Below are 250,261 nucleotides of genomic sequence, written 5' to 3' on the forward strand. Positions count from 1 at the left end.
TGGTAAACACTGAACTGGAGCTTCCTGACTTTAATAGGGTGAACATGGCATTCAAGCTCGGAGATTAGGGAGCTAATGTTTTCCCTGCAACTGACTGGGATAAGTCAACATTCTTACCCAGATCTGTCATCTGGAGATAGGAATAGACCTGGACATTTCTCTCCAGGTGGCCAGCCTCACTGATAATAAGAGACATGCAAAGTAAAACTACCACAAGATACCATATTTAGCCTATCAGATTGACAAAAATTAAAAAGTTTGGTCATACTTTGTAGCCAGCAATAGAGAGGAATAGGCAATTTTACTGACTGAAGAGGAAGTTGGTACATCACTCTCTAGAGGTCCATTAAGCCATATCTAACCATTACAAATGCATAGGCCTTTTGATCCAGCAATTCCATTGCCAGGAGTCTATTGTATGGAAGCGCAGGTGGGAACAATGGTTATTTATTGCAGCATTGTTTGTAGAGTCATTGTTTGGAAACAACCCAAAGTGTTCATGACTAGAAGACTGGTAAAATAAATTACAACACATAGGATGTGCTGCAGTTAAAACAAATGAGTGAACAATGTCTTTTAATAATGACATGGAATAATCTCTAAGTATATCATAATGGGCAAAACAAGACAGAGAACAGCATGTAATAAATGCTACCATTTGTGTGGGGAAAAAGAAAGGAAAAGTCAGTAGATTCATGTTTGCTTTAATATGCAATTAAGTGAAATTTCTTCCATCTGAAAAAGTCCTATTAAATCTGAATTATGGGAGCCTATAATGGATATCCATATCTCCAGCATTTCCCTGCTTCCAGACACTATTTACTAAATAGTAAAGTTCCCAATTAATTTTCTGGAAACACTGCTTTTCTCATGTCCTATGTCCTTTATTTGCTTTCCAAAGTTTTTTTTTTTTTTTTTTTTTTTTTTTGAGACAGAGTCTCACTCTGTCGCCCAGGCTGGAGTGCAGTGGCATGATCTCTACTCAACCTCCGCCTCCCAGGTTCAAGCGATTTTTCTGCCTCAGCCTTTCAAGTAGCTGGGATTACAGGCACCCACCACCATGCCTGGCTAATTTTTGTATTTTTAGTAGAGATGGGGTTTCACCATGTTGGCCAGGCTAGTCTTGAACTCCTGACCTCAAGTGACCTGTCTGCCTCAGCCTTCCAAAGTGCTGGTATTACAGATGTGAGCCACTGCACCTGGTCTGCCTTTCAAAGATTTCTAATTGCCTCAAACATATACCGTAAAACTCATAACCCAACATTCGGGACTTACTATTGGGAAGACACAATTTATCCTTCCCACATTATATTCTATTATTGAAATACAGAAACTCTCCATCCAACCAAAATCATGTGCTCACTGACCCCAGACACAGTAAACACTTTTATTTTATTGAGGAGCCTTGACAAGAGTGAGTGTAAAATATTATCAAATGGCTTTTCTACATCTATCAAAAGGACGATGTATTAGTGTCCTAGGGGTGATATGACAAAGTACCACAAACTGGTAGCTTAAAACAATAGAAATTTATTGTTTCACAGTTTTGGAGACCAGACATCAAGGGCCATGCTCTCTCTGAAACCTGTAAGGAAATCTTTCCTAGCCTCTTCTGGCTTCCGGTGATTTGCTGGCAATCCCTGACATCCCTTGGTTTACAGCTGTAAAACTCCAGTCTCCGCCTTCATCATCACATGGTGGTCTCCCTCTGTGTCTCTGTCCTCACATGGTCATCTAAGTGAGTAAGCATCTGAGTCATAATGGATCAGGGGTCCACCCCGTTACAAGTTGAGTAGGCCTTATCCAAAATGTTTGTGGCCACAAATGTTTCAGTCTTCATATTTTTTCAGATTTTGGAATATTTGCATTTCATTGACCAGTTCAGCCTCCCTAATCTGAAAATCCAAAATCTGAAATGCTCCAATGAGTATTTCCTTTGAGTGTCATGTCAGTGCTCAAACAGTGTTAATTTTGGACCATTTTTGAATTTTGGATTTTCAGATTTAGGATACTCAACCTGTAACAGTATGCCCTCTTCTTGACTAATTATATTTGTGGAGACCCTCTCTCAAAATAAGATGACATCCTGAAATATTAGGAATTAGGATTTCAACATATCTTTTTTAGGGTAGGGAACACAACTCAGTCCATAAGAGATCATATGACTTTTCTCTTTAGTTCTATGAATATGATAGATAATATCAATGGATTTCTAATACTTAACTTATTTGCATTACTATAATGAATCTCACTTTTTAAATTAAAAAGTATTTTTTTAATGAGCTGCTGAAGTCTGACTCCTGATATTTTAAGATTTTTGAATGATTTTCACAAGTGATAGTATTCTGTCATTTTCTTTTGGTACTATTTCAGGTTTCAAGATTAATATATTGCTTCATAAAAGAAAATTTGAAAAATGTCTTCATCTATGATCTGGAATATGTTAATTAGCATTGTGATTACCCATTTTTTAAATGATGGATAGAATGTTTTTGTGAAGCCAGCTAGGCCTGGTGCTTTCCATAGAGGAGTATTTTAACCCCCTTTCTCTAGCTGTTTAATGATAATTAGTCTGGTTAGACTTTCTTTTCTGGGATCAATTTTAGTAAGTTGTGTTTTCCTTAAATAATATCTATTTCATCTATTTTTAAAACTTATTTTCATAGAGGTGTACAAAGTAGCCTCTAAGGCTTTTAAAATTTTTCCTCTGCTTTTAATGATTATTTTTCCTTCAGTATTTAAAATTTTGTGCTTCGTTTTTCCTCTTGTTCTTTCTTTATTAGATTAGCTAATGGTTTGTCTATTTTGTTGCATTTTTCCCAATAACTCTATTTTGCATTTGTTAGTTTCATTGTTTTTCTCTTTTGTATTTTAAAAATTTATACTTTCTTTGAAGAGGTCCGTAATTTTGGCAGATTTTTGAGATAATTCTGATTCCAGATTTGAGAATTACAGCTGTGATACGTGTAGTTTTTAATAGAAATTGTCATCTGGTGCTCCATTTTTTTCCCTTTAGTATTGTTTTTATATTATTGCACGCGTTTTTCTCTGTGTATGCATCTTATATGTGTGCAGCAGATGGAAGCTCCTTGAGGCCAAGACTATGCATTGTATTTCTTAGGGACAATAAATATTGATATTGTGGCTATGAAATTAGAGAATTAATGTAAACATGAAGAACTTGTAGTATGCAGCTTCTGAAAAGGCTCCCAAGAATCCCTACCACTTACTACTCATATTCTTGTCTCACTCCCTCTGTCCTTCAGTGTGGGCTAGATCTAGGGACTTGCTTCTGTGAAGTAGAATAGGATAAAACTATTGGAATGTTACCTCCAAGATTGGGCTATAAAATACTTCTATTTTGTCCTGTTCAGACACTCTGTATGTCTTGATTTCCTCATTTGCTTGTTTTGGTGAAGTAAAGGGCTGTATAATGAGCTATTCTATGAAGAGGCTGTATAATGAGCTATTCTATGAAATGGCCCATGTGTTGAAAAAGAGGGAATGGCCTGTGGCCAACAGTCTGCAGCTAATTGAATCTACCAACCATCATCTGAGTGATCTTGGAAGCAAATCCACCTCCAGTTGAGCCTTGAGATGATGTAGCCTCAACCAGCACCTTGACTGTGACCCTGTGAGAAACCAGAGCCAGGGGACCCAGCTAAAACCACTTGGATTCCTGCTCTGCAAAAACTTTGAGATGATAAACGTTGTTGTTTTAAACTACTATTTTTATGTGACAATTTGTTATGCAGCAATAGATAATCAATACAGAACCCAAATTCTGTATACTTGTCTTGATCCAGGAAGCATTGCCCAATTGAAAACTGAACAGTCTAGTTGTAATTTGGAAGTAACGTGCTCTGCAGAGAAATAACTCTAAATCAGAAGTTAAAATGCAATAATGTAATTAATACCAAAATTTTTCATTTAAAATGAAGGTATTTTGACAACACTTAAAAAATTACTTTAACTTATTAAAGGTTACCAGTTGTCCCTGCCCCCATTTTTTTTTTTTTTTTTTTTGAGATAAGATCTCACTCTGTTATCCAGGCTGGAGTTGTGGTCATGGCTCACTGCAGCCTCAACCTCCTGGCCTCAAGCAATCCTTCTGCCTCAGCCTTCTGAGTAGCTAGGGCTACAAGTTCATGCTACCATGCCTGACTAACTTTTAAAATTTTTTTGTAGCAATGGAGTCTCCCTGTGTTGCCCAGGCTGGTCTTGAACTCCTGGCCTCAAGCAATCCTCTGCCTCAGCCTCCCAACGTGCTGGGATTACAGGCATGTGCTACCATGCCTGGCCAACTGTCTTTTGGAATAACTTATTTTTAGTGTGGCTTCTTTTAAAAAATTGTATCTGCACGAGTATTTATAACATGCCAAGTGAATGACAAGCTGCCTAGATAAAATGTGTATATTATGGCTGAATTATAACATGGATTTTTACTGTACAACATTTTAACCAACATTAGTTTCCTAATACTGGTGGAGACTGCTGGTTGCCCACAGAAAAATTCTGTCCTCCACTTCTTCCACAGGAATATAGCTTAAGCTTGACATAAGGTTGCCCTGCTAGAGATAACATTTCCAATTGTTTCTCACTGATGGAGTGTCAGTGAAAGTGATATGTGAACTTCTGCCTCACTTGCTTAATAAGACATTGCTGCTCAGAACACTCTCTCTCTTCACCCTTTCAGGAGCTGAACTTCAGATGTTCAGCCCTAACCCAGATTCAACCATGCAAAAGAGGACGATGACCTAAGGCTCAGTTTCAGGGCACGGTGGAGCAATAAGATGAAAAGAACCAGAGTCATGGAGTAGGGCCATGGAGCAGAGCTTCCTACTAACCTCAACTGCTTGCCTTAGAACCATTCTATGAAAGAGAAATACATGTCTGTGTTCCTTAAGCCACTCTATTTTGGGGTCTCTTTGTTACAGTAGCTTAACCTTTATCCGAACTAATATTAATATATCCATCATTGATTCCTTTTAAATATGTCATTTTGTAATTGTTACATATATACAAGTGAGCAAAGCAGAAATAACTGGATTTCTGCCCTGGCAAAAAAAAAAAAAAAAAAAAAGGTAGTGGGGCGGGATGTGAAATGTATTTCCCACAGGTATGACTAGTGTTCAGTGATCAAAGAACTACAGGGTATTTCTCTGGTATCAAGAAAAAAAATTTTTGCATGACTGCAAGCTACTATTTAATATCTCTGCACCATTACAGCAGTCTTTCAGTCCTACCACTTCTCAAAGATGTTGATTTTTGTTAGGTTGGTTGGGAAATTCATGTTCAGAATAATCAGACTGGGCCTTAGAAAAAAAGGGTTCTGGGGAAATGTACTTTACCACTGCCCAGGAGGCTCAAGATGTCCTACTCAAGATGTTCAGAGCCAAATTCTCTTGAGGATTCCTTCCCAAATTGAATGACTCCAGCACAATACACCTTCTTATCATGATCTCACTAGGCCTTATAGAGCTTGTCTCAAGGTTATTTTTACAAGAGCCTTATAAGAAAGACAAGAAGTTGGGATTATCATTTCATTACAGGGATAAACTGAGACATACGGTGACTTACATCAGGTGACTTGGTGAGCCACTAGAAGCTGGAATCAGTAACTGATCCTCCATGGAGATAAAATGCTCTGCCTACAAATACAATTCTTTGGCAATTAACTTAATGCTGCGTGTGCCATGTTTTGCTTTGCCTATTTTTCCTAACTGGTAGAAAGAAAAATCGAAGCACTAAAATTCGGGAGACACATGATGCAAGTGCCTTCACAGGAAAACATATTTCTTTAACACATAAGCAGAACAGGTCCCCAACGATCACAGCTCCAGCTTCTAAAACCAAACCACAGGGTTTTGCCTCACACCTGTAAATGACAGCCAGCAGCATTGTGGAGAGATGCTTCCACCTCCTGGGCCGGACATTTCTGTGTGTGATCCCGCCAGACATGACAATAACTCTGCGTGTCTTCTGTAAGAGGAAAATGGTTTCCCTTAAGAGCTTCAGCATTCTCTCAGTCCCCTTGACTTTGTTCTCCAGACAGGACTGAGAAGCAAGAAAAGTAGAAGCTAGGGCATGAAGGGGACTACATCATCCTGGAAAGTCACATCCCAAAGACATTCAGGCCTAAAAGGACAACTGAATAAATAAGGCATTGACAGGTGTTCATTAATCATTTGTGCAACCAAATTCTTAGTAGGCTTTGCATGGACAATCAGGAAACATGCAGGTTTCTGCTGCAAACGAAAGACGGGATTGAATTGCACTTTTGTTGCAGACCGATCACCTGGGCCTAATTTGATTGTTGCCTCCCAAGGGATCTCTGAGCCCAGGAGGGAAATGTAGGAGGGAGGAGGGAAAACCAAGGCCGGCCTGCAGGATGTTTCCTTTGCTGTCTTCTGCTGAGCGCTCTAAAGCAGGTGCAGGTGCAATGAGATACCTAATCCTGTCCCCAGTCCTCCAGCACTTTGTTCTGTTCTCGTTTAAACTCCCTAAATGGTCTGGTGCGGTCTTCCCAGTGTCATTGCTTAAAGAGAGGCAGAGCGGAAAGAAAGAAGTAGGAGAGAGCGGTAAGCATCTTTGTTCTCAATGCGGAAAACCCAGAAGGGAGTTTCCTCCCCACCCACCTGAAAGTGTTCCCCAGTTGCCAAATCAGAAGGGCAGGGGCAGCGACGCGGAAGATGACTCAGGGCCCACTTTGAACCTCCTGGGTACTTGAGCAAGCTCAAGGGTGTTCGGACCTCTAGGGAGACGTTGCATCACGCAGTTTGGAAAGAACTTGGGAATTCTCCCTGGGGGGCTCGCTGTATTTACTGGGAACTAGTCTTGCAGGAAGGTGGGAGTACGTGGCTGGCTGTGGGGAGCTGGCGTGCGAGGAAATCCGACTTCACCTTGGGCTCAGAGTTGCAAGGAAGGTCACTGTGGGATCAGCCTGAGCCCAAAAGGATGGGCTAATGGGAGCGGCCGCAGGTGCACGCGCGCTCGGCCGCTCCCATTAGTGTCACGTCTGCCGGGGGGAGAAGGTGGGGTGGGGGGTTGGGGGCGCCGGGAGAAGAGAGGCGCAGTTCGGACATCGGCACTCCTCCGTCCAGTTACAGGCGGTCCTGCCCGCGTGGCCGCCCGGGGCCGCCCAAGCCCTCCGGGACGGAGAGAAAGGGGAACGCGTTGCGCAAGGTGGAGGCAGACACCTGGGCGGGCGCTAGGACCCGGGCGGCGCACCTGTTGGCTGGGCCCGGGGCCCCGCCCGCCCGGCCTCCGCCCCGAGTGCGGGACCGGCGGGGGCGAGGCGGGAGTGGCGGTGCCAGCGGAGGGCACCGGCCCGGCGTGGCAGCGGCGGCGGAGCGCGGCCCCGGGCACACCATGGCCGAGCTGCTGCGGAGCCTGCAGGATTCCCAGCTCGTCGCCCGCTTCCAGCGCCGCTGCGGGCTCTTCCCCGCTCCGGATGAAGGCCCCCGGGAGAACGGCGCGGACCCCACGGAGCGCGCGGCGCGGGTCCCCGGGGTGGAGCATCTCCCCGCAGCCAACGGCAAGGGCGGGCTGCGCAGAGCCGCGGCGCCGGAGGTAACCATGGGCAGGTGTTCGCCGGGGACGGGGAGGGGGCGGCTGCGGACGTGCGGGTCCCGGCGACTCCGCCACGCAGGGCCGGCCGGGCCGAGAGGGCGCCGTCCCCGGCAGTGACCCGGCTCCCGCCGCTGAGAGCGGACGGGGAGGCCTGGCCTTCCAGTAACCAGGATGCCACCCTCCAACGCTGCCAGGGGCAACCGGGTCTATTGAGATATCCCCAGACGCTTTCAATGCAGTCCATTTAGAGACTTCCCACTTTCAAAAGTAGTTAAATTCACGTAGATGCCAGCAAATATGTAAGAGTTACGTAATGGAACGGAGGAGCGGGGATGTCCTTGGCACTTCCCCGGGGAGACGTTCTTAGACTCCCCGCCAACCCCGGTATTCTTGCATTTCCGCCCATCCCCCTTCCCTGATCCGGACAAATGCGGGTGCAGCCGGGCTCAGCGCGCTCCTCACCGCGCTGCACCGCCAGCTCTGGGCACAGAACTTGGGGCTTACACAGCTTCTAGAGAGATTTACAACCTCCCTGCACTACCCCCGGCGATGATGCCTTAACAGCAACTCCCGCTTGCCCTCCCCCAGAGTCTGGGGGTCCCTCCTGCCTGGTGGGTCTTTTATGGACCGACACCAGTGACTTCTAAGAGATGCTTCTGGGAGGGAAGCTCGCTACGCTCCCGCTAGGTGTTCAAAGCGTGGTTATACAACCCACTGCGGCTTGGGAACCAGCGTGCGTCGTCGTCGCAGTGCACAGGGACTTTAGGCAGGAGGGACCAGACGGGCTGCACTTGGCTTCTGGGGACGCATGTCTACCGGGAGCACTGGCAGCACCTGCCTTTTCCCTCGGCAAAGTCAAAAGTGTGGCGCAGGAGAACAGAAGTAAACGTATTAATAATTTGAATTCCTTGTACACAGCCACATTTTGTTCTTCCTAGAAGGTTTTGGTGAAAGAAAGGTGGCCTTTATTTACGTGTAAATTTCTAGATGTAGTAACTGAGGAATTACGAAGAACCTGGCTTCTGTGTGGAATGGAATATTATAGGCATTGGATTACAGAATTTGTTTGGGAGGGTGAGGGTGGTTGTGTGTTCCACTCCAGAGAAATCCCCCTCTGTATTTTTTCCTCTTTATTGTTCCTTCTTTATCCCATGTGACATTCTGGTAACCTATAGATGAGTATGAGAACCCCTCTTTTTTCTCTTGGCTTGTCTTAAAAACGGGGCAGAGTAGGGGGGATAAGAAATCAGCTGGGCGTGGTGGTGCGGCCTGTAGTTCCAGCTACTCCGGAGGCTAAGGCAGGAGAATAGCTCGAGGCGGAGGTTGCAGTGAGCCAAGATCACGCCACTGCACTCCAGCCAGGGCGGCAGAGTGAGACTCCGTCTCAAAAAAAAAAAAAAAAAAAGACCAAAACAAATAAACAAACAAAAAACAGTCCCATGGCTGAAACGTGCCGTGATATATTCGGTGCACACACTGTTTACACCCACAGGTAGACACGTGAGTTGCTTTCTGTTGCTCTCTTCACAAGCTTCTACCCTGTTTCTCTAATTCAGGAAGCTGAAAAAGAGTGAATTGTTCCACCAGTACTTCTCAAACTGTTTTAAACATCACCCCTGGTAACTTAACTTTAAATTCCACAGTTGGATCCTCTTGACCTTTAAAAACAAGATAAGCAGATTTCTTACACAGTTTTATCTTCTTACTGCTTGACAATCCTGGGTCTTCAGTGAGTGAAATTGTGGCGGTTTCCCCACACCCACCCAGCCAACACAGGACTTCTGCTTACAGATCATGTAAAAGCAAGAAAGCTGAACGCCCAAGATAAGAAATCATTGTGTCGGTATATAATGGGGGAAATCATAAACTTGAGAGTGCTTGATAAATGAAAGGTTAATTAATGTTTTTACAGGTGGGTTGGTTTCAAATGACTTGGGAAGATTAATCCTTTACATACACACATTGAGTCCCCCCCTCAAAAATTATCTCTTATCTGCACTCAGGCAATTTACAGGACTTTAAGGGGGCAGTTGTGAAAAGTGTGCTGCCCTCTCTGCAGGCCTTTGTACAGGCCTTGGCCTGCCTGAGCTGCCTGTCTTTTCTCTAAATATCCTCCCCACTCATCCTTCTATTTCCAAAGGTCAGTTCCTCCGTGGGTGACTTCTCTGACCTTCCAGCCTAGCTCCCCCTGCTATAGTTTTTCTTTGCTTTTTGCGTTTCTTCATTACAGCATTTATCACATTGTTTAAATGTGCCTTTATGTGGATATCTGATTATTCCCCGCCCCTCCAGAGGATGATAAACTCTAAGAATGCAGGCAACTTGTCTGTTATGGTCCTTATTTTTTTCTCATAGCCTGGCACATAGGAGGGGCTAGTGACTTTTGTGAATACATGCGTGTAGATTGCAATATAAAATTATAGTTTTAAACTTTTTTTTTTAAGAGACAGGGTCTTGCTGTGTCACCCAGGGTGGAGCAGAGTGGCACAATCATAAGTCACTGCATCTTCCACATCCTGGACTCCTGCAGTTCTCCTGCCTCAGCCTCCTGTGTAGCTAAGACTACGGATGCATGCCATCATCTGGTTTGTTGTTGTTGTTGTTTTTTGTAGAGACAGGGTCTCACTATGTTGCCAAGACTGGTCTTAAACTCTTGGCCTCAAGTGATCCTTCTGCCTCAGCCTTGCAGAGTGCTGAAATTATAGATGTCAGTCACTGTGACTGGCGATGTTTCGTTTTTCTTTAAAAAAAAAATGAGTGAATGTTGAAAATCAAGTGATTTTTCCGCATAGCCTAGAAGGTAGCACCAGGACATTGATTTAGGACCCTTCAAACAATAGAGAAGTTTTCTTCTTCATTTGAGTGACTTTAGATCTTAATGAATCTAATTTACCTTCTCACCTTTCACATTGTCTATATTTGTTTTAATTTTGAAACAGGACAAGTGTTTCCTGTTTTCAAGTGACTAAAAGTTTCCTGTACAAGTTCTCATTACACCACACGCTGCTAGCTTAAAGATTAACTGCATCTTTTACAAACCAGGAGTGGGCTTGGCTTGTACAAGCCTGTCATTGAATAAATTGGACTGGGCCTTAGAAATTGCCCAGTAGTCATGAATTTCACAGAAAGTCTGAGTCCTGAAGGGTTAAGAGATTTATTGAGGACTTCCAGGATATCCACACAGTCAGGGGAAGTCAGATCTTTTGACTCCCAAGTCTAAACTTCTTTCCTCTGTGCAGATTCCAGGGAAAATTCCAGGGCCTCAGTGTATCTGATTCACTGAGGTGTGTCCTGTTGGTACCGGCTGGGACAGGGTGGAGATTGTGTGAAAAGAGGTGGTATTGCTTTCAGTTTGTAAGGGTATCTGACTTGCAAGAGTAACTGTAGGAAGCCATTTTTGGTTATTGCTTTGGGAGGCACTACCCTGAGCAAAAGGCAGGATCCTAGGACTGGGCCAGGAAGGTAAAGGTGTGATGAGAATTTCATTTATTTGTCCTGGGGTAAAGCCAGCTTCGTATATAATGGTATTTTGATTTCTAATGTTTTTGCTTACTCAATACAGTTGTATTTAGTTAGACTCTGCAGTGCCTTCCTCAGCATTACGTTAGACTAAGGATCATCTTTTCTAATATCCCTGTGTCCAGTACTTTTTGATAACTGCTCAGACATAGTTCTCACATTGACTTGGGGAGAGGTTCAAAGATAAGTTGTTTCTAGAAATCTTAGACTCCTAGTTTCCCTCTTGAAACATTTGAGGCTCTAAATCTGTTAATCTACGAAACCTTGATTTCATTGGTGTGCTAAAGTACAAATACTACATCCTGGAAACCAGGAGACCAGGATCTAGTTTTACCTTCATGTCATTTTGGACTTCTCTGAACCTCGGTTGTCCCATCTGCAGAATGAGCAGAGTGGGGGAAAAAGAAAACATGGTTTTCTTTTTTTTTTTTTTTTTTTTTTTTTTTTTTTTGAGACAGAGTCTCACCCTGTCACCCAGGCTGGAGTACAGTGGCTCCGTCTCAGCTCACTGCAACCTCTGCCTCCTGGATTCAAACGATTCTCCTGCCTCAGCCTCCCAAGTAGCTGGGATTACAGGCATGCACCACCATGTCCAGCTAATTTTTGTAGTTTTAGTAGAGATCGGGTTTTGCCATGTTGGCCAGGCTTGTCATGAACTCCTGACCTTAGGTGATGTGCCTGCCTCAGCCTCCCAAAGTGCTGGGATTACAGGCCACCTCCCAAAGTGCTGGGATTACAGGCTGGGATTACCGCACCTGGCCAAGAACCATGGTTTTCTAACCATGGCTGTACAGTATAGTCACTTAGAGAAGGTTTCAAAACAAAACAAACATAAACCAATGTCCAAGATCCAGGTTAGAAGAGGGGTCCAGAGAAGCTGACCAACAAAGTTGGGAAGCTCTGAGTTCTCTTCTCCTGGGACCCACCACCCTTAGTATATTCAGTAGGAGGGTGGTGATGGCTGCAGGCAGTGGTCATGGCAGCCGTGACATTTTGGCTTCACCATAACTAAACTGGCCAACAGATCAGACTGCAAGTTTTTATTATCCTTCATTGGATGCTTACATCTGAAATGACAAAATGAGATAGTTCGAAAGAATACATTTGATCTTTTTTTCTAGTTACAGATATCATCATTGTTCACAGGAGAAAACTTGGAAACACAGGAAGAGAAAGTTAAATTCATGCCCATTATATCACCGCCCATTGCTAATCCCTTAGTAAATGTTCAGCCCAATTTTTAATGGCCGCATGTTCCTCCACAGGATGGATATACTGTAATTTAGTCAGCTAGGTGCTGTGCCTTTGGTTTGTTTCCAGTTTTTGCACTAAAAATGATAACATCTTTGTACAAGTATCTCTCCACCTGTCTTTGATTATCTTCTAAATAAAATGTCCAGACTTGAAATTGTTGAGTGAAAAAAAGGCATATATTATTGCTCTTAATAGCTACTACCGAATTGCCCCGCAGGAAGGGTCTACTAGGGCAAACCACTACAAGGGCAGGTTTTCTCACACATTCACCAATGTTAGGTATTAATACTCTCTTTAATCTTTGGAGAAAATAAACCACTTTGGCTTCTATCTCACCTTTGCTTTCTTCATTTCCAATCAGCATCCATTGATCACTACCATGTTTCTGGGACAGTCCTCAGACTTAGAGACATAAAGATCAATACAATTTAGTTTCTTCTGTGTGAAAGCCCAAATAAAAGGGTGCAGTGCAAAAAATAAAAAAATACTAGAATAGAACGATGAATACAAGGACAGGGAGACAATAGCAGGAGTAACTCACCTTCCCAGGGGAGCCCATGAAGTCTTGAGTTGGGGCTTAAAGAGTGGGTAGGAATCAAACAGGCAAAAATGGGAGAAGCTCTTTCTTTACCTGGATTCTCATGTGCTAGAACATAAAGACATGTCATTTTTGGTGAATGATGACAAGTTCAGCTTGGATATCATCAGAGTGTCAGCAGGAGATAGTTGGTCTACTTAAAAAGGGTGATTGAAACCTTAAAAATAGTTAAAATGGTACATGTTTTGTATATTTTACCTTAATTTTCTTAAAGAACATAGGCTCTATTCCACCTTTAGGGAAGGAAGCATAGCTCTCTATTTCTTTTCTTTTCTTCTTTTTTGAAAAAAATAGAGACAGGGTCTCACTATGTTGTCCAGGCTAGTCTCGAACTCCTGGGCTCAAGCAATCCTCCTGCCTTGGCCTCCCAAAGTGCTGGGATTGCAGGCATCAGCCTCCCTATTTCTTAACATTCTCCCTATTTCTTAAACATGGGCTGCACATAGTGACTTCCTTCCAAAAAGTGCGATATGGAAAGAGAAGGGGGAAAAAAGTAATTTTACAGTGTAGAAACTTGACAGACACTCCCTTGGCCAGATGATCAAGGTCAACGTCACCAGTGGTAAGTCATGTTGCCATCATGTTCTCTTGATGCATATTAAAATTATGTATTCTTGTTACATGTTGAGGGGCATTCTGCAAAATATCTGACCAGTACTCTTCAAAACTGTCAAGGTCATCAGAAACAAGGAAATTCTGAGAAGCTGTCACAACTCAAGAGGAGTCTAAGGAGGCATGACTAAATGTTATGTAGTATCCTGGATGAGGTCATGGAACAGAAAAAAAAAATTAGGTAAAAAATAAGGAAGCCTGTGTAAAGTATGGACTTCAGTTAATAATAATGTATCAATATTGTAACAGATGTATCATACCAACATAAGATGTTAATCATAGGGGTACCTGCCTACAGAGTATAAGGAAGGCTGGGAGTATATGGAAATTGTGTGTTATCTTTTCAATCTTTTTATAAATTTAAAACTTTTCTTTAAAAAAAAAAAAGTCTATTTAGGCCAGGCATGGTGGCTCTCTTGAGGTCAGGAGTTGTAATCGCAGCATTTCGGGAGGCCAAGGAAGTCGGATCACTTGAGGTCAGGAGTTCAAGACCAGCCTAGTCAACATGGTGAAACCCTGTCTCTACCCAAAAATGTGAAAATTAGCCAGGTGTGGTGGCACACGTCTGATGTACCAGCTACTTGGGAAGCTGAGGCATGAGAATTGCTTGAACCCGGGAGTTAGAGGTTGCAGTGAGCCAAGATCATGCCACTGCACTCCATTCTAGGTGACAGAGGAGACCTTGCCCCGCCCTCCGGCTCAAAGTCTAAAAATTTTACAAGGTGGGGGTAATTGAAGGACTATTTACAAAGATGTGGGCAGGGTTGGAAGAAAACCAACATGGGAGGATGAAGCATCTTGGAGCAAGCAACTTCAGCCTAAAAAAGCAAGAACAGGGAATAGGGTTCGGGTAACCCCAGACCCACTGAGAGCTTAGATGGCAGAGGGAATCCCCTGACCAGAGCCGAGGCCCTTAGCAAAGAAAGGCAGCCACAGCCAGGCAGGAAGAGGTTGAGGGGTGGGGATCAGATCTCAAGCTCATTCTCCATATGCCTTCTTTCTCATATCCTACCAGTGCCCCCCCTTTAACCAAATTTAGCCCATAGTCAGGGAGCTTGGGAGCTGGCTGAAGCAGTCCGTCAAGGTCAGCCTCCCTGGAGAAAGGCAGAGAGTGGACCAGAGAGGAGAAATGGAACCCACCCAGCGCAGGTTGCATGAAGAAATTGGTGTGATAATACAGCTGCAGTTTTGGGCTGCAGCCAGAGTTTTAGGCTGAAGCCTTAATGTGGCTTACTGCAGAATTTGGACTTTATCCTATAGACAAGAAGATAGCAGTCAATTTCATCCCGTGTGCCAAATCGGAATTGGCAACTGAGAGCACTGTGTTAAGAAGGGATCTCAGGGTGTCTCTGTGCAGGATTGATGGAGGTGCCTGTGTGAGTATGGAGGGAGCCCAGTGGTGAAGCCTTTTAAGAAACAGTGATGTTAGATTCAAGCAGCAACAAATGTAGGACTCACATGAAATCAAACCTTAATGTCTGTTTTGGGTTCTTCGTGATACTTCTATTGTCACTCTCACCCACAGATGCTTTACGAGGAAAAAGCACAAATGGTTTCTTAAGACAGAGGTTGCCATGTTTTGAATCATAGGATCCCATCATTATGACTACAAGCTGATTGAGCCAGGGCTCAGCCCTGGAGTGAAAGGCAGCCTTCTATAGGCTGGTCAGCATTTTATGACATGGCTTGGCATGGGGACGTCATCCAATTAAGATCATGCATATTGTGTAGTGACTAACAGACTCAATCGAATTGCTCCCTCAGCAAGTCTGAATGCAAGACCCAGACATAAATGTCAGAGTTCTAACAAACCTCAGAGAAAAGAGGGAGGTTGTAAAGAAACAGAAGCCTCAAGACACAGGAAACAATAGGAACTCAGAAGCCAGAGGTGGAGGGGGGAATGAAAAGTCTGTAGAAAAGATAGGCCAGATACGGTGGCTCAAGCCTGTAATCCCAGCACTTTGGGAAGCCAAGGCGGGTGGATCACCTGAGGTCAGGAGTTCGAGGCCAGACTGACCAACATGGAGAAACCCTGTCTCTACTAAAAATACAAAATTAGCCGAGCATGGTGGCACATGCCTGTAATCCCAGCTACTCGGGAGGCTGAGGCAGGAGAATCGCTTGAACCCAGGAAGCAGAGGTTGCGGTAAGCCAAAATCATGCCTTTGCACTCCAGCCTGGGCAACAAGAGCGAAACTCTGAAAAAGAAAGAAAGAGAGAAAGAAAGAGAGAGAGAGAAAGAGAGAAGGAGAGAGGGAGGGGAGACGAGAGGAGGGAAGGGGAGGGGAAGGGAGGGGACAGGCAAAGCCAAACAAAGCAGAAAAAAAATTTCTGAATGGAAAAAGAAGCTAAGACTTGAGTATGGCAGATTCCACTGAGCATGAGAAGCTAGAAGAACTGTTGTGTTTCAGGATAGAATGGCTCAGAGAGGACCTTAGGAAAGAAGCTGGCTGTGTGGCTGCTGCAGTTTTCTTAGTTCTTGAGGAATTATATTATAAACCCCTCTCAGTGGAGGGAGCCTGTGGGGATCTCGCAGTGCAACCAGAATGTGCTGATCCCTACTACTTTGAAGGATTTCCACATAATTGCAAGTAGGTCATTATTTCTCACACTGTAGTTGCGAATGGTGGCTGGTGAGGAAGAACAATGGGGAGAGGAAGTTAGATCCCTCTGCTCACCTGTGTACCCTCAGGGCCTGACATGCCTGGAGCAACCAGGTACTTAATCCTACCTGGTGAATGGAAGCTTGAAGGGTGTTCTAAACTCGCCTTTGTCTGACTTGGCAGAAATTTGATCACCTGCCCTTTCCTGTCACAACAGAGGTAACTTATCCCTGGACACTTGGCCTGGCTGTGTCTTCTTGTAGCTTGATTTTTTTCCCGCCATGTTGGCCCCTTCCTTTTTATCCAGGAAACTGATAGAGGGTTTTGATTAATGAATAACTTTTTAATTGCTTTGCTTTCTTCTGATGGATGCCATGAAGGGAGGTATTGCTAAAAAGTTAGTTGATGGTGAAACATCTGACAAGTTTAAAAATGTATTTCAATTACTATGTTTTAGGAAGGCTGTGGACAGCGGGCCTGGTGTGATTTTAACTTTTTTGACTTCTAATTAAGATGTCAAGACGTTTGCATTTTTCAAAAAGCACTTTCACTTCCTCTTGTTACAGTTTTCGTTAATGATTAAGTCCTCTGTGGTCCGGATAAGAATTCTATCCTGAACTAAGGCATTCTTGCATTTTATCTAGCAGGAGATTTTCTTGTGAGAAAACACTGTCACGGTTTCCAGGCAACGCATCAAGAGTGTTCCTGTCTATATTAGGAATCTATGAAAATACCAAAATTTGGGGCATCTGCAGGTCTTTATTCTTCTTCTTGCCTGGTGAGATACATTCCATATACTGAGAAAGTGAAACATTGAAAAATCAAGGCGAGACTGTGACTTGTATTTTTTGATTAATTAATTTTATAATTGACACATAATAATCGTATATGTTTATGGGGCACAGCGCAATATCTCAGCACGTAGGTGTGTGACTCATGTTTTTTGTCCCCTCGATCTTGCTTCAAGCACAACAAAAAGTCCCTGAGGCTTGGGCCAGAGCGGATGAAAAGGGAAGGCACCAACCACCTGAGATCTTGAAGGCAAGGCTTGGGAGTCTTGGGAAAGGGGGCAGTGGTTTCCCTCAACCATTTTAAATACTATTCTCTCCTCCCCCAAATGCTCATTGGCAGTGCTATACCTCTATTGTTTAATGAAAAAACAAAATACCTGGTTCATTGTTACTTTGTTTATTTGGTAAATGCCTTCATAAGAAATGCCCTTTCTGTCATCTCAGGGTATGTTTTGATTTGTCCAAATGGCAAAAATTTTGTTTCCATAAAATTTTATGAAAAACTGCCCATCAAAGCAAAGATTCCTGTAGGTAGGAGAAAGAGGTGTGGTGGTGAATGCACAGGCTGCTGGGGTAATGTGTCGGCAGCTAAAAAAGACCAGGCCTTAATTGGTAGAGAAAGGGCTTAGGTGAAAGATAATTAAAGGGTGGCTGTGAAATAGAACATCAAGTATTTTGTTTAAAGCTTGACAAATGGAAGGAGCCTCTGTTAGAAGTTGGTTTGTATATTAGGGTTCTCTAGAGGGACAGACCTAACAGAATGGAGATATATAGGTAGATAGATAGATAGATAGATAGATAGATAGATAGATAGATAGAGATATATATAGATATAGATATAGATATATACACACACATGTGTATATATGTGTATATATATACGTATATGTGTATATATATATATATATATGGAGTTTATTTAGTATTAACTCACACAATCACGAGGTCCTACAATAGGCCTTCTGCAGGCTGAGGAACAAGGAGAGCCAGTCTGAGTTCCAAAACTGAAGAACTTGGAGTCTAATGTTTGAAAGCAGGAAGCATCTGGCATGGGAGAAGACGTAGGCTGGGAGGTTAGGCCAGTCTCTCTTTTTACATTTTTCTGCCTGCGTATATTCTAGCTGAGGTGGCAGCTGATTAGATTGTGCCCACTCAGATTAAGAGTGAATCTGCCTTTCCCAGCCCACTGACTCAAATGTTAATCTCCTTTGGCAACACCCTCTCAGACACACCCAGGATCAATACTTTGTATCCTTCAATCCAATCAAGTTGACACTCAGTATTAACCATCACAAGTCCACCTTTTGTCAACTTGAACCCATGTACGTCTCCTGAGATCATATGTAATCTTCATATACAGACAACAATAAGGTTATAATTATGTCTAACATAATACAACTATCCTTCATACAACAGGAAACTCACCATGCCCCAACACAAGTACTATTACATAAAGTTAACAATACTTAAATGCTGATATGAAGTCAATAAATCTTATGTCACATGATAAAGGAGAAAGGAAATAAAATGAAGGTATTTTCTTAGTACCAGTGTATACGTGCACAAACATGTTTTAACAAAAGAATAAGGAAATACTCATGACAATTACAGTCCTGGTTTCTGTAGCTGGTCACGTGGTCGTGGCTGGTATTGATGACTACCTTCTACTACCCATTCCCTTTGCCTTCAGCAAGCACTTCAGCAGGTCGTGGTTTTTTCCCTCGTAGAGTGATCCAAACCTTCATTCCTGAAGGGTCTGGGTCATTTGTAGTCTTGCCTGGATTGGGCTGTTGTACTTTCCCATTGACCTTAATCACAGGGAATGGTAATACTAAGAGATGCCCTAATGGATCTTCTGTATTCCATGCATCCTCTTCCTTAACTCTGTTGTGAAGTATCATCTTGATAGTCTGGGTCAGTCACCCTAGGCAACACTGTAACTCCTTTCTTAGCCTGTTGACTTCAAGGTAGGAGGAGCCCAAAGTGTCCAGATGGCAATCTTAACTTCCAGTTTAATGGAATCGTCGTTGTGCCTCCTAGTGGCAGTGTTCCCCACTCTGGAACTAAGACCTCTAGGCCAGCAGAACATAATGTCACAGGAACAGGAAGCAAAAATTTTGCTAGTGAATCCCTAGGGGTGATGGTGAGTTGTGCTACTTCTACTTCCACCCCTTGATTCCTGGAAACATGAATTTTGACTATGACAGAAATAGTACCATATATTGGACACTGATTCAGAGCATACAAGGCCTTCTGGAGAACTTTGCCCCAGCCCTGTAAACTATTGTCACCTAGTTGGCATTGTAATTGTGACTTCAAAAGGCCATACCAGCATTCTATCAATCCAGGTGCTTCAGGATGATGGGGAACATGGTACGACCAATGAATTCCATGAGCATGAGCCCACTGCCATACTTCTTTAGCCATAAAGTGAATGCATTGGTCAGAGGCAATGCTGTGTGGGATGCTATGATGGTAGATAAGGCATTCCATGAGTCCACAGATGATAGTCTTGGCAGAACATTGCGTGCAGGATAGGCAAACTGATATCCAGAGTAAGTGTCTATTCCAGTGAGGACAAACCTCTGCCCTTTCCATGATAGAAGAGATCCAATATAATCAACCTGCCACCAGGTAGCTGGCTGATCACCCCACGGAATTGTGCCATATCGAGGGCTCAGTGTTGGTCTCTGCTGCTGGCAAATTGGGCACTCAGCAGTGGCCATAGACCGGTCAGCCTTGGTGAGTGGAAGTCCATGTTCCTGGGCCCATGCGTAACCTCCATCACTGCCTCCATGGCCACTTTGTTCGTGGGCCCATTGGGTGAAGACAGGGGTGGCTGGGGAAAGAGGCTGAGTGGTGTCCACAAAATGGTTTATCCTAGCCACTTGATTAATAAAATCCTCCTCTGCTGAGGCCACCCATTGGTGAGCACTCACATGGGTTACAAATGTCTTCACAATTTTTGGCCACTCAGAGAGTTCCATCCACATACCTTTTCCCCAAATGTCTTTGTCACCAGTTTTCCAATCCTGCTTCTTCCAAGTCCGTGACCATCCAGCCAAACCGTTGGCTACAGCCCATGAGTCAGTATATAATTGCACATCTGGCCACTTCTTCCATGCAAAGTGCACAACTGGTGCACTTCTTGAAGTTCTCCCCGCTGGGAAGATTTCCCTTCACCGCTGTCCTTCAGGGATGTCCTAGAAAGGGGCTGTAGTGCTGAAGCTGTCCACTTTCGGGCGGTGCCTGCCTATCATGCAGAACCATCTGTGAACCAGGCCCTAGTCTTCTCTTCCTCTGTCAGCTGATCATGGGGAACTCCCCATGAGGCCATCGGTGCAGGCTGGGGGAGAGAAGGCAAGGTGGCAGGAGTGGAGACCATGGGCATTTGAGCCATTTCCTCATGTAACTTACTTGTGCCTTCAGGACCTGCTCTAGCCCAATCACATATATACCACTTCCATTTGATGATTGAATGCTGCTGTGCACGACCCACTTTATGGCTAGATGGGTCAGAAAGCACCCAGTTCATGACAGGCAGTTCAGGTCTCATGGTGACTTGATAACCCATAGTCAAATCTTCAGTTTCCACCAAAGCCTAGTAACAGGCCAAGAGCTGTCTCTCAAAAGGAGAGTAGTTATCTGCAGAAAATGGTAGGGCCTTGCTCCAAAATCCTGGAGACTCCCACTGTGAGTCACCTATGGGGTCCTACCAAAGGCTCCAAATAGCATCCCTATCTGCCACTGACACCTCAAGCACCATTGGATCTGCTGGGTCATATGGCCCAAGTGGCAGAGAAGCTTGCACAGCAGCCTTGACCTGTTGCAGAGCCTTCTTCTATTCTGGACCCCACTCAAAACTGGCAGCTTTTTAGGTCACTCGATAAATGGGCTGGAGTAACACACCCCAATGAGGGATATGTTGCCTCCAAAATCCAAATAGGCACATTAGGCATTGTGCCTCTTTCTTGGTTGTAGGAGGGGCCAAATGCAGCAACTTATTCTTCACTTTAGAAGGAACATCTTGACAGGCCCCACACCACTGGACCCCTAGATATTTTACTGAGGTAGAAGCTCCCTGAGTTTTAGTCGGGCTTATTTCCCATCCTCTGGCATGCAAATGTCTCACCAATAAGTCCAGTGTGTTTGCTAGTTCTTGCTCACTCGATCCAATCAGCATAATGTCATCCATGTAATGGACCAGTGTGATATCTTGTGAAAGTGAAAAGCGATCAAGGTCTCTCCAAATAAGATTATGACACAAAGCCAGAGAGTTGATATACCCCTGAGGTAGGACAGTAAAGGTATATTGCTGGCCTTGCCAGCTGAAGGCAAGTTGCTTCTGGTGGGCCTTATGGACAGGAATGGAGAAAAAGGCAGTTGCCAAGTCAGTGGTTGCATACCAGGTACCAGGAGATGTGTTAATTTGCTCAAGCAATGAAACCATGTCTGGTACAGCAACTGCAATTGCAGTCACCACTTGATTAATCTTACGATAACCCACTGTCATTCTCCAAGATCCATCTGTCTTCTGCACAGGCCAAATGGGAAAGTTGAATGGGAATGTGGTGGGAATCTCCAACCCGGTGTCTTTCAAGTCCATGATGGTGGCACTAATCTCCGCAGTTCCTCCAGGGATGCGATATTGGTTTTGATTTACTATTTTTCTAAGTAGATGCAGCTCTAATGGCTTCCATTTGGCCTTTCCCATCATAATAGCCCTCACCCTACCAGTCAGGGAGCCAATGGGGGGGTTCTGCCAGCTGCTAAGTATGTCTGTGCCAATTATGCATTCTGGCACTGGGGAAATAAACACAGGATGAGTACCCACAGTAAGTTGGACCTGAGCTAAAACTCTATTAATTACCTGACCTCCATAAGCCCCTACTTTAACTGGAGGACCACAATGACGTTTTGGGTCCTCTGGAATCAACGTCAGCTCAGAGCCAGTGTCCAGTAGTCCCTGAAATGTCTGATCATTTCCCTTTCCCCAGTGCACAGTTACCCTGGTGAGAGGCCAGAGGTCTCCTTGGGGAAGGATGGGGGAAAGATTCACTGCATAAATTGTCAGTAATGTAATGGGGTCCTTCCTCAAGGGGACCTGGCCTCCCCTTCATTCAAGGGGTTCTGGGTCTGTAAACTGGCTCAAGTCTGGAAATTGATTAAAAGGCCGTGATTTTCTACTAAAAATACAAAAATTAGACAAGTGTGGCGGCATGCACCTGTAACCCCAGCTACTTGGGAGGCTGAGGCACGAGAATCACTTGAACCTGGGAGGCAGAGGTTGCAGTGAGCTGAGATCACACCATTGCACTCCAGCCTGTGCAACAGAGCAAAACTCCACCTCCAAAAAAAAAAAAAAAAGGAAACAACCAAAACGTTCCTCAGGAGATAAATTGTTAAATCAACTGCAATACATCATGTCATAGAATACTGCTTAGCAGTGAAAAGGAATGAACAATTGATACACATGATAACTTGGATGTATCTCACGGGCAATAACAAGCCAATTTCAAAAGATCAAGTTCTGTAGAATTCCATGTATATAATGTTCTTGAAATGGCAAAATTATAAAGGTGATAAACAAATTAGTAGTTGCTAAGGGTAAGAAAGGAAGGATTGCTATAAAGGGGTAGTCTGAGGGAGATCTTTGTGGTGATGGAATGTTCTGTCTTGATTGCACAAGTCTGCACTTGTGATAAAATGAGTCTACACATGTGCCAAGGTCATATTCCTGGTCTTGCTGTTGGGTATAATTATGTAAGAAGGAAGCATTGGAAGGAAATGGTGAAGGGTATATGGGACAACTCTCTACTACCTTTGCAACTGTCTGTGAATCTATAATTATTTCAAAATAAAGTTAAAAAATCAATACTGCCTTATAAAAACTGGTTCTGCCATTTTTCTCACAACTTTTACTACAGGCATTATTTGTACTTTCTGCACAAGGAAATGTAGAATAGCATTTGGGAGAAGGTGGCTTCTGAGCCTGCTGTGCTGCTGTTTCCAGAGCTTCAGGGCTTGGCTGTCAACCTTCTGCTCACTGACTGCTGCTATGTGCCAAGGAGAGCACAGAGAAGTGTTTGAGTGTCAGAAAAGCACATTTGTCCTTAATTTTATTTTGACAGACTTGTTTTATAGCCTCATGTTTTGTGTGTTTTTGTTTTTGTTTTTTTTTGAGACGGAATCTCATTCTGTCGCCCAGGCTGGAGTGCAGGGTGCAACCTCAGCTCACTACAACCTCTGCCTCCGGGGTTCAAGAGATTCTCCTGCCTTAGCCTCCCGAGTAGCTGGGACTCCAGGTGCCCACCACCATGCCCGGCTAATTTTTGTATTTTTAGTAGAGATAGGGTTTCACCATATTGGTGAGGCTGGTCTCAAACTCCTGACCTTGTGATCTGCCCACCTCAGCCTCCCAAAGTGCTGGGTTTACAGGCATGAGCCACCGCGCCCGGCTGTTTTTTGTGTTTTAAAATACTGTTTTTTTTAACATTTTGTTAAGCTACTTTAAACTGGTGTTGCAAGTAGATCAAATTTGCACATTAGGACAACTTCAGTCTCTCTTCCAGTTGTCTTTTTTTCCTCCTCAGTCTACAAACATACTTCAAGTCATTAATCCCCTTCTTCACCCACCGCAGAACATCAGCTTTCAGCCTAGCAGCGCTGGAATCTGACACTCTCTGCTTCCTTTAACCATGGAACATCTTAAAAGAGCCATCTGAGATCTACACTCCCTTCTACTTTTTCACACATTTCATGCCTGCTGCGTGACTCTAGCTGGTATAGTGTAAACTAAAAGAAAATAAAGCCAGGAAAGTGTATTCAGCATAAGAGATCATTTTTGAGGGTTACTTTGTCCATGTGTAATTTCATTGAGAGTAGCTGTCTAATTTTAAATGAAAAGTTTAAAATAGTTAATTCTCTTCTGATGTACATAAAAAGTAGATTCCTCTGTATTTAAACTGTATTCTCAATGGTGAGGCCCAGGGCTTTGGCAGGGAGGCTGACTCATGGTTCAGTGGCTTCTTTCCCTGGCCTCAAGGTCAACAATAGCCATTCCTCACGTGGTAGAACCATTACATTTGTTTAATAGATTTATGTTCTTCTCCCACAAGTAGTTTTCATCATCAGAAAGTATTTGTCAAATATCCAATTGTAAAAGGTTTGTTCAACTGTGTTCTACAAAGGGAAAAATTTAATCACAATATCCAAAGGATATTATAAAAGTAATTAAAATTCCATATACTTCTAGACATGGAAACACATTCATGATCTATTGTTCAACCAGAAAAAGCAGATGAAAAAGTAGAGTTTATAATATGAAGTTTAAATGTACACATTTTAAAACTGTAAAGTATATATTTGAATATATTCTTTCAAAAGGATCTGGAGTGATGAACCAAATGTTTCCAGGGATTTTTCTTGGGCACAGAGGGTTTAAATGTCATTTTTATTTTCTTACTTGTAATTTTCTGTATACTCTGCATTGTTTACAATACGAAGGTAGGAATTTTATGTTTAGAAAAAATTAAATTATTTTAATTTTATAAAAAGATTCTAAGGACATTTTATACTTTTGAGGAATATTAGTTACTAAGATTATTACCATTGATCTACATTAGAACCTTAAATAAATTATCATTGACATCTTTTTTAATAAAGTGCCAAATATCAACTGTATTGATTATGAACCTTACCTTGAAGAAATATTTATTAAACTATGTGAAGTACTCCAGTAGCTTTCTTAAACAAAACAAAATGGTACCCCCATGTCTCTACGTGAAGACGCCACATGGAATTACAGTATATCTTCTCCTGTTCTGTCCAAGCAACCACATGAAATGCTAAGAACTTAAAATACATAATGTTCTTTTGCACTAATGGGAATTTCTTAATGCACTGAAAGATTTCAGCCTTAAAACTATCTTTCCTTGGGCAAGAATATATTCTTAAAGAACTCAGGAACATCTTAAGAGATGCAGATGTTGAATGTTGTATCTCCTCTTCCCTCTGGTATATTTTTGGCATGTATCTTCTGTTGTTTCTTTAAAAGTTGCTTTTGAATATCTCTTTTAATTGTTGTACGTCATTGTTTTAGCTATTTACTCACTTGCAGGCAACGTCTTGGGCATGCTTTTTGTTGGATCTTGGTTTCTCTTTATCTGGTGACAGTGGTTGAAGTAAAGGAATTTTTAAAGTAAGATTAAATAACAATACTTAGTACTTATAGCAGACATAAAATATTATCTGACAGACTTTTTATACTGGTGTATTTTAAAAGTATCTTTTTATCTTCTCCCTTTTTTGATTTTGTTGGGTGATGTTTTTCATAAGTACAGAAAAACATTGAACAATTTAATTGTGTAATTCATCTTCATGTCTGTGAATATTAGATACCAGTATCATAAAATTTGATTAATTATGCAAATATCCTTATAAAATACCTAGTCCCCTAGGTGATTACTAAATGAGTTTCTTTTGGCTAAGAATCTAAAATGCTTTTTAAGAAACCAAAATGTAGTTTCTTTTTGCAATGTGTTTCTGTACTAGTATTTGAACTCTGAAGTATCTAATGGTTTTTGAATCCACTCTAATATAATGGTGTAACATTGGAAAGATCTGTCTCAGGGGACCCTTAAATTTACCCTTCCTCAGAGCAGACAGTTTTATAGCCCTCAGTATTAAGATTCAGACCGCAAGCTCAGCAGGAGTCAATAGATCAGTCAGAGTGGAGCCTCGCTGAACAAACCTGAAATCAGAATGATCAAACATTGAATCATGACTTTATAGTAAGGAATGCCTCCGAAGTAATTGTCACATTTGCTTGTAGTAACCTTTATAAAATACCCATGCTTGAAAATGACATTTTTAATGCTTCCTCCTCTAAAACACTGTCACAATCTTAAAATTGGAAACATTACCAGAATGGCCATTGTCTGGTGAAGTAGAAGTGCTGCATCATGGATTGAAACCATTCTCGGCTTTGCCCTATGAATCGTATTTTTTTTTTAATTTCAGCTTTATTTTACTAATTTTTTTAAATTTAATTTAGATTCATTGAGTACATATTCAGATTTGTTACATGGGTGTATTGCGTGATGCTGAGGTCTGGGTGTCTAACGATCCCATCGCCCAAGGTAGTGACCATAGTACCTGGTGAGTCATTTTTCAACCCTTGTCCCTCTCCTTCCCTCCCCGCTTTTGAAATCCCCAGTGTCTATCGTTCCCATCCTTGGGTCTGTGTGTACCAAATGTTTAGCTCCCACATATAAGTGAGAACAAGCAGTATCTGGGTTTCTTTAGCTTATTTTACTTCCGAAGAAAAGGATTTATGAGGGGCTACCATAGAGAAAAGGAATAATGACAATTTTCTTTCCTGTTGCTCTTCCCTCTGCCATTTCTTCTCTCTGGTATTTTCTTTGCAGGTCTGTGTTGTGCCAAGAGTAGATATTGTTTGTTTTCCACTTTTTTTTTTTTTTTTTAACCATTGGTTTTGGTGCTGTTGACTTAGGTTGTGTCCTACAGGGATCTTGGCTATAGTGAGCCTTTCAGGGCCTCACATGGCCCCTCACAGAGGTCTGTGTGTTCCATGTCTGTGCTGTATTTTGCAGGGGAGGCAGTGTAATAGGCTAAGATGGTGCTTGGCTTCTTACACATATAAAACATGTCATGTAACCTCTACTGTAACCTCTACCACCTTGGTTTCCTTATCTGTGAAATGGGGAGAAATAATCACATATACCTCCTAGAGTTCTGAGATGTAAATAAGATCATCTGTGGAAGTGCTGAACACATGGTATTTGGTGTCAAGTCAGCTTTCAAAGGTTATTTTTACTATTGTCTTTACCATCCCACCATCACCAACACTGCTGTTGCTGCTACTACTACTAATGGCACTTCTATTATTTTAATGCAACAAGGTCTTTTCCAAGAAGAAATTCCTCTCTTGTTGTAGAGCATGGGTGATGGGAGACAGGGGACCTTGGGACCATACAGATGGTGCAGATCTACTTTCTTATGCCACTTCATAAGGGTAGACTCTAGTTTGAGCTAATCATGTGCTTTAAATTGCTGCATTGCGGCATAGGGAAGCATTCAGCCATATTTGTTTTCCAGGATTTGCATGGTAGGAGTTTGGCAGTCCTTCTTTCTGGTGGTCTGTGGCACCCAATCATTTGCCATAAAAATGCTTTTCCAGGTTCTGCCTCTTTTCATCTACACTTACTGAGTTGTGGAAATTTTTAGAGAGTTTCTTATTCTGAAATAACACTATTAATATTCAGCCAGTGTATCAAGTGGATACAATGTGCCAGACTGTGAACCCTCTGGGGTGGATAAGCCTGCTGGTCCCTGGTCTTGAAGAGCTCTCAGTGCATTGGTGGAGACAGGTAAACAGGTGAGCAGGACATATGCGGGAAAAGGACAAATTCTTTTTCAAAGTTCATCTGAACGAGATCTCTTTTTCTCAGAGTCCTTGATTCCCCATAAGAAAACACCAAACCAACAATTTTGAGTGCTGTTGCCTCCAAGACTCCTGATAGAAATGTTAAGAGGATTTGAAACTTATCAAGGATAGAACTAGGTGTAGCAGAAGGTCTCAGGCTTTAGAAAACAATGCATTGCAGCTTTGGGGAAAAAGTCCTTGGAGTTTTTTTTATTAGAGTATATGAAGTATGGATTCATGCATAAGACTAAAATATTATGTTAAGAGAATTTTAAGATAGGAAAATAAATTGTGAGCATGGGTAATAAGATAAAGCTTTGAGCATGCAAGCATCCAGACTCCAATTAGTCCCTGACCAGCCCCCGACCCAGGAGACAGTTAACTGTCCAGGGACCAGGAAGAGAGGATCCTTTAGAGGTCCTTGACTCTGAGCAAAGTTATGAGAATAAGGCCACTTCTGTGGAGCCCCCGTGGGTAACGATCATCCTGTGTAAGTTGAAGATAGTAACTAATTGCTGCTGCTGCTGGAACCTGGCCTTGCTGAACTTGATGGACCTCCTTGAACCTCAGAGCAGGGGGTCACAAACCAGGACTTGTTGGACCAAACATTGACCACTGACATGCTTTGTTCACACACAGCTTTACTAGTGGAGCCTGTCTAAACTTTCTGCCCTCTGTTCTTTGAGACAATGGAAGCTGTAGCAACACTGGCTTGCATTCCTGCATAACCATAAGAGGTTGCTTTCCAGTTCCAGTTGCTTCCTTGCACCATAGCAACTCCCTCAGTCCCCAGGGCTCCCTCTTGTCCCACACCTGCAGTTGCTTTGCTGACTCACACCAGTTGCTTGACCCACATAGGCATTTCAATTCACTACTCCTGGCCTAGAAAATTCCAGAGAGAAGGAGAATAGCCGTGGTTCCTGAGGGAGAAGGACTGTGCTACCCTTGGGACTAGGATGCCTCTGTCTAATGCTCCCTGATGTAGTGGGCAGTCCCCAGAGGAGAGGCTGAGAATCACTTTGGAACGATTAGACCATACAGAGCTGCGGCTCTCGATGGGAGGATGTGTGGAAAAGGCTGATGACCAGCAATTAGGTGTGAAGTCTTTTTATTCTGTGCCTGCTCTGTAGACCCCGAAGCCTTAGATGTCCTCTCCTCTGAATCCTCCCAGTGCCAGGCTTAGATGGATCTACTACCTGCCTCATCATCTGGGTACCATCCCAGGAGCTTCCTGCTTGGCCTAGGCTGATGAGAAAGGCTACAGTGGGCTTTGCAGAATGTAAAGGGTTCAGATTGTCAGAAGAGTTGGAGAGAACATTCCAGAAGGGCGGAACTACAGAGCAAACAACCAGAAGTGGGATTAAATGTGCCATGTGGAAGGAACATTTGGGGACTGACAAGAGCAGAGGAACGAGTGGAAATAAAGTCACGGGTCTACTCAATCTGCCCTTGAATGCTAGGTGAACACTCTGGGGGCTTATACCTAGAGAAACCAGTCATTGTTAATTTTAAATCGAGGGGTAGCCTGAAGAGTGTTGATGATGAGGGAGCTGAGTATGGTATAGGTTGAAATAGTGAGAGATAAGAGGTGGAGGAGCCATTGGAAGGTGGTGACTTCAGTCACCTTGGATTTCTTAGATGCTGGTAATGGCAGGAGAGTGGAGAGACAGGGATGAGTCAGAGACACCAAACACAAAACAAACAAACAACCCAAGAAAACCTTTTTTCTTATTGCACAAGCAGTATGTTTTTAATGTAGGAACTATAAATAGTCAAAAGTTTTAAATGAAACAGTCAATCCGAGTACCCAGAACCCTGAGGGTTACTTGTTGTTGCTATCCGGGGGAATAGCTTTCTAGATAATTTTTTCTATGCATGGGTTATATCCATCTTTAATAAAAGTATGGTTGTCCAGCTTAATTTTCTAATGTATAAGTCCATCTTTAGCTTTGTTCCACATCAATAAACATTCATGTACAAAACTTTAATCACTATTTCATTGGCTGTTCATTATTCATCATGATTTATCTCTGCCAGCCAATTAAGATCCTTTCCATTTTTGGCTAAACAGTGGAATAAATATTTAATGTGGATATCCTTATTGATTTGATTGAGCCATTTTGAACAGATTGACAGGAATCAAAGATGGATGCCTTCTTTGTCCTTCGTATCCAGTGATAACTCAACATTTGGAGCCTGAAGGATTTGGGGCATGATGGTAATGTTACTGAAATAAATTAGAAAATATGGAAAAAAGAAGGATTGAGTTGTAAAGGAAGTCCGTAAACTCAGTAGTAAAGAAATTTTTGCTGCTATAGGTGACAGTAATCCCTGTTAATAGTTGCTTGAAATTTTTATTTTTTTCTCATAGAGCAAGAGGTTAGAGGCTGGTGAATGCTGACATTTGTTCAGCTGCTCCACAATATCATCAGACTCAAGCTGCCTCTTTCTTTATGCTCCTCCATGTTTTGCCTGTTGGCTTGTTGCCTCATATGCTAAGATAGCTGCTGTTGCTTCTGACATCAGAACCATGTTCCAGCTAGGAACAAGGTGGAGTAGTGATGGCTGCTTGTATCCTTTTTATAAAGAAAACAAAAGCATATCCAGAAGATCTTGCCTCTGACCCACCCACCTCCCTACTTCTCACTGACAGGACTGAGTGTCATGGCCACCCCTAATTGCAAAGGAGGTTGGGAAAGAAGGAAGTTGAATTGCCAGACTGACTTGCACTATTGCCTGAGGTTTGGCCTGAGTTTGAGTTCTGCTAACAAGCCACAAGAAAGTGGGTAGTGTCCGGTAAGCAATTAACAGTGTCTGTGTGTTATGCTTTGAGAAATTGAGTTCCTGGGCATTCATGAGGTTTTGTTGGGGCAGTAAAGAACCCCTGATATCTGGGCCGAGGATCCATAATAAAAGAGAAAATTAGAGTGATTGTTGCAGAACCATAGAGGGAACAGAGGTTGCCTAATCAGACACATAAAAGTTAAATAACAGATTGTTCCATTTGAAGGAGAAAACCCTATGAGAAGTGAGAAGAACTATGCTTTACTACATTTTACATAGATGGTTTCATTTAATTCATGTAATTTTCCTACTGAGAACCTAGTCATTCTACAAATATTTATTGAATGTTTACTATATGCCAGCCACTGAGCTAGGCACTGGGAATACAGTGGTGAGTAAAACAGGCAAAGCCTCTTCAATGCTGAGCTCACAGGTTAGTGAAGGAGGTAAAAAAAAAATAACCAGAGGGGCACGTAACAAATAATGTCAGGTAGAAATAAGCACAGCAAGAAAACTTATAGCTAAACAAGGGGATAGAGAGAGCAAGAGAGGTGTATCTCCAACACCACGAAGCAATTTCTCTTGTCACCATTTTATTGCCAAGGATGCTGAGGCAGGCCAGCTAGAATCCCAAGTGACCAGGTGGTATTCGGCAGAACCTTGCTTATGATCTAGGTTGGACTCCGAAGCACGTGCTTGGGAATATGTCATGCAGCTGGGAATTGGGGAAACATTTAGTGTCTGCATCTAAGTGGAGAGCTGGAGTCTCTCATGGGACTCGGTGAGAAGAATTTTTCAGCTCTGTACCATAAAGCTCTTTGGAGTTTTATCTTTGCTCTACATCAGGAACAGTCAATGCGTGATTTTTACCATGACTTCTTGGTCTCTGCTGGCCAAGTGTGGTTGTTCAAACAAAAGGACTGTACCCCACCATGCCATGAGCCATGTGGGACATACCGGCACCTGCTTTGTGTGCAAGCTGGAGGGATGATTGAAAAGAGCACAGGCTCTGGAGTCCAACTGATTGGGTTTGCACACTTACTCTCCCACTTGTTGGTGCATAAACATGGGCAAGTTAGCCTCTATGGGACTGAGTTTACCCACCTGCAGAGTTTCTACTGTGTTGTAGTGGAGAGCATGTGAGATAAGGCAGATAATGCGAGCACAGGAAATGCTTAAAAAATGCTGTGTTGTTTTTGTTGGTAGCATTTAGAAACTCTGCATTATTTTTTGTTATGCTCACATTGCAGAGCTAGCCTCAGAAAGACATGCTTTTCCATGCAGAAGTCTCAAATTCACAGGTTTATAAATTGTGAACAGCCTGGTGACATGATAAGGCACTGTGTTCCCCTGATGGCATATTTCTGAAGCACAGCATGCTCAAAATTTTATCTTCCCGTGTTACATGCTTTTGCAGACAGCACAATATGGAACCAGTCAGGCTCCTAATTATGACAGCAGTCCAGAGCCAGAATCCAGTCATCCAGTTGACAAAGGACTTGGTACAGAGAACAGTGACCAGCTGTTCCCCATCTCCAGTGAGCAGCGAGTAAGAGGAAATGGGTTTAAGCTGCATGAAGGATTTGGGTTATTTATGGCAGAATTTCCTGACCGTGAAGGTTGCTCAACATTAGGACTGGATTACAGAGAGAGGGTGTAGAATTCCCGCCTGTGGAGATTCCGAAAACATGTTCTTGTTTGCAAGATGACTACAGATGCTGCCTTCCCACTGTGCGTTCTGTCTTGTCTCTCTCCCTTTCTACCCATCTGGTCCTTGAAACCAAATGAACCTTCTCCAAGACATTGAGGGTGGGGCTGCTATGTGGAGAAGGGAAAAGGGCTCACAGTTAACTGGTCAGAACATCATCCACTTTTTGACATTTTGATTGCAGGCTTTGGCATTTTGGGTGAGGACACACAAACACAAATTCATTTAGTTAACCTAGGACTGAAAAGCCCACCTGGGCCAGGTAAAAAACAAAAATGGTCAGGTTTACAACTTTGATGAACTTGGAGAACACGTGCCCCATCCTAAGGACGCAGCCTTTACTCAGGTCAGCCAATTTTTTTTTTTTTTTTTTTTTGAGACGGAGTCTCACTCTGTCACCCAGGCTGGAGTGCAGTGGTGCGATCTCAACTCACTGCAACCTCTGCCTCCCAAGTTCAAGTGATTCTCCTGCCTCAGCCTCCCAAGTAGCTGGGACTATAGGCACCTGCCACCACACCCGGCTAATTTTTTGTATTTCTAGTAGAGATGGGGTTTCACCATGTTAGCTGATTCTTATCACAAGGAATGTGGGAATGCACACTGCTGCCAAGCTGATTTTCAAGAGCAGTATGAAATCTGGGGAATTTTAAAATTCTGGCAACTAATTTTCTAAAAGCCAGTTATGTGTGTACCAAGGGGAATGTAGATCTGTGGGTCATAATTCCATGTGCAGGGTGCTTGTTTGTGACTTCTGATCTGTGAGGTCACCTTGGTCCATTGGCCCTGCTAGCAATTATGGGAATGAGCATCTCTCCAAGTTCAGACATGGGTTTGAGGTGGCAGAATTTGTCTTTTAAAATGGAAAACCTCTATATTTATATTTATGAGCTGAACCATAAGAAATTGACATTTTTGTGTATCAACAATAATCAAATATTGTCAATTTCATGTGCTTCAATCTAAAAGGAATCATCCACTTAAGAGAAACTAGAATATGAAATATGGACTGTGTTCTGTCCTGCAGCATCAAACATTTCTGCCTCCTCTGAGACGAAGAAAGCACTCACTCACTGTTCCAGCACTCCACGTTATTTACTAGCAGACCATGCCTGGCAGATGGAGGTGACATCAGCTATTGCCTGAGTAACATCCATCTTCTCATTTGCACCAAGCAGCTTAAAGAGTCTGCCCTTCCTGGGACTAATGGCTTTAACATTGTTGAAGCTCCTTTTAGCAGCAGCATAGCCATTTGTGGAAATTTTCCAAATAATCATCTTTCTCTTCTTTTATCTTTCCTTCCATCAATTAGTTATAGGCTATCATTTTCTACAGATATTGTTAGTTTCTATAGATATCATTGCAGAAATCAACTGGACATAGCTGAGGATGAAACAGTTGTTACCCTCAGGTAGGTGGACAGACTCTACCTCCAAAAGCAGTAAGATGGGTTTCATCCAGGATCTGCAACTTCAGTGATTCAGGTGTGAATCGAATTGCTTACTGATGGTGCATTCTCTTAAACAAAAAGGTGCATTGAGAGACACAGCTGGCAGATGACCTAATGGGAACCTGGAGGGGAGGTTCTACCTCGGATGCCACATCTTCCCTGCCACTCCCAGACCAAATCCTGGGGTTTGAAAAGGGGGTTGGTACCAAACCTTTGCCATGTTTGAGAGAAAGACAGGAAGACAGCCTCACTTTTCTCACTGGCTTTCCCATGCATCCTAGAACTCAAATTCTGATGAAAGCATTTCTTTAGTTCCAAGAGCTCTCCGGATGAATAGGGTAATGGGTTTCTTTTTATTTTCTGCATCTTTTTTTTAACTATTTAATGTTTACTTCATATTGATTTATAAACAACAACCTCTTTGTGAATTTCCTTCATAATATAGAAAATGTATTTTGACCAAATGTATAATGCATTTTTGTTGTCTTAATTAACTGGAATTCCAACATTCCCTTCCCCCATTTCTTTGCTTTTAATGAAAAGTAGCAAATGAATAAAAACCATACAAAAAGAAAAAAAAAAAACTGCAATCAGAGACTTAACCAAAGAAAACTCCCCACTAAAACCAAACTTCCCAGAAACAATTTTCAAAGTTCCTATGAAATCAATCATCTGGAGGGATATTTTAAAGGGAAAAAAGTGCTCTGTAAAATGATTAGCTTAGTTTCTTCATGCGACCTAAAAAAGGGCAGGTGGATGTAATCAACTTCTCACCCCATTGATGGCGAATACTTTGAAAGTCATATTAATCATTTAGAAAGTATGTGACCACACATGAGACACTCCAGCTGCCTCTTTGTCTGGTCTCATAAGTGTGTACAGAATTATTTTGATGTGCCCAAGGCACCTAAACCATACACGCTCTGTGTGGCTGACTGAGAAACTGCAGAGCAGATGTCTGAAGGGCTGATGTGCTGAGCCCTGGGCTGTGTCGTGAGGCACAGCCATCTCCAGCTAGCCTTGCTTTTATCCGCCACTTGCTAGACTTTCCCACTGACCACAGGCTCCCCGCAGCTTTGTGCCTCGGTTTATAGATTGATGGCAATGCGAGGGGACTGAAAGTAAAGGAAGATAAGTATCAAACTCTTAATCAAAGGAAGGAAGAGAAGGGAAAAGATCTATAAATTCAAAAATATTTTTTCATGTTTGCTGAGCATGGTAGCAGAGATACATGGAAACTCATGGCCTAGCAGTTGTTTAATGCTGATGGGTGGAGTAATCATCATTATTATTATCAACAAGAACTTTTATTTACTCAGCACTTTCTGTATGTCAGGCACTGTCTAAATGCTTCTCATGCATCGATGCATTTAATGTTCACAGCTCTGTAAAGTAAGTACAGTTGACTCTTGAGCAACATGGATTTGAACTGTTTGGGATCACTAATAATAGATTTTCTTTTTTTTTCACATCAATTTGTACTTTTATTTCTTATTCTTGAGGTTAGATTCTAAACCCTAAAGATATCCAAACTGTATTAGATCTACTTATCTATAGCCAGAGACAGCTTCTATCATGTTGTCCTTAGCAGCCAAGGTTATTAAAATGTCTTTTCTCCAGGAAGATCCAATAGGAAAAAAGAAAGAAACCTCTCTGATTAGGCTTCAACCATACCCCACCCTCCATCAAATTGACTGGATAGGCATAATGGAAACCAGAACATGTGGTTTCCAAAAAAGAAAAATCCTATGAGGGAGGGGAGAGGAAGGATTCAGCCAGTGCCCAGAGTCAAATTGAGTAATATCAATTTCACTCTCCTTCACAGATCTTCAAGTTGTATGTTCGTGGAGTAGTTTAGGAATAAATCCATGGTTTGTGGAGTACTAAAATACCTAGTTGTCTGCTTTATTACGTTATGGCTTTCCCCAGCAGTTTCCAAGGCAAACTGGCAGGAGAATTTGGCTGGAACTACATGCAAGACTGTAGAGATTCCTCTCCACAGTTACAGAAGGGACTGTTCCAGGCCTGATTGTTCCAGAACTGGGTGCACCAGGTCTGAGTGTTCCAGGAGTAGTTGCTCCAGGACTGGATGTTCAGGCCGTGGTTGCTCCAGCTTGAATTGCTCCAGGTCTGGTTGCTCCACATTGGAAGGTTTCCAGTCGTGTTCACCAGGCATTCCTGGTGGTAAGAAGAGTAGAGGCTGGGGTAGGTAGGTGCTGAGGCCTGAGTCACACCATTGCTATTCTGTGGCCAGTTGTTTTTCTGCCACCTCTTAGATTTCATTCTCTGGTTCTGGAACCAGGTCTTCACCTGTTTGTAGCTAAGGTTCAGGATATTGGAAAGTTCTTGCATCTGTTGAAGGCTGAGGTATTTCTGTCTCTGAAATCTATCATTGAGTACACACAGCTGGGTGGAAGAGAACACAGTTCTGGTCTTCTGTTTCTTGACCGGGACCTTGTCTTCCTTCTTTCGTGGCGCTATTCTCTGCAGCAGTGGGCTGTTTGCCTTTGGGACGGGTAGGAGAATCAGGACTATCCTGAATATGCAGATCCATGGAGGAAGGAAGAGGAGAGACAGTCTCAGTGTGAGGCATCTCAGCAGGAGACATTTGCAAGGATGGATAGTTTTCTTCAGGCCCACAAATGACAGGCATAGGTGAAGATTCTTTACAATCAGATGCTTTGAAGCCAGGCAGGTTTGGGGACAAGCTGGATTCACACTCATGTTATTACTGGGGAAGAGAAGTAAAAAATGTAAGAGCCGGACTGGAAAAAAGGCTAAGGCAGCATTAAGACTTTTCTGGAAGATCTTAGAGAAATATGACCTCCAGAAGTAAAAGTATCAAGAAGTTGGGATGAAGTGAGTCACCTCCACAACAACAGGAGGCAACCAGCTCAGTCCAGCAAAATGTCAATGACAGATTTTCTTCCACCTCTGCCACCCCTAAAACAGCAAAACCAACCCCTCCTTTTCCTCCTCCTCAGCCTACTCAACATGAAGACAAGGAAAAAAAAAAATGTGATGATCTACTTTCACTTAATCAATATTAAATATGTTTTCCTTATGATTTACTTAATAACATTTTCTTTTCTCTAGATTACTTTATTGTAAGAATACAGTATATAATGCATAGAACATATAAAATATATGTTGATTGACTGTTTATGTTATAAGGAAGGCTTCCAGTTAACAGTAGCCTATTAGTAGTCAAGCTTTTAGGGAACCAAATGTTATATGCAGATTTTTGACTGCACAGGGGTCAGCACCCCTAACCCGTGCATTGTTCAAGGGTCAACTGTATTTTATGTTATATAGTTGAGGAAACTGAGGCACAGCGAGATTAACTCACTTGTCCAGGGCCGCACAGCTAGTGAATAGTAAAGCCAGGATTGAAACCCAAGTCTTTATCAATAGTACTGACCTGCCTCTTTTGATAAGTGTGCTAGAGAACATCTGGTTTATTTCCAAAAGTGTAGATGCATTTTGTAATCTTTTTCTTTTGTTAACAATTACCATTTAATTTTCCTCTCTAGCAAGGAGGTCCTTTAGAATCCTTCAAAAATTTAAGCATTTTTACTTCATGATTTTTTTTTGCCAATACCAATCAGAAAATTTTCTCTCTAACCTGCAAGCATCTGAAGGTAAAGAGAGGAGAACCCGCTGGTGTTTATCTTTCTCAAAAAGATAACGGAAAATATGACTCAGGTGGCTCTTGAGAGATGCTGTTCCCATTGCTGATGTTCAGTGTTTTATATCTGCTGTCTGGATTTGACTTTGGAGAAAAGCATGCAAGGTGAAATGTGCTTACAACTCTCTGCCAAGGTGAAAACCTCAATACTATAATAGGAGAGCTTGGATGAGGAAGGAGTGAGTTCAGAGATAAATAACTTGACTCTATCTTGTGATAAATTCTGAAGTGGTCTGTTATGAAAGTCCCTTTCAGACCTGTGGGTCAAAGTAGATTTTCTTTAATGTGAACCACAGTGATTTCACAGATACAGTGTAATGGAGGACCAGAAACACACATAGACTTGTTCCTGGATAGCTGAGCTTCTTAGACTTGACAAGCAGGCTTCTGCTTGATTAGCTGAAAACTCAGGCAAGTGTGAGCCTCATTCCCTTCTCTGAAAATGAGGCAATTGGACCAAACAGTGGAGCTGTTAGAAAAAAAAAAAAAAGAACAGGCCAATTTGAACCTCACTCCAGATCTAGTAAATCAGGCTCCTGGAGCAGAGTCCAGGTATGTGTATTTTTCAAAGCTCCTTGGGTGTCATTAAGAACCCATAGATGGCTACTTTCTAACCAGAATGTGTGCTAATGGCGTGCTCCACTTTTATTTCTCTGTCTCTTCAGACAACAAGCATTTGTTGAATACTTACTGCGTGGTGGGCAGAACAACAGCCATTGTGTTGATGCCAGGAATTCTGCAGGAACAAGGTGCTCAGGGTCCTTGCCTTCAAGGAGCTTGAAGTCTAGTTTAGATGAAAAAAACTAACAGGTACAAGAGTAAGAGAATTAGGCTGGGCATGGTGGCATACATCTGTAATCCCAGCTACTTGGGAGGCCGAGGCAGGAGGATTGCTTGACCCCAAGAGTTCAAAACCAGCCTGGACAACATAGTGAGACCCCCCCACCACTCCAATCTCTTTAAAAAAAAAAGTTTAAGAGAATTTCAGATGGGCTACAAGCTATGAAGAAGATAGAACAGGGTTATGATGTGGAGCCAGGGAGTTGAGGGCTAGAGAAGGCATCTCTGAACGGAGATGTATAGGGGAGATGGAATCTCAGAGATGCGAAGGAGCCAACCAGGAGGAGAGTGTGCTTAGGACAAAGCTCAGGAGGCTGGAATGTGCAAGACATGCTCGAGTAAGAGGCAGTAAGCAAAGGCCAGAGTGGCTGGAACATAAAAAAGGAGAGGCAGGGAGGTAGGAGAGAGGAGCAGAGGTCAGATCTCAGTCCTTGACCATGGCTGTGCATTGGGACTTTATTCTGAGTGTGATTGGGAGCCATTGGAGGATGGAGATTGTTTTCAGAAATGAATTGATTCTTGATTTTCATTTGAATAAGACCATTTGGGCTGCTCTGTACGATACCTGACAAGGTGGTTATAAAATTATTACTTGATATTTGACTAATTAGGCTTTATTTTCTTAACTTGGGATATAACTCACATACAATGAAGTTTACTCTTCTAAAATGTAAAACTCGGCTAGGTGCAGTGGTTCATGCCTGTAATCCCAATGCTTTGGGAGCCCAGGAGTTTGATGCTTCAGTGAGCTATGATTGAACCACTGTGCTCCAGCCTGGGCAACAGAGCGAGACCCTGTTTCTACAAAAGTTTTTAAAAATTAAAAAATATTCCCCGGGTGTGGTGACATGTGTCTATAGTCGCAGCAACTTGGGAGGCTAAGGTGAGAGGATCGCTTGAGCCCAGGAGTTTGAGGCTATGGTGAGCTATGACTGTGCCACTACACTCCAGTCTAGGCAATAGAGCAAGACCCTGTCTCTAAAATAAATAAATAAATGTACAACTCAGAGGTTTTTAGTATATTCACAAAGCTGTGCAACCATCACTGTTATCTGCTTTTAGAATTTAAGAATAAATTGCTTTAATTTGCAAAAAATGTGATGGTATAGGAAATCATAGTACTGATCCTGGAGTAAATAAAAGAAAGCTTGGCTGGGATGATGGAGAAAACACTCAGACTCTCCCATTCCACACATCTAATGGAAATTTTGTGTGATGATGGACATGTTCTGTATTGCACCGTCCATATTGGGAGCCACCAGCCTCACATGGCTGTTGAGCACTTGAAATGCAACTGGTACTATTGAGGAACTGGATCTTTTATTTTGTTAAATTTAAATAGCCACATACGGATACCATATTGAACAGCACAGCTCTATGGCAGCTTACAAATTCATAGTCTTATCTGAGATCATTTTCCCCGTCTCTCCTACCTCCCCGGTGTCTAAAATGATTGAAATGTTGAAGCATATTTATTGTATTTATACCTAATCCTCAGTACAAAGAAAAAGCTGGAGAGTTCCCACAAGGAATCGAGATGACAAGAGGCATAAAGGATGGATGACAGATTCTAAGCATCTTCTGGGGTAGAATAGGATCTGAGTGGGAGTTAACCTGGTTGTCAACACATGGGTGACATCTGTATGCTCATGGAAGGCAAAGGCAAGTGATGACCTCAGCCCCAGCTTCACAACTCACAACGAATAAAAATAATTCCCAAAGCAGAATATTTTAAGAGGGCAATAAAGTAAGGTTATCTCTCCTGCTCCACTTGTGGGTTGCGTGTGACAATAGTAACAAAATCACCCTTTCTAGGATTATGTCCCTGAACTATTTAAGAAGCTTCAAAGCGCCATGAAAGACTCTAAACTCTCATGGTTAAACTCATTAAGCCCTACCCTCCCCAAGTTCCATTTAAGCTGTTTCTGTTATTTAAAAAGAAAAAAGAAAAAAAAAATCTTCAGAGCCTTGCATTTTTGTCTAGAGGATTTGCTTTTCCATCCTTCGTAAGTAGAAAAGTAGCCCAGGAGGAGCCTTAAGCTTTATTAATATTATAAAATATTCAGTGGTTTTTTTATTGTTCATTTCCCATTTTTTTTTTAACTACCATGTTTTGCAAATATGAGGCATACATGAAGGTAAACAAGTTTAAGATGTTTCTTGTCTTAAAACTTCCTGTATTATTTTGGAGCCAGAATAAATTCTTGGTATTTATTATGTACGATGTTATGAAAAGATGAGATGGCCTTTAATGTGTAAGGCCTATGCATTAATATTTGCCTATAAAATATGGCATGTTCCATAGAAGACCAGAAATACTCTCTTATTACCTGACAGATGTAGAAGGAAAAAAGCAATCAGGCGACCTCTAAAATTGCGAGCTTTTAAGGTAAACACAAATGTAGACTGAGATTCCATAGGTCAATATATTTAAACATTATTTGTTAAACTAAGAAACCATTAAATATAATGTTTTGGCCTCTTATCTTCACATCTGTGTCTTCATGTGACCTGGAAAGTTGGGTTCAAATTTAGAATTCTCGGCCTAGAGATTTACACTAAAAAGTAGCAAAGTAAGGGAGGCAGCCTGTCTACTGTCTAGGACTACAGAAGGGCTCTGTCTGGGTCTATGTTCCCGCATGAACAGCCATCCTCAACCAGGCCTCCAGTCTAGGGTAGTGCATGTCTGTGCTGTCCTCCACCCCAGGGAGGGTAGACCTGGGGCAGAGACCCGTGCAGGCCTGGGATGCAGGCTCAGGCATTTGGGTAGGAAATGCTGGGATTGCCAATGAATGATCTAGAGAATTGAGCATCTTCTCTCGCTTCATAGGGAAGGACATGGCTGGGGCAGGGTCAGAGCAGGGGGCCTAAATCAGAAAGTCCAGGATACGAACCCCAGTTACCTGGTTCTAGGAGCCAATGACCATTAAGTGTCTCTTTGTGTTTTTTGTTTTGTTTTTGTTTTTGTTTGTGATGGGGTCTTGCTGTGTGACTCAGCCCGGAGTGCAGTGGAGAGATCATGGCTCACTACGGCCTCAACCTCCCACTTAAGTGATCCTCCCACCTCAGCCTCCCAATTAGCTGGAACTACAGGCAAGTGCCACCATGCCTAGCTATTTTTTTTTTAATTTTTTGTAGAGATGGAGAGTCACTGCATTGGCCAGGCTGGCCTCAAACTTCTGGGTTCAAGTGATCCTCCTGCCACATCCTCCCAAAGTGTTGGGATTACAGGTGTGAGCCACCGTGCCTGGCCCAGTGCCTCTGTTGAAAGAAACTCTGCTCCTTAACATTCCCGTGATAACATTTCACCAAGCCAGGACAGCAGAGCAGTTACTTATTAGAGGGCTAAAATGTCCTATATTGTTTTAGAGCAAAAATAAGTTACTGATATTTATTATGTATGAAGTTATGAAAAGATGAGATGGCCTTTAATGCATCCTTAAGATCTGGCTCTACAGGTGGTCTCTTTTACAGTCAGAAGTTTTCAGTTTGCTATTTCCGAGGCTTCCGAGTGCTTTTAAATTTTTTCAAGCTTTATTGAAATACAGTTCACATGCCATGCAATTTACCTATGTTGTTCCTAGTATATTCTCAATTTAGTATATTGTGACCATCACCACAATCAATTTTAGAACATTTTCATCACCCCAAAAAGAAACCCATGCTCATTAGCAAGCATTCCCGTTTTCCTCACCTCACCCCCAGCCCAGCACAAGCACTAATTGACTTTGTCTCTCTAGTTTGCCTCTTCCTCACTGAGGGCTTTCGTACTTTTAAAGTGGTTTCCCTATACATGTGTACATATTAAGTAGGCCCAGATAGAATAGCAAAATCTCAATACATCCAGATATTTTGTTTTCTCAATAGATGTAGGTTAGTGCTTCTCAAACTTTAATGTGCAAGAGAATCACTCTAGAACCTGGTTAAAATTCCCACTGATTCTGCCAGTCTTGGGTAGGGCCTGAAATTCTGAATTTCTCTCAAGGAGTGCTGCTGCTTGTCTAAAAGACACACTTTTCTTTCTTTCTTTCTTTCTTTCTTTCTTTTTTTTTTTTTTTTTGAGACAGGGTCTCACTGTGACTCCTAGGCTGGAGTGCAGTGGCACAATCTTGGCTCACTGCAGCCTCCGCATCCCAGGCTCAAGTGATCCTCCCACCCCAACCTCCCAAGTAGCTAAGACTACAGGCACATGCCACCACACCTGGCTAATTTTTATATTTTTTGTAGGGACAACAGGGTTTTACCATTTTGGCCAGGCTGGTCTCAAACTCCTGAGCTCAAATGATCTGCCTGCCTCGGCCTCCCAAAGTGCTGAGATTATAGGCATGAGCCACCACATCTAGCATGGAAGCCACATTTTAAAGAACAAGGAAGGACACAGGATGCTGAAGTCATTATTTTAACCAAAGCAGCCTCCATTTCAGACAATGAACTGGTGTAGTATGGCAGAGTCCCATTATAGCATAGAAAGCATGAGGGGAGTGGTGTGTATGCATGCATGTGTGTGTGCGTGCATGGGCGTGTGTGTGTGTGTGTCTCAGAGAGATTGAGAGAGAGAGAGAGACAGAGATGGGCAGTGGGCAGAGGCTCCCGGAACATGAACCTCTATCTACCATTCTGAAATGAGGGCTGCGAGGACTTTGTACATTTCTTTTCTCCTTTCTGGCCTTCAACTCCATGCTCTTCCTGATTCACCATCCTCCTTGTAAAACAGAGATACTGCAGGTTGTTCAGCTTTGGTTCCCTTCTTTATCAAGACTGCAAAACTATGTTCCTCTGACCATCGCTGATGCACCAGGGTCATTGGTTCTGGTCACACAGCACTTTCTGGAAACTGCATTCTTGTGAAAAGAAATGAGAACCACATTTCCCACACTTTAATATTTTTGACAAGCTCTGTTTCCTTGGGCATAGGAACCACAGTCCCTGTTTTCAGAGCAGGAATCTGAAGCACGCGGCCCTCGGTGACGGGGCTCAGTCAAAACCCAGGGCCTCCGGGTTTGCTCGGGGTGGGCATTGCACAGCCTGTGGCATTCAGTTGCCATCCACAGAAGAAGGACTCACTTTCTCTGGGTTTTATCACGTTGTTTTTGTTCCAGTGGTTTCTTGCTAAATAACCGTATCATCAGATCCCACATGGCAGCACCAAGGCCAAACACAGAAACCAATTTTTATTCATCTTCCAGGATGGCCCATGAGACTTCCTGAGTACCCAGCTGTTATTTCAGATGTAAGGTGGGAGCACAGGGAGGCTCCAGTGGGGCTGCTGGGCTGTGGACGGCAGAGGCTGGGTTGTGTATAAAACCCCTGAGAACACGACATAAGTGGTTGAGCTTCATGGCAACATGTCTGTGACTTCTTCTTAAGATACATTTGAATCTGAAAAACAATGCAAAATTACTTAGAAAAGACAAGAATGTGAATCCACTGGTGACCGTTTACAGCAGCACATCTCTGATCATGGCACCTCTTGGCTCCAGCATTTTCAAAGGCTCCCTATTACCCAAGTGCTAAACCCAGCCTCCTTATTACGACCTCCAGGGCTCTCCTCTCTGGCTTTGGCCTCCACTTCTAGCTCTGCTGCCTACAACTCCCTTTATAAATCCCTCACACCCCGGCTGCTCTGTCGTGGACCATGTACTGTTTCAGGAACACGGTGCCTCACAGCTTCCATGCCTCTCCTCTTGCTGTTCCTTTCTGCTGGAATGTCCCTCTTTCCCTTCTCTGTTAAAACCTGAGTCTTCCTTCCAGGGTGAATTCCTTTCCTCTCCCTTCATGATGCCTTTTTAAAAAATCTCTTTAAATTAATTAAGCAATGGGATCTCACTCTGTTGCCCAGGCTGAAGTGCAGTGGCATGATAATAGCTCACTGCAGCCTTGAACCCCCGGGCTCAAACACTCCTCCTGCCTTCCAAAGTGCTGGGATTATAGGCATGAGCCACCACATTCGGCTGTTTTTCGAATCTTTTTACCGTCTTTCTCTCCTCTGTGTTCTACTCCAATTGGACTTTCTTTTGACATTGTCTTGTGATTTACATTGTTAATAGAAATGCAAATACAATGACCATTTATTGAACACATGCTGTGTGCCTGATGGGGTAGCATGTGATTTACATAAGTGACTCCATTTCCCCTTCCAAATGCCTTAGTAAAGAAGCTGGTGTTGTCCCCACTGCAAGGTGAAGTTATAAGTTCAGACTTCCCCAGAGTTACCTAGCAGGTCCGGCATTGGTCCCAAGGCTGGTGATGACACCCAGACCCTCTTGGGCAGCAGTCCCCAGCCTTTTTGGCATCAGAGACCAGTTTCATGGAAGACAATTTTCCCACGGACTGGGCAGGTCGGGGGATGGTTTTAGGATGATTCAAGCACGTTGCCTTTATTGTGCACTTTATTTCTATTATTATTACATTGTAATATATTAATATAATGAAATAATTATACAACTCACCATAATGTAGAATCAGTGGGAGCCCTGAGCTTGTTTTCCTGCAACTAGATGGTCCCATCTAACGGTGATGGGAGACAGTGACAGATCATCAGGCATTAGATTCTCATAAGAAGTGCACAGCCTAGATCCCTCGCATGTGCAGTTCACCATAGGGTTTGTGCTCCTATGAGAATCTAACGGGGCCACTGATCTGACAGGAGGTGGAGCACAAGTGGTAATGCTCACTCACCCTCCACTCATCTCCTGCTGGTTCCTAATGGAACCAGTCCATGGCCCAGGGGTTGGGGACCTGCTCTTAGGTTCTGTTCATATTCATTTATCTCAACCACAGCTGGCTGGAGCCAACAAAGGAAGTCTCCAGCTTGTGTACAAACCCCTGTGACTTCCAAAGTATAGAGAACTTGGCTTTACCTGTGTGAAATGGGTTAGGGGACTGTCCCTCTGCCTCAGCACAGTGACCATCATGAGTCATGCCTGTCCCCAGGTCGTTCTTTATTTCTTCAGCAGTGTATCTCTGAGCTGTGGTCCTTGAGAGGCCTTAAAGGGTATGCTTGAAGCTTTTGCAAAACATGGCAGAGAGATCTTGGGTCCTCAGGAGAATAACACAAGCAAACATCGTAAGGCCAAGAAACTCAAGCAGATGGTGGCGGGGAACATGGTCAACACAGATGCTTATTTGGTCAGGTTAAGGAATGAGCAGGGTAGAGAGAGGTCCATGGGAATGGGGTCTCCATACACCCCAGCAGAAGTGAGTAGGGAGCTAGAAACGCTCTTGGGTGACAAGACTCATGTTAGAGCAAAAGTGAGCAAGGTGTCAGCAGGGAGCTAGAAGACCCTTGGGTGACAAGACTTACGCTCACGTCAACACTGGTCATCTGGTGGGCTTGTTTGCTGTAGGGGTCAGCTGTTGGATCTGCTGTGAGAATGGGTGGATGAGGAAGTGAAACGCAGCAAAACTGGATCTAGACAGGTAAAAAGCTAAGCTCAGCCAAAAGAATGGTCTGAAATAATATTTAGGGACCTAGAGACATGCTCACAATGTAATAATGCTTTAAAATTTAAGATTTTCGATCTTAATCGCAATCACAATTTCGTTAAGATACATACCACCACCTGCACTCACGATTATGCATAGTAAAGAGACCGGGAGGAATGTTCCAGAGGATTGTCTGAGGGGTGGGACAATGGCAGTTTTGATTTTATTTTTATATAGTTTTTGAACTTCCATGATGTTCTCAAGTAAAATGTGTTAATCAGAAAAAAAATTGATAATCAGATAATCAGAAAAACAAACAAAAATTCTCAGAGCACAAAGCAAGCAGGGTCGGAGGCAGTCTGGGTGGGAAGGACCATTGTTCCCACCCAGCATGGTTTTCTTCTTAATGTTCTTTCATGTGTATGCGCCCAACTTCAAAGCTTTTCCTGAGTTTATTTTTGTGACGAATGGCTTTAAACTTCCTCAGCGACAGCCTCCCATTGGGGAACTACAGTGTGAAAATGTGACGGAAATTGATGGAACTTCTCAAGAATTTCTGCTCTAGGCAAGACTTTAGGAGGAGCATGGAGACAGCAAGACTCTTTTGGCAAAATGTCCTCCCTCTTCCATTCTGTCCCCACTTAGTCTATTCCATCCCTGACTGATCACGGATATCCACTACCACATATCCACAGTCACCCCAGGGACTGGGAAGGATCAAGAAAGGAAAATCCTTCCCAAGCACTGTCTTTACCATCTTGGACTCCTTTAGAGCTCTGAAAAGCAAAGGGCTGGATTCAAGAAATGGGGAAGCGGCTGAGCACAGTAGCCTATAATCCCAGCATTTTGGGAGGCAGGAGGATTGCTTGAGGCCAGGAGTTCAAGAACATAGTAAGGCCCTGTCTCTACAAAATATATAAAAAAATAGTTGATCATGGTGCCACAGAAGGGTCTCTTGAGAATTGAGCCCAGTCTGGACTACAGAGTGAGACCCTGTCTCTATTTTAAAAAAATGAAAGAAATGGGAGGAGTAGCATGAAGATACCATTTTGCTTCAGCCTCCTTCTCCACGTACACATGCACCCACTAACATGACTGTCCTGAAGGAAAATTCCAAGCTAAAAATTTTGTGGCCATTTAGCCCAAATAAAGAAAGAGGGAAGTGGGAAAGCCCTTGTATAAAACCACCTTGACTTTGCTGACAAATTTGTCAGACTTCAGTTTTGTGTTTGTATGATTTACCGATTTGCTTTTAAAATCTTGGTACATAAAAGATTATCACAGAAAAAACTTTATATGTGCCTGAATAATTTTCTTACATTTTTAGCAGTGCCTTTTAATGCTTCAGAAAATGTTTTTTGAAGGGAGGTAGGGATGGGTGAGGACATGCTGCCAGGTTAGAAGAGACTGAATCAACCCTCCCAAGTTCTGAATCCTGTACGTGTGTGTTGGGGTGAGGGGAAATGCCTGGATGAAAACGAGTAAACTGAAGTTTATAACACTCCTTCTCGAACATTATATAGCTCTTCCAAGTATCATTTCGATAAGTTAATATAAATGAATCAGAAACATCTGCCTGCCAAATCCCTCCACACATACAAGGGCTTAACAATTAAATGGAAAAATGTTCGGTTCAATGTGTTTCAGGTTTTAGCAGATCCAAGATGTTTTGAAAAACAGATAAGTTCTTAAGACATTTTGATTATTTAAAGGGCAGCTGGCTCTCCCACCCTCTTTAAAAATGGCAGTGGTTATTTCTGTTCTTTGTATCAATGCCAATGTCTCTTATTGTCTGTGGAAGAAATTCTCTAGTAGAAGTTCACATTCCTGGTCTCTGAAATGATGACTGCAAATTTCTGTGCTATCCAGATAAAGGCTCACTTCTAACCCTCTCCTTATCCTATGCCCAGATTTGGTTCCTAAGCAAATGCTGTGTCCTTCAAGTACAGAGGTTTTTTGTTTTCTGCTTTTTTGAGATAGGGTCTCACTCTGTTGCCCATGCTGGAGTGCAGTAGTACGATCATGGCTCACTGGAGCCTCCACCACCCAGGTTCAAACAATTCTCTCACCTCAGCCTCCCAAATAGCTGGGACCACAGGTGTGTGCCACCATACCCGGCTAATATTTTTAATTTTTTGTAGAGACAGGTCTCACTATGTTTCCCAGGCTCTTCTCAGACTCCTGGCCTCAAGTGATCCTCCTACCTCAGCCTCCCAAACAGCTGGGATTACAGGTATGAGCTACTGCACCCAGCCCAAGCACAGGGTTTTAAGTGATGATGAGACAGTGTTTTTTCTAGTTATAAGACCCTTTTCTAGAGTCAAGAAGAGCATTGTTGCCACCATGGGTCACTGTCTCACAATTTCAAGAATTTCTTAATTTGTAGTCCTGGTCCACCTTGAGGAAAAGGAAGAAAAGATATTAGATGTTCAGAGGATGAGCTGAAATATGACAGATTATCAAGAGGAAAACAGTTCAAATTGTGTAAAAGACTACAACTGAAATTCCACTGTAAAATGAAAGCCACATTGGGCTCAGTCCCCTCAACCCTCCCTCTTATCCTTGGACGCAGCAGAGGGATCCTGACAAATGCCCACTAAGCAGGTGACAGTGATGAGTGTGCAGTTCCCTCTCAAGCTCTCTGACTCCAAGAAGTTGTCCTTACATTTTATTGACTTTCAGTCTCGCCATCCTGAAATTTTAATCACCTGAGCGCTGCTTAGACATTGGCTAGATCACCCAACTTGTAATTCTATCTGGACTTGAAGATGAAAGAAGAAGCCCTCGTGCATTTTTGTTCCTTCTGTTTTCTCCTTCAAGGGACACTGTCAGTCTTTCTTAGGCTTCCTGAGTAATCATCATTTAATTTTCTTTATAGGTTGGAAAGTCTTGATTCTCTTAAAAAAAATGTGAGTAATTAAAAGTGACGGGCCAGGTTAGTAAATAGATTTGTGAATTCAGGACACCACAGGTCTCCCTCATGGTAGAAATGATGCCATTTCACCCCAGTGGCTTTTCAGTTCAGAACTGGGAATTAATGATATTTTCTCACCAAGTTTAAGAAATCAAAAAACAAAAGAATTAAAGCAGGGCTTCATCCCACTGTTTCAGAGCCAAAATTTGTTCTAGTCTCGCCAGAGTAAATCCAGTTGTGCTCCCATTTAAAACCCTCCCATGGCTTTCTGCTCCTTCCAGCCTCAGTCTCAAGTCTGGGCTGAGTTTCACGTCTGCTCTTGAGGTCATCTCCTCTCTGTCTCTTTCACACATATCCCAGCAGGCAGAGCTGCCTCCTGCTTGGGGCCTTTCACTAAGTGTTCTGTCTCTGACCCGCAGACCCTCAAAGAAGCAACACCTCTCCTTATCCAGGGCTCAGCTCAAATGGCTCCTCTGTGGCAAGCATCCCCAGACACACATTGATCACTTTGTAACCCATTTCCTACTTTAATTTCGTCATAGCACTTATTGCTAAATGAAGTAGTCTTGCTAGCTGGGTGTGGTGGCTCATGCCTGAAATCCCAGCACCTTAGGAGGCCAAAGGAGGAGGATTGCTTGAAGTCAGGAGTTCAAGACCAGCCTGAGCAACATAGTGAGACCGTGTCTCTACTTAAAAATAATATTTTAAAAATAGTCTTGTTTATTGTCAACCTTACATCACTGAAGCATACACAGTGAATGAATGTTCTATGTAGACATGGCCCCTGTTTGGAAAAACTTTGCTGTTTTCAACTTTTTTTTTTTTTTTTTTTTTTTTTTAGACAGAGTCTCTCTCTGTCACCCAGGCTGGAGTGCAGTGGCGCAATCTCGGCTCACTGTAACCTCCACCTCCCAGGTTCAAGCGATTCTCTTGCCTCAGCCTCCCAAGTAGCTGGGACTACAAGCGCATGCCACCATGCCTGGCTAATTTTTTGTATGTTTAGTGGAGACGGGGTTTCACCATGTTAGCCAGGATGGTCTCGATCTCCTGACCTCGTGATCCGCCCACCTCGGCCTCCCAAAGTGCTGGGATTACAGGCGTGAGCCACTGTGCCCAGCCTTAATTTGTATTTTCAGAAAACATAACGACAGTGGTTCCCTGCAAAGGCCTGAGAAACCTGTTTCTAAGCCAGGATTCTGACAGTAGTGCAAAAGCCCTTCTTAGGGAAACATGGTTTGGGTTTTTTTTGGTATTGTGATGCTCTGAGAAGTTAGGAAAGGCTTTCAAACTTCATTACTCCTTCTTAACTAATTTCAAATTTGTCATTCCAGTATTTATGTAAACCTCTCTCAAATCAAGGCAAGAAGTGCAGTAGCATATTTCTTTCTGCATCATCAGTCAGTCATTTGATCAGGCTGCTGTCTCAGCGAGGCATGTCTTACCTGTGCCTTCCCTTTGGTACTTTCTAGGGTTGAGGTGCTTGTCTGGGCTCAGTTCCTGTGTTGCAGGATCCTCCATGGTATCTGTTCACTGTTCCCCTTTGGTTTGTCACCGGCATTTTAATCTATCACCTGGATCACATTACTTACTCTCTTAATGCCAGTTGAGACAACCTCTAATACTGAGGATTAAATCTGAGAGCCTTACTTTTGTGTTGAAAGACCCTTCACTGGGGTGTTCTTGATCCTAAAGCTACTCACAGTGAGGTCCATGGGCCAGCAACATGGCAACGTCAACATCACCTGCGCTCCTGAGAAGTCTCTCCCCTGCCCCAGGTCAACTACATCAAAATCTGCTCGTTAACAAGATGCCCAGGTCATTCGGATGCATATTACAATTGAGAAGTTCTTTCTAGAAGCCTCACTGCTACCACCCCCACCATCATCATCGTCATCAACAGCCATGTCCTGTTGAGACATTTCTTTGCCTGCTCTGATCTGAGTACCCTGCACACATCATCAACACGATCTTGTTTCATCCTCCCAAGGTCTCTGTGTGCTATGTACTCTTATTATTCCCATTAGCAGGTGAGGAAGCTGAAGCTCAGGGAGATCAAGTCATTTATGTGAAATTATCCGGGTAGGGAGCATAGGTAGCTTGAGTTCAATCTGAGACACTTTGCCTCTAGCATCCATTTCCCTCTCCCCTAGGCCTTCCCTCTTCCCTGCTGGCCAGGTCAGCTCACTCCATATTCATTTCATTTGCTTCCTTCTAGTCAGTCTGCAAAACTCCAAAAGCAAAGCCACTGTGGAGGGAAGGCTGCTTCTTGGTGTGTTTTGTAAAAGAGCTTTGAATCTTAACATTATCTTAAAATAAGACTGAGTTGTACCCTGTGTAGATTTTATCTCTCTCAGCCCCAGAGAACAAGCTCTTTCTGCTGTTTCCAATTAAACTGGATGGCTTAGAGTTGCAGATTACCATCCCCCCGAGATGTGAACTCCTGGCTCTGTTGAAGTGGTGGAGTATCTTGGACTTGACCTTTGGAAGAAAATGTATATTAAAGCTCTAATCTGAAAAAAAAAAAAAACAAAAAACAAAAAACAGAGGAAGTAATACAACCTTGCAATGACATTGGTCTACAGTTTATCAAATTCTTTAAAGACCTCAAGGTCAGAATAGCTATAGCCTGTGTACTTGAGACCAAAAGTTAATTACAGGAAGATGATATCTGGCGTCTGGAAGAGGTTGAGGTCCATGATTTTCAAATTGATTACTGAACTGCTCTGCTCTGAGAGGATGCTCCCTCGAGAGAAGGACTGGGGCATGGGACGGTTGTGGCAGGGCGGGGAGCAGCTGGCCTGAGATAGAGGTTTGGTGGACCCTGCTTCATTTTCAGCCAATTAGTACAGTACTTTCAACGAGTACTTTCAGTCTTATATCATTTTATATAGTAGGCCCCAGGGTAACATTTTATTTAATGAGCCTTTCCTTCCTTGTAAAAAAAAAAAAAATTGTACATTAAAAAACAACTGAGCTAATCCTTCTCCATCCATTGCATTCTTTGCAGTTGAGGCTGTTGAGGCTCGGAAAGGCAAATTGACTTCCCCAAGGTCACACTTTGTTTTGACTGAAAGCTATTTCTTGTATTCCTCCTTTGAAAGCTCAAAAGCTGGGCTGGCCGCCAAGTCTGCTGGGCATTCGCTCCTCTGCTGTGTGGATCAGCCCTTATTATGTCCAGTGGCGCTGACCTGGGTATATTTCCTTTGCATTTAGGACTCCTTTCTATGTGTTTGGAAAGCAAAGCGCTGTTTAGGTGTTCACTGGCAGAGTTTAGTCAGTAAGTCATACGTTCTCAGTGTTCTTTTTCTTCCACCATGCAGTCAATCTGCATGCCTCCCCTTCTTCCCTGGTTTATTTAAACATTGAAGGCAGCCTTGCAAACAACACTTAATACTCCAATATCAGCAAGATAGAGTAGCTCTTCTGCAACCACAAGGTTAAATGGCTGAAAAAATCCCATTTTAGGAAAATGTGCATTTAAAGAACTTACGACCTAAAAGGGAATATGGGGTTGGGAGCCTGAGATAATAAGGAGCCCTAGGAAAACCTTTTTTTAAAAAAACCTTCAGAAAAATAAACCAATAAATAAGAGCCTCTCATGAGGAATATCAGTAACATTTTGCAGCTAGTAATAATGGGTAATAATGTGGGTAATTTTCATTTTATCATTTCTTGTTTGTCAGACACTTCTTCATTTGCTGTGTGACAGATGAGATGCATGCTAAGAAACATTTTATTTCTCTTTTTTTTTTTTGAGACGGAGTCTCGCTCTGTCGCCCAGGCTGGAGTGCAGTGGAGTGATCTCGGCTCACTGCAACCTCCGCCCCTCCAGGTTTAAGCAATTCTCTGCCTCAGCCTCCAGAGTAGCTGGGATTACAGACACGTGCCACCATGCCCGGCTAATTTGTTGTATTTTTAGTACAGACGGGGTTTCACCATCTTGGCCAGGCTGGTCTTGAACTCCTGACCTCGTGATCCACCTGCCTCAGCCTCCCAAAGTGCTGGGATTACAGGCATGAGCCACGGCGCCCGGCTGAAGCATTTTATTTCTAAGAGTGGCTCTCCTCAAAGCCTGCCATCAAAGCCTAGGCCATCAGCTCTTTTGCTGGCTAGTCAGAAATGTAGAGGTAGAATTCTGGAACTTGGTTTCATTGGCCTCAGCTTTTGCTCCTCTCTTCTCTGCCATTCTATTTTACCTACCATTTCTAACCACTATTTCTTCCTTTTCTAATTGTTCCCAGTAGGAACAGCACACACACTGGAACTGAAATTCCTACTATTTCCAAAGATGTATTGAAGTCACACACACTGAGATTTACTACAAAGGAAACTCATCCTTCTTCGAAAAAGACAAATACGTGTTGTTTTATGTTTTAGTGCAGCATTATTTACAATAGCAAAGACTTGGAACAAACCCAAATGCCCATCAATGATAGACTGGATAAAGAAAATGTGATACATATACACCATGGAATACCATGCAGCCATAAAAAAGGATGAGTTCATGTCCTTTGCAGGGACATGGATGAAGCTGGAAGCCATCATTCTCAGCAAACTAACACAGGAACAGAAAACCAAACACCACATGTTCTCACTCATAAGTGGGAGTTGAACAATGAGAACACATGGACACAGGGAGGGGAACATCACACACCGGAGCCTGTCAGCGGGGTCGGGGGCAAGGAGAGGGAGAGTATCAGGGCAAATACCTAATGCCTGTGGGGCTTAAAACCTAGATGATGGGTTGATAGGTGCAGCACACCACCATGGCACATGCATACCTATGTAACAAACCTGCACGATCTGCACATGTATCTCAGAATTTAAAGTAAAATTAAAAAATAAAATAAAAAAGACAAGTACATGTTGTTTTATTTAGGTACATCTAAGCCCCCAAGAATTTAAAGGGAAGTATTGGCTCTCAAGCGATTTAGTCATGTATACAGAGAAGTTATCTAAGAAATCCTTGGGGTGTTATCTATATATGCTGATATTTTAAACTTCACCTTTGGTTATTCTGTTCCTGAGAAGAGTTGGAGAATAGTTAGCTTTTCCCTCAAAAAACAAATTCCTGAGAGATTGTAATAAAGCTTGTCTAAAGATACTAGTTAGTGATATGTAGCACTAAAGCAGTTTGCTATCACTTTTGGTGGTCTTTTCAATTGTTTACTAGGATTAAGATATTGCACGTGGTCTCAGGTCGGTCTCTAGAGTAGGGTAATGATGGTTGCTGAGTACTTATAATGTCATATAACACTTGGGTATCATGAAATGATAGCAGCGAGGCTTTTGTTAGAGTTCGGCAAAATTTATCCTTGTAAAGCTTCAAGGCTGGAAAGATTACCAGGTGTATCTGGTAGCTGGTGGGCTAAAATAACTAACCTTTATGTAAAAAGGAGCTCTTTATAGGGTGTGCCTCAAGGTCAGGCCTATTGGATTGTATATTTGTAAACAGAACCTGCAGAGATTAGTCCTTACCTCAGGCAGTTCATGATTCCGCTCTAGAGAGAGGCGTTTGTCACTTACTTGTCTCGGACCCTTGTCCTTGTTTTGCAAATGCAACCATGGTATCTTAGCAGAGAGGTGAAACTCTACACTTCCTTATCTAATTCATTTGCGCATTATTGTCATTCCTGTTTAGGATGAATGTATTGCCATTCTCTTTCAATTGAATTCACTTGGAAGTAAAGTTTATCCCTGGTGGGAGACCCCTTTTTAGATTACATGTACTTACCCCTGACCAGTAACTGTCTCCTGGTAGTCCTGTGCGCTGCTCGGCTTGAGACTGAATTCTTATGCTTATCATGACTCCTTTGGATGAATCTAGATCCATTCCCAGAGAGGAGTGTCAACTTTCCCTCAGGGCTATGTTGGGGAGGTAGAGCTGCTGGAACAAAACTGGGAACCTCTTAGTGAGGTAAAAGAGAGGAATGCATACTTGATAGCCAATAGTGTCAAGTACAGTTATGTTCTTGCAGTTTCCAAGGTCATTTTTTTTTAATTTCTCAAGTATAAAAGTACTCTCAGCCTTTTTTAAGGCCTTAAATATAACAATGATCCTTTAAAAATTTATTCCCCCAAATTGTGCTCTTCCCCCCTCTCCCATAAGAGTTTCTTGAAGCAGACATCACACCTGGCTCTTCCAAATATGCTTAGCACTTAGCACAGAATGGGCATCATAGGCACAGAATGAATATTTACAGGATAAATACATAAACAAATGTAACTTGTTTTCTGAAATCCCCCGGGATTCCAGAACCTCAGACTTTGTGTAGAGCAAAACAAAACAAAAATCCAGATCTCTAAGAGTCTTGAGAAAAATCTGCCTGTAACAGTGTTGTCTCTTTTTCTCTCCTATTTTAGTGTTGGCATTTTACTTTGATTTTATTTTTATAAAGTTTATGACTACCTTAAGTAGGATTAAAATTATGCTTTTTAGTTTCATGTAACAGGGTGACCATGTTTTTGTTTTTTAAGTTAAGATCCCATAATATAAAGGTGTTTACCATATTTTTTACTAGATTGCTGATTTTCTGTTTTAATTCCCTAAGTCTTTCTTTTCTGCCCACTCCCAGGATAAGTAGGAAGAAAAGGATGATAAAAAATGAGAATGCATTTTAACAGGTCTTGTGTGTACTTTTTGCTAAGCGTTTCTCACACCATCATTGTGATGGGTTAACTTCATTAGTCCCATTTAAAAGATGAATTTGTAAGGTTCAGAGGCAAGTGATTTTTCTAACATCTTTATATTAGTTATCCATTGCTGCTGTAACAAATTACCACAAACTTAGTGGCTTAAAATGCAAATTTGTAATCTCCCAATGGGTTCTTCCTGCTGCACAAATAAAACCAATTCACTGAGGCAGGTTGTATTGCAGTTGAGAAAGGGTTTAATTAATGCAGGGCCCACTAGCCAAGTGGAAGATGAGAGTTTATTACTTCAATCAGCCTCTGAGTGGGGGCAACAGGACCAGTGGAGTCATGAGTCATGGGTCCAGGTGGAGTCAGTTGGTCACCAGAATGCAAAAGTCTGGAAAACATCTCAAAAGACAAATCTTAGGTTCTGCAATACTGATGTTATATGACGATGAGGATGATATAGATATAGGAGCAATTGGGGAAGTCACACGCCTGGTCAGTAAGTGAATTGTAGAAATGTAAGCTGGGGGACAGTGGCTGGTTGTCCTTTATGCCTACATCTTAGCAGAATTCAGGCCTCTCCCAAAATTCTAATCTTGTGGCCTTTCATTAGTCTTACAAAGGTGGTTTTCATCCCCCAACAGGGAGCAGACCAGTTTTAGGGAGGGACTATTACCATCCTTGCTTCAAAGTTAAACTAAACTAAAGGCCAAGGCAGGCAGATTACCTGAAGTCAGGAGTTGGACATAAACCTGGCCAACTTGGCGAAACCCCATCTCTCTAAAAATACAAAAATAAGCCAGGCATGGTGGTGCACTTCTGTAGTCTCAGTTACTTGGGAGGCTGAGGCAGGAGAATCGCTTGAACCTGGGAGGCAGAGGTTGCAGTGAGCCAAGATAGTGCCATTGCACTCCAGCCTGGGTGACAGAGCGAGACTCAGTCTCAAAAAAACAAACAAACAAAAAATAAAAAATAAACAAAGTTAAACTAAACTAAATTCCTCCCATGGGTAGCCTGGCCTACACCCAGGAGTGAGTGAATACAGCCAGCCTGTGAGGCTAGAAGCAAGATAGAGTCAGCCAGGCTAGACTTCTTCTCTTTCATAATCTTTGCAAAAGCAGTTTCAGATTTATTCTCTTATAGGTCAGAAGTCCAAAGTGGATCTGATTTAGCCTAAATGAAGGTGTCAGCTAGGTGGTATTTCTTCTGGAGGCTGGAGGGAAGAATCTGACTCCTTGCTTTCTTCCAGCTCCTAGAGGCTGCTCTCCAGATTCCTTGACTCAGGGCCACTCTCTCCATCATCAAAGCCAGCAGCTTAGCATCTTCAAATCGTTCTGACTCTGACCATTCTGCCTCCTCCTTCCATTTCTAAAGAAAATTCTTGTGATTAGGTTGAGACCACCCAGAAAATCCAGAATAATCTCCCCATCTCAAGATTATTAATTTGAGGCTGGGAAGGAGACGGGATGAAGAGAGGTTGTTTAATGCATACAAATATACAGTTAGAAGAAATAAGTTATAGTGTTGGATAGCACAATAGGGTGACTACAGTTAAGAATATGTTATTGTCAGGCCGGGCACGGTGGCTCACGCCTGTAATCCCAGCACTTTGGGAGGCCAAGGTGGGTGGATCACCTGAGGTCGGGAGTTCGAGACCAGCCTGACCAACATGGAGAAACCCCATCTCTACTAAAAATACAAAATTAGCTGGGTATGGTGGTGCATGCCTGTAATCCCAGCTACTCGGGAGGCTGAGGCAGGAGAATCACTTGAACCCAGGAGGCGGAGGTTGTAGTGAGCCAAGATTGTGCCACTGCACTCCAGCCTGGGCAACAAGAGCAAAACTCTGTCTCAAAAAAAAAAAAAAAAAGAATATCAAAATAGCTATAAAATATCTGAAATGTTCCCAGCACTAAGAAATGATAAGTGTTTGAGGTGACAGACATCTGAAGTACCCTGACTGATCATTATGTGTTATACGTATGTATAAAAATATTACGTGTGCCTCGTAAATGTGTACAATTATTATGTATCAATACAAATTTTAAAATAGAAAGATCATTAATTGCATATTTCAAGTCTCTTTTGCCCTGTAAAGTAATATATTCAGTTCTAGGATTTAGGACATAGAAATCTTTGAGGGAAGCATTACTCTGCCTATTGCAGAGACCCATGTAATGTCCTAACAGAACTGACTTTCTCCAGGTTTCTAGCTCTCTGCATATACAAGAAAAAAGTTTTTGGCTTTTTTTGTGTGTGTCTTCTCCTGGTACTTCTGTCTTGGATATTGCTTATTTAATTTTACAAAAAATTCACAGCCTCTGTGTTTGTTTGAATAAATTGAGGTTGAAAAGTGTTCAGCCACAGTAATGATACCTTAATAACATAATGGGAGAGGAGACAGCGTCTTGGCAATTGAGACCTGTGAGTTTTAGACAGAGATGTTTAAAACTTGACATATTGCATGAACTCACAGAGTCTTCTAACTTTTGTCTTTTAGGCTTATGTACAGAAGTACGTCGTGAAGAATTATTTCTACTATTACCTATTCCAATTTTCAGCTGCTTTGGGCCAAGAAGTGTTCTACATCACGTTTCTTCCATTCACTCACTGGAATATTGACCCTTATTTATCCAGAAGATTGATTATCATATGGGTTGTAAGTATTATTACTACTCATTAACTGATGCTACTTCTAAAACAACTACTTCCTTTGATACTCAAGTACTTTACAAATATGTTCTTTCTTTTTTTTTTTCTTTTTTTTTTTTTACCACTTAGAGTTGAATTTGTTGCCTAATTTACTTTGGAAAAATTAGAAAGCAATAGACACAACTTGTGTTCCCTGAACAGTAAGGGAATTGTAGAAAGGTAAGCTGGGGGACAGTGGCTGGTTGTCCCTTAATGATGCCTACATCTTCGCAGAATTCAGGACTCTCCCAAAATTCTAATCTTGTGGCCTTTCATTAGTCTTACAAAGGTGGTTTTCATCCCCCAACAGGGAGAGGACCAGTTTTAGGGAGGGACTATTATCATCCTTGCTTCAAAGTTAAACTAAACTAAAAGCCAAGGTAGGCGGATCACCTGAGGTCAGGTGCCTCCCAGGTTCAAGCGATTCTCCTGCCTCAGCCTCCCAAGTAGCTGGGACTACAGATGTGCACCACCATGCCCGGTTATTTTGGTATTTTTAGTAGAGACGGGGTTTCACCATGTTGGCCAGGCTTATCTCTTACTGCTATGAACACAACTTGTTTTATTTGTAAAAACCAAACCTGTGATTTTGTGTACTTTGAGATATACTTTCCCAAGGGTAAATCAAAGTAGGAGAGGGCATAAGTGATGACCAGAGAAGAAAGGACCTTTCTAAGGACCCATAGAGTGGTATGAAATGCATCCTCCCAAGAGGCCTATTTTAGTAAAATTTGATCAGAACCTAAAATCAGAAGCTGTTGAGCAATACCTCCAAGCAGTATTAAGTGATTATACACATGGGAGAGGCCAAAACACATAAGGCAAAGCAGCTTCCTTGAGGGAACGTCTAGTGTAGCAGGAGCAGCTGCAAATACACAGAAACCATATGACAATCCCAGGTAGACAGGCAGAGCCTTTTTCTGCTGTTTCACTGGTAACCCTGGCATTTAATTTTGTTCAGGGCCAAATGAGTTCTGATTTTGTGTCTCATTGAAGGAGATGGTAGTCATTTGCAAGGCAGCAAGGCATACTCCAGATATGTAGGTTTGGTATCAGAAAGGCCTGAGCTCAAGTATAGTCCAGGCCCCATCTGTGTGCCCTTGCGCTGAGCCTTACCTTCCTCATTTGTAAAATTGTGTGAATAATGTGCCTCCCCAGAATCATCGTGGGAATATCTAGAGTGTGCACAGAGCTCTAGGCCTGGCATGTGGAGGACTCTGCAGGTTGCTATTTAAGCATGATAACTTAGCATAGTGACTAGTGCATGAAGGTGAAGGAGTCTTGAAGATCAACCAACTCTAAGGTCAAAGGTTATTTAGCTGGTGGAGGGAACTTCCAGACAAGACTGTTTCCCTGACTCAAGATTCTGCACTAGAAATAGAGGTTCAGAAGCACTTGGTTGGGTATAAAAGAGAAGATTTTAGCAAGTGACTTTCCTATGGTGAGCTTTATGTTTTCTCATTTGTAGAACAAGTAGAATGGACTTGATCAGGGGTCATAAATTCGAATGTTCTCAGGGGCAGGGGACAGAAATAAAGCAGCAATGTCCTGGGTCAGGGTGAGGGGTGGCAAGGGCGGGGTATCCACACAAATCCTTCACCAGGTGGTGACAGACGGACTAGGGAGCAACTGCCCCTGGCTCCACCTGGGACTTCAAATCCCTGTCTCCCAATAGCCCTCTTTTGAAATCTAGCTTCTGTCTAAAAGTATAATCTGAGAGTCTGCAAAAGCATAGGCATCTTGCAAATCATAAAGAGAACGTTAGTCCAGTTGTCCCTCCCCGTTTCTGAGGCCACTTCTGTGTCCACGGAGCAGGCAGGATGGGGGCAGGAGAGAGAGAATGGGAGTGGTCCTTCTGTTCTTAACATCTGAAAACCCGTGGAAAACCTATGGGTTTGAGTTTCTTTTCTACTGTCGTTTATTTTCTAAGATGTGTGTGTGTGCGTGTGTAAGGTATAACTGTGTATATATATGTATGTGTGTATATAGGTGTGTGTATATGTATGTATATAGGTGTGTATATATGCATATGTGTATATACAGGTGTGTGTATATCCGTGCGTGTATATAGGTGTGTGTATATGTGTATGTGTGTATATAGGTGTGTATATACGTTTTTGTGTGTATATATGTGTGTGCATAGGTGCATATATATGTTTATATATATAAGTGTGTATATATGTGTATGTGTGTATATAGGTGTGTATATATGTGTATGTGTGTATATAGGTGTGTATATGTGTATATATAGGTGTGTGTATATATGTGTGTTTATTGTATGTATATAGATGTGTATATATGTGTGTTGGAGTATATATGTATGTATGTATAGTGTGTATATGTGTATATATAGGTGTGTGTATATTTGTGTGTATTTATGTGTGTATGTATATAGGTGTGTATATATGTGTATGTGTGTATAGGTGTGTATATATGTGTATAGGTGTGTATATATGTGTGTTTATAGATATGTATATATTTGTGAATGTATGTATATAGGTGTGTATATATGTGTATGTGTGTATATAGGTGTGTATATATCTGTGTGTGTGTATAGGTGTATGTGTGTATATATGTGTGTGCATAGGTGCATATATATGTTTATGTATATAGGTGTGTATATACATGTATGTGAGTATATAGGTGTGTATGTATGTGTGTATGGGTGTGTATATGTGTGTATATAGGTGTGTATATATGTGTGTCTATGTGTGTATATAGGTGTGTATATATGTGTATGTGTATGTATAGGTGTGTATATATGTGTATAGGTGTGTATATATGTGTGTTTATAGGTATGTATATATGTGTGAATGTATGTATATAGGTGTGTATATATGTGTATGCGTGTGTGTATATAGGTGTGTATATATGTTTATGTGTATATATAGGTGTGTATATATACGTGTGTGTATATATGTGTGTGTGTGTTTATAGGTGTCTATATATGTGTGAGTGTATGTATACAGGTGTGTGTATATATGTGTGTGTGTGTGTGTGTGTGTGTTCTAAATCCCAAAACCTTAATAATTGTTGAGTGGGGCAGATGATGAGAAGTACATTACACGGGAATATCTTATAATGTGTTTGATCTGCTCATGGCCAATTATCTCCCCCACTGAGGGTGGAAAACTTTCCCTGAGAGCTGGGAAGACCTCTAGACTCTATAGAAGGCTGTGGCTAGGGGACACTCTCGTTGCCATTATTGGTGGTTATTTTATGCTTCGGATTCCTCACTTCAAAGCGTCAGAGTGCCTGTTTGAGGCAAAATGACAAGCTTTTGTCATAGAGTGAGGCAAATAAAATCTTTGCCCAAGAAAGGAAGAAATAACCTCTGAATCTGCAGTTTGTCCTGAGGTTTGGCTACCTGTTACTTGACTTTTTAAAATCGGTGCATGGCCTGGTTCACCAGTCCCCCTGTGCTGAGAGTTCTGTAGTTATTCTGTGTGGTCATTGTAAGGAAGTGTGAGAAGCGTAAGGTAATGTGAGAAGGCAGTGTGAGAAGAGTAAGGTAGTGTGTGCGTTCCTGCCAGAGCCTAGGGAGAGAGTGGAGGCCATTCCAAGGGGCGAGAGGGAGAGAGGGAGAGAGGGAGGGAGGGAGGGGGAGAGAAAGGTGCGGGTGTGCTTGCGTGTGTTTGTGCATCTTCGTGTATGTGCATGCATTTGTGTGTGTGTGTGTGTGTGTGTGTATACGTACGCGTGTTGGGATTAGGGGTGCTCTCTGATGGGCTACAGAGACAATAATGAGAGATATTTGGTTTGGCTCCAGAGTTGAAGGTGGATGAAAGGAAGGGCAAGTCCCGGAGGTTGGGGCGGATTTGGGAGCCTGGGGTGGATAAGGGTTAGGTTCTGGTACTTGGGCCAGCCAGGGCAATCAGCTTTCTGCTGAGGCAGCCTTTCTTCAGAAAACGATATCCCTAAATTAGTGGCTGCTGCTTCAAAGGGGTAGGGATTAAGAAATGTTAATTACATAAGGGACAGAGCTTGAAGTCTTGTAACTGAACATCTTATCTCGCCCAAAACTCACTGGAAGGCAGCTTTGTTCAGGACTGCCAAAGCTTGGCACATTTTATATTAATTTGGGAATTGCCACTGGATGAAGCCCCTATATGGGTTTTATTGCTTTTAAAAATCTTTTGTTACGTTAAGGGTGACTCACACTGTCTGAAGTAGCTTAGTAGAATTTATGGTTGTATCAAGTGCTCTCTCCTCACAATCATAATTAGTCGTAACCTGTATTGTACATCTTTTGTTGCTTTTATAGGCATCTATGTTCATTATCTTATTTGAGCTTCATAACAATGGGCAGTATCATTTTTTAGATTGGAATAGTAATATTTCAAATATTGATAAGCCATACCCTATATTGAGCATTTAGTATATATGCCATTCATTGTCAGAGTGCTTTACATATTTTACTTCACTTAATCCTACCAGCAATCCTGAGAAATAGTTATTACCAGCCCACTTTACAGATCCTGAAACTGAAATGTAGAAAGGTTAAATAACTTGCCCAAGATCACACTGGATTAAATGGGAAGGTGGATTTGCTCCTGCGCCCAGGCCTTGTCTACCAGGGGAAGCTGCCGTGGTTGTTTCTTAGAAGAACACAGCTAAGTAGCATAAGGAGCACAATATTTTTTAAAGATGCTAAAACTGGGGCTTCAAGCATTACAATGATTTGCCCAAAGTTTTCTTCTATTGCATATTTGCTTCGGTTTGTGTTCCAGCTGTGCTCTTATGGCATTTATTAACCCTATGCTCTGCTTAACTGTTTCTCATCTACCCTTCTTTTTTTTTTTTTTTTTTTTTTTTTTTGAGATAGAGTCTCGCTCTGTTGCCCAGGCTGGAGTGCAGTGGCGCGCTCTTGGCTCACTGCAAGCCCCACCTCCCGGGATCACACCATTCTCCTGCCTCAGCCTCCCAGGTAGCTGGGACAACAGGCGCCCGCCACCACGCCCGGCTAATTTTTTGTATTTTTTAGTAGAGACGGAGTTTCACTGTGTTAGCCAGGATGGTCTCGATCGCCTGACCTCGTGATCCGCCCACCTCAGCCTCCCAAAGTGCTGAGATTACAGGCGTGAGCCACCGCGCCCAGCCTCTTATCTACCCTTCTTAACCCATTTATGCCTAGTGTTCCATTATTGGAACGCGAAGCTTGTGGGAATTATTTATATCCTACTGCTCAAGGTCATCGCTAAGGTCTGATTTTTCACACACAAAAATTTGCAACCTCCAGCATAAATGGGTTAACAAACCTTAACAAACCCCACGGTATGGAATAAGCTTTTGTTAAATTAACTGAAACACATCAATCAATTCACTAACTTCTCTCCTCTGTCCTGTATCAAGGTTTTTAACCTATCTTTGGGCTCAAAAGAATTTTAGACATTGGGCCAAAAAAGACAGCAAATGGATTTTCTGATTAGAATGCTTATAAAGAGATATTGAGGATGATGTTTCAGAAGATGAGTCACTACCCCATGGCATGATTATCTAATCTCTTCACTTTCATTTTGGCATGGTGCCAGACCTAACAAAAAAATAAAAGCTTTAAAGTTATATTTCTGTATCTTTAAAAGGTTAGAGGCAACTTCACTGAACTTGGGAGGTATTTAGTTTTGTAACATGAAGCAAAATCTCACTCACTTTTTTGCTAAATTCCTCATTTTGTGAAATAGCAATGCAAACATTGACACCGTAACTGATCCTGGGAGTTTGGAAGCCTCATTTTCTCTGTTTTATTATGATATTTTACACTGATATTTCTTTCCATGGATACTTCATGGCATTCATAATGAGATGTAGAAAAAATGAGATAAACAGATACAAAGTGAAAGTAAGGAGAGCACAGATACAATAGAAGATGAAAGCCCAGGCTAAAGTGAAATGTGGCATGCTGGTTCAAAGGTGAGCCACAGATTCATATTTGAGCTTTGTCTTGACCGACCAAAATGAAGTTATGCTATCCACTAGGAAATCATAAGCCTGTTTCTAAGAAAGCAAACCTTTTCCTGACTCATGAAATTGATAGTGTGTTGTCAAGGCTAGTGATACATGTTGCTCAATTATTTTCTCAGAAATATCTGGTGTCAGTACCCACTTATCATCTGTGTGAGAGTACTCATTCTGACTCCTTTTCCTGAACTTTCTGTGTTCTCATTTTTAAATCATTGCTAATTTAACCAAAGAAAAATGGTGTTTCCATGCGTATATTCATTGCAGCACTATTCACAATAGCAAAGTCATGGAATTAACCTAAATGCCCATCAATAATAGACTGGATAAAGAAAAGGTGGTACATATGCAGCCATAAAAAGGAATGAGATCATGTCCTTTGCAAGTACATGGATGGAGTTGAAACCATTATCCTCAGCAAACTATCAGGAACAGAAAACCAAACACTGCATGTTCTCACTTATAAGTGGGAACTGATTGATGAGAACACACAGACACATGAGGGGGAACAACACACACTGGGCACCTGTTGGGGGTTGGCAGGAGGGAGAGCATCAGGAAGAATAGCTAATGGATACTGGGCTTAATACCTAGGTGATGGGGATCTGTGCAGCAAACCACAATGGCACATGTCTACCTGTGCAACAAACCTGCATATCCTGCACGTGTACCCCGACCTTAAAATAAAAATTGAAATAAAAAAGAAAAATGATATCTCAGTTAACTTCCAGTTCATATATAATTAGTGAAGATGAAAACATTTTTCATACTTTTATTAATCATTTGTATTAACTTGTATGAATTGTCAGTCTGCCTTGTATTTTTTTAAAAGGGGCTTTCATTTTTTATTGATTTCCACCAGTTGTTAACATAGAATGATACTGAATTTTCTGTGTCTCAGAGGCAGTGTATCTTTATATGTAAGATGTTTAGAAGTTCAAGACTTTGAGAAGTGGTATTTAATTCTATAGTATCATCAATAGTGACCTAGGAAAATCCTTTAAAATGGAATTTGAATGCTTTTATACTGAGTGCTCACTTTAGGCACAGACCTCACCATTCCCTTTATGTCTTACCCTTTATGACCTCCCTGGTCCTTTACAGGCCGTTTAATGTGGGACTCCTGTCCTCGGGCGCTTAATGTTTCTGGTGTGTAGTTTCCCTGCATAAAAGAGCTTACTGGGAGGGTGACCAGCCCTTAGAAAACCTGGTACATGCTGCCTGAACTCCAGTAAAGTTAAAATTTGTTTCTGAGTTTCTTCTTGATTTTTTTCCCCATTTGTAAGATTTGTTTTTTCACCTAACATCAAAAGACAGATTTCCCACCATTCTAACATAGCATGGTTATTTTTAAGTAAGTGTTATTGTAACTGAACTGTTATTATGGCTTTTCTGATTATGTTGAAGCTCTGGTTGTCCCTGAGAGTTTCCAGACAGGGTTAATCTCTCTTCTAATAATTATTGGCTTTTGATCATCTCCCAGATTGGAAGCAAGGAGTATCTGTGTGAGAAGAGGGTGGGGCTGCTTCTACTTCACCAGCAGCCTTGAGGTTTGGTCAGAAGTTTCTGGTCCTATAATACCATGAAAGGAGCACCAGGCTGATGTAATATAGGTAGTGTTTCTTAGCTTTCAGAAACAGAGACCCACTCAACCTAACTCAGGAAAGTAGGAATTTGCTGTAAAGTGATGGAAAATCTAAGAACCAGAAGCTCACAGGAACAAATGCTAGTGAACAGTTTGGCTGTCTGCTATAATTCAACTGTGATTTTCCTGATATCTCCTTCTTTATCTCCTTCTGTTGGCTGGTTACTTTCTCAACTGTCTTTTATTTGATTAATTGATTGATTGATTGATTGGAGACAGGGTCTTGCTCTGGTACCCAGGCTTGAGTATAGTGGCACAATCATAGCTCACTGCAGCTTCGAATTCCTTGACTCAAGTGATCCTACCACCTCAGCCTCCCAAGTAGCTGGAACTACAGGCATGTAGCATCACACCTGGCTTAGTTGGGGTCTCACTATGTTGGCCAGACTGGTCTCGAACTCTTGACCTCAAGCAATCCTTCCACCTTGGCATCTCAAAGTGCTGGGATTATAGGCATGGGCCACCCCTCAACTGTCTTTCAGTTCAGATATTCAAGACAGCCAGACACAGCCCCTGGTGTAGCCTGGTAGCAAAACTCCATCCATCTCTGGCCAATGCATAGATTGGCTGTACTTGGTCCAAACAGCTGTATTGGGTAAGGATGGACAACTAACTAGGGCCACAGAGCCATGGGCCAGGTTCTGGAACATCAGGAGACCTGGACTGCAATCCTAGCAGTGAAACCTTCTTCAAGGAACTTGGAGATTCTGCCCTGCAGATTTCCTAGCTTCAGAGTGAAAGGACCCAGCTAGAGGATCTTCGGAGGCTTGTGATGTCATGACTCTTCATTATATGTTTGTTATGTGACACTTAAAACAGATTCATCCATGGTATAGAGGAAAAAGGAAAAGAAGGAAAGTTGGGCGGGACAACATTAAAAAAATAGAATAGAAGGTATTTCATCTCTTGTGCAGACTGAATGCTAATGTGGCTTTACTTATTTTGTCTTGTGTTTTGAATCACCTCAGTATGAGACAGTACACTTGAAATGCATATCAACTCCATTGCTAAATAATTGTTAGCTTGTCTGCTGTTTTGTATTCAACATGACTGAAGGAATGCTTTAAAGGAAAATGCGTAATTGCTTGGCAAATATAAATTTCATTTTTTTTTTTTTGGTAGAGCCAAAGTCCTGGGATAAGGAAGCCTTAAAAGTGGAAGATTCCTTTTAGCAGATTCTTCTGTTCCTATCCTTCTACGACAAATTATGTTAAAGAGCTCAAGTTTAAAATGGTGGTTTTTCAGTATCTTTCACATTCTGATTAACAGCAGCTAGCTAGCTGATACTTACAGTAAAAACTACACTGAAAATTTACATTTAAATTAGACATACTATTTAGATAGTGTTTAACTGCTGTAGAGTTTAGGGTATTATTTTATGCAACAGTCATAAATTGGTTAAGAGGTAAACGTTTTGTGATAATGTGTCAAAACAGACTAGTGTGTTTTGGGATGTGGGCAGGCTGCCATCTGGCTGTCTCATAAGGGAGTCTGTCACCTGGTTAAAGACAAGAGGGAAAAAGCCTGTCCCATCCCTGTAATTCACAATCCTTAGACTGGGGTCAGTCTTAGTGCCAAAAGATGACTTTAAATGTGATTATCTCTTAATCCTCTGTTTAAACCACTACCCCTACACTTCAAAAGATTGCCCTGCTAGTTAAGTTGGTTCTTGCTTGAGATTAATGAGTCTTTAAAAGTATTCAACAATGGCCAGATTGTCACCCTCACTAACTTGCATTGAACGGAATAGAATTAGGCGTCAGAGATTCTGCCTAGTCCCTCTGAAGTGGAATCTGTAATTTAGCCTTAGTTAAATATTAAGTAAATGTCTCTAGGGGGTTTATTATAAAAACTGCATTGGTTTGGTTTTGAAACACAATGAGGACAAGGTTTGGTTTTAGTGTAGGTTTAAAAAAAAAAAGGCTCTTAAAACTGGACTTGTGGTGAACAAATAAGTTTAGATCTCTCTAATTATCAACCATCTTTACCAGAAAAATGATTCTCTTTTTTTATGATGTTGACTGGAAAATGTGCCCACATTCTTCCGTCCCTCTCTCCTTCCTTCCTGACGCCCCTTCCCCACAGCTGCTAAGACTGCAATGCTGTTGGTGGAGTAGAATTGTAGCTGTCCCAGATAGAGCCCGTTGTTCGCCTCACCCCCAGGATCATTTCTGATGCTTCATTTACTGTATCGTGTGGATGGATGGGTGATGGCTTTAAAGCTTTGTCAGGTAGAAAATTGTTTGGATCATCAGGATCCTGTAGGCAGGAAACTTTTAAAGATGAAATTGGGTTGGATCTGCTAAAATGATGCAAAGAACTAAACACTTCATACATAGTTTTATTGTGGAGTTAATCCTTCTTCCCTCCTTTTGGTCTTATGCTAGCTGTAATGTCTTACCGAGAAAAAACAAATAGTCATTGCCAAGTTGCATGTAGACCCCAAACCAAGGAGCATCCTGATATGGCAGAGGGTAAGGAACTCAGTTTCTCTCTTGCTGTGGCTAAACCTGATTCCTCCTCTACTGCCTGCAGGCGCATTGGTCCCCATAGAGGCTTCTTTACAAAGGCACTGTTCCAGACTAGATTTTGTTCCAGGTTCTCTCCTACTCATTTGTAAAACAAGAGGAAGGATAATGAACCAATTTGTAGGCCATGGAGGACTTTCAGATAAAATTTTCAAACAAAATCTTAATTTTCTCTCTCTCTTTTTTAAACCAATCAATTCCACTGGCAAAGCTGCCGTCTTGAATTGTTATGGTTCTCATGGAAGCTGTTCACTGCCCGTCCGCTACATGTACAAGTACTTTACACGCAAGAACCCATTTTACAGATGAGTACAACTGAAGTCCAAAGAGATGAAGTGGCTTGCTCAAAGGGACACAACCAGTAAATAGAATAGGTGGTGTTCATCCCTGGCGCTCTGTCTAAACCCCATCCATTCTTTTCCACTGCGCCATGTTGCCTCAGATGGTGAAACTTTACTCTTCTCCCCGGTCCAATTATTCAGAAATGTGCTTTGCCTATTTGGTTGGAAAGGCTCTGTTTAGCATTACAGTCTCATTTGCAAGTGCCTGTATCTACAGCAGCCATATGTCACAGATTTTCTAGATATTTTCCTTCCAGTTCTCCGTGCCTTGGTACTGTTGCGTCCCCTTCCCACCCCTGCATTTGTCAGACTGAGTGTCCCAGATTTTTCACACGAACTCGAAAGGCCAGAGCATCACAGGGACCTAGCAGGGCGGAGAAGGGCTTTGGTACTTTTGTTTCCGAGCTGGAGGCCTGCAGAGGGCTGCCTGCAGATCCTGTGGGCTTGTCATTCCTGGGCCCATGTTCTACTTCCTTATCCTATTCTGCAAAGCAGCCAAGTGGAAAAGAAGGAGTGAGGGAAAGAGCAGGCCCTTTGTCCCTGTCAGGAGCTAGGGATTTGACCTAAGGGGACTGGGTATTTTTCTTGTCAATTCCTCCCCCTACACGAATTTCCCAGGCTTCTTGCCTCTGCCTGCCTTCATCTTCCCCACACCCCAGGCCTGTCCAGCTCCTGTGTGAGTGACAAGGAGCCTCCAACTCCTCACCAGCTCTCCTGTCGCATTTGAGGGTTAGCAAGTGTTCCCCATGCTGGGAAGGGGAAGGAGAGGCTTTCCTTGGTTAAGTGCTCTATCTGTTCACAGCTAAAGAGGCCACAGTTTATTTTGACCTCTGGGATTTTCTGAAAGCTTGAGAACTGCAAAACAAATGCAGTCTTTAACTTAACTGCTGTTATTGCTTCTCTTCCCACTCCTTTCACCAGCACAGGGTGGGGCTTCCCAGGGAGCCCTCTCTAGTTAGAGGGCCCGGCCTCAGGGAACTGGCCTTGACCTCCATTCCTCTCTTGTGGGTTTGGCTGCCACAAGATGCCTCTCAGGCTCTTTTGGTGTAGTGGCCTCGATGGGCTGCACGGTGGCAGGGAGGTGCTGCATTTGCTATGCGGAAGCTGGGCCTTAGCCAGCTGAGGCTACCTCTGGGAAACTGACGCTTTCTGAATTTGGCTCCGTGGGTGCCAGCCCCTCTCTCTGGACATCTGCCCTCCCCCAGCATTCCTGACCATCTCCTGGTGCCTGAAGCCCTGGCCCCAGTGGTCTCCTTGCTTGTGTACCCTTGTTTTTATTATTATTATCATCATCGTTATTATTATTATTATTATTATTCTGTCCTCCATGAGGTGGAATGAAGGGTCTTGAATAAATAATTTGCAAAGAGCCACAATATGGCTGCTTATGAATAAATAACATTATAGAATTTGTAAACATGAGCCACATGTGGCTGTGTGGCCATAGTTTGGCTATTCCTTCAATGAGTATGGACTATTTGCCAGCTTTCAAGATATTCACTCTCTGTGTGGCAAGGGCCATCATTTACAAGTCCTGACTACGTGCTAGATGCGGGGCTGTGGCCTTTATAAATATTCTTGAGCGAAGTGTAGGCACTACTATTATGACTCTCATTTTAAGGGGAGGAAACCATGTGAGAAGGCCAGCCAAGCTGACATGGCCAGAGGTGTAGAGCCTAGATTCAAACCAGTAACTCTCTGATTCCAGAATCCTGGCTATGAACTTCTGTACTCTGCTCTAACCTTTTCCCTTAATTATGGTATATATTAAGGCTTTTTTTGTCTGTATTAAACATGTTCCAACAAATTTCATTTTTCATTTTGCGGGTAGTAAACCACATTAATTAAAAATTTTAAATTTTTAAAAATTAAAATTTTTTTCTTAAATCCTACTGTTTGATTTGAGAGTAAGTCACCTTTTCCTTCCATCGGTCTCTCTGTCCTTTGTTGTGTTTGATCTCAGCATACAGTTTATATCGTGCTTAGGATAAGTGGTTTGACATACGATTAGAAATGACTTATAACTCATGATGAATGTGTGAGAAACGGGATGGACATTGGAGAAGACTCATGAGTCTTTTAACCTAAAAGGAATAATTGAATCAAAGGATGGTTTGTTCCTCTTAAGAATTAGGTGACCTGGTTTATAATCCAAGTGAAAATTGCTCAGCCTCTATTTATTTTACCTAGCCCATGTTTTTCTAGTAAGGTAGAATGAGAAATCCAAAGGGAGGACATAGCCAGGTTGGGATGCGCTTATAGCCCGCTGGATGTTACAAGTGTGCAATGAATTGTAGTTTGGCCTTTACTAATAACTAACAAATTGACATTTCTCTGGGCCTCAGTTCAACCATCTGTGAAATGTGAAGTTGAACAAAATGACCACAGGGCCCCTCTCATTTGGAAAGTTTTATGATGATAAAAATACTGGTGGTGATGCATCTTATAGGATATTTAGTGTTTTTCATCATACGCCATGGCTTCAACCATGCATCTGCCGTATGTTGTGCCAAACCCACCTCAGTAGAGAAGACACCAGGTTCAGGAGGCCAAAGAAGAGACCTGGAGTGAGTAAACGAGACATGAGGTTTTATTAGGGGCTTGCACAGGAGAGACAGTCCAGTGGCAGTGCGCTGGCAACATATCCGTCCTCCTCCTGTCCAGTGGTGGCAGGCTGGACAACATAACCACGCAGCCCAGTCGTGGTGGGCTGTACAGAAAATCTGCAACCACTCGCAAATAGCATGCAGTTTATATAGCATTTCACTTAACACCCACCTCCCTTCCACCAATAAAGAAGAGTTCCGCTTGGCAACCTTCATTTAACTCAACTCAGGGCCTCAATCCCCTGTACAACCCATACTCCACAGGACAGGAGTGGGGCTCAGATGTTTATCATAGAGAATAAACGAATCTGCACATTGGCCACTCCTGGATTCCCTAGCTCAGAACATACATTCAGGTGCATCAGCTTTACAGGGTCATTCTAAATGTGTGCCTAAATTATTGCTATCAGGTGCGTTTACCTTGCACCCTGTAAAATCTCTCCTGGGTGACCCCCACACAACTGACTGGGTTGGTTTCTACCAATTTTCCTGTGGTCCCACATGATAGGGAGAGGACGCAATCATTAATGGTCCTCTGTGAGAGGGGTCCTTAGGGACAGGGGTCCCCTAACCCTGGGCCATGGACTGGTACTCTAGCCTGTTAGGAACCAGGTCACACAGCAGGAGGTGAGCAGCGGGTGAGCGAGCATTACTGCCTGAGCTCCATTTCCTGTCAAATCAGCAGTGGCATTAGATTCTCTTAGGAGCATGCACCCTACTGTGAACTGTGCATGCAAGGGATCGAGGTTGTGCACTCCTTATGAGACTCTAGCTGATGTCTGATGATCTGAGGTGGAACAGTTTTATCCTAAAAGCATCTTCCCCCACCCCTATCTGCAGAAAAATTGTCTTCCATAAAACTGATCCCAGTGCTAAATAGGCTGGGAACTGCTGCTTGAGATACTGGTTGAACCTATCCTAAGTTTGAGTCACTAGGAATCATGTGGCCTTACAAATACAAGCCCAAAGGGTATGGAATTCCATGTGAGTTCAGGGCTCCCCTAGTCCAGGCACAAAGGCATGAAGAACATCAAACATGCAAGCCTTACTCTCAGCTTAGGGGGGTGTGTGTGTGTGTGTATGTGTGTGTGTACAAACATAGACACACATATAAATTCATTGTTTGCATAGCATATACTCAGATTTAATAGAAACAGATGTTAGGTTTTTGTTCCTTTTAAAATTAAATTTCTTCTGGCATTCACAGACACTGAAATCAGAGGGGGAAAATGTTTTGTTCAATTTGAAAATGCTTTTCGAATACATAGCAATTTGATTCTGGGGGTTGGGGAATGACATTCTGAAGGTTTTCCAAAAACACTGTAACTTGGAAATTAGCAAGTTGTGAGCAGCAGTAAGCTTGCTTCCTTTTAAATTAATACTGGTGAAACAAACAAAGGCTACATGAGTAAAATAAGAGAGTTGATTTGTTTTATTAGGCCTTAATTGAGGATCTAGACAAAGGAGAACATTAAACCTTGTATTTACTATAAATTCTACAAGTAATTGCACACCTGTAACACTACTGCCAGCAGGATGAGCCCATCCAAGACCACCCTCAAGGGTTTCTTAAACAAATTCTGCAAAATAAATAGAGGTTGAACAATTTTCAATGTTTGTCTACATAACTGAAAAAAATATTTAGCATGAAGGAATAGACACAAGGTGATGGACTAAAAGTCTCCATTTTTTTCTGTAGCCAGCAAGGACTGTATGTTGACTGTTAATTAGAATGTATTAAGAAAAAAAAAAAAGATCAGGGCTCATTGACTTGGGTAAGCATCTTAAACAAGCTAAAGGTTGTTTCAGGACTTTGTCTTTTTGGAGGCTGAAATTAGAAATTTAAACCTAAATTTATACCATAGAAAGCTTTTAGAATGTATGTTAGACACTGAGCTTTTAAAAAAAAAAAACGTCTTCTAATCTACAAAGAATGGTTGACTGTCCTACAGGGCAGTCAAAAGAGCATGTCTTTAACACTGAAAGGATTAAATTATTAAAACTCTGTGGGCGGGGTGCGGTGACTTACACCTGTAATCTCAGCACTTTGGGAGGCCGAGGCAGGTGGATCACCTGAGGTCAGGAGTTCAAGACCAGCCTGACCAACATGGAGAAACCCCATCTCTACTAAAAATACAAAATTAGCCAGGCATGGTGGTGCATGCCTGTAATCCCAGCTACTTGGGAGGCTGAGGCAGGAAAATCACTTGAACCCAGGAGATGGAGGTTGCAGTGAGCTGAGATCATGCCATTGCACTCCAGCCTGGGCAACGAAAGCAAAACTCTGTCTCAAAAATAAATAAATAAAATAAAAAATAAAACTCTGTGAAAGCCTGAGTTGCAGAAAACCAGGTGCCTGTCTTTGTTTAAAACATTTCAGCTACCTAAAAGGATGTGTTTAAGGATGTACTCATCTATACCTAGCCCTTGTGGATGTTAATTTTGAGTAAGTTTCTATATTCATGAGAAACATATTTTTTATAAATTTTTATGTAGAAGATACAAAACCACCTAGAACCTTTTTAGTATGTCACCTTTAAGATTAAAATATAAAGAGTCATGCATGGGATGGACCCTGGTTCAGGAAATATACTTGGTAAGTGGAACAGGGGTTTTCTGAGTGAGATCATCCTAAAAGCTAAGGGGAACAGGCACTCAAATCAAAACCCAGGCAATGACAAATACTCTTATGGGGTCACTTGGACATTTATCAGCCTTTGCAATCTAAAATTCCAAGATTATGTACATTTATTGTTTTGTTTGAGTTCTTTTTGAGACAGGGTCTTGCTCTGTTGCCTAGGCTAGAGTGCAGTGGTGCAATCACAGGTCACTGCAAGCTAGACTTCCTAGACTTAAGTGATCCTCCAACCTCAGTCTACCAAGTATCTGGGACCACAGGTACAAGCCAACACACCTGGCTAATTTTTTTTTTTTTTTTTTTTGTAAAGGCAAGGTCTCACTATGTTACCCAGGCTGGTCTCTAACTCCTGGGCTCAAGAGATCCTTTCATCTTGGCCTCTCACAGTCCTGGGATTACAAGCATGAGCCACTGCACCCAGCAGTTATGTGCATTTGAACACTAGACGTTGATATGAGTGAGAAGACAGGCATGAGCCTTAGTAATCCTTTTAAAAGCATCTCATAAAACAGCTTCTGAATCTTGTATTCTTATAGATTCATCAGGCCTAGGTTTCCACTTGCAGTTTTTTGGTTCGTCTTGTAACCCTGAACATAATTCATTAGTTATAGCAACACTTTCTTCCTAAACTGTGTCTTGGTGTGCCACTAAGTCTGTAAAACATGTAAAAGAAGATTTTAATGTGCTTGCCCAGTAAGATGATGTGATTGTACTCCAGTAATAATTGTCTCATGCCAGCTTTTCACCCCTAGGAACCATGAGTCAGTTATTATTTCTAAAAATAATCTTTAAGATGGCATAGCACTTCCAAATGTTTTTTTTTTTTTTTTGAGTCTTTATCTGTCACCCAGGCTGGAGTGCAGTGCTGTGATCATAGCTCACTGCAGCCTCAATCTCCTGAACTCAAGAAATCCCCCTGCCTCAGCTTCCTGAGCAGCTGGGACTACAGATAGCTACCACCATGCCTGGCTAAGTTTTTAATTTTTTTGTAGAGACAGGGTCTGTTTTCACACTGCTATAAAGATACTACCTGAGGCTGGGTAATTTATAAACAATGGAGGTTCAATTGACCCACAGCTCTGCATGGCTGGGGAGGCAAAATTCACAATCATGGAGGAAGGGGAAGCAGGCACATCTTACATGGCAGCAGGCAAGAGAGAGTGAGCAAGAGTAGAGGAAACTGCATTATAAAACCATCAGATCTCATGAGAACTCACTATCACGAGAACAGCATGCGGGGAAACCTCCCCCATGATCCAATCACCTCCCACCTGGTCCTTCCCTCAACAGGTGCAGATTATGGGGTTACCATTTGAGATAAGAGTTGAGTAGGGACACAGAGCCAAACCATATTATTCTGCCCCTGGCCCTTCCCAAATCTCACATCCTCATATTTCAACACACAATCATGCCTTCCCAACAGTCCCCCAAAGTCTTAACTCATTTCGGTATTAATCAAAAAATCCACAGTCCAAAGTCTCATCTGAGACAAGGCAAGTCCCTTCCACCTATCAACCAGTAAAATAAAAAACAAGTCAGTTCCTTCCAAGATACAATGGGGGTACAGGCATTGGGTAAATACATTCATTCCAAATGGGAGAAATTGGCCAAAACAAAGGGGCTACAGACACCGTGCATGTCTAAAATCCAGCAGGGCAATCATTAAATCTTAAAAGCTTCACAATGATCTCCTTTGACTCCATGTCTCACATTCATAAGAGTGCACTCCCACAGCCTTGGGCAGCTCCTTCATATGCTGGCATTGAGTGCCTGCAGCTTTTTCAGACATATGGTGCAAGCTGTCAATGGATCTACCATTCTGGGGCCTGGAGGACAGTAGCCCTCTTCTCCTAAACTCACTAGGCAGTGCCCCAGTGGGGACTCTGTGTAAAAGGCTCCAACCCCACATTTCCTTTCCCCACTGCCCTAACAGAGGTTCTCCATGAGGCCTCCATCCCTGCAGCAAATTTCTGCCTGGACATCCAGGCGGTCCCATACATCCTCTAAAATCTAGATGGGTGTTCCCAAACCTCAGTTCTTGACTTCTGTGTGCCCACGGGCCCAACACCATGTGGAAGCCACCAAGGCTTGGGGCTTGCACCCTGTGAAGCAATGGCCTGAACTATACCTTGGCCCCTTTTAGCCACAGCTGGAGCTGAATCAGCGGGGACACAGGGCACCAAATCCTGAGGCTGCATAGAGCAGGGAGGCCCTGGGTCCTGCCCACTAAACCGTTTTTTCCTCCTAGGCCTCTGGGCCTGTGATGGGTGGCCCAGATCTCTAACATGCTCTGGAGACGTTTTCCCTGTTGTCTTAGCAATTAGAATTTGGCTCCTTGTTACTTATGCAAATTTCTGCAGCCAGCTTGAATTTTTCCCCAGAAAATGGGTTTTCCTTTCCTATGGCATTGTCAGGCTGCAAATTTTCCAAACTTTTATGCTCTGCTTCCCTTTTAAACATAAGTTCCAATTTCAGATAATCTCTCTCATGTTCAAAGTTCCACAGATCTTTTGGGTAGGGGCAAAATGCCAGCAGTCTCTTTGTTTAAAGCATAGCTAGAGTGACCTTTGCTCCAGTTACCAGGATGTTCCTCATCTCCGTAAGAACCACCTCAGCCTGAACTTCATTGTCCATATTACTATCAGCATTCTGGTCAAAACCATTTAACAACTCTCTAGGAAGTTCCAAATTTTCCTTCATCTGTCTGTTGTCTTCTGAGCCCTCCAAACAGTTCCAACCTTTGCCCATTACCCAGTTCCAAAGTCACTTCCACATTTCCAAGTATCTTTATAGCAGTGCCCCACTACTTTGGTACCAATTTACTGTATTAGTCGATTTTCACACTGCTATGAAGATACTATCCAAGACTGGGTAATTTATAAACAAAGGAGGTTCAATTGACCCACACAGTTCTGCATGGCTGGGAAGGCCCCAGGAAACTCACAATTATGGTGGGAAAGGAAGAGGCACATCTTACAAGGTGGGAGGTGAGAGAGAGGAAGCAAGAGCAGGGAAAACTGCCTTATAAAACTATTGGATCTCATGAGAACTCACTCACTATCACAAGAACAGCATGGGGGAAACTGCCCCCATGATCAAATTACTTCCCACCTGGGCCCTCCTTCCACATGTGTGGATTACAGGAATTACCATCCAAGATGAGATTTGAGTGAGGACAAAGGAGCCAAACCATATCACAAGTCTCACTTTGTTGCCAAGGCTAGTCTCTCACTCCTAGACTACAGCAGTCCTCCCGCCTTGGCCTCCCAAAGTACTGAGATTATAGCCATGAGCCACAGCACTCAGCCTAAATGTATTCTTAACTAAGTCTAACATTAATTTTGTAAAGCATTAATATCTACATTTACATATGATGAAACTGAAGGTGAGACATTAATAACATCAGAGCTCATTCTCAAGCCAGCCCTCTTTTTACTTCATCGTACTGTTAGGCCTAAAATTAATGATCTCTTTGGAGTGTTACATAAGATTTATAGGAGGCTATTGGTTTGGCCCAACAGACCAAACCAAAATGGAGTCACTCATGCTAAAGTTCCACATCACCAAATCAAGACTAATCTGTTCATTTGACCTTCTGAGAGAGAGAGAATAGCCATAAAGGCCAGTTTCAGTGGGCAAGCTAATTAATTTCCCTCTGTTTTAATCTTTATAAAAGAGCAACCTGATGTCAACTTATCAGTCATTTTTCTATTATTCTATTTCCCTATTCCCACCTTTCAAGGAAAGTAACTTCAAAACCACCAAACTGCTTTTTGTTCTCTGTTTTGGCTTTCCTCAGCCCTTCCCTGTCTGTAAAACCAGCCTCCTCTGCTGAACCCATTGGAACACTCCTTCTATTTTATGGAATGAAGTGTTGCCCAATTCTAGAATCGCAAATGAAGCCAATTAAGATTTTCAAAGGATCCCAGCTGCACTGAGCACTGGGAAGAAAAAAGATTTTTTTTAAAAATCCTTAAGCTAAATTTGTTGTAATTTCGTCTTTTGACAGGAGGAAATGAAGAGTTTTGGAAAGGGCCCAAAAAGCTGGACTGTAGGCGGTAGAGATAGAGAGAATGTTCACGAATGAGCAAATATACTCCTTATGAAATTTCAGAGAAATGGGTAATGAGACTGACTAGTCAGGGAAATGCTGGGAGGAGGCAGTGGTGGTCTCCCAGGTCACCTTGCCAGCCCACGGCTGCCCAACTTGCACTTGTGTCTTCACTGAATATGCCGAGGGTGCCAGCTTGGCCCTGCGTGTGCAGTTCCATGACTGTCACCAAGTGGTCCACAGTCACATACGTATCCAAAATCTTGGCATGAGGCTTTCTCTAAGGGGAGCTAACCAAGAGCATAAATTCACCTCCAAAACAATTGTATAACTAGTCACTGTAAGATATATGGGGCCAATGAGAGCAGGATTTAAACATTTGCCAAAGACTGTACCTCTCTTTTTTCCCCTCTCTTCATTTTAAAAAGAAGTTTGTCTTTTTCTCTGTGCTAGAAGTCCTGGCCTTGCCTAGCATTAGTTTCTCAGAAAGTTTCTGGAGGCTTTTCTTTAACTTTCCCTTAAAATATAAGAGTTGCTGAGGCAGGAGAATTGACTGAACCCGGGAGGTGGAGGTAGCAATGAGCCGAGATTGCACCACTGCACTCCAGCGTGGGTGACAGAGTGAGACTCTGTCTCAAACAAAAAAAAAAACAAAAACAAAAACAAAAGTTGCTGGTGGTTTGACAACCTGAAGGAGTTTGCTAATGTCAGAGCTTACTTTAAATTATTTGCACCTAGCCAGGCATGGTGGCTCATGCCTGTAATCCCAGCACCTTGGGAGGCTGAGGTGGGAGGATTGCTTGAGGCCAGGAGTTTGAGACCAGCCTGGGCAACAAAGTGAGTCCATATCTCAACAAAACATTAAAAAATTAGTCAGGTGTGGTGGCATGTGCCTGTGGGCCCTGCTACTCGGGAGACTGAGGTGGGAGGATTACCTGAGCTCAGGAGGTTGAGGCTGCAGTGAGCCATATTCATGCCACTGTACTCCAGTCTGGAAAACAGAGCGAGGCCCTGTCTCAAAAAAAATAAAAATTAAAAAAAAATCTATCTGCACCGAAGTCCTTTTATATTCAAATTTTCTCCTGCAAATGAAAAACTGTTAGAGAATATCCTCAAGATCTCTTGGCTTAAAAATGAGAGGAAGAAAAATGGCCTTGTTGAATTTTACTTGAGCTCTCTATGCTGCTAGAAAACAGAAACCATGAAGATAATCCTCCCACTCTTTTTTGTGTTCCAAGAAAGGATTTACTACAAGGAACCCCCACTTCTCCCTGTGGCTTAGATAAGACCCACAGATGCCTCCCTTGTTTATTAGTGACAAGGCCAGACACAGACTCTCCAAATTCCCATTCTTTGGCTCATAAATGATTAGCTGAACTCTGTACCCCCTGGTCAGTCTGTACAAAATACCTGCCACCTTGACTTGACCAAACTCTAATTAAGTTTCTCTCCATCTGTAGACCCCTGAACTTTGACCCACCCTTACCACACAGAATAGGCTGACGTCCGGGTACACATGGTTTTAGTATCCTGACCCACCTTCACCTTCCATTTCACTTCCCCACATCCAGTTCTCCTGAGCCTTGTTCATTCTTCCCTAAGTAATAGAAATGCCCGTTCCTCTTTTACATTCGAGACACTTGCAGACCTCTTGGTCTCCGTGTCACATAGTGCCCCCACTCCCTTCATGCAAGAATCCTTTCGAATGGCATCTCTCCTTACCTAAATCCAGATTTGCTTTTTATTTGACAAAGATAATAAATAAATAAAGCACAGAGTTCCACCCTACAGTACTTGTGCCTGCCTGTGGAGATGTCTGTTAACACAGGGCAATGTGAAACACAGATGTAAAACAGTTCCCGTCCATGAGGTCTTCACTTCTCAGATTGAGACGCTTTCCAAAGTAGTAAGCAGAGTCTTATTCTCCAGGGAGCCAGGGTTGTTGCATTTATTCATTTAATAAAGACTTACATTGTATGGACCCTGGTAATTTTGTATTCTGAACATTTCTGGAAACATTCCCTCCGTTCAGGCCTGCATCATCTTTATTTTGCACTATTGCAGTAGATGTTCTCATCAGTCTCCCTCGAGCTATTCTTATACCTTCAAATCCATCCTCCCCACAGCATTTAGTGATCTATCTCAAATGCAGATGTGAACTTTTAAAAACATGTAATGTCTAAGCACCTTACAATTACCTGCAAGGTCTCTCACAGTCAGACTTCTGCCTCAATCTCCACCTCTAGCCCTTTCCCCTGTCTGTTCTTATCTCTGGTGAGAACCCCCCACCATGCCCTACATATCCAGTAGGTACATATTCTACTTTGTGCTCCTTTTCTGGTGTTCCTCTGCCTTTCATGCTCTCACCATTCCTGCCTGCTACCCGCTTTACTCCTGCTAAGTCTCAGTGCAGTCATCATCTCTAGAAAAGCCACTCTGCCTCCTGTGTCTGCATTCCCTCCCAGTTGGTTTCTTATTGCTTCTTGAACCTGGCATCTGGCAGCAATTCAATAAATAAATATTGGGTAACATAAATAAAGGCTATTTCTACAAAAGTGATTTAAGAGATGTCCCCTACAGAAGCACCCATGTAAAGAGGTCATTGCAGTTCAGGATGATAAAGATATATGGAGAACATCTATAAAGTACTACAGTAGCATCCTAGAGGTCTTTTTAAAATGGAATGGTTTCCATCTTAATGGAATGGCTCCCCATTAGCCCTGATGGAAAGTTGGGAAACAAATTTGGCCAAGGTTATCTCAAGGTGTTTGCAGGATGAAAATAGAAATTCTACACATTCCTGAACTGCTCAGGAGTCTTTAAACCAGAAAGCAACTTTATTTGCTTTTTGAAAAGAGTGTCAGATCTCTTTCTTCCTTTTTTTTTTTTTTTAGACGGAGTCTTGCTCTGTCGCCCAGGCTGGAGTGCAATGGTGCAGTCTCGGCTCACTGCAACCTCCGCCTCCCGGGTTCAGGTGATTCTTCTGCCTCAGCCTCCCCGGGTCTCCTGGGACTATGTCACCACAGCCAGCTAATTTTTGTATTTTTAGTAGAGATAGCGTTTCACCATGTTGGCCAGGCTGGTCCCAAACTCCTGACTTCAAGTGATCCACCTGCCTTGGCCTCCCAAAGCACTGGGATTACAGGCACGAGCCACCGCACCTAGCAGATCTCTTTCTTAACCTTGTAATTGGTGAGCAACAACCTTTAAATGTATTTAGTCATTTGTTCATTCATTTAACAAACACTTTGCAAGGGCCTACTATGTGCTAAGTGGTACAGATTATGCCATTGGTACATTATTATGTCAAGTGGTACAGATTAAGCAATGTACAAGACAGACTCCATCCTGCTCTGGGGTTCACATGCAGGCAAAACAGACAATAACAAGTAATCAATACAGGAATTAAATATTGTACAACTACTGTTTAGGATGTGATGAGGGAAGAGCAGAAACCTACCTTAGAGAAGGTGGTTGGAGAGGGGCACTTTGTACCAGTTTCCTTTAACTTAAGTCTTGACGGATGAGGAGCCAGCCTCATGAGGCCCCTGGGGGAGAGAGTCCCAGGCCAAGAAAATCTCAAAGCAGGAGAAAACTTATCCTGTGGAGGAGTAAGAGAAGCCAATATGACTCAGCAGTGGTAGAAATGACTTTCTTCTAGAAGCTTCCAGGAGACCACAGGCTCCTGAGTTACTTCACGCAGGACCCCTTCTCAGTCTCCTTTTGTGATTGCAGAGAGTGTAGCCCCTTTGGGAGACCTGAGTTCAGTGTTGCCTCAACCATCAACTCACCCTGAGATCATGGATTGTTACTTCCCTGATTAAGACTTGGGTTCTCTCATATGTAATAAGCAGAGGTTGGATGAGGTGCCCTCACCTCTGTATACTATGATGCTATTAACATTAATTACTATGATCACTTCAGCAGCACATATACTAAAAGTTGGAATGATACAGAGAAGATTAACAGGGCCCCTCAGCAAGGATGACATGTCAATTCATGGAGCATTCCATTTTTTTAATGGCAGCCAATATATCTGGGACATTTGAAGAAGCCAACATGGTCTCCTGGCCCAAAGAAAACATTAATTACTAAAGGATCACTGAATCTCAACAGGCATCATTCATTCATTCATTCATTCATTCATTTAAAACAAATGTTGTATTCCGAACATTTAAAGAAATGAATGAATGAATGAATGAATTTTTTTTTTCAAAAAAAAATTTTTTTGAGCACTTAAACTGCCAGATACTGTTCCAGACTCTGGGCCACACAAAGGCAGAACATCCACTCAGGGTGAAGATGAGGCTGATAAAATAAAAATATATAGTCTAAATGCAGGCAGGGTATAAAGTTGTATGAAGAAAAACAGAAATAGGATATGAGGAGAGAGTGATGAGAGGCATGCCGTGTTAAATGAGGTGGTCAGAGAAGGCCTTTCAGAGGAGGTGTTTGTGTACAGGACTGACTTTACTTATAATTTACTTATAACTCCTATTTAAATTGTTTATGGTGAGTTTAGAATGTTTGAAATATACCATCATCCTTTCTGGTTGATTTCTGTGTTCATATGGAAACCAGTATTTCTCAGAAGTCTAAATTCTCCAGCAAGCAAGCCTTCTGAGAAGATAGCTAAATTTTAAAAAATACAAAGCCATCTTTGAATTGGTCTTTTCATCTTTAAAACAAAACATGTCCTCTAATTCAAATCTGGTAAGACATTTCATCAAACACGGATTCTGTAAAGACTTCCATTGTCAGCATTGCTGAACCTCAGCCTTACAGTGGAAAGTGGACATTGCACAGAGTAGGGATGTGCCTGTTTGCCCCGAAGGCAGATTCTGACAGGCTCCAGCCAAGACTTTCTCATTAAAAAGGGTCATGGGGAGGTTATGTGAAGGTTTGAGAGGTGTTGATGGTGTGATCAACCGCCCCTCCTAATGGAGCAGAGTTAATCACTCACTGGCCAAGTGGAAAATCAATGGCTCCCTGCTTTCTCTCCTACACTTTTCCCGTGCTCGGCCAGCCTGCTCCCCTGCTCCCTGCAGTGAACTGGCGTCAGGCAGAGGACTCCAGGATTCTTCTCCCCTCCTACTCAAAGACTGGCTCTTTAGAAGGAGAGTCATCTAACCCCAGGGCACGAGAGCGTGTTCTTTCTACCTGGGAGAAACCTTATAATGAAGCCTTATTGCCAAAGAGGAGGAGGAAGCAGAAAAGAGGACGTGTTGGGGGAAACACAAGTTGGGGCATTGGGGGAAAGACAGTCTTTCTGAGGAAAGACATCTTGCAACCAAAATGAAAAGGAAACAATGTCCATAGATGATGGGCTGGAAGCTTTTCCAATTCAGTGTCATGTGAGTTTTTAGAACCTTTTCATTAAGGAGATGGTGAGTTGCCTGTTTGTGGTTGAGCTCTAAATGTAAATGTCTTCATGTTTACCCTAAATAAGGCCTTCCATGGAACTGACTAGACCAGAGGTCCCCAGGCAGAAGGGCCCAAAGAGTCAGATTGCCAGTGTTCTGGACTGGAACTTACAACGTTAAGTTCTCACCTTGGGCCTGACTAGAAGTACAGCTGAACCCTTTGGTTGGCAGAAGGGTGTTACCAGCAGGAAGAATCATGCATTAAGGCCAAAAGAATTGTTCTTTCAGTGAGTCTGTCTGAGTGGTGTTCATCCCAGAGGTATGACAGCCACCACCTGTGCTTCCAGGCTCGGATACTCTGTCACATAAGGAAGAAGGTTGAGAAATTTCCTAGGAGAGAGGTTAAATCTTAAAGTTGGAGCCAGTATTATGATACAGTGAGATGTGAGACTGTGGTTCTCAGTGGTAGTGATGGTGCACCACTGGGATGGAGGGGTGAGTGGGGGCTGGAAGCACGGAGGGAAGCAGTTCAGTCATGATGGTCTTGATTCTGACTTCCAGCTGGATGTCTCGTTTTCAGTTTTGAAGGAGAAGCAATAACCAGAAAAAAGGGAGGGAGCAATGAGGAGTAAGTGGGGGTGTTGTTACAAACACAGCCAGTTTGAGGGTGTTTAAGAAGATAGTGCACTCATTCTCTAGAATTTGGACTTAGTTTGCCACACATTGTTGGAAGCCACCCTGCTGATGGTCACCGTGTTGGCAGTTGTTTGGAAAGAGTATGAAATTGGCTTTTCCAGTGTGGATAGCAATAGCCTGCGATATCAAACTGGGAATGGAAACATATGTTGTGTGAAAAAATGGAAGAGTCCATTTGGCTGTTCCCCCAGATTAGCAGATACACATCCAGGGCGCCCTCACTGAAAACTGGCATTGTCTGCTTTAAGTGAATTTTCTTCCCTGCATCCTGTGATTATGGCTCCCATAACTTTGTTAGCCTTCATATTGAGTTTTTATGCTCGTGCATTTCCTCAGCTCTCCATTTCCTTCCAAGCATCTTAACTGGTAATTCAGTTTGCTCATGGACTGCTTCGTAGCAAAGCATCTCACCATGAAATGGTGCTTCCCCCTACGTGTGTGCAGTTGTTCTAGCGTGAGGAAATAGAACCAGCAATATCAGCCTTTGGAGACAAAGAACTCAGACCTGAGGGTTTGGAGACAATCATCTGCTGTTCTTACCACCATTTGGTTCAATGTTAATTTACCTGCCACTGTAAGTAAAGTGGGGAGATTTGGTCTTTTTTAAAGAGAACCAAATTCAGACAAACAGAAAGCCTGTGACCCGTGGGCTTTCTCAACCAAAGACCCTTAGAACAAGTGCACAAGTGCGTTAGGGCTTGAGCAGGAGTCACTTGAGCCTGCCTCATAAATCCAGGTTTCCTTCCTGCAGTCCACCTAACTGTTCATGGGACAGGAGCTCAGTGACTGTCACTCTGAACCTGGACAGATGAGGTTGCTGCTGCCTGGCTTCTTGGAGTCTTTAATCTCTCCAGAAATAAATCTTTCTTATTTTTTTTTGAGTGATCACCACTTAGATCTTTTCTGAATTCTATTAAGAACAAAAACCTGTGACAGACCCACTGAGGTGACTTCTGGCTTCAACAGCTCACTACATAGGGAGGTTCTCAAACCTCAAAAGCTGTCTTTTTACAGGAGCTTAACATGAAATGACCCAACTCTGACCAAATGTGTAAGGAGAGTGGGCAGTTGCCTGAAAAATTAGGTGTTCGATGTTAATGATGTTGAGCCTAAAATCAGACTCTTGGTCAGCAAAATGGCAGACCTGACCTCACCTCATCAGGAGACTTCCTCATAAACAGACACTGCCATAGAAGGACAGGTGAGTGACGTGCGTTCACATTTTCTCTTGTCTCAGGGTAAGTCAAGAATAGATACTCTCTGAGGCTAGATCTCTACCCCAAGATATACTGAGACTGAATCTCACTTTAATATCTATGCTTTTTTCAACTAAACTTTTTCCCCACAAATTGTGAGACATATTAGAAAAATCCAAATAGTCTACAGAGTTGTTTTTGTTTTGTTAAGGGTTGGGGTTTTTTATGATGGTGGCAGTTGGAGAAGACAGGTAGAAACATTTGTTTTTATGATTATCATTTTTAAGACAAATGCTTTCTCAATCTTTATGGTGAAACACAAGTTTACCTGGGTACCACTAGAATGACCAGAGCTTTAAGAAAAGTCTGGACAGATATTCCTTATGCCACCCTCACAAATTTTCCCATTTGTTAGGCACACTCATAGAATACAAGTGATAGAACTGGTTTTGTAAAATATGTGTGAAGTAAGGAAATTGGCCTAGGTAAGTTGGGAAATTTGCCCAGTTAAACTTTTTTAAACCACCAGGAATCAGGATATATACATTACAATGTCTTGAGAAAATTACGTAAGTTTATAATTTAGATTTAAACCATATCCCCTTCTTGTTACATCTATGGAGAGAAAACTAAGAGTGACTTTCTGGAGTAATTTGAAGATAGCCAGGATCCTTTGAAGGTAAAGACTATTGCTGTCCTTGAATTATTGCCAGGCATACTCCATACAAATTGAGTATCCCTTATTCAAAATGTTTGGGACCAGAAGTGTTTTGGTTTTCAAATTTTTTTGGATTTCAGATTTTTTCAGATTTCAGGATATTTGCATTTAGCATTCCTAATCTGAAAATCTAAAATGTGAAGAACTCCCATGAGTATTTCCTTTAAATGTCATGTCAACACTCAAAAGATGTTGGAGTTTGGATTACAGATTTTCAGATTAGGGATGCTCAACCTATATTTCTTTATAATATGCGCTGTAGATAGGCTGCTGTTCACAATGTTGATTTCTAACATCTAAATGGCTCCTGAGCAGGTACACACATAAGTGATGGTTTGGATAAAGGCAGCAGCTGCTTATTATCAATACACCATGCTGAGAAGCTCTAGCTTGCTGTTGCTAAAGCCAACAGTGCTGGGGGAAATGGCAGCTCATCCTGGATGCTAACATCAGGAATGGTTTATATTGGAAATGGCACCATTCCTGAGAGAACATTTACACCGTGTACGAAATTCTACCCTTTAACACTGCTTCAATTAGAGAGTTGCATTACCTTTTAAAAATGTGAATAGGAAGAAATAAGAACTTGAAGTATTCTAGGTCTTCATTTTAGGCTGGTTGTTAAGTAATATATAACTGGTTTATTTCTAATTGAAGAAAAGTTACCCATTCTGAGGACATCACCTAGACTATCCTTTTACTCTAATCACCTGCTGTTGAACATTCAGCTTTGGGAGGCCTAAGGAAATACTGAAACTGTATGTTCCTGATAAAAAGATCTCTATTTAGATTATGTAGCCCATTCAGGAAAAACAACCAAATAATAGAACCAAAAAGGGTGAAAACCAAGAGCGTTGTTGCTAAGGACGAGGGATGATCAGAAAGTCCTTCGGTTGTAGCTAAAACTATATGTTAAAATGATGATGAATTTAAATTTTATTAAATATGTTATGAAATATTTCAAACATATTAAGGCTAAAATAAAGGGAAGAGAGCATGGTGAATTCTTGTTTTAAAGTGTTAAGAGCATAGATTTATTTGTATAGGTTCACTTTCTTTCAGTATTCAAATCCACCTTCAAGGGACATGTGAGACCCACTTGTAGGGCTGTTCCCATGGCGAAATGACAAAGATCTCAAGTCCCTGGTAATAATTGCTTTGAATCAATGTATAAATTACAGGCCATCATGCTTTTTTTTCAGTATAGTGTGTGGGATTATAATGCCAGTGATTATAATGTCTATTTCATGTGTCTCCATGTGTTTTATTTTCTTAACTGCACCCGTATTGTACACAGTGGAAATTTTCTTGATGGCAGCAATGGTATTCAACAAGGGAAGACTCTCAGGTCCTTCCTTCTTCATGGGTCTTGGATGGGACCTGTATAGAGAGAAAGGAAGGTTCTCAATGTGTTGGGGTGGAATTGGGGCAAGAATTCCTCAGTGACCGAGGGCCTCACTCTCCCTCTCATACTTTTGCTGGGGTGAGTGCTCCAGGACTCTTACACCTTAGAGGTCACACAGACCATAAGATAGATCCCCCCAGTCAGTTCCTATGGCCAGATTTATGGTCATACCAAAAAAACAGCTTAAGTGATCATTGAGAGCAATACCCTCCCCAGATCAAAAATGGGATAGTGGTTGTCACAAAGGCAACCAGCTGGTCCTGAATGTAGCCCGGGATGCTCTTCCAGGGGCCCTCGATGCTTGCTTCATTGCCTCCTTGATGTCATTATATTTGGCACCTTTCTCCAGATGGCAAATCTCATTCTCAACACACTTTCCACACCAGCGGTGGGGACTTGGAAAGCCAAATCAGTGAACTCTCCATTCAACTCAGGGATTGTCTTGCACACAGTTTTGGCAGGGCCAGGGATTGAGAGATAATGACCACTGACATGACACTACAGCTTGCTGGAGGAGTAATCATGATCTGTGGGGAGCAGTGATGGCGTGGACTGTGGTCTGAGATTCCTCCACGTTAGCACAGTCATCATCGATGACTTCTGCCAGGAGAGTCAAGCACTTGGTATGCAGGTGACATTGCTGACAATTTCGAAGGAGTTGTCATCTTCACAATTCTCTCCCATTCTGAGCACAGCAGCATTGGCGCAGGTGGTAGGAATAATAACCCTTTGCCTCCACCTTTCAAGTGATTGCTAGCCTTGTCTAAGACAGTAAGGAGTGCGGTGGGCTCTATGATGTATTCAACATCATGTCACCCCATTTGATGTTGGGGGGATCTTGAACTTGGAAAATGAAGGTAGGATTTCAATTGACTGCACTTACTGTTCTCAGCCTTGATGATGCCATTGAACTTGCCATGGGTAGAATCATTTCTGGACATGTAGTCCCTATTGTTGAGGTCAAGGAAGGAGTCCCTGATGGCCACAGTATCCACTTTGGAAGCAGCCTGGTAACTAGGCACCCAATATAGACAAGCCCATTTAATCCAGCTTTTACAGTCATGACAAGGTAAGGAGGCTGGCACTGCAAAAAAGGTGAGGCTTCTATTTAGTGGAGAGGAACTGAGAGAGCTGTGTGGGTTTTAAATATGAAAATGAAAGTAATACATTTTAGGCCAAGTCCAGGAAGCAAGCAAGGTTGGATAGCAAGGCTTACAAGTTGTTCAAAGCCATTTGGTTCCTGAATTTCAGATAGCAAGTAACATGAGTTTTGATAGCAAAGAATTTATACAAAAGTTTATCTAAATATATTCAGCTTCAGATTCCAGAAAGCAAAAATTTGGATAGTGAGAGATATTCATATTTACTGCTTGCTTACAGGCACCCACACATGCATGCATTCTCTCAGTCATTCATTTAGGACCTCGGCTTATTGCAAGAGTTGGGAGATTAAACAACCATCATCTAAACTAGAGATAATCGTATGAAGGTGAGTGGATATATGTAACTGCATAATTACAAAAGAACAACTATGATTCCCAAAGTGCCCAGTATGTGAGATGAGCTTGTTTTGGTTTAGTTTAAATATGTACATCTTGGATGGAATATACAGTTGATCTTTAAACAACATGGGTTAAATCAAGTGGGTCCACTTATACGTGAATTTTTAAAAATAAATATATTGAAAACTTTTCTGTAAATTTGCAACAATTTGGAAAAACTCACAGATGAAAGATGTAGCCTAGAGATATTGGAAAAGTTAAGAAAAAGGTATGTCATGAATGCATAAAACATATGTCAATACTATGTATGTTATTATTTACTACCATAAAATATACATGAATCTATTATGAAAAGTTAAAATAAAAATTAGGCTGGGCCTGGTGGCTCACACCTGTAATCCCAGCACTTTGGGAGGCTGAGGAGGGTAGATTGCTTGAGCTCAGAAGTTCAAGACCAGCCTAGGAAACGTGGCATAACCCCATCTCTACAAAAAAATACAAAAATTATCTGGGTTTGGCAGCAGGTACCTGTAGTCCCAGCTACTTGGGGGGTGAGGAAGGAGAATCATCTGAGCCCTGGAGGTCGAGGCTGCAGTGAACTGTGATTGCACCACTGCACTCTAGCCTGGGCTGCTGAGTGAAACTCTGTCTCAAAAAAAAAAAAAAAAAGTAGTTAAAAATTTACTAAAACTTATGCACATGAACACATCAAACTATATATGACACCAGTCACAGTTTAGGGAAATTAAACACATGTAAAGATGCAGTATTAAATTATAATGGCATAAATTAATTGTACTGCATACTGCACCTACTGTAATAATTTCATAGCTACCTCTTGTTATTGTGGTGAGCACAAGTGTTCTGATTATCCACTTAAAACACTGCATAACGCTAATCATCTCCACGTGAACAGTTGTCTCTCCAGGAAATTACATCACAGTAAAAAGTGATCTCTTAAAGTTCTGATGTATTTTTCATCATGTTTAGTGCAACACTGTAAACTTCGAATAACACCGTGGGACCCATTCAAAGTGCCACTAGTGATGCTGGAAGTGCTGCCAAGAAGCAGAAAAAAGCTATGCAATTACAAGAAAAGCTATGAAATTACTTGATATGTACCGTAGGTTGAAGTCTGCCTCTGTGATTGCCGCCATTTCATACAGATGATTCATCTTGTAAACAGATGATGCGTTGATAAATACAACACAGTACTGGAAATGTATTTTCTCTTTTTTATGATTTCTTAATAACTTTTTTGGCTTAGCTTACTTTATTGCAAGAATACAGTATATAATACATATAACAAACAAAATATGTGTTCATCAGTCGTTTATGTTATTGGTAAGGCTTCCAGTCAACAGAATGCTATTAGTAGTTAAGTTTTGGAGAAGTCAAAAGTTATGCATGGATTTCAACTGCACAGGGCACTGGTACTCGCAACCCTCAAGTTGCACAAAGGTCAGTTGTATATTACAAAACATAACTAACGATCAGATCATTATCTCACAAGTGTTTCACTAAAAGGAAGTAAGCCAATTTAAAGACCAGTGTTAAAGAAATAATTACATGGCTTAGAACTTAAAGTATAATAGATATATATATATATAAAGAAATAATCACATGGGTGGACCATGAGTGTGGCAGAATCTGGAAGGTGGTTTGTGACTGTGTTTGAAAAAGACTTGGGCAGAGTGATCTGGGAGCACAGAGAAAACCTCCAACCCCAGCTTGGTAGGAGACCCACAGAAAGTGTCCCAGTGTAGGTCCACTCATATTCCACTTAAACTATTCTGACTCCATCTGGAAAATTTTAAAGAACTAGTCATTAATAAAGAGGAATGATAATGCTTGATGATTTAGTGAAGGTGATTGGTATAGAATTCAGCTGTTAGCGCAAATGGCTTGGTTTGATTTTCCTGAGTTTGTTAGAGTTTATAACCTATGAAAAAGTCCTGGTGCAGGTTTTACTGTTTTGGATGCAAGTAGAAGAAGAAAGAGTCTTTGGTTAGTAATCAATCGGTCAAAACTGAAGAGGGACTTCTCTCCAGATTGGATATTCTGAGACTATCTTTAAGATTTGTGGTATCACATTTAGAGACAGGAATCGTTCATGGTTTTAATCAGATGAGAAAGTTGGACCTGGCATATGACTAACATGTATTGCATTGTTGCCATCAGGGGTTTGTAAAGCTAAAGGTTTTGATCTTTTAATATTATTGCTTAGTCTTTTCATGGTCAGTAGGACTGACAATTAAAATTTATAGCAATGTGAGGGAGGAATCTAGTAGAAAAGGGTTTTCTTAGCAATGCTTCTGTTGCTATCAGAAGTAAATTTTTGTTATTTGTTTTTGCATGAAAAATTGAAACATCACACAAGGTCTGTTTGCAAAGCATGTCTCCTGCCCACTCCAGATCTCAGTTCTAATCCCCTTGTGAACCTACCATGCAATTTCCCATGTACCTACATGCACTGGTATGTAAATACCTTTTCAAAATATAAATGGAAGGAAAATATACTCTTCAGCCTCTTGCTTTCTCATTTAACAGTATATCTCATAATTTTTTAACAGTTACATAATTTATTTAACCAGTGTCCTGTCATGAACATTTAGCTTTGCTCTCAGATTTTGACAGTGGTTGATTGACTGTTCATTTGTTTGAAAGAGGGTGAGCTTATGCATGATTTTCATGTTTGAGTGTGCTCTACATTTCCTAGGACTGAAGACACCCGTTCCCTCAGTGGGAGTCATTTGGATGTGATGTCCATCTAATGACAAGTAAAGGACACTGATCCTAGCTTTCTGCACTATTCATTGGTGGGATGGTAGGGATAAGCAATTTTCTCATCAGATGTGATATCGTAATCTCTCAGCCCCAAGGACACTCAGCATCCTCTATTGAGCTCCGGATGGATCTAAAGAATTAAGATAATAGAGTTTGGGTTTTTAAAGCATAGATATCTATTCTCATGTATTATACATATGCCCTTAATTAACTTAGATTCGGTAGTGAGTTTGTGAGATGCTAGACGGCGTGGTGTGGTGAAACGATGATAAAATTTGGAATCAGAAAACCAAATTCAAGTCCAGCTTCTCTACACTGGCATCATTATTGTTGACAAGATACTCACCTTGTCTATGCATCAATTTCCTTATCTGTAAAATAAGGACGATGTGGACATTGAAATAGATAATGTCTGTGAAAGTATACACTAAAAACAATCATTGCACAAATGTCAGTTATTATTTAACCCAACTCCTTTCTTATAATGAAAGGGAGGCTCAAGAGGTAGAAAGTGGCTTTCCTAGGCATATACATACATCTGTGATTTAACAATCTTTGTACCTTTAGTGTTTGTCTTCAAAAATTTCAAAAGCAGAGCTGAGCTTTAAAAAGAGGGAACATTGGAAAGAATGAGAAAATGTTGTAACTTAATTTTTCTCATCTACTCTTTGTGCTTTAGTTATTTCATCTCTATTTTTACAAAACTTGAAATATATAAATGTCAGTTTGCTGATTATCTTCTATGATTTATGGTGCTTGCTTTGTTTTGGTGGTTTAGACATGAGTAGCACTGTACTAGTTTGAAATTAAAATTGCTTCTCCCAGCGTTACACACACACACATCACACCCAGCAAAAGCAAAAAAGCTCTGAATTTAAAAAATAAAAATAATGCCAGAAGTATGAGTGGCTATTCACCAGTTGGAAATAGCTTTTCACACTGGATGGTAAACAGTAGGCTTTAGAGTGTTTCCGAATAACCATCACCAAGAATTGCTTTTAATTCACTCCCAGACGCTAAATAGGAGACCACAGAGCACTTTGTATTCCAAGGAGGAAAAAAAAAGACTGAACATTGAATAGACAAAAACACAATCTAGTGCAGTCAATCTCTTTTTTGTAAGACTGTTGATTTGAGAAGCTTCCATGATGACCCAACATAAAGAAGAGGTGAATGTTTGGGGTGATGGGTGTCCCAGTTGTCCTGGTTTGATCATTACACATTGTATGCATGTGTCAGAATATCACATGTCCCCCCAAAAGATGTATAACTATTATGTATTAACAAAAAAAATCAGTATAATTGTTATGACATATAAGGATATACTAATTTTGATAAGAGCAATATTTTAGACATTAATAAATATAATGTAGCTTTTAAAGAAAGCCTCCAAAGCTAAAAATTGTTCTGAAAATGAATCCTGTGTACTTATGGTTTTGAGTAGTGGATTTTCAGCAGCTCTCTGGTATGTACTCACTTCAGTGCCCTGTGGACGGGCAGAATTGAACAGGATTTTTGAAGAAAAGACTATTAATAGTTCTAATAGTTTGCTTCTTCTTCTATTCTGAAATCAATATGTGAAGGCATTGCAATAACATTTTGGAACAAGAGACTTCAAGAACACATAGAAAAGGTACACCAGGACTTATCTTGATGTCTCATTTCTCTTTCTTTTTAAAATTGAGATATAATCCACATATTATAATAGTCAACCTTTTAAAGTATACAATTCAGCATATTCACAGAGTTGTGTAACCATCACCACTATCTAACTTCAGAACATTTTTATCCGCTGAAAAGGAACCCCAATATCCATTAGCACACACTACCGTAGGCAATGGGGCTAATTTACTTTCTATCTCTATGGATTTGCCTCTTCTGAACATTTCATGTAAATGGAATCATACAATGTGTGTCCTTCGTGTTTGACTTCTTTCACTCAGCATTACTATGTTCACCAGTACTTTCTTTCTTTCTATGGCCAAATAATATTCCATTGTAAATATATAGCACAGTTTGTTTATCTGCCTATCAGTCGATGGACGTTTGGGTTGTTTAAACTTTTTGGAAACTGAGAAGAATGAGGCTAACAAATGCTAACAACATTTACATACAAGTTCCAGTGAGGACACATGCTTTCCATTCTCTTAGGGATACACCTAGGAGTGGAATGGATGAGTGTCTGGTGTCTGTTTATCCAAGTCATCTTACTGGTAAGCTGAGAAAAAAAGGGAATGAGATGCATTTGGATAAATTAAGAAACAGGATAGGTACGTACTGGTAGAGAGGCTGTGGTCTTTGGGTTACAGTTCATTGTTCTCTTGCCTCCAACAGTCAATGACATAACCAGATCCTGACTTTCTGGAAACAAACCCGTAGATAGACTGTAAATCCCAGCGGTTTGCAGTGTTTCTACCCCATGAGACATGAGGAATAATCATACGCTCCTGTTAGTTAACAGCACACCACTTGGGCTATTTCTCCATGGTGGAGGGGGCTATGAGTGTAGCCAAGGGAAGGAAAAAAGATATTGGGATTTTTCAATTTTTTTTAATATGGTGGGTGTAATTTGAAAAGAGCCTCTTGGTGCTCCGTTCATCCTGCAGATGACTTAGGTTTTATTATGATCATATGGAGCCTTTGCTCTTTTCAGATGAGGGTATTTTGCGGAGATGAAGACAAACAGGGGCAGCTCTGTAGTGTACGCAAAAAATGTAAACAAAAGTGTAAAACTTTTGTCTTCCTTCAGGGAATGGAAGATGTTAACAGAGAGAAAAGTTTGAAGGCAGACATTTAAAGAAGCTAGGAGGAGAAGCGTCTTATATTAATGTGGGCCAAAAATGGAAGTGTGGCTTGGCTTTTTAAAATCCTGTGGCTGGTTTACTAGTAATAATGTTATTTCAAAATATTTTGTTTTCAAAATTATTTAGGTGTTATTTATGCTAGTGTAAAGAATAAAGTCTGGCTAATTGGAAATGTGTTAGACATGGTACACGCTGTCATTTTTTATTGTAATAACCAGAAAGGGCCACTACACTAAGAGAAAAAGTGCCGTTTTCTCTGCCGTCCCCATATGAGCCCAGCCATCCAGAACAGAGCCCATGCTGGAAGCTTTTCCACACTGTAAGGACAGGTTTCATATTGACTGCATTGGTTCCCTGGAAAACCTTTTGTCTACCTGGGGTGAATGGTCGACTATCCAGAGAACCAGATTTTCTTTCTATCAATATATTACATTTATCCTGCATTCAGAGCAGAAGAAGAAAATAGGCTAATTGCCCTTCGTGAAAACCTACGGGACTTCCGTGCCATCCTTCAATACCATGTGGGGGCCCCCAGCCAGTTTACTAAGGTGTTAATGGTCTGTAATTACTTCCCGTGTTGCCTCCTTATGGGTTTTTGCTTTCATGCACAGGCCTTTGGGGCCTCAACCCAAAGAAGTATGATGGATGATGGAACTTAATTGGGTCCTTTTTGGAAAGTGGCCTCTTCAACAATACAGAGAAAAGCCCTCCACTTAGGGCAAGCCACACGTTGAGTTAATCATTATACTCTTTAACTGATAATTAAATGAAGAAATAGTTCTCTGCTGCCACAGTAATTTTTATTCTTTTGAGACAGGGTCTTGGTCTGTCACCCAGGCTTGAATGCATCATGGCTCACTGCAGTCTTGACCTCCCGGGCTCAGGTGATCCTCCCACCACAGCCTCCCGAGTAGCTGGGACTACAGGTGTTCCCCACCACACCCGGGAAGTTTTTGTATTTTTTTGTAGAGACAGGGTTTCACCATGTTGCCCAGGCTGGTGTCAAACTCCTGGGTCAAGTGACCCACCTTCCTTGGCCTCCCAAAGTGCTGGGATTACAGGTATGAGCCACCATGCCTGGCCCGCCACAGTGACTTTTTAAAATAAACTTTTATTTTATTTATTTATTTATTTATTTTGAGACAGAGTCTTGCTCTGTCGCCCAGGCTGGAGTGCAGTGGCGCGATCTTGGCTCACCGCAAGCTCCACCTCCCGGATTCACGCCATTCTGCCTCAGCCTCCCAAGTAGCTGGAACTACAGGTGCCCGCCACCACGCCCGGCTAATTTTTTGTATTTTTGGTAGAGATGGGGTTTCACCGTGTTAGCCAGGATGGTCTCAATCTCCTGACCTCGTGATCCGCCTGCCTCGGCCTCCCAAAGTACTGGGATTACAGGCATGAACCACCATGCCTGTTCTAAACTTTTATTTTTTTTAGAGAAGTTTTAGGTTCACAGCAAAGTTGAGTGGAAAGTATAGAGTTCTCATATACCTTCTCCCCACGCCACATACACACAACCTCCCCCACTACCAAAATTCCCCGCCACAGTGATACATTTGTTACAATCCATGGCCCTACATTGACATATCATTATTTCTCAAAGTCTATAGTGTACATTAGGGTTCATTCTTGGTGCTGTATGTTTATGGGTTTTGACAAATGTAGAATGACGTGTCTATCCTTATAGTATCATACAGAATAGTTTCACTATCTAAAATTTCTCTGTGCTCTGTCTGTTCACCCCTCCCTCTCCTCAGTCCCTGGAAGCCACTGATCTTTTTTACTGTCTTCATGGTTTTGCCTTTTCTAGAATGTCATACAGTTGGAATCATACAGTACGTTCCCTTTGCAGACAGGCTTCTTTCACTTACTGATATGCATTTAGGCTCCTCCATATCTTGTCATGGCTTGATGGCTCATTTTTTAGTGCTGAGTAATATTCCATTGTCTACATGAACCACAGTTATTTATTCATTTACCTACTGAAGGACATCTTGGTTGCTTCCAAGTTTTGACAATTAAAAATAAAGCTGCTATAAGCATCCTTGCACAGGTTTTTTGTGGAGGTAAGTTTTCAGTTAACTTGGATGAACACCAAAAAGTGTGACATCTGAGTCATATGGTAAGAATATGTTTAGTGTTATAAGAAACTGCCAAACCATCTTCCAAAGTGGCTGTACCATTCTGCATTCCTATAAGCAATGAATGAGCGTTCCTATTGTTCCACATCCTTGTCAGCATTTGCTATTATCAGTGTTTTGGACTTAGCCATTCTAATAGGTGTGTAGTTGTATTTCATTGTTGTTTTAAGTTGGAATTCCCTAATGTCATGTGATGTTGAACATTTATAGTAATGTTTTTAAATCTTAGATAAAGCTATTCAATTCTGCCAGACCCAGTACCTCTTTTTTCTTAAAGCATGATGATCCCATTTTATTGGACAAATAACATGCAAAGGAGCTAAGCAGACTTTTTGCTAATGTTTCATTTTTTATGCTGTGTGGGAACAATGATCTTGTCTATCTTATTCTCAGTGGTATTCCCCCAAACCAGCACAGTACCTGGTCCATATGATTCACTCACTAAATATTTACTGTAGTTGGTTAAGTAGTGGCCTCCAAAAAGATATCCCCACATTCGAATCCCTAGAATCTGTGAACATTGCTGTTTTGGGAAAAATGGTCCTTGTAGATGTAATTAAGTTTAGGATGTTGAGATGGTAAGATCATCCTGGATTATCTGGTTAGACCAATCCAATGACAAGTACCATTATAAGAAAAAAGCAGAGGGAGAGATGAGACAGGCAGAAGAAGAGATAGAAGAGGAGGAAGCAATGTGACCGGAGAGGTGGAGATCAGAGTGATGTGGCCACAGGTCAAAGAGTACCTACAGCTACCAGAAACTGGAAGAGGCAAAGAAAGGACCCTTCCCTAAAACTTCCAGAATGAGTGTGGCCTGGCGGACCCCTTGATTTCAGACTTGTGGCTTCTAAGCCCTACATATCCACTAGTCAATTTTCCGTCTCTATGGAGTTGCTTATTCTGGACGTTCTGTGTAAATGGAATCATACAATGTGTGATCTTTTGTGTCTGGCTCACTAAATTTAGCCTAATAGCACCTCCTGTTATATTCTAAATATATTGTAATATTCCTTTTACTTTCTTAAAATTCATAGATAATATGACCTACTTACACATACAATTTTTTAAATAACGTGCTTTATAATAAAAATAACTTTTAAAATAAGTATATGTTGTAACATGTCTACACTAGGCTATTTATTTCATAGGATAGTAGGAGCCTTGAACCTGCTTTACTATTTGTGAAGCAGTATCACTATGAATGTGCCAATGATGGTAGCTGGGACACAGATATGTAGTGTTGAAGTCTCAAATGCAATAATCAGCATTTCCCTTGATGATAACCTGATTTCTCCAAATGATGAGCAATTCTTTTTTTAAAAAATGTTTAATTTTAAAATAAAATAGAGATGGAGTCTCACTATGTAGCCTAGGCTGGTCTCAAATTCCTGTCCTCAAGTGATCCTCCTGCCTCTGCCTCCCACAGTGCTGGGATTACAGGCATGAGCCACTCACCACACCTGGCTAGTTCTTGATAAAGTTCCAAATAAACCAAAGTTCATTTTTCTCTCAGTCTACACAGTAGTCATGGCCTTGGAAACTTCAGTGTACATTCATAACCTGCAAGAAAATATTTAGTGTTTACTTGTAAAAGAGAGTTAGGCTCTCAACTCAGAGGATTACAGATGGATTTTTCACCTACATGAATGTCTGGCAGAACACTTAAGAGTCATGTTAGACACAAAAACTGGTTTTCATAGAGTGGCACTGTCCTGTGCATTGAAAGGCATGTTGCATCCCTGGCCTCCTCCCTCTAAATGCCAATAGTGACTGCAATCACTGCACTGACCAGAATGTCCCCCAGGAGAGCATCCATCCCTGCTGAGGACCAGGGGCTGAGCCCTTCTCAACTTCAAAACCACTTCCACATGCCTGATCACCTCTGAGTCCATATTCCATCCATTTCTTTCTCCTCTCTTCCATATGGAATTTCTCCCTGTTATTCTTTGTACATTCATCAACCCATTCAGCATTCTTTCATTAAAAAAAAAAAAAGAAACCACATTCTTCAAATCTCTCTTCTGCCCTACTGCTGACTTACATCATACTGCATCTGTTACCTGGATTTTGCAATATTATCTTAACTGATGTCCTTCCTTCAAGTCCTGATGTCCTCATCCCCACTCTACTCTTGGTATCAAAGGGTGCCATCAGACATGCAGATCAGGTCAGGCCAGGCCTCTGCCCAGGATCTCCCAATAGGCTAAAGATCCATTCTACAACATGCTGCCTCATCACCAGGTTCTCCCCAAACATCTGCTTCTCACATTTCAGAAAAATGTTGAACCACTTTTTTTTTTCTTTTTTTGGGATGGAGTCTCGCTCTGTCGCTCAGGCTGGAGCATAGTGGCATGATCTTGGCTCATTGCAACCTCCGCCTCCCGGGTTCAAGCGATTCTGCTGCCTCAGCCTCCTGAGTAGCTGGGACTACAGGCGCCCGCCACCACACCCAGCTAATTTTTGTATTTTTAGTAGAGACGGGGTTTCACCATATTGGTCAGGCTGGTCTCAAACTACCGACCTCAGATGATCCACCTGCCTTGGCCTCCCAAAGTGCTGGGATTACAGGCGTGAGCCACCGTGCCCAGCCTGAACATATTTAACAGCTTTATCAAGGTATAATTCACGTACTATACAATTCACCCATTTAAAGCATGTAATTCAATAATTTTTAGTGTAGTCACAGGGTTCACACATGTTTAAAATATACAAGTTGAGGGCTGAGCGTGGTGGCTCATGCCTATATTCCCAGCACTTTGGGAGGCCAAGGCAGGCGGATCACCTGAGGTCAGGAGTTCAAGGCCAGCCTGGCCAGCCTGGCCAACATGGTGAAACCCCATCTCTACTAAAAATACAAAAAGTATCCAGGTGTGGTAGCGCGTGACTGTAGTCCCAGCTATTTGGGAGGCTGAGGCACAAGAATTGCTTGAACCTGGGAGGTGGAGGTTGCAGTGAGCCAGGATTATGCCACTGCACTCTAGCCCAGGCAACAGAGCGAGACTCTGTCTCAAAAAAATAAAAATATATACAAGTTGACACATTTTAAGATAGGTAACTATCCCTGAAACCATTACCACAATCAAGATGATATTTATCACCCCCTAAAGTTTTCTTATGCCTATTTGTAATTTCTTTTCCCCTCCCTAGCAACCACTTACTTGCTTTCTGTCATTATAAAGTAGTTTACATTTCCAAGAATTTTACGTAAACAAATCATGTAGTATGTACTGTTTACTTTGTCATTTGTCTTGGTCTGGCTTCTCTTCATTCAGCATAATTATTTTGAGATTCATCCACGTTGTAAGCATATGTCAATAGTTTATTCATTTTTGTTGCTGAGTAGTATTCAGTTGTGTGATTATACCACAATTTGTGTACTTACCTGTTAATGGTAAATTGGGTTGTTTCCAGTTTGGGGCTATTATAAAAAAGAGCTGTTATGAACATTCATATATGAGTATTTGGTCATATTGCTTTTGTTTCTCCTGGGCAAATACCTAAGAGTGGGATGGCTGGATCATATGATAAGTATATGTTAAGAAACTTATCATATAAGTGTACAGGTAGACTTTTTAAGAAACTACCAAACTATTTTCCAAAGTGGTGGTACCATTTTTGTTTCCTCCAGAGGCATATGAGAGGTTCAGGTGCTCCATGTCCTCACCAACACTTGATGTGTCAGTCTTGTGAATTTTGGGGAACACACTTAGACCATAGCAGTAGGTCCCCAATAAATATTTGTTTAAGAAAAATATAAATGCTGACTATTACAGTAATTTATATTGGTCACTTTCTACGTGCCAGGCACTGTACTAAGTGTTTTGCATACATTTTCTCATTGAATTCTCCTAACAAATCTAGGAGATGAGCACTATTTTATTTTCATTTAGGAAATGAGAAACTTAGCCCTTCTAGTGGATGTGTAGCGGTGTGCCTCGCAGTTTAAAGTCCAGTGGTCCTAACCTCCTAGGAGCTCCCACTACCTATTATCCAGCATCACTTCCCCAAGCCTTTGCTCTGGCTGTTCTTGCAACCTGGATGCTTCTTTACCCATCCCTTAGTTAAGCCATCTTCCTTTTGATACAGACAGGAGACAGGGAAATACTGGGTAGAAGAGGGTGGTCCCCTGGCAAAGGCCCCACCCTCCAGCCTGGAAACCCACTGCCCTAAATAGGAACAGGCATTCCTGTTTTCTCACCCCCCTATCCTGTACCCATATAAACCCCAAATCCCAGACTCCACAGGCAGACAAACAGAAGAGCAGAAGAGCAGCAGAATGGCACAGCCGAGAAGGGGAGGAGAGGAAGAACATCTGAACATCGAGAGGAGTTCCGCTGGGGACAGTCGTAGAGGAGATCAGCTGCTGGATAACCAAACTCCAGGGGAAGATCATTTTCCCACCGCATCCCCCTTCCAACTCCCCATCCATTCCACAGAGAGCCACCTTCACCACTCAATAAAACCCCTGTATTCACCATCCTTCAAGGCCCTGTGACCTGATCCTTCCTGGACACTGGACAAGAACCCGGGTACCAAGATGGAACTGAGCTGGTTAACACTTAAGCTGTCTGTGATGGCAGAGCTAAAAGAGCACTGTAGCATGCCCACTGGGGCTTTGAGAGTTGCAGACACACATCCCTAGACTCCTAACGTGGGGCCAGAGCCCCAGAAGCATTTGCCCAGGCTCCCTGCACCCTGCCCGTCTGTGTGCTTCCCCTCCTATAAGGGGTTTGAGCAGCAGCTGCAGCCAAACAGATGAGCCACACCCCTGTCGCACATCCTGTGAGGGGGGTCAGGGAACTCTCCTATTTCACTTTAACCAGCCCCAGGTTCTCTGGCCATCCAGGTTGAACCAGAGTTTTCTGTATATATACATATACTCATAGAATTCTGTGGATTGTTTTTCAAAGCCGTTTCACATTATCCTCTGAAATCTTCTTATTGTGTTACCATTTTCCCTACTCAAGGATGGGGACCTAATACAAGGCTTGGCTCATCATAGCATCATTGTCACAAATGGCAATGCCAGAAACAGGATACAACCTTCTGAGAGTGATACTTTTCCTCTGCAACTTGAAAAATGTAGCTCTAACTATTTTCTCCTGTTTAAAGAGAGCTGTGATCACAGTCATTGTTATTTGAAAATTATTAATGAGACATAATATGCAGCTGTAGTATTTTTAAATAAAATGAATGATTTTCCTAATTCCACAAAACATTCTTCAAACATAGAAGGTGAAATATAAATGAAGACAAAGGAACTCATGAACCTCAAAGAAATTTAACTTTATCTGAAGGAGAGTCACCCAATCATTATTTTTATGATTTTAAGGTTTCCTGTTTCTGAGGATTTTAAGTATTTTTTTACCCTTATCCTCTCTGTTAGGGTGTGAGGATTTTAAGTATTTTTGAGGGAACTAGCATTAGTAGTTATGCCTATGATATTTTGTTTATGTTGGTGGGTGAGGAAGAAGTAGGACTGAGAAGTATATTTCAAGCAGCTTCTGAGAAATTCCCAGTAGTCGGTAATACCTGCCAGTTTTTCAACTCCCCAGACAATGGTCAGTTAGATGTGGTTTTTACAGGTTCACAGTAGGGAGGCAGAAACATAAAAAGAGTGAGCTGATTTCCAGGAGAGTAGTTCCTGGTGGTTAAGTGGATGGTAAAGAAGTTAAGTTTCAAAGTCCGATTCGAAATTGCGGCTATGGAATTCAGAGTAATTGTCGCTGAGGCTTTATAGCCTGTGGATTTGGCCTGCTGTGCACAGGGAGCGGTTCTTGGTTTTTAGCCCAGAGCAAAGTGGCAGTGAAGCACAAACACATATGCAACACCGTCTCAGGGGGTTACTGGGTTTGCTGGAATTGTGCACGGAATTAACCGGCAACTCAAGGAGTTAAAAGAAAGCACAAGAATGTGGAAACTCCTACAGCAATCCAGCTGACTAATCAAAATTATTTTGAAATAGTTCTTCATAGTGGGCCAGCTGACTAACCAAAATTATTTTGAAATAGTTCTTCATAGCGGGTTTTGTTCCAAGCAAGGTAATGCCATCCATCACGAGCTAAATAAAACCCTGGTAAGGTCAACACAGACCTGGTAAGATATGTTTTGTGATTAAAGCCCACAACAAAGTGATTTGTACAAGAGGACTATATAGTGCGGTGCTTCTTAAATTCCCCTGTGCACATGAATCACCTGGCAATCTTGTGAAAACAGAGATTCTAATTTAGTAGGTCTAAGGAGAATCCTGAGATGACTACATGTTAAAGCAGCTCCTGGGTGAGGCTGGTACAGCCAGTTCTCAGACAGTGCTTTAAGTTGCAAAGGCAGGTACTTAAGTAAATATGTTGCTCTTGCATATTAGATTATGAAGTTGTCCTGTAAATTTCTTTGACAAAGTAAATTAGTCTATTGTTAATAATCCTATTCACCCCTTCACAAAGTAAACAAGTCTGTTGTTAATAATCCTATTCACTTTTAGAGGGTATGGACATCCAATTCTTTTTTAAAAAAATCAACTTTCATTTTAGATATGGGGGATGTATGCGCAGGTTTGTCCCAGAGGTATAGTGCACCCAGGTAGTGAGCATAATAAACAATAGTTTTTCAACCTACTCCCTCCCCGTCTAGTGGTCCACGGTGTCTGTTGTTCCCGTGTTTATGTCCTTGTGCGCTCAATGTTTAGCTCATAGTTAGGAGTGAGAACATGCGGTATTCGGTTTTCTGTTCCTGAATTAATTTGCTTAGTATTTTGACCTCCAGCTCCATCCATGTTGTTACAAGGACATGATTTTGTTCTTTTTTATGGCTGTGTAGTATTCCATAGTGTACCTGTACCACATTTTCTTTATCCAGTCCACTATTGATGGGCACCTAGGTGGATTCCATGTCTTTGCTATTGTGAATACTGCTGCAATGAACAGATGAGCATATGTGTCTTTTTGGTATAATGATCTATTTTCCTTTGGGTATATACTCAGTAATGGGATTACTGGGTCGAACAGTAGCTCTGATTCTAAGTTCTTTGAGAAATCTCCAAACTGCTTTCCACAGTGGCTGAACTAATTTACATTCCCACCAGCAGTGTATAAGCATTTCCTTTTCCCCACAGCCTCACCAGCATCTTTTGTTTTTTGACTTTTTAATAATAGCGATTCTGACTGGTGTGAGGTGATATCTCATTGTGGTTTTTGATTTGTATTTCTCTGATGATTTGTGATGCTGAGCATTTTTTCATATCTTTTTTCAGTAGATATGAACACTGGTATGTCTTCTTTTGAGAACATGTTCATGTACATCAAATTCTGATTTCTATCTTCTGCTTTGAAAAAAAGGAGGGAGAATATGTCTTCGTTAATGACCTCATGGAAAAATCATTTTTAAAAACTCCATATTAGGCCAGGCATGGCAGCTCATGTCTGTAATCCCAGCACTTTGGGAGGCCGAGGCTGGCAGATCTTCTGAGGTCATGAGTTCAAGACCAGCTTGATCAACATGGTGAAACCCTGTCTCTACAAAAATATAAAAATCAGCCAGGTGTGGTGGCAGATGTCTGTAATCCCAGCTAGTCAGGAGTCTGATGCAAGAGAATTGCTTGAACCTGGGAGGCAGAGGTTGCAGTGTGCCGGGTGCAGTGTGCATTCCAGCCTGGCTGACAGAGTGAGACTCTGAAAAAAAAAAAAAAAAAAAAAAAAAAACCCTCCATATCGAGCCCTTTTTTTTGAGACAGGGTCTTGCTCTGTTTCCCAGGCTGCAGTGCAGTGGCTCCAATCTGGACTTTGCTCTCTGCAGCCTTGACTTCCTGGGCTCAAGCAATCCTCCCACCTCAGCCTCTCAAGTAGCTGGTACCACAGGCGTACACCATCACACCTGACAAATTTTAAAATTTTTTGTAGAGACAGGGTCTCACCATCTTGCGCAGGCTTGCCTTGAATTCCTGGGCTCAAGCCCTCCTCCCGCCTTGGCCTCCCAAAGTGTTGGGATTATAGGCATTAGCCACTGCACCCAACCTGAGTCTTTATTTAAAGACTGAAAATACCCATGCCATTTATTTGACTGATGCTCCTGATTACTAAAGAAGTTACAGTAAATCCAGTATGTTGCCTTCATACAACGGTGGCATTCAAAAAGTATCTTACTAGCTGTTCGAGTAAGAACAGTCACTTTTGTGGTTAAAATTTGAAAACAAGTGCTGCCTGGTTTGAGTATTAGGTTATCTTTAGTGCAGGACCATCCTGGTTTGGAGGTAGCATCGTGTGGTAGTTTAAGCACAGACTTTGAAGTCAGACTTTCTAGATTCTAATCCCAGTTCTGCCACTTGCTGACTATGTGCCTGTAGATGAGTGTGCAATGGTTTACTCATCTGTAAAATTGGTCTGCATTCTCCAGGTGTTACTAGATTGAGTAAAAATCTGCAAAGCTCCTAGAACAGTGTCCAACACATATATAAGCTACGTAAGTGTTTGTTAAATACAAGATTAAAATAAATAATATATGCATTAATGTCATATCTTAGTTGCTCAGTGGTCCTATGGAATCCAGAAAGTCTGTTTTCTTTTTACCAACTAAAATATCCTACAAGACTTTGCCAACAAGTAGCTGGTCAGAGAGAAAGGAGCCTTCAATCAACAACCTGAGAACCCCAAAATATATCCATGACACTTGGAAATGCATTCATTTTCCTTATTTGATTAGACTTACCTCGGTCCTTTGGTTTTGCAGTTGGTGATGTATATTGGCCAAGTGGCCAAGGATATCTTGAAGTGGCCCCGTCCCTCCTCCCCTCCAGTTGTGAAACTGGAAAAGAGACTGATTGCTGAATATGGAATGCCGTCCACCCACGCCATGGCGGCCACTGCCATTGCCTTCACCCTCCTTATCTCTACTATGGACAGACACCAGGTAAGGTGGCCTGGTTCTTCTTCCTACCCACCTACTGAGGCAGCAAATAGAGGCTGCACTTCTGAATTTTCTCTTAAAGCTGCTTTGAGGGACCTTAAGGTTTATGAAATAAAGATTAAGAGAAACTGAAACCTATTAAACAGATGACAATTGCATCATAAATAAAGTGACTATATAATTTAGCATTTAAATCAGGTTATGCCTGTGTGTGAACATCAGCACCATATTAATAATGACACCAGGACAACTAGCATAATATGGGCCATCCCAGGAGACCAGCATGTATTATCACCCTGGGCTGCCTGATGAGACAGTGCTTGAATTAGTGCTGTCATCCTCTGTTTGCAAGAGGAGTTTATGTCCTAGTAAATGATTCTCCAGGGCTGAGATGATTCCACCAAATCCCTCTGCCAGACTGCTCAGGGCCTGGGGCAGCAAAGAGTCTGTGCCTCAAATTAGCCTCTAAGGATGTCTCTGCCCTGGTTAAGGCTCAGCCACTAGAAATGATGGCTCAAAGTTTTCTAGAACAGTCTAAATGGCAGAGGATTAATAAATGTTGAAAATAGAAGAATTTTACTTAATATCTGCTTAAATGCCAATTATAGTAAGACTTAAACAGTTATATTATTACAGCAATGGAAGTTATTTTTCTCCTATTTGAGACCTATGGAGCTAATCTTATGTTTAATTGTATAAGTGTTATCTTTTACCCATTGGAAGTTTTACTTGTTTGTTTATTTGTTTGTTTGATTTTAAGACAGGGTCTCTGTTGCTGGGGCTGGAGTGCAGTGGCGCCATCACCGCCCACTGTAGTCTTGACTTTCTGGGCTCAAGCGATCGTTCCATCTCATCTTCCCAAGTAGCTGAGACCACAGCTATGCACCACTACGCCCAGATAATTAAAAAAAATTTTTTTCTAGTGAAGGGGTCTTGCTGTGTTGCCCAGGCTGGTCTTGAACTCCTGGCCTCAAGCAATCTGCCTGCCTGGGCCTCCCAAAGCACTGGGATTACAGGCATGAGCCACTGCACCCAGCCCCACTGGAAGTTTTAGATTCCATTAAATCTAGCAGTCTTGTAGAAAAATAGCAGTATTGTTTAGCCCTGTCCCTTTATCCCAGAAGCCCAGGGATGTTCCATATTCCAGGTTATGCAGAAGCAGGAAGTCAAGCCTCATGTAGCTGGAAAGACCAGGACTAGTGTGGGGTCCCACCTCTACCGCTGTAGCCTTCTACCTGGTCATCTGGGTTTAGACCTCTGTTACATAAGAAAGGGACAGTTACAAGGAATATATTTGACTAGATATCATCTTTTGTCATAAGTTACTTAAACTTCATGCCGGGGTCAAACAATGTCTGAGCTCCTGGCACTGTCTGAATTAACTTAGTGCAGGCTGCTGAGCCAGGTTGTACCCAATGTCAGCTGCCCTAGAAGGACGTAGTGGGCCAAGCACCAGCTCCCATTGGGTTGATCTTGGTGCCCAGAGAAGTCTGTGAACATGCTAATGTACCTTAAGCGAAAAGCAGCAAGTGGAGGCTCGCAGCAGGAAAACCACCACCATCACCACGGACACATCCATTGCAGAGCCGCCCAGTCCTCCTTAAAAAATTCTCCTCAACTTACACGATGTAGCAGTTTTCATAAGGTTGGAGTCATGTTGTGAATTTCTTTCCTATTTGATTTTTAATAGTGAATGTATTTAGCTAGCTGTTTGCTCATAAACAGCTCTAAATATTGGTTTATTTATATATTATATTTATTGGTTTATTTATATACATATTTATTTTTATATATTATATATTGATTTATGTGTGTTGAGTACCCCAAAAACTATTGAAGTAAAATTTTAAAAATGTGTGTTGAGGCTACTGCCCACACTCTAATTTCCAAATGTATTAACTCATTAATTCTGAACACTTTTAAATTAAAATCTGAGACTTAGTTAATGATAAACCTTAAGAACAGACATGACAACCAGCTGTTATGGTACTCATGTGTTACAAGGGGAAGAACACACTGGGCTTGGACTCCGAAGGCATGGCCTTCGGTTCTGACTCTCACTTACCAGCTGTGTGACCTCAGGCAGATCATTTCACCTCTCTGAACCCCAAGCTCCTGTTGTGAGGGTCAAATGGGAGCAGTGAGGGGAAAGTGCCTTTGTGATAAAGTTTATTAATAACGTCATTTATTATCGTGGTTAAGAGCTTCCTCATTTGTAAAATGGGGCTAATAACAGAGCCTACTTCATAGGGCTATGTGAAGACTAAAGGAGATAGTATAAAGTGCTTTGCCTAATACAGACAGTGCCCTATTGTCTTTGATCTTCTTACTACAGTATACCACAGACACTAGTGCTTGAAGCAGGTGGATTTATGCCTATGTCTAGCTTATAAGCAGAGTATCTGTGTGTTCCTTATATGATTCAGCATTAGCCAGATTCCTCTAGCCGCTAGTATTACTCAGCAGCAAATGTTGAGAGTCAGTAGAATCTGCTCAAGTGCTTTTGATATCTGGACGCAAATATGCCGATTCTGACTTTAGGCCCATTGCCCCTCCTTCTACAGAGGAGGAGAAGTTGCTTGTTGGGATTTTCAGATTATAGCCCTGGCTATCTATCTACCTTGCTTCTTGGTCAAATTGTTTGTTTCTTATCGTTCTAATTTAAGAATAGGTAGAAATCAAAGTTATTCATTTCACTAAAACTGCCAGCACTGTAGTTGTGGTCATGAGTCTTAAAGCCAAGTCCTACTACGTCTCACGTGCATGCTTATATGTTGTGAAACTTCCTCCCAGAACTGTATACCTAGGTATCTTCCCCTTCTCTTTCTTCTGTCTCCCCGTTTAAAAAAAAGTTTTAAGTTAATCAGATTGCTGGTCTGGGGAATGCAAGATATGGACTAGCAATTCTTGCATTAATGAATCCTGTTCCCACCTATGACATCAAATCATATATGTCTGAGTGTGATCTAATTCCCTTGTTTTTTCTCCTTCCCCCACAGTATCCATTTGTGTTGGGACTGGTGATGGCCGTGGTGTTTTCCACCTTGGTGTGTCTCAGCAGGCTCTACACTGGGATGCATACGGTCCTGGTAAGGCTTTGTGGTCAGGTCTTGTGGTGATTGTTTGAATGATATTGTGGTCACTGTGTCAATATGTTTCTCATACTACTTATTTATAAAATTATTTGCATATGTAATTATATTTTTCATCATGCCAATGCATTAAGTAATTATGTTCGGGTGCATGTATGATAATAGTAATGAAACATTAAGGTAATATCAATGAGGCTGAGCTACACTGAACCCTCAAGATGTTGAAAATGGGCTAGAACAGCGTTGGAGACTCCGGTCATTTATATTCACATCAGTTTACTGACGATGCAGCAAGCAGTTCAGGAAAAGCCCCCAGGCTCACAGGCACGAGTGAGTAGATGCAGTTCCCCACTTAGGTCCTCACAGACAGGGGCCTGAAATCAGGGGTCTCCAGTGCCCTTGCAAGGTAAGGGTCCCACCAGGTCAGAGGAGCCCGGTATCACGGCTTTGCTTCCTTCCATACTGTTTTAGGCTGGAGGCAGTGGTGGGAACACAGAGTCCCATCTGCATGTAAAGGTCCATCCACGCTTTTACCATATTAGAAATATTTTCCAGGGCCACCATGATTGGCACACTTAAAATTCCTTGAGAATTCAATTTCCCAGTGTGTCCACGGCTGCCTTGAAGTTCCAGAGCATAAGGCGCCAGCCTTATTTATCATCGTAATAGGTACAAGAAAGATTTCTTTAAAAAGAAATGGGCCCTTGCTCATTGTGTGTTTATCTCAATTCTGAAGCTCAAAAGTTAAGTTAGCAAAAAAACCTGGGAGGGAAAGGCCTACACCCGACACGGGCCTTCTTGCTTCTCTCCCTGGTCCCTTGTGTGGGTTTTTTATGGGAAATGTGGGAGAGAGGGGGCAGAAGGGCAGAAGCTGCAGAGTGAACAGATTGGGGAGATCATTTGTCAAAATGAACAGAGGCTGAAGTAACTCAGAGAAGGGGGTTTACGGCTTCCCAAGGGTCTATCAGAGAGCAACATTACGCTTTCCTCTTAAAATGCAAAGGAAGGTGCTGATAGCAATTGACTCGAGGCCAGGCCTCGGAAGAGGCAGGCAAGTCTCCAAGTTAAAGAGTGCTAAAAATCTCAGGACTCGAGATAAATCATTTGAATGCAGTTTTTTAAAAAATCAAAATTCATGCTACAAAACCCCATGATGAGCTAGATAGTCAAATTTTAAGTGAAGACAAGATTTGACCCTGTATTTGCATGCTGTGCCTCAGCTGCTTCACCTCAGCCTGGCCCTGACCTGGGTGCTGCCTGGGTGAAGGCGGGCCTCAGATCTTGGAAATAAGAAAGGAGCAATGAAGGGCCAGTCCTGTAATTTTACCTCCCAAGGCACATCCTTGCTGTCCCCATCCCACGTCACACCACACTGGTGGCTCCTGAGATGGAGGGAAGGAGGGGAGGAGGGCGTTCTCAATTTGCTACACTGCCGCTTCATGTTACAAAGAGGTTCTCTCCAAATATGTTCATAGACTCCAATATGGAATGAAGAACTCTTGGGTTCTCTGGCATCTCTTTTTATCTGGGGCTACTGTTTAATTTCTGTAGGCTTTAATAAAATATGATCTTGGTAATGATAGACTGGATAAAGAAAATGTAGTACATATACATCATGGAATACTATGCAGCCATGAAAAGGAATGAGATCATGTCCTTTGACATGGATGAAGCTGGAAGCCATCATCCTCAGCAAACTAACACCACATGTTCTCACTCATAAATGGGAGTTGAACAATGAAAACACATGGACACAGGGAGGGGAACAACACACACCATGGCCTGTTGGGAGGTTGGGGGTGAGGGGAGGGAACTTAGAGGATGGTCAATAGGTGCAGCAAACCACCATGGCACACGTATACCTGTGTAACAAACCTGCATGTTCTACACATGTATCTCAGACCTTAAAGTAAAATTTAAAAAAGAATGATCTTGAGAACTCGGGTTAAAGTTAAAATGAAAGTAAGCACGAGCATGTAGAGCTACAGAGGTGAGTAAAGAGTACACAAAACCCACCTCAATAGAAACACAGCTACAGCTTTTTCTTTTTAAAGTGAGTTGTGGGGACAGTAAGCAGATATTTAGGGGAAGATAGATGAGGCCTCTCATCCAGATGCAAGGAATATTATATGCTTTTTTTAGACATAATGCAATTGCACACTTACTAGACAACAGAATAGTGTAAACATTTTTATATGCACTGAGAAACAACAAAAAAAAATTGTGTGACTTGCTTGATTGTGATATTCCCTTGATGGTGGCGATAGTTTGGAACTGAACCCGCTGTGACTCTGAGTTAGGCCTGGATGTCACACTATGTTCATCCATTCATCTGTCAGTGAACACTTGGGCTCACCTTTAGGCTATTGTGAGTAAGGCTTCTCTGAACATGGGGTTTCAAATATCTTCAGAGAGATTTTTTTAGAAGCTTCCCATGGGGTTTGAATATGCGGCTATGGTTGAGAGCCATTATAAAAGACATTCCCTAGAGATTGTGAGGGGCCCAGGGAAGGGGCACCACCTCCTTTTGGGAGCATTTGTCCCAGAAGAAGCTGGAGCAAGAGGCCACAGCCACCATTGTCCCCAACCCCATCTGTTCTGTCAGGACCCAGGGCTTCTTTCATGCTCATAATTTTATTTCATAAAGATCTTAGACCCTGACTCAGGCTTAGGCCCAGGTACCAGTCAGGCTACAGGACCAGAGAATGGCCTAGGGTGCAATGATGAGTAATTTTTAGTAGAAGGGAACAGTTGGTTTTAATGGTAGGATAAGGTAGAATTATGGATTAGTTGTCTTTATTCAGCAGCAACTTAATCAGCTCCTACAGGCCCCTGGACTTGGAACGAGATTTGGGAGCTCTTGTGGTAGAGAAACCTACGCCCCCCTCAGGTGTCCAAGTCTACTGAAGGAGACAGATGTCTACACTGCTGATTACCTGACATGATGGTATAGTTAGGATGGAATAACTGGATTGAGCCAACTATGATAGCGTGCCCCTTCCCTGGGCCCCTCACAATCTCTAGGGAATGTCCTTTATAATGGTTCTCAACCATAGCTGCATATTCAATCCCCATGGGAAGCTTCTAAAAAAATCTCTCTGAAGATATTTGAAACCCCATGTTCAGAGAAGCCTTACTCACAATAGCCTAAAGGTGAGCCCAAGTGTTCACTGACAGATGAATGGATGAACACAGTGTGACATCCAGGCCTAACTCAGAGTCACAGCGGGTTCAGTTCCAAACCATCACCATCAAGTGACTATCACAATCAAGCAAGTCACACAATTTTTTTGTTGTTGTTTCTCAGTGCATATAAAAATGTTTACACTATTCTGTTGTCTAGTAAGTGTGCAATTACATTATGTCTAAAAAAAAGCAATGTACATATAATATCTTAATTTAGAAATAATTTACTGCTAAAAAATGCTAACAATTATCTGGGCCTTCTGTGAGTCATAATGTTTTTGCTGGTGGAGGGTCTGGCTCAGTGTTGATGGCTGCTGACTGCATAGGGTGGTCATTGCTGAAGGGTGGAGTGGCTGTGGCAAGTTTTGTTTTTGTTTTTGAGACATCTCAGTCTGTCACCTGGGCTGGAGTGCAGTGGTGAGATCTTGGCTCACTGCAATGTCTGCCTTCTAGATTCAAGCAATTCTCATACCTCGGCCTCCCGAGTAACTGGGACTACAGGCATGCACCACCACATCTGGCTAATTTTTGTATTTTTAGTAGAGACGGTGTCTCACTATGTTGCCCAGGCTTGTCTCAAATTCTTGGGCTCAAGCAATCATACCACCTCAGCCTCCCAAAGTGCTGGGATTACAGGCATGAGCCAGCGTGTCCTGTTTCTTAAAATAGACAACAATGAAGTTTGCCGCATCAATTGACTCTTCCTTTTAGGAAAGATTCCTTTGTAGAATGCCAATGCTGTTTTTTTCCTTATTTTTCTCCCCTTTACACATGCCAAACCATGTGATGATATTTGATACAAAGCCTTTTACCTGGAGGAGAACTTTCAGAATTAGAGTCAATCCTCTCAAACCCTGCAATTGCTTTATCCACTACGTTTATGTAATATTCTGTCCTTTCTTGTCATTTTAACAATGTTCACAGCATCTTCACCTGGAGTAGATTCCATCTGAAAAGATTACTTTCTTTGTTTATCCATAAAAAGCAAATCTTCATCCATTCAAGTTTTATCATGAGATTGCAGCAATTCAGTCACATCTTCAGGCTCCACATCTAATTCTAGTTCTCTTGCTATTTTATTTATTTTTTTAATTTTTCGAGACAGAGTCTCACTCTGTCACCCAGGCTGGAGTGCAATGGCATGATGTCTACTCACTGCAACCTCCGTCTCCCAGGTTCAAGCCATTCTTCTGCCTCAGCCTCCCAAGTAGCTGGGACTACAGGCATGCGCTGCCACACCCAGCTAATTTTTGTATTTTTAGTAGAGGTGGGGTTTCACCATGTTGGCCAGGCTGGTCTTGAACCCCTAACATGAAGTGATCCATCCACCTTGGTCTCCCAAAGTGCTGGGATTACAGGCATGAGCCACTGCACCCGGCCTCTTGCTATTTTAATCATATCTGCTGTTACTTCCTCCATTGAAGTCGTAACCCCCTCAAAGTTATCCATAAGGGCTGGAATCAATATCTCCCAAACTCCTGTTAATGTTGATAGCTTGACCTCCTCCCATGAACATGAATCACAAATGTTCTTAATGGCATCTAGAATGGTGAATCCTCTCCAGAAGATTTTCAATTTACTTTGTCCAGATCTATCAGAGGAATCACTACCTATGGTAGCTATAGCCTTACAAAATGTGTTTCTTAAAAAGTAAGACTTGAAAGTAGCAATGACTCCTTGATCCCTGGGCTGTGGAATGGATGTTGTGTTTAGCAGGCATGAAAACAACATAAATCTTATACATCTTGTACATCTCCATCTTAGGTGACCAGGTGTATGGTCCATGAGCAATAATATTTTGAAAGGAATATTTTGCTCTGAGCAGTAGGTCAAAACAATGGGCTTAAAATATTCAGTAAATTATTCTGCAAACAGACGTGCTGTCACGCAGACTTTGTTATTTCATTTCTAGAGCACAGGCAGAGTAGATTTAGCATAATTCTTAAGGGCCCTAGAATTTTCAGAATGGTAAATGGCCATTGGTTTCAACTTAAAGTCACCAGCTGCATTAGCCCCTAACAAGAGCATTAGCCTGTCCTTTGAAGTGTTGAAGCCAGACATTGACTTCTGTCTAGCTGTGAAAGTCCTAGATGGCATCTTCTTCCAATGTCAGGCTGTTTTATCTACATTAAAACGCTGTTGTGTAACGTAGCCACCTTCATCAATGACCTTAGCTAGATTTTCTGGATAACTAGCTATAGCTTCTCTATCAGAACTTGCTGCTTTACCTTGCACATTTGTGTTTTGAACACGGCTTCTTTCCTTAAACCTCATGAACCAAATTCTGCTAGTGTCAGACTTTTTTTCTGCAGCTTCCTCACCTCTCAATCATCATAGAGCTAAAGAGAGTTAGGGTTTTGCTCTGGATTAGACTTTGGCTTAAGGGAATGTTGTGACTGGTTTGATCTTCTAACCAGGCCACTCAAACTTTCTCTATAATAAGGCTGTTTAATTTTCTTATAATTCATGTATTCATTGGAGTAGCACTTTTAATTGCCTTCAAGAACTTTTCCATTCTCAATATGGCTGTTTGGTACAAGAGGCTTAGCTTTTGGCCTATCTCAGTTTTTGAAATGCCTTCCTCACTAAGCTTAATCATTTCTAGCTTTTGATTTTAAGTAAGAGATGACAGCCAGGTGCAGTGGCTCACCTGGAATCCCAGTGCTTTGAGAGTCTGAGGAGAGAGGTTTGCTCGAGCCCAGGAGTTGGAGGCTATAGTGAGGTATGCTTGTACAACTGCACTCCAGCCTGGGTGACAGAATGAGATCCAGCCTCCAAAATAAATAAATAAAGTGAGAGACATGTGACTCTTCTTTCACTTGAACACTGAGAGGCTATTAGGGTTATTAATGGGCCTAATTTCATATTGTTGTGTCTCAGAGCATAGGGAGGTGAGAAGAAAGCAAGAGAACACAGAGACATAAAATGAGCTCAGACTGTTGGGAAAGTGGCACTGATAGACTTGCTGGATACAGTATTACCACAAAACTTCAATTTGTAAAAAACACAGTATCTGCAAAGTGCAATCAAGGGAAGCAGAGTAAAATGAGGTGTGCCTGTCCACATACGATGGAGTATTAGCCTTAAAAGGGTGGGGAATTCTGACACCTGCTACAACATGGATGAGCCTTGAAGACATTATGTTAAGTGAGACAAGCCAGTCAGAAAAGGAAATCTTATATGATTCCACTTACATCAGGTACCTAGAGTAATCAAATTCATAGACACCAAAATTAGAATGGTAGTTGCCAGCGGCTGTCGGGGAGACAGGGAGGAATGAGAAGTTCTTATTTATTGTGTATAGAGTTTCAGTTTTGTAAGATGAAAGACATTTTGGAATTGGATGATGATGGTAGTTACACAACAACATAAATCCTGTTAATACCGCTGGATATTTTAAAATAGTTAAGGTGGTGAATTTTATGTTATGTGTGTGTGTATACATATTAATAGATATATGGAGGTGGGTCCTGAGCTTTGGTATTTTTTTAAGCTCCCCAGTTGATTTTAATGTGCAACCGGGGTTGAGAGTCATTGATTGGACTAATGATCTGCCTTCCATGCTAGATATGTGCATGCCCCTGAACAAAACTGGGTTGGAAGGTGGAGACAGATACTCTGTAGGCACCCAGCATCCACATGAACCACTCTGATTGCACACAGCTTTGATGCTCAGGGCGTGTGAGTACATCATTCAGGTGGCTGCCTACTTGATAGAAATGGCTCTCTCTAGGCTAGGCACAGTGGCTCATGCCTGTAATCTCAGCACTGGCTCATGCCTGTAATCTCAGCACTTTGGGAGGCCGAGGCAGGTGGATCACCTGAGGTCAGGAGTTCGAGACCAGCCTGACCAACATGGAGAAACCCCATCTCTACTAAAAATACAAAAAATTAGCCAGGTGTGCTGGCATATGCCTGTAATCCCAGCTACTTGGGAGGTTGAGGCAGGAGAATCACTTGAACCTGGGAGGCGGAGTTTGCAGTGAGCCGAGATCGCGCCATTGCACTTGAGCCTGGGCAACAAGAGTGAAACTCTGTCTCAAAAAAGAAAAGAAAAAAGAAAATGAAAGAAAAGAAAAAAATGGCTCTCTCTGCATAAGCAGGAGAGCAATTCAAGGAGAGAAATAATTTGCTTATCCCACCTCTTAGGAAGTCACTCCTTGTCAGATGTGGTTTGGTGCCCCTGTCAAGGCTTTGCTGACAGGCTCCAGCTAGTCTCCTGGGCAGGCCCAACTGAAGCATGGGGAGGCATTAAACCTGCATGGCTGTGTCATCATCCTCACCAAACCAGATCTGGCCCCACCCCAGGGAAGGCATCCCTGCCTACCAAGACACCCAAGCAAGAAACATGGGCAACACCCCAGCTCCTCCCTTCCCACACCTCCATCAGTCAGGTAGTCACCAAGCTGAATCCGTTCTGGCTCTTAAATATGTCTCACAGCTGCTCTTACACCACTGCTTGGAAATTATTTCCAAATCTGATTATGCTATTCCATGCATGGAGGAGAAGTTTCTCTATCTCTTGCTGGACGTGAATGATGACACAGCCCCATTTGTGAGCAGCAGCCATTTGGGAATGTTTGGGGAATTGGCCTTTGAGAGAAATCAGTACTGTCCATGCCAAAGTATGGCAATAAAACACAGGGGCCCCAATGACATCACTGAGTGACTTTACCACCCCTGGGGCCACCGTACCTCTGGGCTCACCATTCAAGGTAAAACAGAGTTCCTTATTGCTGAAGCCAGTTTTTACTGAGGCCTTACATTTTTTCATGGTGAAAGGCATTCTATGTGAAGTGATAATTTATGAAAACAGTTTTTTGGTGTATAATTTCACGTTCTCTTAGTTTGAAGAATAAACCAATTGCATCCAGCTGAAGGAAAAGACAGAGAGAAAGAGGGAAAGGAGGGAAGATAGAATGTCTTGGAAGGACTGGGGTAGCTTGTGGAGCTCAGGAAGCTGTCAAAAAAACAAGCCTCAGGAGGGACCAGAAGAGGGGTGGCTCTGAGGAGTGTCATCACCTTCCCTTTGGAGTGCCACCATTCATGTATCCCAGCTCCCGACAACTCCTCCCTCAGATCAAAACTCTAACATATGGAGGTGAGACTTCGGCTGAACCCAGCACTACCCTTGGACCAGTGAGCCTTGGCAGGGGGACAGGTCACAGAGCAGAAATGCAACCTGGGAGCCACCCCTGTAGGATGTGAAGGCAGTGTCCTGAGAACAGGGACTGGAAAGAGCCCAATAAGTTCACCACAATTGAGTATGCCCAAAATCAAGTGGTTACCAGATGCGTTAGTCAGGACTCCTTGAATGAAAATAACAGACATCAACTCAAACTAGTTTAAGCTTACGGGGAAATGTATTGATGTTTATAACCATAGTATAAGGAGGTCAGAGGTGCAGCTGGCATTGGGAGAGTGGGACCCCAGGCCTTGACCTTCATCAGAAGCTTCCCTCACCACTCTTCCCCAAGCTTATCTCTGCATGGTGGATTCATACTCTCGGGCTGCCATCCTCCCTGAGATTGGAGTTCTGGGCTTCATTTTTTTTTTTTTTTTTCTATTTCGCTCCTTAAAGGACTTCAGGGAGGAGAGTTTCAGGGAAGATCTCACATTGGCTGCACCTGGATAATAAGTCCGTGGCTGCATCAAATGCTATCCCAGGGGTGCTGAGAACTGTGATGGAACCAGCCAGGTCTGGAGCCAACCCGTGCGAGCAGTGGCTCTGATTGGCAGCAAAGGTTAAGGTTGGGATTGGCATACAGGAGGCTCAGTTCTCTAAAATAAAGTGCCTCCTGGCATCAGAAGCAGGGCAGACAAAGTCCCATGATACGCTCTCTGCATCTATAGCATGGCATTTTTTCTACTCTTTCAAAGGCTCAAAATGTGGACCTAATATTGTGTTTGTGGAGGAAGGAGGGCTAGAGCAAACCAAGAAGGCTCGTCATACTATATTTATGATGCCCTGACTATTCAACTTACGCAAAACGGATTTTAAGCCCTTTGACTAATGAAACAACCATCCCAAATATGTTAAAACTAGCCAGAATTTTTGTTGTTAGCAAATGTGTGAAATATGAACAAACAGTGAATACTTGTTCCATTATTTTGCACCTGACCTAGCTGAAATGCTGCTTTATTTTATTGTCCCTAAATTGTTTGATCTCTGGATAATTACACAGATACTGTTTTATTTGCTTATTCATTTATTTTTTTTTCCTCCCAAGTTTTGTTTTAGTTTTGGTTGGAGTCAGAGAATGTTGAAAAGGTTTCTCAAATACTAAATTATCTGCAGACCATACAAAACTGTGTTCTGGCTTTGGACTAGAGCATTTTTGTTGTATTTTTTCATGTTGTTTAAAAAAACTTACTTCAAACTGCCTTACTTAACATGGGAAAAAAAGCCGATGGCAATATAAATTACACCCTACCAAGCCTTACTTTCTGTTACACCCTGTTGGATGAGTTACTGAGATAAAATGGGAGTTTAGTTATGTTTCTGAGCATCAGTCACTGTGTTAGTATGTCATTGTTTTCTCTTTACCCTAGAGAGACATATTTTTACCCTTTTGTAAAAATAGGGAATTATTTCTAGTTTCAAAAGTAATGAATACTCATGGTAAAACATTCACTCCCTCTTGGTTTTAATTTTTTTAAAAGACAAAATAAATCACTATTATTTAACCACCAAAGGAGAAGTTCAGATACCCATTGTTGGGATTAGGCCTTAGCATATTTTCCAGCAAGAACTTTCATATGTTTTACTAACAACAAACACAGGCAAATTAATTTGTGTACCTTCTTTCCCAACGCTGTTCAAAAAGCCACAGTGGGGGCACAGTGGCTCAAGCCTTTGGGCACAGTGGCTCACACCTGTAATCCCAGCACTTTGGGAGGCAAAGGCGGGCAGATCACCTGAGGTCAGGAGTTCAAGACCAGCCTGGCCAACATGGTGAAACCCCATCTCTACTAAAAATACAAAAATTAGCCAGGCATGATGGCAGGTGCCTATAATCCCAGCTACTCAGGAAGCTGAGGCAGGAGAATTGCTTGAACCTGGGAGGCGGAGGTTACAGTGAGCCAAGATCATGCCATTGTACTCCAGCCTGGGTGACACAGCGAGACTCCGTCTCAAAAAAAAAAAAAAAAAAAGCCACAGTGGGGGCACCGTTTTCATCTCTTTTACAAGTGGGGGATGAATCCGCTGCTGGAAGGACTGGAAGTCTAGGATGGGAGCTGGACGAGCCTTGAGTGCAGACCACAGGAGACGGACAAAGACAGAAGTTGGTCAAGCACCAGAGCGATGCAGAGGTCAGAGGCCCCTGCATGGCAGAGAGCCACAGTCGAAAGGGCTGGAGCAGGCACTGGGTCCATCTGCCTCAGACCAGAAGCCACTCGCATCCTTTCTGCCGCAGTGGATAAACCAGTTGGCCTCTGACATTCTGCAGCCTGGCACCTCGGAGGCTGCTTCAGCATGGTGTGTGGTCAGACCTGGAGGAGCCTACAATTAACTGACAATTAGCCTGACTGGGAGGGGAAGTGGGGACCTCCCTGAGGCTAATGGCCAGGCAGCCGAATGGGCTAGGACTCTGGCTTCAGATGTGGTCCATTGGGAAGTGGCTGGTTTCTCAAAAGACTCAGAAGTGCCAATTAAATTCCAGCATGCTGAGCAGGGAGCTCGATAAAGGCTTAAAGTCTAGGTGGTACTGAGAATGCATCCACTTTTCCCAAATAAATAAAAAGCAGCCACATTTAGGGACAGCATGGATTTGAGATCTAACACTACTGCGTGTTGTATTTGTGTTTCTAGGTGAGTTCCAGTTTCGATTTAAGACTAAGGGGTTGATGAAATCTTCCATAGGAGCCAGGCTCCGTTTGCTTTTTCTTTTATTAGGTGCTTGCCTTTTGGATTATATAGTGTGTTACAGGTAGTTTCATTGAAGGATGAAGTTTTTCCATAGCTTATAATTGTATGCCTCTCTTAATGCAAAAAGCACTGTCTTCAAAATTTGTGAAGTCACCTTTTGTAAAACGAATCTGACCTTCCCATTTATTTGCATCACTTTTTAATTAAAATGATATGAATAGGTAATATACTCTATTTTAGCCGAAAGGCCAAGGAAAGATGTTTACATCATTGTTTTAAAAAATTGTTTCAGCTGGGCACAGTGGCTCAAGCCTGTAATCCCAGCACTTTGGGAGGCCAAGCAGGTGGATCACCTGAGGTCAGGAGTTCGAGACCAGCCTGACCAACGTGGTAAAACCCTGTCTCTACTAAAAATACAAAAATTAGCCAGGCATGGTAGCAGGCACCTGTAGCCCCAGCTTCGGGAGGATGAGGCATGAGTCGCTTGAACCCAGGAGACAGAGGTTGCAGTGAGCTGAGATCGCGCCACTGCACTCCTGCCTGGGGGATAGAGCAAGACTCTGTCTCCAAAAAATAAAATAAAATAAAATAAAATAGAATAAAAAATTGTTTCTTTGGCCCCTTGGGAAAACATAAATGCAAATTTCTGCCAGCAAGATCATTGTTATGATGTTTAGGAAAATATTGGCATGTGCTTGCACTTTATTTTTATTTGTAAGCCTCTGAGTTATTGTTAGTCTGTCCCAATAGTGGAATTAAAAAAAAAGAGAAATGAAATGATTTACTGTGATTTACTATAATTCCTTAGCTAACCACTGAAACCTAATAAAGCCTTATTTCTAAATCAAATCATAAGAAAAAATGTCAACCTAGTTCAATAAAGAATTCATCTTCTTCAAAAGGCAAATGAACTCCTTAGAAAAGAAAACTCCTAAGTATTTAACGACAGCACAGCAGCTCAAAGCCATGAAGAGGCAGAAACAAATCCAATGTGTCAGGGGCAAACTGTGTGCCTCAGCCAGGAAGCCTCCTGTATTCTTCATGCTGTTTCCAAAACCATTTGGAAAAATTAGGAAATATGAGTGAATAGTTATATAAATGTAAAATAGAAAAAGCCCTTTCTAGGCATGATATTAAATGAATAATCCACAAAAGAAAAGAAGAGTTGACTACATACATTTTTAAAGAAATCTCTGCCTATAAAAAAATTGAAAGTCATCTTGAAAACCATAAATGTAATAGGAGATAGACAAAGGGTTAATACAATGAATCAATGAGCAAAAGCCCAGCATTCCAGTGGACAAGAACAGATAATTTCTAAAAGAAGAAATAAAAAGGTCCAATAAATCTAAGGAAACAATTCCACGTGTATGTATAGAGATATGAAGGAATAAAATAAATACAAATAAAAGTGAGATACCATTTTTACATTCTTGCCTGTGAGATTGGTTTAAAAAAAAAATAACAGTCAAGGTTGATGAGGGGCTATGAGTAAAGGAATATTCTCATTAAGGGACATTTAAATGCAGTATGTATCAAAAGTAGTAAAATGTGTGATGCATACCTCTTGACCCAGGAATTTGTTCTGAGAACTTGTCCTAAAGAATAATGGAACAAATACATACAGACACTTAAATGAAGTTGCAGTGTTATTTAAAATAGTACAACATTGGAAATGATCTAACGTACAACAGTAAGGATTTATCCAATTAAATGAATGGTATTATCAAGATATGGGGTGATATTCAGCTATCTAATATTATGTAATTTTTATTGATGTAGCAGCTTTATTCCTAATCTCTAAAACCTGGAAACAACCTGATGTCCCTCAACTGGTAAAAGGATAAACAAACTATGGTACATCCATTCAATGGTTACTACTCAGCAGTAATAAAGACTGAACTGTTGCATGCAACATGTTGATGGTTCCCCTCTGAATTATTCTAAATGGAAGAAGCCAACTCAAACAGCTAAATACTGTTTAATTTCTGTGACCTCTGGGAAAGGCAAAGCCATAGTGATGGAGAGACCAGTGGTTGCTGGGAATTGGGGTGGTTGGAGGGCTTGGTCCTTCCTCCTACATGAAGGAGTTTTGGGGGGAATTATGCAACTGATTGCTGTGGTTTTGACCTGACTCTGAGCATTTGTTGAAACTCATTGAATTGTAAACAAAAAAGAGTAACTTTTAGTGTATATAAATTTAAAAATTAAATTGTACTCCTGCATATGAGAGAAAGGGAGAGGAAGAGAGAGAGCGAGAGAAAGATTTCTTGTAGAGAAATAAAAAATAAACTCTAAAGAGACTCTAATTTAAAAATTTTGTTACATAGAAATCTGTTATATCATTGAGTGAAAAAAAGCAAGGTGATCCTCTCTGTTGCATTTTATACAGTGTTCTATAAAACAGCAGTCCCGGGAGATTCTCTGATGAGGAAAAATGGGATTCCTGAAGCAGTTTGTGCCAAGTCCTCTGCCCTTCCTCAATGCAATTGTATATAAAGCTTCCTTGTTTTAATTTATAAAGAAAAGAGGCTTAATTGCCTCACAGTTCTGCAGGAAGCATAGTGGCTTCTGCTTCTGGGGAGGCCTCAGGAAACTTACAGTCATAGTGGAAGGGGAAGGGAAAGCAGGCACATCTTACATGGCCAGAGCAGGAGCAAGAAAGAGAGTGGGGAGGTGCCACACACTTTTAAATGACCAGATCTCATGAGAACTCTTACCACTAGAACAGCACCAAGGGGATGGTGCTAAACCATTCATGAAGGATCCACCCCCATGATCCAGTCACCTCCCACCAGGTCCCACCTCCAATATTGGGGATTACAATTCAACATGAGATTTGGGCAGAAACACAGATCCAAATCATATCATTCTGCCCTTGGCCCCTCCCAAATCTCATGTCCTTCTCACATTTCAAAATATAATCATGACTGTCCAACAGTCCCCCAGAGTCTTAACTTATTCCAGCATTAACTCACAAGTTCAGAGTCCCAAGTCCCATCTAAGACAAGGCAAGTCCCTTCCACCTAGGAGCCTGTAAAATCAAAAACAAGTTAGTTACTTCCAAGAAACGATGGGATTGGGTAAATACTTCCATTCAAAAAGGGAGAAATTGACCAAAAGAAAGGGGCCGCAGGCTGGCCCCATGTGAGTCCAAACCCCATCAGGGCAGCCATTAAATCTTGAAGCTCCAAAATAATTACAAAGGTTCTTAAATATTTTCAAATCAAAGAAACTGGTTTAGCATTGTTAAATGCTGTATGTTAGAGGAGAAAATAGAATCTATTCTAGGTATTTAAGCAAAATGGAATTTTATACAGGGAATGTGGTGCTTACAAAGTATTGGAGGAGCTTGGGGAGCACAGAGATCATTGCTATGCTCAGTGTCCGGCACCACTACCAGATCTCCGTCTTCCACCTCCCACTTCTCAGTGCTCACCAATCAGATGGCCAGACACTAGGCTGAACTCAGCCACTGTAGCTGCCTTGGTTGCCTCTAGAAAACTGAGAGCAGTGACTAGACACTGGAATCCTTAGTCCTGCTGTTGGAGCTCACGTTTCTGAGGCTGTGCCAGATCACAGAAACAGCAGGAGGAAGATGGCTTCAACCTCCATACCACCTTCTAGATTCTGCAAGAAGGCATCAGACTGGTAGAACCTAATTTCCAAGGGAGCCATTTTTATCTTTCCAACATCTTCAGTTCAGGTGGGAGGTAGAAATGGATACCTAACAGGGTGCCAGTTGATCACATCCATTACGCTTTGGGATCCCTTTTTCCGGTGTCATATAATTTCTTCTCAGCTTACTATGGGAAACCATGCTTAGGATAATTTCCTAGGAGTGGGCTTCCTAGGAAAAATGACAGTTTACCAACAGAAAAGACAAGAATGTGAATTTCCTGATGTTTGTTTATTTTAATGTTAAACACAAATATTTCTAGTTCAGTAGATAAAATGACATTTAAGAGATTTTCATTCCAAAGTCTCTACGGTCATATAGGATGAGTATACCTTATCTGAAATGCTTGAAACTAGGAGTGTTTTGGATTTGGGGTTTTTTCAGATTTTTGAATATTTGAAAGTACCAACTGACATATCTTGGGGATGGAACCCAAGCATAAACATGAAATTCATTTATGTTTCATATACACCTTATACACATAACCTAAAGGTAATTTTATGCAGTGTTTTTAATCACATATGCAACTCATCACATGAGGTCAGGTGTAGAATTTTTTCATGTGATGTCATGTCAGTATTCAAAAAGTGTTGGATTTTGGGCGTTTCAAATTTTGAATTTTCAGATTTGGGATGCTGAACCTGTACTGCATAAATATCAGTGTATTAACAATCAGAGCAAGCTATTGCATAAGCATATGGTTGGTTATATTCATGTCTGTTCATCACAGTAGGTTGTGAGTCCTTTGAAGGTAAGAATCTTATTCTATTCACCTTTGTATACATTCTCCCCCAGCACACAGTTCCCAGCAGAACACCTGGGAGCGGTGCACAGTAAATATCAAGTGGATTGCAATGGATATTATCTGTCATCTGTCAATAAATCTATTTTTTCTCCCTTATTTATCTGCACTTTATTGAGTCAGATTTGACAAGATTCATCCATTAGTCTGAATCGTGCATTTAACATGGGAGCCCAGGCCAGATCATACATTTATTATTTTTTCAGCATAATTTTGTTTAGCTTATAAATTTTTTTTTTTTTTTTTTTTTTTTTGAGACAGAGTCTTGCTCTGTCGCCCAGGCTGGAGTAGTGGCGTGATCTCGGCTCACTGCAGCCTCCAACTCCCAGGTTCCAGTGATTCTCCTGCCTCAGCCTCCGAAGTAGCTGGGACTACAGGCATCCACCACCATACCCGGCTAATTTTTTGTATTTTTAGTAGAGACGATGTTTCACTATGTTGGCCAGGCTGGTCTCGAACTCCTGACCTCGTGATCCACCCACCTCAGCCTCCCAAAGTGCTGGGATTACAGGCGTGAGCCACCACGTCCGGCCAGCTTATAAACTTTGACTTGTAAAAAATGTAATAGAGTGTCTTGGAACAGCAAATATCATCCAAGCATGGATGCCCACTTTCGTGTTTCTAAAACTCTAAGTTAACTGTGGCAAGTGCAGAGTTGTGTAAGAAACGACCATGGAGCAGTGTGTCAGCAGCATGGGGCTTTGGGGCTGTTTGAGGCACCAGTTCTTAGGACAGAGGGAAGACTGCTGGCAAGAGTATCTCAAGACATGCTGTTTTATGCTTTGCACACTTCATTTAATAAATGGAAGGACAGGATAGCCAGGGAAGGAGAAGAAAGTTCTGCAGTTCCTAACGGAATTGAAAATTTCATAGAGGCCTGGTACCTAGGTCTTTATCTGGATATAGGTGTGTAAGTAGTGCCTAGAGATTAAGAAGAGACTTTTAGAGGCTTACTTGTATAGGACAAGAAATGTGCATCCCCACTATTTTGGTTCAAAGTAAGAAAAATATTTTATTTATTTATTTATTTATTTATTTTTGAGATGGAGTCTCACTCTGTCACCCAGGCTGGAGTGCGGTGGCGCTATCTCAGTTCACTACAACCTCTGCCTCCTGGGTGCAAGCGATTCTCGTGCCTCAGCCTCCCGAGTAGCTAGGATTACAGGCATGTGCCACCATGCCCAGCTAATTTTTGTATTTTTAGTAGAGAAGGTTGGCCAGGCTGGTCTTGAACTCCTGACCTCAAGTGATCCACCCACCCCGGCCTCCCAAAGTGCTGGGATTACAGGTGTGAGCCATTGTGCCTGGGTAAGAAAAACAATTTAAAACTTTATAAATTTTTATCAACCTGTGGTGTGCATAGAGAAAAGTAAACAAATTGTAATTGTGCAGCTCGGTTAATTTCCAATAAAGTAAACACGCACCTCAGTAACCATCACCCATGTTAGGAAATACAGCATTATCAGTACCTCAGAAGTTCTCTCATACCCTCTACTGTGCATCTCCCCAAAGGTACCCGCTCCCCAAATCTCTGACACCACAGATTAGTTGGATTTCATATAAATGTAATCATACAGTATGCTTTGTTCTGTATCGGGTTTCTTTTACTCCCTGTTTTATTTGTGAAATTCACCATGTTGCTGTATGTAGCTCTCATTCATTAATTTTTGTTGTTGTGTAGCATGTAACTCATGACCATATACCACACTTTATCCCTTCTGCTATTGATGCATATTTGGACTGGTTCCATTTTGAGGCTACTATAAATGACGCTACCCCAAACTTTCTTTTATGTGCCTTTTAGAGCAAATATGTACATTTTCCTCTTGAGTATGAACGTAGAAGTAAAATTACTGGGTCCTGAGGCATGCATATGTTCAGCTTTACTATGTTCCATTGTGTTTTCCAAAGAATTTTAACAATTTCATTCTCACCAGTAGTGTCTAAGATTTCCAGTTCTCCACATCCTTATTTGCACTTGTGAATATCACTCTTATTTTCGCCATTCTTGTGAGTACATCTTTGTATCTCATGTGGTTTCAATTTCTCCTAATGACATTTAGCTTCATTTTGTATGTTCATTGGCCATTTAGATACCCTCCTTTGTGGGGTGACGATTTGTCTTTTACCTATTTTTTTTATTGGATTGCTTAACTTTCACTTACTGATTTATTGGTGAGTTGTTGATCAGATACATATATTCCAAACTTCTTTTTTTCTTTTTTTTTTTTTCTTGAGACAAGTTCTCACTCTGTCATGCAGGCTCACTGCAGCCTTGACCTCCCTGCTTCAAGCAGTCCTCCCACCTCAGGGTCCTGAGTAGCTGGGACCGCAGTCGTGTGCCACCATGCCCAGCTAATTTGTATTATTACTCATAGAGATGAGGTCTCGCTGTGTCACCTAAGCTGGAGCTTTTCCTACCCTTAGCTTGCTTTTTCACCCTATTGGCATCTTGTGGTGAACAGAAGTTCTTCATTTTAATGTAGTCCAGTTCATCAATATTTACCTTATGGTTACAACTTTTGTGTCTTGTGTAATATATTTTTTGACTACTAAGGTCATATAGATATTGTTATTATATTTGTGAGGTTTTATTGTTTTTCTTATTTAGATCTATAATCTACATTGAATTGATCTGTGATTCCTTTTTGTTCTACATGAATACCCAATTTACTCAGCACCATTTATTGAAAGGGTTACCCGTTATCCTTTCACAGAAACATCAACTTTGTCATAAGTCAAGTGACTTTATGCGTACAGTCATTCCCTGTTATCCTCAGGGTATGCATTCCAAGACCCTCAAAGGATGTCTGAAACTTCAGGTAGTACCAAACCCTATATATACTATGTTTATTCCTATACATATGCACCTGTGATAAAGCTTAATTTATAAATTAGGGACAGTAACAGATTAACAACAACAACCAATAATAATATGGAGCAATCATAACGATATGCTGTAATAAAAGTTATGTGAATGTGGTCTCTCTCTCAGAATAGCTTATTGTACTGTATTCACCTATTTTTGGACTACAGTTGATCATGGGTAACTGAAACCACAGAAGACAAAATCACGGACTGTACTCAGTACTCTTCCCGTTAGTCTATTTGTCTATCCTCATGCCAGTGCCACTGTCATTATTTACTGCAGTTTTGTTATAAGTATTGATATCAGGTAGTGACAGCCCTCAACTTTGTTCTTCAAAATTATCTTCACTATTCTTGTATTCTCATATAAATTTTCGAATCGGCTTTTCATTTTCTCCAATGCTGGACTTTTTATTGGGATTAAATTGAATCTATAGATTAATTTGAGAGATCTGGTATCTTTTGTAATATTGACTATTCCAATACATGGGCATAGCACATCCCTCTATTTAGGTCTTTAGTTTATCTTATTAATGCTGTTCTGTATAGAGGTCTTGCCTATCATATATTAGATGTATCTCTAAGCATTTGATCTGCTAAGTGCCATTCTAAGTGCTTTACATATATTAACTACCTCATAGGGTAGTTAGCAGAAAACTAAGGAGGCACTATTATTATCCCATTTCTACAGATGAGACATAGAGAAGTTAAGTAACCTGACTAAGGTCATGTAGCTGTTAAAAGGCTGAACTGAGATTTTAAGTTAAGCAGGCTGACTACAGAATGCATGCTTTGAATTACTGTTCTGTACTATGCCTCCAACATGTTCACGAATGCATTTAATTGCAAACAATGAAAATATGTTTAATATCCATCAATCAGATCTTGTTAAATAAAGTCATAGAGTGGAATATTATACAGGCCTTAAAATATAGTTTTCCCTTGGTATAGGTGGGAGACTGGTTCCACAACTCTCCATGGTTATGAAAATCCACAGATGTTCAATTCCCTTATATAAAATGTCATAGTATTTGCATATAATCATGCCTATCCTCCTATACATTTTAAATCATCTCTAGATTATTTAGTTTCTAATATGTAAATTCTGTGTAAATAGTTGTTATGCTTTATCATTTAGGGAATCATGACAAGAAAAAAAGTCTGTACATGTTCAGTGCAGATACAACCATCCATTTTTCTTTCAAATATTTTTGATCCAAGATTGGTTGAATCCAGATGCAGAACCCATGGATATGGAGGGCCAACTATAATATAGCTCTGTTATTTTGGCAAGGTGCCTGTGACATATTATTAATCTTTTTAAAAAAGCAAGTTACAGAACAGCTTGTACAGTGTGGTGCCAGTGTTACAAAATTGTGAGCATGTATGGGGCGTTAGTTATGGACAAGGGGCTCTGAAATGCATTTTTAATAGTGGGCCTGACTTGTTATTATAAAATAATAAAGCTATTTTTATTTAATGGACAGAGAGTATTCTTATTCTCCTCCTATCTAAGTATATTTCTCAGTAAGTAATAGCTAATGAAAAATAAAAGCACATAATAGCTATTGAATGACTGAACAAGTAATTTTTTGAGCTCTATTATTATTTACATGAGGATTTCCTAGAAGAGAGGAAAGATTTTAGACTTTACTGTGATGAAAAATAGCTCTATTTTTTCCACTGGTACTTGCATTTATTATGATTTCTTTCTTTGCTCTGTGTCTTTTTTTCTTTTTTAAAAATAGAACAACACTTAATGTAAACTTTGGCAATCAAACAAGTACATGGGTTTCAAAGAGCTTATGTCTTTTTTTTTTTTTTTTGAGACAGGGTTTCACTCTGTTGCCCAGGCTGGAGTGCAGTGGCACAATCTTGGCTCACTGCAACCTCCTCCTCCCAGGTTCAAGTGATTCTCCTGCCTCAGCCTCCTGAGTAGCTGGGATTACAGACATGTGCCACCACACCTGGCTAATTTTTGTATTTTTAGTAGAGACAGGGTTTCACCATGTTGGCCAGGATGGTCTCGAACTCCTGACCTCAATTGACCTGCCCACCTTGGCCTCCCAAAGTGCTGGGATTACAGGCGTGAGCCACCACACCTGGCCTTCAAAGACCTTATGTCTTTTGTCTGTTATTGTTTAGGAATCAATTTTAAAACTCTCAAACTATTGATTTGCAAGATTTCTCTTAATCATTGCAACCCTACCTCCCAAATACAATTGAAAAAGGGAACCATGTTCTCAAAAGAATTAATATGTATCCTTCCCTTCTCTGTGGTGGCTGTTTCAAAATGAGAAATTCCACCTTAAAGAGTTCAGAATTGAGCCGGGCCAAGTAGCCTGTCAAGAGAAATAGCAGATTCCAGCCCATCACAAAAGGGCAAATGGATTGTTTATCCATCACAGCCATAAAACTGCCTGAGAACTGGTCTGTTACCAAAATATATCCTGTTGCTGAATTGATGCACGCTGACTGGATACAGCGGCTGTAGAAGAGCAAAGTAGCTGGCTTGCAGCTATGCTCTGAAAATTAGCTAAAGGTCTGGAACTTCATTTCAATCTCAAAACACTGCTAAGGTCTGTGTTTACGTATGCCTGTGGGAATGGTCCTTAAAACATGCTCACTTGGGAAAGGAAATAAACATGTCATGTATCATATGTTTAAATTCACACAGGGTTTCCAGTAAGTGCTATGATTTATTTGATTTTTTTAAAGCCCTGACACCTGCATAAAATTAATTCATGTGCATAGGCCTGTGGCATAGTTGGATTTCCACACCATAATCCTGAGCACTCACCGCATTTCTGAAAGCAAAGGGTCACCCAAGCACCACAATCTTGTACCTCATTACATCTTGGATGTCACTTCCCCATTGTAATAAAATTAAATGGCTTAACCTTCTGCTCTCTTGAAACATACTTAATAACAAGGATGTCACAATCTCTGTAAGTGAGATTGTCCAGCCTCATCAAAAAGAGAACATGGCCATATTTGACTTCACTGGAACAATCTGCAAAAAACTAACATTTTAAAAATCTCCAGTAATCTCTAGTTCCTAGTATGTAGAAGGGATATAAAGTATTTCCCCAGGGAGTTTTGCTTTTGCACAGGAGCCAGGACTCAACAGCTCAAGCAACATTTCCCAAGGTCAGTGACAAAGGGCTGGGATAGATTTACTTTCCTCTGCATGAGAGCACCCATGTCTCCAGATCTACAAAGAATTTCCAGATTTTTCTCTTGTGCCTATTTGCGCTTATGTATTACTATATTGGAATATCACTCTAGGACTTTCAAAGACTACAAAAGCACTAATATAATTCAGATGTTTTTATTCTTTTACACATGTTGCAAAAAAAAAAAAAAAAGAACATGCCAGAAGCTCTGATGTGTCCCCTTTAGCATGAAGAGCTCACATTGGCCTCTGTGATTTAGTGAGGTGAATCCTCTGACCAGGAACCTCAGTGTCACCTGGGAGTTTGTCAGAAATGCGGACTCTCGGACCCCTCCCAGACCTACTGAATTAGAACCTGCATTTTAACAAACTTCTCGGGAGATCTGAATGCAACATACAGTTTAAAAAGCACTGAAACAGTGTAGATGCACATCCCAGCAAATATGGTGACAATACCAATTAAATTTCAACCTGCATGGGCCTGCTTAACAATTATATAGCGTCCAACGTAACTCTTTTCTGTTCTCTTATTGCTCAGAGGCCCCTCTGCCCACCCAGATTTGAGCAAAATCGCTTGAATGTTTGACAGTGTCTTTGTGTCTTCTAGCAGATTGCCCTTCCCTAGGCTTGTCATTCTCGCAAGCTGCTTAGCAGTTGTCAAAGATGATGTTATAACCTGCCTGGAGGCTTGTTTGATCTAATGTCACAATCCTATTGACCTGCCAAATCCTGTGATCCATTATAATTAGAACGGTTCATATTTATGTGAATTATGGGTGGGGAAATTTTGTCTGTTTCATGAAGACCTCTGTTTGGACTTGTTAGATTCTGTGAAGTCAAGACAAGCAAGTGATTATATCCTAAATCATGCTTCATATGAAATAAAGTTTAGAAATATATAGTATACTCAAATACTTTTCCAGTTAATATTGATATTATACAAAGTATGCAAATTATACTATTATACTATTATATTATCACATCGAGAAACGTAATACCTGCCTTACTTACCTTTTAGCAAACCAGCACCATTTAAAGAGAACATACAAAGGAAAGCAAAATTAAAATTATAATTGTTTTTACATGCAATATCCATATTCAGTCATCTAACATAATTTTCCTTATAAATATTTAGTCATGTAAATAAACACTGAAATAATTATCTACTTGCTAGGGTATAATTTTTAAATGGTAAAATCATAACTCCCTTCCAAATATAAAATGAATATGTGTCAAAGATTTTATTAAATTCATTAATTAATGAAAGTACCAGTAAGATTTAATGAAGGAACTAGTAAATATGTATAGACAATCTAATAAAGAAATATTACATTGAAATTTCTGGATTATATACAAAACTAGTTATGTGTCCTACAGGGTTATTACCATCCTACAGGGCAACAAACTGTAACCTTTGTAGGTTTCATTTCCATCAAATCGAAATTATTTGCATTTCAACCAGATAAAAATCTACCAGCTAACCTGTCATTTCACTAAGTCTGAGATCATTAATCAATAGTAAACAATAAGTTGAACAAAGTACTTTCCCTTTTATAATCCTGGGGTGGCCTTTGCCCCCATATGACATGGAAATCAGGTTTTACCTTCTGTCCATGTTTTGTATAATTTTTCTTAACACACTTATAGAAAACCAACTTCTGTTAAAAATGTCAATTTCAACTGCAGGTTTAAATATGCTCACTTTCCAAGTGGACATTTATTCTAAAATTACAGAAGGTGCAAATTCACATACTTTTTTCTACCTCATGTAGTTACTCCTGAGCCTCAGTCAGTTTTCAGTCTTTTTCAAAGTCTTCTCTTTCCACATCTAGTGATTTTTAGTTCTCGACTTATAACAATGCTGGGATATCTAAGGTGGCTCAGAGGACGGTCATGACATGGAAAAGACATGCTTTCGGTGACAGAGTGCCCACTCAAAGACCCATTCGTATCAGGCGATTCTACTGCTTTTGCTCATACCATGTGACAGGTAAATCAGCTTCCTGCTTTTGACTGATCCCTATGGACATTGATGTGCTTTCAATAGGAAATTAATATTTTTGAACTTATGCATTCACTCTTCTCCCCTATACATATGCTAATTACATGTAGGTTTCTCTCCGTAATCATTTATATTCATATTCATGAATAATGTTGCCTCCTCCTTGTGATTTGGCTGCTATTGAATCTCATCTGCATTATTCTCAGCAACTGATTTCATTTTGAGCTAGCATAGAAAAGAATAAATATTCTGAGTCTGTTAACTAGGAAACATTGACCGATCTATGACTAAAAGTTATTTTCTAGAATAACTGCAGTGTTTTGGTTTGTTTCAGTTTGTTTTAATGTCAGTGTCTGCTTGCATACAAAGCATTCACAGCATCTGCAAAGAAGTGGGTCTTGGCTTTTACTCTGCTCCTGGCTTCAGCTTACTCTGTGAAGGCAGCCAAGGGCAGAGAAGGCCCTTCACATTCTCAGCAGGGGACCTGGCAGAGGGGAAGATGCCAGAATCATAGAGTTCTCGGCATAAATAGTTTCAAGATCTGAATGCATTCTTTCCTAACAATTGACTGAATGGGTTTGTTCTCTCCCTTTCTTTCTCACTAGCTAACCTTGTGTTGTGTTGGCCTGTTCAATAGCATTCTTCAGGGAAGATGTTTGGAGATAGAATGGAAATTTGTCGCAGTAAACTGCATATGGGAATGTGATGTAGGGTCAGAATTAATAAATGCTGGGAGTTTTCAGGTTTAGGGTCTGCTGTTGAGATACCCAGTGATGTTTACCAAAAAAAGGAGTGTTTCTGTTTGGCTAAGAATGAAAACACTCTATTTTATGTGTTTATATAAGCATTTACTTTTAAAATTTGTTCTGATGCTTAGGGTAGCTCTATTAGCATTCTTTTCTACACACTGGAGCTTGTCTGCTTCTATTATTGTTTCCTGTAATGAGATATAATAAAGCTCAAGCTTTTACCTAAATATCAAGTTTTATAACTGAAAATGAAAATAGATTAAAAAATCAAAGGGATTTAGAACTTTCTGCATTTGAACATTGGAAAATGTTAGTTTTGTGGAATGATTCTTTTTTTTTTCCAAATAATTTAAAAGGCTACATATAAACCTTGGATGGCAAACTGAATTAAAGGTTGACTGTATTTCAAACAATGCAATCCATAGGGTAAGGCTGGAAACACATCTTGTATGCTTTTTTTTTTTTTTTTTTTTGAGACACAGTCTCACTCTGTCACCCAGGCTGAATACAGTGGCGCAATCTCAGCTCATTGCAACCTCCACCTCTCGGGTTCAAGCGATTCCCCTGCCTCAGCCTCCTGAGTAGCTGGAACTACAGGCATGCACCACCACGTCCGGTTAATTTTTTTGTATTTTTTAGTAGAGACAGGGTTTCACCATATTGGCCAGGCTGGTCCTGAACTCATGACCTCGTGATCCACCCTCCTCAGCCTCCCAAAGTGCTGGGATTACAGGCATGAGCCACCGCACCCAGCCTGTATGCCTTTATTTTAAAAGTTACTTGGATCATGGAGGAATGGTACATTGATTATTATATAGATTCTTAGGGATATTTCTTTTTTTGGCATGATGTGAAAATTATAAACAATCATTTCTAGTTTAGTCTGTTTTGAAACACTCTGATTTTCACATTCTGATTTTTTTCCTCCTCGATTTCATTTTATTATAATAAAAATAGCAGGTATTGACTCTAGAAAATTTGGAAGATCCTGGAGTATAGAGAAGATAATAGTCATCTGCAATGTCACAACACAGAGAATAAATTACTCTTAACATTTTTATTTCCTTCTGACATTTTATCCATGCTTACAAGTATATAGTTATATAAAATTAGGATCATACTTTCTGTAAAGCTTGTATTCTGTTTAAAACATCTCACTTATGGTTACCTTGAAACCATAGAAAATGAGGTTGCAGAAATTTGTCTTTTCACATGGAAAATGTTCCTGCTATATTATTAAATAAGAAGGCAGCATGGTTTTTATCTCATTTTTGGTGTAAGCAGCATAATATGCTTGATTTATTGTTCTAGAGTCTTTCTTATTATGATGTATGTTCCATACTTTCTGCATTTTTGCTTGTTTCTGATGTTTCTGTAATGGAGCATGTGTTGCTTTTTGGACTTAAATGGCATGAGCTGAAATAACCCAACAAGAACCAAACAGGAATCATCCCTGTATGTAAACTTCATGAGCAGCCTTATTATCGTCTCTGGTTATTTTCTTAGAATCAGTTCCTAGGAGTGGAATCACTGGGTCTAGGTGTTTGAATATGCTCTATATTTTGTATACTTTGTAGTCTAGTTATACTTCTCTATGGGAAGGAGTTTTACATTTGTTCTTTGCAAAGTAAAGAATACTTATTCTCACCATTTTTGCTCTCGTGTCTTTCCCTTATCATGCCTTTTGCACCATTCTCTTTACCTGTCTTCCATATATTTCTTATGTTCCCTATCAACCATCTGCACTCTTTCCTCTCTTCTCCCTATCCCTCAAATCCACCCGTTCAGGACAGTTATCCCTATTTTTTCCTCTCTGTTACACAGTCATCTGCACTATAGCTTGTCCTTGCTGTCCTGTAGAACCGTGAACCGTTTTCCCTCTGGCCTCACATACTGTGCCAAGCACTATGCAGCTCCAAAGAAGTAACCTCCTAACTTTGAATATGCAAAAAAATAAAAATAAAAACAACAGATCCAGTTCAGAGACAGATATTTTGTGAGCTTTCATAGTTTCTGTGAATTTAGTAGCTTAAAAAAAAACTAACTTAAAAAGTTGTTTTCAAATTTTCAAGTATTTAACTGTCTTTATTTTTAGAAACTGTTTGGAATAATTTTATTATAAGAAATTTAGAGACTTATATTAGAAAGCTCATTAGCTAGAGTCCAGGTATTTTCCTTACAAAAATACCTACATGTCTTTATTACAATATCACCTTTATGGCTGAAAATCTCACCGACAGCCATATTAACTAAAATTACTTTTGCCTCAAATGCTGGGGCTATGAACCAAAATAGTCTAGTCTCCTGATGCATTGAAGATGAACAGAATTCATTTATAAAAAATATTTCAACCAGATGTCTGAGAATTTGGTTACAAATCAGCAATTACAAAGGAAGACAGAGGAAAGGAAGACAGATTTTTATTTATATATTGAAACAATGGGTACTAAGTATTATAGATAATTGGGATAAGGGAAAGGCATTCCATTCTTATGCCTTTGGATCCTCATAATTTACCTCCCACTTTTGAGTGAGAGCATAAAATGTTTGGTTTTCCATTCCTGAGTTACTTCACTTAGAATACTAGTCTCCAATCTCATCCAGGTTGCTGTGAGTGCCATTAATTAATTTCTTTTTATGGCTGAGTAGTATTCCATTGTATATATGCCACAGTTTCTTTATCCACTAGTTGACTGATGGGCATTTGGGTTGGTTCCACATTTTTGCAATTGTGAATTGTGCTACTATAGACATGAGTGTGTAAATATCTTTTTCGTATAATGACTTCTTTTCCTCTGGGTGGATACCCGTAGTGGGATTGCTGGATCAAATGGTAGTTCTACTTTTAGTTCTTTAAGGAATCTCCACACTGTTTTCCATAGTGGTTGTACTAGTTTACATTCCCACCAGCAGTGTAGAAGTGTTTCCTGTTCACCACATCCAAGCCAACATGTATTATTTTTTAATTTTTTGATTATGGCCATTGTTGCAGGAGTAAGGTGGTATTGCATTATGGTTTTGAATGACACAAAGGACTCTGGGGACTTGAGGAAAGGATGAGAGGGGGGCGAGAGATAAAAGACTACAAATTGGGTGCGGTGTCTACTGCTCGGGTGATAGGTACACCAAAATCTCACAAATCATCACTAGAGAATTACTCAAGCCGGGTTTAGTGGCTCATGCCTGTAATCCCAGCGCTTTGGGAGGCTGAGGTGGGCGGATCACCTGAGGTTGGGAGTTTGAGACCAGCCTTACCAACATGGAGAAACCCTGTCTCTACTAAAAATACAAAATTAGCTGGGCATGGTGGTGCATGCCTGAAATCCCAGCTACTCAGGAGGCTGAGGCAGGAGAATCACTTGAACCCGGGAGACAGAGGTTGTGGTGAGCTAAGATCACACCGTTGCACTCCAGCCTGAGCAACAAGAGCGAAACTCCATCTCAAACAAACAAACAAACAAAGAATTTACTCATGTAACCAACCACCACCTGTTCCCCAATAACCTATGGAAATAAAACATTAAAAAAGGACAAAAAAAGAGAAATGCATTCCAGTGTCCCAATTCCTGTAACTCAATGTCTGCTACGTGTTAGGCACTAGGCTAGGAGCTTTGGAATAATGCAAAGACCCTGACCTTGCTGATCAGACCCTATAATCAACTTAGAAGAAAGGCAGGCAACACACAACAATAGCAAAAGGCAATGCAAGGAAGGGCTTTTGGAGTCACATTCAGCAAGTGCCTTCACATTCAGTTCAGGGAGAAAGCAAGAGAAAGGTTGGTTCCAACTGTGTTAATACATGAAGATATTTTGGAAAGGAAGTAGCTTTTAAATTTAGCCTTAGAAGCACCAATAAGATCTTGATGGAGGCGATTAAAGTGTGCTGTACATAAAACAAATGCAAAACTTTGACCCTAAAATTGTATTAGGCATATTTGGGAAAAGCAAATAGACGTATGTGAGTGGGGCAGAAAGTTCAAATGGGAAAGTGAGAGAAAACCTGGAAGATAGGTTAATGAAACCCATGTCATAGAAGACTTTGTAAACCTCTATGCTAGTATTTCCGAGTTTTCTATTTAGACTCACGACATCAGAATTAGACTCCTGGGCCACACTTCTGATCAGAATCATAGGGCAGTATCCTGAATCTGCATTTTAACCATCTTCCTAGGAGATTCCAATGCACACTAAAATTTGAAAACGTTTCCCATTCAAATAACCATCAGGGCAGTGTGGCCTAGAGGTATGAGGAAGAAAGGATTCGTCCTTTTGGACGTCCCTCTGCCAGGGAAGTCTCAAAGCAGCATTCTTTAGCTCTGTGCATTCATTATACATTTAGGTAAAATGACTGTTTTTATCTTCCAGGCTTCGTTAGGGCTCAGACTTGAGTCCAGTGGAGCTGCCTGGGAGGTGATCTGAGTGGCAGAATCTTCTGTCCCCCACAAGAGAGGAGAGGCTTGTTTGCAGTGTGAAGCTCATTGCACCTGGCTCTCCTCCTCCCCTCAGAATTCTTATGCCTTTAAAAACACACAAACAAAATGCCCTCAGAGCTTCAGGGGTGAGATTTTATCACACCAACCTGTATAGAGGACACAGTGAGGGTCCTGATCCCACTCGTGTGGAAGTTGAAAGGCAGATACTGTTTGGAAGAGGAGAGACTGAATTTTATCTTACTTTTTAAAAAGAGGTACTGTATTCACATGATACAAAATTCAAAAGGTACACAGGGCATCCTGTGAAAAGTCTCCTTCCTGATTGTACCCAGCCATCCAAGTAGCACCTCTGTGTATTCAAGTGAAAGAGTATCTCTGTATCTGCCCAGCTTTTAAAAATGGAAATGGTAATATACTGTATGCACTGTTCTGCACCTTGCTTTTTAAAATTTCTTGTCAGAGCTTCCTTGTTCTTTGTGCAGCGGCATAGTATTCCACTGCGTGGCTACATCATAGTTCAATTTCACTAGTCCTCTATAGGTGGAACTTGGGTTATTTCCAGTGTGATGCTATTACAAACAATATTACAACAGATAGCTTGTAAATATGTCCTTTTAAACGTGAGCAGTTACATCTCTAAGGTCAAGTCCCAGAATGAGATTGTTGGGCTGGAGGATAAATAAATGTGTAATTTTTAAAGCTATTGACAGGCTCCTCCCCATAAATGTTATACCATTTTGCATTCATATGATTAATGAAAAAGAGTCCCAGTTCACCCCTACAGTTTCATTAACGGAACGTTAAACCTCCGCATCTGTCAGCAGGGACAGGCGGGGAGTTGATTCTCTGCACGGTTTGTGTGGGAAGGTGGAGAAGGGAGCAGCTATACTGGGAACCTCGCCAGGGGTCCAGAGCCTGCTTTGCAGACAGCAGCGGGCATTCAGTGGCAACGAAAGAGCCCACCAGCTTTTTAGTTTTTGTTTATGTGTCTGAAATATATTTTGAAATTTTAATTTAAAAATTAGCAGTAAAATTGACTTTGTTTGGCATAAAGTTCCATGAATGTTAATACATGTATTGATCTGAGTGACCCCCGCCACGATAAAGAACAGTTGCATCATCCTCAAACCTCCCTCCTCCCATCCCTTCGGAGTCACAACCTCCCCCTACCCTGAAACCCCCAGGCAACTGCTAATCAATTCTCCATCACTATGGTTTTATCTTTTCAAGAATGTTATCTAAATAGAACCATACAGTATGTATCCCTTGGAGCTTGACTTCTTCTGTTCAGCGTAATTTCCTGGAGGTTTCATCCAAGCTGTTGCATGCATCAGTAGTGTGTTGCTTTTTACTGATGAGAAGTATCACAGTTTATTTACCCATTCACCCATTCAGGGGCATTGGGGTTGTTTCCAGTTTGGGCTGATTATTAATAAAACTGCTATAATCATGCATGTACCATTATTTGTGGAAACATAAGTTTTAATTTCTCCCTAGCATAATTTTCATACCTTATTATAAGTAAGCTTAGGGATATTTTCATACATTTAAGAGACATTTATATTTCCTTTTCTGTTAGCTGCTCATTTCTCTTATCCGTTTGTCTTTTTGGTGGTTGTTGATTTTTATTTTAGAAAGATTGGTTTAAGGGAGCTGATAGGACATCCAGATGGAAATGTTTAGCGTTCAATCAAAAAATGCAGGCCTCAATTTTGAGAGAGAGGCTCAAAGATGTGGATTTGAGAGGCACACTGATAGGGAATGGAGAGTTGAAGCCAGGGAGCGATGTAAACTCGAGAGAAACACACAAGGCTCAAAGACAGAATCTGCAAATGCCCATGTTTAGGATGCAGAAAGAGGAGGATGTAAAGGAAGAAACCAAGAAAGAGACTTCTTAGAGGTCACAGAAGAAGCAGGCTATTTCAGGGTAACATTAATAAAAGCTGAATTTTAAAGGTCTGATAAGTAAAGGGTTTAAATCCCAGAGCACGATGTCAAGAGAAAGAGAGAACATCTTTCTCCAAGAATTCCAAATAACAGGCCTGCAGTTCATTCTGATTGTTGTAGCAAGGTCACATGATTACCCCTGCGCTATTCACTATGAAAGGAATTCAGTGCGTTGATTGGCCTACCTAGGTCATGTGCTTCAACTCCATAATTTCCCAGAACCTCATGGATCCCCAAGGGGAAATATGGGGCTGTTGGAAGACTTAGATGCTGAAGAAACAGCCAATGAATGTCCAGTGAGTGGCCTTGGAGAGTGGCGTATCATCTGAGTGCAGGAGCTTAGAAGCAGCTGCACATTAAGTTGAGAGACTGGAGGCAACATGCGTAGAAAACCCAAAGAGTTTGGCTCAATTTTGGTAACCAAGAAGCCTATATGAAGGATTTTTCTCCCCAAAATTAAGGCAATATCAGTGCATATTCATACACCCAAGAAAAGAAACCACAGGGAGGGAGGCTGCAGAGATGGTGAAGCCTGAGGGGATAGTGGAGGGGAACTGAAGTGCATACTGGTAAAGCCCTGGAGCCAGGTGCAGGCGGTCAGGACACTCAACTCTTCCTCTGAAAGGCAGTCTCCCCCCCACCCCCGCTCCGTCCACTCTCACTCCCCCCCATCCACTGTCACTTCCCCCACACCCTCACTCCTCCCCTGACCACCCTCACTCATCCCTCCCTCACTCCTTGCCTACCACCCTCACTCCTCCCCCATCCCCCCTCACTCCTCCCCATCCCCCCTCACTCCTCCCCATCCCCCCTCACTCCTCCCCCATCCTCCCTCACTCCTCCCCCATCCCCCTCACTCCTCCCCATCCACCTTCACTCCTCCCCCCACTCCTCCCCCATCCCCCCTCACTCCTCCCCCATCCCCCCTCACTCCTCCCCATCCACCCTGTCCTCCCCATCCACCCTCACTCCTCCCCATCCACCCTCACTCCTCCCCATCCACCCTTACTCCTTCCCTATCCACCCTTAGTCCTCCCCCATCCACCCTGACTTCTCCCGGCCCCCGTCCACCCTCCCCACTGCAGTCAGACAATATTTTTAAAGTGAAAACCCAGTCATGTTGCTACCCAGTAAGATCACTTCGGGGCCTCAGGCTGCTCCCAGGACGTAGTACTCATGGCGTGGGTTGGACTTTAGGGCCCTGTGTGAAGTGGCTCCTGCCTGTGTTCACTCTCTCTCTCCAGCCCCCAGGGACCATCAAGATCCCTCACTGGCCTCTTCCCTCTGAAATAATGGTAACTGCCTGTCTCTTTACCAGACCGTGAGGTCCAGGACAGGTGGGGATGGTGTATGTTTGGTTCACGTGGATCCTCTAGCGCTGTGTTTGGCAAAGAGTAGGCACTCATACATGACCAATGTATGAAGGATGGATGGATGCCCACTAATCTGTGAAACTTGCTGTTGCCTTAGTGATTATTTCTAAGATCTAATTCTCACCCATTGTTTATCCAAATCAGATGTCATTGTATTAGACACTAAGCAAGAGAAATAAATAATGAAGTTATTAGAAAAAGCAAGACCAAGTCTTAGAATTCTATTATACATATAGGAAAAAAAGAATATATGGAAACATGCAAACTTAGGGAAAGTGCTTAACTCTAGGTATTGAAACTAAGAATCGATTAATTATATTGTGCAAAGAGAAGACTAAGGAAAGAGGGAAATGTGGGACATCAAGGAGTTAAAGATATTTTAAGCAGGGAAGGAAGGAGGCGATGGAGGAAAGCAAGCCACTGTTCTAAAGAATGGGATTAATTAAATAAAGCATGGTACAACTGCTCAATGAAATTGTATGCACGCTATTTGAAATCCTGTCTCTGAAGGTGGGGTAGTAGTGTCAAGGCTGACGCAGAAGAAATTTGGTGCTACCACATCCAAATGTCTCCTCAAACCACCCCAAAGGAACATGTCCTCTACATAACACTGATGTGCTTGCTGTGTATATTTGGCTCCCCCAGAAGCGAGCTTCCTCCTTTAGCCAGCCTGCAGCCCAACCCCCAGGTGGATGAAAGGATGGTGACACCTCGGTGAAGACGGTGACAGTATTTGTGATATAAGTGTCGAAATACTAGATTTATATAAGTTTGAAGGACAATGAGATTACAGTTATTCATTACGAAAACAAATACAGAATTTATTCTAAAAGGTAAAAAAGGTGAAAGAAGATATGTAACATGAGTAGTATGGTTGCTGGAAGCATTTTTTCGTATTTTCACTTCAAAGTTTTAGAACTTTACACTTTCTTTGAACATGTACTGTAAAATAAAACAATGCAAAAATTGTGTTTTAAATATCAAATTAGCCATACTTGATTCAAATTATACCTGTATACAAGGAATCACTCATTGGTTCACACCGTTCTTTTCTCTCCTTCCCAAAGGATGTGCTGGCTGGCGTCCTGATCACCGCACTCCTCATCGTCCTCACCTACCCTGCCTGGACCTTCATCGACTGCCTGGACTCGGCCAGCCCCCTCTTCCCCGTGTGTGTCATAGTTGTGCCATTCTTCCTGTGTTACAATTACCCTGTTTCTGATTACTACAGCCCAACCCGGGCAGACACCACCACCATTCTGGCTGCCGGGGCTGGAGTGACCATAGGATTCTGGATCAACCATTTCTTCCAGCTTGTATCCAAGCCCGCTGAATCTCTCCCTGTTATTCAGAACATCCCACCGCTCACCACCTACATGTTAGTTTTGGGTCTGACCAAATTTGCAGTGGGAATTGTGTTGATCCTCTTGGTTCGTCAGCTTGTACAAAATCTCTCACTGCAAGTATTATACTCATGGTTCAAGGTGGTCACCAGGAACAAGGAGGCCAGGCGGAGACTGGAGATTGAAGTGCCTTACAAGTTTGTTACCTACACATCTGTTGGCATCTGCGCTACAACCTTTGTGCCGATGCTTCACAGGTTTCTGGGATTACCCTGAGTCTCAAACAGTTGGAAACTAGCCCACTGGATATGAAAGCCAAGACATAGGAAAGTTATTGGTAGGCAAATCTTGACAACTTATTATTTTTCTTTAACAACAAAAAAAGTCATATGCCCAGTATTTGCAGCACAACTCAGGGGAAGGGCCTTAGCTTACAGGTACTCCCAGCCTTCATCTGCCCCTGCAGAGCAGTGGCTGTCAGCTGGATGCGGCACTTTTCTGTATTTTCATCCACACAACTGCCCAGCCAGAGTTCGCAACACTGGATATTTACACCAAATAATTGTGGTTGACTTGTCTGAAGCCAACTGACAAAAGGATCAGCTTTTCCCACTTGTATTTTTTAAAAAGAGGGATTGTGATCATTGTCACAGAGTGGGTGCTGGCCTCTCATATATATGATATATATATCATTTTATATATATATATATATATCATATACATAATTTTTACTGCCGTCTCTAGTTTTAAGTCCCAACAATAGGAAGGCCGATCAGCTATATTGATATATTTAAGGCTGTACTTCACTAATTTGGGTTGAGGATGAATATATCAGCCACAGCACATTAAAGAATGAGCCAGGGATTTGTCATGGTTGGTCACTTTTTAAAGTATTTGATTACTGCAACTGGAGAATGAAAAGTGTATATTGGTGACGCCAACCTCAGTTTTTGAGCACTCCTGCTCTGTGGTGAGAATCAGAAAACAATTCATCGGGGTGAAAAAAAAAGGCATTACCTGATTCACACCCTTGTCTTGCTAGCCCTCTTCCATTCATTTCTCACAAAGCACTTTGCTCTATTAAATCCTCTCTCAGTCTCACACCACTGCTTGCCCCTTCAAAGGGTATGGTTCAGGCTCCTTTCAAGACATTTGGAGTTTCTCTCTGGGGAAAGAGCGCCCCCTACTGGTTTGGCTTCAGTCTAGGTCCACCATCCCTCTTGATCTGGCATCTTGGAGATTAATTTAAAAGGCAAGCTCACCACAATGTAAGCCTATGGTCTGGCCAACCTTGCTTTTGGGAACTGTGACACCAAAGCCCCCAGGACTATCTGCCTCTCCAGGAGCCAGATAGAATGACATGCCTTTTTCCTAATTGTCCACATTCCATCACCAACCCACTGCCACTGTGGGCCAAGCCATCCATCTTGCAATCTTCATCTAAAACAGCTCTCATTTCATGCCAGTTTTGCTCAAACCTGCACCGTCACAAGATATTCAGAAGATGAAAACGTAGAAGACACCCCTGAATTAAAAACACATAGCAGTGGCTGGAATTACTCCAAAACATGCCCAGTGATCTCACTGTAACATGGGATTTTCTCAGCCAAATAGGCAACTCATGCTTCCTGAGTGTAATCAAAGCATGTGGTGTTTTGGGGCCATATGCACCAGGTTTCTTATTTTAGAAACCTTCAGCTGTCTTGCTTATGTACCGTATGTAAATTTACTCTTTTTAAAAATCACTTTTATTTGATTTTGACTTATTAAATGCTTTAAAAGCCAGTGTTCTGTTTCCTTGCATTTTTTTCTTAACGTAGACCTTTTTCTCTGAATTCATTGGACCTGAGTTGAAAAGGGGACAAAAATAAGAGGCAGGCTACATAATTCTCTGTTCTTGTCATAATCCAATCATGTGCAAATGTTGGAGAGCCTTGGAGGACCCACAGGTGTGGTAACAGGAAAGAAGTGGCATGTTGGCATCCTTAAATCCCCTCCTCTACTCCATGATACTAAAGAACCTCCTTTTACTTTATATGGAGTTAAATGTCACTATGTTTTGAAAGGTAAATGTTGTAAGTTTTGCTAGTTAAGGTAAGTAAAAGGTTTTTAGAGATGCGTTCTCTATCTGCTGAACCAAATAAACATAACCGTAATTCAAATTCACAGCGGATCACTGCAATGATGTGGTCTGCCTTTAAGCATCCCAAATTTGCTATTTGAGATGGTACATACAGTTGACACTGCCCCTTATTTGCAAGGGCAGACCTAGGACTCTATTTGTACTTTGAGCAGGACGTATGAGATGTAAAGCTCCAACCTATCCTGTGCAGTTTTCGCAGGACAGAGAAGACACGGGGGCAGAGAATTACAATTCAGGAGCCAAATGGTTAAGGCTGTAGGGAAGAGAAAACAACAACATGGGAACTGGGAGGAGGGGTAGACTGCATGAGCGAGGTTTAGAGAACAGATGGGGTTTGCACAGGGAATGTGACGGGAAGTAGGTAGGAGATGGTACTCCATGGCTAGAGAACAGCGTGTCTGAGGCACTTCCCAAACACCTCCAGCTCTTACAAGAAAAAAACCAAACCATGTTGGTGATCGTAAGAATAACGGTGGTGGTGGTGGTGAAATAAAGGATGAGCGTAGGGCTGTGACACTGCAAAATCAAACCACACGAACAAGAAGTGTGAGAAGGCCCTCCCAGAGGGGGTGACGTCCAGAGGTAACTTCACAGACTCCTTTCATCACTCCTCATTGAAATACAGTTGCCCCTTGAACAACTCGGAGCTCAGGGGTGCCAACCTCCTATGCAGTAAAAATGCATATAACTTATGACTCCCCCAAAACTTAACTACTAATAGTCTGCTGTCAATGGGAAGCCTTTGTGATAGCACAATCAGTAGATTACCACATATGTTATAGGCATTATATATTGTATTCTTACGATAAAGTAAACTGGAGAAAAGAAAATGTTAAGAAAATTGTAAGGAAAATACATTTACCCTTCATTAAGTGGAAGGGGATCATCACAAAAGTCTTCATCCTCAACTTCATGTTGAGGAGGCTGAGGAGGAGGAAGAGAGGGAAGAGGAGGGGTTGTTCTTACTGTGTCAGGGGTGGCAGAGGCAGGAGAAAATCCACATACCACTGAATGTGTACAGTTCAAACCCATCTTGTCCAAGGGTTAACTGTACTCACCAGTCAGCCCGAGCACCTTCCCCGTCTGCCATCTCTGCACGCACAGTGTCATTCCCATCCTTCTTTTTCCTCTCTTGGTGGACATGACCAACAGGTGGGATCTCCTTCTGTGTCCTTCATGCCCACTCCCTTCCTCCGTCATCTCTTTGCTCAGTTCCCTGAACTAGTCATGTGAAACTTCATTTTCAAAATATTTTACCATGATCCTGGCTCTTCAGAGAACTTCAAAATGCTTCAAAATGCTCCAAGTCTTTCTTTAATGATTGTGAATGAAGCCCTCATCCTCTAGTAAGAAGCTACCCAAGAGCCAAGTGGAACAGCAACATACACATCTCATTTGAGACAAGAGATGTTTTTTCCTCGAAGCTGCTTGTGTTTTGATTTTTTTTAACTTGAATTTTAACTGCACGTATGGGTTTGCCATTAGAATTCCAGTTAAAATTTGGATTCTTCATTTCTGTGAACATAAGGCTTTAATGGGTGACTCTGTGCACACCATGCATCCATTGTTTTCTTAAAATGAGACACACCTGTAGTACAGACTTGGCTATTTACAGAATGCACATTAAGAAGAATCAGAGTTAAATGTAGGCCATGAAGAGAATGCTAAGTTCTTAAAACTGTAGCCACATGAGACAGGGAGCTATACAAAGCCAAAAATAATTCTTCTTTTTCCACGCCTGTCTATATGTCATGCAAAAAAACCAAGAAAAGTAAGGATGTAGCTAGGAGTTCCACTGTAATGCTTCTTTAACACACGCACTCAACACATCTGCTGGCCTTGCTCTCTCTATGGCAAGCCAGATTCTGCCCAATGCAGGTGTTCAAATGTCAATGCCTCTTTAATATACACAAAGATGGCCTCAGATCATTAGGGGTGAGCCAGGGTGACAAGTGGGTGCTGCCTTAATGCCCATGCCTGCAAGAGTCTTGTAATCTACCTGTATCCATGAGTGCAGATAGGAGTGAAGCCTCTTGGGCTTCCAGTCTGCAATGTCTCTGTCACATGGAAACCTGATGGGTGCCACTGTGAGGGGGGCCAATTATGCACAGTGCACACTAAACACAGATCATTTTAGCCTTCCTAACTGGCCACTAATAAAAAGACGCTGAAGTATCCTGAAGATCAAAGAGAGATTTCCACCATGCCTCAATACAAACCCCAGTCCGGGCCTCTGCATGACAGGTGTTGTGCCTACTGTTTTACACAAGTCATCTCACCTACATGATTTGCTTAAGGGGCACCTCTCTGTCTGGCTCTCTTGTCTCAGCTGCCCCAATGTCACCCAGGTGCTCCTTGTTTAAATGTTCTGCCCAAGACTCACAGCCAAAAAATCTCTAATTAATCCCACCTATCTCCACTGGGGCTTTTTCTCTGACCTTTCCAGCACGAAATGTGACTGTTTATTCCGTGTGTCACAACTGGTTTCTTGTCAGCCCTAAGTAGTTGGTTATTGTAGGGACAGGCATATTTTATTCCTGACAAAAAGCTGTGCCATGTGGAAAGCAGAACATTTCTTTTGCTATCAGGCTTGATATCAACCAGGCACACTTTCTCCACATCTTCACCTTCCCACCTAGAAGGTCAGATTTACTTCATGTCTGCAAGTCCTCTGATTCCAGCAGTGTATGCGGCAGCTCTCTCACATAGCCTTGCCAGCGCTCCTAACGTGATGGATTCTTCCGAATGTTTTTTCTTTTCTTTTTTTCTTTTTTTGAGACAGGGTCTCACCGTGTCACCCAGGCTGGAGTACTGTGTGGTGCAATCCTGGTTCACATAGCAACTACAGGCGCACACCACGCCTAGCTAATTTTTGTATGTATGTATGTGTGTGTGTGTGTATATATATATATTTTTTTTTCTTTTTTTTTTTTTGTAAAGATGGGTTTTGCCATGTTGCCCAGGCTCGTCATTAACTCCTGGGCTTTGGTGATCCGCCTACCTCAGCCTCCCAAAGTGCTGGGATTACAGGCATGAGCCACCACACTGAGGCTTCAAATGTTTTCTCCTGGAGATTCATGCCTTTCCTGCCTTTCTTCAACAGAAACAAGGAAGGCCAAACCTTACAGACGAAGAATGAAAAGCTTGAGTGTGAACCTTGAGTATATTCTTAGCACACTCCATTAGTCACTTCAGAAGAAAAAAAAACCTACAGGGTTCGGTCAGACATAATTCAATTAGACCCTTTGCTGGAGATACTTATTCAACCCACAGTCTAGCTACAATATTCACTCATCCTTTCTGCCTACTAGAAAGCCAAAGCAGAGAATACCTGAACACGAAGTAGACATCGCGGAGACTCAAACCGCTTTGCTTCTGCGTTGCCCTTCTTGCTGCCTGGCCCATTTGTCAAGCACAGTCATTTGGCAGCTCTTCTTTTATCCAAGCAGGTCGTGTTCCCTACATGGACTCTGGTCAGGGCAAAACACTAGGCACAGCACCTGTCAAGCGGAGGCCCGGACTGGGGTTTGTATTGAGGCATGGTGGAAATCTCTCTTTGATCTTCAGGATACTTCAGTGTCTTTTTATTAGTGGCTAATTAGGAAGGCTAAAATGTTCTGTGTTTAGTGTGCACTGCGCATAATTGGCCCCCCTCACAGTGGCACCCATCAGGTTTCCATGTGACAGAGACGCTGCAGACTGGAAGCCTAGGAGGCTTCACTCCTATCTGCGCTCATGGATACAGGTAGATTAGGGAACTGCTGCAGACTGTCCCAGAGGTGTACTGCTACCTTGAATTTTATCATGCATGCCACTCTCTACTTTTTGAATGCAAGTTTTCAATAATGTGTTTTAGTTTGCTGGGACTGTCACAACAAGAGACTATAGGCTGGGTGGCTTCAATAAAAGAATTTTATTTCTCACAGTTCTGGAGGCTAGAATTTCAAGATCAAGGTGCCAGCAAAATAGGTTTCATTCTGATCCCTCTCCTAGCTTGCTGGTGGCCACCATGTTGCTGTGTGGTCATATCACCTCTTCTGTATGTGTGCGCCAGGTAGGCAGAGAAACAGAGCAAGCTCTCTGGTGTTTCTTCTTATCAGGCCACTGAGCCTTTCATGAGGGCCCCCCTCTCATGACCTCATCTAGCTCTAATCACCTGCCAAAGGCCTCATCTCCAAAGACCATCACATTGGAGGTCAGAGGGTCAACATGAATTTGTGGGGATACATTCAGTCCATAATAATATACATAAAGTTATTCAAGGCCCTAATAACATAATAAGCCAGAACCTGGATATCAGATGGGTCAAAGGCTTTCAATGCTTAGGAGGCATATTCTGCTTAAGGCAATGGTGTCCCTTGAAGGCTATCTGTCTGCTTTTGGATAAAATGGACAGAAGGGCCAAAGTCAATACTCAAGTATTAGGGTTAGTGATGTTATATAAAACACCAAGCACAAATAGATTAAGATTGAGAAGCAAGATTGTGAGTAATGTTCTCTCTTACCAAGCTGATGAGCCCGTCATTGCTGACAGCAGGGGCAGTGGTTAGGCTGGCTGGTTTGTAGTAGATTACTCCTGTTTAAAATGTGAGAACAGTCATTCAACATGTTTTAAATTCAAAACACATCCTTTGACCTAGCGACTTCTACATCTAAGATGTAAGGTACTGGAACAATATATAGTTCAAGTACAAACGTCACATCAAAGAAATATCTAATGAACTCTATGCATCTCTGAATGTCTCTGTCAAATGTGGATATTTATACAGTCTTGCACCCATTAGGACTGGTTTTCCTTGGGGCCCTAAGCCAGTGCTATTTAGCAGGATAGGGAGTTCACTGGAGCAGTGTTTATAATTGCAAACAGTTGGAAACAACTGAATGTCCACCAACAGGGGAATAATTGAACAATTATGGACATCTGTACAATAGAATATTACCTCATTTAAAAGAATGAGATAGGTCTATAGGCACTGACCTGAAAAAATGGGACATATTAAGTGAAATGTCATGAGATATATGTAAAATAAAAAACAAAACTTGTTGCAAACCAGTAAGTAGAGCATGACCCGCAAAAATGTGAGCAGGTGTGTGTGGCTGACTGTACAAATCAAGGAAAATGTCCAAACTAAGGAAACAATACAGGCTAAATTGTTAACAGCAGTTAGTTACTTCAGGGAATCAGGAGGAAGAAAGGTAGATTAACTCAGTAAGGCCATACTTTGCAGAGTTTTTTTCAAGTATTGGACTTAACAATTTTTAACTTTTTGTTTTCCATTATTTTTATATTTTTAAAAAGTGTAGAAAGTCCCATTATTTACTTTCGCATAAATAAATAAATAATGCAAATCAGTGAGTGGTCTGTGGACTCCAAGTCACTCTTATATAGTGTCTCAAACTCCTTTATTGGCCATGTGACTTCTGAGTAAGTTATTGATCTCTCTGAAACTCAACTGTTTTCACCCTACACATCAGGGAGAATTCCTACTCTCATACCGTTATTAAACCAAAAAAATTAAAATGTGAAAAAAGATCAATTCAAAAATAACTTAAAAACAGAAGAGCAGGCTGGGCGCCTGTAATCCCAGCACTTTGGGAGGCAGAGGTGGACAGATCGCCTGAGGTCAGAAGTTCGAGACCAGCCTAGCCAACGTGGTGAAACCCCGTCTCCACTAAAAATACAAAAATTATCCAGGCATGGTGGCACACACCTGTAGTTCCAGCTACTTGGGAAGCTGAGGCAGGAGAATTGCTTGAACCCAGGAGGTGGAGGTTGCAGTGAGCCAAGATTGCGCCATTGCACTCCAGCCTGGGTGACAGAGCGAGACTCCGTCTAAAAAAACAAAAAACAAACAAAACTAGAAGAGCACTGCAGGACTGTGAGGCTGTAGTGGTAGAATTTAAGTTTTTTCTAAGCTAGAACAAAAATCAATTCCATTTAATTTTCACTTTAATACTAGAGCTCCCAGTTTTTACTAAGAAGGTGTGCATCTTCTGTAATAAAGGCTTTTGGCAGTACTCACAGACTGCCCTGGCTCCAGTTCAAATGCTTCACCAGGGACAAGTGTAAGATGATCTGGCTGCAGAGCCTCGACTCATGAGCTGGATTCGCTTCTTCCAAAGCAGCCGACACTGTTTTTCTTCCTACCATTTCCTGCTTCCGAGGGCAGAAACATCTACATGATGCATGAAGTTGATCTTTCCCCTTTCATGCTGGGATATACAATTAGGCATTAGTGGGTTTTTCATTACAAGTAATTTTGGCCACCCCCAAAAATATCCAGGTGGGTAGCTGCTGACAGAACAAATGGTTCCACCTACTTCAACAAGGGCTATCATATGATGATCCATAAGCCATGATTTTAACTAGAGCGAACCTGAAACTAAGGGAGAATATATCATTAATGGCTGTGGACCAGTGAGCCACCTTGAGCAGAACTGCCAATTCTACAGTTCAGGCTATTTCTCTAGGCATTTATCAACTGGTGTTATGTAGTTAAAATCAGTAAAATACTACATGTTACATTACATTCTTTTTCTCCCAGCTTTACAAAGGTATAACCTACACCTGAAGTACACCTACCACCTCAATTAAGATAAAATTTCCATCACCCCAAAAAGTTTTCTCTTAACCCACTGCAGTCAGTTCTCTTTCCTGAGGTCCTGCCGACCACCTGCTTTTGACTTTTTTAGACTCTCAGGTAAATAGAATTAAATAGAGTCTTTTGTGTCTCTTGCTTTCACTTAGCATACTGTTTTGAAATTCATTCATGTTGTTTTGAGGATCAGTAGTTCATTCCTTCTTATTGCTGAGAAGTATTTCATAGTATGGATATACTGCAATTTGTAACTACTATAAGTAACACTGTGAACACCTGCATAAAAATCTTTGGCCATATGGGTAAACCTAGGAATAGAATGGCTAGATGGTAGGTGTATGTTTCAAGAGACTGCCAAGCTATTTTCTGAAGTCACAACGTAACATTTTACATTGTGACTCACCAGCAGTGCATGAAAGTTCCACTTGCTCCAGTCTCAGCAGTATTTGATTTATGAGTCTTAAATTTTAGCCATTTTAATGGGTATGCAGTTTATCATTGTGAATTTTAGTTGCATTTCCCTGATGACTAACGATGTTGAGGATCTTTTCAAGTGCTCATTCGTATGTCATCTTTTGGGAAATGTTTGTTCAACTCTTGCACATTTTTAAAAAAGTTGTTTTATTTTTACTATTAAGTTTTATTATTAAGTTTTAAGAAATCTTTATGCATGCTGGATACAAGTCCTTTTGGCATGCATTATTTTTAGAGGGCATATTTCATTTTTAAAATGTTGTAAGGATCTGCTTATAACAGAGCTGTGAAGGGTCAGCTGGAAGTGTGTGTGTTCACAAATCTTACAGAGTTAGACACTGCTGCCCCAATTCAAGGTTGTAATATGGTCGGGTTTTCTCCTAGTAGTAGACTCAGCAAAAGATCCATAAACATAATTCTTATTTCACTATCTTTGTTAGCTACTTCTTTTTTTTTTTTTTTTTTTTTTTTGTAGACAGAATCTCACTCTGTCACCCAGGCTGGAGGGCAGTGGCACAATCTGGGATCACTGCAACGTCCACCTCCCGGTTCAAGAGATTTTCCTGACTCAGCCTCCCAGGTAGCTGGGACTGCAGGCCCACACCACCATGCCTGGCTAATTTTTATATTTTTAGTGGAGATGGCATTTCATCATGTTGGTCAGGCTGATCTCAAACTATTGGCCTCAAGTGATCTGCCCACCTCAGCCTCCCAAAGTGCTAGGATTACAGGCATGAGCCACAGCGCACCCGGCCTTTGTTAGCTATTTCTACTGGGACTTTAAAGTATTATATTTTATCATATTTCTTATTACTTCAATAGTACCTGGGAACTTGTCTCAAACATGAGACCTAGCTTTTTTCCAGAGATGGTACCTACTGGAGAATTCTAGATTGAAGTAAGAAAGGAAATTAGGATATAAAACAAGGAGGATTGGCTGAAGCTTAGCTTCAGAAAAAGAGAGGTCTAATATCTCCCTACAAGAGAAAAACTAGTAGCTCAATTAAGTATTTAAAACCATGATTTTATAACTGACTGATTACAGTAACATGTATGGTCTATGGCAAAAATAAGCTTCTCATTGTTTCCTAATGTTCATACTGCATTGATATCAATACTTGTCCATTTTAACTCTTACAGCAGAACAGATCTTTGTTGCATGTACTCTATCTTAGAGTATCACAGATAGAGTAAAAAATACCTATGCACCCTCCATATTTTGAATCCTTGTATTACAGATTTTTCTTTCACTTTAAACTGACCTCAGAAGCTATAATTGTTGGACCATAATTGATTCTTAAACGTTTTCTAAAAATATTGTTATTTTAGTGTTTCTCAACGATGAATACATGTCAAATGTAGAAAATCAAAGCTAAACCCCTCAGTTATCTCGAACTCATGCAACATGAATTCTAATCGATTATCTTGTTTTATCAATAAGGAAAGAAATGGGATCTTGTTACGCAGGAGTAATCCGTTCCAATGTGATGTTCTGATGTCTGAGGAGCACGTCTGCCTTTCAGAACAGATCCTGCACTCTGCTAGTGCATTTCTCCAGCACTCCACGGGGCTTTTACCCAACAATGCAGCTTCACACACAGACACCACATTCGTATATGGCACAAGCTGGCCTAATATGCAGGGAAAGGGTGGTCTCTACCCACACAGTCAGACAGTGCTTTCTACTTTATTAAACATCAAAGCCCAAATAGATGTTCCCTGTGGAGGAGGACTTAAGGACACTAGGGGAGGAGAAAGGGACACCTGGGAAGAGAATCACACCACAGAGACCAATCTTCACAAAAAGGGTCCAATATTGATTTCTAGGGAGGAGCAGGGCATGGTCAGCTCAAATTTGGTGATAACGTCAGGATGAAGGACCCCAAGCTTCCCGACGCTTTGACCCCTGGCAAAGATCTCTGCACATCGCCCGGGGAAGAAAGCAGGCCCTGAAAAAGAGAAAGTGAGAGAAAAATCAATGTTTCTTCTGGCAAAACGTCAATAGACATTTAACACTAAAAGCCCACTAGTCTACTTTAAAAATAACTATTCTTCTTTAAACCACTGGCTATGAAAAGAGAACGCTTCCTCATACTTTCTAGTATTTAAAAGAAGGATTTGCTATCAAGAAACTCTTGCAAGGAAAAAATCCGGGGCAAATATGAAAATAATGGCCCTGTATTTTTGGTAACAGGGGCCCGAGCAGGAAGGATGAAATCATGGAGGCTGCTGAAGGTCCACAGTCAGAAGTCCTAGGGGAACTCTGCCTGCACTTGGAACTGGTCCTAAAAAGGCCAAAAGGAAAAAAATGAAACATAAAACTGATGAACTTAATGGGAAGAACCTGTTTTCAAACAGGTTTTTCCATAGCAACGCTCACTGGATAAGACATCGACACTGAATTCATTTGCTCTGTACAACTCTTCCTCACTCTTTCTCACCTTATTACATAAAGAAACTGGAGCCGCAGTGTCATAGGCCGGCTACCGGGGAACCACACCTCTGATGACAGGCCATGCTACCAGAAGGCAACCCACATTCCCATCTGAAAAGAGCTTTCTAAGCAGTTCTGGAGCATCTACTGTAAAACCACAGCAAAGGCCAGCCTAACACAAGTCTGGGTTGATGCCTCATTTACTTCAAGACAGGCAGAAAGTTCTCTTTATCTGGGTGCCAATGCACTGATACAGCTTACCAAGGCAGTAACAGTTCTTGAGATTTACAGAGCTAAAAATGAACATATGGGCCCACTCCATATTCATGAAATTACTAGTGCCACAGTAAATTATCAGTGTTCTGTACTCTTCTGAAGTTTACAAATATGCTGACTCACTGCTCTCACCACCAACTTGAAAAGGGATCAGGCCTGCAGCTCCTGACCGAGTCAACAGAAACATTTACTGGCATAAACTATAAACACCCATGCAGAGCTGGGCCACAGTGTCCAGCCTGCCACTTCAGAGTGAGTGCATTATTGATGAAAGAGTAAACTGCTGAGTCTCTACTAATGGTTCCAAGGTCAGCATGCTTAGGAAATACAGAATCAGGTTGGAGGGGAGGGGAACCGGCTACTGTCAAGTTAGTACCACAGAGACAAAGGACAATTACACATATTTCTTGACCAGCAGAGAAGGATCTTTGTTTATATTTCTGGGGAAAGAGCTGGAAAATATTCTAAATTGTCATTCTTAAGTAAACCCAAGCAACAGAGGTGAAATATTAAGGTGGCCTCTTTTTCATATCTCTCCAAACTAAACAATTCTGCCTCACTGTCTTTTAAAGCAAGAATTTCAGTGACTGCATTTAACTATCTGGCTCTGCACACTAATCCACACTTGGGGTGAGGGATAGGGAGGGAAACCAAATAAAACAATGCAGAAACCAAACCCAACTAATATTATAGAGCCTTAGTTTCATATTAATATGAATATTCATATTCATATGAATATTACTAAATCTGATAAAGATGGCACATTTTAATTCTATCAAAATAAATGTCTAACTTAAAAGACAAAACTCTCCTCCCCTCGACTCCCCAAAGGAGAAGAAAAATCTTCAAATGACATGTAAGTGAAGATTATATAAGGTGTTGATGGTAAGCAATATAATCAAGAACTGCAGAACTGGAAGGACTGCTGGGAATTATTTATCCCAGCACCCCAGCACCCCTATACAGAGCTAGACTTGAACACAACCACACTACCTGAAAAAAGACACCAGCTTGCTGTGGTTTTTATGAACTTTTATCTTATTAATAGATTCAAGGGGTACGTGTTCAAGTTTGTTACCTGGGTATATTGTGTGATGCTGATGTTTGACACCAGTCTATTTTTAAGGGACACTCAGAAAGGCAATGTTCAGGATCTTCCCTGATAACTTTACTGTGTTTAAGAATCCTCATTGTACCAAAATCCATCCTTTCATCTATCTTCAATTCCAATTTGATTGGTTTCATTTTTACAAGCATAAAACCAAACTATTTTAGAATCTAAGCCAGATGTGCTAGTTCTAACAATGTTAGCAAAATAAAGCCTAAGAGATAAGAGCTTAGAATTTTTACTTCATAAAACAACTTTTCGAATCAGCACTTTTTTTTAGCAAAATTCAGTTATATTCTTCTTCAGTTGCCAGATTTACCTCTCTCCAGAAGTTTGGATCAAACTTTGCTTTAGCTCATTAATCAGTTAGGTACTTGATCAGACAAACAATATTTGTGTCACTAAGTATAATTTTCCCTCTTTTCAAAGAAAAGCAAAAAAGAACTAAAATTCATATTACGCTTTATTTAAAACATATCCAAGCATATGAGTATTCTACATAACATAAATATCAAAAGCTCTCACCTGTCACCTGGGCACATAGACCCATCCAGGCCACTGCAGCATCTCAAACTGCTCTGGGGTCAGAAGGCCTTCACAGCGGCCCAGTGGAGCTGACAGCACATACAGGAGCCTGCTGCCCTCTTGTCCAATACTAATCATCCTCCCCTACCAACTCACACGTAAAAAGGAAGCATGCTGCCCTATCATCCAATACAAATTATCCTTCCCTACCAACCCACATGTAAAAATGAAGCCCAGTCATAAGATTCCTCTATAAACTCGACTTTGCTGAAACTGCACACTTTATATCTGACCTTGTGAAAAATGAAAAAATGGCAAGTGAAAATTGTCATCACAGGTTAAACACTTCTTGTGATTTTCTTATCGACTCCTCTTTTCAGCAAGGTTAAGGTTCTGTCCTCCTCATACACAAATTAAGTGGTACGCACATAAAAGCTCCTTCAAGTTGTCTGTTGGTACAACAGAGAGAACCTAAAAAATGTGCCACTTGACAGATATTACATGTAAACTAGAAATACTGAAGGAAAATATAACGTTACTAAAACAGAAGTATTTCTTAGTGCTTTTGAAAACCTTTAAGGTTCAAACCAAACTTTGCAGGCAGAAGGGAATTGCTTCAAAGGACAGAAGAGAGAATAACTACTTCACTAAGAAAACAAGGGAGATATAGCTGACTTGGGCAACCATTAGGCCCTAGAGTTCAAAGATGAGAGCATCTCTCTCCACTGTTGGCAGAAAGGGGGTAGTTGAGCACAATAACTCCGGTAGATTAATGTGATCATAGTGCTCTAGCTAGGACTAATGCGCCTTAAAGCAGAGTATTTCCAGAAATAAAAACAGTCACATCTAAATGGAACAAAATATGAGTCTAGGCTTGTGAAAAATCAGACCTGGGTGGTAGCCAAAGGCTAACCTTATAGCATCAACAAACAAAAACATATTTTTAGAGAAAGAGCAGCATGCTGTGTCTAGAAACATAAAGTTGCCATTTCAAAGAAAATGACACTGCTTTGTGAAATGGGAATTCTAAAATTCAAATTCTATAAAGTACATTAGTTTTCTCTTACTGATGTTTCAAGATGTGTAGTGTTACAATTTTCAATCTAAGCCCAAAATGCTCCCCAGCAAAAAGCCTCCGAGCCCGCTTTTCTACCTACTTCCTTATACTGGTTAAACTCTCAGCTTTGCTGCTATCACAGTAAACGGCTTCCAACATAAAACAGATGTGGGGGAAATAGTGTTCTCTGTTGAAATACATGTGAAAGTCTGGACAAAAGAAACATCAGGTAAGCACAAAAAAGAATTCAATTTCCAAAACTTAGTGGGGTGTTAGTAAGTCCCTTAATTAAAGCCTTTGTAGCATCTCCTAGAGGTCTGTAATTGTCTCTGTGCTCAGACGGCAGGACCACTCTGAGGACCTTGGGGGTAATTCCTGGGCCTGTAATCCAGCACAGCACCCAGGCTTTAGCACATTTTCTGGCTAATTGACCATCAAAGAGTTTGTAAGCTCCCTCTCTTGCTCATTGCTAAACACTTTTCACAGTTTCTTTTTGCCTCATCTTTTTTTTTTTTTAAGAGAAATATTATAGGCCCAAAGTTTGGATAAGCTTTACACGTAGAGTCATTCCTATAATTTTAGGGAGCATCGGAAGTAGAAGCTTAAGGAGGTAACTGAGCAGACCCCCTAATCTGAAAACATTAGAAGGTGTTATCAAGCACCTTCTTAATCAGGGTCTTAATTCCTGATCTTAATTAAGGGTCTTAATTCCTGCCACTGGCTATATTCGACTCATTCATTTGGTATTTTATTTAGCCCATCTGTAAAAAGTCATCTACTCATACAATTTTATTTTTCCTTTTTTTTTTACATTACTAATACATGATGTGAGGCTCGAACCCACATATTGTACTGCTTGCAATTTGATACTTAACCACCCAAAATTTCTGCAATAAAGAGATAAGAACAAAATATAAAGGGGGGGGGCAGGGAACACTGGAAAAGGAATGTCCCTATGTCACATATGTCATAGCAAACAACAGAAACTATCATCATGAGTTTTAACTATACATAAGTCTCCAACTTCAGGGATGAACTAAAAAAATACAAAATTATATAGATATTGTAAGCCACTGGGCCAACTGAATGTACTGTAAATATGTTCTAAGTGAGTAATTATGTACTATGGAGTGAAGGGAGGAATAATCATTTCACAGGCTGATTCGGGGGCTGGCATCTACCCAAGCCCTTCTCCTCCCAGAAAAGGGGAAAAAAACATCTCCAGTGTTCCATACTGGGGTGAAATTGACAGGGTGGGTGACAAGGCAAAGTGTGGAATGAGACTGGAACCATAATTTCCTACAGAGGAGGAACTTCCTCCTGGTTTCCCACTAGTTTTCTGAGAATGCAGTAACAGGAATTGTAGGACTCTGCTGCCAGCTCATCAACATCACCTTCCTTTTCTAAACAATGTTGATTTAAAGGAAGAGACAGCATACAGAGGCTATAAAACGAAACACACACTTATCCCACGTGAGCATGGTGTCATTCTTAAAGGTGGCTGTTCTCGAAGTTTTAGAACCAGCAGTTTTTTGAGGGCACCGATGGACTACAACAAGGGGAGAGAACTCAAGGGGGAAAACGGTACAATGTAGGTAAGACATTAGAGCTTATAAAAGGAAAGAAAAAGGTTTAGGAATATGAGGAGGAAAAAAAATCACTATTGAGATATAAAACACACAAACATTTTTTCAGATCCTAGTACACTCAGTTGGGAGAAAATGTCTCTGCAAAGACCATTTAATTTGTAAGTGGAGACTGAATAATTTCCAACTGGTAATATAAAACACCTATTTTCCCCTGATGTATACAATTCTTCACCTTGCATTTGAAGTGAAATATTTATGGTACCTAAAGTCTGTAAAGAGAGGGGACCTAATCCCTTGAGTTTAATGGCCATCTTTCATCCCTTTCTGAAGATCAAAAGAAAGAAACCCCCCTCACACAACTTTACAGTGCTAATCCCAACACACCTGCAGACACCATTAACTCTTAAAGTGAAGGCAACTGGATGTGAGGGAACTGGTACCTACTTAACCCCACAGCATGGAACTCAGGGAGCCCATGACGCAGCAACATTCCATCAACACAGGGCAGGGCATACTATTACAAATCCGGACAGGATCCTGTAGGACCTTATGCTTCAAAAGAAATCAGCAAAACCCACACTACCTAGTCCTCTAAGTGATGGAGAAATGTCTTCAATAAACAACCATCTTTTAACAATTACCACAATCTCCTTGTGACTAAATATTTAGAATCGTAACTCCAAAATTTCCCAGTCTTAATTTGTGTAGAGAAATTTATCATTTATAATTTATTCCTGTGGTTTTTACTTTTTAACATTTCTTATGAAACATTTAGTTAATTAGGGCAAATACGAAATGATTAAATAGAAAATGCTCGGGAAACGTTGAGATCTATTTTAAAGTCTAATCTTAACTATGTGTCTCTCATGCACACATGCACACTCATATTTTAAAACCTAAAGGAGGTCAGGAATGTTGGAAGAGCTTTAAGATGACCCAGCTAATTGTAACTTTAAATCACTCTCAAACTGTGTAAAACCAAAGGATTTTTACCTCTAGGTTAAAAAGTACCCTCACTGTCAGTCTGTTTTGAAAACTTCTGTTCTTAAATAATGCCATCATCCTATATTTGTCTGACACCCATATCATTTTCCCCCAAAATTTTCACATTTCTTCAATATGTATAGAATATATTTAGAATAACAACTTCAAAAATAAAAGAAATCACTCTGCCTTCTTGGGCCAACAAATGGTTCTTTACCCAGTCTTTCACCTGACAAAAATCTTTAAGGGGATTATTTCTCAAACCAAAAGGAATAATTTATTACTTCCTCCACAAGTACAGTGAAATAATTAAAAAGAGATTGTGGTAGGGCTAATTAAGGAAAGAATGGAAATGTCGACTATATGAGATTGTATCCAAATTTCACAATTAGTTAACTTATTCAATTGAGACCTTTAGCTAACTTAGTGCAAACATAACTTTAAACATGTAATTTTGATAGCTGTTTTAGTTTCAGAGTAAGATTTCAGGTGACAAGTACGGCATGTAAAAGAAAAAGGAGGCTGGGCACGGTGGCTCACGCCTGTAATCCCAGCACTTTGGGAGGCCAACGCGGGAAGATCACGAGGTCAGGAGATTGAGACCATCCTGGCCAACATGGTGAAAGCCCGTCTCTACTAAAAATACAAAAAAATTAGCTGGGGCCGGGCACAGTAGCTCATGCCTGTAATCCCAGCACTTTGGGAGGCCAAGGCAGGCGGATCATGAGGTCAGGAGATCGAGACCATCCTGGCTAACACAGTGAAACCCCATCTCTACTAAAAAATACAAAAAAAATTAGCCAGGCGTGACGGTGGGCGCCTGTAGTCCCAGCTACTCGGGAGGCTGAGACAAGAGAATTGCTTGAACTCGGGAGGGGGAGGTTGCAGTAAGCTGAGATCTCACCACTGCACTCCAGCCTGGGTGATAGAGTGAGACTCCATCTCAAAAACAAAGAAAAGAAAAACGAAAGAATAATGAAATTGCAAAAACATGGCACCTCGCCTTCTATTCACTCATTCCCAGTGCAGCCCTGGCCAAGCCCTTTGTGGGACAGACAAGTTACAGATGGGAAAAAGTGAAGCACAAGGAGATTAGGAGGCTTGCCCTAGGCAAGCAATAGTAGAGGCTGGAGAGTAAGCAAAAGGTGAAGAAGGGCCGTGGAATCAGCTCCTCTGTGTGTGGCCCACAGGCACATAAGGCCTAAAGCAGAATGTTTTTAAGCTTTTGGTCAAGCTGTCCATTTCGTGTTTACAAACTTCTTCTGGTTTACAATTAAATAAACAAACAAAACTTAAGAGAAAATAAGAAAGACTGACAGTTCATCATCTTCCACCTTAGGACATACCCAAGTAGGGTCTGTAATATTAATACAGCACAATACTGACAAAACCTAGAGCCTTCCATGGAAAACAGAACTATTTATTTTTTAAATCCCATATAACACAGGTACTTGTATGAATAAATTTCAGATTCTTGAAACAAAGCTGGAATTATTTCAGCAGACAAGTACCACAGGGACACCATCTACAAAGGCAAAGAAAAAGAGCTGAAATGTTAGAACTTGTGGCAGAAACTCCTTCTGAATTTAAACTCCTGCAAACTCTTAAAACTGGAAATGACCTTGGAAGCAATCCTGTCCATTTCCTTCGCTAAATATATGAAAAAAATAGATACTAGACAGGTTAAGAAAACAGGTAGGAGCAGAATTGAGATCAGAACTCAGGTTCTCCTGAAACCCAGTCTGTAGCTCATCCAACGTTGCTTTTCTGAAGACAGATAGACCTAAGATCTACTCCAAGTTTACTCTGAGGAGATTTACACATTCCAAAATGCTTTCACAAATTCTTGCAACTGCCTCCCCCGACAACTCTAGGGTGTTGATGGGACAGATATCGTCATTGCCATTTTACAGATGAAGAAACTGGCGTGAAGGAATTAAGTCTTTAATCACATGGATTAGTGACAGAACGACTTGCCACAACACTCAGTGTTATACGGACTCTATCACAGTTGATTAGCATGCATCCTAAGGTTTTACAAACAACATATTCATTACATATAAGTAAATATTATATACATGAATATTATACATAATAAATATTATATATAATGAATTAATGTCTATTCCATCTTGGGAACTGCTTTTTCAAGTGAGTTTGTATTCACGTGTCTAAAGACATTTTAATCACATTCCATTATATTTATATGTCATAGCTTGTCAACTTATTTTTCAAGTATTTAATCCTGAAGTTGTTTCCTATTATTCATTAGTATAAATAAGGCTTCTGTAAGCATAGAGTCTTTCTTGGATTACTTCCCTTTTCTAAAAGTAGTACTAAAGGTGAGGCATAGTGGTGTACACCTGCAATCCTAGTGCTTTGGGAGGCTGAGGCAGGAAGGTGGCTTGAGACCAGGTGTTCAAAACTAGCCTGGGCAACATAGTGAGACAACATCTCAAAAAAAAAAATAGTACTACATAGGTAAAAAGAAAATGAATCATTGTGTAGCTCCTTATATAGCAAAATGTTAAACAATGCACTTCTAGTAGTGGTACTAGCAACAAACCACAAATAGAAGATTATATTGATCTCATCTTGTACAACACCAATAAAAAACTTTCTCCTGCATAACACAACTACTGCCTTTAAAAAAAAATTCCAATGGTAGGAAAAAAAAATACCCCAAATCAACCTAGGAAAATAATTCCAAGAGGAAACCTTTTTTCAGAGAATGCAATTCACAAACTAAGGGACTTTAGGGATTATGAGAGTGACTAGAAACCTTTATCTCCTGAAAGGTGAGCGACAAAATATAGTGACTCGGAAGGGGGAAAATGAGGGTTCTGGTTCTTGGAAGGGGAGAAGTAGAGGAAAGTACAACTATAACACAAAAAACCCTACAAGACAGGAAGGGCCAGGGGGTCTTGAGACATTTTACTTGGCCTCATAAGACCCTCAGCAAGAAGATCACATTCCTGACCCACAGCCCACATGAGCCAACAGGTGCTCAGATGTATTTCCAAGGTTGCCCAAGTCACCCAAATGAATGACAGCATTCATTTCTCAAAAAGCCCAAGGTTAGGCCACAGCTATTCAACCCCAGTGTAAAACAAAATAATTGGTCAAAGTAAAAATCACAATTGAGACCTCAGTAAAGTTAACAGGCCTCCTATCATTTTTATGAAGGTATTGGGAATACTTTAAATGAATGTCAATCTGTTGGATTTCTGCAATGATGTAATATATATATATAGAAGAGTAATTTAAGCTAAAAAGCAGAAAGGAGTCTCTCAAAAAAGGAATAATATGGGAGAGAAGAAATGTGCTGACAGATGAATGAAACTGGAGAAGACAGATCTCTAATGGATGTTCTGTTATGTTTCTGCATCCCCACTGCCCCAAAAGTCCATAGTAAAAGAAACATTTCCAATTTTTAAACAAAGCAGACTATGGATTAACATATTTTTAAAAATCAGAGCAAGCATTTAGTTATTAAAGGTTTCTAGAATCTTGCTTGTTAGAAATAAATACAGGAAATGTCAAAAAAGTGGTTTTTCAACAATTTTCTAATTTCCTAGATAAACCATAATAGATATGCTATTAGCTTCTGAGCAGTTGGAGTCAAAAGACAGTTGACAAACTGAAAAAATAGCGTATGTATATCACGAAGGGTTGACAGCCGCACTACATAGAAGGTTCCTAAAACTAGAGAAGATTGACAAACCTAAAGAAATAAGGAAGAAGACAGGTGGATCACAGAAAAGGAAATAAAAATGTCCTTGTAAACATGTAAATATGTTACATTTGCTCATGGCAAGGGAAATTCAATTAAAACTACAGTGAGACACCATTTCCCATCTGAAAGACTGGCAAAGACAAGAAGTCTGGTGACCATGGCTGTGGAGAAATAAGTCCTCTCAAGTGTTGCTGCAGCGTTTGTACAACGTTGGAACTAGAAATCCTATGGAGGGGTGTTTGGCAGTGCCTAGTGAAAATATGAATTTATTTACTTTGTCCCAGTGATCCCATACTTCTAGGAATCTGTCCCAGAGATACAGTGGCATTACCAAATAACATATGCACAAGACTATTCTCTGTAACACAATCTGTAATAGCAAAAGATTGGAAACGACTCAATGTTAATCAACAGGAAATTAGTTGATTACACTGTGGAACTCCATAAAATGAAGTACCCCAGAGAAGTCAAAAGGAAGGAGGAAGATCTCTATATGCTGCTACAGAATCATCTCCAATGTAGGCTGTCAGGTAAAACAAAGAAAGGTACAGAACAGTGTGTAAAGTATCAGCCCCTCAGCTGAAAGAGTGGAAGAGAATATGAACACACACACGCAGGTGTGTGCACACATACATCAGAAGAATAAACTGAAAACTAATAAAAATCATAACCTATAGAGGCAGGGAGGGAACGGTGTGGAAGCCAGAGTTCTCTCTACGTCCCTTATTCATAGCCTATATTCTAAGTACAAAAAGTAATAAGGATAAATTTTAAACTGCTTTCAATAATCATATTGTTGATAATAGTGTTTTTATTTTGAAACTATGATAGATAAATAGATAAACAGAATGAGTAAACAAGCAATAATGTAAATTCGGGCGCAGTGGCTCACGCCTGTAACCCCAGCACTTTGGGAGGCTGAGGAAGGCAGATCACTTGAGGTAAGGAGTCAAGACCAGCCTGGCCAACATGATTAAACCCTATCTCTACTAAAAATACAAAAAATTAGTCGGGTGTGGTGGTAGGCACCTGTAATCCCAGCTACTCGGGAGGCTGAGGCAGGAGAATTGCTTGAACTCAGGAGGCAGAGGTTGCAGTGAGCCGAGATCACGCCATTGCACTCCAGCCTGGCGGACAGAGCAAGACTATGTCTCCAAAAGGAAAAAAAAAAAAAAAAGAGCAATAATGTAAATTCACTAGGAACCAAGATTCTCAATAAAGAAAAAGAGATAAACTAACACAGGAACAGAAAACCAAACACTGCATGTTCTCACTCATAAGTGGGAGTTGAACAACAAGAACACATGGACACAGGGAGGGGTACATGTTAAAAGAAAACTGAAGCCAGCTTCAAGGGACTCCTGCTGGCCAAATTGGGGACAATTTGAGCATCAAAATAAATGACTGTAATGGATCTAAATACACTGACTAAAATCAGCAACGAGTCCATACTGACATAACTAAATATATAGGAAAACTGATTAGAAACAGTATATTTACATAATTTCAAAGCTCTTCCCCCACAAGACATTTATTAATTATAATGGAGAAAAGAATAACTTTACAGTACAGATGACTGGTAGCTACAACCTTAATTAAGTGATTACAGTGAACATTATCAGTTATGGGATAAATGAAAATTGTGGCCACTTCATAACATGCACTGGGAAGTTAGCATTACTTGTCTACCATTCCTCCAAAGATGCCTAACAGGAATTTAATTAGTGAAGAAACATCAGACAAACCAAAATTGAGGAACATGCTACAAAATAACTGGCCTGTAATCTTCAAGTGTCAAGGTCATGAAAGTGAAGAAAAGACTATTCTAGAAGTCACCAGAAGGAGACTAATGAGACATGATGGCTGAAGAAAACAAGTGACTCTTTGCTATTGATATGGTTTGGCTGTGTCCCTACCCAAATCTCATCTTGAAATGTAGTTCCCATAATCCCCATGGGAGGGTCTGGGTGGGAGGTAATTGAGACATAGAGGCAGTTATCCCCATGCTGTTCTTGTGACAGTAAGGGAGTTCTCACAAGATCTGATGGTTTTTTAAGACGCATTTCCCCCTTTACTCACTCTCACCCCCTTTACTCACTTTCCTGCCGCCCTGTGATGAAATGCCTTTCACCATGATTTTAAGTTTCCTGAGGCCTCGCCAGCCATGCAGAACTGTGAGTCAATTAAACCTCTTTTCTTTATAAATTACTCAGTCTTGGATATTTCTTCATAGCAGCATGAGAACGGACTAATACAGCTATAAAGGACAATTGATAAAACTTGCATAGGGCCTGAGGGTTAAATGGTGGTTAACATAAACATCCATGTTCATCTGATTTTGATGATTATTATTACAGTTATAGAGAATGATGTCCTTGTTTATAGGAAATATACACCAAAGTATTCAGGGGTAACATGATATCAGATTAGCTCTCAAACAGTTCAGGAAAAAAAATTTTGCATACCACTTGCATTTTTAAGATAAATTTTGACTATTTCAAAATAAAAAATTAACAAAATGGGGACTTCAGTTATAGAAGTTGCTTAAAGGGAGTTTCCATCCAATTCCCCCCAAAAAAGTTTAAAAAATTATTGCCCTGAATTTGGGGTCCAAGATAGCCGAATAGGAACCGCTCCAGTCTACAGCTCCCAGCGTGAGCAACGCAGAAGACAGGTGATATCTGCATTTCCAACTGAGGTACCAGGTTCGTCTCACTGGAACTTGCTGGAAACTAGGTGCAGCCCATGGAGTGTGAGCCAAAGCAGGGCAGGGCATCTCCTCACCCAGTAAGCACAAGGGGTCGGGGAATTCCCTTTCCTAGCCAAGGGACGCCGTGACAGATGGTACCTGGAAAATCAGGCCACTCCCACCCTAGTACTGCCCTTTTCCAACAGTCTTAGCAAACAGCACACCAGGAGATTATATCCCATGCCTGGCTCAGAGGGTCCCACGCCCACGGAGCCTCGCTCACTGCTAGCACAGCAGTCCCAGATCGAACTGCAAGGCTGCAGCGAGGCTGAGGGAGGGGCATCCGCCACTGCTGAGGCTTGAGTAGGTAAACAAAGCAGCCAGGAAGCTCACACTGGGTGGAGCCCACCTCAGCTCAACAAGGCCTGCCTGCCTCTGTAGACTCCACCTCTGGGGACAGGGCATAGCTGAACAAACGGCAGCAGAAACTTCTGCAGACTTAAACTTCCCTGTCTGACAGCTTTGAAGAGAGTAGTGGTTCTCCCAGCACAGAGTTTGAGATCTGAGAACCGACAGACTGCCTCCTCAAGTGGGTCCCTGACCCCCGAGTAACCTAACTAGGAGATACCTCCCAGTAGGGGCCGACTGACACCTCATACAGCCGGGTGGCCCTCTGAGACAAAGCTTCCAGAGGAAGGATCAGGCAGCAACATTTGCCGTTCTACAATATTTGCTGTTCTGCAGCCTCTACTGGTGATACCCAGGCAAACAGGGTCTGGAGTGGACCTCCAGCAAACTCCAACAGACCTGCAGCTGAGGGTCCTGAATGTTAGAAGGAAAACTAACAAACAGAAAGGAATAGCATCAACATCAACAAAAAGGACATCCACACCAAAACCCCATCTGTAGGTCACCATCATCAAAGACCAAAATTAGATAAAACCACAAAGATGGGGAGAAACCAGAGCAGAAAAGCTGAAAATTCTAAAAATCAGAGCACCTCTTCTCCTCCAAAGGAACGCAGCTCTTCGCCAGCCATGGAACAAGGCTGGACAGAGAATGACTTTGACAAGTTGACAGAAGTAGGCTTCAGAAGATCAGTAATAACAAACTTCTCTGAGCTAAAGGAGGATGCTCGAACACATCGCAAAGAAGCTAAAAACCTTGAAAAAAGATTAGAATGGCTAAGTAGAATAAACAGCATAGAGAAGACCTTAAATGACCTGATGGAGCTGAAAACCAGGGCACGAGAACTACGTGACGCATGCACAAGCTTCAGTAGCTGATTGGATCAAGTGGAAGAAAGGGTATCGGTGACTGAAGATCAAATGAATGAAATGAAGCCAGAAGAGAAGTTTAGAGAAAAAAGAGTAAAAAGAAATGAACAAAGCCTCCAAGAAATATGGGACTATGTGAAAAGACCAAACCTACGTTTGACTGGTGTACCTGAAAGTGACGGGGAGAATGGAACCAAGTTGGAAAACACTCTACAGGATATTATCCAGGAGAACTTCCCCAACCTAGCAAGGCAGGCCAACATTCAATTCAGGAAATACAGAGAACACCACAAAGGTACTCCTCAAGAACAGCAACTCCAAGACATATAATTGTCAGATTCACCAAGGTTGAAATGAAGGAAAAAAATGTTAAGGGCAGCCAGAGAGAAAGGTCCAGTTACCCACAAAGGGAAGCCCATCAGACTAACAGTGGATCTCTCAGGAGAAACTCTACAAACCAGAAGAGAGTGGGGACCAATATTCAACATTCTTGAAGAAAAGAATTTTCAACCCACAATTTCATATCCAGCCAAACTAAGCTCCATAAGTGAAGGAGAAATAAAATCCTTTACAGACAAGCAAATGCTGAGAGATTTTGTCACCACCAGGCCTACCTTACAAGAACTCCTGAAGGAAGCACTAAACATGGAAAGGAACAACCGGTACCAGCCACTGCAAAAACACCAAATTGTAAAGACCATTGATGCTAGGAATAAACTGCATCAACTAATGAGCAAAATAACCAGCTGACATCATAATGACAGGATCAAATTCACACATAATATTAACCTTAAATGTAAATGGGCTAAATGCCCCAATTAAAAGACACAGACTGGCAAATTGGATAGAATCAAGACCCATCAGTGTGCTGTATTCAGGAGACTCATCTCACATGCAGAGATATACATAGGCTCAAAATAAAGGGATGGAGGAAGATCTACCAAGCAAATGGAAAACAAAAAAAAGCAGGTTTTGCAATCCTAGTCTCTGATAAAACAGACTTTAAACCAAAAGAACAAAAGAGACAAAGAAGGCCATTATATAATGGTAAAGGGATCAATTCAACAAGAAGAGCTAACTATCCTAAATATATATGCACCCAATACAGGAGCACCCAGATTCATAAAGCAAGTCCTTAGAGACCTACAAAGAGACTCAGACTCCCACACAATAATAATGGGAGGCTTTAACAACCCACTGTCAACATTAGACAGATCAATGAGACAGAAAGTTAACAAGGATATCCAGGACTTGAACTCAGCTCTGCACCAAGTGGACCTAATAGACATCTGCAGAACTTTCCATCCCAAATCAACAGAATATGCATTCTTCTCAGCACCACATCGCACTTATTCCAAAACTGACCACATAGTTGGAAGTAAAGCACTCCTCAGCAAATGTAAAAGAACAGAAATTATAACGAACTGTCTCTCAGACCACAGTGTAATCAAATTAGAACTCAGTATTAAGAAACTTACTCAAAATCACACAACTACATGGAAACTGGACAACGTGTTCCCGAATGACTACTGGGTACCTAACGAAATGAAGTCATTAATAAAGATGTTCTTTGAAACCAATGAGAACAAAGACACAACATACCAGAATCTCTGGGACACATTTAAAGCAGTGTGTAGAGGGAAATTTATAGCACTGAATGCCCACAGGAGAAAGCAGGAAAGATCTAAAATCAACATCCTAACATCACAATTAAAAGAACTAGAGAAGCAAGAGCAAAAACATTCAAAAGCTAGCAGAAGGCAAGAAATAACTAAGATCAGAGCAGAACTGAAGGAGATAGAGACACAAAAAACCCTTCAAAAAATCAATGAATCCAGGAGCTGGTTTTTTGAAAAGATCAAGAAAATTGATAGACCACTAGCAAGACTAATAAAGAAGAAAAGAGAGAAGAATCAAATAGACGCACTAAAAAAATGATAAAGGGGATATCACCACTGATCCCACAGAAATACAAACTACCATCAGAGAATACTATAAACACCTCTACACAAATAAACTAGAAAATCTAGAAGAAATGGATAAATTCCTCAACACATACACCCTCCCAAGACTACACCAGGAAGAAATTGAATCCCTGAATAGATCAATAACAGGCTCTGAAATTGAGGCAATAATTAAGAGCCTACCAACCAAAAAAAGTCCAGGACCAGATGGATTCACAGCCAAATTCTATCAGAGGTACAAAGAGGCACTGGTACCATTCCTGCTGAAACTATTCCAATCAATATAAAAAGAGGGAATCCTCCCTAACTCATTTTATGAGGCCAGCATCATCCTGATACCAAAGCCTGGCAGAGACACAACAAAAAAAAAGAGAATTTTAGACCAATATCCCTGATGAACATCGATGCAAAAATCCTCAATAAAATACTGGCAAACCGAATCCAGCAGCATATCAAAAAGCTTATCCACCATGATCAAGTTGGCTTCATCCCTGGGATGCAAGGCTGGTTCAACATATGCAAATCAATAAACGTAATCCAGCATATAAACAGAACCAAAGACAAAAACCAGATGATTATCTCCATAGATGCAGAAAAGGCCTTCAACAAAATTTAACAGCCCTTCATGCTAAAAACTCTCAATAAACTAGGTATTGATGGAACGTATCTCAAATAAGAGCTACTTATGACAAACCCACAGCCAATATCATACTGAATAGGCAAAAACTGGAAGCATTCCCTTTGAAAACTGGCACAAGACAGGGATGCCCTCTCTCACCACTCCTATTCAACATAGTGTTGGAAGTTCTGGCCAGGGCAATTAAGCAGGAGAAAGAAATAAAGGGTATTCAATTAGGAAAACTGAAGTCAAATTGTCCCTGTTTGCAGATGACATGATTGTATATTTAGAAAACCCAATCGTCTCAGCCCAAAATCTCCTTAAGCTGATAAGCAACTTCAGCAGAGTCTCAGGATATAAAATCAATGTGCAAAAATCACAAGCATTCCTGTACACATTAACAGACAAACGGAGAGCCAGATCATGAGTGAACTCCCATTCACAATTGCTACAAAGAGAATAAAATACCTAGGAATCCAACTTACAAGGGATGTGAAAAACCTCTTCAAGGAGAACTACAAACCACTGCTCAAGGAAATAAAAGAGGATACAAACAAATGGAAGAACATTCCATGCTCATGGATAGGAAGAATCAATATCGTGAAAATGGTCATACTGCCCAAGGTAATTTATAGATTCAATGCCATCCCCATCAAGCTACCAATGACTTTCTTCATGGATTTGGAAAAAACTACTTTAAAGTTCATATGGAACCAAAAAAGAGCCTGCATTGCCAAGACAATCCTAAGCAAAAAGAACAAAGCTGGAGGCATCATGCTACCTGACTTCAAACTATACTACAAGGCTACAGTAACCAAAACAGCATGGTACTGTTACCAAAACAGAGATATAGACCAATGGAACAGAACAGAGCCCTCAGAAATAATACCACACATCTACAACCATCTGATCTTTGACAAACCTGACAAAAACAAAAAATGGGGAAAGGATTCCCTATTTAACAAATGGCACTGGGAAAACTGGCTAGCCATATGTAGAAAGCTGAAACTGGATCCCTTCCTTACACCTTATACAAAAATTTATTCAAGATGGATTAAAGACTTAAATGTTAGACCTAAAACCATAAAAATCCTAGAAGAAAACCTAGGCAATACCATTCAGGACATAGGCCTGGGCAAGGACTTCATGACTAAAACACAAAAAGCAATGGCAACAAAAGCCAAAATAGACAAATGGGATCTAATTAAAGTAAAGAGATTCTGCACAGCAAAAGAAACTACCATCAGAGTGAACAGGCAACTTACAGAATGGGAGAAAATTTTTGCAATCTACCCATCTGACAAAGGGCTAATATCCAGAATCTACAAAGAACTTGAACAAATTTGCAAGAAAAAAATCAAACAACCTCATCAAAAAGTAGGCGAAGGATATGAACACGTACTTCTCAAAAGAAGACATTTATGCAGCCAACAGACACATGAAAAAAATGCTCATCATCACCGGCCATCAGAGAAACGAAATCAAAACCACAATGAGATACCATCTCACACCAGTTAGAATGGCGATCATTAAAAAGTCAGGAAACAACAGGTGCTGGAGAGGATGTGGAGAAATAGGAACACTTTCACCCTGTTAGTGGGACTGTAAACTAGTTCAACCATTGTGGAAGACAGTGTGGCGATTCCTGAGGGATCTAGAACTAGAAATACCATTTGACCCAGCAATCCCATTACTGGGTATATACCCAAAGGATTATAAATCATGCTGCTATAAAGACACATGCACACGTATGTTTATTGCGGCACTATTCACAATAGCAAAGACTTGGAACCAACCCAAATGTCTGTCAATGATAGACTGGATTAAGAAAATGTGGCACATATACACCATGGAATACTATGCAGCCATAAAAAAGGACGAGTTCGTGTCCTTTTTAGGGACATGGATGAAACTGGAAACCATCATTCTCAGCAAACTATTGCAAGGACAAAAAACCAAACACCGCATGTTCTCACTCATAGGTGGGAATTGAACAATGAGAACAGTTGGACACAGAAGTGGAACATCACATACTGGGGCCTGTCGTGGGGGTGGGGGAAGGGGGGAGGGAAAGCATTAGGAGAAATACCTAATGTAAATGACAAGTTAATGGGGGCAGCACGCCAACATGGCACATGTATACATATGTAACAAGCCTGCACATTGTGCATATGTACCCTAGAACTTAACAGTATTAAAAAAAAAAAAAAAAAAAAAAAGATATCCCACCGTTTTAGGCCAAAAAAAAAAAAAAAGAAAAGACCATTGGGAAAGGGGGACATTGACTGGATACGTGGATACTTGTTGATATTCAGAAATTATTGTTAATTTTGTGTGATGATATTGCAGTTATGCTTTTTAAAAGAGGAGTTCCTGTATTGTAGAGATGCATCTTGTTGTATTTACAACTGGGAATAATGCAATGTCTTAGATTTGCTTCAAAATAATTTAGTAGTGTGGAAAGTGGGTGAGGGTACCAATGAAACAAAATTGACTCTGTACTGATCATTGTTGAAATTAGACAATGGGGACATCAGGACTTATTATGCTAGTCTCTTTATTTTTATGTATGTTTTTAATTTTTTATAATAACAAAGTTTAAAAAAAATTATTGCCCTAGTCCTACACCTTGATAGAAAAGGAAATAACTAAATGTGAACACATCAATGGAGATGGGACTTTTGGAACATAGATAAACTCAATAAACTCATTTGCTTGGACATTGGACATATCTACTTAAAAAATAAAAGAATTAGCTGGGTGTGGTAGTGTGTGCCTATAGTCCTGGCTACCTGGGGAGGCTGAGATGGGAGGATCACTTTTGCCCAGGAGTTGGAGGCTACAGCGAGCTATGATCATCAAGCCAGGGTGCTCCAGCCTTGGTAACAGAGTGAGACCCTGTCTCTTAAAATTAAAAAAAAAAAGAGAGAAAGAAAGAAAAAGAAATAAAAGCTGAACCATCCATGTTCTGGCAGACATTCCTTTTTAAGTCAGTGTTAATAAAAATAGTTACTCTTAATTTTCCAGTATCCAGAAATGTCAAAAACCTTCAAGTACCTAGAGTTCCTGTGCAACCAGAACTAGAGAACACCCAAAGCCTGAAATTTAATTGATTTATGAATAGCTAGACAGATATCAATCACTTTTCACACTCACAATGTACCACCTCTATGTGATGAGTTGGTATTGCTACAATCTTAGTACTCATAATCACAGCACACAAACGAAAAGCAAGTGAAAGTAAGGTAGAAAGAGAAGAATAAAAATGCCTAATCATCTTTGCTGTAGCATTCATAAACTTCTTCATTTTCTACAAGGGTAGGCTTCAAACTTTTTGTAAGACAGGTAACCCTTTGTTCAAATCTTACTTGGAAGCATATATACAATTTTTTTTTAAGTGGCTTATCAGTGGGAGCCAAGAAGACATTTTAAAAGCCAGTCCTCTAAAACATATTTCCTGGGAGTGGCCAATGCCTTCATTAGCAAATGCAAATGCAAACTGGAAATACATGCCAATGGTTACCAGTAATAACCTTAAAGGCAATAATTTAAAGTGTGTCCAGGAAAACACTTTACATGTAGATACAAGAATGAGCCATCTAAATGTGTTCAAAATAAAGGGTTATAGTGGGGACAGGCAATGAATGAGAATGAACAATTTCACTAAGAATTTTAAAATAACTTAGAAGTTAGCTTGAAACTTGATTCAGTTTAGAGCTGGATGGCATCCTAATACTGCCAAGGGGTTCCGGCAAGTAGGAATTAAAATATGATTTGTAAGTGAGGATTAGTTTCAGCTTTAAGAAAGAAACTCCCAAATGGCAATGGTTTAAACAAGATGGAAGTTTTATTTCTCTCTCTTGTTAAAGCCATAGTAAGTGCTCCAGGGGAAAAGGCCTTTATTTTTTGTGGTCATGTGCTCAGGAGATCACTCCACATTTACCATCCCTACCTAGGGATTTATTCAATGTGTTTTCCTTCTTTCCAGCCACCCATCCATCCATTCTCTTAATCCTTCTGGAGTAGAGCTGGACTGGCCACTTAGAGCGTTGATAGTTTATCAGAATACATCATGTTCTAGGAATTCCCAGGACAGTGACTCTTAACCAATATGCTGCAGCACACAAATGTGCCAAAACCAAGTGCTGCCCCATTTTGGCCAATGTATAAAACTGCTGATACCTGAGGAAAGTAAAACTGTCTCACATGTATAAGATAAAAACTGAGTAATCAGAATCATCCTAAAAATCCTTTCAACTTTCAGGACCCGGGCCCTTGAAAGATCACAAGCTAAAAATGAACTTCTTTTATAATTCTTTGTATTTGGGCCACAACATCGTTTTCTATAGAATAGTGGAGGCCAAGATCTAGTATGGATGCAGAAGAGAAGAGAGGACCATGAGGTAAATGAAAATATCTTCCTCTTTTTTTGCCCAGTATATACAGCTGGATGTAAATACAGTAGTCTCCATTTATATGCAGTTTTTCACTTTCCGTGGTTAACTGAGGTCTGAAAATATTAAGTGGGAAATTAGGGAAATAAATCATTCCTAAGTTTTAACTTGTGCACTCTTCTGAGTAGCATGATGAAAAACTGAGTAGAGTTGTCCCTCTCTGACCTCCCCAGGACATGAATCTTCCTTTCGTCCGGTGTGTCCACAGTGTATACACTACCTGCCCGTTAGTCACTTAGTAGCTGTCTTGGTTAACAGACTAAAAACATATCATATATATAGTGTTCAATACTATTTGCAGTTTCAAGCATCCATCGGGGGGTCTTGGAATGTATACCCTGCAGATAAGAGGAGACTACTATAATTCCAAAGTATTCATTATGTTATAGCACGCATTTTCCATAGGGGCGGAACTGGTTCTTAGAGGAAAAGGGGCAGGGCAGGGGGGTATGAAAAAAATCTTCCATATTAAAATGGTTTGCGTTGCTCCAAAGCTGAGCCCTACTTGACAAAAACCTTACTCCTCAGTATTTAATTCCTCTCATTGGGTTTTCTTGGGTATCCCACAAGCAACATTAATATGGAAGATACAGTAAATGTGTGCAAGAACACTGCTATAAAACTATGGCAACAGATGGCTGTGATTGGAAGACTCTATCCGTTGCTAGATCTCCAAGTCACATTGAATGGGAGGCCATTTGACTGCCTTGTGGCTGATCTTTAGAGCTTCTGTGTGTAGCTTAGGCTCTGATAATTAAACAAAAATAGTTTATATTTTACTATTTAATTCAAAAGGTTATTTAACACATCATTAGTTATGGTAAGTACTCAAAAGACTAGGCGTGGTGGCTCACACCTGAGGCCAAGGCAGGAAAATCACTTGAGGCCAGGAGTTCAAGATCAGCCTAAGCAACATAGAGAAACTGTCTCTAAAGAAAACAAAACAAAATAAAACAAAAATTAGCCAGGCAAGGTGGTACGTGCCTGTAGTCCCAGCTACACTGACGGCTGAGGTGAGAGGATCACTTGAGCCTGGGAGGTCAAGTGGTGATGGCGCTACTGCACTCCAGTCTGGGTGACAGAGTGAGACCCTGTCTCAACAACAACAAAAAGTACTCAAAAGAAAAAAATGCTGACAATATCTGACTATCAACTAGATAAAAGTTATTTTCTTATATCAAGGAAAAGTTAAAAGTTAATTCACTAAAAATTATTTTAGCTGGGCGTGGTGGCTCACACCTATAATCTCAACACTTTGGGAGGCCAAAGCGGGTGGATTGTTTGATACCGGGAGCTTAAGACCAGCCTGGGTGACATGGCAAAAACTCGCCTCTACAAAAAAAAAAAAAAAAAAAAAAAAAAGAGCTGAGCATGGTGGCATGCCCTGTAGTCCCAGCTACTTGGGTAGCTGAAGCGGGAGAATCACAGTGAGCCATGATCATGCCACTACACTCTAGCCTGGGCAACACAGCAAGACCCTGTCTCAAAAAATAACAACTGTTTTACTTTTGCTAAAATAAGTTTTGAATGATTTTTATAATTTTTTATTACTATTACTATATGTATAAATTGCTGATTGGCAAATATAATTTGATACACTACAGTTTATGTAAGTAAATAAATAACATTAAGAGTTACCCAGCAGATATAAAGTGAAATGTTAATCATTTTTAAATTTAACTTAAAAATTTTGCTTAGTTATTGATAACCCTGCATCGAAATTTTTAAAAGTAAGCTTTACACTTACTATTTTTATGTATACAGCACAGCTATATACAGTACATAATAATACATATATACAGTATATATATAGTGTATCTGTGGTATTAAAATTTCATGAAGGAACAATTAAGGAAAAAGAAAATATCTAAAAAAGGCCCTTAGTGGAGAGATTAATTTTAAAAAGGTTAAGAAACACTGTTACTACAATATTTATCAGAGGGAATACCAAGCTGACCAAGCCATTCACCTTGGGACTTTATTCCAATTTGCTACAAGTACTAAAGTATCACAAAAGCATCAAAATACCTACCCCTCAAAAAAAGTTAAGTGAACATGAGTGGAGAGAACTTTGCCTTGTGCATACAAGAGAGTGAGGCAAGAGCAGTAAAAACAAGGCAGGGCTAAGTGACTCATGTGATGATTGCTGAAGCTTCTATAAAAACAGTGCCTGTGTTATACCACTATTCCAACTGTGTAGGAATCACTGCTTATTTGTTTAATATGGCTTTGTTTTTTAATTCCTTCAAAGAAGCTAAGAAAAATGATAGTATTTGAAAGCTTGCCTCAAACACAAAAAAGCAGACATCCAGAGGAATCAAAACTGTTTCCATACAGACTAACCAAAGGTCAGAAGCTTAAAAACTTCCAATTTTTTTCAACCTGTTGTCTTCACAATTTCTTTGTTGATGGTAACTAAATGTGGGCATGCTAGAAAGATCTCCCTTTATTGTAGTCCAGAATGTTTTGTATAAATCAAACCAAAAATTGAACACTTTTACTTCAACAAGTTGTTCAATAGATATTTTTCTCATATATTTCCAAGCTCATGTTACACTAAAAACCAGTGTGACGACCAGGGAAACATCACAATTTCACCCATATTTTTTAGCATCTGAAATCTTTCACAGGTGTCCTGAAAGGGGAAAAAGGTCATGAACTCCAGGTCATTAGGTATTACTGTAGCAGAAGGTACTACCCACTGTGTATACAGATGGTACAGGATTAAATGTGCATATTACTTACAAGGTTATTTTTCATTTCACAAAATATATTCTGAGCAGCATGAAAACTAGAATTGTCAAAACTAAAGTTCTAAACTTTCTGTCTCTCCAACAGGGATCTTGTCACAAGTTAAATTCAAGTTTTCTGTAGAACTGTAAATAATCAAAACTGAAATAGGTAACAAGCTAAAGGGGAAAAAAATCACAGGCTCAAGTCAATGCAGCCAATCACACACAAAGCCCATACATTCTACAAGAAATAATTTTTGCCACTGATCTGCCCGGCAACCACATAACTGTTCCAAATACAAAAATGTGGAGAATTTTCCTTGCCCAGAAGTGGTTTTTGAAAAGGATAGATGCATCTTAACATACATAATTAAGTTTGTAACAAACCACAAAAAACGAAGGGGAAGAAGCCTGAAAAAAAGAAAAAGCATATATATATATATATATATATATATATATATATATATATATATGCCATAATAATCTGATCCAAAGCCACTAAAATATTTGGAGTTGAACCCTTTTGAAACTCTTAAAATGCTCTGCAGTCTGCTAAAAAGTTAAAGGTTCTTCTTTTTTTCCCACTCAACATTGACCTTATTCTGTCATCAACTTGACATTCTATCTCAAGTTGTTAACTGCAAGGATGCTCAGCAAATAAGAAATATGTAAGACCAGGGGACCATGGCTTTTCACTCTAGCTACAACTACGGGCTTTCTGGGTGCTTTTGCAGATACTCCACATGCTGCAGAGGACTGCCCCCTGCATAACAAGCAAGGTTACGCTCCAATGTCAACAAAACTCCTTAGGTTAATGCGAAGAACAATCAGATGAATTTCCAGATTTCTTATAACGCACGGAGCCAGGTTTCTCAAAGGTGAATCGAGTTCTGTTCCATTCATCCCTACCACCAAACAAAGCAGTACAAAAGAAAGCTTAGTAGTGTACATTAGAAGGACAGGAAGAAATAGGTATAAGTGCCGATGTAACTGACATATGCAGCAATCTCTGGAGAACAGACTTAGCTCAATTATAACTGCAAAGCCACTAGAGATTTTTAATTATTAAAAAGTAAGCCATATGCCAGAGTAATACCAGACAACTCAGTAATCAAGAATGGCAGGGAACAGTAGTTCTTAATCTGCTTCCACTCTGCTTTTTAATACTCTGAAGACCTTTTCTTAGTTGAAAAAGCTGTATGTAAAATAACAATAAATTGGAGGAAATGATGCAGCTAAACATGCCCCAGTAACAAAATTCCTGTGTTTACTGATTTGCTTAGGAGTCTGAAAAACAATTTTGTTCCTTAGTTGTGGTATGTATGTGTGTACGTGTGTGTATTTTATATACACACACACAAACACATACATATATATTAGATGAAAAACTTAATACCAACTTTATTACTGACTTATTTTGACAAGCCACTTCTTTATACATTGGTTTCTTCAACCATAAACAAAAAAGGATAATCATACTTGCCATTAGATAATCAAAACAGAAATCCCTATGAGAAATGAGGAACCATTATTTGTAATGATACCAATTCTCTCTGGCTTGATGGTTCTTGCAGAAAGCACCCTGAGAAAAAAAGCACTCAGAGCTAGATGTGTGCCCAGGACTCCAAGAGACTAATGCGGCCAATGATGGTGATAGGGGGTGAAAGTAAATCTCCTGCCCTTTTCCAAAGAAAGCCCGTTAGATATACTGAAATACATACTGATTCAGGCTGCTCATGTGTAAAAAGCTTTTCATGTTCATAAATCTTGGACATTTCATACATGGAAAAACTTCAAAAGATTACAGTGTTCTACTATGACAGCCAATGTAGATTCAAAAGGAACCACAAGTCTGAGTCTGTAAATATTCATGCTAAATCAAAAACCAAAATAACAACCTGGCCTAACAAAATTGAACATAAAGATCTACAACCACATCAGAAGTAGTGACAGTTTAGGAATGTGTATTTCCTAATTAAAAAAAAAAATTCTAAACAAAAACAGCAGACATCTACATGTTAGGAAACTAGATACTAAGTATTATATTCTGTATGGGTGCTAAATTATATGGAATTCAAATTATAACATCATAAGTTTAGAATTAGAAAAACCTGACTTTTAAGAAGAAGATCAACACAAATTAGCTGTATCACAAAAAGTTCCAAGTGGCACTATCACAAAATTTTCCAAATGATGAATGCTGTGGCTTCTATCTTCCTAAGGTTTCTTAAATCAGTCTTTTCCTTGGATCCTATGAGCACGATCCAGGCCAAGTCCTCATTATCACTCCTCTACAATGTGCTAAAATCCCTTCCCACCATTCTCTTCACCTCTGCTCTCCATCCCACCCAACCTACATATTGCTGCTAAATTAATCCTTTTGAAGTACAGATCTAATATCACCTACCTGCTTTAAAAGAAGAAAAAAAAGAAGCTTTAAGACTTTTCTCCTAACTAGCTGCAGCCTTTCCCTAGCATTCAAGACTCCAAATATAGTTTCAAGCTCCTTCCTCACCCTATAGCCAAACCACACTACACTGTCTGCTGTGTTTCCAAACACACAGCCTGTGTTTCCTATAGTTAGTTTGCCTTGCTTCCCCTGTCTCTACCTATTCTTCCAAAGGCCCATCTCACTTTGCAGAAACTCCCTATTGTTTTTCTGGATGCCCTGAAGAAGTTGCACTTTCTTCCTCTTTGGAAACATCAAGACTATCATTTTAACATCTTGGTTTGAGGGTCGGTATGTGGTGGTCTTTTCCCTGGCTGGTTGCTTGACAGCAGCACCTGTGTCCTACTTATCATTGTCTTTTCTGAAGTCTGCCTTATAACTAGGAACTCACACTCTTCTGATAAATAAATATCTAAGGAACTGACTGAAGCAGGAGAAGTCACAATATTAAGATACCAGTTTACAGAAATATTATCCATCTAAAGGTTACGCAAAGCGTCACATCCACCACAAGCTATGCTCTCATTTACCATTTCAGCTCTTTGCAACCTTTCAAGTATGAAAGAAATTGGACCTCACATTCAGGACGCAATCTGCATCGAATTTTTATCTAGCTAAACTGTTTAAGAAATAAGATTTCTGAAAAGACTGTGCATGGAAGGAAAAGAAATGCTTCACATCAGCTTACAGGTTGCCATAAGCCTGGATGACCTGGTCTTAAAGCAAAATTCTAGGATGGTAAACTGGTGAATGAGTACATACAAGCACTAAAAAGGCAGACAACACTGGCAAGGATACTGGGAGGCAGAAGCTGTGGGGTCAACATGCATGACCCGGCTCCGGCTTCTTTAACTTGCCTAACCCCAGTTCCCTCACTCACAAAACCGGGCTCGTGGGCTGGATGAACTCCAAAATCCAGTTCTAACATCTAGAACTCCACAAGCATAACACATGTCTGCATTTTATTATTTCTCATGGAAAGTGGGTAAGAAACAACTTCCTGCTTATTTAATCTCTCATTTATTTAAAAAAAAAAAAAAAAGAACCACACACATCTTCAATCTAAGAAAACCCATAGATTTCAGGGTTATTTTCAAAGGAGTCTCAAAATGAAAACAAAAACAAAAATTAAACAACCACCAACAAAAACAATCCCTGAGGACTAATAAATAAAAGAAAAAAAAATATTACCCCACCAAATCTCACTACTAACTATTAAATAACACTTCAAAAGTAAATGTTGTGTTAGAAATTTAAGATGCCAAATAGAGTTATAAAGCACAGTGAGGTAAACGGTAGGAATAAGTGGTGAAATATTTCTCTCAAGTTGTTTCTGGACCTTTCATCTAACAAAATAAATTTAGATTGAAGCTGCAGAAATATGAAAAGCAAAAATTTCAGAGTTCCTTGGATAATCAGAAACTATTAATAGAATATTAGGAGCACATATATACCATTTAGTTAGCCTAGCTTAAACTCTCCAACAAAGATTTTACTGTACTTGGGATTTTATACACAAGGATTCCCACCCTTGCTCTGCAAACTTTATGACTTGATTAACATGTGTGAAATCTTTCAGAATAACTTCTGAGGTTTTTGTTTTTGTTTTCTTTTTTCTTTTGTCTTAAAGCCATCAGACAGGCAGCTTTTGAGTGCAAACCATCACTTTAGGTCTTACCAGCTTCCAGTTAAAACTTCTGGGTTCACCATGTGCTGATGGCTTAAAGGTGCCAGTAACTAGGGGTTACAGCTCAGTTGGAACAAAAGTATACTGTGCAGCACTTACGAGAGTTCTGAAAAGTGTTTTCTTAAAATGCTGGAGGGAAAGGGGATATTTTCTGGATAATATTGACAATTAATTGAAATAAAACTCTCCCTTTCTTTCTAAAATCCCAAATCAAAACTACCAACTTCATCAAAAACAAGGTGTAGCCTCTTCCTGACACTGTCACTAACTCTGGATTCGGCTCATCTATCTTACCTTCTGATGCTTTGATCACATATCCCCCCTTGTCTTCACCAGGAGGCACATCGAGCAACTGCATAATTCTGTCCAGCAGCCCATGAATGATCTCAAACCCAGGATTCTTGTTGTAATAAACAGCACAGAGATGTCTGTAGTTTTTTGCACCTACATCTAGAAAAATAAAGGAACTGGTCACAACGCTGTATTAACCATTGCTTAAGAAACTGATTTACCCCAATACAAACTTAGAAAAAGTCAACAACAAAGAAAACCAAATATTAAACATTCAGAGAAGGATTCAACCTCAGAAATGCAAAATAAGATAAAATAGTCTTTTTTCAGCTTATCAAATTCCCTAAGGTGTTTTCTTTGGGGGAAAGAGTGAAAAACCCTCAATGCTGACCAGGGAAAATAAGGCTTCACTGAGGTATAACTTGGTAAAATTCTTTGTAAACAATTTACCAATATATCAGAGCCTTAAAGCTTCATACTCTCTTATTCATAATATTAATACTACCCAAAGGAAATAATACTAAATTCAAAACGGCTTTATGTAGAAAGACATTTACTACAACATTATTTCCAATAGTAAAATTATAAACAACCTATATTAGGGATGGCTACATAAAGTACAGTGCAATCACTCATCAGGATACTAAGCGGCTATTAGAAAGCATCTTTATGATGGTTTATCATAACACAGCAAATACTTATCATAGTAAATGAAAATTAAAAAGAGACCACAAGGTTCAAAAAGAGGCAAAACTAAATTACATTGTTTAAAGAACAAACATAGATTGGAAAACTGTGAAGCAAGTAAGGTAATGACTATGACCAAAGTTAGGCTAACAATTACCCTAGGTTAAAATGAAGAATCTGTGATGGGGAGGGGTCATATAAGAAGCTTAGGATACTGGCAATGTTCCATTCTTAATGTGGCTGATGGTTACACTAGTGTGTACTTTGTAATATTTTAAAAACTACCTACGTTGAATACATTCTTCACAAAGCATAAAAAAAGCAGAATACTAAAGTTTATGAAGCTATGCTACCACATGGGTGAATCTTGAGGACATTATGCTAAATTAAATAAGCCACTCACAGTAGGACAAATACTGCATGATTCCATTTATATGAAATATCTAAGTCATGAAACTCAGAGAAACAGAAAGTAGAAAGGTAGCTGCCAGGGGTTGGAGGGAAAGGGAATGGGGAATTGATATTGAATGAGTATAAAAGTTTAGCCATGCAAGATGAAAAGTTCTAGAGACCCACAACAACGTGCACATAGTTAACACTACTGTAACTGTGCACCTCTAAAAGTTTACTAAGAGGGTAGCTCTCATATGTTTTTTACCACAATAATAATAATTTTTTAAAGTATATGAAGAATAGGGCCAGGCAAAACAGCTCATGCCTGTAATCCCAGCGCTTTGGAAGGCCAAGGCAAGAGTTTGAGACCAACCTGGGCAACATAGCAATACCCCATCTCTACAATAATAATAATAAGAAGAAGAAGAAGAAGAAGAAGAAAAACAGAATCACAACTACATAAATATAGCCATAAGCCAAAAAACCCCATGAACAGAGAAAAAGACTGAAAAGAAATATACCTAAATGTTAACAGAGGTTATGTTTGGGCAAGGATAATTTTTTCCAACTTTTATTTACTTCCCAGTTTTTCCATGATTAGTATATATTATTCTACTTTGAAAACTAAAACAAACTTACAAACTCAATATTTCATTTTATTTCACTTTATTTTTTGAGATAGGTTCTCACTCTGTTGCCCATCCTGGCGCAACCACAAATAATATAAAAGTGCACTGCAGCCTCAACTTCCTGGGCTCAAGCAATCCTCCCACCTTAGCCTCCAGGGTAGCTGGGACCATAGGCACATGCCACCACACTCGGCTAATTTTTTAATTTTTTGCAGAGACAAAGTCTCACTCTGTTGCCCAGGCTGGACTCTGGGCTCAAGTGATCCTCCTGCCTCAGCCTCCCAAAGTGCTGGAATTAAGGTGTGAGCCACTGTGCCCAGCTAAAGGCAATATTTTAAAAAAGAATTCCAACAGTCCAAATGAACACTGATAACAAACTGGTACATCCATACAGTAGGATACCACACAGCAACAAAAAGGAACAAACTGTAGATAGACTTGACAACCTGGATGACTCTCAAAGGCATTATGCTGAAAGAAAGAAGGCTCTCAAAAGGCTACAGACAGTATGAGTCCATTTATATGACATTCTGGAAAAGGCCAAACTTATGGGAACAGAGAACAGATAGTAGTTGTCTGGGATTAGGTATGGGAAAAAAATGCAACTAAAATAAGGCGTTTTTAGGGTGATGGAACTTTTTGATCTTGTAGTGATAGTTATAATCATCTAAACCTCTCTCAATTTACAAATCTAATGTGATCTTCAATAAAAATACCAATAGAATTGAAAAAAATTACATAAATTGATTCTAAAGTTCATATAAAAAAACAATAGTGATAGACGGAGACTACTAGATATTAAAATTTATACATCTACAGCAATTAAAACAGTGGCAATAATTTGTGAGTAGTCATATAGATGAGTGGAACAGAACAGTTCAGAAACAGATCTAAATACTTAAAAGAATTGAGAATATGATAAAGGTGGCTTTTCTTTTTTTTTTTTATACCATATTATCCAGTAATTCTACTTCTTTTTTTTTTTAATTTTATTATTATTATACTTTAAGTTTTAGGGTACATGTGCACAATGTGCAGGTTTGTTACATATGTATACGTGTGCCATGTTGGTGTGCTGCACCCATTAATGAGAGAAGTGATATCTTTATGATGCTGCGTATTTCCATGAAAGAACGTGGTGTATCTTCCCATTTGTTTGGGTCTTATTTCACCTCTCATTAGCATTTTAACATTTTCTACAAATAATATTTCTTGTGTTTATTCCTAAGTATGTTATCATTTATGTTTTGTGCTATTATAACATGGGTCTTTTCTTCCCTTAGAGCTTGAAATTAGACATATTGTATCTATAAAAGCTATTGATTTCTGAAAATTAATTTATTAAATTTTTATTTTGTAAAAAGAAAAATCATCTAAACCTGTAACAAAACTCATTTTTAAAAAGAAGTACCTAAGTATAGAGAGGAAGACTGAAAGTCAGCAGTCATCATTTAACTTTATAACACTTGTGGCCCTTCAATACATTCTGGAGACCGCTGCTCTAACACAAACATAGAACGAATGCTGGCCTCATTTTGCTTTTCAAATTAAAAAGAGAAAAAACAAACTAATATCTGAGGGAATAAACTGAAAATAGAAAGCTGCTTCATGTTAGCATACATTGAGCAAAACTTCTTCCACGGATTTACTCCCATAGGTAAAAGCTATTAGCAATAGTTGACATAAAATACAGAATGCCTTTTATCTTCTAGATATCCAAGTAAAACATGAATATTTTAAGACACTGTACTCTAATATTAAAATAATATAAAAGTAAGCACATAAATGGAGGAAAACGAAAACTAACATTAACTGTTAATCTGTGGTATCGATTATCTGGCACATGCTAGGTACTATCTGTCAATTTATCTACAACCTTATTTAATTCTCAAGACAACCATGCAAAGTATTATTATTCCTATAAAACAGATGGAGAAACAAAGCTCAGAATGATTAAGTAACTTGCCCAAAGTCAAACTAATTGGCTGGAGCTAATACGATTAATTATATTGCTAATAAGTTACAAAACCAGGATTTGACCAGAATTGACTGACTGTAAAACCCATGCTCTTTCCACTAATAGGGTACACCCAAAAACATTTAAATGAAAACAAACAATATAAGGGCAAGCTTATGTATGGCTATATATCCACTTAATATGGTCAAAGATGTGCATTGTTGAGGCCAGGCGCGGTGGCTCACGCCTGTAATCCCAGCACTTTGGAAGGCCAAGGCAGGCGGATCACGAGGTCAGGAGATTGAGACCATCCTGGCTAACATGGTGAAACTCCGTCTCTACTAAAAATACAAAAAAAATTGGCCAGGCGTGGTGGCGGGCACCTGTAGTCCCAGCTACTCGGGAGGCTGAGGCAGGAGAATGGCGTGAACCCGGGAGGCAGAGTTTGCAGTGAACCGAGATCACGCCACTGCACTCCAGCCTGAGCAACAGAGCGAGACTCCGTCTTAAAAAAAAAAAAAGAGATGTGCATTGTTGAAATGTTTTTTATATGATAAACAGATGTTTTATTTTCAAAAGTTTTTGTGAAACTTAAGAATTCCATTTAAGCAACTGAAATAAATTATTTTTAAGAGTCAGTGAAGTTTCTAGCCATGAACAGTATTGTTACTTATGGAACGTATATTCTGAGTTGAACTTCGGACTGAACAGATACAAAGAAATAACTGCCCTTGCCATTTAACATTTCTCAGTACACACTATATTCAAGGCGCTCTAATCTAGATATTCTTTGATGATAGAGGTCAAAGCCAGTACAAGACATCTACAACCTAAACCGTCAGTAATTCTTCTTTGTTTCTCTGAGACAGGGTCTCACTCCAGTAGCCCAGGCTGGAGTGCAGCAGCATGATCTTGGCTCATTGCAGCCTTGACTTCCCAGGCTCAGGCGATCCTCCCAACTCAGCCTCCTGAGTAGCTGGGAGTACAAGCACACATCACCATGCCCACTGATTTTTTTTTTGTATTTTCAGTAGAGACAGGGTTTTACCATGTTGCCCAGGCTGGTCTCGAACTCCTGGGCTCAGGCAATCTGCCTGCCTCAGCCTCCCAAAGTGCTAAGACTACAGGCATGAGCCACCATGCCAGACCTCAATAATTATTTTCTGAGTAAATGCCTACAGCCTAAAAAGAAGATAAGCACACACAAATAGCTATTAAACAGGGTCAGGAGCAGACAGTGGGCCATATCTATGCCAGCTGAGGTAAGCGAGGAGCATACCACTGTCACCTCCATCATTTCCATTTTTAAAGATAAAGAAATTTGGTATCTAAAAGCTATAAGTCGACATTAAAATCAGACAGGCACAAAACCTCACTAAACCAACCATATTCATAAACTAAAATGAAGAGCCTGATTCCACTGTAGGAATACAAACTTTCTCTCTCTCTCTCTCTCTCTCTCTCTCTCTCTCTGTGTCTCCCTTTCTTTCATTCTCTCCCTCTGAAGGGAAAAAAATGAAACGAAACAGAACTAAATTATCCCTTTCATACTACTGACTTGCTTCTGGGTATTTTTGCCATGTGGTACCCATTTGCTGGTGTGGATGTCACATGCTTCCACTTTAACACACAGGCACGTATTGAAACAACTTTGGAGTTCCATTTTTGCTGCAAGAGAAGAGCCCAACAGTAATACTACCATTAAGAGAGAGCTTAGCAACTAAACTGGAAGCTTTATTTTGGTAATCTTTGCCAAATTCCAGTACTTTTTTCCTGATTTCTAAATTATGTAAAACTTTTATATTTCTGATATGAGCAGCAACATCTGGATTAAAAATTTAGAATTTTAAAAAACAAATTAAGTAAACTCGTGATGAGAATAATAAAATCACAATTAAAAAATATAGAATTTAGGCCAGGCACAGTGGCTCAGGCCTGTAATCCCAGTACTTTAGAAGGCCGAGGCAGAAGGATCACTTGAGCCCAGGAGTTTCAGACCAGCCTGGGCAACAAAGTGAGACTCCATCTCTACAAATAAATTATTTAAAAAAATGTAAAGATTAGCCAGGCACACTGGTGGTGTCATGTGCCTGTAGTCCCAGCTCCTTGGGAGGCTGAAGTGGGAGGATCCCTTGAGCACAGGAGTTCGAGATTGCAGTGAGCTATGATCATGCCTGAGTGACAGAGTGAGACCCTGCCTCAAAACAAAAACAAAAACAAAAGAGAACTTAAAAAATTTATACTCTATTTCATTCAAGAAAGGTTTCAGGATGTTTATAGCATACACATACAATAATGAACTATATATTTTTAGATTTAATTTTGCAATATTTTTAAGAAAAGCCTGATTTCTAGGGCTTTGTATTAAGCCCACCGTAATAATTAGATTAACCTCATTATTTAGGCGCCCCCTCCCAACTCCACACTGATTGGCTGGCTTTTTACATTTCCCAAGGGTTATTGCTCTCTCCGGACTTACTTCCTCATATCTTGCTAAGATACTCCCTCTACTGTAGCTGAACTGAATCAAATGAGAAAATAACCACGAACTCATTTCCACCCATTCCTCCTTGAAATCGCTGGGTATAGTAACATTCCCATTTCCTAGTATGTTGCACTAAGAGACCATACTACATCATAGAAAGTCCACTGACTACACACCACAAAATAAGAACTATTTAAAAGTCATGCCAAAGCTGGGGTTTGTTGGAAATGCCTCAGTTCTTTTATAACTCAGTTAACAGACTGCTTGTGTCATGCCATCAAACAATTCTGCTTTTTAAATGGGCCTGGCAAGTATGTCAGCCTAAATTATCTATGTATTTCACAGACTTCAAAGTACTGCCTGGAGAAGGCTGATCTAAGCTGCACAAAGGAGGGGCAGCTAGCTACAATTCTATAAGATGAAAGAACACGCCAAATGATTTTTTAACAGAAAAGAAAAAGGAATGGTACATGATGTCCCCTTGTAAATGACTATTACATATAACTCAAATTTTTCAAATAGGCTCCTGTTTGGTATAGATCTTCTTCCACCAAAGTACCAATGATTAAAAACTAAGGTGTTTGGTTATGTTATCATACATGGCACAGACTGGAAAAGAGCAGAGTCTTCCAGAGAAACTTTCCACTCCTATTCTCACATGCACCTAAAAGCCCAAAGAAAGATGCTAGGAGAAAACCTATTGGGAGACCAAAACAGCTTCTAGAATAATCAGAGGCTGATGTGGAGCTTGAGGTTAATAGTCTGGCCAAATTCAGAAAATAAAACAAAGCAACTTGATTCTTCTATTCCATCCAACAAATTTATTTCACATTGGAACCCACAAGACTATAATTTATATTGCAAATTTTACACATCTCCTGAAGAATTTCAGTGCAGGCCTAAATGATTCACAAATGCAACAAGAATCTTGTGAAGACATAATGCCTCCAAAAATCATATCAAATGTGGATAAACAGGAACCTTTCTCTTGGTAGGATGCTACGTTTGTAAAAAATCCTTTTATGAAGAGAATTCAACAAATTATCACACATTTAGATGTTTACACCTATGGAATGATCAATTCTAGTTCTAAAAATACCTATTTGTATAAAGGTACAAGGACATTTCTTGCAACAGACATAGTTTAGCAAAAGTTTGGTAAAAATCTAAACATTCATAACAATCTAAGCAAATAAATTATAGTACATTGATATGATGGAAGATTATCCAGCCATTAAAAAGAAATGAAGTTGATAGAATGTGCTCAGAGGAGAAACGAGGTGCAGAACAAGACAGGTAAAGTATATCCCATTTGTATAAACACTAAAAAGTATTTATCCATTATCTATGGCTGTAAATAAAAGCATAACATATGCTTGTATAAGCACAGAAAAGGGCCGGCAACTAATTCTAAGAGTAGAACTAAGGAGAAGTTGGATATTTAAAAAAAAAAAAATAAGAAAAGATTAGAATTGCTTTTAAATTAAAAATACATATTCATGAAAGGTCTTAAAACATCACAAATATATTTTCAATTTTTTTAAAAAAAATAAAGCTTAAGAACAATTTTCCTTAAAATGCCCTCCTATATTATAGCACCAAAGTACAGACCTTCCTTTTTAAAATAGTGCTGAAAAGCCAAGAAACAAATATGAGGAAAAATCTATGACCTTCTCAATGCATGAAGGAAAAAGTACGTCCTTGTGGGTTGGCTTTTATTTAGTTAATGTAAACCTGGAATGGATTTTTTACCTATTAAAAAAAAAACACAATATTCAATGCATGACAGGACACATTATACTCACGTTAGCAGATCTTAACTATGTGGAACCAAATGTACTAAAATAACTTTCTGTATTAAAAATGATGTATTTACACAGTTAAGATGCCATCACGTATGCAAATGTGTTACTTCAAAAATTGTTAATGTCAATGCTCCTTACACCCATATTTTTTGAATTATTAATTGGAAATTCTACATGCCAAAAATATGAAATGGTGAAATTAAATTAATCCAGACTGATGACATAAGCTCTCTTTGGAAAACCACATTCCACATGTGGACGCTAGATAATCCTCCATTATTTGAGGGCTCCAGAATTACTGGATAATTTCTCAGAACTGAAGTATTTCACAAGCCCACAATGAAAATGCTTTTATTGAGTTATTTTTAAGCATAGAGTTACACAAAAACCTTTAAAGATCTGACCGCTATATTTTCGTAACTTATAAGACAGATACACAAACACCAACATACATATATGATACAAACCAACAGCAAATTGAAAGAACAAACCAAATCATAAAAGAACAGTGAATTAGGTTTGTTCTGTGATGGCCTTGGTGGTCAAGGGAGGAGAAAGGAACAAGAATCTTAAACATATATTGTGACTAAAGTTTAAAAAAAAATTCTGTATTTCTACATCCAAATTAAGCAGGTAAGAAGAAGTAGATCATTTGCTCATTTAGAAAAGTTTCAGGGAAAATGTGAAATTTTAAAAAGTATTTTGTCAGTGATTTGAGGGGTAGAGGAAATGTAGCTTGCACCAGGACTACAGCAATGCTTTAGAGAAAGTTAAGAATGCTCTGAGCAAAAAGTGAAGGCTTAGCCTGCTTCATGAAGAAAGTGACACTAACTGGAGCCCTATGAACGGTCAAGAGGCTTTAACCTATCCTATTCCATCTATGTTTATTAAAATCCAACATTTTGTAAATGTAGTAGTTATAAACAAAATGCATGGCAATTTGATTTTCAGGGTTCTCCACAGATATATGTCAAATTGACAATTGGAAGATTGTATCTTACTAAATCTAAATCACCCTCTTACATTGCAAAGCCAAACCAATCTTTCTTTGGCTCTTGTTCCTTTTACACTTAAACTCACTCAACCCAGTGATATGTTTTCTCTTGCCATTTCAGAGAGATTCTATGTATATACATTGGCAGCTTCAGTGACCATAAAGGAATAAACTGCAATTACAGAAGTCAATCTGTGTTTAAGAAAAAGCCTGAATATTGGATTTTGCAAAATACAGTTGCTTTTCTGGGCATAAGGATTAGGAATTCACAATTAGGTCCTTTGTTCCCCAGAAGTCATTTTTCTTTTAAACTATTTTGTTCATAGTTTAGTTGTTCCTGACATTTAACAGAAAAAATTAAAATGTTAAGGATTGAAACCAATCACCAACCAATAGCTCACACAGCAGCCTGATATGGCAGCTTCAATGCTGCGTCTGCTGACTTCCTTGTTATCAACTGAAAAATTTACCCCACAGCAGAGTCTGCATTCAACTTCTCATTCCAAAAGCATATGCCACTCTGCCCAACAAAATGCATAAATCATCTGAGTCCCTTGAGTCATGACTAATTTCTTAAAATGTTGCAGCAACTTCATATCTAGAGTCTCAATAAATGCAGTGGTTGGCTCAGCCTCAAAGAACCTGAATGTGTCTGATTTAGAGTGGAAGTCTTAATGCTCAAAAAGTGTGCCTGATGCAGTCTCTAAACTGGCAGCCTGACGGCCCCATACAACACGGATGGTCAGTCAAAAAAGCCTACATTAGAATAAGAAACTGTCCAACGAGGTCAAGCATGAAAATAGGGCTAGGAGTCTTTCATCTACTCTTACAGGAATACTGGTCACATAAAATGTGTGGGAGGCATATCGAAATCCAGTATGGATTCTATTTTCATTTTGGAAGACATGCTTGCCCACCCCAAATTGATACAAGGCTGGGAAGGTTGGGTTTTTCCTTAATATTAGAAAACAAGTTAATGGCAACTGTTGCTCCCTTCTGAGCTACCAAGGGGCAACTGGTACATTCTCTCAGCATTATCTGTAAGAATCTGCTCACAGGTTTGTCTCCCTTAAGACTGGCAACTCTTTCTCTGGTATTCTAAAGCAGTCTCTAGCAATGAAAAAGAACTTAAAAATCTTTCCCACCAATGTGCTGTGTTGAATGAAACTGCCTTGCTCATTCTTGCCACTCTATCTCTACTCTTTCGGACCAGTAGTTTAGGTACTGCTCCCACCAATGAAAATCTGAGGAATTTTCACATCAACTGGAAAACTATGGTTTAGACTTTTTTCTTCAAAAAAGTTTCATTATTTAGAAGGAAATCGCTAATGTGAATCCAACAGAGAAAAATGGTTACTGGTTTGAGAAACAGTAAAAACATGTTAATTCACTCAAAAAAAGTAGGTGACGAATTACTCAAAAAACAACATTCCTGTTTCCATAAATAAATTCCCACATTCGTCTGTTTTGGTTTTCTTATTCTAAAAATAAAAAATAAAAAAAATAGAAAATAAAAATAAAAAAAAAAGCATAACAGAACCAATTAAGTCAAAAGTTAGGATAAGAATTGGCCCTGAGTGTCTCAGCAAGGTGACATTAGCCCTTTAATGGACAGCTAAGGCTTTCAGGTCATTCTAGTAAAAAATTCCCATAAACCAGGATGCTAAATTATCTGAGCTTAGGAATTGTAAATATCTTAACAACAAGAGCAAACACCAACAGTTCTTATTACGTGGCTAGAACTTTTCAAACTGCAATTTCATTTAATCCTTATAACATATCAATGAAATAAGTGCTATCATTATTCCCACTGTACAGATGAGAAAGCTGAGCCACAGAGAGAATAAACAAATTATCCGAATTTAAGCAGCTGGTAAAGGCAGAACCATGACTCAAAGCCAAGCACTCTGGCTGCAGAGTCTCTCTATGGAACCGTGGTGCTTTGCTGCGTCCCCTGTTGTCCTCTATGTACAGCAGATGACAAGTAGGGAATCCATATGTACATTTTTAGAATACTCCATCAGAGAAGCTCATTTTGTTATGAAACAAAATCCAGGCCTACCTAAACAGAAAACATACTCCAAATAAACTAAAGCAAACCTATGTTTTCAAGATGGTGGACTTACCAAGCACATTTACCTCCCTTCATTTCTCAAATCCCATTGATGATGGAAAACTTTAAAAAAAAAGAATAAAGAAGAATGGTACAAGACAACAGGCAAAAGTAATACCAGAAATGAATCAATGGAGAAAATAGAGTGGTGTAATTATAACAAAAGACAGATATAGAAGAGGTTTCCTACAGAAATAGAACTATCCTTCCCAACGAAACAAAGTACTGCAGAAACGCAAATCTAAAAGATATATGAACTGAGTTTCTGGGATAATCACCTAAGTAATTTGTTCTTTCTTTCTTTCCTTTCTTTCTTCTTTTTTTGGGGAGGGGGGGTGCGTGGGGGAGACAGGGTCTTACTCTGTTGCCCAGGCTGGAGTGTAGTTAGTGTAAACATAGCTTACTGTAGACTCAACCTTCTGGGCTCAAAAGATTCTCCCACCTTGGCCTCCCAAAGTGCTGGGATTACAGGCATGAACCAACACGCCTGGCCACCTAGGTGATTTGTTAGAAGATGGCCTATAGCACTAGCACTTAAGAACAGCTCTCTCAATAGGAAGTCACCCTAAGCATAAGCCTTCGGGCCAGAAAGAGAAGCAGAGTACAGTCTACACCTGGGCCTTTCCAACAAACACAAATTAAAACAAAAATAGCAAAGGCACCACTACCCAGGACTAAAATACTGCCAAGTGCCCCATCCCTGCAACAGCCCCAGCTTCCTCACCCACACCCTCTGCCCGGTTGTGAGCATGCCCAGCCCCACAGAACCGTGCATGGCCTTCAGGGAGCCCTAGCAATTAGGGAAGAGGCCTACTGCTGAAACAGTATTACAAAACTTTTGAGGAAACCTAGTGTAATTAACCTAACCCTGATTTATAAATGTAACCATATATTTATAAACATGAACAGATCATCAAGGATCAAAACAATACAAAACCCAAAGAAATAAGATGAATGGAAACAACTCAAGGCTAACAGAAAAATTTGACAATGGAATTATATCAAATTCTCAGTTATCTCTACCAGTGGAGGATTTAAGGCACAAGAACACTCAAAACTATTTGCAGCTGGCACTAAACATGTTTTCTGATTTCTATTATAGTAAATTTACCACCTAAAGAAAATTCTACATAGTGATATTAAACACGAACTTTCATTCTCTAAGGATGTGTGACTGAGATCTGTACTATGGCTCCAGCTCCAAGTTCAATATTTTATGCAGCCCTGGGCAAATTACCACTTTCTGTCTTAATTTGCCAATCCATTAAATGGGACAATATTGGGGAACAGATGGAATCCAGCCTTGGCTGGAGAGTTTGCCATGGACAGTAGTAGCTCTGGTCATACCTCTATAATTCCTAAGATAGGTCTATTTACAGTCAATAGTTGTGACTACTTTGGAAAGTTAAGAATAATATGTTTATCCTCTTCAGAAGAAATACAGAATAAGGTCTCTGCTTTTGTCGACTGATTCAAAAGAACACACTCTGAATTCTGCAGAGTCTAGAGTAAGCATCGCTGCATAAACACTGCTAGGAATTGATCTGTTAAATCCAGAAACCAAGGAAACACAGCAATTGAGTCACTTAAGGTATTGCTCACCAAGGGACCAATGCACATATAGCTTCGAACAGTCAGATTTGTATCAGAGACTGGACATGTGGAGTTTGAACAAGACTGAATTCCTTGGCAATCAAGTGGAGGTACTTACTAAATATATACTCATTAAATAACCACCAACCACCACATTCCAAGTGTTGGACCAAGCAACCCACTGTACTAACAAGTCCAGGGCTTACTCAAAAGTAACAAAAACTGGTAAAACACATTAGCAGTCACTGGTACAATGGTAATGGTGGACAGTCACTGCTAAACTAGAATGACATGATATCAAGTATGTTAAGACAATATGCACATAAATCACGCCATATAAGAAAATGTTCCACAGTGCTTGTCAAGTTGAGGTTTTAACAGTAATCTTAATTATTAAATTCTTTGTTGAAAAATGCTTTCCATTAAAAGAAATGAGACATAGCAACCAAATAGCTGGACCTTAAATTCTGATTCAAATAAATTAATCATGAAAATTAAATTTATAAAACAAAACTGAAGTGGTAGTGCTTATCTTTTAGAAATACATACTAAAGTAGTTGGGCGCCAGTGGCTCACGCCTGTAATCCCAGCACTTTGGGAGGCCGAAGCAGGTGGTCAGAAGTTTGAGTCCAGCCTGGCCAACATGGTGAAACACCGTCTCTACTAAAAACACAAAAATTAGCCGGGTGTGGTGGCACATGCCTTTAATCCCTGCTACTTAGGAGGCTGAGGCACAAGAATCACTTGAACCCAGGAGGCAGAGGTTGCAGTGAGCTGATATCAGGCCACTGCACTCCAGCCTGGGTGAAGAGTGAAACTCTGTCTCCAGGAAAAAAAAAAAAAAACATACTAAAGTGTTTGCTGATGAAATGATACAATGTTTATGATTCATATTAAAATAATATGGGAAGTTGATAGTGGTATAGATGAAAGAAGCCTGTCCATGTGTTGGTAACTGTTGAAGATGGGTGCTGGGTACATAGGGGCTAATTATACTATTTTTTCTGCTTTCATGTATAGTTAAGGTTTTCATAATGAAAAAATGTTTTAAATACACAAATCAAATCAAAGGTGACTTATTCTTACCTGTATTAGGATCTTTTATTACAATGTCGGAGATTTCAAACAGTTTCAGTGGAAGGGGCATCTTACGATTTGCTGCTATGGTCTTCAGGAGGCCAGGAAGAAGGGTAGTGCGTGCCACCTACAGGAAAAGACATGAAATTGCACTGACCAAATAGGACCCAAACAAAGACACTTGGTTAAAGACAAAGACTATGGCAGAAAGACTATGGCTTCATAGGAAGACACTTCTGGAAAATGCATTGCCCTAAAATATCCAAGTCACTTTCAATTTTCAATTCCAGGACACTGAAATTGAACGGAAAAGAATTGAAAACATTCTGGCTTCCAAATTTACAAAATGAAAAATCATAAATTTGATTAAAAAATAAACGAGAAACAAATACAACCTAAATATGTTTGCTTATATCTAAGCCTTGGTTATTTTATTCATTATCATTCATTATTTCATTTTTTCTTTTTTTAGAGACACAGTCTCACTCTTTTGCACAGGATGGAGTGCAATGGGCACAATCATAGCTCACTGCAGCCTCAAATGCCTCAAATGGCTCTAGTGATTTCCTGCCTCAGCCTCCCAAGTGGCTGGAACTACAGGTACACACCACTGCACCCAGCTAATTGATTATCATTTTAAAAACTGAAGTTTGCTTTCAAGATTTCAAATGCATGTTTGCAAGTTTTCATATCCTGCCTCATTTCACAAAGTAATTGAAATAGACTACAAGAAATACAAATGTTTAAATAGATTAAATATAGGTCAGGCACAGTGGCTCATGCCTGTAATCCCAAAGCTTTGGGAGGCCGAGGTAGGAGGAACACTTGAGGCTAGTAGTTCAAGACCAGCACGGGCAACATAGCAAAACACCACCTCCACAGATTTAAAAATTAGCTAGGTATGGATACAAGCCTTTAGTTTCAGCTACTCGGGAGGCTGAGGTGGAGAATTGACTGAGCCCAGGAGTTCAAGGTTACAATAAGCTATAATCATACCACTGCTCTCCAGCCTAGGCAACAGAGAACCTGTCTCTAAACAAATAAATAAATAAAACCATAAATAAATTAAATGTGAATTAATCAGAATTAGGACCAGGAAAAATGTAAATGCAATTAAAATATCACAATGAGGAAAACAGAATACAAATATGTAGGTGCTAAAAAATATATACAGCTGCTATGGGTAGGCTGTAACTACAGTTCTAAACTTTTTATTAACTAAAGCAAACGTGAAAGAAAGCATATACAGTCATTTCATTCTTCCTATTCCTAAGAAATGCACACCCTGGTACACTAAAAAAAAGCAAAAATTTCCTGCTTTGTCTGTAAAATATATTTCTCCCTGTAAGCTATACGGAATATATTAGCTTCCAACACATGTTACCAGAAGAGTTTTATAAGCAGTGGTGTAACATTATTGTGAGAGTCTGGGCTCTGCAGTCAGACCCCAAGCACTATTATCTTTTCCCCAGACTACTGCATAACATTCTTAAGCTGGCTTCTGTGCTTCCATTCCTGCCAACTTGTGGCCTATTCTCCATAAGGAGTGGTCCTTTAAGATGGAAATCAGACCATGCAACTCCCCTGGTCAAAAATCTCCAAGAGGTTTCCATTAAATTTTGAATAAAATCCATGGCCTACCTGGGGCCCTATGTGATGTGCCCTGACTCCCTCTCTACCCTCAACCCCTGCTGCTCCCGCAGGCTTACTGCACTCCAGCCACACTGGAGGCCACACTGGTCAGCAAGATTTCCATCCTGGGGCCTCCATGCTTACTCTGCTCATACATTCTTCCTCTAGGTTCACATGTGGCTTCCTTCCTTCCTTCAAGTGTCTGCTCAAATGTTCTCTCCTACAGAGGTTTGCCCTGAACACCCAAGCTAAAACACAGACACTCTTAGATCCTGCACAAGTAACCACAAGACCCTAAATGGAATTGTTAGATTGTGTTTTGAATGAAAAAGAGGACGCCTTTCCCATCACACTCACTATACCAACAAGCTGCTACTCGCCTTCAACTTGGTGCTTCTTAAATATTATTCATTTTCCCCATTGGAGGGCAAGTGCCCAAACCATTCACAAAAACGAAACTACAATGTTAAAAGTTAAAAGGAAATTTAACTTATTGAAATATAATAAACAAACTACTGTTATAGAAAACTTTTCTTAATTTTATCAGTGTATTTTATAGATATGCCTTATTTGCATATTTAAAAACCTACAGAAATACAAAAAATTAAACCTGAATCTGATCAAGCTTCTATATCCAACTACCAATTTACTGGAAATTTAGGGGGCCATTGGAACATATTCAGCAAAATCCTAAATGTAAGAATTCTATAGGACAAATGACTCAGTTTCTTTAATAAACTGAAAGGGAAAGAAAGACGGAAGGATGAGAGGTGCAAGTTGTAGATTAACAGAGACATGAAAAGCATATAAATCAATGTCAATGTATGAACCACATTTGAATCCCAACTCAAACTGTTAAAAAAAAAATTGATGGGAGGCCGAGATGGGCGGATCACGAGGTCAGGAGATTGAGACCATCCTGGCCAACACGGTGAAATCCCGTCTCTACTAAAAATACAAAAATTAGCTGGGCGTGGCGGCGCGTGCCTGTAGTCCCAGCTACTCGGGAGGCTGAGGCAGGAGAATTGCTTGAACCCAGAAGGCGGAAGTTGCAGTGAGCCAAGATTGTACCACTGCACTCCAGCCTGGCAACAGAGTGAGACTCCATCTCAAAAAAAAAAAAAAAAAAAAAAAAATTGACAATTGGGAAAACTAAAACAATGACTGGATATGTGAGGTGATTAAGGAATATTATTGTTAATTTGGAAGGGGTGTGGTAATATTCTGTAAGTTTGTTTATTGTCACTATAATAAAATTTTACATATTTTAGCCAAGTTACATTTTTATCTTGCCCATTCTCCAACATATTTACTATCAAAAAAGAGCCCAAAGTTAAGAATTATGCAGGAGAAGGAATGGATTTAGACAAGAAACTGAGTTATAGGCCCATGAAGAACTTTACATTTAACTTAACCATAAATATAAACCTCTTAGCCAAATTAATGATCGTAGGACTCACCTGTTGGTAAAGCAAGGTAAAATATAGAATCTGTTAGGTCAAAAGACAGGCACTCTCTTTGATCTTTAAGGTACTTTATGCAGAAAGATTGATTCTTAAGTGTGCTAAGCCACAGCTATTTATAGTGACATTTAATGCATTTCTGATTATTTTCCTTCCACTTATATAAAATAGAAAAGACAGGATGTAAATCCTGAAGAACATAACAGTTACCACATCTTAAGAAATCTATCAAGCTTCACTAGGGGAATACAAGGCGAAGAGGGAGGTGGGGGACAAGGGCTGAAAAACTACCTATTGGGTACTATGCTCACTACTGGGTGACAGGTTCAGTCACACTCCAAACCTCAACATCATGCAATATACCTTTGTAACAGACCTACACATGTACTAACTGAATCTAAAATAAAAGTTGACAAAAGGCCAAGCAAGGTGGCTCACACTTGTCATCCCAGCACTCTGGGAGGCCGTGGTGGGTGGATCACTTGAGGCCGGGAGTTCGAGACCAGCCTGGCCAACATGGTAAAACCCCATCTCTATTAAAGTACAAAAATTAGCAAGGTATGGTAGCACACGCCTGTAATCCCAGCTACTTGGGAGGCTGGGGCACAAGAATCGCTTGAACCCAAGAGGCGGAGGTTGCAGTGAGCCAAGATCAGGACACTGCACTTCAGCCTGGGCAAGAGAGCGAAGCTCTGTCTCAAAAAATAAATAAAAATAAAATAAAGTTTTTTTAAAAAGTAATCAAGCTAGATAAGTAAAACTGGGAGAAAAAGGTGCATTTGGAATAAACAAAAATCCATTAAGATTTACTGAAAAATCATTCTATGCAAATGAATTTGAATACCTCTTATTAAAAAGAACACCATGGGCAAACTTTAAAACAATAGGAAACTAGACCTCAGAAAATAAAATATAACAACTCATTACTACAATCCTTCCAAAATTAGTATAAGGATTCTTCAAAGTTCTGACCCTAAGTATAGATAAAGAATTCATATACTTGATATATATTACCAATTAGTTCTTTAATTAGTCTAGCTCTAATCTACAACATTAGTAGGTGGTTCTATAGATAAACTTTAGAATTTTTAAATTTAGTTTTAAACACTTTTAGAACTTTTAGAATTCTTTTTAGAACTAACCCAGTCCCTTATTTTTGTAGAAGTAAAAACCAAAATCCAAAGAAACTATTTCAAATCAGAATTCAGATATTATTTATAATAGCATTAACCTTCTTTAAAATATAACCTTCCAGTTCTAAGATTCCCCTTGATTCTAGAAGACATGATTTTCTCTAAAATCTAGGTTAAAAAACATACAGACTTGCATATGCAAGAGAAACAGAACAAGAGCTTATCAGTATAAAAGAGAACTATTTAAAGTTATTAATAAGCAAAGATGTTATAATCTTAAAATGCCCTCCCTTTATAGTTAATATCCTAATCTATAACACAAATCACTTAATACTCAATATTAAAGTAGTATGATTCTCATTTAAATATTCCTAATCTCTAAATGAAACTGCCAATAAACTTAGACAATTACAATAAAAGACATAAGCAGCACAGTCAAGAACTGATATAATGGGCAATTTCAAAGTGAATGACTTACGAAGGAACTGGGAACAGGTTTTGATTCATTTATTACAAATGAATGGAAAAGAGATGAAATCTGGCTAGGTGCTCATGCCTGTAATCCCAGCACTTTGGGAGGCTGAGGTCACTTTGCGGATCACTTGAGGTCAGGAGTTCAGAACCAGCCTCGCCAACATGGTGAAACCCCGTCTCTACTAAAAATACAAAAATTAGCCAAGGATCGTGGCATGCACCTGTAATCCCAACTACTTGGGAGGCTGAGGCAGGAGAATCGCTTGAACCCAGGAGGCAGAGGTTGCAGTGAGCCAAGATCGTGCCACTGCACTCCAGCCTGAGCAACAGGGCAAGACTCTGTCCCAAAAAATAAAAATTAAAAAAAAAAAAAAAAAACAGAAGAAATCTGAAAATAGTATTAAAAAATCAATTATGAAATGGAAAGTTCAGACAAGACAGATTGGGCCAGATAATACAAAGCAAGTAAGAACCCAGTATGAAGTTAATCAAGAAAATATTATTTTTAAAAGTGTTAAGAATTTTTGGCAGCAAAGCACATAATAACCAACTATAAACTTACCCAAGAAGATACTATTAAAAAGCTCTAAGATTTCACCATCTCAGGTATAATAACTGAAGAGACTTTTCCTAACTCATGTACTACCTCTCGGTTTTTACATGAATTCTCACCTACTTAAAATTCTTACCTGAAATTCAGCTGTTTTAGGATTACTTATGTGGACTGCCTTTGTTGCAGAGATATCCACACCAAGTTTATCAGCAATATCTTCTTGGGAGCACTGTGAAGTACATACAAAACAGATTAATATGGAAAAGCAATTACTTAAGTTTAAAATAAAAAGTAAAGCTGTAAGTCAACTTCTAAGAGCAATTTATATTCTCTACACATATCAGCAAGTTAAGAATAGGCCTGGTGTGAGCTGAAGTAAATGTAATAATAATAATAATAATAATAAACAAACAAAAAAAGAATAAGCTAACAATAAATACACATCAATCTCAGGCCCACAGCAGATGGAATTTAACATTAATACTTCTTTCACAATGAGTCCTAGCCATCACACAGAACTAAAGTAAATTTTTCACATGGAGATGGTATAAACTGTACTCGGGCCCTTCCTAAGCTAGTTTCCCATTTATCTTTCCAATCTAATCTCCCATGATGCCCTAGCCATTCCCTAAACCTTATGTTTCCCTACCTTACCTGAAATGTCCTCCCAGCCCCACTTGCTACCATTTCCCTAAGGCTGACTTAAATGACCTCTCTTCCATAATATTCCTAATGACTCTAGTCAGAAACTTTCTCTCCCTCCTTGGTATTTCATGACTTTCCATTTTGACTACCATTATAACCCTTGCTAAATCCATACTGACTTGTGGCAGAACAGTAGGACTGACAACAGAATTCAAGTGACTGGAACTCTGCCCAGTGTTCTTTTACTGTATCACTTAACTTCTGTGCATATGCCTGAAACTCATAACAAATAAACTGCTGAGTACCCACCAATCGAAGAGAAAGATGCTTGCCACCCTCAGAAACCAGCATTGTAGGCAGAAGTTATGAAATTAAAAACTCCCTGACGATTAGATACATCAAATCTAATAATAAATGATATAATGAGATAATGCAAGTATGGTGCCTGGCACAGAGTAAGCACTCAAAAAATATCAACAATGATGATAACTGACAAATCATTACCAAGGATAAATTATTATCATGTATATTAATGCTAGCTTTTTGAAAAAGCATTTAAAACGTAACACAAAAACTGACGTACCATCAGATTATTGTACTATTGTCCAGTGTTAGGCAATATTGTTCATTATGCTGTTCTACAACTAGTTTTCAAAGGCTACTTGGCCTGTATTTCACTTATTAAAACAAAATGATACACATCAACTGAAATGGTAAAAAGAATTCATTTCATGTCAATGTCAGTTCTAGTGATTCTTGCCATGCTTTCTTGAGAAAGATCCTGAAGCCACATCCAGGCATAGCAGAAAACAGCTCCCGGATCTGCTACAGCTGCTGAGGTGGAGAATGGTGACATGCACACTGGGGATAAGCGTTTTCCCCACAGCATAAAGAAGTTTTACAGCAAGACTTAGGTATAATGTGATTGATTAATTAGGAAATGCAACTGACATGAAGCAATCTATTCTCAAATGAAACTAGTCCTCTCTGTGTAAAAGAAAAACACTCCGCAGACACATGGCAACGCAGCTGTGTATCTGAGTGACCTTGTATTTTATCATGGCAATGGATAATAAGGGATAGTGACAAGAGGCAATTTAAATTAAGCTACCCTGAAGTGGCAGTAGTTAGTACACAGTAAGAAACTTTTTTTTGTTTGAGACAGAGTCTCACCCTGTCGCCCACACTGGAGTTCAGTGGTGCAATCTCGGCTTGCTGCAACCTCCACCTCCCAGGTTCAAGCGATTCTCCTGTCTCAGCCTCCCGAGTAGCTGGGATTACAGGCATGCACCACCACACCCGACTAATTTTTGTATTTTTAGTAGAGATGGGGTTTTGCCATGTTGGCCACACTGGTCTTGAACTTGTAGCCTCAAGTGATCCGCCCGCCTCGGCCTTCCAAAGTGCTGGGATTACAGGCATGAGCCACCATGCCTGCCAGGAACTTTTTTTAATGTTAATATTTATGTGTTTATTTTAATGTGTTAGAAAAATACAACAAGTAAATGAACCTTATAGTTTTTACAGATATTATTCCTATAACAAGGCTGAAGTACATAAGCCAACTTAAAAGTGAGCCAATTTAAAAGAAAATATTACAACTACTATGCAGATATAGCAAAAATCAATATGATGAAATGTGAATTATTTACACTTGGAAAGTCAGAGACTAGGCTTCAGAAAAAAAAAATGGCTGTTACTCTTGTGCAAAACTGGATTTAACAACATAGACCATCTTTGCTCAGCGATGCTTAGGCTTGCCTATAAACATCTTTATAAACATCTTTAATGTTGAAATTCCTACAGGAAAATTTAGTACAAATCTGAAACCCTCTAGGAGCTCACTCCTTTCTCTTCCCCCCAGTGATAAACATTGAATGTATTAAAGTGACTTTGGACAGCTAAACAGACTGTTTCTAACATCCCTAGTGTGACAGTTCAGTCACAGGCCTTGGATGCAGACAGGCATGGGCGGGAATCCCTGATCCACAGCCATGGCGTAGGACAAGTTACTTAAATTAACTGCTGTAAAAGACAGGAATGCCCACTTCACAGGAGTATACTGAGAAGAAATGGAATCATGTACACAAAGCCCTTGGCACAGGGTAAACATTCCCTGCAGAGCAGCCACTAGTCAAGACTCGGCCTCTGTGCTCCTTCGAAGACACGTGAGGCTCCAAGGTCACAAAATCAAACTGGCAATGGATATTGTAATAAGTATAAAGTATAAGTATAAAAAGGATAAAGTAATAAGTAACTTTTTTCAAACTGGCACCACTAATATAAAAGGGCAGGGAAAAATGCATACCCAAGTTTTAACAGCAGTTGTTTCTGGGGAGGAAAAGAGGATTCGAAGTGGGAAAGAGAACTGTTATGGTTTAATCTACATGGTTAAAGTATGAGTCCTTTAAAATAAGATATATTCCTATGACACTCATATGTTTTAAAAAATAAAAATATATTTTTCAATGTTATTTTTGGTACTTCATTTTATATGAAATCCTGGATGCTCACAACTACAAATGTGTGTATATATATGTGCAAAGATGAATGACATGGCATTACAGACCTAGTGTACACGGTATGAGACCATGGAAAAGCACTGTTCTAGGAGGCCAAAGGTCAGGACCCTGCTCATGATATAATGAGATCATGCAGGTATGGTGGCCTGGAACACAGCAGTTCTCCTGCTGTCCGTGTAAAATGTGCTACGTACTTATCCTCTCTCAGCCTCAGGCTTCCTCATTGGTGCAGTGCCTGACATATAATAAATGCTCAACAAATGTTGAATGAATGACTCCTGAATCAGAAAAATCAAAATATTAAGCAAACTAGAAGTAGAGTCCCTTAAATACTCTAAAATATTGAGAATTTCAGAGCTAGGGCTAAGTTGCAGGGGAGAAAAAGAAGTAGCTTCCTTTCCCCTCACAGATTAAACATACTTGAATACTCAAGAACTACATTGCAGGCACCGCAGAAATGCTCAGCAAGAGGGAAAAACGGAACTACAAATTGCATACACATTTTATTCTTTCAAATGGTCAATCTGGTGGGGGAGGGAAATTTCCTTCTGATTTTGTAATAAAAGTCATTTCCTGATTTAGGCCTTTTATGTCAGCTTTTCAACTCAAAGCAAATGTTTGTGAACATGTTCAAAGACAAAGAAATTAATTTAATGTGGAACAGTCCACAAGCCTTTACCCAGGACGGCATCTAGTGGGCACAGCCATAACCAAATTAAGACCAAATATTCTAACTTAATAAATTTGGTTATGAAATACATTGTGAACTCTCAACACTCACATGAAACTATAAAATACTTTGTCATCTCTCATTTAAGGTATTTTTTTCTAGGCCTTCATTTTCTTTTGTGGCTGTAAAAACAAAAGCTTCAACATTACTTTACCAGGAATTGTATAATCTCAAGTAACAAAGTTATTCTTCCAGAATCTGGAAGTTCTAACAGTCTAGATTTTATAAATTCTTATAAAGCATCATAGAATAAATAATTCAGAGAGTCTAAGTAAATAATCATCTGGGCAGAAAAAGCATGTAAGACATACCAGGGCAAAGGTAAGTGCTTCAGTGAAGCCAGCGGCTGCCATGTCATGTCTGAGAAGTTCAGTGAGCTTATTAAGAGGAAACTGAAAAAAAAAGCATCCACTTGATTTCACCTCAATTATTTCTTGTTTTTTAAAAGGGAGATTTATACAGAACATGCCATTAAAACTTTTTTAAATAAAAATGTTTAAAAGATTAAAAACCTTTTCACCCTTACTAACGTACTGCTAATGCCACTATTTCCCTACCAATATTACCTCCTCCCTCCCCACCGCTCTGCCACCCCTCTGCTCCTACACAGATGTACAAACCACCCCCACTTCCATCCCTCCCACACACAGCTTCTGCCTTCAGGCCCAAGTTGAGAAAATGAATCTCTGAGAGATTCAACAAGGGCTCCAAACTCAAAACCTGTCTTTCTTCAAAGAACTAGTCATCACAGGTTTTCAACTTACTCTAATCATTTGGGCATCTGTTTTGTATCCTCTCCATAGCAAATGCCTCTCATTGCAGAGCATGTCCAAATACTGCTTGATTCCTACGTTCTGTTTTCTCGAAGCCTTCCTGGCATTAAATAATCAGTTTCTAACAATAAGGAGTGTTTATTTAAGGGTGAAATCTTACTTGATTAGCTATGGTGTAAGTTTTCGGGAGAGTCATCTGAATGTTGTTATATCCATAAGCAATAGCTGCATCTTCTACAATATCACATGCATGGATAATGTCAGCTCTGGTTGGAGGGATTTCAATCTCAATCTGATTCCCATCACCTATGACTTCTGATTTTAAATACATCCTGGTCAGAAGTTTGGCAAGATTTTCTGGAGTTTCTCTGAAAAAGGAATGAACAAACCATAAACTTCATTGGATTATTTTTTTAATGTTTACATTGTGTTTCAACATATGCTACTAGCTGAAACAGTAACCTTTCTTTTTGAGTTCTATCAGAAACCAGATATCTTAACTGATGTTTTATCATTCCTTAACCGACTCTGAAGGATCGCAAACAAAAATTAGTCATACGTGTATTTTGTTCTTGAATTAAGTGAAGTTTTCAGAGCATACCTGATTCCAACTTTTTTGTTAATTAGGTCAGCTCTCACCATCTCCTTTCGGTAAGCTAATTCCTTAAATAGAAAGAGTTTAAAAAGTAAATCATTTCCCATCAGATACAGCTTTAGACTCTTTTCCATTAGTCATTATTGCAGTTCTATTACATTCCCAAGAAATTGTCATTAGAGCCACACACTGAGAATAAACTTGATGTTTCAAAAACAGTATTATGAGGAATAAATTTGCTACATTAGATTCATATATGAACATTCTACTTGCTAGACAGTTTGCACTGCCTGGAAATAATATAAAATGCCAGACAATTTTCCCTTTCAGATAGTCAATCCCCATTCCCCACAGTAAAACACTGTTGTGCTACATCATTCCAAAGACGTTTATATATCCTGCTAAAGATTTTTAGTCTCGTCCTATGCAAGCAGATGGATATGACCAAGAAAGAATAATTCCAATGTCACAGTGTCCATCATACTAAGTCTAAGAGCATGATGAAGATATTCCTTTCTTACCATTTCCAGGTGGAGAAATGCAATGATGAATTTGGTACTCAGTCTCCTTCAAACAGTACATAACTCCACCGTATTAGTGAGGTGAGAACACAAACACATAAATCCCAGGCTTTTCAACACCTTTGGAAATGTCCTTATGAATATTTCTTATCACTCATTCACTCTCAAAAGTATAACATGCCACTAGCAAAAAGGCCATAGATTTTAAAACCTGTTTTGATTCAAGTAAGGGCAATGGTCTGGAACCTTGCTACTCAAAATGCAGTCCTCAGAGCAGAAGCACCAGCATCACCTGAGTGCTCGTGAGAAAGGCTGACTGCAGGTCTTGATAGCTAGCGGCAGTGACACCAGAGCTACTGAAGCCCAATCTGCACGTTTTCAAGATCCCCAAGTGATGAGAATGCACTGCAGGGTTTGGGAGGCACAAGGTGAAGATTGCAAAGTAATAATAACTTTTCTCAATAGTTACTATGACCTAAATAGTTATTATGAGCTGAACAGTACAAGATGCATTTTAAAGATAATCTTACTTAATCCTCACAACAGATGCTATTAGTATTCTCATTTGACAGGTAAGGAATTTGAATTTTAGCTGAATAACTAGTTCCAGGTCAGAATAGTGAACTGCCAAGTCCAAGTGCTGCTATATGCCCAGTGCTTAGAAAATGATTATCAGATAATAAGCATTTGGTATATGTATTTAATAAGTGAACGCATGCATACAAGAAGTAACAAATGGCTGGGCGTGGTGGCTCACGCCTGTAATCCCAACACTTTGGGAGGCCGAGGTGGGTGGATCACCTGAGGTCAGGAGTTCGAGACCAGCCTGGCCAATGTAGTGAAACCCCATCTCTACTAAAAATACAAAAAAGTTGGCTGGGCATGGTGGCACAAGTCTGTGATCCCAGCTACTTGGGAGGCTGAGGCAGGAGAATCGCTTGAACCCAGGAGGTGGAGGTTGCAGTGAGCTGACGCTACTGCACTCCAGCCTGGGTAACAGAGCGAGACTCCATCTCAAAAAAAAAAAAAAAGAAGTAACTAATGAACAAATTAATGAATTAATAAATTAGGACAACCTAATTCCAAAGTACACACCATTAACCATTAGTCTGACTACTGACAACTTATCTCCTCTAGTTCTCTTATTTTAAAACTTTATTTTTTTCTATGAAATAACAAAACACAAGAAAAAAAATTTTCAGAGTTTGAGAAAATATGCTATTTCATGTGAGAAAGAATCAGTTTCCCCCAGAGGATCCTTCCCTAAGAAAAGCTGTTCTAATTTAAGTTTAGGAGGAAATAAATGAACAAATGCCAAAACACTCATGCAGTACTCCTTTTCAGAAAGCCCACCATTTCAAATTTACAAAAGGTCTCTATATTACAAATAAATGATTTTAAGGGATTATCCATATGAGGAGAAGAGTGAACCAAATATTAAAATATATTTCTCCTTTTCTTCCCAAAAATATATAATCACTTTTATTAACACTTGACAAATCATCATATTGAAAAGAGGCTGGACGTGGTGGCTCACACCTGTAATCCCAGCACTTTGGGAGGCCAAAGTGGGCGGATCACAAGGTCAGGAGATCAAGACCATCTTCTCTAACATGGTGAAACCCCATCTCTACTAAAAATACAAAAAAAAATTAGCCGGGCGTGGTGACGGGCGCCTGTAGTCCCAGCTACTTGGGAGACTAACGCAGGAGAATGGCGTGAACCCAGGAGGCAGAGCTTGCAGTGAGCCGAGATCGCACCACTGCACTCCAGCCTTGGCGACAGAGGGAGACTCCATCTCAAAAAAAAAAAAAAGAAGAAGAAGAAGAAAAAGAAACTTTTCTCTGGCATTATTTTAAAGCCATCTAAAAAGCCTATGTCCAGCTAATCCCAATTGCTACTGTCATAAACTGCAAAAATGGCCACAAATTTCTTCCCTCTCTGTATCCATGGCCTTGCAATTTGACACTGCCAATCTTCCTATCAGGAGATGACATCTATTTCTCCACCTGTCAAATCTAGCCAAATGACTGGCTTTGGCCAACAGAATAATGTTTGAAAAATGCCTGGGCACTGGGCATGCTCTCTTGCTGCCAGGAACCCTGCAACCAACCCCAAGTCAAAAAGCCCAAGCTAGCCTGCTATATGATGAGGGACATGTGAGTTGTTGACCCCACTGCCAAGAAGCAGACATGAGTGAGGCCATCCCAGATCATCCAGTTGCTAGCCAACCAGTCAACTGACTACATATGGGTAAGCCCAGCAGAGATTAGCCAAACTTGCTCAGACCAGGAAAACCACCCTATTGACCAAAAGAATCATGAGATAAATAAATGGTTGTTGTTTTAAGCCACTAAGTCTTGGGGGTAGTTTGTTAAATAACAAAAGCTAACTGACAATAGACACTTAAATCCAAATCAACTTTTAAAAACTAATATTGCCTATATAATTTCAGTTATGCTTCATACAGTTATGTTTCTTTTGAAGTATAATTAACACTCTAGAATAAAATATGATGCTAAATGTTAATGTCTTCCGGAATGGGGAGGTTTTGATCTTAGCAGGTTTCCTCTACTGTAAAAGCTATTTAAATAGCAGAAACTATTTCAGGCTGTGATTTACTTCATAAATGGCAAGGGAATAGTGAAAGATTCAAAGGGGAAGAAAAAGCTCCTCAAAGAATGCTCTCACTGAATGAGAACCACGAAGTGACTGTGATACTGTTATGTTTTAGAACAGTCATCTTTATGTCAAGTCCCTTGGGGACAAAACCACCCAAGAATAATACTGGTTTAGATTTTTTACCAAGATCTTATGTCTTGACAATAACTATGTGGTTACTACTAAATTAGTCTTAATAATACATTTGAAATTATTTATTAGTTACAGTGATGGCCTTCAGCAACTGTTAATGCAAGTGTGAACAGACTATGTTCGGAGGGCTGAGTAATCTTAAAAGGAGTGAGACTATAAATTACTTATTTAATAAGTTCTATTGTTCTACAGCACTGTAGGATGCTACAAAATAATTAACAACAATTTATTGTATATTTTCAAATATAGAGGAGCAGACTACGAATGTTCCCAACACAACAAAATAATAAATGTCTGATATGATGGATATGCCAACTACCATGATTTGATCAATACATATTATATACATGTATAGAAACATCACACCGTACCCCATAAATATGTACAATTATTATGTGCCAATTAAAGAATAAAAACATTTTTTAAAAAACTACTCAGTTAACTAGTTAATAGAATAAATCATAGGAATTATGACCACACAATGTTGTTGTATAATGTTGTGTTTACAGCTGCTGTCAAACTGTCTGAATTTAGATCCTAGCTCTACCACTTAAAAATAATAAGCAAGGTATTTAACATCTCAAGGTCTCAGGGACTCCATCTGGAAAAAGCTTAATAAGAGCACCTACCCTCACAGGATTATGGTGAGGACTAAATCCATGTAATGCACATAGTATAGCGCCTGGCACACGGGTGGGTAGGTAGGGGATGGATAGACAGACAGAACATGAGTGCTCTATAGCCATTATTATTAGCATTGTTGTCATAATCATGAAGTCATTTCTTAAGCACTTACTGGAAAGGTATGTGATTTTCCATTAGGAAAAACCACTTCAGCAGCTTCGACCCTGAAAACAAAAGCCAGAAATAAAATACTTCAGAAAAAAATGTGCCATAAATTACAGACATGTGTATGGTTATCAAATCTTTCATTTGGGCTACAACTACAGCCTCAACATATTCCATCTATCGCATTCCAACACTGTTTGGATTGATCTTGCCATAAACAATAATACTCTACTGTTTCATCTCCTAGGGCTCCGATGTCCTTTTCAGGCACCACCTACTTGAAAGGTTTATTTTCCAGTACTGCAAAGCATGCATCTGACAGGGACTCCTTGCCAATACTGACACACACATTCTAGGCTTTACTAGGGCAGTGTGTTACATAATAAAACTGACAGAATCACTGAAATGAAAATCAATTGAAAAAAAACTGATACTGCCCATATAATTTCAATCATGCTTTCTACAGTTATATATTTATTTTCAATTATATTAATATTCTAGAATAAACTATGATGCTAGTACTAAGGACCACATAGATTTGTTAAATAGTTTTTTAAACTAAAAATATGCTTTGGAAAAAATACAGTAATCTTACCGACATGGGATACATGCTTTGCTCTTATATATGCTTCTCTACCTCTGTTTAGCTGCTCTTTTGCTGTTCCTCCATCTATATATTCTCAAATCCAATGATCCCCAAACACAGCTTAAATTTCATTGCCTCCATGAAGCCTTCTCAGATTGTATCAGCTGGCAGTAACTTGCCCTTACAAACAGCCAGAATATCACCAAAACTTTTTAAAGTACTTAATGCTTATGACTTTATCCAATATTTATGCGTATGTCTTATCTCCCTGAACAGATTATATGTTCTAGTTATAGGAACCACATTTTTAGTCTTTATATTTGTTTATTCATTCATTTTTTTAAAGACAGTGTCTCATTCTGTGACCCAGTCTCAAGTGCAGTGGCACAAACATAGCTCACAGCAGCCTCGACCTCCCAGACTCAAGCAATCCTCCTGCCTCAGTCTCCCCAATAGCTAGGACTACAGGCACAGGCCACCAAACCCAAGTAACTTTTTAATTTTTTGTAGATATGGCGTCTTCTTGTGTTGCCCAGGCTGGTCTTGAACCCCTGGGCTCAAGCAATCCTCCCGCCTCAGCCTCCCAAAGTGCTGAGATTATAGGTGTGAGCCACCGCACCTGGCCTATCTTTACATTTAGCACAAAGCCTTGCCTTCAGAACAATGGGCCATCAATAAAGGTGCTGGATGAACTTACGTAAATTGATTCTCACAATATTCACTGAACATGGTGACAATAATATCAAGAACTATTTTTGCCTGCAAAGAAAAGAAAAACAAATATAGTAATCTATAAATATATTCTCTTCACTCAGATGGAAATGAATTAATATTCAATATAATTGTGTCCTCACATCTAATGGACCTTTACGTATACATTTTAAGAAAGGAAGTGGAATAAAAACATGAGTAGGCCTAGCCTTATCTTCAGGTGTTCTGCATTTACGCAGTTCTCTGACAGTTATAATCCATGACTGAGACAAATCGTTTCGTTTCCCCCACCCTCAACCTCAGGTTCACTGGGCTTCAACAGAGACAAATGGCTAATTACTGGAATAAATCTTAACAATCTCCTAAGTCTCTGAAGCCAGACTGCTTGAATCCTGGCTCAAGCACTTATTAACAGTATGACACTAGGCAAACCACTTTTCTTACCTGTTAAGGAGATAATGAAAATTCCTATCTTGTCTGGTTCTTACAAAGATTAAATACATTGGCATGTAGTAAACACCATATAGATTTGTTAAATAATTTTTCTATTTCAAAAAAAATTCTTAGAAAAAAAATACCGTGACCTTATTGGAATATATGCTTTACTCTTATATAAATATTTCACTCCTATATATACAGGCTTCAGGAAAGACATTCAAGGTCTGTAAATGCACGAATTAAATTTTTTAAAAAATTAATATTAAAAGCTGTACTACCCTGACAATATTTCTGAAGGCAAGGAGTACCTAAAAGTTATAAAGGAAATACCTTACAATGGTCTCTAATCCTATAAGATGTACATGAATACCATTTATTTGCCCTACTTCTATACTCCAGCCTTCTCCTGCCATTTGAGGTTACCTTTTTTAAATTGTTTAACTGCCACCTCATTTAACATATGTAAAGAAGTCATATGTCATAGAAAAAGCTTTCATAGCAATCCATTCCAATAGATGAACTGACTCAAAGTGGGTGAAGAATTATATTCTAGATAATTTTGTGTGCATAAACCAACCATCTATCAATTTACTAAATAAAGCTTCTTCATCGCCAGTTCTTTTTTTTTTTTTAAGATTTCACCAAGTACACAAAGGTACCAAATTACTCCGCATATAAATTAAGTCAACTAGATAAACAATTTATATGGATTTCGCTATAGTACTCATTCCATTTTGTGTTTTATAGTTATGTATATGACTAACTCTCCCCCTAGGAGTTCTTTGAAGAGAAGAAACATGTAACTCATTATTAAATTCTTGGCACTGGAAAGACATTTGGTGCTCACTAAACATTTGTCGAATTAATGAAAGCACCATAACCAAAGTGTAGAATATCTCTATCTTTTTAATTGTCTAAATTTCTAAAATATGTTCCCACCTACAAAATGCACATATTTTAAATTTTAGCCACTTAGTCTTGGTCCGGAAATAAAATCTATCCCATCTGATCATACAAAAATTGAGTAAAAGTTTTACTTACCTTAGTAAAGTCAGTTCCCGTGCATTCAATAAAAATATTTCTAGTATTTACTGTTATTCTGGAATGATCCCCTGCAATGAACACAAAAGAATAACATCAAAATAACTAATTTCAGAAATAGAAGTGCACTATTAAGCTCAACAAAACAGAAACTACATTTTAAATGTAAAACATATTAAAAACTAACACCTTGGCCAGGGATGGTGGCTCACACCCACCAGCACTCTGGGAGGCCAAAGTGGGCGGATCACCTGAGGTCAGGAGTTTAAGGCCAGCCTAACTAACACAGAGACACTCCTTCTCTACTAAAAATACAAAATTAGCCAGGCGTGGTGGCGCATGCCTGTAATCCCACTTACTTGGGAGGCTCAGGCAGGAGAATCCCTTGAACCCGGGAGGTGGAGGTTGTGGTGAGCTGAGATGGTGCAATGGCACGACATGGTGCAATGGCACGACATGGTGCAATGGCACGAGAGTGTGCCATTGCACTCCAGCCTGGGCAACAAAAGCAAATCTCTGTCTCAAAAAAAAAAATCAAAAAAAAAAAAAACCTCACATCTTAAGAGCAAAGGGATAAACAACTTATATTTAAAGCTCCTACTGCAAGTTGAAGAATAAAAATAAAATAATTAACAGGCCTTTACTGAATGCATACAATGTGTCAGGTGCTATGCCAAGCTCTTAACATAGGTTGTCTCCTCTAATCTTTACCACAATCCCATGATGTAATTGCTGGCAAGAAACTAAATTCAGAGAGATTAAACTATTTGACCATGATCATGAGCAGCAAGGCTAGGATTTGTGTCTAGATCTGGTTAACTCTGGGGCCCATGTTCTTAACCACTGTAACTACTAGGGTCCAAGATCTTGAGAAGAAGCTTCTCCTTCTCATAGCAAATCAGCCAAGCCTCCTTCTTACCTCCAGAAAGGCAAACATCTATGTCTCAGACATCATTAAGTTTCGTAAATACATTCAAACTGCCTCATAAAAATAGCCTTCAGAAAGGAATTAAGAGGGCAAAATTTAAATTAAAAGTTTTTGTTTAACTATATAACTAGGCAAGGCCAGGCACGGCAGCTCACATTTATAATCCCAGGGCTTTGGGAGGCCAAGGTGGGAGAATCTTTGAGCCCAGGAGTTTAAGGTTGCAGTGAGCCATGACTGCACCATTGCACTCCAGCCTGGGTGACAGAGCAAGAGCCTGTCTCAAAAACAAAACAAAAACAACAACAACAAAAAAAAAAACAAAAGAAAAAAAACTACAGACATGACAGAGTTTGACTATGAGTTTAACCAAGTGAATTACCTGCTAAAACCAAAACACAATAACCTTTGAAGAAACATAACAGAATCCAAAACCTAGCATCAGAAAATATTTATAAATGTATGAGCATAAGTTACATAAGAATCACCAATAAAATGTTGTTGAATAAATGAATGAAAAGAATGATTAGAATCTACAAAAGACCTGAGATACTCAGATTATGAGTTATTTGAATTTGATTCAGCCAAGTCTATTGAGAATTCTACAGAAATGCTGAAGATTAAAAGGAAACAGCAAAGATCTGTGATGCTTATAAAATAACTCACCATTGATGATGGGAGGCATTGAAAGGACGACACCATTGCTATCATAGATAACTGGATACAGGGGTTTGTTTTCAATGATATGTAAATAATGTTTCAGGTGATTGTCAGTCTGAAAACAAATTAAGTCAAATAAAATTAGTTGTTTTTTTTTTATTTCTATCACTATAGTTCACATACTGACCTAATATTAAAAAAGAAGAGAACGCCAGGTGTGGTGGCTCATGCCTGTAATCCCAGCACTTTGGGAGGCCGAGGCTGGTGGATCACCTGAGGTTGGGAGTTTGAGACCAGCCTGACCAACATGGAGAAACCCCATCTCAACCAAAAATACAAAATTAGCCAGGCGTGGTGGCACATGCCTGTAATCCCAGCTACTCGGGAGGCTGAGGCAGGAGGATCACTTGAACCCGGGAGGCAGAGGTTGCGGTGAGCTGAGATTGTGCCATTGCACTCCAGCCTGGGCAACAAGAGCGAAACTCCGTCTCAAAAAAAAAAAAAAAAAAAAGGAGGGGAAAAGTTAGAAAAACATTAAAACAGACCCAAATTAAAGAAAGCTCTAAATTTATAAGATTTTCTAATATAAATTAATATTCCAGTATTCAATGAACACAATTGAATCATTTCTCAAGAGTGAAAACAGATTTGCACTGGTATGCCTGAATCATTTCAAAGGAAACATAAACCATGACAAAACCATTTAGATAAATACGAAGAAGTCACTTGCAAATCAGAGCAAGGATGACCCTGCTTTTTCTAAACGACACCTATTTTTTCTACTTGTTAAATACAATCCAAAGTGACTACTGAATTCATTTTCGCTGCTGGACTTTTAAATAATGGGAGATAGACAGCTTGTAACAGTATTTCCCACAAAAAACACTAGCTAAGTTTTACTGTTCTTTATACTTGCATGAGTTTCAATTGAAGATTACAATGTGGTATGGTCTACTTCAGTGGTTCTCAATCCTAGCAGTACACTGAAATCATATCAGAGGTTAAAAATTTAATAATAAATAAAATAAAACTATGTTCAGGTCCCACTCTAGATCAGATGAATCACTGTCTCTAGGTTGGAGTCCAGACACTGCTATTTTTTTAAAGTATTGATTACATTTCCCTAGTTGCAAGGCTTGACTTTGATGGAATTTCATGATTTTTGCAAAACTGCTGCATAATCAAAAAGAGTATTTACCTTGTATATGTTCATCAGTTCACAGGCTGTATACTCCTTGGTCTTATTTAGAGGCTTGAATTTGATATCTGAAGGACGCTTTGCAGTGTAAGTAAATGGGCCCGACAAAGTGTCCAAATCATGGGTACCAATGGCAACCAGTGCTCTTTTCCTAATTGTTGACAGGGTGAGGGAGAAGGAAGGAGGAAAGGAAAGGAGGAGAATGAGACAGATTTGAATATTCTAAAGCCGAAATTCTAAAGATAACATAAATATAGACTACATATTTTTTTAAATTATTTCAGATACTTCCCTGAAACAGCATATTGCTACTACATGGCATCATTAGTGGCATATAATGAACAAATTCTCACAACCATTAAGAGTACTGAGAAATCACAAAACTACCTGAAATACATGATTTCAGGAGCTGAAGAAAATTCCTTGCCATTATGTTTTCCCAAATATTGTTTCTAGAATATCTTCAAAGTTAGCATTTCCTTTACCTCTTTTAACCTATTTGTTCTTGATATACTCAAGTAAACATGTTTTAATAAATTAGAATGAACTATCGAATTGTGGGTTTTTTGGCTTTTCTATGTTTTCCTAAATTTTATCACATAGCTGCATTACTTTAGTCATGGAAAAAATTTAATTTTAATTTTAACAGTTCTGAATTACAGTTCAAGTTTACTTTAATGTATAAGGAAAGTTCAAAAGGTATTCATTTCACTTGTTCTACAGTTTATCCACAAAGGATTTAAGGTAATTTTAGGAAATTACAGCAAGCTACAAAATAGGAGAGAAAGAAATAGAAGTAGGGATGTAAAACCGAGCCAGGAAATGTTAATTCTGAATTAGAATCTAAAGGCCTAAGTCTTACCAGGAAAGGACACAAGTTTGGCTTTCTAACAGTCAATTTGAAAAGAGGAACTTGGTCAAAATTAGTGTTCTTAACATTCTTTAGTTTAAAATGTATGTGCACTAAATTAGTTTAAAATGCTTAATATTAAATTTTGGTCAACTTCTAGGACTGCAGGACTGGTGAACTACAACTTTAATAAATAGGGTTAAAAAGGATTGCTAACAGGCAATAAGGGAGTGTTACTTTACTCAATTAGTCATATGCTTACAGAAGATAATAAACCCAGAACTATCATAGGATAAAATATACATGGTTTGATAAATGTAGGTAAATTAATAATTGACAAAGGCACAGGTAAGAAAGTCTGTCTTCTTAGATATTAACATTGGTCCCTTAATCCTAAAACAGTACCTCAAAACATCACCAAAATTTCAACTTCAAATTAGCAACAAAAAAACATAACTCCAGATGAATCAAAGACCTAAGCATTTTGAAAAGCAAAAGACAAACACACTGGCACACATACAAAAGACACCATAAAAATTATTCAAAGAAAATATAGAGGCCAGGTGAGGTGGCTCAAGCCTGAAATCTCAACACTTTGGGAGGCCAAGGCAGCAAGACTGCTTGAGCCCAAGAGTTCAAGACCAGCCTGGGCAACATGGTGAGACCCCATCTCCACAAAAAATGTAAAAATTAGCTGGCTGTGGTGCCACACACTTGTGGTCTCAGCTACTTGGGAGGCTGCGGTAGGAGGATCACTTGAGCAGGAAGGTCAAGGCTATAGTGAGCTGTGATTGCACCACTGTAGTCCAGCCTGGGCAACAAGGTGAGACTCTGTCTCAAAAAAAAAAAAAAAGAAAGAAAGAAAATATAGAAGAATATGCTTAGGCTGGGCGCGGTGGCTCACGCCTGTAATCCCAGCACTTTGGGAGGCCGAGGCAGGCAGATCACAAGGTGAGGAGATCAAGACCATCCTGGCTAACATGGTGAAACCCCGTCTCTACTAAAAATACAAAAAATTAGCTGGATGTGGTTGGCGGGCGCCTGTAGTCCCAGCTACCCGGGAGGCTGAGGCATGAGAATGGCATGAACCCAGGAGGCAGAGCTTGGCGCACTCCAGCCTGGGCGAGAGTGCAAGACTCCGTCTCAAAAAAAAAAAAAAAAAAAAAGAATATGCTTAAAACTGTAGAGTCAACTTCCAGGACACCACTTCTTAAGTAGGTCATAAAATCTAAAAGTCATACAGGAAGACTGATAACTATACCCAAATTAAAAACCTTACATGTCCAAAAGAAACTAAAAGTCAAAAAACACAAAAAAAGGTTTACAACATATATACAGTAAAAAGATTAACATTCTAAATATAGTAAGATATGAAAAAACTAAAAATATTCAGAAATCAAGGTTTTATCTAACATAATGGTAAAAATTTCAAAGTCTTGCTACAATAGAGCAGCAACTGAAAGCTGAAAGAACTGAGCAGAAAACTGAACCACTGCTGAGTCTGAATCTAGCTAAGTATTCAAGTCTTTGCTTGAAAGAACAAAAACCACTCTTCAGAGAAACTTAGCAAAGTCAAGACTCTTCCCTAATATGATATTCTATATGCATCAAAAGGCAATGGACATGAGAAGAAATATGGAAGACATGACTCTTACTCCAGACAAAACTAGTCCATAGAAACCAACGCTAAGATGCCCCAGATTCTGATACTGCCACATAGATTTTAAAGCTGCTACTAAAAAATGTTCAAGAATTATGGAAGAACATACACATAATAAATAGACGAGGAAATATCTGCAGAAAAGAAGGAACTATTTTTTTTAAAAGGCAGTGGATTGCAGAGATGAAAAGTAAAATAACTGAAGTAAAAGACTCACTAGGCACTTCAAGCCAAGATAGAATAACACACTAGATTTACTCTTGCCTGAAACAACCGAAGAGCAAAATATATGGAGCAATAGTTTTTATGGCAACTAACAGCAGGCAATAAAGGGCAGCAATCCCTGAGACACAGGAAACAAGTGAGGTGAGCCCTGACTATAGGGCAGGAAAGCAGGCCCAGTGGAGCCCAGGAGACTCCCTGAGAGCAAGAGACATAGCTGAGAGTTTGGGGAGGCCAAGGTGGGCAGAGTCCCAGAGAAAACCAGAGAGCTACACAGAGAGAGAACTCTGAAGATATGCAGAGGGTCCCACTGGAATACTGGTGAGCTCAGTATTGATCAGAACATGCAGCTGTGAAAACTACCCAAGGCCAGGAAAGAATTACTCAACGGAATTAGAGGAAACAGTGCTCCATGCTCACACAGACTAAAACTTCACTGCTCATGTAGCAATGGATATAGTAGGCAAAGGGTCTTGCCTCAGCAGTAGGGACTAATTAGCCTAAAAAAGAGGCTTAATCAATAAAAATAGAGGAAAAAATAAGAGAAGAATCAATGAAACCAAAAGTTCATTCTTTGAAAGATCAATAAAATGAGTGGTTCATGCCTGTAACCCCAGCACTTTAGGAGGCTGAAACAGGAAGATCACTTAAAGCCTATAAGGCCAGCCTGGACAATAAAGCAAGACCCCTGTCTCTACAAAAAAATTAAAAAATTAGCCAGGTGTGGTGGCTTATGCTTGTAGTCCCAGCTACTTAGGAGGCTGAGGCAGGAGGATCACTTGAGCACAGGAGTTCTGGAGTTACAATGAGATGATCATGCCACCGGACTCCAGCCTGGACAACAGAGAAAAACCGTGTCTCAAAACAAACAAACAAACAAAAAGATCAATAAAACTGATAAACCTCTAGCCACACTGATCAAAGGAAAAAAAAGAGAGAAGACAGAGGAATGAAAGAGGTGACATCACTACAGATACCACAGATATTAAAAGGATAATAAAGAAACATTATGAACAACATTGTCAATAAATTTAATAACTTAGACAATATCGATATATTCCTTGAAATACGTAAACATCCAAAGCTCATTAAAGAGGTTAATTAGGATTTACTGACAGAAAAGAACTCTGGCACACCAAAGTATTAGGATGTGTTCAATTCTTCCCCTTAGAAAAAGCTCATGATTTCCAGAAATACCAAATAAAACAGAGCTTAAAGTTAAATTAAGTAAGAAAATGTCTGTTTAGATTAAAATAACTTCTTAAAATAAACAGATAATAGAACCAGAGCAGATAATCTGGCTTAACCACTTAAGTTATACCTATACTTGTCGGAAATCTTGTATTTTGTTCTTAATTTTGAAATTATATTTAAATTGTTATTGTTTTGCTTAATAATGACATATTAGCAAGCTGACATATAAACTCTTTTATATACAAGGACTGGGAATAAACGCTATTTGGAATCTGAAAAAAAATGTTGCTACTACCACATGGACAAAGATGTTTTTCACCACAGCAGAAAATGTCTACGGTTCTCCCTCTATCCTGTCCCTAGCCCATCCCATACACACAAACCCCTCCTAGGCTCTACAGTTTACTAAACTACAATTATTAGCAAATAACTGCAGCAGATCTCACACCAAAAAAAAATAAAAATTCTTTTTCTATTTTTATTTGAGACATATATAACTATCAATCATACCTTTGGATCAACATGCAGTAACTTATGCTGATCTATTTCAGAACCAACACAAATAAGCTTAATATGTTAGGCTAAAGTCTGAGGTTTCTCATCATCAGTAAGTATACAGTTTCCATTAGGATTTTGAAATACTTAAATCTGTTCAAGGATTCCCGTTGTTACCTTCACTGACCTTTAAGAGTTCAGAAATTATACAGGTGTGAAGATTATTGCCCTAAAAGGAGCTGTGCAGGAAATTATGCATAGTAAAGACTGAATAAGTAAAATTTAGTCATTTAAACTCAAGTTCTGTCAATTTATAATTACTCTCACTCAAAAAGTGAGAATAAGCCAAAATGTTACTTCCATTTTAAAAATGATATATCATACTTCATTACCACGGTTTATACTTAGTAGCATAATCCACGACTGATCTGAACCAAAACAACAACAACAAAAAGCAGGGAAGTCTCTAGGACTAGATAATTCTTCTCTATACAGTATACAAAATATACCTCCTGTTTCTCCATGCATATGGCATTTACAAGCAGTAAAAGGTATCTGGTAAAGCAAAGTGAAATTCTCATATTCTGTCACATACTATTAATTTAGAAATGATTTGTAAAAAATCTGCAGAGGAAGAAAGGAAGGAGAGAGAGAGAAAGAAGGCAGAAGTGGCAAGAGAGAAGAGGGAGAGGGATCAGGATGGAAAGGAGATAGGGAGACAAAGGGAAAGGGGAAGGCAAGGAAGAAAGAAAATGCAACCACAAACCTGCAAATATTCTGATGTAATTTCTCCTGAAGTTCAATGAAGCTGTCATATCGATCTTTAGTAAACTTTATATTACGGAGAACTGCTGCTACCGCAAAAGGACGTATCTTAGCTGTCTGAAATTCATAATATCATTAGAGATAGCAAACAATAAGGCTTTTCTTTGTAATATCTTGTAATAGGAAGGCAGCTGCACTCTTGCCACTGGCATACATTTTCATTCAAACAAGTATATATTAATTTATTCAGTCAACAAGTAATAAAGTGGTAAACAAGAGAAAAAGTCACTACCTTCACAGAATTTATATTTCAGTAAGATTTCTGAAAATGTATTAAATAATTGAGAAAAAGTTTGCTCATAATTCATATATTTACCAAACAACCCCTCTGAAAAGTTTAAAATCTTTTAAAATTTCATTAATGTTCCACAATTTAAACAATTATATCTCAAATTTGTTTTAAACATGCATTGGATATTATTATCCAAAATTATTTATGGAAAGCAAAGGCTTTGTTCTTTTTCATTCCTAGGTTAAAAAAAAATGTTTTTTTAAGGGCTAGGGGCTAAGTATATAATCATTTTAGCAAATGATCAAAGAAAATCACATTTTTTAGAAGGGTAAGCTTTGGACCAGGCACAGAGGCTCACAGCTATAATCCCAGCACTTTAGGAGGCTGTAGGGGAAGGATCCTTTGAGCTCAGGAATTTGAGAGCAGCCCGGGCAACATAGTGAAACCCCATTTCTAAAAAATACAAAAAATTAGCTGGGTGTGGTGGCGTGTGCCTGTACTCCCAAATACTCAAGAAGCTGCAGGGGAAGGATCCTTTGAGCTCAGGAATTTGAGACCAGCCTGGGCAACATGGTGAAAACCCATTTCTAAAAAATACAAAAAATTAGCCGGGTGTGGTGGCGTGTGTCTGTACTCCCAAATACTCAAGAAGCTGCAGGGGAAGGATCCTTTGAGCTCAGGAATGAGACCAGCCTGGGCAACATGGTGAAACCCCATTTCTAAACAATACAAAAAACTAGCAGGGTGTGGTGGCGTGTGCCTGTACTCCCAAATACTCAGGAGGCTGAGGTGGGAGGATCACTTGAGCCTGGGAAGCAGAGGTTGCAGTGAGCCAAGACTGCACCACTGCATTCCCGTCTGGGCAAAAGAGCCAGACCTTGTCTCAAAACAAAAAAAAAAAGAGTAAGCTTTGTTTCTCTTTCCTCCCCACTTTATACAGACATGTACAAAAGAAAATTTTTAAAAGAAAAATAAGAATTTATCCTTATTACCTCTTCTGTGATAATCAATTTCTGGATTTTTCCATCAGGCATTACCCGTTTATACACTGGAGCCTTTATCCTAAAATAATATTTAAATGAATTTACTCATAATTAATCAAGACATTATATAAAATAATTACATTCTATGCTGTATATAGGAAGTATACAAAATGAATTAGGGCAATGGGTTGAGTTACAGCAAGTCAAATTTTGGCTGAACACTAAAAAAAAAAAAAACAAAAAAAAAAACTAACAAACTTTTTAACATTTAAAGTTGTCCAAAAATGACATAAGATGCCTCATAGTAATGTATTTCCTATCACTAGCATCCCAGCAGAGGCTACAAACCATTAACTGAGCAACTGTTTAAGGAGCATTTCAACATCAGCTGAGGGACTGGATTAGATAACCTTTAAGTTATGATAGTTATTCTAACCATGAGATTCTGAGCTTCTAGGAAGAAACAGAGCTTATGGAAAATACAGATTCCCTGGTTCCATCTGGCCCTACTGAATAAAATAAGTGAAGACAAAGATTTGGTAAATGGTGCGTTTTGAAGGCATCTCTAGGGAACTCATCATAGGGAGAAGTTAGGAACTATGTTTTAAGGCAGTGCTTCTCAAATTTCAATGTGCTTACAATCAACTGGGGAGTTTGTTAAACCACAGATTCTGATTAATAGGTGTTGGGTGGCAACTAAGACTGCATTTCTAGGAAGTTCTCATGTGATTCAGATGCTGCTGGTCCATGGACTCACTTTAAGTAGAAAACATTTTAAGTTGCTTTCCTAATTCTGTCTGATCATAAAAAATCACAAGGTGACTGGTAAAAATACAGATTCTCACTGGGCAGGTTTGGGAAACGAACTCTTAGGAGTTATCCTTGATCCTAAAATAAAAGCATCTGATTGTCCCACAGGAAACCAACTGAGTCAACTCTAAAATTTTAACCATCCTTAACCTAATGCCTAATTATCACCATTTCACCAATACCCATCACTCACTTAAACCCTCACAATTTCAGAATCTAGCCCATCAGTTAGAACTCTTATTCTTTTGCAGCTGACCAGATAACGTAGAAGTAATCAAAAATAAAAACAATTAATTTTTAATAGCTGTTCATTTTTTTCACTGTATATATTTGTTATCCTCTATCTTTTTTTTTTTTTTGAAACAGAGTCTCCCTCTGCTGCCCAGGCTGGAGTGCAGTGGTGCAAATCTCGACTCACTGCAACCTCCACCTCCCAGGTTTAAACGATTCTGTGCCTCAGCCTCCTGAGTAGCTGGGATTACAGGTGCACGCCACTATGCCTGGCTAATTTTCATATTTTTAGTAGAGACGGGGTTTCACCATGTTGGCCAGGCTGGTCTTGAACTCCTGACCTCAAGTGATCCACCAGCCTCGGCCTCCTGAAGTGCTGGGATTATGGGCATGAGCCACCATGTCCAGCCCCTCTATCTTCATTAAATGAAAAGCTGGAAGGGGCCTTATAAATCTTCTTCATTATAGATTAGGAAATTGAAACTAGAGAGGCCAACTAACTTGCTCAAGATCACAGAGCCATCATAAGATCTTTGGTTTTCCAGTTAGGAGGCTTCACTCCTGAGCTTCCTTAGAACTCACAATGTAAGGGTATTTATTGCTAGCTCTCCATTTCCTCTCAACTTTTAACACATCCAGTGAACTACTCATTCCAATTAGATCACGGAGGGGAATCACACACACCTGCTAAATAATTTTTTAAGACGCCATAAAAGCATTAACCACCAGTTTTAAAATATGCTCTCAAAGATGAATGGCTATGACTAAAATTTTCGTGGAAATTTTCAAATGGCTACAATCTGCATGAATCTAATTCCTCAAATCAACCCTCTATTGAGAGCTAAAGCTACGTTCCTCTACAAGCTTTTTCCTAGAAATTTAAACATGGCTGCTGATAATGACAAGGAAAGAAAAGAAAACCCAACCTAGCAAAGTCTTTAAGGAACATATTTCCTTACCTTTCTTTGAAGACCTGAAGTCCTCGAACCAATCCTTCCAGACACAGGAGATCATATCTATTGGCGGGGACGTCAATTTTGTAAAGAACAACATCAGAGGCTCCTGCTGCCTTTACATTACCTTGTTCTTTACTTATTATTTCCTTCTCAGATGTCTAAAACAAGCCAAAAAGTAATGATAAAATTAAATAATTTAAACTCTCTTCAAAAAGTAAAAGTTGTCAGCCCTATAAGGCAGTAACTACATTATACATATTTTCTACAACAAGAACATGGATTATATCCACGACAAAAACAACATGAAAATATTAAGTGTTATAATCATAGCAGACAGAAAAATACTTCAGCTTTAACTGAGTTCAGATATCTGGTAACCTCAATCACCCCAGAAAAGCACAAATCCATCTAAACAAGGATCAGCAAGCAATAGCCCCCTGGCCAAATCATACCTGATACTTGTTTTTGTAAATAAAGATTTATTGGAACACAGACAGACCCATTCATTTACATATTATCTACTGCTACTTACACACTGCAATAGCTGAGTTGTAACAGACTATAGAGCCAAAAAGCCTAAAATATTTACTATCTGGCCCTTTACAGAAAAAGTTTTCCCATCTCAAGCTAAAAGAAAATTAAAACATCACCAAGAACATAAAGTAACAACAACAAAAGTGTCAAAGGGGTAAAAGAAAGATGATTCACTAAATAAAAGAAACACAACTTCTTATAGGATGACTCTAAAACCTAAATCCTGTGGGCACCCAAGTCCACATGAGAATGAGAGGGGTAGTATAAAAACAAAAAACAGTCACAGACCATCAGACACTGGTAAAAATTAGAAGGGATAATAGGTGCAATGGGAAGCAAACTAGTGATAGCAAAGGGATAGTGCAGCAGAATGAAGGCAACCAAGAGAGAGATGACAGAAGAAACACCACCAGAATCACATTTAATGCAGTGGCAAAGAGTTTAGAATATCTCAAGCACCACACTACAGCAGAGTAACAGATTTTCTTAAACATAACCACTGCAGAGAAGTTACACTCTATTCCGTATGTTTACTACAGCAGGGAACTGTAAATATATTTAAGAAATTTTCACTTGAAATGATTACAAGTTGTATTCCAACTGTTAATGTTACCCTTTAATTATGTGGAAACTCCACTTAACCAGAATTCCTACTATTTCCACCAACAACAACCTGCTAAAATAACTGATGGATTTCTATCAAAATATGTAATGATTTTTGTTTTACATGATGCCCTCCCACTGCCACAATATAAGTAGTTCAAATTTTTGTCCAAATTAAGAATTATATCCACATTTGCACAATATGCAGAGAAATTCACTTCTGGCCACTGAGTATTATGTGCCAAAGCCCCACCCGAGGAACCACAGGAGTCTATGCGATGCTGGGGCTGTACAAGGTGGTGCTGGGCTCCAAAAAACATCTACTTTGGGCATCTCAAACTTAGGAGGCAAATTTTTAAAATTAGGGAAAATGAAAAATGAAAAACAAGAGAATGAAGAGGAGGAGGAAGGAGTAAAAAGGGGGAAAAGAAAAGAAGGGGAATGGGGAGAGGCAAAAAGAGAAGAGGAAGAATTCGAGTTTAAACAATGTTCAGTCAAAGGGGTTAATAAAATTACTGTTTCAATAGTGAAGAAAGCTGAGTCACCTCCCAGGAGATGGCAGATCTCAGGAGGGACCTATATACAGAGAAGATAATATAATAACCGGAGAAATGAAGGCATCTGCATTCATTTTTCAGCAGCACCCCCTTATCCACAGGGGATATGTTTCAAGCTCCCCAGTGGATGCCTGAAACATTGGATAGGACTAAACGTTACATATACCATGTTTCTTCCTATACATACACACCTATGAAAAAGTTTAATTTATAAATTAGGCACAGGAAGAGATTAACAACTAATAATAAAATAGAACAATTAAAATAATATACTATAATAAGAGTAATGTGAATGTAGTCTCTTTCTGTCTCAGAATTTCTTATTGTACTATACTCACCTATTTTCAAACCACAGTTTGCTGCAGGTAACCAAAACTGTGGAAGCAAAAAACTGTGGATAAGGAGGAACTACTGTAAAAAAAGATCTAATTCCTTGGCAAAAAAAAAAAGACACAGAAGCTTACATCTTCTTTCAGTTTCAGCATCTCAACTCATACAATGACCATATGTAAAGACTGAATTTGTCAGTGCTACCTGATAAAAATCTTACAGAAATTAAAAATCACATAAATTTCAGAGTCAAAAAAGAAAACCATAAAGATCATATAATCCAAACCCCTTATTTCACAAATGAAAAGGAGGCCCAGAGAGACTCGTCTGGACTATAGAGTTCAGACAGGCAAAGTAATTGTCCATAGTTACACAGCAAGTAAATGTTAGAACTAGAACTCAAATAATCTAACATCCAGTCCAACACTCTTAGATATCACATAATTTCAAACATAATTCTGAGGTGTAGTAAAATTACGAATAGCAACTTATAAACTACAGAAATCTCAGCCAATTTCTCAAGTATACAAATAGATTAGTACAAAGATGATCTTTCTGTAACATTAGTAAGGCAGCAGGAAAAATAAGGTAAGATAATGTACAATTTTTTAGCCTGAACATTTTTTAACTTTACACCTAAGGTAGTGTTATAAAAGCACTGAATAGGTGAAGATAGAAGGCTTAGGAAAAAAATAATACTAACTACCAGAAAATTATCTTTTAAATTAAAGTATGTCTTTTTTTTTTTTTGAGAAAAAAATTGGGCTTTTATTGGCAATTACAAAAGTAATAGATTTTCTTACATAATACGTTTCTTCAGTAATATATTTTTCAAGTATTTTACCGTAGAATTTCTAAAGTACTTTGTCACTGACCCCATAATTTTTATAAAGTAGGTCCCATAATCACATTTTTTGGAAGTTGCTGAAATTGAGATAAAAAATATTGTTTTTTTATGAGAAAAACTGGACAAAATACAGAATGGCCAAAACTAGATTCACTGGCTCAGTTATGTCTACTAGGTGAAAGAAAATAAAATGAGTCTTCTAATAGTTCATTCAGAATCTGTTACTGCAGAAATTTTAAGAGGTTTTGAGTCAGTTCCAGTATAAAAATAAGGCCAAAGTTCTCCTGTAAAATCATCATTAAAAGTACAGAGAAGAGATCTATCATTCAAATTATAAAAGGAAACCTCATTCATTTCACAGTCTAAAAAAATGCCAATCTTACTAGGTGTTACTTTTGGCAGCAGAATAATTTCCTTATGGCCCAATACAATATAATTATTCCGACTAGATTACCAAATTCCCCATAATCCATCCTGTACTAAAATTGGTTGACTCTTCCTCCTTCTGGGAGGAGAGTCATTACAGACACCAAGAATCCATTCAGGCTTGTCTTTAACTTCTACTTCCCAGTACTGCCTGCCACAATTTTATCCCTTAGAACCCAGAACAGCTGGGAACAGATAAAATCTTCTTGGGTTATGAGGTAAGTTTTGTGTTGTATTTCCATATTGCACAGTTTTTCTATCTTCTGAGACTATAAGTTTACGATGTGCTGCTTCAGGATCTAGAATTACATCTACTTGAAATCGCTTGATAATTTTGTTTTGGCCACAATATTGTGGAGACAGATGGTAACCATATTCTTTTAATTTGAATAAAAAAGGTTTAGGGAATTTTAAATTCTTATATCTGTGATAGATATCCTTAACATTAGCCAGTAATTCCAGTTCTGACTTCACATATATGCTGTCTATCTTCTTTAGTAGATATTTTAATGAGGAGGTATAATCTGAAAATTTTGTTAGACTTTCATTTAGTTGTGCTAAAATATCCATCTCATCATCTTGTAATTGCCCAAAAACAGTCTCTTGCTCATTTTGCAGAAATAACCTAAGTTGCTCAAATTCAGACTTGACTTCTTCTGCCGTATATTTTACCTTTTTCTTCAGTTCCAGTGATTTTCTGGTTTGTATAGTTATGACTTTTTCAATTAGTTCCACTCTCTCCTTCCACGGTGCATTGTATTGCTCCAGTTTTTTCCCGATAGGAGGCAGCCTTCTTTATGGGCCAAACACAGTGATGCTGGTGATCAGTGGACAAACTGCACCTTGGACATAAAAGCTCTAGGTCTTTCTGACAGAAGAAAGTCAAAACCTGATTATGCTTCTTACACACATGCTTCTCTTCCTGCCTCTTTCTCTTGCTTCTTAGCTGGAGTTGCTTAGCAATTTCAGTCAAACTACCCAGCTGGGGATTGCTTATAAATTTCCTTTCTGGACAGCACAAGTGGCAAAAGGGGCAGGGGAAACTATCATCTAGATCCTTCCAGGACATAATGATGCAGGAGAGACAGAAGTTATGCCCACAGCTGATGGTCACTGGGACTTTCAAGTAGTCCAGACACATGGGACAGCTAGCCTCTGCTCGGAGGTCAGCCAGGGCTGTCACAAATTCCACGGAGCCTGGAACAAAGATGGTAGGTAAGGTAATTCTTTTATTTTAGCAAGGCCTAGCTCTCTAGAGCTCAAGACCCAGTATGCAGTGGATATCCTCCCCAGACCTTGAAATCTGACCAGCTTTCAGTTTTACTGACTTGGCATGTTGATGGCAGCTTCTAGAAACTTGTTAAGCCCTCAGCTCCTTAGCTTCAGGCTTCACAGCCTGCAGCCTATTGCATATTAGAACTTATTAGCTGGGCTGCTGCTCTTCCCACTAAATGAAATAAAGTCAAGTTTTCTTCAAGAAAGCAGCCTCAGGTCCAAGATAAGGACTCCTTCCTGTAATCCCAGCTACTCAGGAGGCTGAGGCAGGAGAATCGCCTGAACCCGAGAGGAGGAGGTTGTGGTGAGCCAAGATCGTGCTGTCGCACTCCCACCTGGGCAACAGAGTGAAACTATATAAAGCACATTGGGCCAGGCATGGTGGCTCACACCTGTAATCTCAGCACTTTGGGAGGCCAAAGCAGTGGATCACTTGAGGTCAGCAGTTCGAGAACCAGCCTGGCCAACATGGTAAAACCTCATCTCTCCTTGCATTATAATCACCTGGAGGTCTTGGTAAAAGATTGCTTGGGCCACATCCCCAGTTTCTGGTTCAGTAGGGCTGGTTTTTTCCTAAGTTCCCAGACGATGCTGCTGGCCTGCGGACTGTACTTTGTGAACTTATGCTGGAGCAGATGGATCAGAAACCCCGGCCAGAGGATGCTCAGGACCCATCGAGCCCCCGCGAGGAAGGACTCAGACCCCCAACCCCACCAAATTAAAGTATGTCTTTAATAGATAATCATTATTAACAATATTAAAATGTATAGCCCAGACTTGATTTTTTTAAATATTGTAATCATTATACAATCAAAAGTCAAAGAAAATGCTTCCTCATTTTTATAAGCAAGTCCTTAAAAAATATTAGTTCATTTTACAAGACCAATGAATATAGTAATGCATTAGTACTGGTTGAAGAGGCACGGAGGAAGGTTATGGGGGCAGAGGAGCTGAAGGAGGAGGCGCTGGAAGTGAAGGAGGCAGGGTAACTCTGGTTGAAGCAACATTTCTACTGCTTCTTGGTCCCTTTCTGTGATTAATTTGCCAAAGGAGGGAGCTTACTTTCATATTGGGGTTATCTAACACATTCTATCCATTTCCACAGCATGAGCCTGATAACAAGGTGATTGTAGATGGAATAAGGCATGAACTCTTTTTGAGATTTTAGTCAAGGCAACAGACAGACATGGAGCTTAGCCCTCTGAACACAGAAATCATGGCCCACAAACGTTATCATCTTAGTCTAACTATAAGGTAACAAAGATGAAATACAGTATACCCCTGAAAAATAAGCTTATGCACACAATCTTTGAAAAATAGACAAATATCAATACATACAATTTCATCAAGCTCCAGACCAAATTCAAAACATAGTTCATCAAATTCTTCGTCAGCTAGGAAAATAAAAAAGGAGATGGTTAATTTTACTCTGTTCAGTATGAGTGAAAACTACATACAAACTGCATTTTCTTATTACTAATTGCCTTACACCAATCATACTACTAAATATCAGGCATCACATATTATCATTTAAAAACAAACAGGCCAGGCATGGTGGCTCATGCCTGTAATCCCAGCACTTTGGGAGGCCAACGTGTGTGGATCACCTGAGGTCAGGAGTTTGAAACCAGCCTGGCCAACATGGTGAAACGCTGTCTCTACTAAAAATACAAAATTAGCCAGGCATGGTGGCACATGCCTGTAATCCCAGCTACTTGGGAGGCTGAGACAGGAGAATTGCTTGAACCTGGGAGGCAGAGGTTGCAGTGAGCCGAGATCATGACATTGCACTCCAGCCTGGGCAACAAGAGTGAGACTCCGTCTCAAAAAATTAAAAAAAAAAAAAAAAAAAAAGCTGGGCCAAAAAAATTTAAGATAAAAAAAAGAAAAAACTATGAAAGGCTTGATTAATCTACATTAATATCAACTGTAGTTTAGGTTACCTGCACTGGGAAGTTTGCATGTACACAGAAGAAAAACACCTGTTAAGTAGAGATCAGATATAAAGTAGGCTCCAAATCACAGATCTCACACAACAGAATGTCACATAAGTCCTATCAGGTAAAATAGTCTGAGGCGGCCTGACACTTTTGGCTTTGAAGCCAAGTCAATCAGAGTTTGAATTCTATCCCACTTATTAGATCTGAGAGTTTGGCACCTTACGTAAACTTTCTTGGTATCTTGTGTCAACATTACAGCTGCCTCATCTATAAAATGGTATTTCACAGCCATTATGGCATGGTACTATTGGAAAGATTTAAATGCTAATGCATAAAATGGACCTGGCATAGTACCCTGAGACACAGTGAGTCTACAATAATTAATAGTTTATTAGCAATTAATAAAATAAGTTCTCTTCCTTATTTTAATATTATATCCTACTGTTTAGCTTTTCAGGGTTCTGACATTACCAAAAATTGAACACAAAACATCATTAGCAGTATATTCTAGCGAAAACTGGTCTTAAGATTCCTGATTCAGACACTAAATTTCAATTTAACATCTATGTACTGAGTACCCACCTTATACCAGGCACTGTACTAGGTACCAGGGTTACAAAGATAAATAAAACACAATTCCTGCCTTAACTACTTCCTCATCTAGTAAAGAAGCCAGATGTGTAAATAAATATGACTGTGTTAAGTACAAGGTACAGGGCTGGCACAAAAGAAGTAATCAGTTTCTCTTATGGTCAGCTAAACCTTCACAGAAAGGATGAGTTCGTTAGGCAGAGATTGTGGGGCGTGAAACAGCATGGCAAATTTGGAAACTCTTAAGTAGTTCAACATGGATGAAACATAAAGTTCATATCAGAAGATATGATGGAACAAGGAGAAAGAGGTCAACTAACAATTTGCCCTCTTTCTTACAGGCAGGCAATGGAGAATTATACTGAAGGGATTCTTCAGCTGGGCAAAAACATGATTAGATCTGCATTCTAAAGACTGCTCGCAGAGTAGAGGATGGATTGGAGCAGGGAGTCTACTGCAATAGTACAGATGCGATATAGTGAAGACTTCATTTAAAGCAGCACCAGCAAGAATGAGGAAGAAGGGATTAATCTCAAAAACGTTAAAGAGGTGGAATGTATAAGGCTCGATGGCTGAATGATGGGAGGTAGGAATAGGGAGTGTGTAGAAGGAGTCTAGGATGACTCCCCAATCTCTGTTTTGGGGGAAAAAGTGGGTGGGGATATCATTAACTAGGGCAGGTAGTAATAGGTACCCAGCCTCCAAGACGGCCTGTTCCATGATCCCTGCCTCCTTGTATTCGTGCTCCTGTGTGAACTGAGGTCTGCAGCAATCACCTGAGTCAGTTTGGAAGCAGATTCTCCAGCCCAGCCAAGCCTTGAAATGACAGCAACCCCAGCTGACAGCTAGACTGCAACATGGTGAGACCCAAAGCCAGAACCACCTTCCTAAGCTACTCCCCGATTCCTGTCTCTCAGAAATTTTGTAAAATAATAAAGGCTTGTTTTACACTCCTAAGTACTAGGGTAATTTGTTACGTAGCAACAGACTACTAATACTTTGGAATAATTTCTAACATAGCAATAGATTACTAATACAGACTTTAGTCCCTGGAAGTGGGGTACTGCTGTAACAAAAATGAAACACATGGGAATGGCTTTGGAACCAAGCAGTGGGCTTTGAGGCGTGTAAATGAAAACCTCAAGAAAGAAGCCTCATAGTCTTTGGTAAGGATGCAGGTGAGGACATGGAGGAAAGTGAGGTAATGTTATCAGAAAGCAGAAGAAGAGGAATCCTGGTTAAGTAGAGGCGGAAGGCTTAGCAACACCATTCCTTGCAGTTATGTGGACTGTAAAAAATCAATGGGGTGATGTAACTAAGAAGATTTCCAACCAGTGTTCACAGTGCCACCTGGGTTTTTCTTGTGCTTATGTGAAAAAAAGAGATAAGCTAAAGGAAAGGCTGTTAAACAAAAATGAGCCAGGATGTTGGGGATTTAAAAAATTCTCATCTTCTCCAGATGTGAAACAATGCTAAAATTAAGAAATAACTTCTGAGCAAAGACCAAATCCAAGGCACTGCCAGGAAAACATGGTCCAAAGATAAAATCAAGGATATGACCATAAAATCTTAAGACCCAGAAAGATCAAAGGCACTAATCATTCCAACAAAGGGTGCTATAAAAAATTATAAAGAATGCACCTCATAAATCCAATTAATCACACAATAGGGCTTAATTAAGAGCACTGTTATCAGCAGAAACTCAATATATTTCAGAGATGTGTAGGTGGTGTGGCTTTTGACTAATAAAATGGAAGCCAGTAACATGCACCAAAGACCTTCAAAGTTTTTAGAAGAAATACATATGCAGAAGCATTGCCAGCTAGAATTGAAAGGGATAGAAATAGGATAAAATAAAGTCTTTGAACTCTCAAAATTCTATTAGCAGTAAGTAGACTGAGAAAACCAACCAGCTGTAAAGCACATGCTTTCTAGGGATCACTCAGAGGGGTGGAAACCAAGAGCCTAGAGGGCAGGGCAGACAGCCATGGAGAATTATTCCAGGCCTTCAGACCTAATCAAGAACATCCAACATTTGCCACTTGATTCCAGAACTGCCATGGACCAATGACTCCTTTGTGTCTCCCATTTCCGCCCCTTTGAAGAGGAAAGGCTACAGGAGTTATCCTATGCCCATCCCACCACTGTATGTTAGGTGTATGTGGGGCAGATAAATGGTCTCTCGAGTCTCTCAGGCCAACAGTGTACTAAAGAAGCTATACTGAAGGAACTACACCCAAGGAGCCACATCCACATCTGGTCCTGATTTAGATGATGAGATTCTAGATTCTGAGCTGCTGCTGTAATGGGATGACACTTCTGAGGGCCTCAGGAGGGGGTGAGTATATTTTGCATATGGGAGGAACTGAATCAGTGGAGGTTAGAGGGGAAACGATGGTAGTCAGCCTCCAAGATGGGCTCCAATAATACCGGCCTCCTGGTATTCACACCCTTGTACTGTTCCCTTCCACATTGTGCTAGGATTGGTCTGTGATCAAGAGAATATAAGAAGGGCTAGTGTATCACTTCTGAGCTGTTATTGAAAACAGGCGTCTATCCTCGGCACTCTCTTACTTACGTTCTCTCTCGGACCTCTCCATCTGGGGCAAACAAGCTAACATGTTCTAAGTAGTCCTATGGAGAGGATAAGGTGGGAGGAACTAAAGCCTATGGCCAAAAATCAGCAAGGAACTGAGGTTTGCCAACAACCACTTGAATGAACCTGAAAGCAGTTTCTCCAGACCCAGTTAGGCCTTGAGATGACTACGGATCTGGCAAACACCTTGACTGCAATCTGGTAACAGATCCAGAGCAAAAACCACCCAGCTAAGCCAGTCCCCAATTCCTGACCCTCAGAAACTATATAACAAATGATAGCTGCTTTAAGATGCTAAACTTTGGGATAATTTAGTATGCAGTAATAGATAACTAAGTGGTACAGAACTATTAAAATATGCTGAATCCTAATTATCATATGTTTTATTCCTTTCAGCTGTATTTCATGGGTTTCTATACAAAGAAAAATCAACAATGAAATCGTGATTAGTAATTTCCTCTAACGAAATGACACATCAAGTAACCACACCTTAGGGGTGTATATGATATACACAGAAGGCTCTGCCACTACTGCCAGCTATTACACCACGCCAGAACAGGACTATAATTGAAGAGCAGTGATAATAAATCAGTTAACAAGAAAAGGAGTGGCAAGAGGAAACCATCTGCACAGAAAGTCCGTTGAAAAGGTAGACTAAGGAGACAAAACTGCTCCAAAGGAGTCAGAAGAGCAAAATAACCAAAATGGCAAACAGCTTGAAAGAGAAATATCCTTGCTAAGCAAAGAGGTGGTAAAAAGGAAGGTGGGGACTGGTAGAAACAATGGAATTTCAAATATAAAGCAACCCTTGGAGGGACTAAAGAGAGAGAATGTGGATTTTAAAAGTGTGAATGAGACATTATCTGAAAACAAGAAAAAAAGAGGAAGACTGGGGAAAAAAAAAAAGGTAAGAAACAAGATGTATCCATACTACTTGGAAACCACATGTTTGCTGAACATGCTTTTTCAATTCTGACCTCAACCCAGTTAACAGTTTCAAGCAAGAACACAATAAAGGTAAACTAATGAGGAGAATCATTTCTGACCTCTCGAAAGTACAACTCAATAAATAACATCAATCCTTCTGACTGAATTTTTTTTTTTTTTTTTTGAGACAGGGTCTCACTTTGTGGCCAGGGCTGGAGTGCAGTGGCTTGATCACCGCTCACTACAGCCTTGACCGCTTTGGTTTAAGCGATCCTCCGGCCACAGCCTCCCAAGTAGCTGGGACTACACGTATACACCACCACACCCAGCTACTTTTTGTAGAGACAGGGTTTTGCTGTGTTGCCCAGTCTGGTCTCCAACTCCTGAGCCCAAGCAATCTGCCCACCTCGTCCTCCCAAAGTGCTGTGATTACAAGCATCAGCCATGTACCTGGCCCTTAAAAGATTCAGTAGCTAACAAACACATATTTGTGAAAAAATCAATCTTAATTGATCACTGACAATATGAAAAAAAAAGGGAAGCAGACAGAATATGTTAAAACATCAGATGATAGTAAATAGGTTATAAATCTCACCATTTTTAAAAATCTGGATTATTTCTTACCTCCCTAGAAATAGAGACTGGGATGGGAACTGATTATAGATGTTTTGAACAAATATTTGCCACCTACCATCTTAGGCAATTCAGGTATACAGACTGAGCATTCCCAATCCAAAAATCTGAAATCTGACATGCTCCAAAACCCAAAACCTTAAAGTGCAGACATGATGTCACAAGTGGAAAATTCCACACCTGACTCCATGTGACTTGTCAAAAACACAGTCAAAACCTTGTTTCATGCAAAAAAAAATTATTTAAAGTATTCCATAAAATTAACTTCAGGCTATGCATATAAGGTATATGTGAAATATACATCAATTTCATGTTTAGACTTGGTCCCACCCCCAAAATATCTCATTATGTATATGCAAATATCCCAAAATCCAAAATCCAAGACGCTTCTGGTCTCCAGCATTTCGGATAAGGAATTATTAACCTGTACCACATCCCATTAGTGAGAATATGGTTTAGAAGGGCAGGTAAGAAACATAAATAAGCTCATTGTAAAATAAAGCGATTAGGCGATTAGAGCCAAGTACAAAGGGTAAGAGTAATACAATAACCTTGTATTTCCTTTACTTTCAGGGACTTATGGCAGAACTTACGAAGAATATCACATTGAGAATAGGTACTATCTAAAAGTACACACTTAGGAAAGATTCTTAAAAGCCAGCTTTATTTTCACTGTAACAGTAATCTTATTCTGGGAAGCGGTGGCTGTCATTAAACCAATTAGGCCTTTGTTAACACACTGAGCCCTAAAAACAAAAAAACAGCTCTCACGAACCAGTTGGTCCAGCCTTTATACAAGCTAAAAATTATGGGGTGGGGGCCGGGCGCGGTGGCTCACGCCTGTAATCCCAGCATTTTGGGAGGCCGCGGCAGGCGGATCACGATGTCAGGAGTTTAAGACCTGCCTGGCCAAGATGGTGAAACCTGGTCTCTCTAAAAATACAAAAAAATTACTCGGGCGCGATGGCGGACGCCTGTAATCCCAGCTACTCGGGAGGCTGAGGCAGAGAATTGCTTGAACCGGGAGACGGAGGTTGCAGTCAGCCGAGATCGCGCCACTGCACTCCAGCCTGGGCGACAGACCGAGACTCCGTCTCAAAAAATAAAAATAAAAAAAAATAGGGTGGGGCAGCTGCTACGGCTGTGAGGTAACTGACAACTGCATTTAATATCTCCCTCCTTTTTTTCAATGGTTGTGTTTTTAGAACTGAATAAAAGATGAAATGTAGAATGAAGTCTACACCCATTGAATACTCCTCATTCAGGTCTCAGATCAAATGTTACCACCCTATCTAAAGTTGTTCTTGGCACAACACCTTTTCTTTCCTTGATGGCATTTAACATTATCCGAAATCATTTTATTAACGTGCTGGTTAATTGTCTGCCTCCATCAGACAGAACGTGGACCTGACGTGTCGTGTGCACAGCTCTAGTCCTAAGCTCTTAGAACAGTGCCTGACACACAACAGGCGCTCAGGAAACATTAATAAAACGAAGACAGGTGGAATGCCGTTCTCCACCCCGCTGCACAAATCTCTCCTCCTACCCGCTTATAAACTGAGTTCCCACAGCGCTGCTATTGCAATTAACTGGCTACGCTCGGGATGCAACCCCGGGTTTCCTTCCTGTTCTATCCCCTGGCTTGGATGTCGGTGCCAGGCACGCTGTAGGCACTCGATGGCAGATCGCTGAATGAATGACACGGCAAGCCGGGCACAAGCAGTGGCACCGCTGCGATGCCGGTTCCGAGGCTACCACAGCCCAGCCGGACCGCCACCATCATCGGCCTTCCCGCGTAAACCCCGGCCTCCCGGAGCCAAAACCTTCAGGAAGGCATGAATGTCGCCACAATGCCCTTTTGGAGGGAGGCCCAGCCTCCGAGAAGAGGCGTAGGGCCCAACGTATAGGGCCGCCACTCACTGTAGGTGCGGCCCAGGGCTTGGAAGAGCAGATCACGCTTCACGCTGACAGTCGGCATGGTGGGTCGAACTCACTGCGCCTGCGCAGCGAGCTGACCCGGGCTTCCCTAGCGAGGCGCGTAGGACCCGCCTCTTCTTGTGCGTGTTGTCTTGAATATCGCCATTCTGCTGCCAACAGTTCCTGTTCTCTTTTTAAGCTAAAAACACTCATCTTGCCATTACCTCGCTGATTAAATGTATCTTTGTGGGACTAATAGCTTAAAAGCCTGTAAGAAAGATATAATTTGATAGAACTGGCTAGGATTTGTCAGGCATTGTAATGTACTGACCCTGAAGTCCCGGATGCTACCAGCGCGCTAACGGCCGGGGACGCCCACCAGGTGGGCGGGGCGAGAGTGGGGCGCGTCAGGGAGGGGGTGGGGCCTCCACGTGGGAAATCTTGCCTGGAGGTGGTGGAAATGCGAGTGGAGAGGGTTCAAGGCTTCCTGCAGAGAAAGGTGTGCAAATCCTGGCGGCGGGAGAGGGGCTGTTAACAGACCTCAGTTTTTACTTCATTCTTTAATCTCTCCTCTACTCGTATAAATGATATACCTGTGCTTTGTTTGAACTTTACGGCAGCCCTATAAGGGAGGCATTGTAAGAGACCTCTTTTTAGTCTATTTGCTCAGTGCTCTCTGCTGTCAGTGGGCTGTGCTCAGCCCTCTGCCAGCATTAAATTTCCTCCTTAAAACAACCCTGAGTGTAATAGGCTGAATAACGGCCCCCAATAATATCAGACCCTAATCCCTGCAACCTCTAAATGTAACTTTATATGGAAACAGCGTCTTTGCAGATTAAGTTAAGGATTTTGAGATGAAGATTATCCTGGATTCGAAAGACGAACACTAAATGGAATCACAGTATCCTCATAAAATCATAAAAGGGAGGTCGAGAGAGACGATTTAGCCACGGTGGCAGAGATTGGAGTATGGCAGCCACAACCCAAAGATGCCAGCAGCCACCAGAAACAAAGAGACAAGCACACACTGGGGGTGAGGGGGTGGAGGAGCGGGGAGCATCAAGAATAGCTAATAGATGCTGGGCTTAATACTTAGGTGATGGGATGGATGATCTGGGCAGCAAACCACCATGGCGTACGTTTACCTATGTAACAAACCTTCACATCCTGCACATGTATCCCTGAAATAAACAGAGACAAGGACAGATTCACGCCCAGCCCATGGGGCAGCCCTATAATGCATGCTGATTTGGGCCCAGTGAAACTGATTTTGGGTTTCTGGCCTCCAGAACTGTGAGAGCATAAATTTATGGTTTAAGTCAGCAAGTTCGTGGTAATTTGTTTCAGCAGCCAAGGGAAACTAATGCATCAAGATAGGTACCATTAGCCCTGTTTTACAAGTAATGAAACTAAGGCACAAACTGGCAGTTCCAGGGGGAGCCTTGCCCTAATCCTTTCTACTGTACAGTGAGTGAGGGCTTCTTCCAAAGTCCTTCACATGAGGGGAGAAAAGCTGAGCCAGATGTAAGCCACCCTAACTATTAATCAAGCAGTTTTTCACTATACAGTATTAGCTCCCCTCCATGGGAAGGCAGTCCCTTCCCAGTGACCAACATTAACAGATTGGCAACACCCCATAAATGGCAAACATCCCCAATGCAAAATACAGCTTTCCACCTAAAATTGGTGCTTTCTGCTCAATTAATAAGCAAAGGACTAGTGCCAGGCACGATGGCTCACACTTGTAATACCAACACTTTGGGAGGCTGAAGTGGGCAGATCACTTGAGGTCAAGAGTTGGAAACCAGCCTGGCCAACATGATAAAACCCCATCTCTACTAAAATTACAAAAATTAGCTGGGTGTGGTGGCGGGCACTTGTAATCCCAGCTACTGGGGAGGCTGAGGACTGAGAATCACTTTAACACAGGAGGCAGAGGTTGCAGTGAGCCAAGATCACGCCACTGCACTCCAGCCTGGGTGACAGAGCAAGACTCTGTCTTAAAAGCAATAACAACAACAACAAAATAATAATAATAAATAACCAAAGGACTTCCTGCTGACCTGCTCTGCTTTGGGCACTCCAAAGTGTTCTGTGGCCTCTGAACCTCAGTTTCCTCATCCACAAAATAGGGATAATAATATACACCTTAAAGAATTATTGTGTCTCATATCTGTAATTCCAGCACTTTGGGAGGCCGAGGTGGGAGGATTACTTGAGCCCAGGATTTCAAAACCAGCCTGGGCAACAGAGTTGGACCCCATCTCTAAACAAAAAGAAAAATTAGCCAGGCATGGTGGCACAAACCTATGATCCCATCTACGCGGATCACTTGAGCCCGGGAGGTTGAGGCTGTGGTGAGCTGTGATCGCGCCACAGCACTCCAGCCTGGGTAACAAAGTGAGACCTTGTCTTAAAAACTAAAAAAGAATTATTGTAAGAATTTGAAATAATACTCATAAATAACTAGTATAGTTCTTATCATGTCAGAGGTCCTGGAAATAGGGCAACTGTCATTATTTTTTTTTAATCCTCCTAGTTAGTTTTCTGCTAGTCTCAGACCACCAAGGGGCATTTTGTTCCCATCTCTCACATCCCCCAACTGACCCATCCTACTTTTTATCATTGCACATGTTACAGGTACTCTGTCCCTTCCCTGTGAGAAGCTAAACTGTTAGAAGATTCTAATGGAAAAGAGGAAACTAGGCCACTGGGGCTCATCACAAATGGCATTAGCTAACTGAAAGGAAAGGTACATGGAAAATGATGAGATCGTATATCACAAAATGTAGGTACATGCTTCTTTCATCTAACTTTGGGGCCAGACTGAAAGCAGGAATGAGGTGGCAGCATTTCCTAGGAAGGAAAGACGAGCTGGACAAAAGGCATGGAAAAACTCTCAGCTCAGCAGAAATTGAGGAGATGCAAATTAAAATTATAAGGACATACATGTTTATACCTAGGAGACTGCTAGAAATCTTAAAGTCTGAAAAAAATCAGATCTTGGCAAGAATTTGGGAGTATAAATTGATATAACCTCTTTGGAAAATATGGCCTTACCTAGAAAAATGGGGCATGTCCATATCCTACTACCCAGCAATTGCACTGCTAGGAATATTCCCCCAGAGAAACTCTTACCCATGTGCACCAGAAGACTCAAATAAGAATTTTCATGGTTACATTGTTCATTATAACAGAAATCTAGAAACAACCCAATGTTTGTCAGTACTAGAATGGGTAGACAGTTATGATAAATGTATACAGTGAAACACCATACAGTTATGTAAACAAATGAACTACACCTGCATGTATCAACTTGGATAAATCTTACGTTGTAATTTTGAGGGAAAAATGTAAATCACAGAAGAATATGTATCCTTGATGCCATTACTATAAACACTAAAAACCAGGCTAACCTAAAGAGTATATTGTTAGGCATACATAAATAGAATGGTAAGCCTGTAATAAAAAGCAGAGGATGACAAACACAAAATATGAGACCAGTGAGTTCTGAGTGAGTTGGCAGGGCTGCAGCCTGGAGTGTTGGAATACCTGTATTACTCAGAGTCCTCCAGATAAATAAATAGGAAATAAGTAGACAGATATTTATTATAAAGTATTGTCTCACATCATTATGGAAACTGAGAAGTCCCACAATCTACCATCTGCAAGCTGGAGACCCATGAAAATGAGTGAAGTAGTTTGAAGCCCTGAGAGCTGAAGAGGTGGTAGTGCAGATGCTGTCTCAAGGCCTGAAAGCCAGGAGAACTGAGAGCAGGGAAAGATCTATGGCCCAGCTCAGGTAGTCAGACAGAGAGTGAATTCAGCCTTCCTCCCCCTTTTTATTCTCTTCAGGCCCACCATGGATTGGATAATACCTACCCACATTGGGGAGGGCCATTTGCTTTACTCAGTCTACCCATTCAAATGCTAATCTTGGCTGGGTGTGGTGGCTCACGCCTGTAATCCTAGCACTTTGGGAGGCTGAGGCAGGCAGATCACTTGAGGTCAGAAGTTTGAGACCAACCTGGCTAACATAGCAAAACCCCATCTCTACTAAAAATACAAAAATTAGCTGGGCATGGTGGTGCACGCCTGTAGTCCCAGCTACTTGGGAGGCTGAGGTAGAGGAATCGCTTGAACCCAGGAGGCGGAGGTTGCAGTGAGCCGAGGTTGAACCACTGCACTCCAGCCTGGGCAACAGAGCAAGACTCCATCTCAAAAAAATAAAAACAAATGCTAATCTCTTCCAGGAATGCCCTCACACACCCAGAAATAATGTTTAACCAGCTACCTGGGTACCCATTAGCCCAGTCAAGTTGGTACATAAAATTAACCAACACAGTACCCAAAGGGTTTCAAAAATATTGGTAGTGTTCTATTTTATCTGGTATACCTTTGTGGATGTATTTTAAGAAAGAAAAGATGAAGGTGGGAAACAACAGATGAGTGTGGCACTCTATTTCAGGGGTGGGGAGACGAATGCTGGGTGGCAGATGGCTGAGCAGAAACACAACAGGAATATTTGACAGTTGATTTCGCTTTAAGGTGTTCTTTTTCCTCCATAAAGGGCTTTTTTTTTTTTTCCTTTTGAGATGGAGTTTCACTCGTAGCCCAGGCTGGAGTGCAATGGCCCATCTTGGCTCACTGCAACCTCCACCTCCTGGGTTCAAGCGATTCTCCTGCCTCAGCCTCCTGAGTAGCTGGGATTACAGGCACCTGCCACCACGCCCAACTAATTTTTGTATTTTTAGTGGAGATGGGGTTTTACCATTTTGGCCAGGCTGGTCTCGAACTCCTGACCTCAGGTGAATCACCTGTCTTGGCCTCCCAAAGTCCTAGGATTACAGGTGTGAGCCACTGCACCCGGCCTGGATAAAGGGCTTTTTAAAAACTTTAGTCTAATTTATTATTCTTTTCCTTTATAGGTTATGGGGTTTAGGTTATGTTTTAAAAGATCTTTCTTAATCCCAAGATTATTTTTTTTTAAGTATGTTTCTCAGAGTACTTGAATGGGTTTTTATTTTTCTTTTGCATTTAAATCTCAGATCTTTCTGAAATTTGTTTTGGTTTTGGAGTGAGTGAATGAACCAGCTTTATGTTTGTTTTTAAACAATTCAGTTAATACATTATTTATTAAATAAGCTTCTTTTTACTCATGGATTTGAAATACATTCTTTATTAAATTTCCATATATATATCTATATATTTAGGTTTATTCCTGAACTATGTGTTCCATTGCCTGTACGAAGCTTTTTCAATTACTATAGTACTATAATACATTTTAATAGTTGGAAAAGTTAGTAAGTTAGTGTACCTTCAATGCCTTCTTTTTCAAAACTTCCATGACTTTTATCTCATGTTAATTTTTCTAGATGAACTTTAAGATTTCTTCAAGTTCTGGAAAACATTCTTTTATCATTTATTAGGAATCAAACATAATTTATGGATTAATTTAGGAATCTTTCCATCCAAGAACCACAGGCTCCATGTAAGTTCTTAAGTGTGCCAGGCAGTGGCCCACCTTAGGCCTTCTGCTTGAATGTTCTTGTCCATAGATTCCCATAGAGCTAGATCCCTTGGCTCTTTGAAGTCTTCCCAGAAAAGCCTATCCCTGACTATACTATTAGTTATGGTTATTAGATATATACGTCTCTCTCTGCTAAAACATGAGCCTGTAAAGGCAGAGATTTTTGTGTTTTGTTCACTAACACATGCCAAGAACCTCAAACAGTGCCTGGCAGAGGGCAGACCATCAATAAATATTTGAAGTTTTAATGTTAGGAATACTTGCTATATTACCTTTTCTTTTTACAAATACATACTTAAGTACTAAAAAAATGAACAAAGGAAGTGAGCACCAATTAAATACAAACAAAAAAAACAAGAAGAGAAGAGAATGTAAATTAAAACAACAATACAAGTTATGGATATTTTCTCCAGGGCCGGCAGGCATTAAAGAAACAAATCATACCGACCCTGTATTGGCAAAAATTTAGGAAGCTGGCACTTTAACTCCTGTTGGGAATATAAGTAACAGTTTGACAATATAAATCAACATATTAAAGAGATTTTTTTCTCTTTGATCCTAAAATTCCACTCCTATAATTATTCTAAGGAAATAATGAAACAAGTCTTTGCAATGTAGAAAATGTTGAAACAACCTAAACATTCAACAATATGAGCTTGATTAAATAGAGTAGGATACCTTTATGCAGTAAAATACTATGCAAACATTAAAAATGATGTTAGCTATCTACCTTTTTTTTTTTTTTTTTTTTTTTTTTAGGTGGAGTCTCCCTCTGTCGTCCAGGCTGGATTGCAGTGGCGTGATCTTGGCTCACTGCAACCTCCGCCTCCCAGGCTCAAGCAATTCTCCTGCCTCAGCCTCCCAAATAGCTGGGACTACAGGCACACGCCACCACGCCCGGCTAATTTTTGTATTTTTAGTAGAGACAGGGTTTCACCATGTTGGCCAGGATGGTCTCCATCTCTTGACCTCGTGATCCCCCACCTCGGCCTCCCCAAGTGCTGGGGTTACAGGTGTGAGCCACCACACCCAGCCCAGCCATCTACATTTTTTAACATGGTACAAACTTCATAACAAGTGAACTTTATGATATGAAAGTACAGTTACTAAGCAATATACTTTATTTTTATTTATTTAATTTTGTTTCATTTTAGAGACAGGGTCGTACTCTTTCACCCAAGCTGAAGCACAGTGGCATGATCATAGCTCACCGCAGCCTTGATCTCCTGGGCTCCAGTGATTCTGCCACCTCAGCCTCCCAAATAGCTGGAACCACAGGCACACACCACCACACCTGGCAAATTTTTTAACTTTTTTGTAGAGACAGGGTCTCATTATGTTGCCCGGGCTGAACAATATACTTTAAATGACCAATATTTTGTTTTGAAAATGCATGTATAGCTGGGCACAGTGGTTCATGCTTATAATCCTAGCACTTTGGGAGGCTGAGGTGGGCAGATCACTTGAGTCAGGAGTTCGAAACCAACCTGGCCAACACGGTGAAAACCCATCTCTACTAAAAATATTTTAAAAATTAGCCAGGCATGGTGGTGGGCACCTGTAATCGTAGCTCCTCAGGAGGGTGAGGCATGAGAATCACGTGAACCTGGGAGGTGGGTGTTGCAGTGAGCTGAGATCACGCCTTTGCACTCCAGCCTGGGCAATAAGAGTGAGGCTCCCTCTCAAAAAAAGGAAGAAAAAATGCACGTATGTATGAGTGTGAACAAAAATAAAATGGCTACCATGATATACAACAAAATGTTAGCAGTCGCTATTCTTGGATTGGTAAGATTTTTTAAAACTGTATCTTATATTTTACAGAATTGTAACTAGCAAGTATTATTTTATTATGAGAAAATAAAACCAAGGCTATCATAAAACACAATCATGCTCACTCCTTTTCCCTGACTAATCAGACATTGGTAGATTGTCCAGCTCTCTCATTATCACCTGGAATCAGAGCCTGCACCCATGGATTGTTTTTGCCTATAAAATGTGTAATAAGCTCAGAGAAAATTTCTGAAATGATTGTGTCACTTTCCTGTAATGCTTGTGGGTTGGCCAGTAACTGTGAAAGCTATGCTGTCAGGTCTGAAGTTCTTCTCACACAGGTCCTAAATTGCAGTACGGGGTCAGATGACATTTTACACTAGAGCTACTGATAGCTTAAAGGGGCATGCTGATACTGTGTAGTGCTTTCCTCTCCAAAAGCAAACAGGCTCCGCTTGCAGCCTCAGTTTCTTCATTCACAAAATGGAGATAGTATTCCATCTGATGGTTGTGAGGATAAAGTATGTGGAGACAATTTGAAACCTGCAAAGTGCTATTTGATTAGTAGATATTTAAACTGAAAGTAATTACCCAGTATATTACCTTCAGTATAAATTACCCAAGTGATCTGAGACTATGACCTCTTTCTGGTGTGAAGTTTAGTAAAACTTGAGCTGCTATCTCCCAGAGGGTGAGGCAGGGCTTTCAATACAGGTAATGGATGATACAGGTTACTGTAACTGGCCTTGCTTTTACTTGCTGCGTATCCAAAACTGGTTCTGCTCTATCCATAATCTTATATGCCTTTCCTATAAATTTCCTGGGGGCACTCCAATCTCTCTGTAGATTACTCTGAAACTTTTAGGACATAACCAAAGTCTGTACATCTTTTTGGGTTTCTATTGCTAGATCCATCTAGAATCAAGAAGGTCTGAAAGACCTCACAAGAATCAGTTTGATCAGCACTAAGGAATTTGTCAAAACGATGGTCATTTTAAATTGGATTTTTTTTTTTTTTTTTTGGAGATGGAGTCTTGCTCTGTTGCCCAGGCTGGAGTGCAGTGGTGCGATCTCGGCTCACTGCAAGCTCCGCCTCCCGGGTTCAAGCCATTCTCTTGCCTCAGCCTTCTGAGTAGCTGGAACTATAGGCACCCGCCACCACGCCCAAGTCATGTTTTTTGTATTTTTAGTAGAGACGGGGTTTCAACATGTTAGCCAGGATGGTGTCGATCTCCTGGCCTCGTGATCCACCCACCTCGGCCTCCCAAAGTCCTGGGATTACAGGCGTGAGCCACCGCGCCCGGCCTAAATTGGATTTTTCAAATAAACTCATTACACATTTTATAGTATTGACAATTCCCTTGTTCCTGATATTCTCCTTCCTTAGTTTTCCTGACTCCAGGCTCCTGATTAGCTCCTTGGATTTTTCTACTGTCACTATGTGATAGGCAACAGCAATAATACAACATAGTATTGAGTTCTATCAGTCACAGATTTAAATCCTGGATCTACTGTTCACTGAGACCTTGGACCAATGACACAATACTGATGAGCCTCAGTTCCTCATCTGTAATGTGAAGATAACAACAATACCTACCTTGTAGGTATACCATGTGATGGTTGTGAGAATTTTAAGAGAAATAGTTTGTGTAGGGTTTGGCCTATCATGAACACTGAATAAATATTAACTCTCTTGCGGCCTCCTCTACCTCCTACACTGCAGTTTCCCTTCCTTCTATGTGGGGTGCTATCCAGAGTTACGTGCTTAGAAATCTTCTCCCGGAGTGAGGTCTGCAGCCTCCACTACCACCTAAACACAGACAGCTCCCTTCCTATCTTCAGCCTTTATCTCTCTTCTGTACATATTTCTTTTTTTTTGGGGGGGGGGGGGATGGAGTATCACTCTGTCGCCTGGGCTGGAGTGCAGTGGCGCTATCTTGGCTCACTGCAACCTCCACCTCCCAGGTTCACACCGTTCTCCTGCCTCAGCCTCCCGAGGAGCTGAGACTACAGGCGCCTGCCACCACGCCCAGCTAATTTTTTTTGTATTTTTAGTAGAGACAGAGTTTCAGCGTGTTAGCCAGGATGGTCTTGATCTCCTGACCTCGTGATCCACCTGCCTCAGCCTCCCAGAGTGCTGGGATTACAGGCGTGAGCCACTGTGCCTGGCCTCTTCTGTACATATTTCTTACCAGCTTCTGAACATCTGCACCTGGCTGTCCAACATGCTGGCATCTCATACTCAACATGTCAAAAACTGAAGTTTCCCCAAGATTCATTTTTTCCCATGTCTGCCTTTCCTTTTCAATGTCACCACCATCCACTGAGTTATCCAAATCGGAAATACTGAAGTCAGCTTAACTCCTCCTCACTCATTTCTCCCTTCTGATTGGTTTTGATTGCAGAAGCTTGGCATCATCTGCCCAGAATTTTCTTTCTCTGCCACAAGGGCAAATTTGACAGCCACCATGTTACAGCAATGGGACCCTGTATCTCATTTGAATGAATTGATACAGAAGTTGACACCTGATGCCAGCTGGATTTTGGACTTGGGACCATAGGGAACTTAAGTCCATTTGATTTAAAGGCGGAAGCTGTAATGTACAAGTGTAGGGTCATTAGTGGCCATGTTTCCCACCCCATGGAGAAAATTAATCTCCAGCAAGGTAAAATGACTCTCACAGCAAGAGAGAAGACAGAGAGAGAGAGGGCCTAGACACATCAAAGTGACTGGTTGTTCTTGAGACCCATGTGTCTCTTTCTTCCTCCTGAAACTTGACTGTTCAACAACAAATTAAGTTCAGAATTATTAAAGCTTAGCTTGTGAGCATTGGAAAGTTATAGCTGAGACTCAAGAAGTGAGATGTAGATGACCTATAATGCAGAGTCCAAAACCATATTAAAGAATTTGGACTTTATCTTGACAGTAATTGTGAAGAAATTCAAAGATTTTAAACGATGTTTGAAAAGTAATGGAAAAGATCACATTGGGCACGTTGTGGAAAGGGGATAAGGAGTAGTGGTTTGGCGGGTAAAACTCATGGCAAGAAGATCAGTTAGGAGGTTGCAATAATGCAGAGGAGAAATGATAGCAGTCAGGACTGGGGAGATGGCATGTGTTGAAGCAAAACAAAACATCCACTGGATTGGACTGTCTTTGTCCATTCAGGCTACTATAGCAACATATCATATACTGGGTGGCTTATAAACAACCGCAATTTATTTCTCACAGTTCTAGAGGCTGGGAAGTTCAAGATCAGGGTGCTGGCATGGTCAGGTTCTGGTGAGGGCCCTCTTTTGAGTTGCAACAGCTGACTTTTTGCTGGGTCCTCCTATGGCAGAAGGAGCAAAAGAGCTCCCTTCAACATCTGTTATAAGGGCACTAAGTCCATTCATGAGGGAGGAGCTGTCATGATATAATCACTCCCCAAAGGCCACACCTCTTAATACCATTACCTTGGTGGTTAGGATTTCACCTAATGTAAATTTTGGGGGACTTGGGGAAAAAACAAACATTCAGACCATAGCCTGGATCTTCCTGGAAACTGGAGCTAAGTAATGGAAACTGCTTTGTCGTGTCCCCAAGGGCACTGTTGTTGGAGTTGCTGACTGCCTCTTTTATAAGATTGCCTTGGGTTCAGGACAGTTGCAGTAAACCTTCCTAATCCCTTTCTTCTTGTTCCTACCTTGAGTGGGTTGCTGGACCTCCAATTACTGTCCCAGGGCAAATGCAAATGAAGGTGTGGGTGAGGGTCATGGGAAGAGAAAGGACATTAAATAAATACTAGTCATTATCCTCATAATTTCTAACAGTAATCAGTCATAGTGTTACAACAATTTAAAAGAGCAATTAGGGGCTGGGCACGGTGGTTTACGCCTGTAATCTTAGCACTTTGGGAGGCTGAGGCAGGTGGATTGCCTGAGCTCAGGAGTTTCAGACCAGACTGGGCAACAACATGGTGAAACCCCATCTCTACTAAAAATACAAAAAATTAGCCGGGCATGGTGGTGCACACCTGTAGTCCCAGCTTCTCTGGGAGGCTGAGGCATGAGAATCGCTTGAACCTGGGAGGCAGAGGTTGCAGTGAACCAAGATCGCCCCACTGCACTCCAGCCTGGGCAGCAGAGCAAGACTGTCTCAAAAAACAGACAAACACACAAAAGGAGCAATTAGGGAAGCACATATTTTGTAGAGAAAATGTCACATATTAACATAAATTAACTAACGGAGAGACAACACTTGAACTTCTATGAATGGAGTTTTCGAAGGAAAATGTGAAAGGAAGGAAGGCAGGAATGGTACATGGGGTCTGAGACCTTGTGTGTACTTGTAGCAATAAGAAAATATGGAGGAAAGGAAACCTTGGACTGTAACCGTGGGGCTACAAAGCCTCACCTTCTCAGGCAAGGTTCCTGCAACTTTCCCCAGAGGAAACATACCCGAGCCTTGTCAGATTGATCAAATAGTTAATTGAGACAATAAGAATGTAGAGGGACCACAGCAAATTTCTTAAACTTTGTCCAAAAGAGCCTTGAAAATAGAACTTCTTAAAGCACATTCCATTGAAACTACCATAGTGATGGCCTTCTATTTTACTTTAACCAGAGCTGGTCGCTCTCAGTGTTGTGTGTTTGTGTGTGTGTGTGTGTGTGTGTGTGCGCGCGCACGCGCGCGAGAATACTTACTTTTATGATTAATGCATCTTATGAAAATCAGAACCATGACCTTTGCCCTAAACTATCCCCTCTAAGGACTCTGTCTAGACAGAATACTAACAGAATACTATTTCCTTTTTAACCTAACAATGAGAACATTTTTACTTAAGTTACAGTAAAACGTCATGTTATAGAAAGACATTGTCACCTTTCTACTAGTAGATGTTAGTTATAGTGAAGAGCACAGGAAGAAATAATTAGAACAAGGAAATGATTTCTTATTTCTCAATTCCAAGAGTAGCCTTTCATAATTGTTGAGACCATCTGGCCTGTGACCTTCTTATTTCTTCATCAGAGTTGAGAAGTAGAAAGAGGAACCATACCCATCAGTGGAATCCCAGATCTTCAAAGGGACTGTGTTGGTTCCTTCCCCAGGACTTGCCACAGCTGTGGTGCTTGGTACATTTTCATTGAATTATTGTAAACATATATATGTATTATTCACTCATATTTAGCCAATTCCAGGCCCATAGGAAAAAAGCTGACACTTCTGCCAAATGTATTTTTCTTTAATCATTTGCTAAAATATTTGTTGACTGAATGGATAACTACACCTCAACCCAAATGACAGGTTCAGTCATCAGCACTCTTCTACTTACCCTTCAATGACTTGTTCCTCTGTTGTGACAGCACTCCCTTTCTTCCTTATATTATTTGAGAAACAGCCTAGTATAGCAGTTAGGCTCTGGAATCTTAGGCTCATTTAGAATTGTTTTCAATAGCTTGATGAATTAAAACTTTCCCACTATGTAAATCCAGTGATCACTTAACTCAAGTAACTTGGCACACAATAGGTAAACAAATAAATACGTGTTGAATGTCAAAAGGATGAGTAAATAATTTAATTGTTGATTAAAATGGTGATGGACTGTTGCATTGACTGAGTGCTGGTGAGTCCATGCTTTGTTTCAGTTGGCTGTGATGGCTGTGACAGGATATGACAGTTCTTATCTATCAGCTTAGTGCTCTGGGAAAGTAACAAATACGTTACTAAGCAAGCAAACTCCAAGTGATCAGGATCAGGAGTTCTCGGTGTTTTGCTCTTCTTTACCGATAGATTCAAAATCCAATGAATCAAACAGTCCTACCATTTATATGTCCCATGCATATCTCAAGTCTATATTTTCCCAAGCTTCCACATCCTCTACAATCATCCTACAATAGCCTTCTTAGGGGATATGCCTACTTCCACTCTTGCTACCTCCAATCTGTTCTAAATAGGTGCCCATTATTCTGTATCAGCCTGTGTGTTTCCTTCAGGGCACTGTCACACATTTGGTTGTCTACATAGGTAGGTATTTTCTGTTTCTCCCACTAGACTGTGAGCTGCAGCAGGACAAAGACTTTTCTTATTCACCATTGTAACTCATCTCCTTTCCCTACCCAGTGCCTAATACATAGAAAGCTTTCCACAAATAGTCAATGAGTAAATGTGTGTAAATTCTCAAAGGCACAGAGACCTCATCTTAATTCACGTTTGTGTCATCAGTACCAAGGACAATGCCCAAGGCAATGCAGGCACTCCATAAATGTTTGTTCTATGTTTGGTTCAGTTGATGAAGGGATGACTCGCCTCTCCAGGTTTTATAGAAATTTGAATCTTCTCTATTCTGCCGTTTACCAGCTGTGTGACTTTAAGCCCTAATTTCCTTAGCTGCAAAGTTGAAGTGAATGCGCACTTTGTAGGGTTTTTGAGATTACGCCTGTGAGGGCTCTGCAGAGTGCCTGACATAGTGTGTGTTCATAGTGTCCCCACCTAGCACTGGGGGAGGATTCAAGGAGGAAATCTAAAAGGAAAGAAGAAAGTGGCTCCTTAAGTAGGAGGAAAAAGAAACCCAAACAAATTTTACATACAAAAAATCACAACTCCTCCAAGTGGCCCTGGTATTTGTTTTACTCCAACTCCCTTTGTATTAAAATGTTGAAGGAGAAAAGGGCATAGGATGGGGGAGAAAGGAGGGCCAACTATATTGTTTTGCCCTGTTCCAAGTCCTCTTCAGCAATGACTTGACAGCTGCTCATCATTTTGAGTTTTTCAACTATGTGGTAATTAATATTTATAAATAAAGTGCAGTGGTTGCTCCCAAGGACTAGGCACTATTTCGAATCTAGCCATCCATTTAGCACATCGTAACTGAAGCCCTTCAGTGTCTTGTATTGCTCTTGGGGTTCAAACTTGAACCCTAACTCAGTCTGCAAGGGTCTGGACCTTGCCCACCATTTTTGCCTGATGTCACCCCAATCTCACCCTTGTCCCCCA

The 250,261-nt window shown here is 40.5% G+C and overlaps 2 protein-coding genes, 1 non-coding gene and 1 pseudogene across 6 annotated transcripts; 2 read left to right on the forward strand and 2 right to left on the reverse strand.

The window, feature by feature from the left end:
• The first annotated feature begins 6,803 nt into the window (after positions 1 to 6,803).
• SGPP2 (sphingosine-1-phosphate phosphatase 2) lies at positions 6,804 to 143,114 on the forward strand. The gene is made up of 5 exons (XM_004033273.5): positions 6,804 to 7,572; positions 57,342 to 57,500; positions 104,633 to 104,812; positions 107,809 to 107,898; positions 141,053 to 143,114. The coding sequence occupies exons 1-5, from the start codon at positions 7,372 to 7,374 to the stop codon at positions 141,602 to 141,604; spliced, it is 1,182 nt and encodes a 393-aa protein (XP_004033321.2). The 5' UTR covers positions 6,804 to 7,371; the 3' UTR covers positions 141,605 to 143,114.
• On the reverse strand, positions 35,155 to 36,059 carry LOC101153679 (homeobox protein NANOG-like; annotated as a pseudogene).
• On the forward strand, positions 81,211 to 81,318 carry LOC115933810 (U6 spliceosomal RNA). Its single transcript, XR_004069664.1, has one exon. It is a non-coding gene; the product is annotated as a U6 spliceosomal RNA (small nuclear RNA).
• A 9,101-nt stretch (positions 143,115 to 152,215) lies between the features above and the next one.
• Positions 152,216 to 236,090, reverse strand: FARSB (phenylalanyl-tRNA synthetase subunit beta). 4 transcript variants are annotated; one of them, XM_031008582.3, is made up of 17 exons: positions 235,989 to 236,089; positions 228,720 to 228,775; positions 222,813 to 222,967; positions 220,822 to 220,891; positions 219,539 to 219,654; positions 214,352 to 214,502; positions 213,160 to 213,268; positions 211,569 to 211,639; positions 210,076 to 210,137; positions 208,800 to 208,851; positions 204,675 to 204,736; positions 204,234 to 204,441; positions 203,612 to 203,692; positions 199,540 to 199,632; positions 194,158 to 194,275; positions 180,419 to 180,574; positions 152,216 to 152,493 (listed from the first exon to the last, which is right to left on the reverse strand). In XM_031008582.3, the coding sequence occupies exons 1-17, from the start codon at positions 236,044 to 236,046 to the stop codon at positions 152,342 to 152,344; spliced, it is 1,770 nt and encodes a 589-aa protein (XP_030864442.2). In that variant the 5' UTR covers positions 236,047 to 236,089; the 3' UTR covers positions 152,216 to 152,341. The 4 variants fall into 4 exon arrangements, with proteins under 4 accessions (XP_030864442.2, XP_063551311.1, XP_055236530.1 ...); XM_063695241.1 differs by lacking the exon at positions 235,989 to 236,089 and adding an exon at positions 226,779 to 226,948; XM_055380555.2 differs by lacking the exon at positions 235,989 to 236,089 and adding an exon at positions 226,779 to 226,899 and having other exon boundaries at positions 228,720 to 228,770.
• Positions 236,091 to 250,261: the final 14,171 nt, after the last annotated feature.

This window comes from Gorilla gorilla, chromosome 11 (genome assembly GCF_029281585.2).
Source record: "Gorilla gorilla gorilla isolate KB3781 chromosome 11, NHGRI_mGorGor1-v2.1_pri, whole genome shotgun sequence".
Classification (NCBI taxonomy): Eukaryota; Metazoa; Chordata; class Mammalia; order Primates; family Hominidae; genus Gorilla; species Gorilla gorilla.

Coding starts and splice junctions, on each gene's coding strand:
- SGPP2 (XM_004033273.5), top strand. CDS start 7,372: ATGGCCGAGCTGCTGCGGAGCCTGCAGGATTCCCAGCTCGTCGCCCGC. Junction 7,573..57,341: donor GCAGAGCCGCGGCGCCGGAG/GTAACCATGGGC, acceptor TTTGTCTTTTAG/GCTTATGTACAGAAGTACGT. Junction 107,899..141,052: donor CTGGGATGCATACGGTCCTG/GTAAGGCTTTGT, acceptor TCCTTCCCAAAG/GATGTGCTGGCTGGCGTCCT.
- FARSB (XM_055380555.2), bottom strand. CDS start 228,760: ATGAACTATGTTTTGAATTTGGTCTGGAGCTTGATGAAATT. Junction 203,693..204,233: donor CTTACACCATAGCTAATCAA/GTAAGATTTCAC, acceptor TTTTTTTTTCAG/TTTCCTCTTAATAAGCTCAC. Junction 180,575..194,157: donor AATAAAAGATCCTAATACAG/GTAAGAATAAGT, acceptor TTATTTTTCTAG/ATGTAGGTGCAAAAAACTAC.